This window comes from Nycticebus coucang, chromosome 11 (genome assembly GCF_027406575.1).
Source record: "Nycticebus coucang isolate mNycCou1 chromosome 11, mNycCou1.pri, whole genome shotgun sequence".
In the NCBI taxonomy this organism is placed as follows: Eukaryota; Metazoa; Chordata; class Mammalia; order Primates; family Lorisidae; genus Nycticebus; species Nycticebus coucang.
The window spans coordinates 73,667,381-73,955,738 of NC_069790.1; the positions used below are offsets into that span (position 1 = coordinate 73,667,381).

The 288,358-nt window shown below is 37.0% G+C and overlaps 3 protein-coding genes and 2 pseudogenes across 7 annotated transcripts in view; 3 read left to right on the forward strand and 2 right to left on the reverse strand.

Annotated features, from left to right (window-relative positions):
• Positions 1-8,755: 8,755 nt before the first annotated feature.
• PHTF2 (putative homeodomain transcription factor 2) lies at positions 8,756-161,706 on the reverse strand. Of its 3 annotated transcripts, XM_053553880.1 has the most exons (19): positions 161,478-161,706; positions 108,371-108,450; positions 70,644-70,700; positions 70,313-70,324; positions 64,351-64,420; positions 63,247-63,405; positions 61,122-61,287; positions 59,975-60,139; positions 47,855-48,041; positions 44,963-45,118; positions 40,312-40,530; positions 30,940-31,068; positions 29,236-29,508; positions 28,542-28,673; positions 26,462-26,548; positions 22,942-23,097; positions 20,926-21,021; positions 11,723-11,848; positions 8,756-11,095 (listed from the first exon to the last, which is right to left on the reverse strand). In XM_053553880.1, the coding sequence occupies exons 2-19, from the start codon at positions 108,413-108,415 to the stop codon at positions 11,075-11,077; spliced, it is 2,256 nt and encodes a 751-aa protein (XP_053409855.1). In that variant the 5' UTR covers positions 108,416-108,450; positions 161,478-161,706; the 3' UTR covers positions 8,756-11,074. The 3 variants fall into 3 exon arrangements, with proteins under 3 accessions (XP_053409855.1, XP_053409856.1, XP_053409857.1); XM_053553881.1 differs by lacking the exon at positions 70,313-70,324; XM_053553882.1 differs by lacking the exon at positions 59,975-60,139.
• On the forward strand, positions 144,668-152,026 carry LOC128598334 (eukaryotic translation initiation factor 1A, X-chromosomal-like; annotated as a pseudogene).
• On the forward strand, positions 161,085-166,860 carry TMEM60 (transmembrane protein 60). 2 transcript variants are annotated; one of them, XM_053553884.1, is made up of 3 exons: positions 161,085-161,120; positions 162,071-162,177; positions 166,167-166,860. In XM_053553884.1, exon 3 carries the CDS (start codon positions 166,217-166,219, stop codon positions 166,616-166,618), a length of 402 nt encoding a protein of 133 aa, XP_053409859.1. In that variant the 5' UTR covers positions 161,085-161,120; positions 162,071-162,177; positions 166,167-166,216; the 3' UTR covers positions 166,619-166,860. The 2 variants fall into 2 exon arrangements, with proteins under 2 accessions (XP_053409859.1, XP_053409858.1); XM_053553883.1 differs by lacking the exon at positions 161,085-161,120 and having other exon boundaries at positions 161,818-162,177.
• An 11,781-nt stretch (positions 166,861-178,641) lies between these two features.
• Positions 178,642-288,358, reverse strand: part of RSBN1L (round spermatid basic protein 1 like) — a 117,948-nt gene continuing 8,231 nt past the window's right edge. Inside the window, exons 2-8 of one of the 2 annotated variants that reach the window (XM_053553891.1) lie at positions 241,350-241,466; positions 232,260-232,900; positions 195,707-195,844; positions 193,435-193,577; positions 187,064-187,231; positions 179,861-179,969; positions 178,642-179,776 (exon numbers count right to left, since the gene is read on the reverse strand). In XM_053553891.1, the coding sequence (XP_053409866.1) occupies positions 179,144-179,776; positions 179,861-179,969; positions 187,064-187,231; positions 193,435-193,577; positions 195,707-195,844; positions 232,260-232,900; positions 241,350-241,466 (1,949 nt within the window). In that variant the 3' untranslated portion in view covers positions 178,642-179,143. The remainder of the gene's footprint in view (positions 179,777-179,860; positions 179,970-187,063; positions 187,232-193,434; positions 193,578-195,706; positions 195,845-232,259; positions 232,901-241,349; positions 241,467-288,358) is intronic. The other variant, XM_053553892.1, reaches the window with a different exon arrangement.
• LOC128560557 (uncharacterized) lies at positions 234,908-235,006 on the forward strand (annotated as a pseudogene).

Consider the following 288,358-nt stretch of genomic DNA (forward strand, 5'->3'; position numbering starts at 1 on the left):
TCCTCCTGAGTGGTTGAGACTAAAGGCATGTACCTTTATGCCAGCTAAGTTTTTTTGTAGAAACAGGAGTCTCTCTATGTTGCTGAGACTGGTCTAGAACTCCTGGCTTCAAGCAATCCTCCCAGCTCAGCCATGCAAAGTGCTGCGATTACATGCATAAGCCACTTTGCCCAGATCCTCCATAAGAAAACCTTTTAATTTCTCTTTAGAAACTGGATTTTTTGTTGTTGTTGTTGTTGCAGTTTTTGGCCAGGCCGGGATTGAACCCACTATCTCCAGTATATGGGTCGGCACCCTACTCCTTGAGCCACAGGCGCCGCCCTAGTAACTGGATTGAAATTAAGTATTTACATTAGGAAATTATAACCAGTCTACTTTCTGAGAATTAAAGAGTGCTTAATTCTACTACTTAATAGCAATAAAAAATGAAAATTTGATGGAAAAAGTCTGAGTATAAAAGGTGAATGACACTGGGTCAAGTCATTCTAATTCTATCCCATCTTTATTCAGATAGAGGTTAAAATGGCTACTCTAGGTCACCCAGGAAATCTATCTGAACGCAAAGGTACAAGCCGAGGTACATGACATTTCAGAGCAGGACATTCCTTCTATGCACATTCAGTTGAGATGGAAAATACACAGTTGTAGAAAATATGATTTTCAGGATCACCCACTAAGTGGCAAAAGCCTATGTGGAATCACAACAGTGAGTACCACTGTTATCCATCAGCTAAGCCCATCCTTCCTTGCAAGCCAGGGCACTCTGAAACTGCCTAACAGGCATCTTTAGGGTGGGAGAATCCACAGCTCCTTTTAACACTTCACTTCGAGGGAGTGTGATACTTTTTTGGTAAATGACTAGCCAAAATCTCACAATACAGGCCAAATTATTATGTTTCCTTATATTCTAGAGTTGAGGAACAGCTGATCAAGGTCTTTGCTGTAAGTTGTCACATGCTTAAAGGTAACTGTAGGCTTGCTACTTTCAGACATTTCTGTATTGAGGAAGCCAAGTGCTTTCTCCCAAAGCCTTGTTTTTCATCTCTTTAACAATTTTGATTTTTTTCTTTAGATAGCTTTAGTTTCTCCAGATTCATTTTCTAGTTGGATAATTTCTTTAATTTACTAAGATCAATTTGAATTCTTGACTATTGTCCAAAAAGGATGCTAATAAACATAATACTAATAGTTAATAGTTATTGTGGGAATATTATATGCCAGACACTAAACTGAGCACTTTTTATAAGTGTTGAGATAATTTGGGTTACTTGCTAATGGAAGAGACTCAAAATAATGAACAATGTTTTTCTTCCTCCTATTCTAAGAAGAGAGTCACACAATCCTATTTTGATACTGATTCCTTCACATCCAGGGATATGAAGGAATCCCTGGAGTTTAGGCTGAAAACAGAATTTGTCAAGTCTCAGAAGACAACTTCTCTAAGTCTGATGAATTGAGAACAGGAGGAGTTGGGAGTTGCTAATAGAGGGGCTTGTTCCCAAGATAGGGTGCAGGTGTGTCCCATGGAGGACAGCTGTGCAGTCTGTGTGGCAAGATTCCAGCACTGACATCCGAGGCCTTGTAGAAGAGGTGAGGAATTGAGGCTGAATGTGGGGTTGGCAGGGAGAACCACTGTGGGGAACATTGCTGAGCTGGCTGGAGCATCTGCACCCAACAGGTTCAGGGGAGTTGGCTGGGAAGCAGAAAGTCCCAGGATGGAGGTACAGGTGCCACAAAATAAAGGCCGGGACACTTCTATATTTCCCAGGCACTAAGCTGAATCCCCTGGGTTTTTGTATTAAACTAGGGAGGAAGGGCTCCTGCAAACATTAACAGATTTAATCTTGGTGACTCCTTAGCGTAGGCACTCAAAACCAGATTTATTTTGATTTAGGACAAATAAATTGAAGTTTTGTTGTACAGAAGTGTCATGCACCAAGTCCATGCCGATCCCACCTTCTCTCCTTTCATACTCACAAGAACCACATGAGCACATGAGGCTCAATCACTGGCTGCTCTCAGTCTCATCTTACAGATCAGGAATTCAGAGGGTAAGTCATTTGCCCAAGGTCATACCTGTGCTGTGAGACAATCCAGTTCTAGCTCATTTCAGAGCTGGTCTGAGATCTTCACCATAGGGAGTGCAGGATGATTTGAGCTGCTCTGTAAAAAATTTTTTTAATGGTGTCACTTTGCAAATAATTATAAATTAACTCATCCAAAGGTGGGGAAAGAAACGGAGGTCAACTTAATTATATACAACCTGTTTGATCACTGTAAACCTCATGTTGAAATTTGATCCCTAATGTTAGAGGTGGGGCCTAATGGGAGGGATTGTTGGCTCATGGGGGATTCCACATGAATGGCTTGGTAATGAGAGAGTTCTCACTGTATTAGCGCCTGTGAGAGTTGACGGCTAAGGACAGTGGCACCCTGCCCCTCACTGGCTTTCTCTCTCGCCGTGCAATCTCTGCACACACTGGTTCCCCTTCCCTTCTGCTGTGAGTGGGAGCTTCCTAAGGCCCTCATTAGATGCAGATGCTGCTGCCAAGCTGCTTGTACAGCCTAAAGAATTTTTCTTTATAAATTATCCAGTCTTGGGTATTCCTTTATAGTAACATGAAATGGACTAAGACACCTGTGGATACAAATTTGTACCCTGTAAGGTTTTTAAAAATTACATAAAAATTCTAGCATAGTGAATAGAATCTGTACATTAAACTTAAAGTTTAAAAAATTAAAAAATTCTCAGTGTGGATACTTACTAAGTATCTCAGGGAAAAATGTGACACCGCAGTGTTGTACTCACCAAGCATCTATGAAATCACAAGCACTGTGCTTGGTGGTCCTCACCTTTGAAGATAATATTCAAAATTCCTTGGCTCTCACAAAGTCACCTACCATCACTATATATTGACTATACATGTCATTTTTTTCTCCAATGATACTAAACTGTGTGCATGTGATACTCATGCTGGCAACTCCATTATAGCATACCTCAGTAAACTGTAATTTGTTTGCAAGTCTGTATAACCCTAGCCTCCAACTTAAATGAAAGGAGGAACTACATTTTAATTTAATTTCTATATCCCTAGCACCTAGCTCAGTGCCTAGCACATAATATTCAAAAAGTATTTATAGAATGGATGAAAAAATAAAATTGGATTTTTTTTTAAGTACTTGGTCTACTTAATATTTCTTAAGCTGACCTCTTTTTTTTTTAATTAAATCATAGCTGTGTACATTAATGCAATCATGGGGTATAATGTGCTGGTTTTATATACCATTTGAAATATTTTCATCAAAGAGGGACTTTACCTAACAATTGCAATCAGTGTAACCTGGCTTATTGTACCCTCAATGAATCCCCAACAATAAATAATAAAAAAAAAAAAAAAAAGAAAGAAATATTTTCATCAAACTGGTTAACATAGCCTTCCTGGCATTTTCTTAGTTATTGTGTTAAGACATTTATACTCTACACTTAGTAAATTTAACATGTACCCTTGTAAAATGCACCATAGGTGTGGTCCCACAAATTACCCTCCCTCCACCCATCCTCCTCCTCCCATTCCCTCTCTCTCCTCCCTCCCCCTCTTCTTGGGCTATAGTTGGGTTATAGCTTTCATATGAAAGCTATAAATTGGTTTCATAGTAGGGGTGAATACATTGGGTACTTTTTCTTCCATTCTTGAGATACTTTGCTAAGAAGAATATGTTCCAGCTCCATCCATGTAAACATGTGAAAGGTAAAGTCTCCATCTTTCTTTAAGGCTGCATAATATTCCATGGTGAAAATATACCACAATTTATTAATCCACTCATGGGTCGATGCGCACTTGAGCTTCTTCCATCACTTAGCAATTATGAATTGGGCTGCAATAAACATTCTGGTTATGCTGACCTCGTATGCTAACATCTTTCCCACAACAGCAGAATTCATGTTATGACAATCTTTCAGTACCAGTAACGTGACCCAGCAATTCTGGCTGACAGTTAGAAGAAGGGTATAAATAGAAGGCAGAATAGCTGCTAACCCAAAGTCTAAATTTCTAAGCAAAAACAAGTAAATACATTTACAAACATCAGGTATATATCTCAAGGAATGCAAGTTGGTCACAGCTTTTGGCATTAAGTCTGTTTTGCCTTAAAGCACAACTCTTAGTACCAAGGCTGGGAGAACAGGAAATTCCCATAAGTAAATAAATTGATCAAAACTTGTAGGAGAATTTGACTAAGATTAAAATACAACCCCCAAACTTCTGAAAACCTGTCAAGAAAATTAAAGAACTATAGAAAGTCAATTATTAAATTTAGCAGTAAGAGCTGAGTTTAACTTTAAAGACAACAAAGATTCAGATTGTTTGTTAAATACACAGGATTGAGTAACTTTATAAAAAGAAAGAATAAGCACAACACTATGTCTGTTAATGTTAGGCAGTTAGCTAGACATGAGCAGGGTGGTTAATGAACATGGCTAGGCTATTTTGGACTGTCTGGGTCCGGCTGACCCAGGCTATTATGGGAATGAGGTTGATTAAGACCCTGCAAGTGGGTTGTTTTCTAGACCCTGCAGGTAGGCTGTTTTGAGAACAGAGTTAATTAAGACCCTGAGAGACTTCCAAGAAGCAGCTGATATTACTCAAAGTTGTGCATAAAACCCAGAGGCTGCACTTTCCACTGTGCCTGTAGTCACTAAGAAAGGGCCTCGCTTGCTGGGCAGGTCATTAATTAATACTTTCTTTTTCTTACTAAAACCTTAGTTGTTTTCGTCGATTATTTCCATGACTATCTCAAGCCACCCCACTGCTCTAACAGTAACTACCGTGTTTTGTAGACATAGGAAGTCTCCTATGTCTACAAAATAAGGTATGTTTTTTTTGTTCAAAGTTTAGATAGTAAAGACAAAAAAGTATGTTCAAAGTGTAGATAGTGAAGACTGCTAAGTACTGCACTTAAATACATATGAGTAAAAAGATAATGAGCAAGAACCAGAGAGGAAAAATGGCTTCACATTGAACAGCCACTTTGTGTAAGGCTTTTTCAGGTCAAGTCTTCATTTGGTTGATAAGGATTTATCGTAAGGATAAGGGGAAATACCTGGCATCATGACTCAGAACACAAGGTAAGGGTACCACAGTGCAAGTCCAGTTCTGATGATCAGCTGAATAGAGTGCTATCAGTTTCTCAGCCTCTAAAGTTTCTTCTCCCTTCTCCACTATCACTAGCTCCTCCTTCTCCACTTTATGCTTTGCTTAATTTATAGCTTCTTCTGGATTTCTACTTTTCTAGCTGCCTGTGGACATTGTGTCCTACACTCAAATTTTCAGTAAGAGACTGGGAGTCAGCAAGTCACCATCAGGGATAGAGTGCTCCTCTTGGGCAAAGCTTTCGTGCCAGCCAGTGTCCAGAAAGCTGCCTACAGGCCCATACAATGACTGGCTGCTTTAGGGCAGGGCGCCAGGTGCCCACCTACTTGGTTACAGCCAAAGAGAAATGCAATACAGTCCAACAAAGCTCGCAGAAACATGCAGAAACAACTTCCTGCTGTGATGACAGCTAAGGGTGTGGCAAGCCCTGACAGGGCCACCTATTAGCATACAATGGCTCCATCCAACGCACGAACCTTAACTAGTTCCCTCATTCTCTGGTTTCTAGTACTTCTTTTAAAATCTAAATGATTTATAACATAAAATCAGGAAAGAAAAAGATTTAAAGGTGATTGTAAAAACAACTGAGGCATCATCTGTGTGGGCAGGGCAGAATCCTGTGTCCTGAGGATGGCTGGCCTCAAAGAGCACCTGCTCAGCAGAGCTGTGGAAGAGAGAGGCAGCCTGACTCATGCTTGATCTCCACCTTCTCAGTAGAGTTAGAGGGAAAAAATATGCATAGTTACAAGACAGATTAGGAGCCTGAGGATGGTAAACGAGGTTTGGAAGTGCCACTCTCGGAAACATATAAATGGAGGTGAAATAGATTTTTTTTTTTTAAAGCCAAATAGAGAACTCAGTTTCCAGTAATATCTTGATTTATAGAAAATCAAGTCAAATGCTCTCCTGCAACTCAGAGTATGAACAGTGAGCAGACAACTTTGAGGGTTGAGAGTAGGTAGAAGACGCCTCTAGAACGATGTTAGAGTATCCATATGTAAATGAGACTGAGATCTAAAAATTAAGAGACATGAATGAAACATGCACCTAAGAATTTAGCAAAATTGTTTGTAATTGGACAAATAGTTAATATGTAGGCTGTCTTACCAAAGTGAGAAAAGTCTCCTACATTTTAGTGTGGTTCCTCAGGAAGAAAGGGAATTAAATGTTGATTTCTTATAAAAGAATTCTTCATGAATAATTTATAAGTTATGATTCTTAATTAGTCCTGATATTTGGTGGGGATGCATGTGATACGAATGGTTTAACTTGTACATTTTGGTTCATTGCCCTGAGCCATCACTTATTTTTCTTGGTAGGAAAGGTGAAGAGAACCAATTTCTATGCAGAACCGAGTCGGTTGTTGTGTTAGGGACTTTACAGATGTTACCTCATTAATCCTTCTAATAACCTAGTTAAAATAGGTATTATTGTCAGTAATTTGCAGCAGAGAAAACCAAAGTTCACAAAGGTTAAGTAATTTCTTCAAGATTGTAAAAGAAGTTTGATGCCGAAGCATATATTCTTTCCTATAGGGGACACCGCAGAGAGTTGAATAAGATGTCAAGATGAATTCCAACTTTTTCCCTACTGCCAAGGTTATTAGTTTGTATATGACCTTGCTACAAATATGGACAGATGATTAATATCTTTGTTCTCCCCAGAATATTTTCCCCATGATTAAAAATTTTGATAAGTCATGAGGTACCAAACTAATAAAAGATACTATTTCAGAATATAAACCTGCAAAAGGAATAAGGAGAGTTTTGGTTCTATCCTTAACTAGTTGTTTAGCCTCTTTTTTAGCCTGTTTTTACATGTTCCAAACTGGAACTTTGGACTGGGTAGTGTTCAAGGTCCTATTCAACTCAAGTCATTCCTTCATTCAGAAAATATACTGAGATTCTTCCATGTATTAAGCACCGTTTTGGGTGCTGGGAATACAGTGGTAAATAGTTAAGATCTCATGGAATTTACATTCTATAAAATTCTTGCTCTTAAGACAATGATTCTCAAGATGGAGAGAAGTGGCAAGGTGGACAAATTTTCCAAATCACTTGGGGAATACTTTTTTGAGAGTATGTATGTATCAATCTAAGAAATAACATGGGTGTATATGTGTGTGTGTGTATATGCATGTCAGCTCTGCCTCAGTCCCTAGCATAGAGCCCCTAAATAAAACCCTTGTAATTTTCTCAGTGATAAGGATGCTCCAAGAATCTTTCATTCTAATATTTGACTCTAGTTCCTGACAAGAGTTCCTATATCCCTTGGAACTTCCTGGGTAATAGGAGCACCTATTATTCTAATGAGGTGGCTCTTGGTGGGTCCTACAAGGACCAAGCCATGAGTACAAGTTTGGAACTCTCTGTTACACCTCCCATTCTCCAGAGAGGGGTAAGGGGCTGGAAAAGGAGTTACTAATCAATCATATTTACATGATGAAGGCCCCATAAAAATCCCTGAACTGTGTGTCTCTGTGTTACATTTTGGTAATCATAATATTTCAAACTTTTTCATTATTATACTGATCTGTGATCAGTAAACTTTGCCATTAATATTGTTAAAAAAAAAAAAATCCTGAACTGTGTGGAGTCTAGAGAATTTCTGGGTTCTCAAACATATGGAGGTTCCTGCTGGGTGGCACACCCTGGAGAGGGCAAGGAAGCACTGTGCCCCTCCTCCCACACACTGGGTTATGCGTCTCTTCCATCATCTGTATCCAGTAAAAGTGTTTCCTTGAGTTTGTGAGCAGCTCTAGCAAATCAACTGAAGTCCAGGAGAGGGTTGTGGGAACTCCACTTTATAGCCGTAGGTCAGAAGCACAGATTACAACCTGGGGCATGTGACTAGCCTCTGAAGTGGGAGCAGTCTTGCAGGACTGAGCTCTCAACCTGTGAGATCTGACACTATCCCAGTTGGTGTCCACTGGAGAGTCTTGTGTCAGAAGTGTTACACTGAAGGGTGTTCAAGAGTATGAAAAACACTGTTTCTTCCCTACCCCTAATAGCCTGTTAGACTCTGCAGGAAGTAAGTACTTTGGGGAGCCAGTGCTACTGTGAAGCACAGTGTGGTATCATTTGTACAGGTTTGGCAGAAAAAAGGTTGCAAATTAGTGTTCTAAGTGATACATCAAATGAAAGACGTGACACTCATATAGTTTTAAAGTCTGAAGGCGGATTCATTAAAAGAGTCAATTCCAAGCTTAAAGTAAGCTTGAAAGTGCACTTGAATTAGTAGTCCCTGATTAACTTAAGCCCTATCCTACTGCTGGTCTTTCATGCTGTATTTATTGGCAAAATTGTTTGTTTGAAAACACCACTATCCTTCTCACAATGAGTTTTAATATCCCAGGCCACAGCCAGTTTGCTGTATTTAAAAACAAACAAGTAAACAAACATTAGTGGGTGAATAGCATTTTGTTGATAAAAAGCATGTTTGTATGTATTGTTTTGTGTTCTAAGAATCATAATGGAATCTGACATGTTGGGAAGTTATAAAAAATTTATTTCCCCCCTCCAAACTTAACAGTTATAACTAAAGTTTATGCTGTTGTAAACAAAAATTACCATAGAAATGTTTACGACTTGAAAATATTAAAAAACTGTCATAGAATATTTTATTTTAAATTTGCCGTTCAAACTTTCAAATACAACACACATGGCAAAAAAAATTCTATTTTTGAATTGTCTTTTCTATGTGACAATTACAATATCTTTCAATTTTGTACATTCGTGGTATTCTTAAAGGCAACAATGTCAATTTTTCTGCTTTGAAAATAGTTGGTAATGTTCTGAAATCGCTTAAAATGACAACTTTTTCCTTTTAGTACCCCACTGCTGCCCACATTAATGACATAATTCAACATATTACTAATAAGTTATTGAGAGGTATATTGTACTATTTTAATAAATCAACTTCCAACTCTAAGTTAAATTGTACTTCAATCTAAAACAAGCATTTTCCTAAGCCATTATACTCAGCTACTTTTCTCAAAAATATTTCCATTCTGATATAAGGGTTTTTTTGTGTGAGATACAACAGTTTCATCTCTTACTCCTAACAGAACTCATGCTGTACTTTTTTTCTTAAAATATATTTGATATATTCTGTGCAAAATGTTAAGTTCTTTATAGGTATGTACCTTAATTTTGAAAAAGTTTATAAAATGTAATTCCTAAAAACAACCTCAACATGAGACAATAGAGGAGGAAGAAACATATCAGACAAAGCCTAATTTTTCACATGAGAAAGTAAGTATGTTTTTAAAGCTCCAGTATTACATTCCTTGAAAAAAATTCAGAATGTACTTTGGTCATTATTTAAACACATTAAAACATAGGCAACTAAAACAAAATGCTTTCTGTTGTTTGCTATAGGAAGAAAATATACTACACAAGGAGGCTGGACTGAGCCTGACCAAAAGGAATGGTGAGAGCAGAGTGATCTGACACAGCTCCGTTCACACACCCCTCACTTTAAGATTATGATTTGGGGATTAGAACTGCACCAAAGAAATTATTTACAATTAATTATCTTAAATTCCTTAAAATATGGTAAAAATGTGAGAATATTCAACATGATAACACTTTGCACCAAGAAAATTCTAGATTGTTTCAAATAAATTTTGTTTTAGAAACCAGATGTTTAAAAAAAAAAACCGCAAAAACATTTTGTTTCATGTAATTCCTAAAACACTCTTGATTGTACCAATATAAAAACTGAAATCAAAGCCCAATGTGAGAAGCTGTCATATTTGCCCTATTTACCTAATATGCCAACATGATAAGCTCTCACTGGACACTTGGCAAATTATTGGCAGAAAGGGAGGTTAACTTTCCAGGTTAAAAGCATCTAAAATAGCCCTTATATAATGGGGGTGGGGTAGGGAGAATGCACCAGATAGATTTGCAGGCTGAAGCTGTCTTTTCTGAATATTTGGATGTAGCTTCATAACTAATAGTCAGAGGAACATTTTATTGATCGTTAACCTTATTCTTAAGTTGTTCATTTGAGTGTGGTATGGACAGCATACACTATAGTGTACCAGAGAGAGAATGATTTTGCTTGAGTAAACATAATGTACTTTAGTAATATCAATAGGCACTTCACTTGTGAGATGAGTACATACCTCATTCAAAAGTATCCATATCATGCCCGAGTACACTATAACATACCCCATATAAAGATACGCATTAAAAGTAATAATTTTTAAAAGTGCACATTTTGAGCATGCACAGTTGGAGCTGTGCAAACAGCCCAGTGTTTCAAATAAATACAATTATTACTAGTTAATTTTTATCAAAATATTTTACAGTATGGTAACCATTTACAATTATTGCTCTATTATGAGTTTTAAAGAGCACTTGTTGACCTGTTATGTAATACCATATATATTAATACTGAAGGGTGCTTAAACTGCAGCTTAATCAATTTAGATCCTGGCATTGTTCAAAAATAATCATTTAAGAGGAACCCTGACTGAATCTTGATTTACCAAAGAAAATGCTGTATTTGTTTAGCTGAGTTCAATGTATTATTCCAAAGTTCAAGAATTTTTCCTACAGTAAGGCAAGTTCACGGCATTGATGTAGAAACAGTGCTTAGCAATGGCTTCAGTTTTCACAATTTGTTATTTTGCCAATTATTTATAAGCAATTACTAGGATCTCAAGTATATGGATATCAGTTTCATCACCCTTTCAACACTAAGTACATCAATGCTTAAAAATAAAATATAAAGACGAAAATAAATGTAAAAAAACAGTGAAAGTAAAATAAATATAAGAATTGCACAAGAAAGTCTGATGTAAACACTTCAATTTCCCAGCTGAGACTCCTGAAGCAAAGAATCAGTGACTGCTTTCAGGCAGCTTAGTCAGTACTCTTATTCTGGAAAAGAGGCTACATCTTTTTTCTGAATTGTCATGATTTAATCTTCCACAGCTAAAGGGAAAAAAAAAAAGGTAGTTTTAATATCAAAACTTAAGCTGTATCATATAATATCACTTTTTATTTAAATTCCACTTACAAACATTACAGTTTCTAATATTTGAACCCTTCTATTTTTAAGAACTCACCATAAATTCAAAGAGTGAAAATCAGATTTCCCTTGCTTTCTTTTATTGCAAACTGGCAATATGCATGTACTCCTTGTCTAATCTGATTATCCTACACTTACTAACAGTTGTGCACACACTGGAAGATGTATATATTGCTACAGAGATAAATAATACAACTTCTGACCAAAAATAGAAAGAGGGCTCTTCTTTTTCTTTATTATCACCTAAATTAGATTCAAATTATATGAGTAAAGATAAATACTTCCACTTATTCTACATGTGAGTCCTATTTATAATAAATACTGTTCCAAATCAGCAGTTCTATCAGTATTATAAGCCATGAATATATATCATTCTTTGAAATCAAATGTGAAGTCATTTTCCCTAATTATTATACAATCTTATTAAGATGAGTCCATTACTGTGAGATCTCAAAAGAGTGACAGGGTAAAATAAGCATTACAAAAATGCTACAGGGTACTAAGAAATAAAAATATATGCAAGCTCTTACCTTTAGGTTAAAACCAAGCAAGTCACTGATAACACCAGAAACAGCTGATAGGATGACAACCTGGGTGATGTTATAAAGCAGCGGATTCATTGTGAGCCCATATAATCTAAAGGGACTATCCAATTCCTAGTAGAAAAGGAAAAGAGTCAGCCCCAGATTCAATAAGAATTACCAGTTAAACTAATTCAGAGAAATGTATGACAATTTTTTAAAAAACACTTTCAAAAACTAATAAACTGTGGATGTTTTTATGAAAGATAACCAGGCTGAACTTGAAATAAGTAAATTTTAATAGTAGTTTTAATGTTTTTAAGGCAAAAGGGACTTCCTTTTTTTTTTTTTTTTTTTTTTTTGGAGACAAAGTCTCAAGCTGTTGCCCTGGGTAGAATGCTGTGGCGTCACAGCTCACAGCAACCTCAAACGTTTGGGCTTAAGAGATTCTCTTGCCTTAGCCTCCCGAGTAGCTGAAACTTCACGCAACTGCCACAATGCTTGGCTATTTTTTGTTGCAGTTGTCATTGTTGTTTAGCTGGCAGGGGCTGGGTTCAAACCTGCCATCGTTGGTGTATGTGACTGGCACTGTAACCACTGTGCTACGGACGCCGAACCGACAAAAGTGACTTCTTTAAAAGAACTCTATAACTAAATTTGTAACTCTAATTTCTGTCCCAAATGAATGAATAGTAAATCATTGGTCTAGCGAGTAACTATAAGGTTAGAAAACATTTTTTAGTATAAAAGCTAGAATAGAAACTGAAAGAGCACCATATCTTTTTGCATAAGAATTAGAAATTTAATTAGTCAAATTTTCTGACAAGTGAAAACCCCTTTGAGTCAATCCATTTTCAAATACATGAATTGATAGATTCAAACATTTAAAATTCTATTATATGCAATGAATCCCCAAAAATAAAAAAAAAAAATTCTATTATATGCCAGGCAATGTGTATCCTCTGAGAAGATTCAGTCCCTGCACTGAAGGATTTTCCACTTTATTTTTATTTTTTATTTTTTGAGACAGAGTCTCACTTTGTCACCCTCAGTAGAGTGCTGTGGCATCGTAGTTCACAGCAACCTCAAACTCTTGGGCTCAAGCGATTCTCTTGCCTTAGCCTCCTGAGTAGCTGGGACTACAGGCACCTGCCACAATGCCTGGCTATTTTTTTTAGAGACAGGGTCTCACTCTTGCTCAGGCTGGTCTTGAACCCATGAGCTCAGGCAATCCATCCACCTCAGGCTCCCAAAGTGCTAGGATTTCAGGCATGAGCCACCATGCCCAGCAACCTTCCACTTTAGTAGACATGCAAACAAATAATTCAAATAAGACATTCCCATTTCAGAGATATGTATAAAAAGCAGTAAGAACATAGAGGAAGGTGCTTGTGAAACTTTGTAGGTATTCTGTAAAATCCTGAGAACATGGCATACTTGAATTGCTACAGGCTGCTCAACATTGTTGGAGCCCAAGTACAAGGAGGAAGTACTGTAAACTTAGAAAGCTGGCTACTTAAGTAAGGGTCATTCAGGCAGATTATACAGACAAACTAACACTAAAGGAATTAAAGTAGGATATCAGTGTGCATGTGAGAAAGACCACTGGACCAGCGATGCAGAAGACAGATGAGAGAGCAATCAGACAAGAAGCAAGAATGTCTATAAGGAGTTCAGTGTATTAGAAGCTTAAATGAGAGACCAGGATCTCACAAAGCAAAGCACTGATTTTGGAAAGAGGGAATGAATCAGAAGATACTTAAGAGTCTGAATCAGTGGACTTCAGAATTTCTTGGCTATGAAGAGTGAAAGACAGGTACAATCTACATTAAGTTTCAGATTTCGGACTAGGAGACTATGTGTGATCTAAAAGGATCACACTGCTGTTCTTAGTATTAGTTATTTTTATACTCTGATATTAGCCGTTCATTAATTCTCGCCTTGGGGCCCCCTCCTATCTAGCTATCAAGCAAACAGAAAACTATCAATTGAATGTATTATTTCCACAGAGCATTTTGGCAGAAAATGGAGTTTACCTGTATTATCTTGTTCATTATTTAAGTGCCATCATCATCTTCAGGACACTTAAACGGATTTGAAGAAGAAGGCAATTTGCTTATTTTATTACCCCTCCCCCTTCTGAACCTTTTCAATGCTTAATGTACTATGAGGTATACAGTCTATATCCAATTCATACTTCTTAGTTGAATGAAGAATTAATTGTAACACCAAGGTACAACTACTCTTACCATTCTCTGAACTTACAAACTCTAAGAATTATATGCAACTGGTTACAGAAATTGAGATTTTAAAAAATATTTTCTTTTTGAGGCTCGCGGTGGCAAGTCGGAAGCGTTCGCACCAGCGAGGCAGCGGCCGGGCAGCGGCGGCAGGCGGCGGACAGGACAGAAACGGGAAGGGCCGGCAAGGGCAGGCTGCTCTCCCTTTGCGCCTGGAGAGCCAGTCAGCCAGCGCGATCGGGGTGCTGAGCCTCGACGCTGCCCCGCCCCGGATTTCATTCCGGGGCAGGGGGCTCGGCGAGCCGAATTCCCCGGCTAACGCGACTCCGGAGCAAGGTGAAGGCAGCATGAATGATCCCTGATGACGCCTATGGGCGTTTTTGGCCATTCCCTTTTGAACGGGAGAAGGAGGAAAGCCATCGCTTGGAAGAGACAGAGTTTCACTTTATCGCCTTTGGTAGAGTTCTGTGGCGTCACACAGCTCACAGAAACCTCCAACTCCTGGGCTTAGGCAATTCTCCTGCCTCAGCCTCCCGAGTAGCTGGGACTACAGGCGCCCACCACAACACCCGGCTAAGCCTAAGACTTCTAATACAACGTTGAATAGAGGTGGAACAGAGCCTCTCCTTCCCAACAAGTGGCAATGCCCACTGTGGTTCCAGCAGGCACTCTTCTTACAAAGGCAAAGCTTCAGTGACCAAAGGAGTTTTGGACTTTCTGAATTTTAAAAACAGAGACATTGGAGCTCAGCAGAGGGTGTGTAAAAGGCAGTACAGTCTGGGGATATAGGACTCCAGGCATCTCTGGCTGGTGGGATCTGCCTATCATCACCCCTGAGAGGATACAGGGAGTCAGCGAGAGACTTCTGGACCCCAAGAGGAGGACTAAAACAGTGGAAAACCGGCAAGTGGTCGCGTGTGTTCAATCCGTCTAAACCCGCCCGCAACTTCCATAGGCACGAGAACTTAAAGGGCAAAAGGAAGTGAAAGGAAAATTAGGGCAAGGAAACAGATAAAAGAAATCACCCATGAGGAAGAATCAGCAGAAAACTCCAGGCAACATGAAGAACCAGTCCAGAACAACCCCGCCAAGGGACCATGAGGTAGCTACTGCAGAGGATTCCACCTATACAGAAATGTTAGGAATGACAGAAAGGGAATTTAGAATACACATGTTGAAAACAATGAAAGAAATGATGGAAACAATGAAGGAAACTGCTAATAAAGTGGAAAATAACCAAAAGGAAATCCAAAAACAGAATCAAATCAGAGATGAACGATACGAAGAATATAAAAAGGATATAGCAGAGCTGAAGGAACTGAAACAGTCAATCAGGGAACTTAAAGATGCAATGGAAAGTATCAGCAACAGGTTAGACCATGTAGAAGAAAGAATTTCAGAGGTAGAAGACAAAGTTTTTGAGATAACTCAGATAGTAAAAGAGGCAGAAAAGAAGAGAGAGAAAGCAGAACATTCACTGTCAGAATTATGGGACTTTAACATACGAGTTATAGGAATTCCAGAAGGGGAAGAAGAATGCCCCAGAGGAATGGAAGCCATACTAGAGAATATTATAAAAGAAAATTTCCCAAATATCACCAAAGATTCTGACACACTGCTTTCAGAGGGCTATCGGACCCCAGGTCGCCTCAACTCTAACCGAGCTTCTCCAAGACACATTGTGATGAACCTGTCCGAAGTCAAGACAAAAGAAAAGATTCTGCAAGCTGCCAGGAGTAAGCGCCAGTTGACCTACAGGGGCAAATCCATCAAAGTGACCGCAGACTTCTCTAATGAAACTTTCTAAGCAAGAAGACAATGGTCATCTACCTTTAATCTACTTAAACAGAACAATTTCCAGCCCAGAATTCTGTACCCTGCTAAGCTAAGCTTCAAAATTGATGGAGAAATTAAATCATTTACGGATATACAAACATTGAGGAAATGCGCCACAACAAGACCAGCTCTACAGGAAATACTTCAACCTGTTATACACACTGACCACCACAATGGATCAGCAGCAAAGTAAGAACTCAGAAATTAAAGGACAGAACCAAACCTCCACACTGATGCAAAAGATAAAACTAAGCAATGGACTCTCACAAAATAAGACGAATAGAATACTACCACACTTATCAATTATCTCAATAAATGTTAATGGCTTGAATTCCCCACTGAAGAGACATAGATTGGTTGGATGAAAAAACACAAGCCATCCATTTGCTGTCTGCAAGAAACACACCTGGCTTCAAAAGACAAATTAAAGCTCCGAGTCAAGGGTTGGAAGACAATTTTTCAGGCAAATGGAATTCAGAACAAAAGAGGAGTTGCAATCGTATTTTCAGATACATGTGGATTGCAAGCAACTAAAGTCAAAAAAGACAAGGATGGTCACTTTATATTGGTCAAGGGAAAAATACAACAAGAAGACATTTCAATTCTAAATATCTATGCCACCAATTTAAATGTTCCCAGATTCTTGAAACAGACCTTACTCAGTCTGAGCAATATGATATCTGATAATACCATCATAACAGGGGACCTTAACACTCCTCTTACAGAGCTGGACAGATCCTCTAAACAGAAATTAAACAAGGATATAAGAGACTTAAATGAGACCCTAGAACAACTGTGCTTGATAGACGCATATAGAACACTCCATCCCAAAGATAAAGAATATACATTCTTCTCATCACCCCATGGAACATTCTCCAAAATTGATCATATCCTGGGACACAAAACAAATATCAACAGAATCAAAAGAATTGAAATTTTACCTTGTATCTTCTCAGACCATAAGGCACTAAAGGTGGAACTCAACTCTAACAAAAATGCTCGACCCCACCCAAAGGCATGGAAACTAAACAATCTTCTGTTGAATAACAGATGGGTGAAGGAAGAAATCAAACAGGAAATCATTAACTTCCTTGAGCATAACAACAATGAAGACACAAGCTACCAAAACCTGTGGGATACTGCAAAAGCAGTTTTGAGAGGAAAATTCATCGCTTTAGATGCCTACATTCGAAAAACACAAAGAGAGCACATCAACAATCTCACAAGAGATCTTATGGAATTGGAAAAAGAAGAACAATCTAAGCCTAAACTCAGTAGAAGAAAAGAAATATCCAAAATCAAATCAGAGATCAATGAAATTGAAAACAAAAGAATCATTCAGAAAATTAATGAAACAAGGAGTTGGTTTTTTGAAAAAATAAATAAAATAGATAAACCATTGGCCAGACTAACGAGGAATAGAAAAGTAAAATCTCTAGTAACCTCAATCAGAAATGATAAGGGGGAAATAACAACTGATCCCACAGAGATACAAGAGATCATCTCTGAATACTACCAGAAACTCTATGCCCAGAAATTTGACAATGTGAAAGAAATGGATCAATATTTGGAATCACACCCTCTCCCTAGACTCAGCCAGGAAGAAATAGAGCTCCTGAACAGACCAATTTCAAGCCCTGAGATCAAAGAAACAATAAAAAAGCTTCCAACCAAAAAATGCCCTGGTCCAGATGGCTTCACTCCAGAATTCTATCAAACCTTCAAGGAAGAGCTTATTCCTGTACTGCAGAAATTATTCCAAAAAATTGAGGAAGAAGGAATCTTCCCCAACACGTTCTATGAAGCAAACATCACCCTGATACCAAAACCAGGAAAAGACCCAACAAAAAGGAGAATTTCAGACCAATCTCACTCATGAACATAGACGCAAAAATTCACAACAAAATCCTAGCCAATAGATTACAGCTTATCATCAAAAAAGTCATTCATCATGATCAAGTAGGCTTCATCCCAGGGACGCAAGTCTATAAACGTTATCCACCATATTAACAGAGGCAAAAATAAAGATCACATGATCCTCTCAATAGATGCAGAAAAAGCATTTGATAAAATCCAGCATCCTTTTCTGATTAGAACACTGAAGAGTATAGGCATAGGTGGCACATTTCTAAAACTGATTGAAGCTATCTATGACAAACCCACAGCCAATATTTTACTGAATGGAGTAAAACTGAAAGCTTTTCCTCTTAGAACTGGAACCAGACAAGGTTGTCCTCTGTCACCTTTACTATTCAACGTAGTGCTGGAAGTTCTAGCCAATACAATTAGGCAAGACAAGGAAATTAAGGGAATCCAAATGGGAGCAGAGGAGGTCAAACTCTCCCTCTTTGCTGACGACATGATCTGATACTTAGAGAACCCCAAAGACTCAACCATAAGACTCCTAGAAGTCATCAAAAAATACAGTAATGTTTCAGGATATAAAATCAATGTCCACAAGTCAGTAGCCTTTGTGTACACCAATAACAGTCAAGATGAGAAGCTAATTAAGGACACAACTCCCTTCACCATAGTCTCAAAGAAAATGAAATACCAAGGAATATACCTAACGAAGGAGGTGAAGGACCTCTACAAAGAAAACTATGAAATCCTCAGAAAGGAAATAGCAGAGGATATTAACAAATGGAAGAACATACCATGCTCATGGACGGGAAGAATCAACATTGTTAAAATGTCTATACTTCCCAAAGCAATCTACCTATTCAATGCCATTCCTATCAAAATACCAACATCGTACTTTCAAGATTTGGAAAAAATGATTCTGCGTTTTGTATGGAACCGGAAAAAACCCCGTATAGCTAAGGCAGTTCTCTGTAACAAAAATAAAGCTGGGGGCATCAGCATACCAGATTTTAGTCTGTACTACAAAGCCATAGTGCTCAAGACAGCATGGTACTGGCACAAAAACAGAGACATAGACACTTGGAATCGAATTGAAAACCAAGAAATGAAACTAACATTTTACAACCACCTAATCTTTGATAAACCAAACAAGAACATACCTTGGGGGAAAGACTCCCTGTTCAATAAATGGTGTTTAGAGAACTGGATGTCTACATGTAAAAGACTGAAACTGGACCCATACCTTTCCCCACTCACAAAAATTGATTCAAGATGGATAAAGGACTTAAACTTAAGGCATGAAACAATAAAAATCCTCCAAGAAAGCATAGGAAAAACACTGGAAGATATTGGCCTGGGGAAAGACTTCATGAAGAAGACTGCCATGGCAATTGCAACAACAACAAAAATAAACAAATGGGATTTCATTAAACTGAAAAGCTTCTGTACAGCTAAGGAGACAATAACCAAAGCAAAGAGACAACCTACACAATGGGAAAGGATATTTGCATATTTTCAATCAGACAAAAGCTTGATAACTAGGATCTATAGAGAACTCAAATTAATCCACATGAAAAAAGCCAACAATCCCTTATATCAATGGGCAAGAGACATGAATAGAACTTTCTCTAAAGATGACAGACGAATGGCTAACAAACACATGAAAAAATGTTCATCATCTCTATATATTAGAGAAATGCAAATCAAAACCACCCTGAGATATCATCTAACCCCAGTGAGAATGGCCCACATCACAAAATCTCAAAACTGCAGATGCTGGCGTGGATGTGGAGAGAAGGGAACACTTTTACACTGCTGGTGGGACTGCAAACTAGTACAACCTTTCTGGAAGGAAGTATGGAGAAACCTCAAAGCACTCAAGCTAGACCTCCCATTTGATCCTGCTATCCCATTACTTGGCAACTACCCAGAAGCAAAGAAATCCTTTTATCATAAGGACACTTGTACTAGACTGTTTATTGCAGCTCAATTTACAATCGCCAAAATGTGGAAACAGACTAAATGCTCACCAACCCAGGAATGGATTAACAAGCTGTGGTATATGTATACCATGGAATACTATTCAGCCATTAAAAAAAATGGAGACTTTACATCCTTCGTATTAACCTGGATGGACGTGGAAGACATTATTCTTAGTAAAGCATCACAAGAATGGAGAAGCATGAATCCTATGTACTCAATTTTGATATGAGGACAATTAATGACAATTATGGTTATGGGGGGGGGAAACAGAAAGAGGGAAGGAGGGAGGTGGGTGGGGCCTTGGTGTGTGTCACACTTTATGGGGGCAAGACATGACTGCAAGAGGGACGTTACCTAACAATTGCAATCAGTGTAACCTGGCTTATTGTACCCTCAATGAATCCCCAACAATAAAAAAAAAAAATATTTTCTTTTTAAGAAAAGCATTACTGAAGCAAGATGGCGGCCAAATAACGGCTTCCTTGCAACAGGGCACGATTATTCTTTTCTTTTTTTTCTTTGTTTTTTTCCTCCATTTTTCTAGTTTAAATACAATTTCCCATTCTTGCCTTTTTCAATAATTAGAACTTCAGTTTTGTTAGTGTTTCTACCCCTATTATTTGGTTTTCCCCCCAATTTTATCTCATAAAATTTTCTGTTTGCTTGTTTTGGTTTGATTTATAGCATTTTTGTCTTTCCTCACCACTTGGTGGAGGTTGGGGTACTGTGTCCGAACAGGCTAGGAAAGAGCTGCTGACCTGAAGGGAACCACTCAACCCGTGGGGGAAGGACAGCAGAGAGAGAAGGAAGGAGGGAGGGGTGGGGAAAGGAAGAGCAGAGAGAGGAAAGGAGGGAGGGGGGTGGGGCCTTGGTGTGTGCCACACCTTTCGGGGGCAAGACAGGATTGCAAGAGGGACTTTGCCTAATAAATGCAATCAGTGTAACCTGGTCTACTGTACCCTTAATGAATCCCCAACAATAAAAGAAAAGAAAAGAAAAGCATTACTAATACTGTAAAGCAGTGGTAAAAGTGAGGAATAAATTTCCAAAGATGCCAACTTCTACAATACTCTAGATATTATTAAAAGTCTTAATATATAATTTCCAAAGAATTATTTGGATTATTTTTGCAAGGAGAAGTAAAATACAAATTGCATAAATCAGACCAAATATAATTTGGAATTTCAATAAATGAAAACCAAACACGAGGTAGGATGTACAAACAGAAGAGTAAACACAATGCCACAACAGCGTATTGTACATTATATCCATTTTCAATTCTACTCTTACCTTTAGGAGTTTAGTAGCCAATTTCAACACATTATTCACTAATGTCAGTTCTTCTTTTTTGTTAGGCTTTTTCTCCATTTTCAAGTAGAGGTTTATCTTTTATAAAAAAGTAATCAAAAAATTTAAAATAATAATATACACTTTTCTTAATAACATATACACATGTCTTTTAAAGGACATGAAAGACATTCACTAAAATATTAATAGTGGTCTGGTGAGTATTGAGTTTATAGGAGATTTTAATATTCTTTATTCTTTACTGTATACATAGGATTCCAAATTTCCTACAATAAACCTACCTTATGTTATAATAGGAAAATAATGACTGCTATTTAAATACTTTTCATATATTGCACACCTTGTGACACAACCACAACAGAGATTCTACCTAACAAATGCACATATTGTAACCTGTTTGTTCCCTCACATTAATCTTAAATTTTTAAAAAATGCAAAAAATTAAATTTTTGAATGAAATTTTTAAAAATGTAAAAAAGTAAATATTTTTCAAATGTAATCAAAAGCCAAACAAAAATGGAAAACTGGTTGGCATTATTTAAGGAGATACTTTAATTCTAGAACCTAATCAACTTAAATAATAATAATGCTTAGGTCAGGTGCAGTGGCTCATGCCTATAACCCTGAAAGGTTTGCTTGAGATCAGGAATTCAAGACCAGCCTGAAGTAAGAGCGAGACCCTGTCTCTACAAAAAAAAAAAAAAAAAAAAAATAGAAAAATTAGCCAGGTATGGTAGGTAGTGCATGCCTGTAGTCTCAGCTACTTGGAAGGCTGAGTCAGGAGAATCTCTTGAACCCTGGAGTTTGAGGTTGCTGTGAGCTAGGCTGATGCCCCAGCATTGTAGCCTGATGACAGAGTGAAGCACAGTCTCAAAAAATAAAAAAAATTTTTAAAGGAAAAAAAAAATTACAATAAACAAAAATCAGCTGGTTTGTGATTTCTTATTTTAAAAGGCATCAAAATATATTAATTTTTTTTGTTATCCACTGTATAATAGATAATTTGGGGGTGCTTGCTCTGTCCACAGGTTTCTTTTTTTTGAAAAAAGCTCTAACCTCGATTTGTAGAAGGAGGCCTAGGCAATTGTGCTTAGACTGTGCTTATCCCCCTTGATCCCACCTTCGCACCTCCAACCTGCCAGCTCCAGCTGATTAGGCTGAGGTGTACTTCCAAACCAAAGCTAGTCAAAAACACTGACTGATGGGACTAACATAGGATCTGCTAGGCATTACAGGAACATGAATGGAAAAGTTAGTGAAGTCCAAGCCAGAATTCATGCTAAGGCAAACCAAAACCATCTGCAAGCCAAAACTGTAGGGTAGTAAGTCTACAGAGAGGTCACTAGAAGAAAGATGCAGAAAAGAACAGAAATGAGAAACCATTAGCCTGAGAGCAAGTTGGAGAAAGGGGCTGACTGTCCAATTCCACAAGATACAAGTATACTTTCTTAGCAATCTTTATTGGTTACTCTCTCCTTTCCCTTTCATCAAGCTTATTTGACAAGGTTATCGATGCTTTGAAATCAAATTATCCCTAACTAAAATACTCGACAAGTTCGTTGGCAATATGTTTCTTTATCTAATTCCCTGAAAGAGTAAAGGGAAAATATTCAACAAATATACACAAAATAAAATTAGACATAGAAATCAGTATGCTTTATTCTTTCTATTGAGTATAAATTCTTACTTTTCCAAATGTGGCTCTGCTACACTGCTAAGCAAACAAATCCTACCAGTGGTTTAAAAATCTATCATTTCTACAAATGGGACTTCCTTTTTATCAAATAAAAATGGTACATAAAAAAGTAGATTAGATTTGAAATCTGAATCAAGGAAGAAATATTGAAGAAAGGCTTGTGTCCTATCAAATTTTAAGTTTTGCTTTATAGCACAAATGACCTTAATCAAATAAAACGTGTTCCTGAAAAACAAAGTCAATAAAACACTTAACTTAATATGTAGACACTAATTTCTAGCATAATAAGCATGCATACTCACCTGTTCAGTAAGTAATATTGAGGTATTGCTATATTTTTTACTCGTTTCTGATCCAAGTGTAACAAATCTTAGGAGAAAAAGTGTTAGCGAGATGCACCAGATTACCAGTTCCCAGTTGTAGTGACAATCAAGGAAGATCTCATGCACATGAAGCAGCTAAAAGCATATGAGAAAGGTAACATCAAGGTGTGATAAGAACCAAACAATTTCTTTTTAAATGAAACATTTTACTTCAGACAGACTGTTCATAAATATGGTAGTACATTTTAAAATATTCTACATTTATTGTGAAACATTTAAAGCACATCAGGAGAAAAGAGTATGTTATCAATGCCCACGGGGCTTCTACCCACTTTTGTCAAACCTTACTGTTTTTCAGAGTTTTGAATCACAGACTCAATTAAAACCTCTTTGAACTTTTCCTTGGTCATCAATTCTCTTTTCCCTGCTCCACCCCAAAGGTGATGAATTTCATGTTTATCTCTTCCATAAACATTTTTATAGTTTAGCTATATATATCCTTAAACTATATAGATTTTTTAAATTTATATAAAGGTTATGACATCATCGACATCATTCTTTAATTTGATTTTTATTCCACTGAACCTTGTTTTCAAGATATTTTCTTTTATTGTTGGGGATTCATTGAGGGTACAATAAGCCAGGTTACACTGATTGCAATTGTTAGGTAAAGTCCCTCTTGCAATCATGTCTTGCCCCCATCAAGATATTTTCTAATGCCTATAAAATATTATACTAAAAAACCCCCACAATTTATTGACCCAACATTAATTTTGTTGTCAATTTTCCTTATTCCAATAGATGCTGCAAAAAACATTATGTGTCTCCTTGTCCACACATGCAAGACTTTCTCTAGGAGTTCATGCCTAGGAGTTAAATTGCTAGGCCCTTGGATATTACATCCTCAACTGTGTCAAATTTGTATCTTAAACAGTATAAAGCAATTTATACTCCCAACAGTGTTATCAGAAGTTCCTTTGCCCTCATTTTTGTTGACACTTGTTATCCAAATGTTAGGAAAAAACATGTGATGATCTGACGGGTGCAAAATGTTCTCCCGTTTTTAAATCTTACTTTTCCTGATACCTAGGGAGGAATAATATGTTTCATATGCTTACTGGTCAATGACTTTCCTCTTCTCTGAGTTACCCTGGTATACTGTTTTGTTGTTGTTTTGAATCAGGTGCTGTCACCTAGGCTGGAATATAGTGGTATAATCATAGCTCACTGCAGCCTCAAATTCCTGAGCTCAAGCAATCCTCCTGTCTGTCTCCTGAATAGCTGGGCAAACTACAGGCAAACACCACCACAGTAGGCTAATTTATTTTTATTTTTGTAGAAATACTTTTTCCTATTGCCCATGCTGGTCTCAAATTTGTGGCCAGAAGTGATACTCCTGCCTTGACCTTCCAAATTGCTAGCATTAGGAGTATAAACTACCACCTGGCTCCTTTTTATGTTTTACATCTACTTTTTTCTATTAGGTTGTATTATTTATTTATTTGTAGAAGTTATTTATATATTATGAATAATAATCCTATTTAAGTCAGGTTTTGCTAATATCTTTTTCTATACTGAAAATTTTAATTTTTATTTGTGATCAAATTAAAAATTTTGTTTTTTACATTTAGATCTTCAATTCACCTGGAATTATTTTTATGTATGACATTAAGTCATTTTATTTTACTCCTATTTTATTTTATTTTTCCATTATGTAAAGCCTTCTTGCATTGATTTATAATGCTATCTTATCATATAGTAGGTTTCTACATACATATGGAAATGCAGGACTCTACATCATCCCATCAGTCATTCTGTATCTGGGCCAAAATCAGTCTTTCTGTAACTTTAAGTTGTTATGGCTGCGTGTGGTGGATCTGGAAGGCTGAGGCAGGAGGATTACTTCAACTCAGGAGTTCAAAACCAGCCTGAGCAAGAGCAAGACCCTGTCTTTACTAAAAACAGAAAAATTAGCTCAATGTTGTGGCAGGTGCCTATCTGTGGCAGTAGTCCTAGCTACTCGGGAGGCTGAAGCATGAGGATCGCTTGAACATAAGAGCTTGAGGTTGTTGTGAACTAGGCTAACACCACTGAACTCTAGCGTGGGCAATAGAGTGAGACTCTGTGTCAAAAAACAAAATAAAATTTGTCTTTATATTTTTGGTAGAGCAACTTGTTCTTACCCAAACTATTCTTGTCTATGTGTGCTTCCAGATGAATTTTTCAAGATCTTTACAGAATATAAACAAAGTACTCTGTTTAATCACATGGGATTCAAATAATCCCCTGAGGAGAATCAATATGAAATTGAGTCATCCATCTATCAATACAGTATACTTTCTTTCATAACTTTCAATAAAGTTTTATCATATTTCTCCATAAGGTCCTATATACCTTTTTTTTTTTTTTCTTCTTTTTTTGGCCAGGGCTGGGTTTGAACCCGTCACCTCTGGCATATGGGGCTGGTGCCCTACCCCCTTGAGCCACAGGCACCACCAGGTCCTATATACCTTTTATTAGATTTATCCTTTAGAACTTTATATATTTTTTATTGCTATTGAAAATGACATATGCAATTTGTAATTATCTGTTTTTGTATATAGCAGAGGTCAGCAAATTATGGTCCACTGGCCAAATCTAGATCAGGACTGTTTTTGTTTGGTCTCAGAGCTAAGAATAATTTTTACAAATTTTTTAAAAGGGGTGGGGACGGGGAAGAATGTATTTCAGAAACAGTATGTGTTAGGCAAAAGTTAAAATATTTACAATCTGGCCCTTTACAGAGCAAGTTTTCTTTATGAGAAAACAATTGATTTTTTTATGTTGATGTTGCAGCTATTTCTATTCATCTTGATCTTCTAACAAATATATCATATTTTTAATAACACAGTGGTAAAGTCACTTGAATGTTCTTTCAATCATAGTCTATTTTTTTCTTCTAAAACTTTATATCATGTATTTATTTTTTCCTGTCTTTGCTGACTAGTACCTTCCATCAAAATGCTGACTAGAAGTGGAAGAGTAACTTCGTGTTACTGCATTGTATTTTATAGCACAGAATATATCCTGAGATACTTTTGTATTTCTCAATCTTGGCCACTGAGAATTCTTTTTCAGAGTATGCAGCAGTCAAATTACATTGACAATCCAGAGATAAGACATTTTTTAAAACCATTAAATATGAAAAAATCAGTCATCTGTGGAACAATTTCATAATTCATGATAATCAGAAGACATCTAAGCAAAATACATACTTATTCAACAGATATTTGAACATATATATTCACTGTTCATGACACATACATAATATGCATTATTAATGCTACCAAAAGAAATAAACTACAAAAAGCCAATTTCAAAACTTGTCCAACTAGGCTTACTTACATTGTTACTTTGATTATTTATTATTAGAAAGCCTTCTGGAATTTAATATATATACATATGTATATCTCTCTATATATATGGTTGTTTAATTTTTACATAGAACAAGTTAACTCACCTGGGCACAACAGATAAATACAACTGAGATAGTCAACAAGAAGGCAGATGAAACTATTACATCAACTGATCGCTGAGGACCTCGACGCTGGGGGTAGGGAAGGAAGGAAACACTTTTAAATATATTTACTAATTAGCACCTAATTTCTAGGCTTTCAATTAAGGTGTCGATCCATCACTATGGATTGATCATAATTTACAATACTGAAAATATACCTAATTTATCAGATGAATTTTAATTATATAGTGTTATTGCTTCTTGTGGATTTGCAAGAGTGAAAATGGTATCTATATAGCATTGAATTCTTAGCATAACTTGCAGTTATTTCATTTTGACAAACACTAATCATTTATTCAACAAATGTTTCTTAAGCACCTGCTCAGAAGTAGGTGCAAGAAATACAGTGGAGAACAAAACATATACTGTCCCTCTACCTTCACAGGAACTAATAGAAGGAATAGCCAACATCCTCATAATCACAGATTTTTATGATAAACTGTGATGAATGCTATGAAAGAAAGGCATAGGGTGCTTTGAGAAAACTGCCAGGGAGACTTCACTGACTTGAGGGTTAGGAGTATGGGCCTGGGAAGATCTCTCTAGGGAAGTAATATTTACACCAAACTAAGGGGAAGGGACATGAAGGCACATGAGAGTGTTGTAGGCAGAAGGAACAGTATGTGCAAGAGTATAAAGCAGGAAGTATAAACACTGTGTATTTAAAGGTATAAAGCAATCTAATATAGCTGGAATGCAGTGGGTTTAGGGAGGAAGATGTTTCAAAACCAGACAAAAGAGAGAGATGGATAAGGCAGGACCTAGATCGTAGTGAGCATTATAAACCCCATTAGGACTTTGTGCTTTGTCCTAAGAGCAATGTAGAACCTCCAAAAAGTTTCAAGAATTACATAGTCAAACCTGCATTTGTAAAAGATCTCTGATGGCAGACTGAAGAAAGTATTAAAAGGAAGAAATATGAATGCTGGAAGAAGGCCAGTTAAAAGGCAACTGCAATACGCCAAAGCAAAAGATGACTGATGGTTTCAATGAGGGTGGTAAAAATGAAAACAAAAAAGAAAATGGATTCAAGATATATTTTGAAAGCAGTAAGAATATGAATTGGTGATAAATTAGATGCTGGAGATTAATCAAGAATAATTTCTAGGTCTGGGTTTATACATTCAGCTTGTAAAGGTGAATGGCATTAAGTGAATGGCACGTGGTTAACATTAAATAAGGGTTTCCTGAAAAGATAATGTACAAAAGAATGCAATACCACTTAGGCTGATAAGAGGGGAAATTTTAGATGGACTCTCACTAAGCCAAGCATAAAAAGTTATATTCATCCCTCCATACAAGAGAAAAGTCAGTTAAGAAAAAAGATAATACATGTAAACTTGCAGCATCTCCCAATGGTGACTTAGCTGAATTTACAAATCAAATTAATAAACAGAACATGAATTTTTAAAATAAGGGAAAATAGTACAAACTGTTTCTTACTTCTTTCACTGTTATTTCAAAATAAAAGTTGTTAAAGATCTAAGTATGTCCGAGGACAGTTGATCTTTGGGTCTACTTTACTAAGACACTGACAGTGTTTTGAAAGAGTTATCATTCAAAGTTGCATAATTACTCCATACATAATTCCATTATGTATTTTTACATCGAGCCCTCCTTAATGTAAAAACAACAAATAATCCTGAGGAAAAAAAGTGTTTTCCTACAATTAGTTCAGATGTTTCCTTTTTTTCCTTCAGAGTTTTTATATCTTCCATAATTAATAAAATTATTTAAAAGATTAGAAGAAAATAATGACATTAAAAGAATGACACAGAATTGCAACTAATATTTTAAAATAGTAATAGGTCACTTCAAGGAGGAAACTCATTGGCTACAGATTTTTAAAAAATTCTTTTATAAGTAGTGGGCTCCCTCTGCTGGCCTGTGATCACCAGTCCAGGGAGAAACAAAATCCTTAATCCAGCTGTTGAATGTTTAGTGACTAAACATCGAGACATATTGAGGAAGGAATTGGGACTATCAGAAGGAAGGGCATATTAAAAATATCATCATCATCTACCTTAAGATAAGAACGAAGAGATAGCCACATTTTTATATTCTGTACTTTCTTCAACCGGAAATGAGGAACCTCAGATTTTCGAGCCCTCCTTGCAGATGTTAAATGTCCAAATAGTTTTGCAAAAAGTAATCGCTAGAAAAAGATTAAGATGAGTATTAATTTTCAAGTAGATTACCAAAGAAAAACAAAAGTCAATAAAATGTAGATTACAAAGATTTCATTTGGTTAAGTAGTATAAAAGCAAAGCAGAAAAATAATTAGATAAAAATGACTTTAGAAAATACTAAAATACTCGGAATATTTTTCTTTTTTTTTATTTTACAAAAATCTATCTTTTAATTTTTGCTTTTTATTTTTCAACATGTCAATCTTTAATAACAGTGACATTTGAGTTTAAGGTATAAGACAGGAATAGAATTTTACTTCAACTTGTTAGTTACTTTGTATTAACAGTATCTATAACTGCTTTTTTTTGCTCCTCATGTATTTTTATGTTAGTACCACTGTGTTTTAACTATTATAGCTTCTAATTTGTTTTACTATCTGCTAGGAGAAATCTTTTACCATTTCCTTTCCTAATTTAAATATATCTTATCCTAATTTTATTGTATATATAACTGTTACATCATTTCGGAATATTTTTATTATGAAAAGAATAAAATATTTTCTATTCAGAAGTCTGTATTATACCCACCTGTTTATAAGTTCTTTCTGCTACACAGAGCAAAAAAAAGAAAATCCACACAAGAGACACACGAACTACAAAACTTATTATAACCATCGAAAGAACTGTAACATCTTCATTGGAACCGAATGCAATCATACAAAGTTCTAAAGCAGAATGCGCTGTGAGTTGTTCCAAGTCCGTAGCTTGAGAGAGTCGGAAAACAAATGGAGTTAAACCCAGGATTAGAGAGATTGCATTTCCAAAAATCTGGTATCCTATTCCTGGAATATGGTTGTTTACCTTGAGGAAGCCACGGGGGAAAGAGGAAAAAAGAAAAACAAATTTATATATAAATTTTATCTATTGTAAAATTAATTCTATTAAGCATTATTTTATTTATAGTAATATGAAACTGTTTTGTTAAATTATATTAGTTTTAATACATGAATAACAAAATTTGAATTCCATTCAAGTTTGAGAGCCTGCTACATATAAAATATGTCACTAATGCTTCAGTTTTCAAAAATAATTATTCAATAAAAGGATGACAAAAGGACCAACTATCTCAGTCTTATGCAGACCTAAGGGAAAAAATTATGTATCTCATTATTGCAAAAGTTAGAAATATTCACAAATACTGTAATAGAAAAGAACAAGATTTCATATCCACTTAAATTCATTAAAGAAAAAACCCTAGAATTATACTTATTTGTTAAGTTTGCAGCTTGTGTTTTTCTTTAGAGTCTAATATACAAATAAATGTCTTCCTCAACTCTAAAACCATTTTAGAAGATTGAAGGGGGAAGAAATTAAATGTGGGGGGGGGAGATGAAAGAATTATAAAAATAGAATTAGAAATTACATAATGGGAAAATGTAAGAGTTTCCAAAATGCTATGTTAGTAGAACTAAAAGGAATCTTGACTAGTATGTAGCTAACTTTTTATATTATGCATTAGATAAATGAGACTATTCTAAGTTAAACAATCTGCTAATTCAAAGTTAAGAGCACCAACTAGCGTCAAGCTAGCTGCTTTCGATTGCTCACACTGAGATATGTAATAGGAAGCATTATTAATTCAGACCCAGTTATTTTAATTCCTGTCTTACATGAAGTGCAGACAAGAGTTCTAGCATTAATAATGTACCAAAGAAATTTAGAACAGCAAGTTATATCATGCCTAGTTATCCAAAAAAAATCAGTAAATTTTAAATAGTAGTAATTATCTGGTAAAATAATTAAATAGAAAATTAAATCCACAGTATTTGCATAATGCTCAATCTACTGAAGATTTTTAGCACTATTTACATCACTTCTGTACAGTTAAGTAGGCAAGCAAGTATGAATACAAATTTACTAGGGTTTTCCCCATTTTTTAAAGTACTAATAAATCAATGAACCAATACTAATAATCAACAAAGATACAGAAAAATAAATCTTCATCAACATCTGTATACATCTAGCAGCTCCTCCATTTTATCTACTGAAAGCAAAAGAATGAACATTAAAGAGGAAATTTTTAGATTGTTGGTCAGAAGAATGAGAACACTGAAAGATGAGAATGGTTTGGTGACAAATCACTGTTTAAATCAGATAAAACAAAATACAAATAACTTATTTTCAGAGTGAAAAAATGAGATGAGTAGGTTATTAACATGGCCATAATTATTTTATATTGATAATCATTATATTTTAACATTTAACTAAAAAAATAAAATTTTAAAAACTCACTCTATTCATTATAATTCCACTGATTTCAAGCACAGACATGTCTGCTTTCTTACAGTCATTGCCTTCCCATACTATAGCACTTATTTTCTCTAATCCTGGGTGGGAACTATGGAGCCAGGGTAAATGACTCTATAAAAAAAGTAGAAATTAATGAATATATTTATCACATTTCATAAATAAAATGTGTACACATGAAATTATATATATATACAACTTTACACTAAAAATAAAAATTGGTGAATACATTTATCATATTTTATAAAAGAAACACATGATTTTTAATGATACTAAAATTCTACCTTAAAATTAGTTAAGATATATACTGAAAAGAGAACATAAGATACATATTATAAAAATGTATAAGAACTCTCTATAACAGATATTAGGCAACATATTCACCTACGGGACATATTTTAGTATATTTAATATATCAATACATTAAAAGGTATACTAAAATGTGTCAGCAAAAATACTTAGTTAGTAATCAGTCTACATAGCTACCAGTATAGTAATGTTGAAATGCGTATCAGATTGTTTATACTCTTTATTGTCCAACTTATAATCATGCAATAAAAAGACTAACAGCTGAGATTTGAACCTCTTTGAAAACTACATAGATATAATCTCATCCTGAAAAAGATTCTTCCTTATAAACTTACCTTTAATATCTAATTTAGTTACTTTTCTGATATTTTAATATAGCATTTCTCAAAGGATCAATTTAACTTTTTTCCCAGGTAGAGCAAATATTGCAAACCAGAAGAAGCACATAGAACTATAAGTATTCTCTGAATATTTCTTTCTTTCTTTTTTTTTTTTTTTTTGTAGAGACAGAGTCTCACTTTATGGCCCTCGGTAGAGTGCCGTGGCATCACACAGTGCTCTGAATATTTCAAGGAATAAACAAAGGTAAAAATGAAACCATAAACTTTGTAGTGGGCTTGGCACCCATAGCTCAGTGGTTAGGGAGCCAGCTACATATACCAAGGCAGGTGGGTTCAAACCTGGCCTGGGCCTAATAAACAACAATGACATCTGCAACAACAACAACAACAAAAATAGCTGGGGTGGGCACCTATAGTCCCAGCTACTTGGGAGGCTGAGGCAAGAGAATCACTTAAGCCCAAGAGTTTGAGATTTTGTGAGCTGTAATGCCATGGCACTCTACCGAGGGTGACATAAGTTAGACTCTGTTTCAAAATAAATAAATAAATAAAAATAAAACCATGGTAGTATGAAGGATCAGATGCTTAAGTTTGTTTGAGTTTTCTGGTTTGCTTTAAATTTATAATTAAAAGAGTAACTGTTCAAAATAGAACAGAAAGATTAAAGAAATCAACGAAATTAATAAACCACTAACTTTTATATAATCAGAAGTAAGGATAGGTTAAAGGTTACTTTAGAACCAAAATAGAACAGATAGGTTAAAGATATCAAAAAAATTAATAAACCACTAACTTTTATACAATCAGAAGTAACAGTAAAGATCAGAACCAGATTGGGGTCAATTTGTTTTATTTATATTACAGCATTTCTAAATTGTATGTGTGTATGTGTGCATTTTTTTTTTTGAGACAGAGTCTCTCTGTTGCCTGGGTTAGGGGCAATGGCATTATCATAGCTCACAGCAACCTCCAACTCCTGGGCTCAAGCAATCCTCCTGCCTCAGCTTCCCAAGTAGTTGAGACTATAGGTGTGAGTCACCATGCCTGGCTAATTTTTCTATTTTTTGTAGAGATAGAGTCTTGCTCTTGCTGAAACTGGTCTTGAACTCTTGGCCTCAAGCAATTCTCCTGCCTCAGCCTCCCAATCCAAGTCCTAGGATTACAAGTTTGAGGCACTGTGCCTGGCCTCTAATTTATGATTTTTAAAGACTGATTTTTAAATGACTTCCCACATTTTATACAAAAGATAGTTTTAGCATTCATAGCAATCTTGGGAAAATAATCAATAGATCTCCAACATTCAAATACTCAAATTTTATGACATGTTGCATTAAAATAACTTCTAACAATAAACAGAGAATCTATTCTAGCTACATTCATTCTTTGGAGGACAAAAATGTGACTAAAATATGGCAAAGAAATAGCACTTTCCTCAAGGAGGAGTAAAGTTGCATTGATTCATTTCATCTTTAGTTTAATAATGACAATTTAATAATATATAAGAAAATAGAGTTGGAAAATTTTTATCTCTTCCAAAGATACAGGATTTAAGTACACATTAATTTTTACGACAAACATTTCACTACTTGGGGGCCTTAAGAGCTCTGAGATACCCATTATATGTCTATTAACTACCAACGTAATTCCTCAATTGATGTTTCCCAATTTATTACCAATGTATTCTAATTTGGGATAGAAAAAATTTGCACCAAAATACATATCAGATTTTCTCTGGAAATTTACTAATTGTGAAATATAACAGAACCAAAAAGCCAGAAACAAGAAGTGTGAGAAGATGAATGCAAAGAATGTTAAGCCGGAGAGGCAACAGTTTTCAAGCAGTGATTTATAGACTTCTTTTTTAACTCGGTCTGTAACAGTGAATTAAAGGTCTTCCAATTACATGAAGAAAGGAATATCAATACCAAGAAGGTCCATCTAGAGACAAAAATAGGAAATCAAGAAGTTCTTCTCTCCTTCCAAAAGTACTCATTTTGCCCCAGCTACCTTGCCAGTTACTCAAACTGTATATTTGGTATTAAAAGCAAAAAGGCAAGAAACTGATTAGAAATTAGAAACTGATGACTTTAAAGAGTTATTTAAAAGGATTATATATCTCTGTGTGTCAAATGTATACAGAAAAACAGTCTTGTGGAGACAGGTACCATCCGCAGTGTGTGTGTGCAGAGAGCAGCATCACACGAAACACTATTCTCAAAGGCACAGGGAAACAACAAATGAATACATTTTATAATTTTATCAGATAGTTCTAACTACATTTCAAACTAAAATTTAGAATTCTGTCAATGGCAGTTCTTTATTCTCATCCAAAATCTCAATTGCTCTGCTCCTTATGTATTCAAAACTGCCTGAAGAACTTAACACCTAGATCGGTGGCATGTTTTATTTCAAATAAATTCACCTGACAACCACTTTACTGGTATTTCCAATTGTGGGAATATAGCCATGTAAAGCTTTACCTACTAAAAAATGAATTTCACTTGAATATGCCTTTATATCTTATTACATACTCAGCCATGACTAACGCAGAAAAATTTTCTTTTGTGGAAATGTTTTGATTACTGAAAAGAAAATAAAACAAAACTACAAATTTGGGAATATTCTGATAAGAACACACTAATTCAAATGCTCAGTCAGTGCTTATTCATGAAGAGGAATTTTTCTGTTTAGCTGGTGGGTAGAAAAGGGTCCTCCAAACCTAAAAGACTTTGGTCAAACAAGAAAAAAACCTGGCAGCTTTCCAGTAGAGGGAGCAAATTACCATCATTTAGCTATACTAAAAACATTTAAAAAAATCTGAGAATTAAAAAGTATGTATAAAATCATGTCTTTAATCCAAAAGCAAAACCAATATGAGCCTAGGATACCATAATTAGATACGCAGAGTAGAACATGCATGTTTACCTTACCAAAGAAGGAGCAGAGTGATGTGATAAAATTAGGGACAATTTATTCTGCACAGACATTATAAAACAATTTTTAAAAACATTTAAGAAAGGCCTAATTGGCATGTTTGAAAAAAAACTTAACTAGTATCTCTTAATACCTAGTATGTACCAGGCTTTGTGCAATGTAACAAGGAGCAAATGTTTCTATGCTGTTCACTGCTATGTCTAGGGAAATAGCCCACAGGCATTTCCCTCAACTTCTATTGCAGTTATTAGTCTCAGTGACTTAAGATATATATGGAGATGACTCATTTAACACCTTATACTCTCATGGATTGTTCACTGTTTCTTCATGTCTTCTGCTACTCCCATGGCCCCACCCTGGACCTCACTCCCATACATAATTGAATCTTCTGTCACAACCTCCCATCTTACAAAGTCTCTCCAATCTTCAATGCTAAAATATTTGCTCCCTTGAACACTCTTCCCCTTCAATATATTGCCCCTTCTTTCTCAAACTAATATATCTAGACTTCCACCAGATCCATCATTTCAAAATCCTCTCTCTTGTCCCTTGAATAGTAACTATAATATTGAGAACCTACTCAGTAACTTTGGGTACATCACTCAACTCTTGAGCCTCAATTTTCTCATCTATAAAAAGAAAATAAATGACATTGCCATAGGTTGTAAAGTTCACATGAGAGAATTCACTTAGATTACTTTGCACAGAGCCTGGCATACAGCAAATGTTTATTAAATGTTAGCTATTGTCATAATTATTACAACTAAATTCCAGGAAATATCTCTTTATTGTGTGGAATGGCCACCTATAAATTCAGATGGACCCTCAATAATGTGGCAATGTGATTCTTTTAATGTGTTCATTCGCTTGAACGCATGCACATACATACTCTCAGCCCTCCATCTCCACTCCCTACTAATGAGAACTTCAGTTTTCACCACCATGCACAAGCCCCCTCCAGCATCACCTCCCTCCTTATGGCCCACAGACCCTGCGGACTCATACTTCACAGAATAGAGATCATCAGGCACTGGCTCGCTTATTGTCTTTCTGTTCCATGTACTCATCCTTTTCCTCCTCCTCCTATCTCAGCAGAGGCTGTGTTCCTCTTCCTGCTGCATGCTAAGCTCCCTAATTATGCTTCCTCTCAAAAACCCTAAGAAACCTCAGTCCACTAACCAACAACTTTTCCTTCAGTAACTTCAGTTCTTCCCTATAGTTTCCTCCTTTATAAATATCTCAAATATTGGGGGGTGGGGACCAAAACATTCCTTCAGCTCTATTTCCTAACTACTACTTTATTTCCTCGAAATGCTTTTTAAACCTCATTCCCCATTCTCACCCCTCAACTCACTACAGCAAAGCTTCTTTTCCCGATGTTTTTCATGTGGCTGAAGCTAAAACCAATGGATGTATATTTTTAATCGAAACATATTAATCAAAAACAGAATGATAGTAACAGTTGCCTTTATCATATTTTAACTTTCCTCCTTATTTGCAGCAGGTATTTGTAAGTAATACATTACAGTTGAAACCCACTTTGAAAACCCATTACTGGAAACCCACTTTGCACCCTCCCCTACTCCATTACCTTTCATATACGTGCACTAGACTAGATTTATATTCTGCTGAATATATTCCCTTGCACATATTCTGCTGAATGTACTTTCAGCCATAAACAATATATAATAGTTTTGCACATTTCAAAATCTAATACAAATGGCATAATGTTTTGTATTATTCTGAAATTTGTTCTTTTCACTTAAAATTATATTCATAAACTTATTTATTCATGTTGATATATGCAACTGACCTCATTCAATTCCACTGCTATATACTGTTTTATCCCATGCCTTGATTTATTAATTCCACTATTGTTGGCTATTACCTTTTAAATTTTCAGTCATGCACAATGTCATGAACTTTTTTTGTCTCCTTGTGACCATCTTGTAAGTTTTCTTGAGATGGAATAATTGGGTTCTAGAGTATGCAGAACTTCAATTTTACTATATAATGACAAATTCATCTCCAAAGTAGTTGTACACATCTATAGTAATGTCAGCATTTAATAAGACTCCTTTCTGCATATTCTTGCCAATTAAATCTATGAGGTTTTAAGTTTTGACAACCATATCAATATGAAATGGTGTTTCCTTATATTCATTTACATTTTCCCGACAACTACAGCAAGGCTGAATGTCATTACTTATATTTTTTATTAGCCATTCAGGTAAGTTGTTGTACTATCCTTTTGTTCATTTTTCTATTGAGTCATCTGTCTTTTACTTATTCATCTGTAGTTTTTATTTATTTATTTATTTATGTATTTATTGGCAGAGAGTCACTTTGTCACCCTTGGTAGAGTACCATGGCATCACAGCTCACAGCAACCTCAAATTCTTGGGCTCAAGCAATCCTCTTGCCTCAGCCTCCCAAGTAGCTGGGACTATAGGCGCCTGCCACAATGCCCAGCTACCAGCTATTTGTAGAGACAAAGTCTCACTCTTGGTCTGGCTGGTCTTGAACTTGTAATCTCAAGTAATCTACCTGCCTCAGTCTCCCAGAGTGCTAGGATTACAGGTGTGAGCCACCACACCTGGCCCTGTAGGAGTTCTTTATGAGCTCTAAGCAGTAACATTTTCATAGCTGTGTTGAAATTATACATATGTTAGAAATATCTTTTTTCCAGCCTGTGGAAAAATATTGTCTTTTAACATTTATGGTTTAATTTGTAGCCCAAAGTTTAAAATTTTAAGACAGTCAAATTTATTTCAAATTTGTTAACCTCCCCATTTTTGTTTATACTTTTCACATCTTGCTTTAAAAATTCTTCTTTAACCTGAAGTTAACAAAAATTTTTCTCCTATGTTTTCTTCTAAATATTTTAAAGTTTTAGTTTCTCACATTTGTGAACTATCCTGGAATAAATTTTCAAATGTGAATAATCATGTGACCCCAAACCAGAAAGTCCATCCTTTTCCCACTGATATGTAATACCACTTATATCATACATGGCATTAGGGATCCATTATAAGCATGTGTCTATTTGGGGGTTTTCTATCTTGTTCCATTTGTCTATTTGGTTTTTTCTTTCTTTATTTCAGATTAATGTGAGGGTACAAACAACTAGGTTACAATGTTTGCATCCATTGGTCTATTTGTTATACACCTATAACACCCTATCTTAAAGTTATTAAATTCAAAGTAAGTTTTTATGTATAATAAGGAAAAGTTCCTTGGTGTTCTTCAAAATTGTTTTTGCTATTCTTGGTATTTTGCTCTTTAACGTGGACTTTAAGTCAGTTTAAATCCAACCAAAACAGACAAACATGCTGATAGGATTTTAATAGAAACAGCAGTGATTACAGGCATTATGTCTTGTACTTCCTAATTTTTCATCATTAAAAATTAATGATAGGTTTTGAGAAGTGCTTTTGTGTTCCACTCTGCCCAAGTATTAGAAGCCTAAATCCCCAATATGATGGTATTTAGAACGGGGTCTTTAGGAGATGCAGAGATCAGAGCCCTCTCTTTCCACAATGTGAGGGCACAACGAAAAGATGGCTGTTGTGAGGGCCTTCACCAAGAATGCATCCTACACCCTCATCTTTGACTTCTAGGCTCTAGAACTGTGAGCATTAAAAGTCTGCTGTTTAAGCCATTCAGCCTACGGTATTCTGTTATAGCAGGAAGTTGTTTGATAGCTACCCTTTATTATCATATTATAGGAATTCTCTTTTTTGCTTGATTTTATTTTTTGAATTTCAGATTTATATAAGGGTACAAACTGTTAGGTTACACTGTTTGCATTTGTTAGGTAAAGTCCAAGTTGTAGTTAAGCCCTTTACCCAGGAGGTGTGCCATAAACCTTTATATTCTGCCGGTGAGGTGGTAGCACATCAAACCCCCTCCCTCCTCCATTTTGATGGAGTTGTGTTTTTCTCTCCTGTAGGAGTGTAACATCTACTGGTTTCATATTAGTATTGAATTGGAAGGGATTGGATACTTGCTTTTCCATTTTTGTGATAATTTATTTGGGAGGATGTTCTCGAATCCATCCAGGTAAGTACAAAAGATGTAAAGTTTCCATCTTTTTATGGCTGAATAGTTATCCAATGGTATACATATACCACAGTTCATTTATCCATTCATGGATTGATGGGCATTTGTGTTAATTCTACATTTTAGCAATTGTGAACTGAGCTGTGTAAACATTCTAGCACAAATGTCTTTATGGTAAAATAATATTTTTTCTTCTGGGTAGATACCTAGTAATAGGATTGCAGGCAATTGCAGCAGTAACAAAAATAAATAAATGGGACTCAATAAAGCTAAAAAGCATTTGCGCAACTAAGCACACAACAATGAAAACAAACAAACTTTAGAATGGAAAAACATATTTGTATGTTACGAATCTGACAAAGGGCTAATACCCAGAATCTACAGAGAACTCAAACTAATCAACAACCAAAAAAGGAGCAAACAGACACCAATAGAACCTTCTCTGAAGAAGGCAGATGACTTTTCTACAAACACATGAAAAAATACTGATCCTCCCTAACCATCAGAAAAAGGCAAATCAAAATCACAGTTACTTGGTTTTAATGACAGGATTTGATGAGGAGTTGGCTATGAGAGAGGTGAGGAAGAGTGAGGACCACCAAGTTTCTGGACTGGTGAGTAGGTAAATGGAGACACCACTACCGAAGATTTTGAGTACAATTTGAAAAACAGATTTAAGGAGAGATTGACTACATTTTAGATACTGATGGGACATTCAAATAAAAATATTCTATAAAAGTGTGCCGGCTAATCTGAGTAGTACCCTACTACTATGTGCTATAAGGGTGCTAATAAGGGTTCATGCTACATTTTGAAGACAGCGTATTTTTCTTATTAGTTGATGTTGAAATATTTTGAATATAATGTGTTAAATAAAACATTAAAATTAATTTCTCCTTTTTGAAGTTTTTATTTTTATTTTATTTACTTTTTTTTTTTGTAGAGACAGAGCCTCACTGTACCGCCCTCGGGTAGAGTGCCATGACTTCACACGGCTCACAGCAACCTCTAACTCTTGGGCTTACGCGATTCTCTTGCCTCAGCCTCCCAAGCAGCTGGGACTACAGGCACGCGCCACAACGCCCAGCTATTTTTTTGTTGCTGTTTGGCCGGGGCTGGGTTTGAACCTGCCACCCTCAGTATATGGGGCTGGCGCCCTACTCACCGAGCCACAGACACAAAGGCCACTGGAAAATTTAAAAGTATATATGTGTGACTCTAACTGTATTTTTTTAAAAACAACTTATGTAAATGTCTTACATCAGCTTCAAATCTGCCTAGAGAACCGGTACTGTATTTCTATTGAATGACATTACTATAGGTGCTTGGAGATAACAATTTGACATTCCCGAAATGTGTATTTGTGAATATAATATCATATATTCACATCATGGTGGAATTTAGACCAAAGAGTACATAAATGTGACAATAAAGTGTGTTAAATAAGAAAAGGAGTAACATATCTAAAACATAATTTGACTTACAAAACTCCATTTACCAGCAACCTCTCAGGAACAAACACAACCACAATATAAACACTGAAATTCTATGTTTTGATGAAGCCAGATCATAACTCACATAAAATGAAAAAAAAAAAAATTTAAGAATATTATTTATTCAATTATAGCTTTTCTTCACCTCTGTAAAATGTGAACATACATTCAAAGGAGCTTGACTGATAGCTCCACATAACCCCAAAGTGTAAACCAACCTGATGAAAAGGGTCGTCTCTATATTCTTTTTTCACACATGGATTAATCTGAGGATTTTCCACATCTGTCTCACTGGTACAAGATGAACGGCATTCTGCACAATGTAACAAGTCTTCCCATAATACATCTTCTGTTTCAGATTCTGGCCTGGTACTCTCAGAATCCTGTCTGGAACTTGAACAGCGAGAGCTGCAACTAGTACCCGATTTAGGGGCATCCTGAAATCAAGATGTTCTTTGACATTAATACAATTCATGTACCCCTTCCAACTCAAAGGATTCTATCAGAACCATATATTGCTACTTTTGCTAAGACAACAAATACACTGTCAAAGGACAGTGAAAGAGACAGCAAAACATTAAAAAATATATTTGATTTTAAGCAGTAACAAAAGGCCTCATTTCAAAATGTACTTGATTTCATAATTCAGCTCAGATGTTGCTTTGCATGCAATGGTTGTGCCTATTTTCTCTTACAAACAGATTCAAATTAATTTAAACTTCTAGTGGGTAAAGAATGGTAATAGTCATTGGTATAGCCACGTATGTTCAAATCTTTGTTTTTAACCGTTCTCTATATCAACTGCACCTTTAAAATGTTGTGTATTTTCCCTTTGTCTTTCCCATGCTATCACCAGAGCTATAAACACCTGCTTATTTGACCACGGCCTAGAAGGCCTGCTCCTTCTTTCCAGATTACCTTTCCTAAAGTGCACCTGTTCTTGCACTCCTTTAACCAAAGTGTCTCCCTGGTTTCCCTCTACTCTCCCGGATAAAGTTCAAATTCCACCACTGCACATGCTTATCTACATACATGCTACTTTCTGACCTTGTCTTCCACTTCATACCACAACCTCATCCTCCAGTTGACACTGGGCTACTCCCTAGCCCCTAAACACAGCTGTTCTATGTAACTCTAGCCTTTCATTATGCTCTCACCTCTATCATTCATCTTGTTGTCCTTTAAAGAGATGTTGAAAATTCAGTGAACATGGTAGCTTTTTTTTTTTTTTTGTAGAGACAGAGTCTCACTTTATGGCCCTCGGTAGAGTGCCGTGGCCTCACACAGCTCACAGCAACCTCCAACTCCTGGGCTTAAGCGATTCTCTTGCCTCAGCCTCCCGAGCAGCTGGGACTACAGGCGCCTGCCACAAGGCCCGGCTATTTTTTGGTTGCAGTTTGGCCAGGGGCCGGGTTTGAACCCGCCACCCTCGGTATATGGGGCCGGCGCCTTACCGACTGAGCCACAGGTGCCACCCAACATGGTAGCTTTTAATCCAAACCTAGCACAACGCAGGGACTCAACAAATGGTAATTTAAAGCCACCTACCTAGAATGATCACTCTGTCCCTGAAGTAAGTTATTAACATTTATATTCACTGGACAATACATTTTACATTGCTGTTTATGTTGTTTCACATTTGCAAATACCTCATAGACTGTAATTCTCACATATATAGTAAACCTACAGAAGACAGATTTTTTTCTTTTGTCATCCTTACCACAGGAAATAAAATATACTGAATGATTGAGGTACATTATTGATAATTAATCTATTGATATTAGACTGGGGCACCATGAATCTATGTTTAGTGTATTGCTAAGAGTGTGAAAAGGGCTATTTGTTTAGGGACAAGTAAAAATGTTTTAAAAGACATGAACAGGCAAAAGAATGAAGAAATGAAAAGGGAAATAAAACACAGAAAGAAAAAAGGGCAAAACCCACTCTGCTTTGTTTCAGAAAGAGCACTCCAGAAAAATTTCAGATTCACTAATGTCAACCAGAAACCTAGAGTATAAGCAATTTTCATTATAATAGTTACAATAGTTTTCACTAGATACCAAGGCACAGAAAGCATTAATATTCAGTAACTATAATGTTTTTGATAAAGCTAGCTTACTATCTATCAGTAACTTATGACGTAGACTTGCCGATCAGCTTCAGAAGTAAGTAAGATTTAGTTACTGTTTAACTAAAACTAATGACTGATTTCAGGGCTAAGGAAGTATCTGTAATTCTTCATAAGTGTTTTTTGACAAATACTGACTAAAAAGTGGGCCATTTTACAAGTGCAAAATCTAAAATTTATTGCCTGTAATTGCTTACATTTCAAACAGAATTTTATCTGCAATATTTATGTGATGAATAGCTATTCTGAATTTCACTTATAAACTGCTAAAGCCTAAAAATAGGAAATTTTAGAATTGAAGAAAATAGTTCAAATTAACCACACTTATTTTATTCTGTTCATTTGAAATCTTTAGACAGACAGCCAAACTGAACATAACAAATTTAGAGGACATCCGGTATATCTCTGAAGGAAATATGTTTAAATGTTTTACGCTAAGCTATTTATGCCTAATCTTATTTAACCCTAATAATCTGAGGAGGCTGGTCTTATCTCCCCCCCATATGGATGCAAAAAAGACTCTGACAAGTTAAATATTTTTCCCAAGGTCATTTAAACGGTCATTCTCCAGACCCATGGTTCCTTCATTATACGTCCTATCACATTACCTTTATTAGATGAAAAGCTAATTTATAATTGGGAGTAAAAATTGGAAAATACTTGTAGAGTTGAACAAAGGCAAGACAGAGTAGGAAACAGGACAAATGTTACTTAATAGAAGCTATCAGTTCCCTAGGACACCTCCTGCATCCCAGACAACCAGGTAATCCCACCAGCATCCTCCCAACAGGGGACTGCAAGAAGCCAACCAGACATAGCAGGTAGCTAAAAAAAAAAATTAAAAAAAAAAAAAAAGGTAAAAACAAGGGATTAAACAAGAGTCTACACATTAAAAGACAAGATTTCCCACCTCATCTCTAGCCTCTTTGGTGCCCAACATCATGGAAGCCTGTTTTATTGTCTACCATCCCATCCCACCAGAAAGCTGAATGATTCTTCCTCTAAAACTAGATGCCCTTTAAGAGTTTATCCACAGATCTCACTGCTGACTGGGAGGCTCACAACAAATGGCCCTGTTCCTGTCATATTTTACAGTGAAGCCCACCAGTTCTACAGACACACAAAATGATTCCCCAAGGGACATTTTTTCATTTCTTTTTATTAGTTGGAAATCTTTTATAAAGAGAAATTAAAGTTCAAACTGTTCCATCTTTGGCTCCTGAGTTCTTCTTTAGTAACCTCCTTGCTCTCTATCATATAAAGAGGTTCCTAGATCATTCTGTGTTTTTCTTACAACAGTCAGGAATCTGGCATCAGCTATTTCTTCAAGAAGCCCTGTGTGTGTGTCAAGTGATAAATTGCATGAGGTGGGTGCTAGAGATGTTTGTTCATTGTGTTTGGATGGGCCCAAACAATTTTTTGTGCCTCACCCTTAAAGAAAAAAATATTACCAGTAATTTGAAGGAAGCACAGCAATACTATTAATACAAATATAAGACAGCACTGTAAGTTTTGTCTCAATTTTATTTACTCAAAAGAGACTTTATTTTGCTTTTTAAAAAGTATCCTTTAAAAGCTGGTTTGACTTAAGAGTCAAAATTTCTCAGAACTGAATGAAGCTTTTAAATATCTCCCTAAGTTCTTCAATTACAGATGCAGAATATGATGACCAGATTTTTTTATGTAATCTTTTACATCATTAAAAAAGATTTAAAACAATCAATGCTTATCAATTATCAGCCTTACTTAGCTTGAAATCCAGAAGATTTTAAGCAACATATTTATTTAAAAGTTAAGATTAGGAAAATAATGTTCTATGTTTCAAGACTTTCAAAATAGTTCAAAATATAGTTGCAAACCAAGAAGAGCAAAGATCATGGGGAGTGAGAAAAGTACTTCTAAAGCCAAATGTTTTACTCTGTAGGAGAGGGTTCAAACAGTCCTCTAACTCCCTTCCAGGACCAACTGATTTCTAACAGTACACAGAGTAAGACTGTGATTTTACAAGCTTAGTTATCTGGTTTAGGAACAAAACAAATGATGTGGGTGGAAAGGGAATGAGGAGACAGACATTCCGGCATTAGTGTCCAATGATAGCCACTGAGAAAAAAAGCACAACAACAGACACAAGAAAAATTAACTAGAGACACAACCAAAGAGAAGAGTATGTGAAGAAGTTAACTCTGCTAATTTTAATACTCTGAAGGCATTCATATTCCTGCACAGTATAACACTGGATTTTTTCACAAGTTTAAACCAAAATCATAAAGAAAAAAAGACAGAGAAAGCAAAGTCAGAAAAAAGTAAGAAAAAAATAATTGAATTTTACAGTGTGAGGACTTAATAACCAGCGAGAGTAACATGAAGGAGGTTACTAGAATAATCTAACTTTGCTATAATCAAGAAGGTATAAAAGCTTTTTGAGGTGTAAAAAAAGACAAAAATAGGAGTTTGTAGATTGTCTCTCTAGGATGATCTTATTCAAAAGCAAACAACAAATGCTGTATGAGTCTTCAAAAATAATGCACAAAATGAGTTCAAATATGTGATTATTTATCAATATGTGCAATACATAAACCTAAAACTGCTACTCTATAAATCCAGATCACATAACAGTAGCAGATACTGACAGTAATGGGAAATATTTAATTCAACAACAATTTCAACTGCTGAATAAAGGCTGTAACTTAGTAACACATCAAGCAGCTATGTATGTATATATTGAAGGCCAAGGTGTATACCTCATTAGGGTAGTGTTTCTTATAATGGTGTGACTTTCTGCTCCGAAGAATGCTTTCAGAAGCCCTGTCCACACGACGGTGTAGTGAGTATCCTGTCTCAGGACCATCCTCACTGGAGACTTCATCAGAGACATTTGTTATTGTCCTTTGGGTATCCTATGTTGGGAGTATACAAAGAGAATTATATGTCATTTCTAAGTGACTTTGTAGCTTTTAAACTGTGAAATTTTTAATTACACATGCATATATATGTACATATACCTTCAAAATAGCTTTAAATACCTCAAAGTGATTAGCACTACCTGATTTTCTGAAAATGTCTTTAATCAGTGACTATACCTTAAAAGTACATTTTATTTTTAAAAGTACTTCAACAGCCATTTGTCAAATATTGCCCTGTAACATTTCCGTTCATAAAGATTTGAAACAGTTAATAAAAATAAAATATAAAACAAGAGGAAAGCACAACAGAAGCTATTTAAAAGAACTGGAGAGGGCTAGCACAGTGGCTCACGCCTATAATCCGAGCCCTCTGGGAAGCGGAGGCGGGTGGATTGCTTGAGCCGAGGCGTTCAAGACCAGCCTGAACAAAAGCGAGAAAGAGATGGTGTCTCTACTAAAAACAGAAAAACTAGCCAGGCAGCACCTGTAATTCCAGCTATTCAGGAGGCTGAGGCAACAAGATTGCTTGAACCCAAGAGTTTGAGGTTGCTATGAGCTATTACACCACGGTACTCTAACCTGGGCAACAGAATGAGACTTTGTTTCCATTTTTTTTTTTTTTTTATTAAATCATAGCTGTGTACAATAATGCAATCATGAGGTACAATGTGCTGGTTCCATATACAGTCTGAAATATTTTCACTGAACTGGTAAACATAGCCTTCATGGCATTTTCTTAATTATTGTGTTTAAACCCTTATACTCTACACTTAGTAAACTTCACCTGCACCCTTCCAAGATGCACCCTAGGTGTGGCCCCACCAACCACCCTCCCTCTACCCTTCCTCCTCTCCCTTGCCCTCTTCCCCATATTCTTGTACTGAGAATGGGTTATAGCCTTCATATGAAAGCTATAAATTAGTTTCATGTTAGGGCTGAGTACCTGAAAAAGCCATCAATTGTAAGAGCTGAGCAAGAGGGAGTGCATATGTGCAAATACCAGACAGACAACATACTGTACACATCAATGTGTAAGAGACATCTGGATTTTAGAAATTCTGAAATTAAAAGACCCTAGAGTGTAATCTTTATTGATACCCTTACGCTTTTCACCTAACTCTACTATGTAATACATACCTAAAAATGTGTTTGAAAGCTGTATGAGTGAAAACTTAGCTGTTGAGTGATTAACAGTGATGTGAGGTTTTTTTTTTTTTTTAAACTTTCTTTTTTTTTTATTGTTGGGGATTCATTGAGGGTACAATAAGCCAGTTACACTGATTGCAATTGTTAGGTAAAGTCCCTCTTGCAATCATGTCTTGCCCCCATAAAATGTGACACACACTAAGGCCCCCCCCTCCTCCCTCCATCCTTCTTTCTGCTTCCCCCCCCATAACCTTAATTGTCATTAATTGTCCTCATATCAAGATTGAGTACATAGGATTCATGCTTCTCCATTTTTGTGATGCTTTACTAAGAATAATGTCTTCCACTTCCATCCAGGTTAATACGAAGGATGTAAAGTCTCCATTTTTTTTAATGGCTGAATAGTATTCCATGGTATACATATACCACAGCTTGTTAATCCATTCCTGGGTTGGTGGGCATTTAGGTATGGAGAAACCTCAAAGCACTCAACCTAGACCTCCCATTCGATGTGAGGTTTATATTATGAGAGAGTTAAGTGCTTTAAAAATCAGAGTAAGGAACAGTATTTCACTGTAGGCCCATGAAACTCTACAGCTACTAGTACTAAAAATATATGTCTGTTCAACATACCTACTTTATTCAAAATTATAGAATCCTCTTTTCTTATTTTTTCAACACAAAATGTTTAAGATTATATTTCTAAATGTAAAAGAGGTAACATCTTTTAATTTGACCATAGTTTTTTTCACTATAATAGATTTTAAAGAGCAAATTATTAATTTAAAAAAATTAGTGAAACAAAGAAATAGAAGATATTACACTGGGTTTTGTTACAATAAACCCAGAGCCTCTTTAATTACTATTTTGAAAAACTAAATAAATGTTATTGTTAACAAATATTTCCTTAGTAAGATTTTTTTTTTCAGATTAAAAAAACGTGCTGACAATATAGGTAGAGAATATAGAAAAAAACAAGATATATTCTCAGAATATGAATAGAAAACTGGTTTCTTAGTTCAGCTTTTTGAACAATTTATATGTTCTACTTAATACAATTTCTTACACATATGGAAACAGAGAAAGAAAAGGTAAGGCTTAACAAATAACAAGTATAAATTATAAAATGCTTTAATATTTTGGTAAATTGAAGCCATCAATTCATATGGTACCACATTATAGTGGAAATCAAGTTTAATCATGATACTTCATCTGATTTTCAGCGTCATCTGTGTTACTTACAAAGGCCTACACAATAAATTCTGGACACGATACTTACTTTAAAGCAACAGTTCTCAACCTGTGGGTCGAGACTCCTTTGTAACAATGAAAATACATCCTGCGTATCAGATATTTACATTACAATTCATAACAGTAGCAAAATTACAGCTATGAAGTAGCAACAAAAATAGTTTTAGGGTTGGGGGTCACCACAACATGAGGAACTATATTAAAGGGTCATGGCATTAGGAGGCATTAAAAAGGTTGACAACCACTGCTTTAAAGGCAACTACTGTATCTTAATCACTTTCCATACACTAATATAAAATCACACAAGCAAACTATTTAAGAAGTCACACTTACTTTGCTGGGAACATTCCTCAGTGTTCCTGTGTTCCAGGCTGTCTCCTCTGGTCGAATAGTTTCACACTGAGGTTCATGGTTTTGTATTCCATCTTCACTGTTTTTAACAGTCTTTTTCCCATCAAGGGATACATAGCCATTGTCAGTTTCTGTAGATTTATCAATTGAATTCTTTGCTTTCTTCGATCTAAAAAGTAAAATACGCAGAAGCATATTTTGACTTAGCTTGTTTTGAATGGGTTATTGATAGAAGTTATAATCTGTTAAATTATATCTGATAGTTGTTTCAGAATTGTAATAGCCACTCTATTTTCACAATTTAGAAATATAATGTCTAAACAGATAAACATGTAAATTTAACATCCTAGTTAAGCTTATTTTACAGATTTGAAGAGTTACAAACAGCAGTTCTAAGAGACATGCTCTAACTTATCAAAAAATTCTTAGTCAAAATTGCCTCGTCCTTGAGCTAAATCTAGTATCAAAATTTTACCTACTTATGGTAAATAATATATTTTGAAGTTTTATTTTAAAAACTATTATAGTAATTTTTAGGTTAAATTGCAATTAATGGTTTAATACTCTACCCAAACACTTTACCGTTAGTGTATATACATAAATATTGCTGATAAAATTCATTTTAATACAAAATGGAAAATAACATTTTTTGTAATATAAAAAATATGAAAAAAGGGAAGACTTTAAATAAGTTTCTAAATAATGGAAGAAGTAAAAATAATACAACAAAATAGAGAAGTAACCTCTTTCACCCACTGAAACAACCTCTGGAAAAAAACATTAGTAATCATGTAACTTATAAATACCTAACAGGCTAGAACTGAGGATATTCATTTACAAGAATAATTTTTTTAATATGTAAATACAACATGGGAAATAATAAATAAGACATTTTTAATTAATAGGCAAATGCTTGGGGGAGTCCTCTTAAAAGACAACAGTGGGTGAAAGAACGGCTATCCAAAAGAAATGGTTAGTAGACTATAATGTTAAGTCCTACGCATAATTAAAATGTGCTCAATGCAGATTAAGTCTATCATAAAACATTTTAAAGCAATTATATTTAAATAAGTTTCCTTGAATTTTTCCCAGAGGTATCAGTTTTATAAGAAAGGAAAAATAAAATTAGTATATTGCCTTCAATTAGGTCAAAAAACAAGTTTTCTTTTTTTTAATTAAATCATAGCTGTGCACATTAATACGATCATGGGGCACCATACACTGGTTTTGTAGACCGTTTGACACATTTTCATCACACTGGTTAACATAGCCTTCCTGGCATTTTCTTAGTTATTGTGTTAAGACATTTACATTCTACATTTACTAAGTTTCACATATACCCTTGTAGGATGCAAGTTTTTTTTTTTTTAAATGCACCAAAAAAAACCCCACCCCACATTATCTTTAATGCTACAGTTACTCAGTTCTATTGGTATCTGTATTTTATAAGTGGGCAGGACCTTAGAACTCATCTATTCTAAATGCTTATTTTGGAAAGAAGAATTCAGAAGCCCAAAGAGGTCTAACTGACATTTAAGGTCACATACCCAGTGTAATGAGAAGCACAGCTGAACTAAAGTACAGACATTCTGACTATGAAGTTAATTATATCTCCATACTACTTCCAACTGCCCACTCTTTGGGAAACTGCCTATTAGGATTTCTTAACATACCCATCAAAGCCTACAAAGTTTGTAAGTCTTATGCCAATAGGCCCCTCTTCTGCAAGGTTCCTTAAAGAAGACAGACAGACAGACCATATTTCCCACATGTTCTACAGAAACATTACTGCAGAGTTGTAAAGACTGGGAAGTCCACAAGAGAAAAACACAAACTTAAGTGGGAGGGAAAAAGGAGAAGGGAGGAGCATTGGAGTGCCCTTATGTCATTGGCAAAATGTAAGAGTATATAGCACACCTCCTGGGTGAGGGGCACAGATACAGCTTGGACTCTACCTAACATATGCAAACAATGTAACCTCATCATCTGTACCCTCATATTAATCTGAAAAAAAGAAAAAAGACTGGGAAGCCCAATCTACTGACTTTTTTCTTCCTACATAATCCTCAGAGGCAAGGACAGACCAAAGAACAATGAGCATAGAACAGAGATCATTTAAGAGTGGCAGAGAGAGGGGAGAATATTAATTATAGTAGAGAGGGGAATGGGCAAAAATAGAAAATTAAAGGCACAAAAGAAACTTGCAAACTTCTCTACTTGGGGAAAAAAGTGGAAGAAACATCAGTTATTAATGTTCCCTTTACCACATCTGCATTTTGAACATCGTGCAAAATGAAGTTATTTAATATCCTGAAGATGTCAGAAACTCAAAGATAAAGAAAAGGTAGTGTGCTAAAAAGGTATTTATGAAGGCTCATGGAAATTAGACTAGGTTAAGAAGGGATGAGGAAAAGGGGATAAATGAAGTGAAAGAAGACTGGAAAACTTGGTAGAACCATTAATCAGACAGAATGTGCAAGAAGAGAAATTTATTTGGGAAGAAAGATGGGACATGCTGAGAAATATGAGTAGGCAGTTGAAAACATGGGCCTGGAGGCCAGGAGCTCAAAGCAGAAATAGTGGCTGAAAATTTGGGAAAAAGTGCTATGCGAACCAGAACTCTATAGGGTTAAAGGATAATGGCCTAGTGAAAGGGTCTTTGAGTCAGTAAAAACTGCTGCTTTGAGCATTTTTCTAAGGTCAGGCGTCCTCAAACTTTTTTAAACAGGGGCCAGTTCACTGTCCCTCAGACCGCTGGAGGGCCGGACTATAGTTAAAAAAAAAAAAACTATGAACAAATTCCTATGCACACTGCACATATCTTATTTTGAAGTAAAAAAACAAAACAGGAAGAAATACAATCACACTGCCTCATGTGGCCCACGGGCCGCAGTTTTAGGACCCCTGGATATGTATTCTTAACAGGACAAGGTAAAGACTATGTCAAACCAGGTAAAAGAGTACTAGTAGCACTGATTCCGTATTATACTTGTCAGCTAGCTCTCATTTCCTCCCTTTCATATCCCTGACGCCTTCCAATCTTGTACAGGTTGTTTCTCTTCCCATTATCTCCTCAAAGTGCATGTAATACTCTCAGGAGACATGAACAGTAAGTTATTAAGCGACATAGACTATTTGACGCTTCTCACGAAGCAAATGCCAATCAAGCTGCAATGGTAAAGGAAAATACTAAAGGTTAAGTATGACCCTCAGAGTTTACAGAGTAGCTCAAAATATAAGCAAAGGCAACCTCAGTGAATGGCAATGATAGCACTTGCAAGAATATCATTGGAGTGGGACAGCAGGAGCAGCTCAACGACAATCAATAATGGCAGCCCATTCAAGTACAATATTAGGTCTCCTGGCAAGGTCAGGAGATGGGTTACACATAGGGAATTAATTGAATAAGTAAAAATAATCAGGATAATGGGAATCAAGTTTTCTTCTGATAGAAAAAGAAGATATAAACATAAAAAGGAGAAAATATAGGATTAGCCCTGGTATTATATTTTTCACTGCAAAATCATAGTATGCAAAGGATTAGCCCTGGTATTATATTTTTCACTGCAAAATTTATAGTATATCCAGATACCTATAGAAATAAATTAAATGTAAAGGGATAAACACACACATTTTCTTGCTGAGCCCACTGAAAAGGTCTGGGATTAGCAACACTTCAAAAGCAATAAGCACATCTTACACCCAGATTTTGGTTTCTATCACCAAAAGAAAGTAGCTCATCCAGGGCCGGGGCAGAGAAGTAAAAGTTGAACCTGAAATGTTTTGTTGTGTCAGAAAGTAAGGAAAAGCTCAAAGGACGATTAGACCCATATCAAGGAAACTACTCAAACCAATGGCTAAAGTTAGGTCAATTTGATGATCAAAATAAATAACAATAACAGATTGAACAAAATAGGAATCTATAAATCAACAGCTTACTTATCAATTTATAAAGAAAGGGAAAGCTTCTTCTTAAAGTAAAATCCCAACTAGTAAGTGTAGAAGAAGAATGAAATTCTTAGAAAAACCACTGTTTGGGAACCATCATAATAATCTGGACAAAAGTCATCAATGGACGCTAAAACTAGGTGAAAGCAGATGAGACATGGGTTACAGCCAACCCTCCATGTCTGCAATTCCATATCCGTCATTCAACCAACCTCTAATTGAAAATGTAGTTAGGATTTGTACGATTGGACTACTAAGCATGTATAGATGTTTTTGTCATTATTCCCTAAAATAATACAGTATAACAACTATTTACATAACATTTACATTCCCTTGGGTGTTATAAGTAGTTGAGATGACTTAAAGTATTACATACGGGAGGATGTGCATAGGTTATGTGCTAATACTATACCAGTTTACATAAGGGACTTGGACATACTCAGATTTTGGTATTTTCAGGAATCCTGGAATCCCCCAAGAACACTAAAAAATGACGGCATTTTCAGTCTTAGTATATCTCAGGATACTTAGTGATTATCAAAGAAAACTGGCAGATATTACCTTAATCAAGTGATTAATGTAAATATCACTAGTAATAGAACAAACCCACCCTATTTATCATCTAATAAGATGCAATGAGTTCAATATTCCTGTCAAAAATGCATAATTTAGGTTCAGTCATAAAGAAACATTAGACCAGTGATTTTCAATCTTCCTAAGGCCTCCTAATACTGCGACCCTTTAAAACAGTTCCTCATGTTGTGGTGATCCCCAACCATAAAATTATTTTCATTGCTACTTCATAACTGTTAATTTTGCTACTGTTACGAATCATAATGTAAATATTTGATATGCAGGATGTATTTTCATTGCTACAAAGGGGTCACGACCCACAGGTTGAGAACCACTGCATTAGACTAATCCAATAGTGTGCTAATAAACACTTAAGGCGCTCTCCAGGGGAAAATACCCTTGTTTGTGTATTTCTTGATTTCTATCGTGCCAATAATTCCTCCATGGGCAATTTCAAGCACCAACTGATATCACTGAATATGGAATTGGGAAGAGATATGAATATTCTGTTTTCACAAGTCATGTGGAACCAGATCTAGCACACCACCAGCACAAACTCAAATTGATAAACACTCTACAAAGGTTGCCCTTCTTCAAAAAGTGTGAAGAGCATGAAACTCAAGGAAAGACAGGATCTATTCCAGATTGGAGGAGACTAGAGAGACATGACCATTTGGTGTAGCAAATGACCCCAGATTAGAGCTTTTCAGCATAAAAACACCAATAAGAACAATTAGCAGAATTTTAATCAGGTTTCTCAATGAAAGATACAAAAGAGTTCCTTGTGCTGTTCGTGCAACTTTTCTGGAAGATTGAAATTGTTTCAAAGTAAAATAATATATTTTAAAAAATACAAATCTGATTTGGCACCTGATTAGGGGATTCTTTGAATTGGAGCATAAGGGAAATGTTGAAAGACAGGAGATGTGATAGAAAAGCTAAATTTTAATTACTGTAAGTAAAAAGGGTCAAAACTTGTGGCTACTCCAGGTCAGGTTTAGTTTTATCACTAATTGTTATATGACTCTCTCAAAAGGAATACAGGTTTCTGAGAGTCAGATGTTTTTGTAATTCATCCTATTTCCTTGTTTTAGGGGGTAAAAATACTAAGGAAAGGCAGTAGAAGTTAGAGATTTGTTTAAAAAATAAATATTGTGAGAGTGGCACCTACAAAGGAGTAGGGCGCCAGCCCCATATGCTGGAGGTGGTGGGTTCAAACCCAGCCCCGGCCAAAAGCTGCAGAAAAAAAAAAAAAATAAATAAATATTGTGGGCTCTGTGCAGTGGTTACAGAGCCAGCCACATACACCGAAGTAGGCGGGTTTGAACCCGGCCCGAGCCAGCTAACCAACAATGACGCTGCAACAAAAAATAGCTGGGCATTGTGGCGGGTGCCTGTAGTCCCAGCTACTTGGGAGGCTCAGGTAAGATGATAGCTTGAGCCAAAGAGTTTTAGGTTGCTGTGAGCTGTGACACCACAGCACTCTACTGATGGCAACATCATGAGACTCTGCCTTAAATAAATAAATATTGTAAAATCCTACTTAAGTAATATAAATTTTAAAGGGAGGCTTTTATTTAGGTCAACTTTATTTACTTTAATTTTTGAGACATAGTCTCACTCTGTCCTCTGAGCTGGAATGCAATGGCCTCAGCCTACCTCACAGAAACCTCAAACTCTTGGGCTCAAGTGATCCTCCTATCTTAGCCTCCCAAGTAGCTGGGACTACAGGTGTGGACCACCATGCCCAGCTAATTTTTTCTATTTCTAGTAGAAATGGGGTCTTGCTCTTGCTTAGGCTGGTCTCAAACTCCTGACCTCAAGCCATCCTGTCTCCTCAGACTCCCTGAGTGTCAGGCTTATAGGCCTCAGCCACTGTATCCAGGCTATTATTTCAACTTTAAAACATGTACAAAAAATATATAGAAAATAAGATAATAAATAGATATATCTAAATCACCATTCCTTACCAAAAATAGAAAACAAAGTAGAAAGAAGTTGGTATTAGGGGTTAAAGTATTAGAGTATAGAAAGAAATGGTACTTTTTTGTATCAGAAGGTACAAAAAACTACCTTCTGATATTAATACTTCATGAATATAATATTCATTTAATAAACCATAGTTAATACTTTCTTATATCAACCCAAACATCACGAGTCACAGGGATCTGGGCAGAGAAGCTAGTAGTATTTTGAAAATAGGAGAGTGCCCTCTACAATATAAGTTTAAGAGGAGCCTACTAAATTAGGTTCATTTGTGGTACCTGTAATCTTTCTAAGGATCAATCCAACACCAAATACAGTGACTTAATATATTTAATGAGTTATCTAGTTGTGACCACAAAGGATTCTTTAAAATCTGGGATATAGATCCCACAATCCCATTACTAGGCATCTGCCCAGAAGAAAAAAATCATTTTACCATAAGGACATTTGCACTAGATTTTTTATCACAGCTCAATTTACAATCACCAAGATATGGAAATAATCTAAATGTGTATCAACCCAGGAATGGATCAATAAATGGTGGTATATGTACACCATGGAATACTATTCAGCCATTAAAAAGTTGGAGACTTTCATCTTTTGTATTAACCTGGATGGAGCTGAAACACATTCTTCTTAGTAAAGTACCACAGGAACAAAAAAGCAAGTATTCAATGTACTCCATACTAATATGAAGCCAGGAGACAATCTAATACACGCCCACATAAGAGAAAGACTCAATTCAAGATGGTGGGGAGAGGGAAGGAGGGGGTGAGTAGAGAGGAGCGAGGGGAATGTGTGTGTTCCCACTTAATGGGCACAATGTAAGGGTATACAGCACACCTTCTGAGTGCGAGACAAATACAACAGGTACTCTAACTAATGAATGCAAACATTGTAACATAACTGTATCTTCCCATTAATCTGAAATGTTAAAAAATTAAATAAAGGAAAAAAAAACTCTGGGATATACTGGCATTAAAATCCTTTCCATTCTTGTGTGTGGAAGACAGGCTATAGCTTCTCACCCAGTTTATATCTTAAACAACCAAACTATTTAAACCACTGTCAGTAAAAGCCAAATCTTAATCCTTGTACCAAAAACCTCTGGAGGGACTAAATACTACATTTTGCAAGTGCACTCCATTCTGTGAAAAAAAAAATTATTAAATCTCATACTTTCACTTTAGAGTTAAAAACGGTAAATACTAAGGCTAGATGAGACGGGAATCCTAAAGATAGGTCAGTTGGGCATATAAGTCAATATGTGGTCTGGTTTTATTCTGATATTACCAAGTCAATTTATATGTTACTCTCTATACTCAAAAAAAAAAGAGCATAATTCCTGTTTGCTGTATGTTTTTCAGTGATATTGTGATGGTGACATGAATCTTAAAGGACACAAAGGAAAGCTTAGGATCTATATGAATTCTGAAATAAGTTTTATACTGAAGAGATACACAGTGAAAACGCAATTCTTCCTATTCAATATTTGTAATAGAAACTAACATTATGCTAGTTAAGATAAAAATTCATTGAAATTAAAGTACTAAATCCTTAGGAATTATGATTGATTTCCGTATCTTTTTAAGTTTACATTTTCCTAGGGTTTGTTTTCTCAGCTTCATAAAGGTTTTTTAAAATAATCCTTCACTTTCAAATGAGAAATACTGTGCCCTGTTTTAAAAAGAATAGTTTTTAACATAAATGAATAACCACACAAATGTCTAAGCTTTGTGTATGGTGTTTTGATGATTTTTTTAATTATTTTTTTTATTTTTACACATTAATTTTATTGGTACTATTAAAACCTTTGATGATCAGAAGGTACAGTAGTCCTAACATTTTCAAAGGTGTCACTCTTAAAAACCTAACGTCATGCATTGATGGGTAGTAATTTATTTTTTTCCTTTTCTTCTTTTTTTTATTGTTGGGGATTTGTTGAGTGTTTTGATGATTTTTAAATGATAGGATCAGAACTGCTATTTTTAAAATCTTGTATTTATCCGTTGGAGAGGTGCTATTTGTCATCTCTAAGTAGAGGTTCCTACTGCCTCCAAATGGAATAATTTGACTCTTAATAATAGGAAAAACAATGAAAATTAGAAACACCCATTATTTAATAATAAAGAGTATCATCAAATTCATTCATTCCTAAAGATGCTAAAAAAATTTTGGCAACCTTTGCAAGATGACAAAGAACCAAGTCATCTCACTGAAAATTGGTAAAGGAAAATAATCAAGATGAAATATACTTAGAGATGACAAATAGCACCTTTCTAACTGATAAATACAAGATTATAAAAATAGCAGTTATCCTAACTTTTAAAAACCATCAAAACACCATATACAAACCTTAGACATTTGAGCAGTTACTCATTTATTTCCCCATCAGTTACATTAATTGAAATACCTTAATGGAAGTATCCAGCTTTTTAATCCATGAAACAATTTTGTTAAGTCTCAGTTGACAATTCAGTTTAAACCCTTCCTAATCTAACAAAGCCTACAAGAAGACAACACATCAAGATTCCTGAAATCAGCTTAGGATTTCTAAACTTACATTTCTCTTAACACCTTTCTGTACATAATATTTAAAAACAGTCTCGGTGCCCGTAGCTCAGTGGTTAGGGCGCTGGCCACATACACTGGTGGGTTCGAACCCAGCCCAGGCCTGCTCAACAACAAGGACAACTGCAACAAAAAAATAGCTGAGCGTTGTGGTGGGCGCCTGCAATCCCAGCTACTTGGGAGGCTGAGGCAAGAGAATTGCTTAAGCCCAAGAGTTTGAGGTTACTATGAGCTGTGAACCATGGCACTCTACCCAGGGCAACATAGTGAGACTCTGTCTCAAAAAAACAAAAATAAAATGAAATGAAATGAAAAGTCTCATTCATATACTGGTAAACCAGCCTCAAGATGAGACAGTTGAAAACAGCACAGTGTTAGAAATACTCATGTGTACAGTTGTCATGATTATAAAGTCAGTGAGTTAGCCACTGTAATGGATAGCCAATTTAATAGTAGGCTTGGTCATGGTCACCCTGCAGTCCAAAAGGAGGAAAATTGAAGTCTAGATCTCATTTCACTACAGAAACACAGTAAAATTCAAAGGTACCAAGCCATTGGTATTAGGAGTTTCTGACTACTACATGTAATACAATATCAGCTGTAAACAATCAAAACATCTAAATGATTCCCCCCAAAGCAAAATATATCCACTACACTGTAACTGTTTACCTAAAAGTCTTGAGAAATGTTTGAGAAACTATCTTTGCAGCAATTTAACTGTTTACAACCTAATGTTAGAAAGCTGAACTACATCTTTTTAAAAAGAGAGATACAGACAGAATCCAACCCAAGTTAAAAATAATAAACTTATTGTCTCTGAAGAGGTGATTGGAATAGCCAGGGTTTCAACTTAATCAATGCCATGATACTGCAAACTATTAAAATTTGGAAAATTTTCCCCAAAATTAAAATCAATGAAAATATGTCCAGAATATAATTGCTTAGTTGTATAATGCATGATAAACTTTATCATAAGAGCACAATCAAATCACAATCTGATGAAATATGACAAATATTAGTGAAGAGTTAGCAAAGTGACAGAATAGTTATTTGCAGTATCCCTTTTCTTCATTTATTAATTTAGTACCTTTCATCACTTACACTCAATATATGGATCACAGCTTTTTAACTTTGTTCAGGTTTATTATATGTATATGTAAACTAGTAACATAACCCTTAAATGTTTTGAATTAAATATTCAAAATAATAATATAAGATTGAGTTATGTTTATTTTTATTTTCCTACTTAGTTTGATGGCACAGACTATACACAAAGCCCAGTGTATAGAAGTAGAATTTCATACTGAAGTATAAGGTCTGACAATTAAGTTTACGAACTGATCCTAGAAAAAGTGCTACATACCTCACTGCTGAATATCACTATGGTCATCTGAGAAATACTCTCTTGAGAAGCTATGCATCAATGCCAGCATGTAGTCCACCCTTCAAAGCAATTTTGGAACTCTTCTGGAATGGCCATCAGAGCTGAGCTGTCACCTTACTACTCTTGATGATCCTAAATGTCATCAAAAATGTCTTCCTTTCAGTATTTCCTTTAACTTTGGGTAAAAAAAAAAGTCACTGGGGGCCAGATCAGATGAGTAGAGAGGGTGCTCCACTGCAGTTATTTGTTTATTGGATAAAAACTCCCTCACAGACAGCGCCATGTGACCCTGTTGCACTGTCATAATGCAAGAGTGGTGACTTGGCAAAAAGTTCATGTCATTTTCAAACTTTTTTCATGCAGCCTTTTCAGTGCTTCCAAATAGTAAACTTGGTCAACAGTTTGTCCAGTTAGTACAAATTCATAATAAATGATGCCCCTGATACAAAAGTTTAGCAACATCATTTTGACTCTTGATTTGGACAGATGGAGCTTTTCTGGTTGCGGAGAATAGGCTGCTTTCCATTGTTCATTTTGATACTTTGTTTCAGAGTTGTATTAGTAGACCAGTATTTCATTAACTGTGATAAGACCACCCAAAACATCATCTTACCTCTCCAAAAGGTCTTGGCAAACTTCAACTCTGCCTTGCTTTTGTTTATTGGTGAGCTTTTTAGGGAACATTTTGCATACATCTTTCTCATGCCAAGATTTTCCTAACTATTTCTCTGTTGATGTTTACTTGGTCTGCTATGCTTCTCACAATCAGCTGATGATTTTGATACACAATTTGATGAATTTTTGCAATGTTTTCATCAGTTCTGCTCGTTACTGGCCACCCTGTTCTTTCTTCATCAGTGATGCTTTCTCTCCCCTCAGAAAAACATTTAATCCATTTGTACACCGCTGTTTTCTTCACAGCATTATCCGCATAAACTTGAACGAATGTGTCCCTGATCACTTCTATTCTTGCCAAGTTTAATGTTAGTTTGTTGCTGTAATTGAAGCTCTGACATTCTCACAATGGCACAGAAAACACACAAGAACAATAATGAATACCACTGAACAAGACACTGCCACACGTTGATAGCAACACAGCTGTGCACTGATATACCAAGTTACTGAGTTGTTTGTACAGTGCTGTAAACCTGAGTGCCTAGTGGCAAGTTCATGAACTTAACTGTCAGACATTTTTATTTATCTAAATAACAATGCCTATGTGTTTTATTTCAGATAATTTTGTATGATTGAGGCAAGGACTTAGAGAAAAAAAATCTCATACAACTCATATAGCATATTATTAAGTGAATATTGACCTATAATATGGATAAAAACAAATTAACCAATTAAAAGAAGTAAAACAGTACAAAAATACAAAAGAAATCAAAATCAAGAAATCCTAACTAAATATACATTGACAGTATCTATATTTATTCTCATATAGATGTTTTACACATAACCCAAGTAAACTTTATTTTCCATTATCTATAGTATTATAATTTATCAAAACAAAATCCATAATGAGGCTGTCATATTTAAACTAATTAATATGTGTATGGATTACCTGAGAATGAAGGGCCAGAAAAGGGATAGCGCATCTCTATGCTATATATAGCATATAGCCTTAAATAAATACAAACCCTGATAAAAAGAAAGCAGCATGCCAGAGATCTCTGAAGACAGCACCAACGCTGTAAGATGTGCTTGTACCGTGGCTCTGAACTGCTCCCTCCTGTGTGTTATCTGTGGTACTAGAACCATCTCCTTCCCTATGTACTTCCAAATGGGCTGCTTTTCTTAATTTCCTTTATCAGAAGAGATTAAGAGTTGAAGGCAACTTTAAAATTTTAACAACCATTTTCTTGGTAGTATCAAAATTTTGGAAAACATAAACACACAAATTTTATTTAATATATAACAAAATTTAGATTTACTTGAGAGTATTTAATCTAAATACCCTGGTACATATTCAAGACCAATTTCTATAAATGTTAAGGTATTATTCCCTGCTCTGACAGGTCAATGGACAGAAGATTATAAGGATTACATTGAACAGATATTTGCAAAAGTATTTCTTCCCTATTTGAATGCCACTTAGCCAAAGAAAAAGAAAGAAGAAAATTCAGACTAAAGAGAATTATAATCTAACTGACTAGCAATACTGTTTATCTAATGTAGGTATTATCTTTTAAAAATGAGATGGGCTTAAATCTCAACACCCAAAAAGTACAAATGTCATAATCTCTTGGAAACAACATTCAAAATAGGAATTGCTCCCAAAGACCCTTACGACAGAACTGTCTCAAAAAAAAAAAAACAACAACAACAAAAAACAGAATTCCACTGTACTGAAAGGCCAGTGAGACTTGCTATGTTTATGTAATCCAAGGGCAACTTCAAATAATAACTTAAACAACTTCAAATAATAATCAATCAGTAGTTTAGCTGAAATTTTTTCTTCATTTTTGCTTTTGTCAAAGCACGTTAGAAACATTAAGGTTTATAAGTAGTGACAACTATTAACAACTCAAGCTAATATACATTGCCTACATTGGTATTAGGTGACTAGAAATAAGCTACAAGGAAAAAATGAAAAACATGGTCTCAAAATGGCCATGAGGCAAATACAGAAGGTAAATCACTCGGTAAATGATTTTGAAGTTCAGTATTTTATTTGAAAGAGTAACTTTATAAGAGAATATTTTATTCTATGAAGGTGAAGAGCAGTCAAAAACAATCCTGGACTCAAATTATAGAAATCTATAAAAGATCATTTTTAAACAGTACCTTCTTCGTTTACCCCCTGTACTTAGAGGAGGTTTGGGGGTTCTTGTTGAAACAATCTGGCAGTGCACGGTTCCCAGGAGCAGCATCAGCCATATTGGCCCAATCACTTCTGTCAGAGGTATGCTATGTGGGCTAGAAGCGGAACAGAATAACACTACTGCAGCAACTACAAAAAGGGAAAGAAAATACACTTAATTGTAGATCTGATAGTCACTTCTTCAAAAAATTATTTTTACATTACATCTTGGCAGATTATTTTTCTAAATTTAAATAAGTTTAAAATGTACTCCAAACTCTTTCAGACTATTTTATGGTTTGCCACAGCCTAACCATGGTATTTAGCAATAAATTCTTGGAACAAGATGATAATCAACATAGGCCAGTGATAATCAACATAGGCCAGGCATGGTGGCTCTTGCCTATAATCCCAGCACTTTGGAAGGATGAGGCAGGAGGATCATTTGAGGTCAGGAGTTCAAAATCAGCTCGAGGAACATAAAGAGACATCGTCTCTACAAAAAGTGAAAAAAGAAATCAGCTGCTTGGGAAGCTAAGGCAGAAGGATTGCTTAGACCCCAAAGTTTGAGGTTGCAGTGAGCTACAATCATGCCACTGCATTCTAGCATGGGCAACTGTACAACATTGTGTCTCCAACAAAAAAAGAAGAAAAAGAAGATGATGATGACATAAGCAATATGGTCTCTAAAGTACACACCTCAACATGCAATGAAAATTAAGTACCCACGAATCTAAGGGTAAGATCACAATTAAAAGAACACCACCAACTTCAAGTACATTTACTTCTTTGTTTTACAAATAAGAAAGTCTTATGATAAGTGTATAGTATAGTAAAGCTATAAAGAGTTTCTTTTTTTTTTGAGACAGAGTCTCATTTTGTCACCCTGGTAGAGTGTCCTGGTGTCATAGCTCACAGCAACCTCTAACTCTTGGGCTCAAGCAATTCTCTTGTCTTAGCCTCCCAAGTAGGTGGGACTACAAGTGGCCACCACAACACCCAGCTATTTTTAGAGATGGGGGGGTCTCACTCTAACTCAGACTGGTCTCAAACTCATAAGCTCAGGCAATCCGCCTATCTCGGCCTCCCAAAGTGCTGGGATTACAGGTGTGAGCCACCATACCCGGCCTAAGAGCTTCTTAATAATAGAGGTCTATCTCCTTTGAATCAATAACATGAATTTACTTAGGTATATTTTCCAGGGAAACCACTAAGACTCATCAATGCTTACCATTACTACATGAAGAGGAAATCTTGTTTTTGACTGTTCAGCAAAGACTTTCTATACATAAACTCTGTTTACCTTTTAGGAGTTTGCCTTTATTTGTCTATCAAATGTTATTTTTCCTACCTCACAAAAGACAAATAGTCTAGGTTTGCCAGTCTTACTGCCTCTAAACATAGGAACTAATAAAAAGATGGGCAAATGACCTAAGGAGAATCTTTTCCAGGGACTAATACAGGTGCTTGAAGAAGGCCTTTCTTCTAGAGTGCAAAGAATAAAGACTATGAAAATAGAAAACTGCGGCCAGGCGCAGTGGCTCATGCCTGTAATCCTGGCACTCTGGGAGGCTAAGGTGGGTAGAATGCTTGTTGCTCGAGCTCAGGAGTTTGAGTAAGAGAGAGACCCCATCTCTACTACAAGCATAGAAGCTTAGAAGACTGCATGGTATATAGAAAGAATTTCAATAAAGAACGAGGATAGCTCAGATCACAGTGGCAAGAGGTACAGAAAAAAGAAACCATGCCTAAGGCATGGAAAATAAACTTGTGTAGTTTGTATTAAAAAAAAAAAAAGACTGGTGTGCACTGTATATGTGGGGGAATACATTTTGAAAGGTTTTCTTTCTAATTTTTAAAAATCCTCCCAATTTCTATTTTTCTTTAGCTATCTATAGACTCAAACTTTTATCATAAAATTATGTTGGAAAGTAACTGCTTTGTTTTCTTAAATATTTTTTATACCAAACCAGTTGTGTCTTATTAATATCCTTATACTCACTTTATACTCAGTTGTTAGTATATATTTAAAACAAAGCCTTAGTAACCCTAAAGAGTATAACATCCTGAAATTTGAAACCAAAATGCATTGCTATCACTCAATTATACCTTGAAGAAGATAAAGTACAAGAAGCCAGAAAAAGATGACCTTTGATGTTACTTGTAACCACCACCGGAAAAAAAAGGGAAAAAATACAACTCGAACAATTCCTTTTCTAGTCAGAGAAGTCCAAGGACTTTCAGGCTTTGCCTTAGCAAATGCAGACCCTAGAAAAAACAAAAACAAATGATATATATATATATATATATACATAAATCCAGAATAGCAGAAAATAATTAACTTCTAAAGATTTCAATTCATGGCACATTTATGTATTATTCTTTAATTTCCTCACATAAAAAATTTCAACATTTGGAAAAACACCACCATATATAATTTTATTCTGTACTAAGCTGTGAGAAATGCCCAGGTTTAAGTAATAGACACTTTAAAAAACATTCTTCATGCTATCATATGCATATTAACTCAGGTACTTTGAAAAATACTATTTTATGTATTTATTTATTTTTCTTTTTTTTTGAGACAGACTACCAAGTCACCCTCGGTAGAGTGCATGGCATCACAGCTCACAGCACCTCAAACTCTTGGGCTTAAGTGATTCTCTTGCCATCAGCTTCCCAAGTAGCTGGGACTACAGGCACCTACCACAGCGCCCGGCTATTTTTTAGAGACGGGGTCTTGCTTTTGCTCAGGCTGGTTTCTAACTCCTGAGCTTAGGCAATCCACCTGTCTCAGCCTCCCAGAGTGCTAAGATTACAGGTGTGAGCCACCATGCCTGGCTTAAAAAATACTATTAATTGAAATTAACAGCAGAATTTCCTCTACATATCTTATAAATATAGATATGATATTCAAATGTCAGTTCCAGCTTGGAATTACAAATTACCACTTTAATTTTTATAAACAAGTGCTACGGTTTCCTAAGCAAATGTGAATTTTCACACTTATTTCTTGGAATGATCTTCAGTGTGAGGAAAGACTAGTCAGTAGTATTTAAATGCTTCCATTCTCTCTTTTAACATCATTCTGCCATTCGTTCAGAATCATGATGCTTTTATTGCTGAAAATATTGTGTATCTAGCCTATTTTGAAATCTGTTTCATCAAAGTCAATGTCTACTTATATTAAGCATTTATTTATCCAAGACTCACCTCTTACAAGATCAACATCTATGAGGTCTGGTTTCACATGGGCTGTTTTCTTTGGTTTATTCCTTAACCCCTATCATATATAAAAAGAAGTATTAGAATTATATATATATTTTCTAAAAATCTGGAATAGCAGAAAATAATCAACTCCTAAAGACTTCAATTTAAAATAGTTATAATAAACATAATAAGGTATTATGTTATACATTTGTTACAAATGGAACATAATTATACATTGTAATAAATTTTATTACTTTCCTAGAGGATATATTTAGGGATATGTGTAACATGCAAGACCTGTTTATTACTAACAGCAACATTCTAGTACAAAGATTATCATTACAAGCAAACTCAAGTATACAGCCTGAGATGGTCCAGAGGACCACATTGGCCCCAGATTGGCATTAGAATAGTGTAAAGTCTGGCTCAGGGAGTAGTGGCCCCCAAGGGCCCACAGACTGTGATGCTGCGGGTATTACTGCAAAAAGCAGATCACAGAGCTGAGGACTAGACCGGGATACAGACTTCTCAGCAGGTTATCAATCAGCTGAGAGCCAGAGGAGATAATGCACATCTCAGGGTTGCCACGATGTTCACATGCCAACCAATGATCAGAACACAATGCCACCTTGTTGCCTGAGAACTCAGATACCTTAACAGGGACAAGGGGGAGGAAGAGGCAGTTATTGTAAACTGAATTTGTTTAAATTCTAAATTATTAAACACTGACTCAGTTTCCACCATCCACGTACAGATAGGAGTAGGAGGTGGAGATCAAAATCAGTGGGGAAAAATATGAAAAAATGAGTTACTTTGTTACTTAAGATTAGGATATTAAGAATTAGAAGAGCTTAAGCCAAACTCCTTCAGAGCCAAATGCTGAGAGATGATGACACAAGTGTTTGACAATTTGCTTATTATTCACTAAATTAAGCAAATAGGCCTGGCACAGCAGCGCATGTCTGTAATCTTTACACTCTAACAGGCTGAAGTAGAATGACTACTTGATTTGGAGTCCAGCCAGGTCAACACAGTGAGACCCTGTTTCTACAAAAAATAGGGCTGTGGTGGTGCATGCTAGTAAGTCCCAGCTAGTCAGAGGCAGGAGGATTGCTTGAGCCCAGGAGTTTGAGGCTACAGTGAGCTATGACGACACCACTGCAGCTTGGACAACAGAGTGACACTGTCTCCAAATAAATAAATAAGCAAATTACTGTGCAACAAATCCTTTTTTGGACCCCAATCATAAGGTAATAACCCCCTCAAATAAAAATCTGACTAAGTACTATTTGCATCTAAAACAAAGAGGGATAGTATTTGAGGTCAGAATAACTGAGATGTTTAAACCAAAAGTATACTCTGCAGCCAAGATATAACCTTTGAACTCCTTCAGATAGTCTGTCCATCTGAAGTTGCAAACTACCCAGAGATACAAAGCCAAAAATGAAGGAAAAAGAAAGGGTCAAGGCTGAAGATACATTACAGCAATGATAATTTTATATATAATCAGTCCTTATATTTTCAGATTAGTATCTGCAAATTTACCTACTTGCTAAAATTTAGTTGTACCCCAAAATCAATATCACAGTGCTTTTGCTCTCATTTACAGACATGTGCAGAGTGGCAAAAAAAAAAAAAAAAAAAAAGTTTAACCACCCAACATGTACCTTCCCAGAGCTAAAGTCCAACAAGGCTTGTACCTTATGTTTAGGCTCTCCTTACTATAAACAAGTATACTTTTCACAGTCTATTCAGTGTCATGTTTTTCACATTAGTTGGCAATTTTGTGGTTTAAGGTGGCCCTAAAGTATAGTAGTGCTCAAGTGATGTTTAGTGCTCCTAACTACAAGACTGGTGTGCGTTATGGAGAAAATGTGTTAAATAACCTCTTTTCAGAGACAATCTATAGTGCTACTGGCCCTGAGTTCATTGTTAATGAATCAGCATTATATATTAAATAGATGTTTTCAAACAGAAACACAAATAAAACGAAGTTATGCTGGCAAAAGTACTGGACCAAAGGCTCACAGGTACCTAACTCTATATTTCCCCTAGCAGCAATGGTTCAGTATTTGCTAATTCAGTGTTCAGGGTGACTTCATAGAACACTACTACCATAAACAATAAGAATCAACTGTATCTGTACTTCATTTCCCATTTTAATGTCACTATAGAGTGCCTAATAGATTATAAGTCATTCCCAAGATTTTGCAAATTGGAAAGACTCTTTTTTAATTGGAGACAGAGTCTCCCTCTGTTGCCCAAGCAAGAGTGCAACAACATCATCATAGCTCCTTCTAATCTCAATTACTGGGCTCAAGTGATCCTCTTGCCTCAGCCTCCTGAGTAGCTGAGTCTATAGGCATGTACCACCAAACCCAGCTAATTTTGCCATTTTTGTAGAGGTGGGGGTCTCACTCTTGCTCAGGCTGGTCTTGAGTTCCTGGCCTCAAGTGATCCTCCCTCCTCAGCCTCCCAAAGTGCTAGGATTATAGGTGTAAGCCACTGTGCTCAGCATGGAAAGGCAATTCTAATAAAAACATACATTTAAACAAAATTTAGTTAATAAAGCACTCTTTTGCTTTGGTATAAAGTTTATTATAATGGGATTTTACCTTTATTAGAGTCAAAAATTTGAAAATAGTAGTGTTTTACATTAAGTCTTTTCTAAATGTTTCTCTAACAACTTAAAAATAACATTCTTGGCAATGTTTTCTAATCTGAAGGTTAATTTACTGCTGTATACCTAAAGTTTTTATTAGGATTCTTTTAAGAACAGCAGTCCTTACATAAGAGAAACAGCACATTGCCTTGATTTATGCAACTATTGTTTTCAACATGCTCATTCTACTTGACTTTCTTTATATGTGGTTCATTTACTATTTTATATTCTACTAAAACATTTAGTTTGAGATATACTGTATAGCAACAACATAATTGCCAGTTTCAGTAACATTTTCCTTTCTCTTCCAGGTAGCCTATCAGAGTATTTAAAGAGTTTAAAAAAAGAAAAACAAAAATTTCACCAATCAATCTAATATTAATGATTTTATTTGCAAAAATAAAAGATAATGTTACCAACATAACAGCTTTCATAAAGTCTAATTTTAATTGATTTCTAAGTTGGAAAATTTTAAATTGGTTAGAGATAAATTACATTCACATAAAGTAGCACAGCATTTACTACAGTATTTTTACAGTAAGTAAAAAACAGAGAAAATGCCCATATTTATTTTTAAATCTTGGTAAAGGTGATCAGAAAATGACACAAAGTTTTTAGTTGTAATTTCTAAAATGTTTAAGAAAAAATAATTTGCAACTTAAGATTCTACACTTTGGCAATATCAACTATGGGTGTTTAATTTACAAAATAAAAATTTTCAATATATTTTCCTCTCTTTCTTTGGGTAATTTACTACTTGCTCATCACTTTGACAACCAATGAGAGAATCGATCAATACATGGGATGAGAATACATTTGGCACAATGTTCCCTAAATGACAGGTAGAGTATTTTGGTTTTTTTATCAAATATTAACATTAATACACCACACGTATGTTCCTCTTTACCCTCTTTAGAATAAATACACAATTAGTTTACCTCCATTAGACTAGTTAGCAAGAATAAAACATGCTTTCAAGCTTGTCAACAAACTGACCCTCTTCATCTATAACAAAAAATTTTATACTGTTTTTAATTCTTTTTTTTTTTAGAGACAGTCTCACTTTATTGCCCTCAGTAGAGTGCTATGCAGTCACAGCTCACAGCAACCTCCAGCTCTTGGGCTTAGGCGATTCTCTTGCCTCAGCCTCCCGAGTAGTTGGGACTACAGGCACCCACCAGAACGCCCAGCTACTTTTTTTTTTTTTAATTGCAATTTGGCCGGGACTGGGTTCAAACCCACCACCCTCGGTATATGGGGCCGGCGCCCTACCCACTGAGCCACAGGTGCTGACCCTGTTTTTAATTCTTTAATTACTATTACAAAGTATTGTCTTTAAAGGGAAATATATTTCAGAATAAAGTTACAGGTCCCAACTTTTGCTAATATCATCCTGTTAAGGGGCACCAATTAGCAACTGATACATAACCCTTCCTTACTCTAACTTCTATTTAGGCATTAAAATAGTTCTTTTAGAAAAGAAGAAATTACCTATGTAATGTAGTAGTTTATAATAAATGGCTCCCAAAGCCCAAAAAATTATTTTTGTATATATTTTTTGAGGTCTTTAAATTTCAGAAACTTCCAAATGTGTCAACTGATTACATAACTTCTCAAGGTACTTAATGTTTTCTGTCCGAAGAGTTACAGAATTTCTTTTTTTTTTTTTTTTTGAGACAGAGTCTGATTATATCACCCTCATTACAGTGCTGTTACGTCATAGCTCACAGCAACCTCAAACTCTTGGGCTTAAGTGATGCTCTCGCCTTAGCCTCCCAATTAGGCTGGGACTACAGGTGCCCACCCACCACAATGATTAGCAAGAGTTACAAGTTTTCTAATTGTCAAAGAGAATAAAAGACTTTATGGCCTCTTACCAAACCTCTCTGCTGCTCTTCAGGATAGTTGGCTATCCCAACTCTTCTTCATACCATCTTCATACTATTTTCTCATAAATCTCCTACTTCTTTCTTTCTTTGCTTGCATCTCTATTTTTGCCTATCCATTAAGTATTGGTGTTTCCCTTTTCTTTTATCCTTCAAAGGAAATCTATTCATCCTTATGCCTATACCTATTTAATGTATATATTAATATATGTATATAACACATACATACATACATATACACTTTATAAATTGGGTGTAAATCTCTCTCAAGTACCAAATGGTTATTTCTAAAACAGAATTTTAAATCTGCTCCTCTTCCAGCATCCTACCTAGTGCTGCCTTAGTGAATTAGTTAAAATATAAATTTAATTTTCTACTTAAAATCTTTCTATGTCTCCCCCATTGTTTTTTAGATTATGTCTAAACTCTTGGATAAGGCATTCGAACCAATTCATAATCTGACTTCTATTTTCCTTTCTAGTTTTACTCCAAACCACCTTACTCTCCCCTCCTTCATCCAACCTATTACCTAATCAAACTCCCTGAGGATTCCAGACTCAGTCATGCTCCTTCCTTCCTTTATGCATATTTTTATATGCTGTCCATCTGTCTGCAGGTCTTCCTCATTCTTCTTCTAAATGTCTGTCAAACTCAGTTCATGAACCACTTCCTCTACAAAGTCTTTCCTAACCTCCCCACGGCTGTCTCTCCTGCACATGCCTCTCTTACCTGAATTTAACTCATTTGTAACTATGTCTCTCACCTACACAACTATAATCTATTTCATTTTTCTGTCTTCATAACTTAATCCTATTTTTAAGGCATATCACAATTTTATTAAATGTATTAATTCCTCATAAAAACAGTTTAAAGATAAAATTGATTAATGGCAATGAATCTTGCTCTTTTTTGCAGATGACTAAGTAACAGATATTTCTGAACATATTTTTATTTAAATATAGATGTTGGTTTTGGATCTATTGTAAATCTTTCTATTCAAAATAGGAAATGGCAAGTAACTAAAGTAACATTCTCTGGGCCCAAATTAATCTTAGCTCGTGCAGGAACACACTGATTAGTATCTATGCAAATAAAAAATATAAATCTTATTACTAAAAAAAGAGTGCTGAGAAATAAAGAATTTAGTTTAAAAACAGTTTTCATGCTAGCAAGTTAGCCTATGGGAGTATCTTGTCAGCATGAGAGAGGTGATTAAACGTTCAGGAAGAGAAAGCCTACTGCACAAACATTTTAATTAATGCTTTACTCTTCTAAATTCTTTTTTTAAATGACCAACTTTTCAGCGACTCTTTTTGAGTCCAACTCATTCAGTTAGTAGCACCAAAAGCAGATCTCCATTAAGCAGAGCAGCATTTCCACAGGATCACTCAGGCGGGAAAAATCCTGAAACACTTACCAATTTAATAAACTGTACAGAGCAATGACAGCATCAAAAAGGAAGAAAAGCAAACTAGAAGTATAAGGTGACAAGTGAAAGGGGAAAAAAGCTGACAAAAAATAATAATTAGAAATGAAATGTAAAAGAACAGAAAGATGCTGAAAAGCAAATAAAACAAAGAAGACACATGACTATGCCACTATAAAAGAGCTTATATCTTTATTTAAAAGTTTAGATGACTATTACTTTATACCTTAAAAGTATATGAAAAAATATTACATAAAATGTGATTAATAACCAATTCAAAGAAGTATGTTTCAGGATAAACAAAATGAAATAATCCTGTTACCTTGATTTCTCTTTGTTCAACAGATTTTTCCCATATTTGTTGATCATATGCTCCAATCTATGAAAAGGAAAAAAAAACAATACTATGTTAAACAATAAATGTTTAACAGGTACAACAATAGTACCTGTTTAATAGGTACAACTATTAATACTTATTTAATAGGTACAAGTCTGCCTGAACTAGATGCAATTCAGTGTTTATTTAGCACAGATTAGATTTAGCTGCCTCAGACTTTAAGAATTGACCTTGTATTGTAATGGTTTTCAAAAGTACGCTTTCAGGACTAGCAGTATGATTATCACCTTGGAATTTCTTTTTTATTTTTATTTCTTTTTTTTTTTTTGTAGAGACAAGAGTCTCACTTTACCGCCTTTGGTACAGTGCCATGATGTCACAGGACTCACAGCAACCTCTAGCTCTTGGGCTTCCGCAATTCTCCTGCCTCAGCCTCCTGAGCAGCTGGGACTACAGGCACCCGCCACAACGCCCGGCTATTTTGTGGTTGCAGTTCAGCCGGGGCTGGGTTTGAACCTGCCACCCTCGGTATATGAGGCCGGCGCCCTACGCACTGAGCCACAGGTGCCACCCAGGGATTTCTTAAAAATATAAGCTCTGACCAGCATGGTGACTCATGCCTGTAATCCTAGCACTCTGGGAGGCTGAGGCAGGAGGATCACTTGATCACTTGAACTCAGAAGTTCTGAGACCAGCCTGCGCAATAATCATACTCTGTCTCCACAAAAATATAAAAAAAAAATTAGCCAGCTATATTGATGCATGCCTGTAGACCTAGCTACTCAGGAGGTGAAGCAGGCGTATGGCTTGAGCCCAAGAGCCAGAGGCTGCACTAAACTATGATGATGCCACTACTCTTTAGACTGGGCAATAGAGTGAGACCCTGTCTCAAAAAGAAAAGAACGAAAGAAAGAAAAAGAAAAGCAAACACTCAAGTCTCAGAGTTAGTGAATCAGAAATATGAAAGTGGAGGCCCCCCAAAATCTGTTTTTAAAAATCTCTCTTGATGTTCTGATGCGTGGAAAAGCACTGCCCTAGGGAATCTTCTATTTTAAATAAACTCAATTGGTACAGCACTGCTACATTTGAGGAAAAACCTCCCTAGTGATAGAGTCTTTATGGAGTTTTTTTTGTTTTTAGAAAAGAACTAATATTCTATACAATTAAAAATTCATAAATATGCAAATCACAATTATCACTTAAAGTTTAAGTTGGAAAATAAAATTATGAAATAACTGAAGAGACACAGGGAAAGAATTAAGCAGAATTCCTTAAAGCTACTATTCTTAGACACTAAAAAGTTCTCTGAACTATACTTTTATCAGGGCAGGATAAACAAATCATTATTCATTGTTCCAACCGAAGTTCTTTGCTTTTAGTGCCTATTTTCTCCAGTTTCCACTTAATTTCCTATCTCCAAAAAACACAGAAATGGGTCAACAATATATAATCATGATTAGTGATTTTCATCATTTGCATTAATTATAAATTAGAATGCTAAGAAATTAAAAATATTTCAGATAATTATATTCAGACTAAACAGATAATGGCCAGAGATAGGCAAAAGTATTATAAGGAAATTCAGAAAAGAGTAAGAAAATAATTACATTGTTTTTTAAATGCCATACAAAACATCAAAAGAAGCTCAGTAGTAACATAGGACAAGAATTTTAGTCAGATAATGCCTACAACTGAGAAAAAATACTATGTTAATATTTTGGCTATTTTTAAAATGTTAGCTACCTCCTAACTGTCTTTTCCCTTCTTCTCTTCCCCCAATGCCTCCAGTGTTTGGGTGTTTAGAAAAGTGCCTAATATTCTAAAGGAATGGTTGGGTACAGTGGCTAACACCTGTAATCCTAGCATTCTGGGAGGCTGAGGCTGGTGGATTGCTTGAGCTCAGGAATATGAGATCTGCCTGAACAAGAACAAGACTCCATCTCTTTAGTAAAGATTGAAAAAAAAAAAAAAGAAAAGAAAAAGAAAGAAAACTAGCCAGACATTGTGGAGGGCACCTGTAGTCCCAGCTTCTCTGAAGACTGAGGCAGGAGGATTGCCTAAACCCAAGGAGTTTGAGCTATGATACCACGGCACTCTAGCCTAAGGCAACAGGAGACACTGTCACCAAAAAAAGAAAAAAAAAAGTGCCTAGCATTCCAAAGGAATAAAAGATCATATGCTTAAATAATGCTTTATGTGGTAGATAATTAGAAATACCAAAGTAATTAATGTGAGTAGTTGTATGGCTATTCAACCAAGCTCTTTGCAAGTGATAATCTGTTTAAAGGAGGGAAAAATAACATTCTAAAGGAACAAAAGATTATTATTGGTAGATACTTATAAATACTAAGGTAAGTAATGTATAAGTAGTTATATAGCCATTCAACCATGCTCTTCGTAAGTGATGAGCTGTTTAAAGGAGGGAAAAACATTTTCCACTGTATTATAAGAAGAAATTCTGAAACCTGATTTATATTTTGTAACCAATAGTTTTGTCCATGTTAAGAATGAGAAGTTCATTCTCTGGTGCCCGGCTATGGTAAGCAATTTTATCAATCCTCTTATTGCTCTCAGAGATGCCCTGAATACTGTAAGCCTTTAGTGTGCTCCTGCCCAACCAGAACTGACCTATAGTCTATTCCCAGCACTCTGCCCTTTACAAAGTTATCCTGTGTCTTTAATAACAGGTCTGGGAATCTTATACCAATCTCTTACAATACTCCTTCCTCATGATGACTTTAACAAGGAGAACTCTAAATCTTCTTTGCATGAGCTTTAATTCCTAAATACTGTGACCAAAACCATTCCTGAAGGAATGTTTAGCCAATTATTTCCTACAGAAGATTAAAGCCATAAATACAAATATCATTTTCTGTCTTCTTCACCTCTAATATGTTTTTTTATCTAACTTAGTTTTCCTTTCTCTTATCTTTATAAATAAACTTTGAGCCAACAAAGAGGTCAAGATTGATTGAAAAAACCCAAAAAATAACTGGGGAGCCATATCTTGAATACAGTGAGAGTAAGATTAGAAAGAAAAAAATGCACAGCCAACGACACAAACAACAGAGTAAATAGACAACCTACAGAATGAAAGAAAATAATTGCATGCTATATACACGTACCTGATAAAGAGCTGATAACCAGAATCTACATATTCAAGCAAATCAGCAAGGAGAAATCAAACAACCCCATTAAAAATTGGGCAAAAGACAGCAACAGAAACATTTCAATTAATGTTGGACTAATGACCAACAAACACATGAAAAAATGCTCAACCACTCTAATCTTCAGGGAAATGCAAATCAAAACTACAATGAGATCATCACTTAACTCCAGTGAGAATGGCACTTACCAAAAAGCCTCAAAACACCAAGTGCTGATATGGATGTGGGGAGAAAGGAACACTTACACACTCTTGGTGGGACTGCAAGCTAGTATAACCTCTTTGGAAAGTCATATGTAGACATCTCAAAGAACTAAAAGTAGACCTACCATTTGATCCAGTAACCCCACTACAATGAACTTACCCCCTCCCCCGCAAAAAAAGACATTTTATAAAAAGGACACTTGTACTCGAATGTTTATAGCAGCACAATTCATAATCACAAAGATGTGGAAACATCCCAAGTGTTCATCAACATGAGAGTGCATTAATAAAATGTTATATGTATACCATTGAGTACTACTCAGCCATAAATAAAATGGTGATCTATTATCTTTTGTAAAAACCTGGATGGAACTGGAGACCATTCTTCTAAGTGAAGTATCACAAGAATGGAAAAACAAACACCACATGTACTCAATACTAAACTGGGACTAATTGAGCAACACTTACATACACATATGGAAGTATAACCCAATGGGAATCTAATAGGTAGGGGGAGGGGTGGATTAAGTCACTCCTAATAGGTACAATGCACACATTGTGGGTGAAAGGCACACTTATTAACTTTGTCCTGAAACAGAAAAAAGCAAATTATGTAACCAAAACATGTGTACCCCTGTAGTATTCTGAAATTTAAAATGATAAATAAAAGAAAAAAAATAGAAATAAAAGACTGAGATACTAGAATTTAGTAATATCAAATAAATTAAAATGGAATTAAATGAATATTCTTCAAGTGTTTTCTCACTAACTGAAGATTGTTATGATAGGAAAATGAATGTGTTATAAATTTGAAATTAACATAGCTAATAGTTATATATATTATATATAGTAATAATTCATATATCTTTAGAAAGATACGTGAAAACCATAACTAGTGATTACCTCTGAGAAGTATGAAACAGAACAGTACTTTTCCCTTCTGCTTTATATTCATTAATGTATTCACTGTATCATTCCCCACCCCAGTAAGGAGCGGGAAAACAGGTACTACTTTTATTATAAAAACCAGGATTCTAACCCAGATCTGTTGGACTCTCAAGCAATTTGAACTAGTTATCTCAGAAACTAGACATGTTTCATAGTCCTATCACTGAATAGTAACTTTATAGAAAAACATATACTTACTTCTACCATCATTCTGACTTTGTACCTTCCTACATACTGAGAGAAAATGGGAAAGGGAAGAAGAGAAGAAGACAGAGGGGGCATATGGAGGAGGTAAAGACATGCAAGGGAAGGGCAAGGAAGGAGGAGGACTAGTAGGTAGAGAAAAAATTGTCTTTGTCTAAATATCTGGCAAGGTCAGCTCTGGCTCCTACGAAAAAAAACTTGTAATGAATATGATGATATCAAAAGTACAAATGTTAAAACCTAGATAATTACATGGTGAAAAGGGAAACATGTATCACTTAGGAATTCTAGAGAAGAATTATCTGAAAAACAATTTGAAAAGCTACTCTTGGGCTATTTGATTACCTCTAGGTCATCGTGTTCAGAACAGCCATTGCTCAGATATCAAGAGGCTGAGAGAAACTGTCTTGATTCAAAAAGGCAGTGATCAATAGTTTAATTTAATGAAGTGCTTGGATAAAAGAAATAGAGTTCACAAATAAACATAAGCAAGGCAAAGGGAGGCACAGATTTGCAAACATATTTTAAGCTCCCAGTTTCCTCACCTAGACAAAATTATAATATGGTATGTGAAATCTCCAATTTTTCCTACCAACACCACCAGTATACTTAGTTTCATTTTTCTGAATCTCATTTAAGAAACTCAGAAAAGCAAGCTATCAATTCTCACAAACACCAAATGCCACACAAAAGGAAAACACAAAAGCCCAAATTCCATCCTAGCCTAGTTCATAATGTTTGTTGACAGGAGTGGAAAAGACCATCTATGGACTGCTCAACAAACCTAGTTTTATCCTACCTCCACCATGACTGGCCTCATAGACTTGGGCAAGTAACTTTGACCCCTGACCTTCTGTATAATGAAGACAACAAATCATATTTCAAAGAACTGAAATGTGAAAAGATAGTGTCTGGATTATAGTTGGGTCACTGCAAAAATATTAGTTTTTTTTTTTTAAATCTTAATCTAAGTCTCAATTATCTCATTTTAAACTGACAGTGCGGAACTACATTTAAATTAGTTATGACAATATTTATAGTAACTGATAATGACATGAATGGCTACACAGATTTTTTTTATGTATTAGGATGGGAAAAGTAAAAATTCAATGTTACTATGAAAGCAGGTAGAAGCAAGAAAAGTAAGTTAGAAATGTCTGGATAGAAGGTACACAGAAGGGTGGCGCCTGCGGCTCAAGGGGTAAGGCACCGGTCCCATATGCTGGAGGTGGCAGGTTCAAACCCAGCCCCGGCCAAAAACCAAAAAAAAAAAAAAGAAGGTACACAGAAAAAAGCAAAATTAGGGTGTATAGGCAAATGTCTTTTCTCTAATTAACAGCCAATGAAAAAAAAATTTTTTTTTGAGACAGAGTTCTCCTATGTCACCCTCGGTACAGTGCCATGGCGTCACAACTCACAGCAACCTCAAACTCTTGGGCTTAAGCGATTCTCTTGCCTCAGCCTCCCAAGTAGCTGGGACTACAGGTGCTGGCCACAACACCCGGCTATTTTTTCTTGTGGTTGTCATTGTTATTTAGCTGGCTGAGTTCGAACCTGCCAGCCTCATGTATGTGGCTGGTGCCATAACCACTGTGCTATGGGTGCCAAACCCAACCAATGAAATATTTTATAACAGAGGCACTGACACCCCAAACTCATCTGCCTAGACTCCTAAAACATATGGTTTGCAATGCCATAGTGATCTATCCACAAGTTTAATAAAAAAAGAGCAAAGAAGTTATTCACTATAACAAAGTTAATATGACTAAACTAAAATGAGAATAAAATACTAATCATCAATGAAAGAAAACTTATACCATATACCCATAATCCCTAAAATCAGGTTGTCATGAGAAACATTACAAAATTATTTCCAATACTTTTGTTCATATTGTGAAAATATATGAAAGAGACATTTAGAGCCACTTAAAGCCATTGGGATTAAGTCTTTACTCAGAAATTAGTAGAAACTAATTATTTGAGTTTTTGTTAACTTTCAATCCAGTTCTCTGAATATTACATAGATCTTCACTGTCTTTTGTTCATAACACTGTCTCTCAAACAAATTTGCCTATTGAACACTTGGGAATATTTCTGAATCCTGTAATTGTTCTTTAAAAGTCTTATTTCCAATCTATCTTGAATAGCAATTCTCATTACTATTTAATAAATAGTAAATTAATAGTAGATTTTGTTTTACAATGTCCTATTTTAATCATGTATTAGTCAATGTTTCCAATGGTCCATTACACACATACCCACCCCTTACGTCAGAGTTTAGAAAAGTCAGATACTCAGAGGTGACTTTAATGATGAGAATCAAACGAGGAAGTTGAATCATTTAATTATACAGTATAAACTATGACTGATGATGACATCAGACAAAAAGGTATTGTCTGAGAAAATATCAAGAGCTACTTTGAATCCATAACAATTAGCGAATCATTTTACCAAATCTCTAACTTTTCTCAATCATTTTTTAAAACTCTAAACATATGAGACCCCAAATCATGGAAGTCTTTTAACCCACACATTAAAAATACTGCCCTATAATTCTAGTGTTATTTTAGGAGGGTACCTTAAATGTGAGTATTCAGATAAAAGGTACCCTAATTAGGAAAAGAAGTCTAAATCACAAAACATTATTAATTATAAGGACAGAGTTTTCTTTGAAACCTCTTGCAAAAATCTTCAACTGTCACTTACCTCTTCTATATCAACCATTATCAGAATTGTATCGCAATCAAAAGTGTTATTTCAGAAAAATAAAGTTGCTTGAGTAGAAAGCAAATTTTTAAAAATTTATAAAAAGATTTAATAGCTTTTAATGACTTAGAAAGACTGACTTTTCAAAGAAGAAAACATTTCTAGAATTCAATTAACTTAGCTAGCCTCTGATATTTGGATTGAAACACTGCAATTTTTTTTTTTTTTGTAGAGACAGAGTCTCACTTTATTGCCTTCAGTAGAGTGCCATTGATGTCACAGGACTCACAGCAACCTCTAGCTCTTGGGCTTCAGCGATTCTTCTGCCTCAGCCTCCCGAGCAGCTGGGATTACAGGCGCCCGCCACAATGCCCAGCTATTTTTTGGTTGCAGTTTGGCCAGGGCTGGGTTTGAACCCGCCACCCTAGGTATATGGGCCAGCGCCCCACTCACTGAGCCACAGGCACCACCCTGAAACACTGGAATTTTAAAACATTCTCATCTGCAGATATAAAAATCTAGTTAATTTTCAAAGATCCCATTTATTATAAGTAACTAAAGCTAAAGTCATTTAAATCTTTTCACCATCATGTAAAACCACACTCTTCCCTGCATTAACCCTAATATTGTATGACAGTCCATATTCATAATGAAAATCACAAATCATGGCCAAGTTCCTATTGCCTAGGAAAAGCCAATTAATGATACCATAAAACAGACTGAAGTTTACAAAAAGTCTTAAAGAATATTCTTTTAGAATTCTGGGAAGATGGGACAACTAGTAGTAACCCTTAGCAGAGGCTCCTGACCAAAGGGAGAAACACTGGATACAATTGGACTCTATGAAGCCAAAGGTGGGTAGCTAAGCCAAGAAAAGAAGGTCAGCAAACTGTAACTCCAAGGAAGAGCCTTCAAAAAACAAATTACAGAAAAAAAAAAAAAACAAAAAAAACAAATTACAGGTACAAAGCCTATTGACTAGAGGATGGGAGACCCCTCCCCCAAGTGGGAGGCTGGCCACAGTGTCCCCCACGTGGGAGGCCTGCCTCCAGGCTTTCTGTGAGCAAGCAGGGAACAAAAGACCTCTCATTTTACCTCACTGGTAAACACTGGGTCTCTTTCTCCAGGGAGGTCCCATTTGTGAACCTGGACACCACCCTGCCAGGCATAAAATTGAACAAATATTTTCCCCCACAAATCCAAACTCCCAGTCCATCCTTCCCCCCTCACATGGCGGTCTGAAGTTCTGACCCCTATAGAGTGCAGTGTGTTTGGTCTTTTCCTGAAAGATCTGGGCATAGCGTGGACCACCAAACATCAGGACAGAATCTGTGACTACTAGAGAAGCAAGAGACACTCGGTGGGAGAAGGAGCAGTCCCCTGGTTATGACTTTGCCTGGCCAATGGTGGTGTTGACCCTCCATTAGGGCTATGTCTGACAGGAGGGGGCGCAGAACCCCCAGCTCTGACAGTGCCTGCAGGCAGGAGAGTGGTTGTCTGGTGTGGACTGAGTTCAGTGGGTGGGGCCTGGTCCCCTAACTCCAACTGGGCCTGCGAGCAGAGGTTTGCCAGGTGTGGACTGAGACCAGCAGGTGGGGGCGTGGTCCCTAGCTCCCAACTGGGCTGTGAGCAGAGAAGTGGACACCAGTGTAAACTGAGTCTGGTAGGAGGGGGTGTGGACCCCGGCTCCAATTGAGCTCTTGGAGACTCGTGGATCCCTCTCCATTGAGCAAAGTTTGTATTGCCCAAGACAATTTGATTAGAACTTGTATCTGGGGCTGCCCATCCAGGGACACTCTGAGGTTGACCTTGGAAGTTCTGCAGCAGAAAACAACTGAATGGTGGGGGGTGGGGTACCACGGCTATCTCTCCACAGCTGAGATTTAAACCTAACACAGTGGCTTCTTAGGATAGGATAGATGTTGGGTGATTTCAAAATAACAGCCAGTTTGTGCTAGCTCACCAAGCAGGTCCTCAGAGTCTCCGGCCAAACATCTGAAAGAGGTTTTTGTAAGGTTGTATGAGATAAGACACAATTACAAAGCCTAGAGCTTTGGTAAGGGGCTGATTATCTCTACTACCCGGGAACCCCAATTGAATCTCACCCTACCAGTTCTAAATAAGCAAACAGTAGAAAATAAACATGGGGCAGAAACAACGGAAAAACTCTGGCAAGATAAATAACCAGAGTAGATCAACCCCCACCCCCATCCTCAAGAAACGACAAAGGAGATACAACTAAAGAAGCCATGCATAGACAAGTGGCTGAAATGTCAGAAATAGAATTTAGAATATGGATGGTAAATAAGATGAATAGAATGGAAGAAAAGTTAGAAATTGAAATCCAAACAGTAGTTCTAAGGTTGTCTTAAGAAATTAATGAATTCAAAGACAAAGTCACCAAAGATATGGACATAATCAGAAAAGAGATAGCAGAGCTCAAGAAAATGAAAGTTATTCAAGAAGCTCTGAAATACAGTAGAATCCCTCAGTAATAGAGTTGACCACACAGAAGAAAGGATCTCTGAAATTTAAGACAAAGCTTTTGAATGTTCCCAAACACTCAAAGAGGCAGACAAATGGAGAGCAAAAACTGATCATTCCCCAAAAAGAGTTATGGGATTACTCCAAAAGATCAAACCCTTGTCTTAAAGGAATTCCTGAAGGAGAAAAGGATGGTCGTAAAGGTACAGATGCTCTACTCCAAGAGATTATAAAGGAGAATTTCCCAAACATTGCAAGAGATACAGAAATTCAGATAGCAGACAATTTCAGGACCCCAGCAAGACTCACTCCAAATAAAGCATGTACAAGACACACTGTGATTAACTTTGTCAATGTTAAGATGAAGGAGAAAATTCTGCAGGCAGCCAGTCATAAGAAAAGCATTACCTCCAAAGGGAGAAATATCAGAATGATTGCAGATCTCTCAGCCCAAAGGTTTCAAGCCAGAAGAGGGGAGTCTTCAACCTTCAATCTCTTAAAACAAAACAACTTTCAGCCCAGATCCTGTATCCACCTAAACTGAGTTTCATTCGTGATGGATAAATCAAATACTTTAATGACATACACATGTTGAAGAAATTTGCCATAACTAAACCAGCTCTCCATCATCTCCAAAATGATAATGAAGACACAGATTACCAGCAAAATGCTCTACCACCAAAGTAAACTCACTCAGAAATTTTTGAACAAAACCCAACTTTCACAGTGGTAAAAGGATTAAAAACATCCACTGGATTTTCCAAAAACATGACACCCAAAACACTACCAAGCTTATCAATTCTCTCAATTAATGTGAATGGTTTAAATTGTCCTCTAAAGAGGCATAGGTTGGCTGACTGGATACATAAACTCAGCCCAGATATCTGTTGCATACAACAATCTCATCTTACCTTAAAGGATAAAAATAGACTCAGGATGAAGGGATGGACATCTATAATACAGGCAAATGGAAAACAGAAAAAAGCAGAGGTTGCAATTTTAATTGCAGAGACAATTAGCTTTAAACCAAAAAAGATAAAAAAAAAAGATAAGGATGGTCACTACACATTTGTCAAGGGAAACACCCAACATGATGAGATTTTGATAATTAACATTTATGCACCCTACCAGAATGTTCAAATTATAAAGCAAACCATAATGGAGAGGAACAACTTGGTATCTTCTGGCACTATAATTATTGGAGATTTTAATATCCCTTGGACAGTCTTGGATCCTCCAAAAAGAAACTAAACAAAGAAATATTAGACTTAAACCTGACACTAGAATAAATGGACTTTACAGACCTCAACAGAACCTTTTCATCCTAATAAAACTGAATATACGTTCTTCTCATCAGCCCACAGATCATCCTCAAAAATTGATCATATATTATGACAAAAGTCTAACCTCAGCAAATTAAAAAGAATAGAAATTATTCCTTGTATTTCTCAGACCACCATGGAATAAAAGTTGAACTCAACAGCAACAGGAATCTTCATACTCAAACAGTCATGAAAAATAAATAATCTTAGGCTAAATGATAGCTGGGTCAAAGATGAGATTAAGAAGGAAATCGCCAAATTTTTGCAACAAAATGACAATGAAGACACAAATTATCAAAACCTGTGGGATACTGCAAAGGCAGTCCTAAGAGGGAAATTTATAGCATTGGAAGCCTTCATCAAGAAAACAGAAAGAAGAAGTCAACAACTTAATGGATCATCTCAAGCAAGTGGAATAGGAAGAACATGCCAACCCTAAACCCAGCAGAAGAAAAGAAATAACCAAAATTAGGGCAGAATTAAATGAAATTGAAAACAAAAGAATCATTCAGAAGAGCAACGAAACAAAAAGTTGGTTCTTTGAAAAGATTAATAAAATCAATAAACCTTTGGGTGAACCCAACCAGAAACAGAAAAGTAAAATCTCTAATATTGTCTATCAGAAATGATACAGGAGAAATAACAACACACACCTCAGAAAATTCAAAAAATCCTCAATGATTACTACCAAAAACTCTATTCCCAGAAATATGATAAGCTGAAGGAAATGGACCAATACCTGGAAGCACACCACCTTCCTAGACTTGACCACAAAGTATTAGAAATCTTGAATAGACCTAAATCAATCACTGAAATAGCATCAACAATACAAAATCTCCCAAAAAAGAAAAATTCAAGACCAGATGCCTTCACACCCGAATTCTATCAAACTTTTCAAGAGGAACTAGTACCTATATTATAAAACCTTTTCCAAAACATAGAAAAAGAAAGAATACTTCCCAACATATTCTATGAAGCAAATATCACCCTGATCCTCAAACTAAGAAAGGATCTAACAAAGAAAGAAAATTACAGACCAATATCATTAATGAATATCAATGCAAAAGTATTCAATAAAATCTTAGCAAACAGAATCCAACAACACATTAAAAAAAATTCTACACCATGATCAAGTTGGTTTTATTCCAGGGTTACAGGATTGGTTCAAGATATACAAATCTATAAATATAATACATCCCATAAATAAAATAAAAAACAAAGACCATATGATTCTCTCAATTAACACAGAAAAAACTTTTGATGATAACCAGTATCCTTTCATGATCAGAACACTTAAAAAAAAAAATAGGCATAGAAGGGACATTTCTTAAACTGATAGAGGTCATCTACAGCAAACTCATAGCCATTATCATATTGAATGGAATAAAATTGAAAACATTTCTACTGAGATCAGGAATGAGGCAAGGATGCCCAATGTCTCCACTGCTATTCAGCATAGTAATGGAAGTCTTAGCCATCACAATCAGGCAAGAGAAGGCGATCAAGACTATCCAAATAGGGTTAGAGGAGATCAAACTCTCACTCTTCGCATATGGTATGATCCTATACCTGGAAAACCTCAGGGACTCAACTACAAAACTCTTAGAAGTGATCAAGGAATACAGCAGCATCTCAGGATACAAAATCAACACTTACAAATCAGTGGCTTTTATATATGCCAACAATAGTTAAGCTGAAAATATAGTTAAGGACTCTATTCTTTTTACAGTAGTGCCAAAGAAGATGAAATATCTGGGAATTTACCTAACAAAGGATGTGAAAGACTTCTCTACAGAGAACTATGAAACTCTGAGAAAAGAGATAGCTAAAGATGTTAACAAATGGAAAAACATACCATACTCATGACTGGGAAGAATCAACATTGTCAAAATGTCAACATTGTCAAAATGTCCACACTGCCCAAAGCAATCTACAGATTTAATGCAATCCATATTAAAGCACCACTGTTGTACTTCAAAGAGCTTGAAAAAATTGTGTTTTGTTTTATATGGAATTAGAAAAAAACCTCAAATAGCCAATTTCACAAATAAAAACAAATCAGGAGGAATCACGCTATCAGACCTCAGACTATATTACAAATCGATAGTGATCAAAACAGCATGGTACTGGCACAAAAACAGAGAGGTAGATGTATGGAACAGAACAGAGAACCAAGAAATGAACCCAGCTACATCATTTGATCTTTGACAAGCCTATCAAAAACATTCAGTGGGGGAAAGATTCCCTATTTAACAAATGGAGCTAGGTGAACTGGCTGGCAACCTGTAGAAGACTGCAACTAGACCCTCACCTTTCACCATTAACAAAAATTGATTCTCACTGGATAAAAGATTAAAATTTAAGACAGAAAACTATAAAAATACTAGAAGAGTGCAGGAGAAACCCTTGAAGAAATTGGCCTGGGAGGGTATTTTATGAGAAGAATCCCCCAGGTCAATTGAAGCAACACCAAAAATACATTACTGGGATCTGATCAAACTAAAAAGCTTCTGCACAGCCAAGAGCACAGTAAGTAAAGCAAACAGACAACCTTCAGAATGGGAGAAGATTTTTGGAGGTAATGCTTCTGACAAAGGTCTGACAACTAGAATCCACAGAGAACTCAAACTAATCAATAAGAAAAGAACAAACAACCCCATTTCTATGTGGGCAAGAGACTTGAACAGAAACTTCTCTGAGGAAGACAGGCGCATGGCCTACAAACACATGAAAAAATGCTCATCATCTTTAATCATCAGAGAAATGCAAATCAAAACCACTTTGAGATATCATCTAACTGTAGAACGACTACCCCACGTAACAAAATCTCAAAACTATAGAAGTTGGTGTGGATGTGGAGAGAAGGGAACATTTCTACACTGCTGGTAGGAATGCAAACTAATGCAACCTTTTTGAAAAGAAATTTGGAGAACACTCAAGGAAAAAAAAGTAGACCTACCATTCAATCCTGCAATTCCTCTACTAGGTATATATCCAGATGATCAAAAATCATTTTACAATAAAGACATTTGTACCACACTGTTTACTGCAACCCAATTCATAATTGCCAAGACATGGAAACAGCCCAAGTGCCCATCAACACATGACTGGATTAATAAATTGTGGCATGTGTATACCATGGAATAATATGCAGCCATAAAAAGATGGAGACTTTACATCTTTTATGTTTACCTGGATGGAGCTGGAACATATTCTTCTTAGTAAAATATCTCAAAAATGAAAAAAAAAAAGTATCCAATGTACTCAATACTACTATGAAATCAATATATAATCACCTACACATTCATACGAATGGTAAAACATAACTATAGTCCAGAAAATAGAAGGGAAGAGCAGAGAGAGGGAATGGGGGAGGAGGGAGGCTATTTAGGGGGACCTCACCTAATGTGCATGATGTAATGGTACATTTCAAAACTATTAAGAAAAAGTATAATTGTGATGGATGTGTTAATCAGTGCAATGTAAGCATTTCACATTGTATATCAAATCAGTACACTGAACCCCATAAATGCATCAATGTACACAGTTATGATTTCATTTAAAAAAGAATATTCATTTAATTCAATGAAGAGAAATTATGGTAGAATCTGCTTGTAAGATGTTACAAATCCGAAGAAAAAAATGTTCAAAAATCAGCTCAGTACCCATAGCTCAGTGGCTAGGGCACTGGTCACATACACTGGGGTTGGCGGGTTTGAATCCAGCCCAGGCCTGCTAAACAACACTGACAATTACAATGAAAAAATAGCCGGGCGTTGTGGTGGGCACCTAGAGTCCCAAATATTTGGGAGGCTGAAGCAAGAGAATTGCTTAAGCCCAAAAGTTTGAGGTTGCTATGAGCTGTGATGTCACAGCACTCTAGTGAGAATGACGTGAGACTCTGTCTCAAAAAAAAAAAAGCTCAAAAGTCATAATTCAAAAGAATAGCAAGTAAATGTATTGTACATTAGTGAAAGTCTGAAAAGAGCAATGTTTGTGAGATAAAATGTACAAGAGTGGGAAACTTACTGGATATGGAGGCATGGGAAATAAAGATGACAATTTCTCGCTTACATACCTGGCACTACATTGGCCCCATTAATCATGACATCAAAAATAAAAGCAGGTTTGAAAAAGGCATTGGAGCCATAAGACAGCCATGAATTATGGCTAGAGTACAATAGAGTTTGAAAGATACAAAATTTGGAACTCAGTAGCATAAACTGTTTGAAGGTTATGTGGTCAATTCAATCACTTAGGGAAATTGAATAGCTTAAGGAAACCAGCTTACAAGTGATACAAGACACGTGGTGCCCCAGCCAGCATGGTGGAGCTGGGTGGGGCAGACCCGCTGCCTCCACCTTGGTGGTGTTGGTGTAGTGGCAGCAAGCAGAGGAACCAGCGGGCTGGAGGGTAGGCAGGGGGCCCTGCAGAAGGCTCCAGTAGCCAGAGGGGCCAGACAACGGCTAGGGAGACATCAACACCTTAGATTCCCCCCCCTTACACTTAGAACTGAACAGGGAACCCCCCATTTCCTAGCCCTGGTCAATTTCATATACATTTCCTAGGCCTGGGAATGAAAGGGATTGTAGCCATTCATTCATCCCAAACATGCTAAATGTAACTATCAAGCCCTGTTAAGGGCCCCATGCAACTATATATACCCCTAGTCAAAGAGCCCAGAGTCAGTGAAACAGGACAGAGCTTTTCTCCCCACTTGGGTTTTCTCTCCCTGCCAGGAGCTCTGGCGTTTCTGTATTCTTTTCTGTAAATAAATCCTATTTTACCACTGATCTGTGGTCCATGGATTCATTCTTCACATCACCGAGACCAAGAACCTACCAAAGAGTGAAATTCCAGTATCACAAGGGACTACAACAAACTGGTTTAACATACAGAGGTGGTCAGTGTAAGGAACTAGGCCTATGGTACTGATATGTACATGTGGTGCATGTCCACTCTATGAAAATTAGGAAAACTTAAGGAGGCAGTCAGGTAGAGAGGCGGTTAACTATAGAGGTTCTGCTATATTAAGAAGGATAAATATTCAAATGAAGGAAAGAAGAATCAAAATCAGGTAAGGAGACTTAGAAAAATTAGTTGGATACATAGGAAGAGAACTGGGACAATATATATATATACTACAATAGATGCCAAACAAGGAAAGAGTGTCAAGAAGAAAGGTAAAGCCAGGAAAGCTAAATATTAAAACATTTTAAAGTGGTTAAATCACTGAAATACATTTCAAATAATCGTGATCTCATTTAAATAGGCAAAGTCAGCCGACATGGGGCTCACACCACTAATCCCAACACTTTGGGAAGCTGAGGTGGGAGGATGGCTTGAACCCAGGAGTCTGAGACCAGGCTGGGCAATACAGTGAGACCCCCATCTCTACAAAAAATAGAAAGATTAGCTGGGGAATGTAGCAGGTGCCTGTAGTCCCAGCTACTCAGGAGGCTAAGAGGGGAGGATTACTTAAGCCCAAGAATTCAGCTTGCAATGGGTTGTCATACGCCACTGCACTCCACTCTGGGCAACAGAGTGAGACTCTCATCTTTTATTTAAAAAGAAAAAAAAATAGTAGGCATTCATTAAATGACATCTGTTGACATTTGCAAGCTAGGGAGTTGGGGAATGGGAGAAAATAAAGAAGGTAAAAACAACCACTTGGAGAGACAGAATATACTGTCAAGTTGATAGATTATGGATACCATGAAGAGCAGATACAGCTGAGCTGGTATTAGAAGTAGTCACCTAGGCTTTTTATATATGTCCTTTGACCACCAAGGCCCAACAGTCCAAGATCAGGAGTGGAATTTAAATATTCACGTACTCCCATCACCCAATACCTACACTATGTCACATATGATGCTATGCACTTGACAAGGTTGATGGTTTAATCCTCATGGCTTTCTTTCTCTTTTCCTCTACTTCCCCTTAATAATTCGTGCTAAGGCCATTAGATAAGGCAAAAAGATGGGCGCCAGAACCACAGTGAAGAGAGCCTGACACATGGGGGTGGCAGGCATAGGGTAATAGTCCAAGAGGGGGACCCTGTGGCATAAAGGTAGTCAGAGACTAAGCAGAGAGAGAAGGATGGCCACATGTGGGGGTGACCCCACACATGGTGTTAAAGCTCAAGCACGGTAAGAAGGATATGCCCTTGTAAGACATCTCTGTGTAAGAAAGATGAAGAAGACAAGTGCATACAGCATACAAGATGGGATGAAAGCTGAGATGGGGCTTGGCGCCCCTAGCTCAGTGGTATACTGAGGCTAATGGGTTCGAACCTAGCCCGGGCCTACTGAACAATGACAACAACAACAACAACAACAACAAAAAATAGCCAGGCCTTGTGCTGGGCACCTGTAGTCCCAGCTACTAGGAAGGCTGAGACAAGAAAATTGTTGAAGCCCAAGAGTTTGAGGTTGCTGTGAGCTGTAATGCCATAGCACTCTACTGAGGACAACATAGTGAGACTCTGTCTAAAAAAAAAAAAAAGAAAACTGAGATGGGAGACTGATTATGGATCTGGAGATTAATATCTCAAAAGCCTGAAAACATTCTTCTCTGTTTACTCAGAAGTCTCTACTTATTAATCTCTTAATTAGAGTTCAACAACCTGCGAATGTTTTTTATAAACAGAGGAATGATTTAATAAATATATTATAGCTTATTTATAGAATAAAATATTATAGTTATTAAATTTTTTTTCTAAAGGGTATTTAGTGATGTGAGAAAGTACTTTTGATAATGTTACATGAAAACAGGAGAGTAAAAAAATACGATCTTAATTTTGTTGAGGGAAAGTCACAATGTTAACAGTAGAGCAACGGTGTGATTTTAATTTTTATTATACTTACCTACATTTTCCACTTGTGGAAATTTCACGATTCTAATAAAAAAACATTTAAAAAAATCAAGAGGAAACAGAAGCTAATATCTTTTTTTTTTTTTTTTTTGGTAGAGACAGAGTCTCACTTTATGGCCCTTGGTAGAGTGCCGTGGTCTCACACAGCTCACAGCAACCTCCAACTCCTGGGCTTAAGCGATTCTCTTGCCTCAGCCTCCAGAGTAGCTGGGACTACAGGTGCCCACCACAACGCCCGGCTATTTTTTGGTTGCAGTTTGGCTGGGGCCAGGTTTGAACCCGCCACCCTCGGTATATGGGGCCAGCGCCTTACCGACTGAGCCATAGGCGCCGCCCAGAAGCTAATATCTTTAAGTAACAAGTGTTAGGCACTAGGGTAGATGCTTGTGAATACACCTCCTCATGGAAAAGCACTGAGAATAGAGGGTGGTGAGTCATTAAGACAACAACTGCCACTGCTCAAAATCAATTTCATTAAGTCTCATTATTAAAATAAATGATGGTTTTCCAAAAGATATGTAATAGAAACTTTCAGCTTAGCCAGGCGTTGTGGCGGGTGCCTGTAGTCCCAGCTACTTGGGAGGCTGAGGCAAGAGAATCGCTTAAGCCCAGGAGTTGTAGGTTGCTGTGAGCTCTGTGAGGCCACGGCACTCTACCGAGGGCCATAAAGTGAGACTCTGTCTCTACAAAAAAAAAAAGAAACTTTCAGCTAAGAAGTTACATTTTTATAACCAAACTGCCAGAATTCCAGTACTACAAAAGTAGGTACATAGGTTAGATCCATCCACCCGTCATCTATCCTGGGACATCAGGAAAAGAAGTGAATTAACCAAAATGTTAAAATATAGCAATTGCCCAAGAAAACAACAACATTCCATTCTTGTGGCAATAGGGTAACTTAAATTGCATTAGGTGGTGATGGAAAGAATTCAACTGGTTCACACAGGAAAGGGAGGGAATGGAAAGATGGAAAGAGGGAGTCAGGCAAACAGCTTTGTGGTAGAACTGGGAGAACTCCAAGTTCTTGAAGAAGCCAAGAAGCCAAGGCCATCATCAATTCTTTTGATCTCTATAGCAATGAGCAGGGGATGGCCTTATGAGAAGCAGCAGCAGCCATGGACTATATCATCTGATTCCTCACCACTGTTTCCCTATTAGTCCTCGATAGAGATAAAAAAAGATTAATTCTCAGAGCTATAACACTTACTAGATACAGTGTGGTTTCAAGGGTCCCTCAATAACCCTCAAATGCCAACTCACTTTCTTTAATATTTAAAGATTTAGAATTAACAGCATATATCTAGTTGATTCAATACCTAATTCTCATTTACATTTAAAGTAAAATCAGTAAACCAATGACTAAGCATAAAGGAACTGAAGTCCTGTTATACCTTGAGACAGGCTCCTAACCATCACGTAATATTTGATCTTGCACATCCTCCTTCCTAACAGTGATCCAAAGCCAGATGTCTGACTCTAGCTGTGCCAATCAGATTTTCTCTCCATTCCAAACGTCAGATGAACAGGAAAAGACTAAGATGGATGGCCAGTAGAAAAGAATAAAATGAACATTAACAATAGAGCCCAACAGAGAAGTTTTCAGAAATTCTGCTACTGAGGAGCCCAGCACAGCCTGGTTTGCCTTTTCTTCCCAAGTCCTGGTTGTCTGCTGTTGGCACAGTTTACATGTGTAGTGAAAAGTAGAAGCAGAACACAGTGGTGTTTTTTCCAGGCCCAACTTTAATGAGAACAATGCTGTTAATGCAAACCGATACCACTCTGCATTATTTATGAAGACTTTATTTTCCAACTTGCTGGTATATGGCAGTACCTTCTAAGTGGATTTATTCATCCAGCTACTATCTGATTGATAACCTTTCCTAAAAAAGTCACCTTAGCAAAGATAATTTAACTTCTGCTCTTCTATTTAACCTATTCTTAGACCATGAATAATGAAAACTATGTTGGTGAGGTAAGTAAAGATCATTAATTTTCTTAATCATAAGAAAATAATCCACATATACTCTACCTTATCCTTGAAACAAAGTCAAAATACTTTATCCAAGGCAATTACTAAAATTCTATTTAACTAATCTATGTTAAAGCTTATAAAGCCAAATCCATAAAATGTAATATCAATTAGTAATTATTTAGACTTTTTGATAAATACCATTTTAGTTAGTATAGAGTGAAAATTATTTAAAATAGCTTTTGAAAAGCTATTATTTAAAAATAGCTTGGTTTAAAAAATTAAGGATTATCTTCTTTAGCTTCTAAATCAGACATATTATGGTAAAATATGGAATATAAACTTTACTTTGGCTTCACCTTACCACTAACATTGCTCATATTTTATAGTTCAAACTTAGAAGAGAATAAGGACTCTAAAAAACAGAAACTTCATCTTCCAACATTGGTCATAATTCTCTTATCCACACATGCACTTATAAACATTATATTTACTCAGCTAAATAACACTGACCAAAGTCAGCCTAGTCAGTAAATGTATAAGACTTGTGATAGACTAAATAAATGCATGTATGTTAAAATAATAATAGTTGTGTTAATAAACAATAACTACTGGTACCATTTATTACAGGGAAAGGAGAAGAAACAGGCCAGATTTGGTTATAAAATGGAGAGTGGAATCACCAAAAGTAAGAAGTACAGATACTGCAGTCCAGACCAAATGAGTTTAAATTCTGGCTCAACCATGGAGTCACTATGTGAACTTAAAAAACTACTAGACTTCTTTGAACCTTAGTTCCCTCAGTTATATAATCCGGATAATGGTAGTAATATCTATTTTATAGAGTTATTTTGATTATTAAATGTATGTGAATACTTAGGACGCTGTATAGCACATAGTAAGTGTTCAATAAATGTTACCTGAATTTTTTTCTGACATTAAATCTTACTCTGTCACCCCATCTGGGGTGCAGTAGTGTGATCATAGCCCCTGCAACCTCAAACTCCTGGGCTCAAGCGATCCTCCTGCCTCAGCCAACCAAGTAGCTGGGACTACAGGCATGTGTCACCATGCCTGGCTTACTTTTTCTGTTTTTAGTAGAGACAGCTTCTCACTTGTGCTCAGGCTGGTCTCAAACTTGTGATCTTGCCTCTGTCTCCCAGAGTGTTATGTTACTGGTTAACACTTATCAACAAGTACAACCTTGACACAGGAAACTCTGGGTCATATACATCACTTAAACAATGTCATTTAATATTCATAAAAATTCTTGAAGTAGACAGAATTATCCCAATTTTAAAGAAAATAACCAGTTACAAGAGCTACAAAAAAAAAATAGTAAAATACTCAGGAATAAATTTAACCAAGAAGGTAAAAGATTTCTGTAAGAATACTATAAAACACTGATGAAAGAATTTATTACAAAAAAAAAAAATACAAAGACATCCCATGTTAATGGATTAGCAGAATTAATACTGTGAAAACGATCAAACTATCAAAAGCAATCTGCAGATTCAATGCAAACCCTACCAAAATATGAAAGACAGTCTTCATAAAAATAGAAAATAGCAATCCTAAAATTCCTGGGGAAACACAAAAGATCCTGAATAGCCAGAAAAATCATGAGCAAACAGAACAAAGCTGAAAGCCTCACATTAAAATACATCACAAAGCTATAGTAACCAAAAGAACATAGTATTGGCATAAAAAGAGACATACTGACCAGTGAAACAAAACAGAAAACCCAGAAATAAATTCATATATTTACGACCAACTAATTTTCAACAAAGGTACCAAGAATATTCAGTGGGGAATGAATATTCTCTTCACTAAATAGTGCTTAGAAAACTGGACATTTATATATAGACAAATTAAAATAAAACCCTATCTTCCTCCACATACAAAAATCGAATCAAAATGGATTAAAAACTTAAATGTAAGACTAAAGTATGGAAGTACTAGAAGAAAAACATTGGGAAACATTTCAGGTCACTGGTCTTGGCAAAGACTTTTTAGGTAAGACATCAAAACTAAAAGGAGATCAATGGGATTATATATGACAGTAAAAAGCCTTCACACAGCAAAAAAAAAACAATCAACAGTGAAGAGACAACCTACAAAATGAGAGAAATTATTTATAAACTATCAGACAAAGGATTAATAATCAGAATATATTAAAAAAATTAAACAACTCAATAGCAAAAAAAAATCCAATTAAAATATTGGCAAAAGATATGAATAGATATTTCTCAATGACCAATGGGTATATAAAAAAAATGCTCAACATCACTAATCATCAGAGAATTACAAGTCAAAACCTCGATATTATCTCACCCCAGTTAAAATGGCTATTATCAAAAAGACAAAAAATAATAGATATTGGGGAGATGTGGAGAAAGGGGAATGCTAATACATTGTGGGTGGGAATGCAAGTTAGTAGAGCCACCATGGAAAACAGTATGAAGGTTCTTTAAAAACAAAAATAAAACTACCATATGATCTAAAAATCTCACTGCTACATATATATCCAAAAAAAAAAGAAATCAATATGTCAAAGAGATATCTGCACTACCATGTTTTTTGCAGTGCTATTCATAATTGCAAAGATATAGAATCAACAGATGTAAAGAAAAAGTGATATATACAACGGGCACAATGTAGGGGCATATGACACACCTTCTGGGTGTGGGACACAATCACAAGAGGGATTCTACCTAACAAATTCAAATATTGTGACCTGGTTGTTTGTAACCTCACATTAACCTGAAATTTTAAAAATGTAGTATATATAAACAATGGAACATTATTCAGACATAAAAAAGAATGAAATCCTTCATTGGCAGCAAACAGATGGAACTGGGGAATCTGATGTTAAGTGAAATAAGCAGGCACAGAAAGACGAATATCACATATTCTTATTTGTATGTGGGAGCTAAAAACAGTGGATCTCATGGAGGTAGAGAATAGAATGATGATTATCAGAGACTGGGAGGAAGGGGTACTATAAAAAGAGATTGGTTAATGGGTACAAAAACACAGACGGAATAAATTGTTTGATAGCACTGCAGGGTGACTACAGTTAACAATAACTTATCAAACATTTCAAAATAGCTAAGAGATAGGAAATGTTCCCAAAACTAAGAAATGATAAACGTTCGAGGATATTCCTAAGTACCCTGATTTGATCATTACACATTGTATGCATGTATCAAACTATGACATGTACCCATGATATGTACAATTATTATGCATCAATTAAAATTTTTTTAAATAAAAAAAAGAGAACAGACATGAAGAACTTTAACGACTTGTCCAAAGTCAAAAGAGGGCAAATGACAAAACCAGACTCAAACACAGGATGTTCACCTTATTTTCTGCTCTTGTTTTTTGCTCCTGCTTGATTTTTAAGTAATTAGGATTCACAGAGTACAAAAAGGACCCATCCCTGTAAGTGGCACAAATTCAAATTATTTATGCCAAAATGAAAGGAAATATATATTTTAAAAGCTCTCAGATACTGTGCTAGAACTTTCTAAAAAGTCAGCCTTATCATTCCCATTTAAACAGGAGGAAACTGAGTCTCAGAAAGGTTGAAATAACTTGCTCAAAGTCAGACAGATTTTAAGACAGAGAAGTTGGATTCCAATCCACAGGCCCAGATGCCCATGGGCTTTCCATTATATACTGCTACCTTCCTAAGATAAATCTCAATTGTCTTTTTTCAAAATAATAACAATTTGTGGAAACTGTTAGTCTTAGTAGCAGACACTGTATCAAACTACTTGTTTAGGTAAGAATGATATAAACACTCCTATTTCACATATATCCATTCATCAACTTTCTGAAACTTGTTTTTTAATTAATCAGAATCCTAAGAATAGCTATCACTTTTTCTCTGTATTCATAACCTCAATTAAAAGTCCAATTTTATTACTTCTTTTGCATTTACTCTCCTGGGAGAGTAAGAAAAGTTTCCATCAAGGCACTTCTAGGATAGGGATAAAAAGGAAACATTTCTTGGGGTGGCACCTGTGGCTCAGTGAGTAGGGCGCCGGCCCCATATACCGAGGTGTGGCGGGTTCAAACCCGGCCCCCGCCAAACTGCAACAACAAAAAAATAGCCTGGCGTTCTGGCGGGTACCTGTAGTCCCAGCTACTTGGGGCGGGGGGACTGAGGCAAGAAAATCACCTAAGCCCAGGAGCTGGAGGTTGCTCTGAGCTGTGACGCCATGGCACTCTACCCAGGGTGACAAAGTGAGACTCTGTCTCAAAAAAAAAAAAAGGAAACATTTCTTAACATGAATGTGTATATTTTTGATATCTTCCTCATCTGGATTAACTACTTTATAAGAGGTATTGGAAAATGATTTATCCCCCAAATACCACTTGTTTTAAAGTTCTGCCAACCTTATAAATTCCTTGAACAGGGATTCATCAATCTGCTAAAACCAAAAATCACATGTATAGAACTGCATAGATGTTTTACTGCATCAAACTATAGATTAAACATTTACCTTATGACACCTATCACCCAATCTAAGATAATGTTCAAAGCAAAAAGTGAAAGCTCTCATACTTGTCAACTGATATCTACTATCAAGTGAATTGTTTTTCTGTTATACACCAAAACTTCTTTGCTGCCCCACCTTGGATAGAAGGCCCAGCCCTGGTTACTGAAGATACTAGGTCTCTGGTTTCTATTCCTCAACTACCAGTTGAAGCAGCCAATGTTAATAACAACAACAATAATAGCAATAACAATAAATAGCCTTTATTTATCAAGTTCCTAACTTTATCAGTACCATTGATACTATCAAGTACTTTTCACATATTAACTAATTTAATCATCACAACACTATGAAGCAAGTATTACTGTTATCCCTATTTTATAGTTACTCAGATCATACAAGGTTAAAGAGTAAATAGCAGAACACAGGAATTCACATCCAGAAAGCATGGCTCCATTGCTCAGCTCCTACCCACCAGTAATTTAGTACGCATTGCTACACAAAAACTCCCCTATGTTTTCTTGCCTTGGTTCTGGTCTTTAAGCGGTGTCTGGGAAGGACAGCATTTAAACCCTCATTATTGTAAGCCACTTCTGCCTCTAAGGACCCTCCATGGGCTGTCTTGCCAGTAAGGAAGCTGTCAAAGTCAATTAAAAAAAATAAAATAAAATACACAAAACTTTTCATGAAGTCCAACTTAGCCCTAAAATATATGTAAAATTATTACTATTAATAGTAATCACAGGGTAATTATAAGGATTAAATGTGCTAATACATATTGAGCTAACAATAACAGACATGTAAAAACTCAATTAAATGTCAGCTATTGCATCATCTGGATGAATTACCTAGTGCTTCCTTTTCCTTCATATTGCAGCATGACACAAGGAAAGAATGCATATGCCTGTTTGCATTCTTCTAGTATTCATCACAGGATATACTCCTGGTTTATCATTCCATAACATAACCCTCACTAAATCATGTGTACACAATATGAATCAAGACTACAGCACCTTCCTTGTTTGCATATTTCTAGCAGTGTATAAACAGCACAAAAAGCTGTATTATATTTTAAAGCAATTTAAATGCCAAGAATATTAACGTATCTTGATTATTTAAATATTTTTGGATTTTAAGAAATATCTAACATATTACTACTGGTACTTATTCATTTGAAATAAACAATGAGACCTTGGAACAGATCTGAATTATTCAAAACTTATTTGACTTCCTACCAATTACTTATCTGCAGTAAAATTAAAATGGGGAAAAAGGATAAACTCCTTCTGGGTGCTTAGTCTAGGTCCCCCAGAATTAAAATCTAGGGATCTCAGACCACGTCATCATTGGTCAAAAAAAGGTTTGCTATAATTCCAAGAGTCCAGGTGGCCCTAAAATTGCTAAGGGGACTGCCAGTAAGCTACAGAAGTTATACCATTAACCTTCAGTGTGTAGGATCAGGAAAACTGTGCAGAGAAAGAAATCAAATATTCACTTACTGTTTGTTAAATTTATAATGAACCATTTCTCTAGATAAAACTATGCTAAAGTACTAATCTTTGTCAAGTACATTGTTGAAATCAATGCTAGAATATACAAAATATTTTAATACAGAGGTAGAAAAGTAACTAACATTATAAAAGAGATCAATGTACTATTCTGCTCCATCTAACAATTATTTAGCTTATATCTATACCAAGAACATTTCAGAATATTTATATCCAGGATGGTAAAAGAGATTCAAGATCTCTTTGTAATTTTTCCCGTTTCTGTCCCTATGGAGAAAGGATTGATTCCATTTCAAACTTGTTTCCTCAGGAAATACAGTCAAATATTACCAAGGTAATGTCAAAGAGACACAAGCCAACCTGAATAAGCTCATATTGTCAAGACAGAACTACCTGAGCATCATTAAGAAAGTAACTCCAACAGGTGGAAAAACATCAAGTATCTTTAAAGCCAAGAGCTCTATCAACACAGTGTTGATGTTTGGAGGATGCTAAGTAACTATTACACATTACTTTGTAAAGCTGGAAAAAGAAAAAGAATCAAAAGGGAGACAAAAAGCCATAAAAAGAACATACACGTTTTCTATAGGAGCACCAGTAAGAGACACCTAATCCAATGTCCAGGGTTATGAAAGATGTACTTGAGAGAAGATAACAGGGTTGAGTTTTAAGGACCAACTTGAGTTAGTTTAAAAAAAAAAAAAAAAAAGAAGCAGGTAAGACCAAACACTAATGTGAGAAACAGCATGTGGAGACTTCAGTTATATGTGTTGGAGGAATGGTATTGGAGGTAAAAGTCCAGAAGGGGAGAAAAATGAGGCTGTAAAGCTAACTGGAATTAGATCAGAAAAATCCTTAAAGGCCTTATGCTATGTATAAAAGAAATCCTGTGAAAAGTATTTAAATAGATAAGTAACAAGGTCATATTTTTGTTTAAGATAAATCATTGGTGGATGTTAAAAAGAAACTATTTAACTGGAATAAGAATGAAAGAACAATGAAGGAAGGAGATCACAGCAAAGCTGACAAATATTTAGAAGATTAAAAACAGTGAGCCCCCAATTTTGATATGAGGACAATTAATGACAATTAAGGTTATGATGGGGGAAGGAAAAGCAGAGACAGGGAAGGAGGGGGGGCGGGGCCTTGGTGCGTGCCACACCTCTTCATGATTGCAAGAGGGACTTTACCTAACAAATGCGATCAGTGTAATCTGGCTTATTGTACCCTCAATGAATCCCCAACAATAAAAATAAATAAATAAATAAATAAAATAAACGACTAAAAAAGAAAAAACAGTGAGCCCCCATAATAGCATTCCAACTTCAAGCATCTTTTCTACCATCACTAACACCTAAAGCCCCCAAAACTGTGAGCAGAAATCATCTCCAGGCATTTTCTTCTTGTTACTGCCTAAATACTAGAAATGTAACATGTATTTTTCAGGTAAGAAAATATCAGTATATTCATTTAGAAAATATGGAAAGGATTCAAATAGCTTTAAATTCATTTGTAACCCCACTATCTCTATATGGCTATGCTCACATTTTGGTATATATTATTTGGGCCCTTTTAAATTCTAGGTATATATATATATATATATATATGTTTACAAACATAGCATACCATTAGATATGTGGGTTTACAAACCATTTTCTTTCCACTGTGCTTCAGAAGCATTTTTGCAACATTCTTCTAAAACAGTTTAGTTGGGTATCCTCTTATTTGAAATTTCTACCAATGTTATGGAAAAATAAATGGTTTATTGTTTTAATTTACAATTCTTTGATTATTAATGATATTAAACATTTTTATATGTGTGAGAGCATTTGCCCTTTTTTGTGAATTACAGATTTATTCTGATATTTTCTACTGGGATGTTGATCTTTTTCTTTCTATAAATAAAGAATATGTACCTTTTTCTGGCAAAGAAGTAATATCAGAATGCTGATTAGAAGAACACATTTAGAGGATACTTTATGTGAGTTCATATGGCACTTTAAAGATAATTTCATTGAATCATTTACCATAAAGTATAACCATTATTTGTTCACATTTTGGTTCCTCAAAGGATGCAGTTTCCTAAAGAGAAGAATTCAGTGCCTAATAATAACAGGCCCACCATAAATGTTATTTAAATGTATATTGGTACAAATTCTACCAGGACATTACTTTTTGTAGAGAGAGAGTGTGTCTTGGTAATAAAAGTCTTTTTTTTTTTTGAGACAGAGTCTCACTATGTCACCCTCGGTAGAGTAGTAGAGTACTGTAATGTCACAGCTCACAGCAACCTCAAACTCTTGGGCTTAACGGATTCTCCTGCCTCAGCCTCCCAAGTAGCTGGGACTACAGGCGCACGCCACAACACCCGGCTATTTTTGTTTTTGTTGTTGCAGTTGTCATTGTTGTTTAATAGGCCTGGGCTGGGTTGGAACCCGCCTGCCTCGATGTATGTGGCCTGCATCCTAACTACTGAGCTATGGGCACCAAGCCAGTAATAAGTCTTTAACTTTTGTGTAATAATACTTTAGCTCTAGGATTATGCTGGGACCTTCAAAAAAGTAAAGAAAAAAGTCTTTAATCTTAAAAATCAAACTGTACTGTTAATATTAAATGTAGTGAATTTTCCCTATATGAAATCAATGTAATGAAGCTCTACGTAGGAATCTTTTCTCCTAGTTTACTACCAGTGAATAAAAATAAACCACATAACAAACTATCGCAGTAGACAAAAAAGGCAGCAATTACAACTATATCCTGCAGCCTACCACTTTGATTAGAAAAACAAAACCTCATTCCTCTGATTTCTCAAAGTTCCACAAGAAATAAATTTTAATAATGCCACTTTACTGACTACCTCTTCATATACTGTCTTTTACTTGTTTAGAGATTAAGCTAAACTCCACAAACCAGGTAAACCCGAATTCTTTATCTGTAATTGTAATCCCATCACAGGGGATAGAGAAAAAACACTAAAAACGGGACCATTGTTTGATCCTAATACAAACAATCAGCATTTTAAGAGACAGTCAATACTTTATCACAAAATAGGCGTGACAACCCTCCAAGACTAACACATTGAGAAATTAATACTCTAGTTTAACGTACTTTTTTTTTAAAGGTAAAGAATGTTAACTATTATTTATATAAATAAGATAGCAAACCTTATAATAGATTAAAGAATCCAAATACGTAGGTATTTAATAAGAACTGGAAGCAGGAAAATATGCTTAATTCTGCACAAACTTATTCCTTTACACTTCAGATAGGAGGAACTAAGTGATCAACAATCTTAACTTTTAAATACATGAAGAAAATACTTAGGATCCTGGCCTTAACTCAGTTTTTACTGGTCGTCTAATATACACCTACATAAAGCCACAAATTTTTACATGGAATTCACTGAAACTAACAATATGCTTTAGTTATAGTTCTGCAGTGGGTTAAATAGAGTCCAGCAAAATTTATGTTTACAGGAATCTCAGAATGTTGTTACCTTATTTGGAAATATGGTCTTTGCCGTTTAATTAGTTAAGTATCTCAAGATCTTAACTTGGGTGGGCCCTATATTCAATGACTACTTATCCTCAAAAGAAGAGAGAAAACAGGGAAGAGAGGCAACGTGAAGATGGAGGGAGACAGTAGAATAATGCATCTACAAGCCAAGGAACAAGGAGGAAGCATGGGACAGTTTTTCTCTCAGTGTCTTTCTTAGATGAAACCCAACTAGTTAACACCTTAATTTTGGATTTCTGGAATCCTGAACTTCTATTGTTTTAAGTCACCTAGTTTGTAGTCATTTACTATGAAAGACCTAGAAAACCATTACCACTTCTTATAATATCTTAATATAACCACTGAGTTAATCTATTTGATTATCACAATAAATCAAACCATGAGAATATGTATGAAAGCATTCTGGAAATGCTATTGAAGTGTATGGTGGGTAGTCTAACATCATCACCATCATCATTACTGTTAAGTCAACATATATGTATACATAATACTAACCCTAATCTTTAAAAAGGTATATACCTCTGCAAAGAAACTCCCACCAGAAGTCACCTAAAAAAACTCTTAAATGAATTATAAATATCTTATCAGTCTATTTTTCACAAGAACTTTAGTACAGGAAGAACAATGGCCTTTTTAATACAGGAGGAATGGTAGCCTTAAAGTCAGCAGACCTCAGTTTTGGTTTTATCACTAATTTGTAGCTATGATCAAGTTATTAGCATCCATGGGCATCAGGTTTCTTAACAAAGCAAAAATTTTAACAGGAACTAGATAACCTATAAAGTCAAAATCTTGACCACTACATAGTCTAGTTTCTTTTTTCCTTGTATTTTAACAAATAAAATTAAAGCCCAAATTATTTAGGCTAGAAAGTCAAACTGGACAGAGTTTGTGCCAGTTGAAAATTAAAAACTTTGTAACAAAAATGGGGAAGAAAAATCTTAAGTAAAAAGAGAAAATATTCCAGCAATTAAACTAACCAATCTTTTCTGCTAGAATAAGTCTTATTTTTGGTGACATTAAAAAGAGATGAAAACATGATCAGGTAACTGAAGCAAGCAAAATTGAAGTTTATAAATGCCACTTAATCATAACTTTGGTGTATGAGTTTTAGACAACAAATATCAACTAAATACACACTGTTCTAATACCAGATATTTAAAGTCTGTTATTTTACGTTTTTCATTTACATGCGAGAATCTTTTTAGCCTCAGGAGAATCTTTAGAATCCATGAAATAAAGCACTCTGATAAGTTTGGGGAGTATGATGTAACAATAATAATAACTCATTTATTCAAGGCTTACCCAGTGTGAAGCACTACGCTAACACTTTTTATACATTAATAATTAATCTTCAAATAAATAAAAAAGATGGTATTATCCCTTTAGATACATGAAGAAAATAAAATGCAGAGAAGTTAGGCAACTTTTCCAAAAATTAATTAATTGATCAATTCTGTGGTTCAAGACTTTCAAGAACAAGGATTCAAACCTCTGATTTCCAAAACCCATGCTGTTGTTACCTACTGATGCCATTTCATATGGTAGTTACCCTCAGAGGGTTATGACTAAAAGGAAGCTTTTAACATGAGTGCTGTTTTACACAGGGGTTGAGTTTGTAAAAATTTACTATGCTGACTTACATACTGTGTGATTTTAGAAGCATGTGCCATCTAAAAAAGTTAATGTGTATATATGTATACACACACACAAACTGCTTCTATGAATTAATGAGGACTCTTTCTTTTGCCAATAAAAATTCAAATCAGGCGGCCCCGGTGGCGCTGGCCCCATATACGGAGGGTAATGGGTTCAAGCCCGACCCTGGCCAAACTGCAACAACAAAAAAATAGCCGGGTGCTGTGGTGGGCACCTGTGGTCCCAGCTACTCAGGAGGCGGAGGCAAGAGAATCGCCTAAGCTCAGGAGCTGGAGGTTGTTGTGAACTGTGTGACCACAGCCCTCTACCAAGGGTGACAGAGTGAGACTCTGTCTCAAAGGAAAAAAAAAAAAATTCAAATCAAACTAGCTTTAACAAAAGAGAGAGAATTTATTGGCTGATATTGCTAAACTATTCAAAAGTCAGGGTGAAGCTAATCTCAAGGTGGAAAGAATCCAGGCACTGGTACCATGAGGGCCTGCAGTTGTCTTTTTTCCCATCCCTGACTTTCTCTCGTGCTATCTCATTTTCTTCTTCTGTCCCCATTTTTCTTCATGCTATAGCAACACGTCTGGAGGCTGCTCCAGATTTTCATCATGCACAGTCTTCTTTCAACCATACCATACTATAAAGCACGGTATTTAAAATTACCTTAAAGATTTAATAGCACATATAAAAATATGGTTCAAAAAATAAAACAAAAGAGAAAATGTAATAAGCCCTTTTGTCTCTGGCTTAGTACTTATTTCTTTGATAGATTTAATTTTCTATGTACTACTACAACCATCCAGAACCAGAAAAGGACTCTATGGGAAACTATATCCCATCCGAAAGCATCTCTGTGCATCACTTAGGATGTTTTCAGCACCAAGAAACTAAAAACTTCAAATGACTTAAAAATAAGGGGGATTGTATTATCTCATGCAAGAAGAAGTCCCAAAGTGACATTTTCAGAGTGATTAATACTGTGGTTCAAAAAGTCTTGAAAAACTCAGGTTCTTTCCATCCTTTAATTCTGCCATTCTCAGACTACGGGGAAGCTCCTGCCATGGGAACAAGGTCACTATAAAAACTCAGGCAGCAGAACTTCACCCACCAAAATCCAGAGACAGGAAAAAAACTTTATTTCATATCTTTAATTTACTTACACTATATTAAATTAGTTAATAAATGTAAACCATTTTATGAGCTCTGTTATTAGAGCTCACCACTTTTTGCTATTCTTATTATTATTGGTTCTGTATTTAGGACAAGAGAGACTTTTCCCAGAAGGCTTCATGTCTCCTTAGCCAGAGCTATAATACACATATCATTCTCAGCCAATCACTGAAAGGAAATAGAATACCATGATTGGCTTGGACCAATCAGGATTCACTTCCCTAATAATTTCCATACACATTTTCTGGCTATAAGGCCTATGAAGGAGAATGAACTCCTTAAGAAAAGTAGAGGTTCTTCTAACAGGGAAAAAGGTCAGGAATAGTTCTGGGTTGGAAACCCACTGTATCTCAGTTCTCCATACATCCTTTCACCTTAAGGAGCTTTTAAAAGAAGAGAAATCTGGAGGCATCTTGGGGCTTGTTCATATGACATGGAGAAAATTGTATGTGGTAGAAAGAAACAAGCCAACGATAGAAAAGTGAGGGTGGGGGGTTGGGAGGGGAGGCAGATAGACGCATCTGATGGTGCTCTGGTCTGGACAGTAAGTCACCTCTGTGATAAGCTTCAGCACTTGTGTAGTTTAGCTCAAAAGCCAATAAATTTCCCCTCATAAGACTGTTTAAGGGGCGGCACCTGTGACTCAGAAGAGTAGGGTGCTGGCGCCATATGCCAAAGGTGGCGGGTTCAAACCCAGCCCTGGCCAAAAACTGCAAAAAAAAAAAAAAAAAAAAATTATATAAAAAAAAAAAAGACTGTTTAAGTTGGACTTAACAAAAGAATCTTGACTGATGCAAGAAGGACAAACAAAGGTAAATAAATAACTGCACAAGTGTTTGGAGTTGAAAGCTGAGACTTAATACCTCTTAATTATCTATGCAACCTTGGGCAAGTTACCACTCTGAAATGCTCTACATGGACACAAACACACATGCACGCGCACACACACACACACGTGTATGCACAAGAACATGCACATTAACACAGCTGAACTTTACTAAAAAAAGTAGAGAATTTAAGTTCCCAATTATTTATAATTGACAACACTTATCAGTCAAGATCATGTTACTCAGGTTAGTTTCTCATTTAAATTACTAAAGGAATCCCACTGTTTGCTCATGTTTAGAAGTCATTAATCATATTCATTTGTTTTTCTTGCTGGCCGCTGACTCCTTAAAGGCAATCACCCAGATCTGCATCATATAGCTCTTCTTCTGTTCTATAAGGTAAGTTTGCTATATTACTATCTCAGTAGAAACTGTTAGTGCTTTCTTCCCCTTTTACATTTGGGGTATATTTCTAATCCACCTGTCTCTTATACATGATCTGCATAATCACAATACCATCCTATGGTTCACGGCACTGTTTAAAGGAATGCTTATGTGTCAATTATCTTTGAATCCTTACAACTTCAGGTTCTTATTAGGATGCCTTCCAAAAGATAAATAATTCTTTATTCCTTGAGAACAAGAAACTAGAAATATTAAAGCGGAATATTTTGTTCAACAGTTCACTATTAACTAAAAACCATTATGGTTTCTCCCCTTTTGTCATTCTTATTGCACTAACTATTCCTCCAAGTCAGTTAACTGAAAATTACTTTGTACCAATAGGAAATTTCAAATTACTCATGACTATTTTAGCTATAATAGTACAAAATGAAGTTTAAAATGAGATATTAAAAGACTTTAAAAATCTCAAGTAAATCATACATAGAATGATTTATTAAAAATACCTGATGTTTAATTAGAATTAGAGGCTATTAATACAATCATGTCACTGCACTCCAGCCAAGGGGACAGAGCAAGTCCCTGTTTTAAAAAAAATTTCACTTTTATTTTCTCCTGGAAACTTAACCTCTGTTATAAGAGCTCATGTTGAAATAGTCCAGAAATGAGTAATAGCCTTTGGGGCTAGTGTTCAGTACTCAAAACAAAAATATGAAAATGTCACCATTTTTCCAGTGAGGAAAAGTGACTCTAAAGTGAGTTATTACCAAATAAATAAATGAGTAGGGGTGTGCATGACACATCTTTTGCAGTTTTTTTTTTTTTTTTTTAAAGGCCGGGGCTGGGTTTGAACCCACCACCTCCAGTATATGGGGCCAGCGCCCTACTCCTTTGAGCCACAGGCGCTGCCCATGACATACCTTTTGGGTGCAGGACATAACTAAAAGAGGGATGCTACCTAACAAATTCAAAAATGGTGACCTGGTTGTTTGTACCCTCACAATAACCTGAAATAACAAAAAAAAAAAAAAAAAGGAAAATGAATGTTTCTTGGATTTTATTTACAGTGCCACTATCCATTAAAAGCAGGATACTACTCATTGACAATCACAAAAAGAAAGAATGTTAAAATATTAAAACTTTTTAGTCCTTGTGGCTCATGCCTGTAATCCTAGCTCTCTGGGAGGATGAGGAGGGTGTATTGCTTGAGCTCAGGAATTCAAGACCAGCCTGACCAAGAGTGAGACCCTATCTCTACTAAAAATGGAATATCTAACCTGGTGTTGTGGCAGGTACCTGTAGCCCCAGCAACTTGGAAAGCGGAAGCATGAGGATCGCACGAGCCCATGAGTTTGAAGTTGTTGTGAGCTATGATGCCACAACACTCTACCCAGGGTGATAGAGTGAGACTACCTCAAAAAACATAAAAATAAATAAAAAACTTTAAAATCATCTAATCTAAAATTTCCTAATCTGGGTTACAAGACCAACGGAACATTCTGTATTTATGTACATTATATACATTTTTCTCAAAACAAGATTCTTAGGTTTTATCACAATTTCAAAGGGATCTATGATTGAAAAGAGGCTGAGAACTATTATTTAGTAAATGCAGAGAAGTGGAAGAGGTTCAAAGAAATAGTTATTTGCCCACGGACAAAAAGTCAGCAAGTATGACATTCCTAACAGGATTTTCTTCTGATAGAAAAACAAATCTGCATGACCTTTGAGTAGTGAGGGAACCCTCAGGCTAACAGCTGCTGTGAAGAGTGACCTGAGAACAATCCATTCAATATGGAGCAGTGGGACAGAGTAGTTCTAGAAGGATCATTTACAAGAAACTGACAGAATACCTGCATGTGACTGACTGCACCAAAATAAATTTTACTGTTCCATCAGAGACTTTGAAGAGTAAAAAAAAACGAAAACGGAAAGGAGGGGGAAGATATACAGTCTGCCAATATTATGACAGTACATAACATGGTGTACCTCTAAAGGATACACATAAACAAACTTAATAATGTAAGCATATAATGAATACTGATTTGAACAAAATTTTCGTCACTGAGAGGACACAGGGAGATTTAAGAGGAACTTATAAAAAGCTAAATCCTAATCATATAGTCAAAAGTTAGAAAGTAACATCTACAATGAAATGACCAAGAAAAGGCGGAGTAGGGATGTCTAAAATCACCAAGTAAACACCATAAAAAAAAAAAATATGGAGTCATTCCACAGGATACATTTGCATTTCAAGCAGGGTAATGACTTGTTATATATATGGGACTGTTTTAGAGCACAGGTCAGCAAACCAACACCTGTGGGTCAAACTGTTGCATGGTTTTATAAATTAAGCTTTTTTTGGAACCAAGCCAGGGCCATTCATTTTACACATTTGTCTATGGCTACATTAGTGCTACAATGGCAGGGCTGAGTAGTTGGGAACAAAGATCTATGACCCTAAAATATTTCCATCCAGCCCTTTATAGAACAAGAGTACCACCCTTGTTTAGAGCATTACATGACACCTGGTATCTCTGACTCCTATCCATAAATGCTAGTATTCCCTCATGAAAACCACAACCTCACACCCCACATTTGTAGTCCCTCTCCCCAACTCTCTAGCAGGAATGAAGAGTGGTAGAACTTTGGTTTCAGAACCACTGAGTTAGAGAGTTAACAATGAATTAATAAACTGGGTGAAGACAGGGAAGGGTATTAATAGGGTCTGCTAATCTTTCAAAGCATTCACATGTATTTCTTCAAAAGAATTATATTTAAACTAAAAAAAAAAGAACAAATTAAATGTAGTTAAGGTTCTGGCAACTGCCTAAAATAAACTATATGCTTATGTTTGCAGGTATATTTATGACATGTATTGTGGCTGCTCTGGAGAATTTTTGGGTTGCATAGATCTAAAGTTGCTCAGTAAATGACCCTCAGACAAGAGAGGTGACACCATGCTAAATGAATGGAAGTGTAATATTCAAACCCTCCGATCCCAAGAAAGGTCAGTCAACAAAATATGTTCTATAAATGAATTTCAATGAGGTCTGAAATGTTTAACATAAGAAGCCAAATAGAGAAAATGTTTAATAAACATTATTCCCACAAGTAAAAATCAGGAGCGAGAAAAACTTTCAAAAATAAATGTAAGAAATTAAAAAAACTTATTTTTGTTTCCTTTACTTGAGAATTTTCTTTTATTTAGCTCTCTAGACAAGCAGTCTGGTTTTTAAGTTGATTAGAAATTTAAATGTAAAGGTGACGTAATATAGAACCACAAAAGACTGAATTAATAGTATGTCAGCATTAATACTTTCAATTAAGTACTTTATATAATATCTGTGGCATGGTCTACCCAGAAAATTAGCAACACATGCAAAAACAGACCATGTTTTGATTATCACTTACTTCCAATTCACCTAAATTAAAGACTATCTGGTTTTCTCCCATATAGGAAAAGCTTTAAATACAGAATTATATTTTTTACATAGAGAATGAAAAAATAAGGCATTAAAATGTTATAAAATGGAAAAACAAATATAATTCACTACATACACAGAAAATTTAAGATATTACACAAACATACATTTGAAGAACATAACACTCTTTGGAAATATAGTTTATTGTATTTTTTAAGGCATATATTCTTTTGAACTTTATAAAGAAAAACATTATATTCACAAAGCTTATTTTGAAATATATAGGATGACACAGGTAGTTAAATAATTATAACAATTCTAAAAACATCCAAATAAACAAGTTAATATTTCAGTTTATAAGACACGGTCTCCAAAGGTTTATTTTACCGAAAAAATTCAGCTATTGAATTGTAATGTATAACAAAAACAGGTTAAAACTACTGATAAGAAGATTATAAAATTATAAAGTTCTTCTAACCTTTCTTTTAAAATTAAAGCAAGAAAAAACTTCAATATTTTTGCAAAATGGCAATTATATCCATAATCTTGGAGATTTAGTTTGTATAATTACTGACCATAATTAATCTAGGTACTTTGACATTGTAGAATAAAAAGTAGAGAAAAAAAATATTTTTAAGCATCACCTTTCTAATTTATTTAGAGGTAAAATAAACACAAAGACAACCAAAATAATCTTCCCCCTCCACTTAAAATCCTAAAATCTATTTTGTAATTTCTTTAGGCAATTTTTGGCATAAATCCATAGCACAAATAAACATGCATTTCGGAGTTAAAACATTTTAAATGTTAAAAATTTTGATTATCAACTTACCTTCTTTTGATACCAGACTATAGCATCTGTGACTTTGGACGCCATTTATTACACTGAAATCACACATTGGTCATTTTAGGCTGTGCAAGAGACAAAAACATACAAAGAACTTTACTTCTACCTTCCAAAAAGAGACTGAACCACATGCATACATAGCACTCTGGTTACTTGCAGAGCAAAGGGTGTGTGACTATACTTATATTACACCCTTCCTCATTACTATTTTAGCAACAGGTTCTCTTAAGTAAACAAAAATCAGCTGCCATAATAAAACGTTCTTTTACCTGACTGTAACACTTGAATTTTCTTTCAAAATAGGTTGATTTTTTAAAAAATAATCTTTTAAGTAAATCTGAGAATTTCCCAGGTTAAACTAGAAATTTTTCATTTATAAATTCACATATAACAAAAACCAATTCATTCACTCAACAACGGATCAGTTTTACTATAGTTTTAGGAACTAGTGTCAATTACTTTTCCTAAAGGATGGCTTAATAGAGATGCCAAAATTGATAACTGTATTCAATTTTCCCTGACACTCAGTAAACACAAAACTGAAGTATAAATCAAACAACCCAAGAAGCCTAATATTTACGTTAAATACTAAGCCAATATTAGTTAATAAATAAGAATAATTAACATTAAGGGCTTCCCAGATATCATAGTTTGCTAATATTTAGAAATATGGCACAAATCATTTCTTAAGCATTTTTCTTGTGTTTGTCTAAAACAATACTGGGTACTAAAAGATTCCTTAGTTCTAGCAAGAATAACAGACTGATTCCAATTAACTACAGAATGCTTTTCTAGTCAGAAATGACACTGGCAGGGGGGGCATCTCTGGTCTGGTGTAAAGAATGAACCTAAAATAGGTTTGAAAGCAGATACTGTTGTTCCCAGAACCTATTACAAACCAGGATCATTCAAGGCCACACAGGATCTCAGGGAAATCCTGGGGTAAAGCACTCTGCTGAGCCAGTCCTAGCACATGCAGCTCTGCAATTATAGAAATGCTACCACTACAGTGTGCCATAGAAAATAAAATATTAGCAGTTTCATATGCTATTCTTGGGAACATGGATGCTTCTTGAGAACATTAAGATTCAAATACAATATACTGAAAATCAATTAGCAACTTCAAATGTTCAGATGATCAACTTCTAAAATTTAAAGCAGAATCTACTTAATGCTTTTATTTTGACAGTGTTATAGATCAAATTATTTTATTACCTTTCCTAATATATTAATAATTCTATGTTTAGCTGATTAAATTCAGGCACACTCTGTTTGAAATTCCTTACAAATACGCTAACATAATATAAAGAGAAAGAGGACAGGGTTAAAAGACGTGGCTTCCAATACCGGCTCCATTATCTATTACACGATATTAAAGAAGTTATTTATTCTCTCTGAACTTCAGTTTCTTTCACTTGTAAAACAGGAGTAACTGTACTTACCCATCCCTTACAGGATTTTTGTGACAAAGAAAAAATATACATAAAATGCCTAACACAGTCCAGTATATAATTGAATTCTAATTATCTGTGTTATTTTATTTTTAAAAATTCCCTAATCCAGGAACTAAGACGTATTTATACTTCCTTTTTAAACCAGGCAAACAGTTTAGAGAGGAATACATGTAATCCGTTTTTGTTGACATTGAAAATAAAAATAGCTACCTGATTACCATAAGATCACAATGTCAATTCCCAAGTAAATACACGTGGATTATTTAGATATTTCAAAGTTCACCTCAACTTAAGTTTCTCAGTCAGATGTGGCCACCCTCACTTTCTCTCACCAGGGTTCTTGGGGAATGCTTTCTTTGACTGACTTAAAATCTCTCATTTTGGTTTTTCAGTCCTAGAAACCTCTGGTTATTGTTAACCTCATTTTCATCCCAGAGGTTTTTGCCATTGATTTTGCTAGGGGACTATTCATTGAAACAAGACATTTTCTTTATATTTGTCAAGATAACTATGTTTCCTAAACTGATTATAACCCACCTGTCCCATGCAAACTATGAGAAATGGTACCAAAAATAAATATCAACCTTTTGCTTTACCCAATCTTTACTGGCAAAATCCCAGATTACCTACCAAGACGAAGAACCTGTCTCCTAAACCCAAGAGTATAAATAATATACATTTCATATGCAAAATGTGAAAGGATTTTTTTTATCACCACTCTATTTAATGTATGAGACTTTAATATATTTAGGGAATACATAAATGGTCATATACAAATGTTTTTTGTTTAAAGAAAAAACTTCAATGAAAGGAAACACTGCCTCAGAATAAAATGATCTAAAACTTAAAATATCTATTTTGTTTTATCAAGCTACACTTAAAAATAAATTTCAAAAATTTAAAAGTACACTAGGTATATAAAGTATTCTAAATATTTTAAATTATATTTGTCTGCATCTACAGAAATAAAAATTCAATCAATTTTATGTTTTAAAAAAACCTTTCTCTAGTAATCGTAAGGTTTGCTTTGCAAACTCATTGAATAGTTTTTCCATTATGTCAACAACCTTTAGTTACACTGAATGGCTCATACCTATTTTTAAACAGATTTTACAACATGCTGAGATACATTTCTGAACCAGACACCTTACATGCATACTAAAAGATACCGAAATTACACATAACCATGAACAACAGGAATTAATAAATCAACAAATGATTTCATGAATAATAAAGATTATTTCTAAGGCCTTTCTGATTTCTTTGATTCTATGACAGGCCAGAAATATAGATTGGTACTCTCTATTGTTAAAATAGTTCAGCTAAACAACTGTTTTAATGTTAAATTATAGTAAATTAATAATTTAGTAAGTTATTATAAAGTAAAATATAGTAAAATTTAGTAAGTTATTATAAAGTAAAATATAGTAAATTAATTTACAGGAAAAAAAACTGGCTGTATGGGGCAGCGCCTGTGTCTCAAGGAAGTAGGACACTGGCCCCATATGCCAAAGGTGGAGGGTTCAAACCCAGCTCCGGCCAAAAACTGCAAAAAATAAAAAACTGGCTATATGCCTTGAAATAAAGATCTTAATCTTTTTTGACCAACTGATCTGATATAATGATGGGTATTATGACATAGAAATAATACAATCCTAAAACTACATTGTAAATAATCCACTCTAACTGCAAGCATAAAATTTATATCTTGCTATATACTGTAAACCAGTAATTCTAAACTAATTTAATCTGTGACATAGATTTAATTATCATGCCTTATGAAAACATCAGAAATTACTCTTCTCTATTTCAATTTCCACATAAAATGTACCTTATGATACTAAAGAGCAGGGTAGAGGGAAAAGATGAGGACAAAAGAAATATAGTAGAACCTCTCTGTAACTTGACCACCCAAGAGACTGGTCAACACACAGAGGTGGTCAACATAAGGAACTGGGCTGACTGTATAGACAGGTAGTATTGTATGTCTGCTCAACTTAAGATGATCAATGTAGCGAGGCAATCGACTATGGAGGTTCTACTATAGTATATGATAGAATGTCACCATCAATCACAGTTGACCCTTCAATAATTACACAGGGTAGAAGTGCATGGATCCACTTGTATGCGCAGTTTTTCAATAAAACACACAAGAGTGTACCTGCCTCTCCTGCCTCCTCTCCTACCTCCTCCACTTCTTCTGCCTCTATCACCCCTGAGACAGCAAGACCAACCCCTTCTCATTAATAAATAATTTCTTAATACATTTAAGAAACTGTGGATGGTACCAAGTCTCATATATACCTAAAACATTTTCTTTTCTCTAGCTGACTTTATTGTAAGAATACAGTATATAATACATAGTATAAAAACGTGTTAACCAACTGTTTATATTTTTGTAAGACTGGGGTCAACAGTAGGCTATCAGTAGTTAGTATTCTGGAGAATCAAAAGATATACATGGATTTTCACCAGCACAAGGGCTGCTGCCCCAACTCACTTATTGTTTAAGGGTTGACTGTATAGTGATACCCAGGAGTACTCTTTGTACAGACCTAGTCAAAGAAATTGTCCTTTTTTGAACCATTCCCTATGTTACAAAAAATGATCTATCAAATACTATATGTAATGTGTCTTGGCACAACTCTCACCAGGCTCAGAAAATAATTTATATCCACCCCTGACACTTTGTACTGCTGTTACCAAACAAAAACAAAAACAAAAAATAATGAGCTGAAGCAAGAACAAGACCCTATCTCTACTAAAAATAGAAAAAATTAGCTGGGCGTGGTGGTGGGCACCTGTAGTCCCAGCTACTCAGGAGGTTGAGGCAGGAGGATTGCTTGAGTCCAAGAGTTTGAGGTTTAACCACACAAACTCTGTAAAATAACTTAAAAAGATTTAGTTTGATCTGAATGTATGTGACCTACAGCCCAGAAGAAATATTTTCAAAAGGTTCTGAGAAAATGTGTTCCTGTTATCTGGGTTACAGTTGGTTTTATACATGTATAGAGAAAAGGAATTACAGGTAACAACCCAAGTCAATACATGGAAGGTGTACATTGGTTTGGCCAAAAATGCTGCACACGAGACCGAACTAAGATGGTGGCCAAGTAGCAGAGTCTATGCAGCCGGGCTCAGTGAGAGTGGGGAGAGAAGACTCTAGGCATCTCTGGCCAGTGGGTTTTGCCCAGAGGCTTCCCTTTGGTGACACAGGAAGTCAGTGAGAGACTTTTGGACCCCACGAGAAGGACAGAAGTGGTGCAAAACCAGCATGTGGTGGGTGCATTTGTTCGGTTGGAGGCTGCCCGCAGCTAGAACCACAGCAACAGTGAGACTGTAAGCAGGAAAAGCTTTACCTGTGGGCTGTTTTGGTTTTTTTGGGCTTGGGTATTCAATTGAACTGTCTTGAGAGATCTTGGGCGGGTGTGCGGACAACTTTGGGCATTGTCTGGGACCCCGGACTGAGCTGCTGAGCTAGAGGGGAGCTAATATCGTTCAACTGTGGGCTGCCCGTGCAACTATGGGGGAGTTGCCCCTGTGTGTTGCAGCACAGGGATTGGCCAGGAGACCTGGGCTGAGTAATTTAGTGACGGAGCTGTACAAAGGCGGGGACTGAGACACTGGGGAAGTGTGGAGATCCAAGTGTGGAAGATTAACAGCCTCAGCCCTCAGGGGCATAGAGGGAGTCTGGATTTGGCGCACTGGATAAGCCGGCAGCCACGCCAGGAGAGATCCCAGCAATAAGTCCTCTCCTTGGAAAACTTCTGCTTGGCTAAACTTTATAGTTTGGAATGTCTTTTAAGTGGGCTGAGGAGACATTTGGACTCCCAAGCCTGCAGAGTCTGGGAGACCAGCAGAGACCTTTAGGCTCCATCTCAAACAGCTGTATTAATATATGCAATCAACATCTCATACTTCAGAAGATCACCTGTTGCCCGGACAATATTCAGCAGGATATATATACTGTTTGGTTGTTTGGTTTTGGGTTTTGTTTTTTTGTTTTTTTTTTCTTCTTCTTCTTAAATTCAATATTTTTCCTTGACATTTTTTTATTTGTTTTTCTTTTTGCTCTTTTTTCTCCCTTCCCCCCCCCCACTATTCTAGTTTAAATACAATCTTCCATTTTTGCCTTCTATAACAATTAGAATTTCATTTTTGTGAGTGCTTCTGCCCCTATTATTTGTTGTTTTTTTTTCCCTCCAATTTTATCCTGTAAGGGTTTTTGCTTGTTTGCTTTGGTTTGATTTATAGTATTTTTGTCTTTCTTCTATACCTGGTAGAGAAGGGGTACTGTGTTTGATCGGCCTGGCAAAGAGCTGTTGACCTCGAGGGAACCACCCATCCCAGAACCCCCAGAGGTTGGGGGATTTTAAGGTTGGGTCATAGTACCCTGTTATCCATCTGTATTAATCCTGTTTCCTTCATTCGGTGCTTTTCTTCTTCTTGTCAATATTTCCTTTTATTCACCCCTCTTCTTTCTCTTTTTTCTTTCTGTTTAAAATCTTTTTTCCCTTCTTGCTCTTCAGTCTTCTCATCCTGCTGGTCCTGTACCAAAAGAACTCATTAAAACTTTAGGCCAGAGGCACAGAAACTTAAAGAGCAAGAAGAAGTGAAAGGAAAATTAGGCTAAGGAAACAGATACAAGAAAGCCCTCATGAAGAAGAATCAGCAGAAACATCCTGGCAACATGAAATACCAGTTCAGAGTAACCCCTTCTAGGGATCGTGAGGTAACTACAGCAGAGGATTCCTCCTACAAAGAAATGTTAGAAATGACAGAAGGGGAATTTAAAATACAGATGATGAAAACAATGAAGGAAATTGTTGAGAAAGTGGAAAATAACTAAAATGAAATCCAAAAACAGAATCAAATAAGGGATGAACAATACGAAGGACAGAGAAAGGATATGGCAGAGCTGAAGGAACTGAAGCAATCAGGGAACTTAAGGATGCAATAGAAAGTATCAACAACAGATTAGAGATCATGCAGCAGAAAGAATCTCAGAGGTAGAGGATAAAGCTCTTGAGATAACTCAGATAGGTAAAAGAGGCAGAAAAGAGAGAGAAAGCAGAACGTTCACTGACAGAATTATGGGACTCTATGAAGTGTTCAAATATACGAGTTATAGGTATCCCTGAGGGGTGAGAAGAATGCCCCAGAGGAATGGAAGCCATTCTAGAGAATATTATAAATGAAAACTTCCCAAATATCACCAAAGATTTTGACATACTCCTTTCAGAGGAATATCTGTCTCCTGGTCGCCTCAACTCAAATAGGGCTTCTCCAAGGCACATTGTGATGAAACTATCTAAAGTCGGGACAAAAGAAAAGATTTTGCAAGCTGCCAGGTCTAAGCACTAACTGACATACATGGGCAACTCTATCAAAGTGACCGTGGACTTTTCTAATGAAACTTTTCAAACCTGAAGACAATGGTCATCTATCTTCAGTTTTCTTAAACAGAACAATTTCCAGCCCAGAATTCTATATCACGCTAAGTTAAGGTTTAAAATTGATGGAGAAATCAAATCTTTTATTGATATGCAAACATTGAGGAAATCTGCTACAACAAGACCAGCTTTGCAGGAAATACTTCAACCTGTTCTACACACTGACCATCACAATGAACCTTCAGCAAAGTAAACATCCAGAACTTAAAAGACAGAACCTAGTTTCCACAATGATGCAAAAGACAAAAATAAGCAATGGACTTTCACAAAATAAGCTGAATAGAATGCTACCACACTTACCAATTATCTCAATAAATGTTAATGGCTTGAATTCCCTACTGAAGAAGCACAGATTGGCTGACTGGATTAAAAAACACAAGCCATCTATCTGCTGTCTGCAGGAAACACACCTCACATCAAAAGACAAATTAAAACTCAGAGTTAACAGTTGGCAGTCAATTTCTCAGGCAAATGGAATTCAGAAGAGGGGTTACAATCTTATTTTCACATACATGTGGATTTCAAGCAACCAAAATCAAAAAAGACAATGATGGTCACTTCATGTTGGTTAAGAGAAAATTATAACAAGAAGACATTTCGATTTTAAATATTTATGCACCCAATTTAAATGTTCCCAGATTCTTAAAACAGACCTTGCTTAGTCTGAGCAATATAATATCCTATAACACCATAACAACAGGGGACTTTAACACCCCTCTCTCAGAGCTGGACAGATTCTCAAAACAGAAATTAAACAAAGTTATTAGATATTTAAATGAGACCCTAGAATATCTGTGCTTGATAGACATATATAGAACACCCCATCCCAAAGATAAAGAATATACATTCTTCTCATCGTTCCATGACACATTCTCCAAAATTAATCATATCCTAGGACACAAAACAAATCTCAACAGAATCAAAAGAATTAAAATTCTACCTTGCATCTTCTCAGATCACAAGGCACTACGTGGAACTCAACTGCAACAAAAACATTCAACCTCACACAAAGGCATGGAAGTTAAACAACCTTATGCTGAATGACAGTTGGATGCAGGAAGAAATAAAAAAGGACATCATTAACTTCCTTGAGCATAACAACAATGAAGACACAAGCTACCAAAACCTGTGGGATACTGCAAAAGCAGTCCTGAGAGGAAAACTTATCACTTTAGAAGCCTAAATTCGAAAAACAGAAAGAGAGCGCATCAACAAGCCATCTATGGAACTGGAAAAAGAAGAGCAATCTAAGCCTAAACCCTGCAAAATCAAATCAGAGATTAATGAAATTGAAAACAAAAGAATCATTCAGAAAATTAATGAAACAAGGAGTCGGTTTTTTGAAAAAATAAATAAAACAGATAAACATTTGGCCAGTCTAAACAGAAATAAAAAAGTAAAATCTCTAGTAACCTCAATCACAATGATAAAGGGGAAATAACAACGGATGCCACAGAGATACAAAAATACTACCAGAAACTCTATGCCCAGAAATTTGACAATGTGAAGGAAATGGATCAATGTTTGGAATCACACCCTCTCCCTAGACTTAGCCCAAATGAAATAGATCTCCTGAACAGACCAACTCAAGCACTGAGATCAAAGGAAGAATAAAAAATCTCCCAACAAAAAAATGCCTTGGTCCGGATGGCTTCACACCAGAATTTTATCAAACTTTCAAAGAAGACCTTACTCCTATACTGCAGAAATTATTCCAAAAGATTGAGGAGGAAGGAATCATTCTATGAAGCAAACATCACCCTGATACCAAAACCAGGAAAAGACCCAACCCAAAAGGACAATTTCAGACCAATTTCACTAATGAATATAGATGTAGAAATTCTCAACAAAATCTTAGCCAATAGATTATAGCTTATCATCAAAAAAGTCATACATCATGATTAAGTAGGTTTCATCCCAGGGATGCAAGGCTGGTTTAATATACGCAAGTCTATACACGTTATTCACCATATCAACAGAAGTGAAGCCAAAGACTATATGATCCTCTCAATAGATGCAGAAAAAACATTTGACAAAATCCAGCATCCTTTACTAATTAGAACACTGAGGAGTATAGGCATAGGTGGCACATTTCTTTTCTTTTCTTTTTTTTTTTTTTCAGTTTTTGGCCAGGGCTGGGTTTGAATCCACCACCTCCGGCATATGGGGCTGGTGCCCTACTCCTTTGAGCCACAGGTAGCACATTTCTTTTTTTTTTGTAGAGACAGAGTCTCACTTTATGGCACTCGGTAGAGTGCCGTGGCCTCACACAGCTCACAGCAACCTCCAACTCCTGGGCTTAAGCGATTCTCTTCCCTCAGCCTCCCGAGTAGCTGGGACTACAGGCGCCCGCCACAACACCAGGCTATTTTTTGGTTGCAGTTTGGCCGGGGCCGGGTTTGAACCTGCCACCCTCGGTATATGGGGCCGGCGCCTTACCAACTAAGCCACAGGCGCCGCCCCCGGTAGCACATTTCTTAAACTGATCAAAGCTATCTATGACAAACCCACAGCTAATATTTTACTGAATGGAGTAAAACTAAAAGCTTTTCCTCTTAGAACTGGAACCAGACAAGGTTGTCCTCTGTCACCATTAGTATTCAACATCGTGCTGGAAGTTCTCATCAATACAATTAGGCAAGACAAGAAAATAAAGGGCATCCAAATCGGAGCAGAGAAGGTCAAACTGTCACTCTTTGCTGATGACATGATCTTATAATTAGAGAACCCTAAAGACTCAACCACAAGACTCTTGGAAGTCATTAAAAAATACAGTAATGTTTCAGGATATAAACTCAATGTCCACAAGTCAGTTGCTTTTGTATATGCCAACAACAGCCAAGATGATAGATTAATTAAAGGCACATCTACCTTCACCATAGCCCCAAAGAAAATGAAATACTTAGGAATATACCTAACAAAAGAGGTGAAGGACCTCTATAAAGAAAATTATATAACCTTAAGAAAGGAAATAACAGAGGACTTTAACAAACGGAAGAACATACCATGCTCATGGCTGGGAAGAATCAACATTGTTAAAATGTCTATACTCCCCAGAGCAATTTACTGATTCAACGCCATCCCTATTAAAATACCAACGTCCTATTTTCAAGACTTGCAAAAAATGATTCTGCGTTTCGTATAGAACCAGAAGAAAACCCATATAGCTAAGGCAGTCCTTAGTAATAAAAACAAAGCTGGGGGTATCACCATACCAGATTTTAGGCTATACTACAAGGCCATAGTGGTCAAGACAGCATGGTACTGGCACAAAAATAGAGACATAGACATCTGGAATAGAACAGGAAACCAGGAAATGAATCCAGCAACTTACAGCCACCTAATCTTCGATAAACCTAACAAGAATGTCCACTGGGGGAAAGATTCCCTATTCAATAAATGGTGCTGGGAGAATTGGATATCCATATGTAAAAGACTGAAACTGGATCCGCAACTTTCTCCACTCACAAAAATTGTTTCAAGATGCATAAAGGACTTAAATTTAAGGCATGAAATAATAAAAATCCTCAAAGAAAGAATAGGAAAAACACTGGAAGACATCGGCCTAGGGAAAGACTTTATGAAGAAGACTGTCATGTCAACAGCAACAACAACAACAATAAACAAATAGGATTTAATTAAATTGAAAAGCTTCTGTATTGCTAAGGAGACAACAACCAAAGCAAATAGACAACCTACTCAATGGGAAAGGATATTTGCATATTTTGAATCAGACAAAAGCTTAATAACTAGGATCTATACAGAACTTCAATTAATCCACAAGGAAAAAAACAATAATCCCATACATCAATGGTGAAGAGAGATGAACAGAACCTTTCTAAAGAAGACAGACAAATGGCCAGCAAACACATGAAAAAGTGCTCATCATCCTTAATTATTAAAGAAATGCAAATTAAAACCACCCTGAGATAGCATCTAACCCCAGCAAGAATGGCCTATATCACAAAATCTCCAAACTGCAGATGCTGGCATGGATGTGGAGAGAAGGGAACACTTTTACACTGCTGACGGGACTGCAAACTAGTACAACCTTTTTGGAAGGAAGTATGGAGAAACCTCAAAGAACTCAACCTAGACTTCCCCATTTGATCCTGTAATCCCATTACTGGGCATCTATCCAGAAGGAAAAAAAACCTCTTATTATCAAGATACTTGTACTAGGCTGTTTATTGCAGCCCAATTTACAATCGCTAAAATGTGGAAACAGCCTAAATGCCCTTCAACCCAGGAATGGATTGGCAAGCTGTGGTATATGTATACCATGTGGAATATTATTCAGCTATTTAAAAAAATGGAGATTTTGCAGCATTTGTACTAACCTGGATGGAGGTGGAACACATTATCCTTAATTAAGCATCACAGGAATATAGAAGTATGAATCCTACGTATTCAACTTTGATATGAGGACAATTAATGACAATTAATGACATGGTGGGGCATGGGGGAAGGGGCAAGCAGCCAGAGAAAGAGGGAGGGGGTGAGGGTAAGGAAAAGAAAAGAAAATAGTGACTAATTCTTACATAAATTAGATTCGATTTTGACTAAAGTACATTACTTAAACATTAATTTTTACTTCAACTTGTTAATATGTTGTTTAGGATACAGGATACTGCATCCTCGTTTATAAGTGAATTATGTTTGTAATTTCCCCTTTATAATAATATATTTTTTCCAATTTTAATATCAGGTATATCTAGATTATATGATTTTGAATGATTTTGAATTATTCTTTTTCTATTGTCTATAAGATTTGCCATGATCCGTTTTTTGAAATTATCTTTTATCCTTATTTATAAATATGAGTTGTCTATTCTTTGATACTTTGGGAAAAAAATAATAAGAAGAAGTTAATTGATGACTCCACACTGAACCTCAGAGTCAAAGCATTCTATAATAGACATACTCTTATTTGACAATGTGAATGCTACTTTCTTTGGATTACTATTATTATTACTGCTTCATAGTTCGTTGCAGCAATTGTCTGATTTCTTTTCTGAATGTATTTGTCTTTGTTCTTTGCAAGGTTTTTATTTCTGGTCCCTATTTTAAACATTGTTTTTGTTGTTAAATTTTAAGCCTTTCTAATTTTGTGAAGGCAAAAGTAGAAGCCTAATGAACACATGTATATGTGAAAAAAAATGCACAAGTGAGCTTAAAGATCCTTTGAATTGTAATTGATAAAAGAAATAAAGCTTTCTCTAGGGCTTGGAATATTTAAGGATATTTGTTAATCAGATACATTTATGGAGATTCAAGTGATCTCTTAAGTAAATTGATGGCCTGCAGGCATAGTTTAAGCTTTGTCTTGCATAGCCTTAAGCCTATTAATATTAATGATTAATATTAACGATCTTCCTATAAAAAGAGTAACTCCAAAAGAGGGAGGCATGACAAGATAAGTTTGACTCCCTATCTCACTGCCAACAACGCAGTTCTAAGGTTTTTCTGGGGTCTCCTTGGCAAAGAGGAAGTTCATGCACTTGGCTAGGGAGCTTAATGTTTTTAGTTTACACTGTTTTCCCACTCTATACTTTGTTCCACACATCCATCCTTCTAAATTAATTCAAATCCTCCTTCCTCCAAGATGAGGCTTCCTTACAAGTGTACATATGGACTAAAAAATGTTAAAGCTTGATGTCTCTGTTCTAGCATTGATCTGCACTGTACAAATCTGCCATTTAAATAAAAATGCAAAGCAATATAGCCATACAGGTCACTTGATCATATGTAAACGCTACAGGAGAAAAAACAGGCATCATTCTTCCTTTGTGTCTCACGAAGTACTCAGGACTCTGTAATACACAGCACAGAAAATAGAGCAGAGAAAAGCAATGACTAAGTATCAGGAAGACAGAGTTCTAGACCCAAGTTCTAATATAAGAGCTGTGTGTCATAGAGTAAGACTTCAGTTAGCTACCACTACCATCTGGCCAACATTCCACAACTCAGTTAAGGTCAAATAAGTAACAATTCCATGATATATAAGAGCTCCTCTGAATTCCTTTACTAGAACACCCCAAAACATTAATATTAGTTAAATCAATGTTAATATATTGAATTTAACACAGTAGAAAAACTGTTAGACAAAATGGAAAAGACTTATTTTTAAAAGGCAGTATATAAATCTCATCAGGCCCTAATAGCATTATCATCCTATTTCAATAACGTTTTGTCACTCCCCACTCTTACAGAATAAAATCCATAACTCCTTAAAAATTGTATTCAGGGGTGGCGCCTATGGCTCAGTTGGTAGGGCGCCGGCCCCATATACCGAGGGTGGAGGGTTCAAGCCCAGCCCCGGCTGAACTGCAACCAAAAAATAGCTGGGTGTTGTGGCGGGCGCCTGTAGTCCCAGCTGCTTGGGAGGCTGAGGCAAGAGAATCGCTTAAGCCCAGGAGTTGGAGGTTGCTGTGAGCTGTGTGATGCCACGGCACTCTACTGAGAGGGCCATAAAGTGAGACTCTGTCTCTACAAAAAAAAAAAAAAAAAAAAATTGTATTCAGATTCTCTATAATCTGACTCAAACCTAATTACCCAACATTATTGCTCATCATCTTCTCATACAGTGTTTCAACCATGCAATACTTCCTGTATTTTTCTATCTCTATAGCAAAGTTAACATTCTTTCCAAAACAAGAAAGATTTTAAAAGGCCTCTAAAATTCCATTTTTTTCTACAAGTTTTCCCTAAATTCCTCCACTCATTTCATTTTCTATGTTTCAGTTACCCTTAGTATAGTACAATAAAATTTTAAGAGAGAAGAGATCACATTCACATAACTTTTTTTAATTACAGCATAGTCACATTGTTCTATTTTATTGTTACTCTCCTACTATAACTTATTTATAAATTTAACTTTACTACAGGTATGTATCTATAGGACCTGGTACCACCACAGTTTCAGGCATTCACTAGGGGTCTTAGAATATATCCTCCATGGATAAGGAGCACTCCTGTACTCTTCATACATTGTTTTGTATAGATTTTGGTGTACTTCTCTGTATGTGCCCACCCCACCACCCATAAGTCTTTTGAGAACAGTCCAATGTATTTATTATCTTCATATTTTCCTATAACTTTTGGTCTATATTAAACACAAATTAAAACAAAATTTAAAAGTTGCCAAAGTACAATCACAGACAAATAAATTTAAGGACTACCCCTGCATACGCATAAACACACACACAGTCTTTCCTACCATTAAGGGGTACAAAGACATTGTGAAGCATAAAAATATGGCTGATTTACTGACATATCACTTAATCAACCAATATATAACTATTTCCAAATCTAAAGGTCCAATGAATATGAGTTAAAGTCAAACCTGCCAAAACTAGTCTAACTCCATTCGTAAATGCTAAAGTTAAATATAACTCAGTTGCCTCCTCCACAGCTAAAGCAAGAATTTTTAGACCTCGGAAACTAGGAACAAAGCTCCTCTGGCCTTAAAAGGGAAATAAATGCGATGGTTCAAATCAAAATTTTCACACTGATACTGAAGCTGAACAAGAATGCAACCTTCCTCTAGTTTCAGGGCTGCTACTTTGTAATCATGTGACCTATCAACTGCCACAATTTCTTGAGAAAATTTCAATTATTCATCTGGAATGAGGATAATACTTCATGGAAATGTTGTAAGATATACTATATGCTCAAAGTTGTTTCAGTCTTATGACAGAAAAACAAAAGGCAAAATGAGGTCTTTTGATAAAAAGAAACACCTTCTATCATATAAACTCCTAACAAAAATTGTAATTTTTATTTCCTTAATGGAACCAATGAATAGTCTGTGTATTTCAGGCCAGAGTATAATACACAATTTAAAGTAAAAAAATTACAGACAAGTAATAACATCTCTCTAAACCTGTATTAACAAAAGTGTTTTGTGTGGTTGAGAAATCTAAGAGAATCCCTATAATTATAATCTTAATACTATCCACAAAGCCCTCTGTAGAACTTCCTGATGGGTACAATCAACCTACCATGTACATCCTTTTTAAGCAACTTTTTAAATTTCAGAGTTTCTTTTCTTTTTTTTTTTGTTAGAGACAAAGTCTCACTTTATCACCCTCAGTAGAGTGCTGTGGCATCACAGCTCACAGCAACCTCCAACTTCTGGGCTTAAGTGATTCTCTTGCCTCAGCCTCCCAAGTAGCTGGGACTACAGGCGCCCGCCACAATGCTCGGCTATTTATTTGTTACAGTTTGGCCAGGGCTGGGTTTGAACCCACCACTCTCAGTATATGGGGCCGGGGCCCTACTCACTGAGCCACAGGCACGGCCCAATTTCAGAGTTTCTTAACTTTGGCATGTATTCATAAAACGTCCACTATTCTTTGAGCATTCTCTGAGGCTTTTTAAAATAGTAATAATAATAGTGGTCCTTCAAATATCTAATTATAGTGTTTTGGGTAAGTGCTTTTTATTTTATTTGACTGCAGTCCTGCTTAGGAAAATCAATAATGAAATATGATCCATTTAAATGGTTTAACTTCCTCATCTACTCTGAACTTCAACTCAAATATGGATATGTTATTACTGGCCTCCAGGGGAAGCACTACATTAGTGTTCGGGTATTCCTTATTAAAATAATAATGCACTGAATGACAACCAAATGGTTTAAAAACTACAAGAACTTCAACATGACTCAAAGATTAAAACTACGAGCCAGGTGAGGTGGCTCACACCTATAATCCTAGCATTTAGGTGGGTAGATCACTTGAATTCAGGAGTTCCAGATGAGCCTAAGCAAGAGACTGAGCCTGTCTCTACTAAAAATAGAAAAATTAGCTGGGCATTGTGCCAGGTGCCTATAGTCTCAGCTACTCCAGAGGCTGAGGTAGAAGGATTGCTTGAGCCAGAGAGTTTGAGGTTGCCATGAGCTATGATGCCACAGCACTTTTACCCAGGGCAACAAAATGGGACTCTATCTGAAAAAAAAAAAAAAAGAATTGCTAACTACAACTCATCATCAAAAATGCTACTGAATAAAATCTGAACATTAGAGAAGTTTCAGTCAGTACCTGATCATTACAATATTTATTTACTGAGCATTTACTATTATTACACTGTCATAGAAATGGAAGATAAAACAGTGAAGAAATAAGGAGTCTGCCCTGATAAAACTTACATTGCATAGAGGGACTATGGAAAGTAACAGAAAACAAGATAATTCATTAGTGAGGAAATGGCATGTAGGAAATAAACATAATTTAGTGTTGAGGAAGTGTCACAAAGGAAATAAACAGCATGTAATAGGATACTTCTGGAAAGGAGAGTCAAAGAAATCTTCTCTGAGGATAATATGTGAATTGAGATCTCAAGTATGAGAAGAGCCAGCTATGCTAAGTATTGAGGATAGAAGATTCCAGGCAATGGAAATGGCAAACATAAAGACATTGGGACAGAAATGACAGTGATTCGAAATGAAGTCAGAGAGGGAGATAGAAGTAATACATCAAATATGCCGTAGCAAGTAAATTTTATTATAAAATAAACTGAAGTGCGCATAGCAGAGTAGTGACTAATTTCCAAAAAGACCACTCTAAATGCTGTCTAGAAAAGGAACTAGACTGAAGGGCTTAGAGTGGAAGACATGAAGCCAGTTAACAAAGTATTGACATAATCCTATGCAGAAATGGTAATATACTGGGGCTTGGGCCAAGCAATAGAGATGGACAAGTAATCCTTCTGAGTTACACATATGAGTAAAACCAACAAGATCTAGGAATAGGTTGGGATGGGCAAGTTGAAGGAACAATCAGAAAGATAAGTATCTAAGTTTTTGGCTTTCACCATTTTCTGAGATAAAACCAAAAGCAATAACAACAACAACAATAATGTTATGAAAGTAAATACAAAATTATACTTTTTAACCTGTTAAGCTTGACAATACCTATGAGACATTAAAATAAAAAAGTCAAAAAAGTAGTTTAAAATCAGAGATGCATCACCTAAATATACCCTATATGCATTTTTCAAACTGATCAATTGTACATCTAATTAAGATCTGTACATTTCACTGATCACTTTAATAAAATGATGGGAATAGATTTTAACACCTAAAAAAGGTATAATTAGAGAACAAAAAGTCCAGCCCCAAATCCCCTACTATTTCAGAGAACAAATGGATTAAAAAGCCAACAATGAAAACAAACAAGAATGTGATATTACAGAATAGAAGAGATGAAAGTCTTCCACAGACAATCAAAAAGGCAGACCAGGTTTAACAAAACAGAAGTTAGAATTTCAACGGAGTTGAGGAGATATAAGGCCGATCAGAATTAGTAGATAAACTAACAGTTAATGAACAAGACAAAATTTAAAAAATGGGTTGTCTGACGGTGCATTCTCTGGTGAAGCATCTCTTTCCTGCACTGCGAGAAGCTACTCTACTAGGGCGCCATGGCGCTCTCCTGCCAGGCATAAACTGTGTAAAACTGTATATATTCTCTACCTGCAATTGTGAGCTCCCAGCACTCCCCTCCACTCTTACTCTGAGGTCTGGAGGCCTGTCCCCCAGGAGTCCAGATTCTTGGGTGATTTCTCGAGGGGTGTAGACAGGGCCTGGACTGCAGCTGGTCATTGCTGATTCTGTGGCACGGGAGTGAGGAGAGGACAGTTGGCAGAAAGGGACAGTGCCCCCAGGCGCAGAACAGCAGCCATTTTTGGCAACAATAGGACTCACTCCCGGATATTCTGAAGTCACACTCCCTGTCACTGTTGTGTGACTGGAGACACGAATGAATAGCAGCTTTGCCGTGGGTATAAACTTGCTCCTGTAATTATTGAGTCAAGAAACAGACTACACGGTATGGGATGGCGTGTAGCAAAGTTCTTTATTCAGGGTTTTGATTTTATACCCTTCTAGTTACGTACACACTTAATCAATCATCTGTTAGTTTCACCATTACCTCATTTTACCTATCTGAAATTAACTTGTAAGGAAATATCCTGTTACCATACCAACACAATCACTTCTGCAGTAAACATCTTCTTCTAGACAATTTCTGCAATAAACATCTTCTTCTAGACACTGACTAATCTCTGGGAAGGTATCTAAATAAAGATCACGAAGAAGAAAGTAGCCATAGGGGAACAGAGTTAATGGAAGAGTATCTTCAAGCGTTCACTCAGTTTACTCAGAACGAAGTAACGACTGTGTCTTTCCTCATGGCAGGGCACCTATAGACCTCTAACAATATGCTGTTAACATATGTCAACACTCCAGCCCATATCTCTGAGGAAGGACGGCATGCCCTTTGACCTCAGGCTTCATGGGGTGCACAGCTTCAGAGAATTGGCTTGTGGAATTTTTAACTCCAGGCGAGCTAACTCTGCCTGTGTCCCGGGGGGGGGGCCAGGTCCCTAAAGCCTCTGAAAGAATAGCAAGCTATTTTAAACTCACACTGAGTTCACTTTGTGTGCTTGATTTAGGATATGTTTATTTCTAAATATTATCCTACAGTCTCTCTGGGCAACAAGAGGAGGCCGGGCATCTTCTCAGGTGGCAACAACTGCAGAACAGATCTGGGACGGAAACGCAGGCCCCATGAGTAAAGGGTTTGCCTGAGGTGGCACCAGCCTGGGTGGAGCGCGGGGACTAGAAAAGCACTCGCAGAGCTGGGAGATTCCCAGGGCGGGGCTAACCCAGAGGACCGCTTTACTGAGCCTAAGACTTACCTGGCCCCCAGGGGACCATCAGCTTAAACAAAGGAAGGCAAGAAAAGGTTGGATCTGACAGGTAACCGTGCTGCGAATACAAACTACAGCTGAGACCATACAGCAGCACAGACAGGGCCTGACGCACAGGTTCTGGGAACGCAAAACAGCTTTTCCTCTACAGGGTAATTTAGCAAGGACAGAAACAAATTCCCACAAAGTTGTTCTGTTCTGTCAGTAACATCAATCAGGGGTGGGGCTGGAACTGAGAGAACAGCCTCAGCCTCGGGAGGATGTGAGGCCTCACCTCCCCCTGCCGGATAGAGGCAGAGAGCAGCGGCCTGGCTGAGCAGACATAGATTTCCTTGTGATTCAGGCAGGTGAAAATCCCTGGAGTATCTACTCATTGTAGGCAACTGGGTCACAGCCCTGCAGGGTTATCAGTGACTGGGTGTGACACAGGTGTAAGGTAGGGAAGGAGACATCAACCTTCCCAGACTAATCTATTTGCTGGGTGGGTCCTCCTGACTTCACGGAGCACCAGAACAAGTCATATTTGAGTTGTCATCAGACCCCTGAGATCTAGTTGCCAGAGACCTTTTAAACTCTCCCACCTGAGACAGGTGCTGACTGAAACAATTGATTTGGACCTTTTGAACTAGGCCAATTGCCCGAGGACTATCCAAGAGGCGCCCTGCGTGTGTGGTTATAAGAAGATTTGATTTTCCTTTTCCAATTGTTACCTATGGGGCAGGGTGACTTCATTGCTGACATTTATCCACAGCTGATACTTCAACCCAGAATAACTGTTTCATTAGGGTCAGACAGAGACCAGCTGAAAACAAGACAGAGCCACTTAGCCCCACCAGACAAAACAGGTCCCCAGTTTCTCAGGCTGTAGCACTGTATGGGTCCTCCACAAAGCTCCAGGGGAAAAGTCAAACGGTGTAAAATAATCATGGGACGGAATCAGCGGAAAAACTCTGGTAACATGAATAAACCAGAATAGATCAACACCCCCAAAGAAAGATATGGCATATGTAACTGAAAATCCCATTCATAAACAGCTGGCTGAGATGTCACAAATTGAATTTAGAATGTAGATTGCAAGCAAGATTAACAGAATGGAGAAAAATCTGGAATTAGAAATTCGAGGAGCAATTCAAAAGTTGGAATTAGAAATTCGAGGAGAAATTCAAAAGTTGTCTCAAGAATTCAATGAATTTAAAGACAAAACCACCGAAGATTTTGACACACCGAAGCAAGAAATTGCAGCCCTCAAAGATCTGAAAAATACAGTAGAATCCCTCAGAAACAGAGTGGAGCAAGCAGAAGAAAGGATTTCTGACACTGAACACAAAGTTTTTGAACGCTCCCAAACTCTCAAAGAGGAAGAGAAATGGAGAGCAAAAACGAATCATTCTCTCAGAGAGCTCTGGGATAATTCGAAGAAGGCTAATATCCGCCTCCTTGAAATCCCTGAAAGCGATGAAGTGGCTTCGCAAGGCACAGAGGCCCTTCTCTATGAAATTATGAAAGAGAATTTTCCAGACATGCTAAGAGATTCGGAAATTCACCCACACAACTCCATCCGAATAAGACATCCCCCAGGCATATTATAATTAACTTCACTAAAGTTAATAAGAAGGAGAAAATTCTGAAAGCAGCCACACGTAAGAAATCCATTACCTACAAAGGGAAGATTATTGGAATGACTGCAGATCTCTCTGCTGAAACCTTTCAAGCCAGAAGAGGGTGGTCATCGACTTCTAATCTCCTAAAGCAAAATAACTTTTAACCCCAGATCCTGTATCCAGCTAAACTGAGTTTCAATTATGATAAAGAAATTAAATACTTTAATGACATTCATATGTTGAAGAAATTTGCCATTACCAAACCAACTCTTCAGGATATTCTCAGACCTATCCTCCATAATGACCAGCCCAATCCTCTACCACAAAAGTAAACTCACTCAGAAACTTCTGATCAAACTCCAACTTCCACAGTGGTGAAAGTCCAGTGGACTTTCAAAAAACTCGATACCCAAAATTTTACCAGACTTATCAATATTCTCCATTAATGTGAACAGCTTCAACTGTCCTCTAAAGAGACACAGGTTGGCTGACTGGATACAAAAACGCAGGCCAGATATTTGCTGCATACAAGAATCACGTTGTACCTTAAAAGATAAATATAGACTCAGGGTGACAGGATGGTCGTCCACATTTCAGGCAAAAGGTAATCAGAAAGAAGCAGGTGTTGCTATTCTATTTGCGGACACAATAGGCTTTAAACCAACAAAAGTAAGAAAGGATAAGAATGATCACTTCATATTTGTTAAGGGTAATATTCAATATGATGAGATTTCAATTATTAATATTTATGCACCCAACGAGAATGCACCTCAATTTATAAGAGAAACTCTAACAGACATGAGATTTCCTCCAGCTCTGTAATAGTTGGAGATTTTAACACTCCTTTTGCAGTGGGGAACAGGGAGAGGGAGGGGAAGGAGAGGGGAGGATGGGCAGAGGGAGGATGATTGGTGGGATTACACCTGCGGTGCATCTTACAAGGGTACATGTGAAACTTAGTAAATGTAGAATACAAAAGTCTTAACACAATAACTAAGAAACTGCCAGAAAGGCTATGTTAACCAGTGTGATGAAAATGTGTCAAATAGTCTGTAAAACCAGTGTATGGTGCCCTATGATCGCATTAATGTACACAGCTATGATTTAATAAAATAAAACAAACAAAAAATAATCCCAAAACAGAAAAAAAAATTTTTTTAAATGACGACTGCATTTATGTAGCACTGCATTATGTAGCACTTCCATCAAAATATCATAAACAATGTTAAAAGACAAGCAACTGATAGCACAAAAGTATCTGCAATTGATAACAAAGAATTATTATTTGAAATATTTCAAGAGAATTCCTACAAATCAATAAGAAAATTACTAACTAAACAGAAAACTGGTGAAGGGATAAGAAACCGATAATTCACAGAATGGGACATTACAAAATGCTAAAAATTATGAAAAAAAACTTTCACTAGTAATCAAAGACATGCCAAATTAGAATGGCAAAATTTTAAATAAAATCCAGTTTTGGTGGGTGTGGAGAAAATGTTTACTTTTATTTACCCTTATAATATTGGGTCACACAGCAAGACCTTGTCTCTACAAAAAAATAAAAATTAAAAAAAATTAGTAGTAATAGTCCTGGCTACTTGGGAGGCTGATGCAGGAGGATCACTTGAGCCCATGCATTGGAAGCTGCAGTCAGCTATGATCATGCCACTGCACTGTAGCCTGGGTTTAACAGAGCAAGACTCTGTCTGAATCAATCAATAAAATAAAATTTTTTAATTAAAAAAAATATTGGCCAATCAGTAACATTTACATTTTATTCCATGATCATCATTCTCAAACTTGTTCAGTGTTCTTCTATGTTTAGAAAGATTCAAAGCTCAGTGCTGATTCTTTATAATGGCTTTGCCTTATCTAAAGTTATTACTGTTTCACTTTGATTCTTTTGAGGTTGACCTGATTTAATCATTAAACAGTACTTTTCAAGAAAGTATCAGGAGTGTTACATTCCTTAAGCTCTTATACATCAGAGAACATTTTTCTTCCAGTGTATTTGATTAACAACTTTGGCATGGCAGAGATTGCTGATCAACTTCCACTATTCTATTGGTCTCTTAAATTAAAATTTTTGCTGGCACATAGTTACCCAAATAAAGACCTTTCTTAGTCTTTTTGCAGCCAGGTGTGACCAGACTATGTTATAGTCCAGACACAAGAAAAGTGTTGGGTAGACCTCCCAGCACAGGAAAGCCCTTTTGTTCTTTCCCCCTTCCCATTTCCTGCCCTCCCAGCTGTAATATTTTAATGGCCATAGGCTCCAGCAGCTACCACGGACAGTGACAATGAGACTAGTGACATTGTGGCAGGTACCTGTAGTCTGCTAATCAACTTCCACTATACCTTCCAGTGTATTTGATTAACAACTTTGGCATGGCAGAGACCATGCCAGGAGGCTAAGGCAAATGAATCACTTCAGCCCAGGAGTTTGAGGTTGCTGTGAGCTACGACACCACAGCACTCTACCCAGGGTGACAAAGTAAAACTCTGTCTCAAAAAAAAAAAAAAAAACAACTTTGTAAACATTGCTCCATTGTCTTCTGGAATTGGCTGTAACACAGAATTTTGTAGGCTGCTTGAATTTTCTCCCTTTTATATAGGTCATTTTCTTTTTTTTTGGACAGAATGCCAAAATAATGCTTTATTTTGAAGCATCATTCAAATGTAAGTTAGTAGTTATTAACTACTAGGGGTATGATCAATTTTAACGTCATAAAATTTTTTCCCTAGTATTCAGTGTGCCTATCAATCTACAAATACACATTTCATTTCAGAAATTCTTATCTAAGGCTGGATGCGGTGGCTCATGCCCATAAACCGAGCACTCTGGGAAGCCAAGGAGGGTGGATTGCCTGAGCTCACGAGTTTAAGACCAGCCTGAGTAAGAGCGAGACCCCATCTCTAAAAATAAACAGGTGTTGTGGCAGGCACCTGTAGTCCCAGCTACTCAGGAAGCTGAGGCAAGAGGGTCACTTGAGCCCATGAGTCTGAGGTTACTGTGAGCTATGACACCACAGCACTCTACCAAGGGCGACAAAGTAAAACTCTGCTTAAAAAAAACTTTTCTCTTCAATGTGTTTTGGAGTCTCTATTTCAGAAATATTAGTTATTCTTACCTTATGCAAGATAATCTTTTCATAGATACTTCTTGCCTTTGTTTCCTGTTGCCTATTTATAGAATCACCAGGCTAATTTTTAAAATTATGTTTAATATGAGGAGTGCTATCCTGTACTTCTATTTATTTTGATATCCAGTAGGCTTTTCCTCAATAACCCTTATCACTTTTCTCACCTTAGCTATAGCCAATTTTATTTCTGTGCACACCTATATATGCACACACACACACACACACACACACACAAATTTCACTTTGAGGATCGGGTTCTACTTTCATTCTACTTTTCCACAATCCCCAAACACAATAAAGTGAAAGCCAAAATTTAACTGAGTATAGGCATAGCTGAGGTGAAATTTAATGCCTTTTCCTAGGAGCATCTCATTAGTCAGAGAACTAGCCTACCTTCCTTCACAGGTTTGACTATTGCCTGCCCCTAACTCACAGTACCATTCAAAATGGCAGTGCTTGGGCGGCACCTGTGGCTCAGTGAGCAGGGCGCCGGCCCCGTGTGCCGAGGGTGGCGGGTTCAAACCCAGCCCCGGCCAAACTGCAACAAAAAATAAATAAATAAATAACCGGGCATTGTGGCAGGCGCCTGTAGTCCCAGCTACTCGGGAGGCTGAGGCAGGAGAATCGCCTAAGCCCAGGAGTTGGAGGTTGCTGTGAGCTGTGTGATGCCATGGCACTCTACCGAGGGCAATAAAGTGAAACTCTGTCTCTACAAAAAAACAAAACAAAATGGCAGTGCTCCCTGCCTCTCCTGAGGCTCAGAATTAGTATATACAGTCCTTGCCAGAATTTTTTCCTTGACACTCTGTTCCCTTCTCACCTCTTAGGTCTACTTCTCTAAAGAGAACCATTAAAAAACAACAACAACAACAACAACAACAACAATATTTTATATTTTATAGGCTTCTTCTTTGCTTAGCCTTGTTTCTCAGATATGGGTTATAGAATTAGAAACCTTGTCACATATAGCCAGTATCTTCTCTTTCTTTCCTTGTCTTCTACTTTTTGAAATATTTGTCATAAGGCTGTAGATAGCCCTTTTTTGTCTCCTTCTTTCCTTTTATACCCTCTCCCTTCACCACTATCCACTTTTCCCTTCTTTCATTTGGTTTTAGTGAAGGAAAATTCTGTGATCTTACTTTTTTTATTCAGAAATCTCTATAAAGTACTAAATCCATTTTTTAAGTTACTAACTCAACTAAAAAGTAAAATTTAAATATTCTAAGATATGATTCTAAACTAACAACATCTGCACTTTTACTTCTGCTATTTCTAACAGGAGGAAGTAAAGGAAAGACACCCAGTTTCAATTCTTTTTATAAAATCAGGATACTAAGCAAAAAACTGTACCATAAATTAAGCTCTTCTGTGAACTAAATTGTCACAACTACCTCCAAGAAAAAAAAATAGAATGCATTTCTAGTTTTCTAGGCCTGCAAATCTACTCCTCTTTTACTATGTATTTAATTTTCCAAGCAGGGGGTCTTAATACAGGGAGTGCTATCTTGATCTCCCATTTATTCTGATATCCATTAGGTCCTCCTCCCACCACAAATTCTATACCTAGGACATAGAAACCACTCAATAAATATAAAGGAATAAGTTAATACCACCTATTCTTACCTCCAAATATCTCTCATATGATCCCTCCCTGGTCCTACTACTACAGACCTAGAACAAGCTGATATCATCTAATACCAAGGCTACTCTAATGATCTTTTGTGGTTTCCTCAATTTCACTATTTATCTTTTTAAAATATTGACCTCGTCACTTAAAAATCTCTAGTAGGCCAGGGATGGTGGCTCATGTCTATAATCCTAGCACTCTGAAAGGCTGAAGGAGGTAGAGGACGGGAGCTCAGAAGTTTAGAGACCAGCCTAAGCAAGAGCAAGATCCTGCTTCAAAAAACAGCAGGGCGCTGTGGTGGGTACCTGTAATGCCAGCTACCTTGGATGCTGAGGCAAGAGGATTGCTTGAGCCCAAGAGTTTGAGGTTTGCTGTGAGCTATGACATAATTGCACTCTACAGAAGATGACAAAGTGAGACTCTGTCTCGAAAATAAAAAAAAAAAAAATAGGGTGGCGCCCATGGCTCAGTGAGTAGGGTGTCGGCCCCATATACAGAGGGTGGCAGGTTCAAACCTGGCTTCAGCCAAACTGCAACAAAAAATAGCTGGGCATTGTGGCGGGCGCCTGTCCCCAGCTACTCGGCAGGCTGAGGCAAGAGATGCCTAAGCCCAAGAGCTAGAGGTTGCTGTGAGCTGTGACAACACAGCACTCTACTGAGGGTGACAAAGCAAGACTGTCTCTAAAAATAAATAAATAAATAAATAAACAAATAAAAACCTCTAATGATTTCCCACTGCTTAAGAAAAGAGTTTTAATCAATACTGTATACAAAAATCTTCCTTTTACAACCCAACCACGGATTTACTGCACTTCCAGAAGAGGCTGAGATGGAGCATCTACCATCTCAACCTCCTTCCATTCAGGACCACTTACCCACCCTTCTCACCTCCTATAGGGGTATATATCCTATATTCTATCCACATAGGTTCACAAATACATCATATACTTTCAGGCTTGTCTTCTAGTCTTGGTAATATTTCCTCGGTCTAAAATTACTCTCTCCCTGTTCTGACCTATGTGGCAAATTACTTTGACTCTAAAGGATATCAAATTGTGAGAACATATAAGAATGGTGTTCAAATAACCTGACTACCTGAAGACTAATTTAAGATTTAAATATTTCAAATTTTGAAGGGTTACACCAGCAACATGGCCAACTAGAGACAGCTGGCAGTCATCTTCCCTACAAGAAAAGGGAGTATCTAAGATTACACTGGCGTGTGGAAGGGAGAGCCCTGGAGTTCAGCAGGGGAGTAGAGACACACCTGTGGTGATTAGAAATCAAGCGAGGGAGCTAGTGGAAGGGAGCATGGAAGCAAGTGGCTTCTGCAGCCCCATTCTGAGCATCTGCTAACAGGACTTCCCATTTCAGGGAAAAGGTATGCAGAAGATCCCAACTAGTCCCACTGCCACTGCAAACATCTACGGTCCTTACTACAAAAGGGACTGGTTGGGTTGGGGATGTAATCTACACCAAGAGATTTGATCCGATCACCTTGGGACTGAGTGAAGATGTACAATGATGAACAAGATGAACAAACCTTTCCTCATGATGTATCTTGTGAGACATACTATTGACTAAGCCACTAAACATAGCAAACTTATGAGTATTTCCAACATCTCAAAGCACAAATTAATTATATAAAAGTAAGCAAACTTTTCCTCTGGTAGACATAATAATTGCTTTTGAGGTTTGAAAGTTAGCTAATTAGAACAGAGTTTTCCTCAAAATTGTCCTCATGCAGGGTTAAATTTACATCTCTCTTAAATTCCATTCCTCTACATTAGTCATGTACTTGTGAACACAGAATAAATGTATCATTTTTTCTCCCTTCAAATAATTTAATATAATAAGTATACACTGTCATTAATCTTTTTGCACCCAGCTCCTTCACCTGTTCACCATATACATGATAATCCAGACTCCTCACCATGCAGATTCTCTTTCTCATCAGGTAATATCTAAGTAATTCCAGGAATCAGTTGGTCAACAAAGTAATCCATTTGTCTGATGAATGCAAAACACAGCGGAGCTATAATTGTTTTAATAAAGATATGATCACTTGGCATATAGCCTAAGACTATGGTCATATAGTCTAAAACTACATTCACTTTTTTATTTTAGCAGCCATGACATTAGTTAACTCAATATTCCTTTCTGAAAATAAAGGCATATTACACACACACACACATATATACTTGTAAATATATGTATACCCTTAGCTACTGTCCATACTGTTCTAGAGAACCTAGAAGCAATGACTCCTTGGTAGCAATAAACACACCTAGCACCCAGATCTCTAAATACCATTTCATAGCAAAAGGAACCAAAACTCCTTAGAGAAATGTCTGATGCCAGGGCCAGTGCAGGGCAGTATCAGGTGATCCTTGAATATCTGGTTGGGTCAATAAGAAAGAAAGAATCATAGGGACACTGGAAAAAGGACAAAACAAATCCATTAAGTCCATGATGATATGAATAAATGAACAAATAAAGAGGGAAAGCTTACCCGGGCATGGTGGCTCATGCCTGTAATCCTAGCACTCTGAGAGGCTGAGGCATGTGGATCACTTGAGCTCACCAGTTCAAGGCCAGCCTGAGTCAGAGCAAGACCTCATCTCTAAAAATAGCCAGGAGCTGTGATGGCCACCTGTGGTCCCTGCTAGAGGTTGCTATGAGCTGGGATGCCCGGGCACTCCATCGAAGGTGACAAGGTGATACTCTGTGTTAAAAAAAAAAAAAAAAAGAGAGAGAAGCTTTATCATAGCTGGGTGTGGTGGCTCACGCCTGTAATCCTAGCACTCTGGGAAGCTGAGGCAGGCTGATTACTTGAGCTCAGGAGTTCAAGACCAGTCTGAGCAAGAGCAACACTGTGTCTCAACTAAAAAAAAAAAAAAAAAAAAAACTAGCCAGGCATCATGATGAGCACCTATAGTCCCAGCCACTTAGGAGGCTGAGGCAAAAAGACCTCTTAAGCCCAAGAGCTTGAGGCTTGAGGTTGCTGTGAGCTACGATGATGCCAGGGCACTCTACCCAGAATGACAGAATAGGACTTGGTCTTGAATAAAATAAAAAAAGAAAGAAAGACAAAGAAAAAAAGAGAGAGAGAACTGGAAAAAAATCACCATTTGACACCCATCTTGATAATAAGTGGATTCATAAAAGAATCATCAATGGATGTTAAAACTAATGGGTTAAGATACTAGGATACTGAATAATCTCGAAGTATCTCTCCACAGGTACTTATTAATTACAAATGATTTTGCCCTAGAGAAACTGGCAGATACCTCCTTTTTTTTTTGAGACAGAGTCTTGACTATGTCGCCCTCAGTAGAATGCCATGGTGTCACAGCTCACAGCAACCTCTAACTTTTGGGATCAAGCAATTTTTTTTGCCTCAGACTCCTAAGCTGTGGTATATGTACACCATGGAACACTATCCAGCTAAAAAAAAAAAAAAAAAATGGAGACTTTACATCCTTTGTATTAACTTGGATGGAAGTGGAAGACATTATTCTTAGTAAAGCATCACAAGACTGGAGAAGCATAGGCGGGCTGAACTGCAACCAAAAAATAGCCGGGCGTTGAGGCGGGCGCCTGTAGTACCAGCTGCTCGGGAGGCTGAGGAAAGAGAATCGCTTAAGCCCAGGAGTTGGAGGTTGCTATGAGCTGTGTGATGCTATGGCACTCTACCGAGGGCCATAAAGTGAGACTCTGTCTCTAAAAAAAAATAAAAAATAAAAAATAATTAAGTCACTTGTCTATGACAATACTTTCTAAGGCTTAGGAAAGTAGTGCAGTAAAGAAATCTATTTAAGGTTTCATGAGCAAGATGGCAGCCGAGTAACAGCTTCCTTGCATCTGGGCACCGTGAGTCTGGGGATATAGGACTCCAGGCATCTCTGGCTGGTGGGATCTGCCTATCATCACTCCTGAGAGGATGCAGGGAGTCAGTAAGAGACTTCTGGACCCCAAGAGGAGGACTAAAACAGTGGAAAACTGGCAAGTGGTCGCGTGTGTTCAATCCGTCTAAACCCGCCCGCAACTTCCACAGGCACGAGAACTTAAAGGGCAAAAGGAAGTAAAAGGAAAATTAGGGCAAGGAAACAGATAAAAGAAATCACTCATGAGGAAGAATCAGCAGAAAACTCCAGGCAACATGAAGAACCAGTCCAGAACAACCCCACCAAGGGACCATGAGGTAGCTACTGCAGACGATTCCACCTATAAAGAAATGTTACGAATGACAGAAAGGGAATTTAGAAAACACATGTTGAAAACAATGAAAGAAATGATGGAAACAATGAAGGAAACTGCTAATAAAGTGGAAAATAACCAAAAGGAAATCCAAAAACAGAATCAAATAAGAGATGAACGATATGAAGAATATAAAAAGGATATAGCAGAGCTGAAGGAACTGAAACAGTCAATTAGGGAACTTAAAGATGCAATGGAAAGTATCAGCAACAGCTTAGACCATGCAGAAGAAAGAATTTCAGAGGTAGAAGACAAAGTTCTTGAATTAACTCAGATAGTAAAAGAGGCAGAAAAGAAGAGAGAGAAAGCAGAACGTTCACTGTCAGAATTATGGGACTTTATGAAGTGTTCCAACATACGAGTTATAGGAATTCCAGAAGGGGAAGAAGAATGCCCCAGAGGAATGGAAGCCATACTAGAGAATATTATAAAAGAAAATTTCCCAAATATCACCAAAGATTCTGACACACTGCTTTCAGAGGGCTATCGGACCCCAGGTCGCCTCAACTCTAACCGAGCTTCTCCAAGACACATTGTGATGAACCTGTCCAAAGTCAAGACAAAAGAAAAGATTCTGCAAGCTGCCAGGAGTAACAGCCAGTTGACCTACAGAGGCAAATCCATCAGGTTGACCGCAGACTTCTCTAATGAAACTTTTCAAGCAAGAACACAATGGTCATCTACATTTAATCTACTTAAACAGAACAATTTCCAGCCCAGAATTCTGTACCCTGCTAAGCTAAGCTTCGAAATTGACGGAGAAATCAAATCATTTACGGATATACAAACATTGAGGAAATTCGCCACAACAAGACCAGCTCTACAGGAAATACTTCAACCTGTTATGCACACTGACCACCATAATGGATCAGCAGCAAAGTAAGAACTCAGAAATTAAAGGACAGAACCAAACCTCCACACTGATGCAAAAGATAAAACTAAGCAATGGACTCTCACAAAGTAAGACGAATAGAATACTACCACACTTATCAATTATCTCCATAAATGTTAATGGCTTGAATTCCCCATTGAAGAGACATAGATTGGTTGACTGGATTAAAAAACACAAGCCATCCATTTGCTGTCTGCAAGAAACACACCTGGCTTCAAAAGACAAATTAAAGCTCCAAGTCAAGGGTTGGAAGACAATTTTTAGGGCAAATGGAATTCAGAAGAAAAGAGGAGTTGCAATCTTATTTTCAGATTCATGTGGATTTACAGCAACTAAAGTCAAAAAAGACAAAGATGGTCACTTTATATTGGTCAAGGGAAAAATACAACAAGAAGACATTTCAATTCTAAATATTTATGCACCCAATTTAAATGTTCCCAGATTCTTGAAACAGACCTTACTCAGTCTGAGCAATATGATATCTGATAATACCATAATAACAGGGGACCTTAACACTCCTCTTACAGAGCTGGACAGATCCTCTAAACAGAAATTAAACAAGGATATAAGAGACTTAAATGAGACCCTAGAACAACTGTGCTTGATAGACGCATATAGAACGCTCCATCCAAAGATAAAGAATATACATTCTTCTCATCACCCCATGGAACATTCTCCAAAATTGATCATATCCTGGGACACAAAACAAATATCAACAGAATCAAAAGAATTGAAATTTTACCTTGTATCTTCTCAGACCATAAGGCACTAAAGGTGGAACTCAACTCTAACAAAAACGCTCGACCCCACACAAAGGCATGGAAATTAAATAATCTTCGGTTGAATAACAGATGGGTGCAGGAAGAAATAAAACAGGAAATCATTAACTTCCTTGAGCATAACAACAATGAAGACACAAGCTACCAAAACCCGTGGGATACTGCAAAAGCAGTTTTGAGAGGAAAATTCATCGCTTTAGATGCCTACATTCGAAAAACAGAAAGAGAGCGCATCAACAATCTCACAAGAGATCTTATGGAATTGGAAAAAGAAGAACAATCTAAGCCTAAACTCAGGAGAAGAAAAGAAATATCCAAAATCAAATCAGAGATCAATGAAATTGAAAACAAAAGAATCATTCAGAAAATTAATGAAACAAGGAGTTGGTTTTTTGAAAAAATAAATAAAACAGATAAACCATTGGCCAGACTAACAAGGAATAGAAAAGTAAAATCTCTAGTAACCTCAATCAGAAATGATAAAGGGGAAATAACAACTGATCCCACAGAGATACAAGAGATCATCTCTGAATACTACCAGAAACTCTATGCCCAGAAATTTGACAATGTGAAAGAAATGGATCAATATTTGGAATCACACCCTCTCCCTAGACTCAGCCAGGAAGAAATAGAGCTCCTGAACAGACCAATTTCAAGCACTGAGATCAAAGAAACAATAAAAAAATCTTCCAACCAAAAAATGCCCTGGTCCAGATGGCTTCACTCCAGAATTCTATCAAACCTTCAAGGAAGAGCTTATTCCTGTACTGCAGAAATTATTCCAAAAAATTGAGGAAGAAGGAATCTTCCCCAACACATTCTATGAAGCAAACATCACCCTGATACCAAAACCAGGAAAAGACCCAAACAAAAAGGAGAATTTCAGACCAATCTCACTCATGAACATAGACGCAAAAATTCTCAACAAAATCCTAGCCAATAGATTACAGCTTATCATCAAAAAAGTCATTCATCATGATCAAGTAGGCTTCATCCCAGGGATGCAAGGCTGGTTGAACATACGCAAGTCTATAAACGTTATCCACCATATTAACAGAGGCAAAAATAAAGATCACATGATCCTCTCAATAGATGCAGAAAAAGCATTTGATAAAATCCAGCATCCTTTCCTAATTAGAACACTGAAGAGTATAGGCATAGGTGGCACATTTCTAAAACTGATTGGAGCTATCTATGACAAACCCACAGCCAATATTTTACTGAATGGAGTAAAACTCAAAGCTTTTCCTCTTAGAACTGGAACCAGACAAGGTTGTCCTCTGTCACCTTTACTATTCAACGTGGTGCTGGAAGTTCTAGCCAATACAATTAGGCAAGACAAGGAAATAAAGGGAGTCCATATGGGAGCAGAGGAGGTCAAACTCTCCCTCTTTGCTGACGACATGATCTTATACTTAGAGAATCCCAAAGACTCAACCACAAGACTCCTAGAAGTCATCAAAAAATACAGTAATGTTTCAGGATATAAAATCAATGTCCACAAGTCAGTAGCCTTTGTGTACACCAATAACAGTCAAGATGAGAAGCTAATTAAGGACACAACTCCCTTCACCATAGTCTCAAAGAAAATGAAATACCTAGGAATATACCTAACGAAGGAGGTGAAGGACCTCTATAAAGAAAACTATGAAATCCTCAGAAAGGAAATAGCAGAGGATATTAACAAATGGAAGAACATACCATGTTCATGGATGGGAAGAATCAACATTGTTAAAATGTCTATACTTCCCAAAGCAATCTACCTATTCAGTGCCATTCCTATCAAAATACCAACATCGTACTTTCAAGATTTGGAAAAAATGATTCTGCGTTTTGTATGGAACCGGAAAAAAACCCATATAGCGAAGGCAGTTCTCTGTAACAAAAATAAAGCTGGGGGCATCAGCATACCAGATTTTAGTCTGTACTACAAAGCCATAGTGCTGAAGACAGTACGGTACTGGCACAAAAACAGAGACATAGACACTTGGAATCGAATTGAAAACCAAGAAATGAAACTAACATTTTACAACCACCTAATCTTTGATAAACCAAACAAGAACATACCTTGGGGGAAAGACTCCCTATTCAATAAATGGTGTTGGGAGAACTGGATGTCTACATGTAAAAGACTGAAACTGGACCCAAACCTTTCCCCACTCACAAAAATTGATTCAAGATGGATAAAGGACTTTAAGGCATGAAACAATAAAAATCCTCCAAGAAAGCATAGGAAAAACACTGGAAGATATTGGCCTGGGGAAAGACTTCATGAAGAAGACTGCCATGGCAATTGCAACAACAACAAAAATAAACAAATGGGACTTCATTAAACTTAAAAGCTTCTGTACAGCTAAGGAGACAATAACCAAAGCAAAGAGACAACCTACACAATGGGAAAGGATATTTGCATATTTTCAATCAGACAAAAGCTTGATAACTAGGATCTATAGAGAACTCAAATTAATCCACATGAAAAAAGCCAACAATCCCTTATATCAATGGGCAAGAGACATGAATAGAACTTTGTCTAAAGATGACAGACGAATGGCTAACAAACACATGAAAAAATGTTGATCATCTCTATATATTAGAGAAATGCAAATCAAAACCACCCTGAGATATCATCTAACCCCAGTGAGAATGGCCCACATCACAAAATCTCAAAACTGCAGATTCTGGCGTGGATGTGGAGAGAAGGGAACACTTTTGCACTGCTGATGGGACTGCAAACTAGTACAACCTTTCTGGAAGGAAGTATGGAGAAACCTCAAAGCACTCAAGCTAGACCTCCCATTTGATCCTGCAATCCCATTACTGGGCATCTACCCAGAAGGAAAAAAATCCTTTTATCATAAGGACACTTGTACTAGACTGTTTATTGCAGCTCAATTTACAATCACCAAAATGTGGAAACAGACTAAATGCCCACCAACCCAGGAATGGATTAACAAGCTGTAGTATGTGTATACCATGGAATACTATTCAGCCATTAAAAAAAATGGAGACTTTACATCCTTCGTATTAACCTGGATGGACGTGGAAGACATTATTCTTAGTAAAGCATCACAAGAATGGAGAAGCATGAATGCTATGTACTCAATTTTGATATGAGGACAATTAATGACAATTATGGTTATGGGGGGGAAATAGAAAGAGGGAAGGAGGGAGGTGGGTGGGGCCTTGGTGTGTGTCACACTTTATGCGGGCAAGACATGATTGCAAGAGGGACTTTACCTAATAATTGCAATCAGTGTAACCTGGCTTATTGTACCCTGAATGAATCCCCAACAATAAAAAAAAAAAAAAAAAGAAAAGAAAAAGAATGGAGAAGCATGAATCCTATGTACTCAATTTTGATATGAGGGCAAGTTTCTGATTTTAATCACTGCATTATGTTCATCTGGGAGAATGATCTTGTTTTCAGGAAAAAAAACTCAGACATGGGTCTCTTTTACCTTTTCTCCTTCTTAAGAGGGACCCATTTCCAACTTTCTTTGGAAGTGCTCTGAACTTTCTCTTTGTTCTTCTTAAATAAAATCTCTCTTTGTGGCTCAGCGCCTGTGGCTCAGCGGCTAGGGCACCAGCCACATACGCAGGAACTGGTGGGTTCAAATCTGGCCCAGGCTTGCCAAACAACAATGACAATTGCAATAAAAAATAGCCGGGTGCTGTGGCAGGCACCTGTAGTCCCAGCTACTTGTGAGTCTGAGGCAAAAGAATGACTTAAGCTCAGGAGTTTGAGGTTGCTGTGAGCTGTGACACCACAGCACTCTTCCAAGGGTGACATAGTGACACTCTGTCTCAAAAAAAAAAAAAAAAAAAAAAAAAGCACCTCAAGTATATAGGCGTAAAGGAGTAATATGAGTCAGGAAAAATGTAATATTTAGGTATCTGTACATATATCCACAGAGCAAAAAAGATAAAACAAATGTAGTAAAATGTTAATATTTGGATAACATTTAGGTGAAGGGTATACAGGAATTCTTTATGTTATTCTTGCAAAGTTTTTAAAGTCTAAAATAGCAAAATAAAAAAGAAGAAAATTTAACTGAATTTTAAAATAGCTTTTTTCTCACCTCAATTTGCTACATGCCAAATATTAACCTAATACACATGAAAGTTTCCTCTTTTAATTAAGTTTATTTTTTCATTTAGTGTGATTGCAGAAGAAAGATACAGGGTAGAGAAAACCAGCCCTGTGCCTAGATTTTACCAATTCACATGATCCATCCCCATCAGAAGAAAAGCTAAAGGTCATTCCAATTGCCTACAAACAATAAGGAGATAGGTTGGATTATTTCCAAGGTGAAGCGAAATTGGCCATTCAAAATATGATAATAGTATTTTCAGTCAACGTTAAAAATATTTTTCAATGGTGATAAAAACTGAATTACCATATCCTTAAATAAAAACTTGGGCTGGACACAGTGGCTCACAGCTGTAAGGCTAGCGCTCTGAGAGGACAAGGCAGGTGGACTGCCTGAGCTCAGGAGTTAGAGACCAACCCGAGCAAGAGTGAGACCCTATCTCTAACAAAAAAAAAATCCACAGGGGGCGGTGCCTGTGGCTCAGTGGGTAGTGACACCAGTCCCGTATATCGAGGGTGGTGGGTTCAAAACCAGCCCAGGCCAAACTGCAATAAAATAGCCAGGTGTTGTGGTGGGCACCTGTAGTCCCAGCTACTCAGAAGCTGGAGGCAAGAGAATCACCTAAGCCCAGGAGTTGGAGGTTGCTGTGAGTTGTGATGCCACAGCGCTCTACCAACAGTGATAAAGTGAGACTCTGTCTCAGAAAAAATAAATAAATAATAATCCTCCGGGCATTATGTTGGGCACCTGTAATCCCAGCTACTTAGGAAGCTGAGGCAATAGGATCTCTTGCGCCCAAAAATTTGAGGTTGCCATAAGCTATGACATGACAGCATTCTACCAAGGGCAACAGAATAAGATTCGGTCTCAAAAAAAAAAAAAGAAAAGAAAAGAAAAAAGAAATAAAAACTTCTCTTAATCTCCCTTAGGATTTATCTAGACTATTTCATGTGAACACACATACACACACACACATTTTGTTGTTAGTAAGAACTGGGTTTATAGAATAAGAAAATACAATTAATCACTTTCCTTTTAACTAATCACACATGCCTACCTTTGTTTCAAGTGAAATAGGAACATTGAGGATGATAAACATAAACACATTCAGCCAAACACATGGTGTACTCTACTTCTGTCCATGGACTACTAACACACTTTAAAACCATGGAATTAATGACAGCAATACTAAAAATGGTGTTTTTGTATTTTCCATTTAAATTGTTACTTTAAAACTAAATATACAGGAATTTAACCTGTAGCCATGACGAAGTAATGAGGACAAGATCAATCTTCCTATCGTTAAAATCTAAAAAATTAGACAAATATGTGAAACATTTTCAAACAATGGGCGACAGGCAGAACATCCCTAAAATAGTGTAAACAAAAAAATGAGAACTATGATTCCTCAAGTGTGCTGCCTGCTGAGTTTCCAGGATGCTGCCCTAGGAAGGGAAAACTAGAACCCAAATGTATTTCCAAACTGAGGAGACAGATTTGAATATTCAAAGACACCAAGGTATTTGGAGCCCCCAGGCCAAAGTGCCAGAGAGGTGAGAACTACACAAAGAGATTTCTGAAGCTCTGCAGAAGATTCCCCTTAAGTTTTTAGTTGAGTATTGATCAGCATACGAGTGTGGAAAAATTACCTGAAGCCAGGGAAATAGATATCAGAAAGGAATAGGAAGAACAATTACCCAAGTTTATACTAGGATGATAAGAATTTACAGCCCAAGTAGAGAAAGCCTGTCATAGTGCGTAACAGCTAGCATATTCTGAAAGGTATTGCCTCAGGAGTAGGGCCGAATTATATATTTTTTATTTTTTTTTTCAAGACAATGTCTCACTTTGTTGCCCTCAGTAAAGTACTATGGCATCACAGCTCACAGCAACCTCAAACTCATGGGCTTAAAGGATTCTCTTACCTTAGCCTCCTGAGTAGCTAGGATTATAGGCACCCGCCACAACACCTGGCTATTTTTGTTGTTGTTGTTGAAGTTGTCATTGCTGTTTTAGCTGGCCAGGCCGGGTTTAAACCTGCCACCTTTGGTGTATGCGGCCAGCACCCTACCCACTGAGCCACAGGCACTGCCAGTAGGACCAAATTAACCTTGCACTAACGGAAGCTCAAGTCTCACCAAAGCTTAAAAAGCAAGCCTGTCTACCCAGAAGAGAAAAAAGTCATTCTACCATAAGGATATCTGCACTAGAATGTTTATCACAACTCAATTCACATCATAATCACCAAGATGTGAAATCAACCCAAGTGCCCATTAACACAAGAATGAATAAACTGTGGTATATGTATTCCAATACCTTGGAATATTATTCAGCCATAAAAAAGATGAAGACTTTACACCTTTTGTATTAACCTGGATGGAATTAGAGAACATTCTCCTTAGTAAAGTATCACAAGAATGGAAAAGCAAATATCCAGTATACTCAATACTAATATGAAACCAGTGGAAACGAACAAAGAGTCACACAAGAGAAAAACACAAATTAAACTCAAGTCAGCAGGAGAGGAGAAAAGAGAGGGAGAAGGGGGGAATGGTAGGCTCTCACCTAACTGGCACAATGTAAGGGTATATAGCATACCTCCTTTCAAACAATGTAACCGAATCGTCTGTACCCTCATATTAATCAGAATTTTTATTTTAAAAAGCAAACCTTGGAGAATTAAACTGTCTCCAAGTCATTTATTTATGAACAAAACTCAAAAATACTTAAGAGAATACCAAAAAAACCCAGTTTCACTCAGTGTAAAATACACAATGTCTAGCATTCAAACAAAAATTAGTAGGCATTTAAAGAAAGAGATAAATACAACCTATAATGCGAAGAAAAACATAAACAGACCCAGGAATGACAAAGATGATTAAGATTTGTAAATAAGCACATTAAAACATCTATTATACACAAAACATTACTATAACAAACATTCAAATAGAAAAAATCCTACATTCATGAATTGAGACATAGGATTTAATATTAATATTGTTAAGAAGCTCATACTACCCAATGCAATCTACAGATTAAATACAATCCTTATCAACATCCCAATAGCATTTTTTGCAGAAAGAGAAAAATTCATGATAAAATTCATATTGAATCTTAAGAGACCATAAATAACCAAAACAATTTTGAAAAAGAACAAATTTTAAGGACTCACAGTTCTTGATTTCAAAACATATTACTAAGCAATAATCAAAACAGTGTGATATTGCCATATAAAGATAAATTGACAAATACTGTCTAATAGAATACAGATCCTAGAAATCAACCCTTGCGTATAGGTCAAATAATCTTACAAGGGTACCAAGACCACTCCACGGGAAAGAACAGTCTCTTCAACAAACAGTGCTGGAAAAACTAGATATTCACATGTAAAAACACTAATGGTAGACACTTATCCCACATAATAAACAAAAACTAACTCCAAATGGATTAAGACCTTCTACTATAAAACTCCTAGAAGAAAACACAGGAGAAAGCACCATAACATTATTAGACTGGGCTATGATTTCTTGTCAACAAAAGCAAAAACAGACAAATAGGTCTACATCAAACTTTAAAACTTACGAGCATCAAAGGACAGCACAGAGTAAAAAAGAAACCTACAGAATGGGAGAGAATATTTGCAAATCATTTATCTGGTAAGGGGTTAATATCCGGAATACATAAAGGACCCTTACAACTCAACAACAAAAAAATAACCTGATCAAAAATGAGCCAAAATCCATACAAAAATATAGCCAACATCACTAATTACTAGATAAGTACAAATCAAAACCACAGAGAGATATCACCTCACACCCATTAAGATGGCTACTATAAAAACAAAAAACAAAAAATAACATATATTGGCGAGAATATGGAGAAACTGGAACCACTGTGTTTTAATGGTGGAAGTGTAAAATGGTCCAACCACCATGGAAAACATTAAGTTTCTTTAAAAAATTAAAAATAGAACTATCATACAATGCAGCAATCACATTTCTGTGTACTTAACTGAAAGAATTGAAAGCAGGGTCTTCAAGAAATAAATTTGCACATCTATGTTTACAGCAGCATTATTCACAACAGCCAAGATGTGGAAGCAACCCAAATGTCCATCAATAGATGAATGGACAAACAAAATGTAGTATATATACACAACAGAATATCAATTCAGCCTTAAAAAGGCAATCCTCAACCACAACAAAGATCTTACCTAACGAACCTAATCATTTGTATCCTTTTGTTAATCTGAAATTTTAAAAAAAGGCAATCCTGTCACATGCTACAACAGGGACAGACCTTGAGAACATTATGCTAAGTAAAATAAACCAGTCACAAGATGATAAACACTGTATGATTCTACTTACATCAGGTATCTAGAATAGACAGAGTCATAAAGACAGATGGTTGCCTGGGATAGGGAAGGGGGGAAAAGGAGTTATTAATTAATGAGTACAGAGTTTCATATTTACAAGATGAATAGTTCTGGAACTACGTCTCACAACAAGTGAATATACTTACCACTACTGATCTTTACACTTGTAAATGGTTAACATGATAAATTTTATGCTACAGATTTTTACATTTTTTTAAAAAAGAACTTATTGTAAATTCTATGTATGTAAGAACGTAGAGAAAAGCATGAGCATATTAAAGAGAGACATGGAAAATACAAAGATCCAAACTGAACATCTACAGATGAAAAATTCAATGACTGATAAAAAATACATACTGGATGAGATTAACAACATACAGAAACTGGCAGAAGAAAAGGTTAATAAACTTGACAACATAGTAACATTATGCAAAATGATATGGGGGGAGGTGAGGGAAAGACTTTAAAAAATAAGCAATTAACACAGCACAATTAGCTTGTGACAACTATCACGTAGCCTCATATATGTTAACTGGAGTACCAGAATGAGGAGAGGACAGAAAAACTATTAGAAAAAATAACAGCCACAATTTTCCTAAATTTGATAAAAGTGATAAATACACAGATCCAAGAAGCTCAACAAATATCAAGCATAAGAAACAAAACTGCACCATAGACATTATCATAAAAGTGCTTAAAACCAGCGGTAAAGAGACAATTTTAAAAATAGCCACAGAAAAGATACTTTATGAATAGAGGAACAATAAATTTTGTGTCGGGGGGAGAAGAAAGGCAAATGAGAAGGTAGGGGAGCAAAAGCTCTAAAAACTGTCAACCTAGAATTCTATCCCAGTGAAAATATATTCCAAAAATAAATTTAACATTTTTTTTCCTGACACATAAAAGCTGAAAGAATTTATAAGCAGCAGTCCAGCACTACAACAGACGTTCAAGGAATTCCTTCAGGCAGAAGAAAAATGATACCAGATGACAATCTGTTATGTACCCAAAAGAATGAATAGCCTTGAAAATAATAAATATGTGGGTCAATTTAAGAGCCTTTTAAAAAAATTATCCTTAAATCTTTTTAAAAGAGAGCTATTTAAAAGTAAAAAGTCAATAATACGCGTGGGATTTATAACATATACAAAATCAAAATGAATGACAATAGCACAAAGTTTAAGGGGAGAATGAAGTGCTAAAAGGTTTTTATACAGGATATAAGAAGTGTCTTCTTCCTCAAAAGGAAACTGATAAGTTAAAGACATAATACTGGCCACGACATAAATAAATAAATAAATAAATACAATGAAAAGGAAAAAAAGAAAAGCAAAGAAAAAAGAAAAAAGGAACAATAAATAATAAGCAAAAAAAGGATACAAAATGGAGTTACAAAAATAATCCAAAAGAAGGCAAAAAGCATACATGGGATAAACAAACAAACAAAAAACCCCAGGAAGATGGTAGATTTATACCTAACAATAATTACAATAATCACATCAAATGTAAATAATTTAAGTTAAAAGGCAGATTAGGAAACTGGATTTTAAAAAAGCAAGACAACTGGGCAGTGCCTGTGGCTAAGTGAGTAGGGTGCCGGCCCCATATACCAAGGGTGGCAGGTTCAAACCTGGCCTCAGCCAAACTGCAACAACAATAACAGAAAAAAGACGGGCATTGTGCTGGGCGCCTATAGTCCCAGCTACTCGGGAGGCTGAGGCAAGAGAATCAGCTAAGCCCAAGAGCTGGAGGTTGCTGTGAGCTGTGGAGCACTCGCACTCTACTGAGGGCGACAAAGGGAGACTCTGTCACAAAAAAAAAAATAAATAAAAAGCAAGACAACTATATGGGCTGTCTACCAGAAAGCTATTTTAAACAAAAACATAAAATAGGTAAAGAGTAAAAAAGCATAAAAAAAGATATACCAGGCTAACACTAATCTAAAGAAAGCCGTAAGGGCTATATGAAGTAGATTTCAGAGCAAAGCATAATATCAAAAATAAAGAGGGCCATTTCACAATGATTAAGGGATCCAATGCATGAAGAGATCTTTTCTTTTTTCTTTTTTGAGACAGAGTCTCATTTTGTCACCCTCGGTAGAGTACTGTAGCATCACAGCTCACAGCAACCTCCAGCTCCTGAACTTAGGCAATTCTCTTGCCTCAGACTCCCAAGTAACTGGGACTACAGGTGCCTGCCACAATATCCGGCTATTTTTAAAGATGCAGTTTTGACCGTGCTCAGGCTGGTCTCGAGCCTGTTAGCTTAGGCAATCCACCTGCCTCAGCCAAGAGATCTTAACATCCTAAATGTACTGGTATCTAGCAACAGAACTTCAAAATAAATGAAGTTATTAATAGAAATACTGGGCCAGGTGCAGTGGCTCACACCTGTAACCCTAGCACTCTGGAGGGCCAAGGTGAGTGGATTGCCTGAGCCCACTAGTTTGAGACTAGCCTGAGCCACAGTAAAACCCTGTTTCTAAAAATAACCGAGTGTTGTGGTAGGCACCTGCAGTCCCAGCTACTTGGGAGGCTGAGACAAGAGAATCTCTTAAACCAGTTTGAGGTTGCTAAGATGCCACAGCACTCTACTGAGGATGACAAAGTGAGACTCTATGTCCAAAAAAAAAAAAAAACAATTAATAGAAATACAAAGAGAAATCAGCAAACCCCCAATTAAAGAGATTGAATATTATTCTCTCAAAAATTGATCAAACAAGTAGACAGAAAATCAGCAAGGACATGGAAGACTTCAACAATGCTATCACCAATTTGATTGGCAATTACAGAATACTCCACCCAACATCCTTCCCAAGCACATGAATCATTTACCAAGAAAGACCATATTCTGAGCCATAAAACAAATCTCAATAAATTTTAAATGATGTAAGTCATACAACTTACGTTCTTTGACCACAGTGAAATTAAACTGGAGATCAGTAACTGAAAAATATCATTTAAAATCCCCAAATATTTGGAAACTTCTCTACATACTACTAAATAACCAGTGGAGTTAAAAAAAAAAAAATCACAAAGGAAATTAGCAAAGATTTTGAACTTGAATAGAAATGAAAACACATTATGCCAAAATTTGTGGGATGCAGTCAAAAACACTATTAACAGCAGGATTTTATTAAATATTCATTTTAGAGAAGAATAAAGGTTTTGAATTTTGAGCTAAGCAGTAATTTTTTTTTTCTTTTTGTGACATTTTTTATTTTTCATTCTGTAGCCCTGAGTAGAGTGCAACGGTGTCATCATAGCTCACTGCAACCTCAAACTCCTGGCCTCAAGTCATCCTCCTGCCTCAGTCTCCCAAGAAGCTGAGACAACAGGTGTGTGTCATGATGCCCAGCTAATTTTTCTATTTTCCATAGAGACGGGCTCACTCTCACTTTTCCTCAGGCTCATTCATCTCCAACTCCAGAGCTCAAGTAATCCTCTCAGCTCAGCTTCCCACGGTACTAAGATTACAGGTGTGAGCCACTGTACCCAGCCATTATCAATCTTAAAAATCTAGCAAATCAAGAGCAAATAAAATTAAACAGGAAAAAGGGAAATAATAAAGAACAGAAATCAATGAAATTGAAAATTAAAAAAAGCAACAGAGAAAGCCAATGCTGATTCTTTGAAAAGATCAATCAATGAAACGAATATAAAAACAGATCAATAAACCTCTAGTCAAACAGGAGAAAAAGAAAAGACAGAAATTACCAAAGTCAGGAATAACACAGAGGACATCACTATAGATATTATAGAAATTAAAAAGATAATAAGGTGTCACTGAATGCCCAAGAATAAAGGTAAAAGGAGGTAAAAATAGGCACAGGGGTAAGAATGAGAATGAATTTGAAAAAAGAGAATTGGTATTTAAGGAGGATGGACAAGAGTATGTTCAGGTAATAAAAATGATGGGAAATGGACAATTATTAGCAATGTGTTTTGATGGTGTAAAGAGATTATGCCATATAGAGGAAAACTGGGGAAAAGTTCTGGATAAATGCCTCAGATATTATTATATTAGTTGGTCTACAAGGATAACAAAGCTGATGTCATTTTAAAGTACAACGCAGATGTAGCTAAAAGTCTCACAGCAAATGATGAGGTTTCAGAATGTGTTAAAATTAATGAAACGGATACATTTGGTCCTGAAGATGATGATGAAAACCAATTTAATGATATTGGAGATGATGATAAGACAATGATAGTGAAAGTGAACTCCAGGCGTGGTGGCTCACGCCTGTAATCCTAGCACTCTGGGATGCAGAGGCAAGAGTTTGCTTGAGCTCCCAAGTTCCAGACCAGCCTGAGCTAGAGATAGACCCCATCTCTAAAAATAGCCAGCCATTGTGGTGGGAGGGTGAAGCAAGAGAAACACTTAAGCCCAAGAGTTTGAGGTTGCTAAGATGCCACAGCACTCTACTGAGGATGACAGAGGGTGACAAAGTGAGACTCTGTCTCAAAAAAATAAATAAGTAAATGTAAATAAAGTGAACTCAATGTTTTACATTCTAACTTTTCTAAGGACTGTTCCACTGTTGGGATTTTGGCCATCACCTATTAAGAATGCGACATAGTGAGACTCTGTCTTAAGAAAAAAAAAAAAAAAACAAAGAATGAGGCATGAAGAAATCTATTTAAGAGTACAGTCTGTTAAAACAGACTGATTTATTTTCATTGTTTTAAAGTACTTATTATAAATATTTCTTTAAAAAATGAGGATGTTGGCTCGATGCCCATAGCTCAGTAGTTAGGGCACCAGCCACAAACACTGGAGCTGGCAGGTTCAAACAGGGCCCGGGCCTGCTAAACAACAATGACAACTACAAACAAAAAATGACAACAACAACAAAAAAATAGTTGGGCATTCTAGCAGGCGCCTATAGTCCCAGCTACTTGGGAGGCTGAGGCAAGAGAATCGCTTAAGCCCAAGAGCTGGAGGTTGCTGTGAGCTGTAATGCCATAGCACTCTACTGAGGGTGACATAATGAGACTGTCTCAAAAAACAAAACAAACAAACAAACAAAAAAAAAAACTGAGCATGTTGAATGACCTTAAGTTAAATGTTAATATTTTGTTGTTTGATGTAATGAACCTAAGGTTAAAAGATGATGTCTTCTCTTCCAAGGAAAGAAATATCTTTACTTTGTGGCCACTTCCAGTACGTTGGATGTTTTTAATAGGTAGTTTGCCTTAGAATCATCATAAATTATAATATAAGCCCTAGTTCAAATAATCTGTTTATTGTACCGTCTTTCTGTATGTTCCAGTTACCTAGATTTTCTTTTGAGATTTTTTTTTATAGTGGCTTTCTGATTTTTTTTTATTAGTATGAGATCAGAGCTGTGTACATTAATGCGATCATGGGGCACCATGGTTTTATAAACAGTTCGACACATTTTCATCACACTGGTTAACATAGCATTCCTGGCATTTTCTTAGTTATTGTGTTAAGACAATCATACTCTGCATTCACTAAGTTTCACATGTACCCTTGTAAGATGCACCGCAGGTGTAATCCCACCAATCACCCTCCTTCTGCCCAACCTCCCCCCTTCCTCTCCTCCCTCCCCCCTTCCCCATATTCTTAGGTTATAACTGGGTTATAGCTTTCCTATGAAAGCCATAATTTAGTTTCATAGTAGGGCTGAGTACATTGGATACCTTTTCTTCCATTCTTGAGATACTTTACTAAAAAGAATATGTTCCAGCTCCATCCATGTAAACATGAAAGAGGTAAAGTCTCCATCTTTCTTTAAAGCTGCGTAATATTCCATGGTATACATATACCACAATTTATTGATCCATTCCTGGATCGATGGGCACCTGGGCTTTTTTCATGACTTAGCAATTGTGAATTGGGCTGCAATAAACATTCTGGTACAAATATCTTTGTTATATTTTTGGTCTTCTGGGTATATATCTAGTAGAGGAATTATAGGATTGAATGGCAGATCTATGTTTAGATCTCTAAGTGTTCTCCAAACATCTTTCCAAAAGGAATGTGTTAATTTGCATTCCCACCAGCAGTGTAGAAGTGTTCCCTTTTCTCCACATCCACACCAACATCTCTGGTCTTGGGATTTTGTGACATGGGCTAATCTTACTGGAGTTAGACGGTATCTCAAGGTAGTTTTGATTTGCATTTCTCTGATGATTAATCTTTTGAGATTTTTGATCAAATTTAAGGAAGTCAGATAGATACTTACATTTGGAATCAGAAAAATAGAAATATTTTTCACATTTATGGAGTTATATGCATTTTTATGCTCTCTTTAACATTTTATACATTCTTTTCATCACTTATGTTGCCATTATCCTTAAGAGAAAAAAAGCATTTCCAAATGATAGGTGTTTCTTTTTTTTTTCAAATGGCAGTTTTTTAAAACATGATAATTTGGAGGAGCAAAGAACATTTTTTTGAGACAGAGCCTTACTCTGTCACCCTCGGTAGAGTGCTATAACATCATAGCTCACAGCAACCTCAACTCTTAGGGTCAAGGGATTCTCTTGCCTCAGCCTCCCAAGGAGCTGGGACTCCAGGCAACCGCCACAACACCCGGCTATTTTTAGAGATGGGGTCTATCTCTTGCTCAGGGTGGTCTCCGACTCCTGAGCTCAAGCAATCCACTGCCTGGGCCTCCCAGAATGCTGGAATTACAAGCATGCGCCAACATGCCCTGACTAGAAGCAAATTTTAAATTTGTAAAATAGGCAGAAATTGAACACCAGGTAATAACCAACATTAAAAATACTGATAAGACAATGTTGCTACTTAACTTGCATAGAAAATTTCTTAAGACAACTTTTGATAGTAAGGTTCATGGGTTATTTTTTACTGTACAAAACAGGCTATGTTAAAAGATGTCATTTTATTTTCAAAAGTGTGCACTATAACCCTTAGTTTCAGGTTATATGAAAAATTAAATTGCAGTGTATTACTGAACAAAAGGGAATATTATGAACAATTTTATGCCAATCAATTCAACAACTTGAATTAAATACATTCCTTGAAAAATAAAAACTACCAATGCTCACTTGAGAAATAAACAGAATAGATCTTTGTCTATTAAAGAAATTAAATTTGTAGTTAAAATCCTTCTCACAAAGAAAACTCCAGGCCTAAAAATGCAAGTCATTTAGTATTGACTGAAGTTTATATTGAGGAATCAAATATTTATTAACCATCATGTGCTGACATTAAGGATAAAATTTTGATATGATTATCAGTATTTCAGCAAAATCATTCTGAAGGCAGATGGTGAAGAATTAATTAAAGGCAAAGTGTGGTGGTTCATGCCTGTAATTCTAGCACCTTTGGGAGAATGCAGAAGGAGGATCGCCTGAGAAATTTGAGATCAGCCTGGACAACATAGTGAGATTCCATCTCTGCAAAAAGTAAGAAAAATTAGATGGGTGTGGTCACATGTGCCCATAGCCCTAGATATTCAGAAGGCTGAGCTAGAGGGATTGTTTGAGTCCAGGAATTTGAGATTACAGTGAACTATGATTGTGCCACTGGACCCCAGCCTGGGCAACAGAACAAGATCCTGTCTCAAAAAAGAAAAAACTGATTAGTGTAAGGATAAATTAAAAGTAATAAAATTGACAACAAAAATTTGGGGAAAATTGATTAATTAAATCAGTTGCAATGGTTTTATTTTTTATTTTTTCAATTGTAGGTACTGGGACAGGGCATGAATAAAAGATAACTGGTAGAGAGAACAATCAGATGTAGTCTTTCTGTACATGAAAGATAATGGTCAGAAAAAATATGGACACTCCATGATTCTTGGCTTGAACACAAGAACTGCTCATTAGGAAAGGGAATACAAGAGTAAAACAAATGAGGGAATAAGAGAAGATACGTTTATTTTTCAACAAATGACACATCAAGAACCCAAAAGATATGCAATAAACAATGGGATATACAGAATGAATACTTAGAAGATATGTATAATTAAATTAGCCCGCTCTATCTTACAGGATTACTTGTAATTAAAATGTTCTCTAAAAGTACAATTAATAGCTTTTCTCTGTCAAGGAATTTTGGAATAAATAAGAAAGTGGTTAAGAGATTTGAGAAAACAAGTCCCATTCCCCACACACTGAATTCACAGCGCTGTAAACCTATTTCAGTGATTTTTTTTCCATTATCATTTAGAATAGCAAAACACTATTTACTCACTATACCTGGTTTAATGATTCTGACCTACTTTCTACAGAAGAAAATTTGAGACTGTGAAGCTCTCTCCCTGTACTTTCCCTTCTTTTGTATGTGGCTGCAATGATTCTTTATTCAATTCTACCTGTTGAATCCTACTACCTCCTTTTAAGGTTTTATTTTCTTATTTGCCATTTTCTGACTTTCCTTATTCTATCTGAGAACAGTATTTAAAATTTAAATTAAGTCAAATAATTGCAACAACCATTGTTTTGAGCAAGTATTAATCAAGCATTTAACATACATTAGCTCAATTCTTAAAATCTTGCAAAGTAGGTATCTCCGTTTTCTGAATAAATGAAACTGAACCTCAAAAAAGATTACATAATGAGACCAAAGTCACACAAATGGAAGATGGCAGAATTGGGACTTGAACCTACGTTTACAGAGCACCAAAACTCAGTCACATAACTTTCACAATTTTTTGCTATCTATCACAGATTCTATACTGAATGTTTTACCAATGTACTTTCATTCATACAACAAACGGGAGTGCCAACTATAGTTCTTCAAGATTCCTGTACACGTACTTTTAATAGCCCCCTTCCCTCATTGTTTCTAAACTGGAAAGCTGTGTACTATGTACTTTTTTCCCCTTTACTTCCCCTCATTAAATGTCAAGTTTAATCATGTTATGATTATTATCAGGTAGTGGTTCAGCCACAGCTATTTCCTGCCCCAGTTCCTGTTCGCAACCCAGAATGAAGTCCAGTATGAAGTTCTTTCCTAGTGCTCTAAAACCACCTGTTCTAGGAAGTAATTGTTCTCATCTGAAAACTCATCTCTACATTATATGTCATTTTAGCAATTTCTACGAGGCTAACAAGATGGACTAAAAATTCAGTTTTCCTAAACGTCTTATAATTTTCAACTTAGTCATATGATTCTGAGACATTGGACGTATATAAATTCAATGTGAGCATATATGGTTCTGTGCTAACCTTAGAAGAAGATATAAGCATAAGACTTTCTTGAATTTGCAAGGGCAGTCCCAATTAAAAAAGTTCTGTCCTATTACCAAGTCTCAAGTAGGGGTTAAGAAAAGACAGATGACATATATGCAAAAAGGAGTTTGCAATACTGACTCCGTATGTTCCAAAAGACAAGATTAAGGTGGGATGGCAACGGTCCCTTTGGGACTCTTCTTTTATAAACAATCTCAAAATATGTTCCACAGATTATGTGAAAATGACTCCAGTGGTATTTGTTAGTCTTTTATAGCGTACAATGAAATGTCTCAATATAAGTAATGAAATAGTTGCTTAGCTAGACACATTTTTAAATATAATTTTAATTAGCATTAGGAAAATAAGTATTGGAAGGTAAATATTAAATAAAAGTATAACAGTGGAAAAACTGTTGAGGTTTTCCTACAATTTTAGCATCTAAGTATGAAATTTCTAACCATCAAAATTGGGTAGTATTCACTTTGTTGAGCCACATGTACATACAATTACCTCTTAACAGCTGGCCTTCACAAATATTTTTTATATAAAGCTATAGGTACTTAACTTTCCTTCAATAATCTATATTCCTATTCTGAGACTCTGCCTCCTCCTTCCCCTCCTTCCATCTACAAAAACTATTTTTAAGCCTTTAAAGTTCCAGTAGTATCTACCCTCTAAACCTCCCAACCAGTTATCTCTCTCATATTTTTTTCTTCTTTATTCAATGTTTTCCATGTGCCAATATTTTACATATTTTTCTTAAGACTTAATATCCCGGGTGGCACCCATACCTCAGTGGGTAGGTCATCGGCCACATACACTGAGGCTGGCAAGTTTGAACCTGGCCCAGGCCAACTAAAGCAACAATGACAACTCCACCAACAACAACAACAAAAAAAAAAAGCCGGGCGTTGTGGCGGGTGCCTGTAGTCCCACCTTCTTGGGAGGCTGAGGCAAGAGAACCACTTAAGCCCAAGAGTTTGAGGTTGCTGTGAGCTGTGACGCCACAGCACTCTACTGAGGGTGACATACTGAAAAAAAAAAAGTCACAAACTCTTCAACAGAAATTCAAACTCTAGTATTTATCTATCTATCTAAGACAGAATGCAGTGTAGTCTTCATAGCTCACTGCAACCTCCAATTCCTAGGTTCAAGTGATTCTCCTGCTTTAGCCTCCTAAGTAGCTGGGAGTAGTAGGTACACGCCACCACACTAAGCTAATTTTTTCTATTTTTGAGAAGACTATGGATTTTTTCTATTTTTGGTAGAGACAAGGTCTTGCTCTTGTGCAGGCTGGTCTCTAATTCTTGACCTCAGGCAATCCTCCTCCCTCAGCTTCCCAAAGTGCTAGGATTATAGGTGTGAGCCACCACACCCATTTGTTTATAGTTTAATTGGATTCTCTTCCTATGAAATCACAGACTCTACAGTATTCTTTTTTCTTTGTCTAAAAAGCTTAGGACGAGAAGTACTTTAGATTTTGGACTTTTTCAGATTTTGGAATATTTGAATTGACACTGAGGTATCTTGGGGATGGAATCCAAGTCTAAATAAGAAATTTATTTATATTTCACTTACACCTTACACATATAATCTGAAGGTAATTTTATATAATATTTTTAATAATTTTGTGCATGAAACATAGTTTTGACTGATTTGAATACAATCTGTCACACGTAGGCAGGTGTCTTTTGGGGTCATGTTATTAATCAAAAAGTTTTGGATTTTGGCCAGACACAATGGCTCATGCCTATATTCTTAGCACTCAGGGAGGCCAACGCAGGACAATTGCTTAAGCTCAGGAGTTCGAGACCAGCCTGAGCACGAGTGAGACCTTCATTTGTACTACTAAAAATAGAAAACATTAGCCAGGTATGGTGGCATTTACCTGTGGTCCCAGCTACTCAGGAGGCTGAGGCGGGAGGATCAAACTCTTGAGCCTAAGAGTTTGAGGTTGCAGCGAGCTATGATGACACCACTGCATGCTAGCCAAGGAGATAGACACTCTGTCTCCAAGAAAAAAAAAGTTTGGAATTTGGAGCATTTCAGATTTCTAATTTTGGATTTTTGGATTAGGCATGCTCAACCTATGTACAGAGTGAACACAAAGTTTGTGTGTAATTTAAACTTACAATCATTTTAAATTGCACACAAACTTTGTTACTCTGTATATATTATATTACCATCATTTGTTCAAATATCTATCTCTCCCACTACATGACTGCTTCTCAAAGACAGAAGGTGACTCCACCCCATATTTTCAGCAATATTCAACAGCGCCTATTATACACTGATCTCAATGTGCTACTAAATATGTACAATGCTGGATTTAGCTCATGGTTTTGCAGCATTATTTTCCATGGATTAGTCTCCTACCAACTCTAAGAAGTCAGTTTTACTGTAGTAGTAGACTGTAGCATTATGGCTTAGAGCAGAGGCTTTGGAATCAGATTGCTGGCATGTAAATCCTACCCCAACTCTGATCAGTAAAGACATTTTCAACAAATGAGTAACCTAAGTCTTGGTTAACTGACATATAGAGAAGACAGTAATCACAGTATCTACTCTATAGGATTATAAGAATTAAATGAGATAATATATACAGCCCAACTATTTTTGATTCTCATTTTCTCCATGTGCCACCTTAAATTCTCTTTCAGTCAGTCTAGTGAAGTGTTTTTTCTTTATAAATTCCTTGCAATTTAGCATTAAATGGACAAGTGAAAAATGTGGTTTAAACATAGCACAGGTCACTTTTTATTTTTAGGGCCAACTGTCCAGGGCCCAGTTTGAGCTCAAAAAAGGTTTACTCTTGGAGGATTGACTGTATAAGAGTGCCTCCATTGTGCACTATATTTGATTTGCTTACCACATTTCCGTGCTCTACCAGAACATGGTGAAAATAGAACACAGACATTCCTCACCTCACTAAAGTCTAACTTAATAATATCTGATGAGCGCAGACAACTAACCTGTGTGGGAGGCAAGTTATTTCTGGAGGAAAAAACTCCGCTGGAACCACTTTGTTTCTGGTCCCAGACATGGCTCATTCTCCCTAAACCTCCAGATTTCTTTCCCCTAGAATCTGGAGGCTGAGCCACTACAACTAACAAAGCATAACTATTTCCTTCTCTTAAAATTAGCAGCCTGTACACAAACCCCCATTTAGGATTTCAAATAGTTATGCTATTTTATCGCTCTTTAGGTGAAAGTGCATAGTTTCCAAATTCTCAAAATTCCCCCTTCTAATATTAAAAATACTATTTTTTAAAGTCTGTTTTGGAAGAAAACAAATTTTGCATAACACCTAAAAACAAAATCAAATAACCAGCCTATAGCCAAAGTGTGGGAAGTAGAAACATTTTAAAATTTCTGGTGAAAGCTAACCAAAAACTATAACATCAAAGTAATCTCAAAGTAAACAGAATATAGCATTAACAAAGAAAGCAACTGTAAATTATAAAATATTTAATGTAGGGTGGCGCCTATGGCTTAAGGAGTAGAGGCCGGTCCCATATGCCAGAGGTGGTGGGTTCAAACCCAGCCCCGGCCAAAAAAAAATATATATATATATATATTTTTTAATGTATTCTCCAGGAATGTCAAATAATTTGGCATGTAAAGTACACACTGAGATTAATAAATTGTTCCAGATTCCGTACGTCCCTACTTAGTACATGTTAATATAAAGCAGTCCCTTGTTTTTGCTAGGTTAAAAACAAAAACGGTGGCAGATACATGACAGAATGATACCTGAAGTTACAGATGGATGTGTTAAGTTCGAGAGCCATGACTCAACGAACGATACCAGAATGCCGGCTGTCAACATTAGGCAAATAAAAATATGAAAAGATGAAGCATGCTGGTGGACCACCGTATTGTTCCTGGTGGTAAAAATAGACCTTGAGGCCAGTGCGTAGTATTTCAGCACCCGGTCCACAGTAAGCGTTCGGATCAGAAAACTAAACTGCCGCCTTCTCAGCGGGGGCAGGGCAGCGACCCTCCTCCCCAGCCAACGTCCAGCGCGCGCAAGGCCGCCGCCGCCGCCCCCTTCTCCCGACTCGCTCCTCCGGCCGCTAGCTGATCTCTCCCCGCCGGCCCGCGCTCGGCCACCAGAAGCACCTGCACGCCCTTCCAGGACCCGAAGACCCCCGGAGCACAGTGCCAAGGTAAGGAAGCAAAAGGGGGGGGTCTGGGGAAGGAGCACAGGGGAGGGCGCGGCGACGACACTGGGCTTCGGCCCGTCACCATCAAGGACTGGGGGACCGCACGGACTTGGGAATAGGGAAGCCGAGCCTCAGCCACCGGCCAGATGATAGAAGAGGGCCGCGGCTGACCCGGGCCCGCAGGTACCGGGGACGGCTGGGGAAGTCACCAGCGGTGGAGGGCGATGCGTTACCCCCGGAGCCCCCACCTCCAGCCCGCCGGCCGTTCTTCTCCCTAGTCCAGATTCACTCTCAAGATTCCGTCAGAACCCGACGACCTCCACTTTGCCCACCCAAGCCCGTAAGTGATGCCACTCTTACCGAAGGAGCCAGCGCCGCGCCGCTAGAAGGCGGCTGGGTGAACGCCGCCGGAGCCGGAGGAGCCACAACGAGGCAGCCGGCGGGCGCCCAGCCTGCCGAGCGTTGCCCCGCCCCTCTCCCGCAGGATTTTGCGCCGAGGATCGCAGTCTCCGCGAGCTGTGGCCGCGAAGCTGAAGGGGGCGGGGCGCCATGAGGGAGCGGGGCCAAGCTTTGACTGGTCTGATTGGCATGTGTGGGCCCAATGGGACCATTGAAACTCCAGGCTGTGCTTGGACTGACTTTCCTTCTAACCCGTGACCGTCGAGAAGCGGGCCCAGTGGGTTTCTTTTTTTTTTTTTTATTGCCTCCTTTTTGTCGAACCCGAACACAGGAGAGGTAGGTTGGTTTGCACTGGCAGAAAAACGGGCCAATTACCGCAGGGAAAAGGACCGCTGAACCCAGATTGGCGTCCTCGCTACCTTATAGGGTAGGCCCAGAGGCGGTGAGGACCAGCCCCGGATGTGGGCGCGGCGCTGAGGTACGACTGAGAGATAGTCAGCCTCCGCCGTTTGGGGAGGCGGAACTGAATCTTTTTCTCAATTATCATGTGACAGGTTCTGGATTTAATGGGGGGAAAAGTGTGGAAAAGGACAAGGATCCAAACTGGCGAATTTCCTGATCTTCGTACCCCGCTCCACTCTCCGGCCAGCGGCGCTGCCAGGTGAGTCCGGCTCCTGCCGTGCCCCCGCGGCTGCCTCCCGGTGCCTCCGTGGGCTGTGCGGCCGACCCCCAACGCATCACACTCCTGCCCTAAACGCGCACTCACCTGCTTGGCACCAGGGCTTCTGGGTGCTTTGTGAAAGAACCGTGTTAAATTCCAAAACGTGCTGGGCCATGGCCCAGAAAGGTGGGAGTCCAGTTAGGGCGCCTCGAGCCAAGCAACCGTCAGTGCCTAACGGCGAAGGGCAAGGATAGTTTAGGAGCGACCTAAAGTTCCAGCGACAAGTAGGCCCTCATGTCTTTGAATGGCCAAGGCTTTCGCAGCACAGGCTTTTCAAAACGACTCATTTTGAAGAATCTGTGGGCTTGTTAAGCAAAACTCTCTTTGGGATGAGGCGAGTTCACTTGGAGGAGTACTGAGAGCGAGAGATGGGAAAAGGCAGATGCTGAGACTGCAGGTGATCTGCGCAGGGCTGTATAATCTCCGTATGGAGCCAACTCCGAAGGTGTTAGTGGATAAACAATTATATGTACAAATTATCTTTCTGGTACCAGAAACAACCGCCTTAAATCGGAATATTTTAGTTGAGCGAATTTTTGTTTTGGAATACTCACCTCCCCCATGTGGAGAAAGGAGAGTAGTAGGAAACAGATGCCACTGCTTAAATTGAAGATATAAATATAAAATTGGGATCATTGTTGTAGCTCAGCATACAGCCATAAAATTATTAAGTCGTTCATTTATCAGGTGGGCGCTTCCCCAGTAAGGGTATTTTCGTACAGGTGCATACATAACTTTGTTGCACCCCACTTTATAAAACATAGCCACAATATCATTATATTCTTTGCATCCTTTCACTTCCAGTCCTAAAGGACCTGGGTGAGTCCAGATACCTTTCCTATGACCAGTTGCTACTCAGTTCTTTATGAGAAAAAAATTAAGCTTGTCTCATCTGATGACATCAATGGAAAGATTGTATTTAGGCAACTTTGTTACTGTAAACCGTTTTTTCAAATGTTCACAAGAACAGCCAAATGGATTGGAGATCAGGATTTGGCAAACAATCTACAGGATGAAATCCATCCATAGTTACACATCAGCAAACACAACACTTCTATCCTTCCTTCCAAATTCTGTTCACATCTTACTATATTATAGCCTCTGGCAGGGAAAGATCAGCATAGAAAATACCTTCCTGGGAGCAAAAGCACGGTAGTATGAAGTATCTGCCAATTAAGTAAACAAGTGTAAGTAGATGGGCGTAAGGGCAAAGAGGGGAGTTAGGAGATTCATACCTAACTATTGAAATAAAACAAACATGTACTCATGCACCATGAGAGCCACCCACTATTTATAGTAGTAGACATGTTGCAGAGTACATCAAAGTTATTCTAAAATGTAATTGAGCACCCTAGTGTAATGTATTTGATTCATCTAGCCAGTTTCTTTGCCTTTTCCTTGTTTCTTCCTGCATTTTTACTTCTTTTACCATGCTTCTGTTCCTATTCCTACCATCGGGCGGCGCCTGTGGCTCAGTCGGTAAGGCGCCGGCCCCATATACCGAGGGTGGCGGGTTCAAACCCGGCCTCGGCCAAACTGCAACCAAAAAATAGCCGGGCGTTGTGGCGGGCGCCTGTAGTCCCAGCTACTCGGGAGGCTGAGGCAAGAGAATCGCTTAAGCCCAGGAGTTGGAGGTTGCTGTGAGCTGCGTGAGGCCACGGCACTCTACCGAGGGCCAGAAAGTGAGACTGTCTCTACAAAAAAAAAAAAACCTATTCCTACCATCTTCAGATCTTTTTCTCCATCAGGTGTATCTTATCTTCTAATCCTTCATCCCCCAGTGGTTTATTTCCCTCAGCTTATAGTGATAGATTTCTCCTTTCCTGAAAATTTCTCAATTTCATGTGTCTTTCTTTTTTTCTCCAAATGTCTAAGAGAATAAAGTGTTCTCAACTGTCTTCATTTCTTTACCTTCTGTTCACTCCTCACCCAACTGCATGCAGTCTGGCTTCTGATTTCCCATTTTATTTACCTTTTTCCAAATGGTCACAAAGGTTGATATAAAAAACTTAAGTATAGAAATATACTATAAACTTATATGAAGATTAAATACAACAAATTGTTTATACATCAGTCATTCTGAAAGTTTTGGGATACACAGAAGTCAAGAAACATAAAATCCACTTTACATCCTTTGTATTAACCTGGATGGAAGTGGAAGACATTATTCTTAGTAAAGTATCACAAGAATAGAGAAGCATGAATCCTGTGTACTCAATTTTGATATGAGGACAATTAATGACAATTAAGGTCATGGGGGGGAGGAGGGGAAGGAAAAGCAGAGAGAGGGAAGGAGGGAGAGGGGTGGGGCCTTGGTGTGTGCCACACCTTCTGGGGGCAAGACATGATTGCAAGAGGGACTTTACCTAACAAATGCAATCAGTGTAACCTGGCTTATTGTACCCTCAATGAATCCCCAACAATGAAAAAAAAAAAGAAACATAAAATCCACATGGATAGAAACAAATGAAGCCCTCCCAGCAACACCAACAAACTGAGCAAGTTTAAATTTGCTTGGGTAAATCAGAAAGGATGCTTTCAAGTGTGTTTCTTGGAAGTGAAATAATGGACCATAACACAATCTGAAAAACTTTTCGTTTTGAACAAGGATAAGCTAAGTTGTAAGTTAATGCATTCCCACTTGAAATTCCAAATTTTTAAGAATTTGCTTAGTGATCTTAGCATTGAAAAAATAGAAAATATTCTGGAAGAGAAAATGATGACAAGATACTAAGCATTCCAGGCATTAGGACATATCTTAGAACAATAGTAAGTCAAATAGTATTAGTGCAAAGCAGAAATATATAGATCGGTGAGATGGAATAGTGATACCAGAAATAGCCCCAATTATATTATAATGTTGCATCTCATAATGACAAACCCTCATAAGTTATTAGGTGGTCCTGATTACTGATTGGATAGCTAGTTTAAAAAAAAAAAACATGATCCGTATACCACAACTAAAAACATACAGTGAGAGAGTATTAAAAGGAATAAAAAGAAAAATCTTAGGTTAAGAAAATAGATACATTTATAAGAATTCTAATGAGAAAATAATTTTTTTTTGCCATGCAATAACCCCTTCCAAATGAGAGAAAATAAGAATGTAAGACCCATACATTAAACTATGTGAAAACCCAGTGTTATCAATGTCTTCTATATCATTTAGCCCAGTGACCTCTTTACAGTCTTAATTCTACTTGATGTCTTTGCAATTTTTTAACCATTCCCTCCTTATACAACTTTCCTCTCTTGGCTTCGGACCATCTCCTCCTTTTTCACTACTTTTATTTTGAATGCTTTTTCTTTGTACCCCTTGAAATCGAATGAACAATTATACACTTGCAAATGTATGGGGAAGTTAAGAACACCCTTGGGCAGCACCTGTGGCTCAGTGGATAGGGCACTGGCCCCATATACTGAGGGTGGTGGGTTCGAACCCGGCCTCAGCCAAACTGCAACAAAAAAGGAGCTGGGAATTGTGGCAGGTGCCTGTAGTCCCAGCTACTTCGAAGGCTGAGGCAAGAGACTCACTTAAGCCCAGGAGTTGGGAGTTTGCTGTGAGCTGTGATGCCATTGCACTCTACCAAGGGCAATAAAGTGAAACTCTGTCTCTAAAAAGAAAAAAAAAGATACAGGAATAAAGTCATCAGTGCTTAGACTTGAGTGACCACATTGAAAAGGAACAGACTGCTCTATTCCCAGAGGATATACTAAAAATTTTATTGTATTTTGTCATCGTCTATAAGGAAAGATGGATATAATGTCAGTGATTACTGTTTAAGTTTTAGGTTTTGAAAGGAAGATTGGCAGAATGTTTTGAAATAAGGAAGTCAGTGAGTGGGTAAAAGCCAGCTTTGTGTACTAGGAATGGAAGTGATTTATTTTTTCTGGTATAAAAAAATCTTGACTTTTTTTCCTTCTCTTAGGGTGTATTTCCCTTTTTTCGACCCTGCGACAGCCTCTTTAAGCTGTTTAAATGAGAATGTCCTTGGCTCAGAGAGTACTACTCACCTGGCTTTTCACATTACTCTTCTTGATCATGTTGGTGTTGAAACTGGATGAGAAGGCACCTTGGAACTGGTTCCTCATATTTATTCCAGTCTGGATATTTGATACTATCCTTCTTGTCATGCTGATTGTGAAAATGGCTGGGCGCTGTAAGTCCGGCTTTGACCCTCGACATGGATCACACAATATTAAAAAAAAGGCCTGGTACCTCATTGCTATGCTACTTAAATTAGCCTTCTGCCTGGCACTCTGTGCTAAGCTGGAACAGTTTACTACCATGAATCTGTCCTATGTCTTCATTCCTTTATGGGCCCTACTGGCTGGGGCTTTAACAGAACTTGGATATAATGTCTTCTTTGTGAGAGACTGACTTCTAAGTACATCATCTCATTTCTATTGCTGTTCAACAAACTATCATTAAAGTGTTCTGAATCTTTTCAAGCTTCAAGAATACCAGAGAACTGAGGGAAAATATGAAATATAGTTTTATACCACTTCTATAAAATAGGATTGGTGAATCACGGACTTGTAGTCACCCAAAGCTTAATTATTCAATATTTGAGTTTGAGATCCTTGTTATCCCTATGTAAATAAAGTTTGTTTTGGACCTCATTTTTCTACATGACTCCTAAATAATCTGCTGTTAAGTATGTGGTCAATATGTAAAGTAAATACAAAACCTTTACCCTACATATTTGAATTTGGATAGTTTTATATACCATTGCTTTATTATGACCAAAGTAAATGGTCATTTGTGCTTCTAAACCAAGGAATAAAACCTAATTGCTGAAAATAGTTCAGGGTACCACTTCTTGTTTACATTCAGAAAGAATCTGAGTGTTTGACAGATTTTAATCTAGGCTAAGTTCACTTTACCTTCCATTTGGGACAAATCATTTAGAAATGCCATGGTAAACAGAAGCTTGCCTCTTCCTCAAGTTAGGGGGTCCTTAACTCCAGTTTTCATCAGGACAGGCCCAGTTTATTCCAGGTGTCTGTGGTCCCTGGAAATCAATCCCCCTTTAACTCTTAAAGCGTCCCGGTTTGAGAAATTATATGATTACCCTACCAAGGTACTTAGCTAATCCCAATGAAGCAAAGGTCACAGTACTTATAAAAATTCCAAAGACAGAGCCAGGCAGTGTGGCGGGAACCTACAGTCCCAGCTACTTGGGAGGCTGAGCCAAGAGAATCGCCTAAGCCCAAGAGCTGGAGGTTGCTGTGAGCTGTGACGCCACCACCCTCTACCAAGGGCGACAAAGTTAAACTCTGTTTCTTAAAAAAAAAAAAAAAAAAAAATGCCAAAGACAGGCCAGGCATAGCCTCTCATGCCTATAACCCTAGCAGTTTGGGAGGTCTAAGTGGGAGGATCACTTGAGGTCAAGAGTTGAGGAGACAGACCTGAGCAATATAGCAAGACCCTGTCTCTATAAAAAATTAAAAAAAAATTATCTGGGTATGGTGGCATATGCCTGCAGTCTCAGCTGGAAAGACATTGAGCCCAGGAGTTTGAGGTTGCAGTGAGCTATGATCATGCCACTGCACTCACTCTTGTGTGGGTGATAGAACTTTTCTCAAAAAAAAAAAATTCCAAAGACGTTGAAGGGTCATACAACCCAGGATCTTATGAAGTAAGATTGTTGTTCTTGCCCTGCATAAGCCTCACTTTTCCTCTGAGAGAAATATAAAGTGAATTTTGTTCTAAGAAGATCTAACAAACAAGAAAATAATTTCTGGCTACAAATACAGAAGGTTGTTTTAATACAGCATTCTGGCCTGGTTCTCCTTTGTAAAGACAGATAGCATAAGTTATACAACACAACAAAGTAATATAGCTTATCTATATTTTTAGGTATTTGAAAGTAAAGAGCTAGGTTAAATAAAAAAATCCATCAGTTACAAACATTTTCCTGTCTTATAATTAGTAATATATTAGTATTGGGGTTATGTAAAAAATACAATTGACAAGGATAGTTAAGGGTGGAAACGAACATTACAGCTGATCATATACTATTAATTCAATTGAAAGATCCAAACTATTTGGATCATTAAATAAATTATAAGGTAGAAGAAAGCTTTTATCTCCATAAAAAACCAGCCAAGATGATTTTGTAGTTCAGGAAAAACTATTCATGCATATATTATCAAAGTATGGTTATCTCACAGGGAAAAGGAAAAGAAGGGACAGTACCATGTGCAAACAATCAGCCAGGGCAGGAGTCAGCAAAAGTTTTCTATAAAGGGCTATATATAAAATATTGTAAGCTTAGTGGACTTTATGGGTTCTGTTGCTACTATTTAACTTGGCCCTGATGGCAGAGAAAGCTGCCATAGACCATAGCTATATTCCAATAAAATTTACTTATGGAAATGAAATTTAAGTTTCATATAATTTTCATACCACAAAATATATATATTTTTTCAACCATTTAAAGTTATAAAAACCATTCTTGCCTCACTGGCCATATTAAAACAAGTGGTGGAGACCCTAGGCTCCCAGCAAAAGATAAAAAAAAAAAAAAAGTGCTGGGCTAGATATGGCTTATAGCTGGTAGTTGGTTGACCCCTGAGCTAGCCATGAAACAAGCAAAAGAGGACATTACTAAGAGAAAAGATGGAACAGGTCTCTTCCTCTCCGAAACAGTTTTAACAAGGAAACAAACTGATAAAGAATTATATGTAAAAGGCAACACAATAGCCAACCTATTTACACATGGGAGGATTGATGCATTTTAATGGCATCTGAAGGGTTCCCAGAAAGTAGAACTCTTAGTATACTGCCACACTAAATAAATACTTGAAACAGCACAGTAAGTTATCATTGATGTGTGCCTCAGTACTTAGAATACCTTAAAACATTAGTAAAAGACATTAAAGGTAGAAGTAATGCTTACAGGTAAAAAAAATAAAACATGGAATGTTATATTTAATATTAATGGTATTGCATTTAAAAAGTTCCTAGGATTATTTTTAGTTATAGGAATCTTCCTGACAGAGATGTTTCTAATGGTGTCTGTAAGAATAAACACACTGTTCCTCAAGAAAGAAAACTTAAAACATTAAAAGCTCTTATTGAAACCATTATTTTCTAGGTTAGCATAGACAGACATGTGTCTTACTCTGGTTTGAACAAAAGATTTGTCATCAAAAATTCTGAGTAAAAGCAAACTGTGAACAAAATAACTTTCTATCAGACTTCGAAATATAAAAAGAGAGACATTCAAATGATCTCAACTTAATTCAGTAACATTTGCATGAACACGGAATATGGTAGCCCCAGCCGGCCATATGAAACATGAACACAAATCCACTAATGGAGCATTTTCAAGCATCAAGAAAAATATTTGTACAAAGCTTCAAGAAATAGAGATCTATCCTTGGGTTAGAGCTTACCATAATTTTAAAAGTTATTAACCATACAAGTTTGATCATCTGGTTTCCTCTTCTCTTTTTTACAGTGTAGCAAATAAGAGGGACTAACTGAGTAATGAACAAAAGTTATAGCCAAAGAATCATTTTCATATAGGGGCAGGCATATCAGTAGGCACCGAGTCATCAAGAAAAGCAGTTATTTCTCTTTATTGAGAGAAAAATTATCAGAGTCCTGTTAGCATTATATTAAGAAACAAGTCACAAACCAGTGAAGGAGTTTCCTTTAATGTTGATTGGTCATGTTAGCACAGTAAACATCAATCTGAGCCCAAAATATTGTTGGTGTCATTATACTTAATGATACATAGGAGTTACACAATGTTAGAACAGGGGAGGGGGTGCATGGGATACCTCTTTATTCTGATGAATAAAAAACTAAAACCCACGGTTCACATCCAAGTCATGGCACAAAAAAAAAAAAAAAAGAAAGAAAAAGTAACTAAAACCCAGACACATGAAATTAGCCCATAGTCACTGAAAAGTAGAATTGGATTCCAAACTATTTCCACAAATAGGTCTCCTACTGAAGGAGAAAAATAAAAACCATTAATGGAAGATACTGGTTTTCAAACACAAGATAAAGGCACTGCTGGATTAAGTTTTTAGGAAAGGGGTCTAGCTTATACTTTTTGATGTTTTATTCATTTTGCTTCGATCTGTATTCAAGTTAGCCAATCGCACTGTATTATACCACAAGGCAATTGTAATCTGTTTTTTGCCTATCTACCACTATCTACATAATACAATCTTCAATCTATAATATACATATATTAGGCAGGATATGAAAAGACATTTTGAATTGCCAGCCTTGGGCCACACCGTGACCTAGGCAGTTTTTGATGTCTACCTACCTCACCATGACCACCTAATTGACACTTTTTCCTCTTCCCATGCCTAGCCGCTGTGCAAAATTAAATGAACATGTAGAGGAGATAATCAGCGAGGAGGTAAGAAATGATTAGGGCAACAAGGTACACACCTCTTCTAACTATTCTTTTTACTATTCTAATTCCAGGAGCAAAAGCTAACATTTATAGAATAATTAGCCAAGAAATCTAAGCAAGCATTTGGCATGTTCTGTTCATTTAATTCTCACCACCATTTAACAGGAAAGATATTACCCTCCCATTTACAGATGAGAAACACAGACTAAGTGATTGTCTAAAGATTATACAAGTGTATTATTCCCTTTTAGCACACCACAGCAATACTGCTACATTGCTACAAATGTCTTCATTCTAATATCCCAGTGAAGTAGCTTTTCAGGAGGACTGTCTGAAAATGGACCACCCTGTCCCACTCTTGCAACAGAATGGTTATAGACTATTGCAGGTTATCGCCTTTCTTCAGTATTTTTGATTTTTGAGTATTTATAGAATAATATATTTATAGAATCAGTAGGAAAAACCCATAGAAGTTTAAAACATAATGCCTTTCTGATAACCAGATTTTATCTTATCAATTAAGACTTAGAAACAATAAAATTTCTGCCTCAGACTATGAGTTACTAAGGTATTACTCATATATTTGCCATTATAATTTTAGATAGTTAAGGTATCTTTAATTTATAATAATTTTCAGTGTATCTCCAGAAAAATTGTTGAGTAGTTAATTGTTGGCATAATACTTCCAATGGGACAGAATATCTACCTTTATCTACCATGAGACTGCAATACAAAATAAAAACTGGGTTTCTTTATACTACAAGCTAAACTAATTTTCCCCCACTTTCCTTTGTAATTTTAAAAGTACATTATAAAATCAAAGACTGACTTTTTAAATTACAGAAACCTACATGTTTTCTCCAGCCCTACAGTACAACTTTTGTTTCTCCAACAGTGATAAAGAAAATTCCTAACTTCTAGCTCATCGTTTAGCTAGAGTTCAACATGTACTTAACTAATAGGTATGCTAAATGGAATGAACAAAGGTGTACAACAAGCACATTTGGTTCTAAACCAGCTACTGGGTGAAGGGACAGTTGGAGATGAGATCAGTCAAGACAATACAGAGAAGATAATATTTAAGAGTAAGGGGTTTGTTTATTTATTTATTTATTTTTTTGTAGAGACAGAGTCTCACCTTACCGCCTTCAGTAGAGTGCCATGATGTACACAGGACTCACAGCAACCTCTAGCTCTTGGGCTTCCACGATTCTCCTGCCTCAGCCTCCCAAGCAGCGGGTTTGTTTATTTTTAAGAATTAGGGTCTCTCTGTGCCCCAGGCTGGAATACAGTGGTGAAATGACAGCCCACTGCATCCTTGAGCTCCTGGGCTCAAAGGATCCTCCCACCTCAGCCTCCCCAAAAACTGGGACTACAAGCATGGACCACGTGTATGCCCAACTTTTATTTTTTCGTGGAGACTGTCTGTTGCCTAGGCTGGCCTCAAACTCCAGGCCTCAGGCAATCCTCCTGCCTCAGCTTCCCAAACTGCTAGAATTACATATGTGAGCTTAAGAGGAATTTTGAAGAGAGAAACAAGATTTCATTGTATTCCAGGTTATTTATTTCCCCAGCAAAGCATTTTATAAGCACATGGTGGAAATGGCAAGTACTACCATATGGTAAAGCAGAACAGTGGGCACATCAAATAGAAAAGCCCAAGAGCCATTGGTACATAATGGCTAGAAATGAAGGGCCATATCATGAAGGCTCTTCAGTACTATGCTAAACGTTTGTCCTTTATTGTGATGAAAGGAGGAGCTACAGAATACTTCTAAGCAGAAAAGTAATATTCATTTCTGCCTTATAAAGGTTAATCTGGATTAACCAAAGAATGGATTGGAATAATATGGGGAAGGGCCTAAGAGAGTAAACAACCTAAGCTGGGCACTATAATGCAGAGGTTAGAGTGCCGGCCCTGCATGCCAGGGGATGGTGGGTTTGAAACTTGCCTGGGCCTGATAAAAAAAATAAAAACGGCAAACAACCTAGAACATTTTAGGCTATTTTAGGAGTCCAGGCAAAATGAGTATCTACTAGCACTATGATATGACAACAGTAGTAAATTGTTTTGTTTTGAAGATAGAGTCAAGTGCCGTGGAGTCTTAGCTCACAGCAACCTCAAATTCATGAGTTTGAGCCATCCTCCTGCCTGAGCCTCCTGAGTAGCTGGGACTACAGACACCCACCACAAGGCCCAGCTGGTTTTTTTCTTTATTTTTTTATTTTAAAGACCCAGAGTCTCGATCTTGCTCAGGCTGGTCTCAAATTTGTAAGCTCTGGCAATTCACCTGCCTCAGCCTCCCAGAATGCTAGGATTATAGACATGAGCCACCACTCCCAGCAACAGGAGTAAATTATAAACATGTCTGGGTCAGTTAAAATCTTACATTAGACATAGGAAAAAACCAGAAAAATCAGATTACTATGAGAGGACTCTATATCAAATTAGGGAAGAAAGGAACAGCTTGCTAAAGGACAAAACAGAAGAGTTTACATTTGACCATAAGGATCATTAGAATTTAAGTAAAAAACCCATGCTAATGTCACGAGGTAATGAAGATGGCTTAGGGACAGAGTGTAGAGGTCTAAAGGAAAGAGCACAGAGACTGCCTTAAATAGTGGTAGACAAGCAAAGAATTCCACAGAAACTGAAAAACAACAAAAAAAAGGAACAAATCATAAAGAGTTTTACGGAGTAAATGATAAGTGCTGCAAGAGTTACACAAAATAGGGTGACATTTGAGAAACCCATTTCAGCAGAGTAAATGAGGATTTAAATGGAATTGTAATGAGATAAGGAATGAATGGAAGATGAGAAAGTGAGAACTTAAGAAAAGTGATGGAACAAGCGTATTCACAAAAGCCAGACTCATGAAAAGTTTTTGGTTTCTTTTTTTTTTTTAAGACACAAAAAATGTACCATAGTACCAGCGTGGCTCACAGCAAACTTGAACTCCTGGGTTCTAGTGATCTCCTGCCTCAGCCTCCCGTGTAGCTGGGGCTACAGGTGTCTGAGACAATGCCAGCTAATTTTTCTATTTTTATTAGAGCAAAGGTCTCGCTTTTGCTTAGGCTGGTCTCAAGTGATCTTCCCATCTTGGCTTCCCAGAGTGCCAGGATTATAGGCATGAGCCACCACAGCCAGCCATGAATAAAAAAAGTTTAAATACGACAGATTTGAGAAGTTTCATGTAAAAATCTGGCTCAGTTGAAAAAATAAATGTAACTTCAAGAACAGTAGAAGTTTTGTAGGGCTGGCACAGTGGCTGACGCCTGTAATCATAGCACTCTGGGAGGCTGTGCAGTGGATTGCTTGAGCTCAGCAGTCTAAAACCAGACCAGCCTGAGCAAGGTTGGTCTAAGACCATCTCTACTAAAAATAGAAAAACTAGCCAGCACTGGGGCAGCTGCCTGTAGTACCAGGTACTCAGGAGGCTGAGGCAAGAGGATCTCTTGAGCCCAAGAGCTTAAGGTTGCTGTGAGCTGTGATACTATGGCACTCTACCCAGGGCACAGAGTGAGGCTCTATCTCAAAAAAAAGGAAGAAATTTTGTGTCGGAGGACAAGAGGCATCAAACATCTGTCCAAACAAACTTTTCAAAACTGTAGTAAAGTATTTGTGATTAAATATTGACTTGCCTCTCAGTCTGCACACTTTATAGCAGTTGTTTTTCAACTTTTTTATCTCATGGCATACTTGAACCTATAAACTTCTGTGGCACACTTACATTATGTTGATGAAAAAAAAGTAAAAAAAAATACTGTACTTTTGAACTTCTTTTGGTAATAATTTAATTAACAATCTTTAAAATTTTTCAAGGCACACAAAAGACCCTCTCACAGCACACTGGTTGAAAAAATAACTGCTTTATAAAAGTCTTAAATAGCATAACAGCAGTGAACTTTATAGGAAAGCACAGATAAACTTTTTTGGTTTTTTTTTGGAGACAGTCTCATTTTGTTGCCCTTGGTATAATGCGATGGTGTCAGCTCACAGCAACTTTAAACTCTTGGGTTTAAGTGATTGTTTTGCCTCAGCCTCCCAAGTAGCTGGGACTGTAAGCGCCTGCCACAACGCCCAGCTATTACTTTGGCTCACGCTGGTCTCAAACTCGTGAGCTCAGGCAATCCACTTGCCTCGGCTTCCCAGAGTCAGATAAAACATTTAAAAAACATAGATGCATAAATTCTAAATTTCAAAATCTATACAAGGATCAGGAGTTCTCATATTTTAACAGTGTAGTTCCTGGTCAGCAGATCATAGTAATTAAGCATGCAAGTAATAAATTTTGCTTTTAATTTATGGTTCAGTTTTTCCCGTCCATATTTTGTTGTCAGCTCAATCATATTTCCTGAAGTCCAGAAAGAGCTGGAAGGGAAGATAAACTGAAATGCAAGATGTTTCCCCTCCTCTCTCTGCTCTCCAAACATCTAGAATTTACAAGGGAAAGACACCTCTGCTTTTAGGCTCTGTGTGCTTGACATTGTAAAAAGCAGTTATTTCTAAATGTAGTATGTAGTGAATTACAGAAAGAATTCAACAGAAATGTCAGGACAAAAGATAAAAGGAATTATAGCTCTCTCCTGAGTTGTCCTCTTTCTTATCTTACCTGAAGTATACTGTGAGTGCCAAACATAGCAAACATAACTCTTTCATAAAATAGACAATGCTTTCTAAAACCAGTAAACTTTTGTTTACATACCAAAGTAGTCATGTCAGGTAGGAGAAAGAGTAAAAGCTCTTCTACCACTCTGAAGACCTAGAACCTTTTATGTCCCTTTTTAGCAGCCTAAACTATTTCAAAAAGAATGGCACTTTTTTTTTTTTTTTTTTTTTTTTTTGTTGCAGCTGTCATTTTTGTTTAGCTGGCCGGGCTTGGTTTGAACTCGCCAGCCTGGGTGTATGTGGCTGGCGCCTAGAATGGCACTTTTGTCCTCCCTTCCTGAGACAGAAACAGTCATGCCTAGGGAAAACAGGAGATATTTATCATGCCATTCTTAGCATTCATACCTATCTAGTTTAGATAATCCTCAGTATTCTCCATTGATGTAAGTCAATTTTAAAATTAGTTTTTAAGAGGAAAGAAAGATTTTTTTAGATTGGAATCACTTCAAGATTTTAAGGTTTCTGTTGAAGACAGAAAATTAAGAAATTTTAAAGATGGCAAAATTAAATGTCAAATTTAGGAAAATAATTACAAAACAACGTAAAAAGAGTATCATTATCATTTTAGTATTTATTGAAAGATGGAAGACAAGGAAAATATCTCTTGAACTCCAAAAACAAATCTTGCCCCTTTGCTAAATGTAAAATGAACGTTGAGATTTTTACTATACAGTGACAATGAACTTGTCCAAAAAAATAAATGAAAGCATATTTCCCCAAATGGTGCTAATTTATTATTTACAAAAATGTTCTTGCCTGCCATGAGTATTTGAGAAAAAAACATTTACACCCAGGGACATTTATGAAATACCTTAAAGACTTAACCTAAAAAATAAAATTTTCCCTACCCTTCACAATGCAACCACCCAAAAGTTACAGAGTGGATTAAAAAACACAAATACGCTAGTGTGTGCCACATGCGTGCACACACATATACACACAGTGTTGTGCTAGATCAACCTAATCTAATCTAATCTTTAAGGCCAACAGCCTTGGTGACAAAGAAGATAAGGAATATGGCTTTGGTTAAGTTTGCACCTAAGTATCACAAATGCTTAATTCTTTTGCTGGCTAACCTGAGTCAGAATATGTATTTCTTAGATAGCTAAAAGGGTATAAACAAAATTAGGGGTGGGAGTAAGCACTATAGCAGACATCACCGAGGTACCTTAGATTTTATGTAAAGGTCTGTATAACCATGATGATTTACCTAACAATTATTTATTCTATACAAATCCGTGACCATATATAAACTATTAAGTGAGTTATTGTTCTGGCCCAAGAAATTGGAAATAAAAGCAAAAACTTGTATTCAGGTAAAGAACTGGAATGTACTAACTAGAAAACCACCAAAATAGTGCAATATTAAAGTAGAAAATTTTTATAAGAAAGGTAGTTAACTCAGATTGCATCTGAAGAGGATTTTAAAATTATAACCCGTAGACAAAGAACATACACATGAATAAAGATGGTAGCAAAGCTGATTTTTGAAATCTTAAGCCCACTGATTTATACTATACCTCCGTAGAGATGTATGCATTTTATAAAACAATTAAATTTTCAATTTGGATAAGTTTGACTGAAGATTATGTAAGAACTATACTTAAAAGCAGCCACTATGGTTGTTGTAGATATGCCTTCCACTAAGATAAAAAGTTTAAGGTTCATGTATTTTGGAGGGATACCCTAAAGATATTTTCTTACAATATTCATCTACGTATACGCTACTGGAAAACTGAAAATAAAATACATCTTGTTAAATATATTAATTTTCAATTAAGAAAGAAAAAAAAAAAAGAAGAACTTTTTTTTTTGGGGGGGGGGCAGTTTTTGGCCAGGGCTGGGTTCGACCCCACCACCTCCAGCATATGAGGCCAGCACCCTACTCCTTTGAGCCACAGGCACTGCGCCGAGAAACAGAAAAACATTTTAACCACATCTCTTCCTCTTTCTCAATACTGGTTTGTTAAGAACTTTTGTCTCCCAAAAAGATAGGTGCAAATCCATAAATCTAAACAAAAGATTAAATAGGTGGGGAGCAGGAAAAAACAGTGACATTTAAAACAAAAATCCTTATTTATACTTATCATGATTATACACATCCCATGAAAATCCCTATGTTGTAAAACACACTGATTTCCTACAAACCATCAAGATTTCCTATGATATCTGCCTGTTAGTACAAATACCATTACTGTAATTGATTTTTATTTGTTTTGGTGAAAAGCTTCTTTTTAAACGGCTTTCCCTCAGCAGAAATATGAGCACTTTTGATGGGTATCACAAATAAGTCCAGAACAGAAACTACTGAAAAGGAAATAGTTACAGCAGCCCAAAGGCAGCACAAAAAACCCCAGTTGAAAGTCATCAACCAAAACATGGCCCAGAATAATGCCAAAAACAAATAAAACAGATTTGCAATAAGCAAAATTCCTTATAACAATGCATACACCAAACCACTTTTGTTTGACTTTTAATTACAATAATGGAAGCAGCCTAAAAGAGTGCTGAAGTCCATCATCTTTTAAAGAGATTTGTTTTATTCATCTTTAGTTAGGCCCCGGCAATCCTGTTTCCTACCTCAATTTACTTTCTAGACCGTCTTTTTTTTTTTTTCCTAGACCTTCCTTCAAAAAAGAAGTACCCCAAGTTGTCTACCTTGCTAGAGTAGGAGGGAGAACCTGAGAAAGATGAGGTACCACATAGTATCCTATTAGTTATACCTAAATACAGCCATTGAGTCATTGTCATTGCCCTTACTTTATCATTTTATATTTGCCATATCTTCTCCTATTCTACAAGAAAAATGTAAAGGAGGATTTTAATTGCTCACAATAAAGTCTGCTGTAACTAAAGACCTTTTACTCACCTACTATTACATGGTAAGAAATTTTCCTAAATTTCTTATTCCATACAAAGAAAATTTAGGACTAGGTAATCTTGCCACATAACTTCATTAGTTAGAAGGGTTAGATATCATTAACATAGTGTGTTTCTCCCAACTTTCTGAAACTGTTTTTATTACCTAAACCGCTTTCGTAATGTTGAACATAAGTATTTTTAAATGTATCCCAGGGAGAAGAGCTAAGAAGTTTAACATATTTATCTTATTTAGCAATTTAAGAAAATTATGCAAAATATGATATACATATATACATTCCCATTCATACACACACATATATATGCTTTCTTAACTGAATCTTGGTTTTTAAAATTGCCTGCACAGTGTGGGGAATTTAAATATATATGAGAGTGGGAAACATACATTTATACTCCATTACCACTCTAAATGGATATACTGGCAGAGAGAATCAATATATCAGACAAATGATTTAAATGAATTGTCAGTTTGTCTTTGCAGACTCAACAGAAAACATATTTATTATTATGAACCTTTATTAAGTGGCTCACATTTCAGTATAAATCACACTAAAAAGATTTTTAAAAAGCTATTTACACTACAGTGCTGACACATTTAAAATAAAAAAAAAATGGTATAAATAAGCTCTATGGAAAAGCCTTAAATTGTCAAAAGAGAATTCTGGCTCATATTACAAAATATATATATATATACGTTAATGCCAGCTCTATTCTAAAACCTATAACTCCAACTCAAATGATTTTTTTAAAGACTTTTTTAAGTTTAAACCTGCAATGTTTACAGTGCATCTGGCCCTAAGTGCTTGATACTTCACAGTTATGGACAGGCACTGAGGAATGTTACAAAGCTACATACACTATATTTTGTAACAGACTTGGGAGCAAGTCCTTGGCTTGCTTTCAGAATTCATGAATCTTTATTACATTATTAAATTTTTTTGAAAAAGAATTTTAAATGGTATATACAAATTCAGCACAAAATGTCATCATCTTTTCTATCTTGATTTGAGTGTGCTGAACTACGTTGCCTTGAATCAACCAGACTTATGAGACTCCCAGAGTGCAATTCTTCCCTTAAATCTTTGTTATTTTCAAATTTAGAATCCGTGTTAATCTTAAATTCTGCAAATTGAACATGATCCAATTTTGTTCTCACATTCTTGCCATCCATGTTATTCGGTGCTCTAGTCTTTTCAGGAATATTAACATTCACAGGTTCTTCCTTGATTCTTAAAGATGTAGTAGGTTCATGTTTAATCTGCTGTAATTCATATTTAGAATGAAGTTTATCTGAAAAAACAGAATCCAAGGAGGATTTTCTTACAGCACAAATGGTGGTGTCAGTGTGAAGTCCAAGAACTGATGATGCAAAATCTGATGATGTCCCTGTTTCATGAGTGCTCTGGGAAGTGTCTGCTTCCAAGTGATATAATTTGAGCCTAACATGCCATGCTAAACTGCATACAGCTGAAACGGTCTTGAACTGATGAACAACATTCCTTGGAATAAAATAAATGTCATTATCATACAGCTGAATCCTGGCATAGCGAATGCCTTCCCTCCTCAGTTGATTAAGTTTTGCATCATCAACCCACTGGACACACTAAAAAAAGAAAAGAAATAGAAATACAAGTAAGTCTTTCCATAATAAAAACCAAACCAAAAACAGTATCTGTATAAAATATACCTGGGACAGTGGTGGTTCATGTAAATCTAATTGCATTCGTTGAACAACTTCTAAAAAATCTTCAGCATGAAAACAAATTACATCTTTGGTTATTCGGGGTTGATCAGGCCTAAAAAAGGAAAAAGGAAAATAAAGAATCTGCCATTAATGTTTCACTCTGGTAAGTCCTCAGTGAATTCAAAGCAATAATAGTTTATACTTAATACCAAAGTACTAAACATATTATCTTACAAACATATTAAAATCATAACTGGAAAACCATTTTACATTTTTCTTGAGACCAAGTCTTTTACATAAACAAAGGTTTGACATTATGAGTTTCAACCAAAACACAGATTTAAAACAGCTCATTTCATTGTATTATTGTTATCTTTCACAAGATTTTGAAAAATTAAAATGATTTAAATGGGCAAATTTTGCAAATCAAGAAAATAGTTTCTTTTAAAAGATAAGGTCTATGTTTCATAAACATAAGTACTCAAGTTGGAAATACATAAAAATCAGAAGTATGGAGAAAAGGGAATATTTTCTTCCTATATAAGATATATATAACTGCACTGATGCATAAACCTGTAAATAACTTAATAAATTAAGAAACATTCATTAGACAAGCAATAATAAAATAAACTGTTTGTGTTCTCTGGAGTTGTCTTTAATTGTAATTCTAAAAAATTCTAAAATTCTTAATTAGGAATATGTAAATATATTTTTTCAGAGATCTTGAATATGTGGAGTCTGGAATGAAATTTCAAGCAATATACATACAAAGAAAATCACACCAAGGCAAATCATACCCAAATTTCTAAATATCATAAAAATCTGAAAATCATATATTACATTATATACAGTTAAAGAAAGGTAAGAATGACTGCAGACTTCTCATCAAAGACCACATAAGCCAGAAGACAATGGACTATATTTTTAAAGTACTGAAACAGTCAATCTAGAATTTTATATCGACCAAAACTATCCTTCAACAATGTGAAACAAAACATTTTTGGGCAAAAAAAAGCTGACAGACTCTGTCATCAGAAGACAACCAGAACAAAGAACATTAAAAGAATATCTTCAGGCTAAAGAAAAATAATACTTAGATGAAAATACAGATCTATGCAAAAGAAGGTAGAGTATACATAATAGTAAGTATGAAAGATATTCTTTGCTCATTTTTTTAATGTCTTTAGGAATAATCCTTTAAAGCAAAAGCAATAACATATTATGGGGTTACAGCATAAATAAAGTAGAATATATGACAAAAGCCAGAAATGGGGAGGGGAGGGCACAATAATTGGAAGTATACTACTGAAAGGTTCTTACACATTACATAAAGAGTATACTACTATTTGAAAGCACAATGTGTTAAGTTTAGAGCAAAGAAATAAGTGAAACAGAGCTATAGCTACTAAGCAAACAGTGGAAGTAAAATGGAATGCTAAAAATGACAAAAAGGAATAAGGAATAGGAGGGGTCAATGGGAGCAAAGATGGTAAATTTAAACCCACATTTACTGATAGTTATATTAAACATAAATGGTCTGAATACTCCTATTTAAAGATAGAGATTGTCACTGGATTTTAAAAAAAAAGGGGCAAGAGTCATCTACATGCCATCAACATGGAACAGTAACATAAACAGATAGGTTAAAAAAAAAAAGAAGAATGGGAAAATATACAGGATGTAGACAGAAATCATAAGAAAGATGGAATAGCTATATTAACATCAGACAAAGTAAACTTCACAAGGACTATCACCTAAGATAAAAAATGTATTTTGTAATGATAAATGAGTCAATTCATCAAGGAGAAATAATTCTAAATGTGTACTTGCCTAATAACAGCTTCAAAAAACATGGAACCTTCAAAACAGTATGCTTACTGAAAGGAGCTAATCACAAAAGATTATATATTTTATGATTCCATTTATGTGAAATGTTCACAATAGACAAGTATATACAGACAGAAAGTAGATTAGTAGTTGCCTGTGGCTGTGGAAGATTAGGGTAGGGGTGATAGTAAAGGGAGCAGAGAAAATGTATAAAATTGTACACTTTAAATGGCTGACTTTATCTGAATAAAGCTGTTGCAAAGAAATAAAAAACGTGGAACAAAACTAGAAAAACTGAAAGAAAAATAGACAAATCCAATGTTAAAGTGGAAGATTAACAGGTAGACAAAAATCAGTAAGGAGATAGAAGACTTGAACAACACTATCAACAACGTTGATTCACTGGCATTTATAGAGCACTATACCCCAAACAATAGGAAAATACACATTTTTTTAACATGGACAGAAAACATTCATCAAGATAGATCATAAAGCAAACCCCAATGGCTCGGCACCGGGGAGCTGGCATTTTCAAATGCAGGCTAGGCCCACCAAACAATGACAACTACAACCAAAAAGCAGCCGAGTGTTGTGGTGGGCACCTGCAGTCCCAGCTACTTGGGAGACTGAGGCAAAAGAATCATGTAAGCCCAAGAGTTGGAGTTTGCTGTGAACTGTGATGCCACAGCACTCTACCCAGGGCAACAGCTTGAGACTCTGTCTCAAAAAAAAAAACCCAAGGAATTAGAAGGACTGCAATCATAAAGAGTATGTTCTCTGACCACAGGAAATTAAATTGGAAAATGGAAACATCTCCCCCAAAAAACCTGAAATATTGGAAAATAACACTTATTTTAAAATCCCATGGATTAAAAAAGAAATCAAACAGGATATTAGAAGTATCCTGAACTGAATAATACTGAAAATGTAATACCAAAATGTGTGAAATGTAGCTAATGTAGTGCTTACAAATTTAGTTTTAAGTAATTACATTAGAGAAAAAGAAAGGTCTTAAAGTCTTAAATCAATCATCTAAGATTCCAACTAAGCTAGAAAAAAGAGCAAATTCTTTTCTTAAAATAAGAAAGCTTGGCACAAGGGCTTGTATCTGTCGCCCCAGCTACCAAGAAGCTGAGGCACAAGAACTGCATGAGCCCAGCAGTTCAAGACTAGCCTAGGCAACATAGACAGATGCAAGACGCCATCTCCCCACCCACTTAAGAAAGACTAACCGAAGACAATGAATGGAAAACAAAAACAACAGAAAAAAAGTCAATGCAATAAACATTTGTCGAAAAAGATAAATAAGGTTAATAAACAAACTCTGGCAAGACTTTAATATAAACTCAAAAATCATTAACAATATTAGCAAACTGAATCCAGTACTCGTTTCTCTCTCTTTCTATATATATATAGTGTTATGTATAATCACTGTATTATTATGTATTTTATAATGTATATACCACCTATATCATGTATCTCTAACATACACATATACCTCCTTCCCTTGGTTATTCTGTATTATACATATAATGTATATGAAAAACATACATACACACCACTCTTGGTTATTCTTAATTATGTATGTCCACAATCACATACATATGTATGTATGATATGTATGCTAATAAGGAATAACTGGGAGGTATGTACGAGACGCTCCTTCCTTCTCCGACTTACAGTCAAGTCATACACCAACAAAGCCATTATGAAAGTCAAATCTGTGTAAAACAAGACACTCTGTGTATCATACATAGGCGATTACATATTGGGGTGTGTGTATGTGTATATAGCATGTATCTCATATATATCATATATCACATACATATTTACCACGTATCTTATACCATGTATCATGTACATGCCATATATATTATATATACAGATGCTGCTCAACTTAAGAGGTTATGTCCTGATAAACCTACTGTTTAGTACAAAATACATCGTAAATTGAAATTATCCTAAGTCCTTAAACCTACAATGAAGTTATGGTTTCCAGTCAACATACACTGCTTTCACATCCCCATAAAATAAAAAAAATCCTAAATCAAAACATCCTAAGCCTGGAAACATCTGTGTAATATATAACATAATCATAATATATATATCATATGCATAATAACATAGAATAACCAAGAGAGGTTTTTAAAGCAACCAGGAAAAGCAACGGAATAATAGAATTACAGAGTCTTAGTTGAATGTATATTTAATTTTTTAAGAAGATGCAAAAGTTTTCTACAGTTCCCTTAACAGTATATGAAAGTTATGGTCAGTCCATGTCCTTGTTAGCTTTTGCAATAGTCTTTTTTTTGCTTTCCAGCTATTGTAGTGGGTGTGTAGTTATCTCACTGTGGGTTTAGTTTGCATTTTCCTTATGGTGTAGTCACACTGAAAATCTTTTAATGTGCTTATTGGCCATATGTGTAACTTTTCTTGTAAAATTAATGTTCAAACTCTTTTACCCAGTCTTAGTTGGTTTACTTTGTTATTTTTAGATTGTAAGAGTTCTTTATATGATTTATGATTCACATGAGATTTATATGATTCATATATATAAAGAACTCCTACAATCCCTTTATATATAAAATCATATATAATCATATATGTGATTGTGATATGTGATCACATATACATATGAGACTGGTCTATAACTTTTTTTCTTTTTTCAAGGCAGTCCCACTTTGCTGGGCATCACAGCTCACAGCAACCTCAAATTCTTGGGCTCAAGCAATTCTCTTGCCTCAGTCTCCTGTGCTTATAACTTTTCAATCTTTAGCCTGCCTGTTGATTTATGTTAACAGTATAACCTGAAGAACAGTTTTAATTTTGATGATATCCAAGGGTTTTTTGTTTGTTTGTTTCCGTAGTGTCACAGCTCACAGCAACCCAAACTCTTGGGCTCAAGCGACTCTCTTGCCTCAGCCTCCCAAGTAGTTGGGACTACAGGCACCTGCTACAATGCTCGGCTATTTTTAGAGATGAGGTCTCCCTCTGACTCAGGCTGGTCTCAAACCTGTGAGCTCAGGAAAGATGTCCAAGTTTATCAATGTTTTCTTTACAGCTCATGAAATCTTTACCTAATGCTAAAATTTCTTCTACAATTTCTTCTTGGAGTTTTACACCTTTAATGGTTCTGTGAGCATTATAACTTTTTTGTATGGTATGAGATGAGTCAAGGCTTTTCTTTTCTGTTTTTATTTATGATATGTTCTCCAATGCCATTTCTTGAAAAGAATCCTTTCCCCATTGACTCATCTGAGTTCCTTCATCAAAAATAAATGATAAATTTCTGGTTAAAGGACAGTATAATGTTCCAATAATCTCTAAGTTTACCTTTATTATGATTATCACCCTCTCTTGAATTATTGAAGCTTCACAGCAAGTTTTATTATGACAGCATGAATCCTCTAACATTATTCTCTTTTTCTCCCCACAAAAGTTGTTTAACATATACTACATTTTTTTCGTATTTCTATAAGAAGACTTAGTGGGATTTTGATTGGGATTGAGTTCATTTACAGATGATTTGAGAAAGAACTGACATTATAGACATCTTTAATTTTTCTCAACAGTACTTTGTAGTTTTAAGTATACAGGTCTTGTGTATTTTCTAAATTTATCTCTAAGGATTTCATGGGTTTTTAATGCTACTCTGGCTTTAAATTGTATTGTATTTTCCAAATATTCACAACTTGTATACAGAAATAAAATGTACTATTATCAACCTTTTATCCTGTAACTTTGAGAAATTTGCTTAGATATTCTAGTATGTGTTTTGTAGATTTAGAATTTTCTCTGTATATAATTTTTTTGCCTTACCCTAACATTTTATAATTCCATTTCTTTGTATTTACTGAAAAGAAATTTAATTATATGGCCACACAAATACTTGTTAGTAGATGTTCATAACAACTTTATTCCTAAAAACCCCCAAATTGAAAATAACTCAAATGGATAAACCAATTGTAATATATCCATATAATAATATATTACTCAAAAATTAAAAGGAAAGAATACCTGTAACAACATAGATGAATTTAAAACACGTTATGCTGAGTGGAAAAAAATCACACACATGTATCATTCTTCCTACCTGAGATCCTAAACTGGGCAAAACTAAACTATTAAAAACAGAAAATTGCAAAATAAATAAATAAATAAATTATTAAAAAACAAACAAACAAAAAAAAAAAAAAAAAACCAGAAAATAGGCAGGTGCTGTGCTTCATCACTCTAATCAGAGAAGTCTGGGAGGCCGCAGTGCAAGGATCACCTGAGCTCACAAGTTCAAGACCAGACGGAGCTAGGGACCACATCTCTAAAAATCACCAGGCATTGTACTGGGCACCTGTAGTCCCAGGAGGCTGAGGCAAGAGAATTGCTTGAGCCCAAGAGTCTGAGGCTACTGTGTGCTATGACGCCATGGCACTCTATCCAGGAAGACAAAGTGAGACTCTACCTCAAAAACAAAACAAACAAACAAAAAAATAAACAGAAAATAGATTAATAGATGTCTGGAACTGGGAAAATAAAGCAAATCTTGTAAGGAATTTGGAAAAAATTAATATGGAAAGGCAAACAAATACTTAATAAAGAGATACCAAACCTCAGAAAGGATATAACAGAGTAGAACAGGAGAAAGAGAAAACATAGGAATCTGACCAAAGTCAGATCGGAAATCAGTCTCAGCTCTACCACTTGTTAACTTTATGACTGTAAAAATAATTATTTAATAGCCCCAAGTTTCCTTACGTGACAAATAGAGGCCGAAATGTAGTTGACAAAAATTAAATGAGATGACACTTGTAAACAGGCAACCAAGTGAACCTTAGCTTTCCTTTTCATTTTTTTCACCTCTAATAGCTTAGAACATGAAATTAATTCTTACAGTCACTCCAAATGACTATGACTAGATTTTAGCAATTTAAGGTCTTATTTAGTACAATTATACAATGAGGACATGCAAATACAGGGGGAAATATGAAACTTTTTTGACAGGATAAATTACTAAAGAACTTTCCAAAGAAAATACTATATTATTAAGAAACCAACAAAGGGCTTGGCGCCTGTGGCTCAAGCGGTTAAGGTGCCAGACACATACACCTGAGCTGGCAGGTTCAAATACAGCCCAGACCCACCAAATAACAATGACGGCTGTAACCAAAAAATAGCCAGGCGTTGTTCCGGGCACCTGTGGTCCCAGCTACTTGGGAGGTGGAGGCAGGAGAATCACCTGAGCCCAGGAGTTGGAGGTTGCTATGAGCTGTGATGCCACAGCACTCTACCCAGGGCGACAGCTTGAGGCTCTGTCTCAAAAAAAAAAAAAAAAAAAAAGAAACCAAGAAAGCTTTTCATTAAAATAGTAGTAGTCATATATACCACTCTCCACAGTGCACAGCCTTCAGCACTCCAACAGCAGCTGTAGTCTGTCGTTCAAAACCCTGTCCTATATGATCTGCATGAGCTCTTGTCCTGTCTTCAAAGAGCATTTCACGGGGCTCACTGGTTCGAGGTAGGTACTGAAGGTTTTTTATTTCATTGGTAGTTCTGGAATTAAAAAAAAAATTTACATTTTTAAACTAAGGCTTAATTGCATCAAACATTCAAATGACATAATTCAAACAAAAGGAGCAATTAAATCCTCTGCCCTCAAATCAATTTCTATTTTTAAAATGAATAAAAACAAACAAAACACACATTTCCCTTGTTTTTCTAATATGCCCTTCACAAAATTGTCAGTTGTGAGGAAATATATACTTGGATAAGAAACTAAATGAAAACTGGTGTTGTTTAAACATATTTCCCTGTACCCAGAATCTCTAACTGCAGCTTGGATCTAATCTGTGTGGAACTATGTCCCCACTTAGCTAATACAAATACACACATACACACCTGAAACAAATGGGTAAAAATGTACTAATTCAATATGCAATTCAGGATATGCCAAGTACTAATCCCTAGGCACTGGAGCTAGTGAATGAGACACTGAGACACATCAGATTCCCTATTCTCATGCGAGTTATATTCTAGTGGGAGGATGAAATAAATTAATTAGCATGAAAACACCAGACAGTAAGTGCTTCTACACGGTTTATTGGAGATAGAAAGGAAAAACCCTTAGCTCTGTCTTAAACATCACTTCCAACTAGCTAGCTGTCTCTTCTACTGCTCGCAATCTCGAATCTAGGTGCATGCAGAAGCTGCTCCCTTACTTAGCCTCACTCATGACAGAAACCTCTCCAATTCTGCTGTTCATGGGGAAAAGGGTGAGAAGAACTTCTTGGTCTGGGAGCCATAATCTCATGTATTTCCTCTATGGTTTTCTGGTTGCTTCAAGAGACAACTCAATCACCTCCAAAATTGTCTCAACTCATCCTAGTATACCTTCCTAAGGGTCACTGTACTTTTATTATTTCTTTAATATCTCATCCTTAATCCCTACTACTTACTGCTTTTTGTGTGCCCCTTGCCTTATCATCTTAAAACACACAAATATAAATGATGCTCAACTATACATTTTTGTTCTTTGTGATTAATGTTCTACATGTGTCAGAAAGCTAGATGATGATGTTGTTTCCTATGGAATCAACAGGTATCATTAGCACCACATTCTGAAGAATTAAGAACTATGAAGTCTGACAATTAAGTTCACAAACCCAACAATGTACACTAATGTTGCCAGCACTGTACAAACAATTCTGTAAGGTTTCATAACCTCTGTATCTCAATGTCTCACAGTTGTGTTCTTGTCAATGTGTGGCACTGTCTTGCTGAGTGGTGTTCATTATTGTTCTTGTGTGTTTTTTTGTGCCCTCACAAGAAAGTTGGAAGTTAAATTAGAGCACCAAACATTAGTAAATTCTTGTTAAATTTGGCCAGACTGGAAGTGAAATCAGGGACATGTTAGTCCGAGTTTATGGGGATAATGCCATGAAGAAAGTGGAAGAGTGCAAATGGATTAAATGTTTTTCTAAGGGGAGAGAAAGCATCACTGATGAAGAGAGGTCAGGGTGATCTATAATGAACAGAACTGATGAAAACATTGCAAAAATCTGTTGAATTGTACATCAAAATCATAAGCTCACTATGAAAAGCGTAGCGGACCACCCCACCGCTCCTCTGTACATCTAAGGTGGTAAGAGAGGGTCAGAATGTCCAGCAAAGTAAATGAGTAGCTAGTCTGGGAAATGTCTACCTAGAGATCAGTAGCTTAGAAACAGGATATAAATAAAGCTAAAAAGCAACTGACAATTACCCTCAAGCTGTAGCTATCTAACCTGTAACTTTCCCTCATTAAAAATTCTACCATAGTGTCCTTTGATATGTAGCTCAGTACTCCGCAGTCCTTCACTCTGATAGCTCTCTTCCTTGAACAAAAGACTGCCTGTTTTATTGAAACATGAAAGTGATATCTTCCCACTTTTTTACTTTGTATATGCACAGCCCCAAAACCCCAATAAAAAAGGCCTTCAAAATTCGGCTTGGGGCAACGCCTATCTGCCTTGCTAAAGGCTGATACAGTGTTGTCTCTCCAGGTCAAGAGAAAGAAATTGTGTGTGTGAATTTATTGTCCCTTTGCCTGCGGACCCCTAGCTACAGGCTCAAGTGATCCTCTTTGCCTCAGCCTCCTCAACAGCTGAGACTACAGGCACTTGCCACAATGCCCAGCTAGTTTTTCTATTCTTTTAGTAGAGATGGGGTCTTGCTCTTTCTTGCTCAGGCTGGTCTAAAATTCCTGAGGTCAAGTGATCCACTCACCTTGGGTCTCCCAGCGTGCTAAGATTACAGGCATGAGCCACTGTGCCCAGCCAATTAGGGAAATCTTAACTGAAAATCTTGGCCAACAAATTCATGGCTCTTGCATCACAACAATGCACCAGCTCACACGGCACTGTCTGTGCAAGTTTTTAGCCAGTAAACAAATAACTGCATTGGAATACCCTCCCTACTCACCTGATTTGACCCCAAATGACTTTTCTCCTTTCAAAGGAAATACTGAAAGGAAGATATTTTTATGACATACAAGACATCGCAGATGGACTGCTTGAACTCATGAGTTTGAGACCAGCCTGAGCTAGAGAGACACCCCATCTCTAAAAACTAGCTGGGCATTGTGCCAAGTGCTTACAGTTTCAGCTACTCAGAAGTCTGAGGCAAGATTATTACTTCAACCCACAAGTTTGAGGTTGCTGTGAGCTATGAGACCACAGCACTTTACCCAGGGTAAAAATTGAGACTGCCCCCCCCTACAAAAAAAAAAAAGAAAAGAAATCACAGGTAATGTGACAACAGCTCTAATGGCCGTTCCAAATAAAGAGTTCCAAAACTGCTTTGAAGTGTAGACTAGGTGCTAGCATTGGTATATAGCTTCCCAAAGGGAGTACTTCAAAGGTAAGTAACCATGGGGATATTCAGCAATGAAGTATGCAGCACTTTTTGTGGCACAAACTTAATTATCAAACCTTGTATACACAGCACTAAGCACAGTAGTGTTGTTATTAGTTGGTCAGAGTAAGGTGAAAACATCACACATACCATGGGTTATATGCCCTGAAGTTCATGGAAGCTCTTCAAGGAGCTGATAAACCCCCTTAAAATTATAACTGTAAGTCTGCTTATGCCTGCATTGTTCTGGAAAGAGACTTTCAAATTATCAAAATGATTCATAAACTCTAAAAGAAGTTAAAAAATCATTGAAAAATACATCAATTTTACCATTTACTAACAATTTATAAATTAACTTTTAAAATTCCATTTATCAATAAATAGGCCGAGTTTCGTGGCTCGCGCCTATAGTCCCAGCACTCTAAGAGGCTGAGGCAGGTTGACTGCCTGAGCTCACAGGTTTGAGACCAGCATGAGCAAGAGTGAGACCCTGTCTCTAAAAATAGCTGGGCGTTGTAGTGGGCACCTGTAGTCCCAGTTAATTTGTAATCTAAGGCAAGAGAATCACCTGGACCCAAGAGTTTGAGGTTTCTGTGAGCTATCACACCATCGCACTCTACTGAGAGCAACAAAGTGAGACTCTGGTCTCAAAAAAAAAAAAAAATTAATAGTTATTAAGCACTAGACACAGTATACAGGTGCTAGAGACACATTAGTAACAAGCTCAAAATACTTCCTGCCTTCATACAATCTACAGTTTACTCAATGACTTTTTTCCTAATTCTTTTTAAATTAATAATTATTGTAACCAGTAAAACCATCTTTAGGTATCCAAAGAAAAACCTGTTATCTCCCACAGCCTCATATGCTCCATTACCACCAATGTTAACCCAGTATACATTTTTCTACATCTTTCTCTGTGCTGACATAAATATACATTTATACATAGGTTTTATTTCTTTTCAAAAAAATAAAGTCATACTACACATCTTATTCTAATATTTGGTTGTTTTCAAATGTCTTAGATATCCAAGCTGATCAAAACACATTTTAAAAAATTCTATTGTAACTATTTCACCATAATCTTCAATAGGAATGTACAAAATCTTTTCAACCATTCCCCTAATAGACATTCAGAACATTTTAAACTTTTTTCCTCAATACAAACAATGCTACAATTAACATTCTTAATTATTTACCTTTAGTCCATTTCTTTCTGGTTTTTTGTTTTGTTTTGTTTTTTGAGAAAGAGAGTCTTACTTTATCACCCTCGGTAGAGTGCCGTGCCATTATAGCTCATGGCAACCCCAAACTCTTGGGTTCAAGCGATTCTCTTACCTCAGCCTCTCTAGTAGCTGGGTCTACAGGCGCCTGCCACAAACACCTGGCTATTTTTAGAGATGAGGTCTCACTCTGGCTCAGGCTGGTCTGGAACTCATGAGGTCAGGTGATCCACCCACCTCAGCCTCACCGAGTGCCAGGATTACAGGCATGAGCCACCACACCCGGCCAATAGTCCATTTATTTCTTGAAATAGATTATCAGAAGTAGAGATGCTGTATCAAAGAGTTATATATTATGCTTAATTTTATGAACTATTGCCAGATTACATTCAGAAAATGATAGCAGCTCACCATTCTGCCAATATATAAAAGACTATTTATTCATATACCTGTAATCTATAAATATTATTGCTCTATTAATAATTTTTGCCAATATAATGGATAAAAAAAAAACCTTAGTTTTTTTAAAATACATTTAACCACCTAAGGTCTATTTTCCCACTGGGCTGATTACATTTTGTCAGTTTGAGAATGCTCTTTGTACATTAACTTTAGCCTGTCACCTTAACAAATGTTTTAGCCCCATCTATCATAGTTGTTAACTTTGTTGTTGATAATCTCATCTCTCCCAAACAGTATTGCCACTTTGTCCTGCTTAGGAAGGTCTCTCTCTTCTAGGCTTAAAAATTTTATTCTAATGTTTTAATTGTTTCATTAACTGTTAGTTTAATTCTCATTTACTTCTTCGTTGAGGTACAGGCTCTTTGCTTTGCTTCAGATGAACTGTCCATTACTACCAGCATTATTTGTTAAATGAATCCTCCTTATCCCACCTACCTTATATATTAAGTTCCCAATATAGTCAGATCTGTTTCTGGACTTTATCCTATTAGTCCAAATAATAATCTTCTATTTGACCTTCACAGTAATTTTTTTTTTTTTGGTTTTTGGCCGGGGCTGGGTTTGAACCCGCCACCTCCAGCATATGGGACCAGCACCCTACCCCTTGAGCGACAGGCGCCGCCCCCTTCACAGTAATTTTTAATATTCAGTAACATAAGCTCTTCCCTTTACTTATCTTTTCTTTCAATGAAAAGGTTTCCTTATAAACATAAAATCATGGTATTCAGTGATGGAAGTGAAGAGGCCAAAGGAAATGAAAGAAAAAAAATTAAAGAAATAACATTTTTATCCAATCCAGAACACAGAATAGCTTTCCATTTCTTTTGATTGCATTTTATATCCTCTATGAGATGTTTTAGTTTCCTTAATACAAGTTCTACATATTTCTTATTGATAATATCTCTGTGTCAATGACATTTTTTCATTCCTAATTACAATTTACTGTCATTTCCCTAAATTTTTCATGTCTTATTTATAGTTGATACTTTATAACAAATTCTATCAGCATGTGTAGCTTTTTCTTTTTCTTTCTTTTTATTTTTTTTTCTTCTGGAAATAAGATCTCACTCTATTGCTCAGGCTGAAGTGCAAAGGCCTGCTTATAACTCACTGCAGTTGAACTTCTGGGTTCAATTGTTCCTTCTGCCTTAGTCTTCCAAGTAGCTAGGACTACAGGTGCATGCCACCATTCCTGGCTAATTTTTTCTGTTTTTAGTAGAACAAAAATAATAATGGCAAGCTGGGCATGGTGGCTCACAACTGTAATCCCAGCACAATGGGAGGCCGAGGTAGGGAAGGATTGCTTTAGGCCAGGTGTTTGAGACTAAACCACCCTAAGAGAGATACCATCTCTACAAAAAAAACAGAAAAATTATCTGGACATGGTGGTCCATGCCTCTAGTCCCAGCTACTTATAGGAAGAAGTAGGAAGATCTCTCGGGCCCCAAAGCTAGAGGTTGCAATGAGCTATGATGACACCACTGCACTCTATCCAGGGCGAAAGAGTTAAGAGTCTGTCTCAAAAAATAAAATAAAATCTTGACATAAGAAGGCTGCAGGTTCCCTATCCCTATGTGGCAACTGTCCCCTCCTCCCTTCTCCAATTTTTAAGGGACATACACACACAACTCAATGCACAAAATACTCATACCTGGCAACAAAAATTTGTATGCAACGTACCTTTTCCTTTTGAAAGGTGACTTTGGCATGTCAGCCACAGGGATCATTTGTTCTCCTGGACGCACCCACATGATGGGACCATCATCACTATCTTTTCTACTCTCTAATTTTAGACTAGATAGTGTCCCCCATGGCAGTGTACACTAGAGACAATAATTACATAGGATCCAATTAGTTTCAAATGTATCTTCAAGTGCATCTTAAAGAATATTGCTCCCCTAAGAAATCACACTTTCATATAAACCTTTACACTTAAGCATTGAAATATACACTTAATACTGAATATATCCCAATATATTCATACATTTTGCTTCAAAAGTTCTACTTAAAATACACTTAAGAGAATAATTATGCTTAGATGCTTCCATTCCCTGACCTGCCAGTTATGATTCTGCATCCATCATTTGTTATTCTTCCTTCTACCAAACATGGGTCATATGATATCAGTAATTTGACAAAATAAGCAGGTACTCTCCATAAGAATCTATTCATAATGAAAAATGAAATGTGAACTTAAAAAATGGATACTTCTCTGATTAATGATAACCCAAAAAAAAAACATGGAGAACTAAACCAAAATCAAAATTTATTTCTGTTTAGCAGGTTCCTGAAGAGGTTATTGGCCTAAATCAGAGATTAAAATATCATAAAAGCAAACAACAAAGTAGAGTTAGAGAGAGACAAAGAGGAAGAGGAAGAAAAAAGAGAAAACAGAAAAGAGAGACAGAATGAAGGAGATGAAAGAAAAGAGGAAGAAAAAAGAAGAGCTGAGACTGTGGGCCATTGTCCATGGAAGAGTGAAAATGGTATTTTAGAAAACCATCCTACACTCCCTTTTCAAAAAGGGAAGGATTGTCCAATCAAATTTCCCTGGAAAGAATGTGTTCAGCTTATTTACTCTGAAAATAAAATTGGAAGCAACTATCAGTAATTTCTTAAAAATATCATGCAAAAGTAACCAAATTCCATGATGTAACAGTTTTAGACAAACAGAAAAGGAATAAGAAGTTTTAAAAGAATACAAAAGGAAACAACAGGGAATGGAACAAAGTCAAAGAGAAAGAAGGGGAAGAAAAAGATACATGCACTTATAGGGTAGACAATTTGGGAAGTGAAAAAAAGGAGGAAGAGGCCAGCACAGTGGCTCATGTCTATAATTCTAGCACTCTGGAAGGCCAAAGTGGGAGGATTGCTTCAGGTCAGGCAGTCTAGACCAGCCTGAGCACAGCTTCCACGAAAAATAGAAAAAATTAGCTGGCATGATAGCATGTACCTATTGTCCCAGCTACTCAGAAATCTGCGGCAGGAGGATAGCTTGAGCCCAGGAGTTTTGAGGTTGCAGTGAGCAATGATGACCCCACTGCATTCTGCCCAGGATGACAGAGTAAGACTCTGTCTATAAATAAATAAACAAATAAAATTTTAGGAATAAAAAAAAAAGATGTTCAACAGATTATGTGATATTACAGATAAACTAATCTTGTCAAAATCTGTGGCTCATCTGGACCCTGAAGTGTAGCTCCACATTGACCTTTGAATTACTGATTAATTAATTAACCCAGGTGCACAACTCAGAGATTTCTCTCTCAGTAGAACAGCCACAGCAGCTCACAATAGCGAACGTTTTCTGAAATGCAGACACTGTTTAAAAAAAAAGATAGAAGGAATCTGGCTAGAAACTATTTAAAGGAGCTTGAGCTATCCTGTCTCATCTCTTCTTTTTCTTCCTCTTTTCTTTCATCTCCTTCATTCTGTCTCTCTTTTCTTTTCTCTTTTTTCTTCCTCTTTGTCTCTCTCTTATGTTATGGATGATGAAACTGAAACCTAGAAAGTTTTAAACAGCTTGCCCAACTGACCTAGGCTTAGCCAAAACTAAAATGTGAACATTAAATTTTGCAGACCAGTTTTCCACAATACCAAATTGCCATTCCTTTGCCTTAAAACTTTTGATTTAGTAAACATCCTTCCTATACTTCCTAAATCCTTTGGTACTCAGTTTACAAGGAGGTGATAGTAGATAGCACCTAATTTCCCAAAGTGAAAATATCAGGTGTTAATGTTTCAGTCCATTAGCTTTGCCATTATAATTAGGACTTTAAAAGTCACTTGTGCACACAAGAAATTAATCACTTCAGTTTCCCATCTCTCCCTTTCCTTATCTCCAATTCTTATAAAACCAACATTTTTCTAATTTTGAAATGGCCATTTATTTGTATTGCCTATACTATGAAAGCAACACCCACAATTTAGATTGCTGATACTGTTCTCTTACTTTTAAAAATGGTGAATTTTCCAACATGTCGAGGAACTCAGGGAAGTAATCTCCCACTTCTTCATCAACTGCTCCCACCAAGCTTATTTGTCGCATTGGGCCAGCTCTGTAAGTACCATGAGAATACGTTCTTTTTACCTGAAGAATATGGATTGTATTAAAAGTTACAAATGAGATAATGCTTGCTATCACTGTGTAACAGTAAATTAGATTGACTGAGAATATTATAACATGAGACAAGCAAAACAAAACAAAAAAAAAAACATTAAAAAAAACTTACACTAAATCCAGTTATTTTACCTTCTTTATTTCTGTACACTGCTTATGAAAACATAGTTCAGATAAACAGCATAATTCTAGATAAACTGATAATAGAATAACTTTCTCCTTTTAATACAGAAGCTCATTATCTGATCCATAATGCCACTGAAATTATATGCAAAAATTGGTATGCCTACCTCTTTCTAAAATGATGGTTTCTATCTTTTTATTGGAATTTTCAAAACTAGGCCCTCTGAAAAAGTTAAATTTAACCATCACTAGTGGTCTGTATTTCTAGAAGGACACCAGGGATGACCTTTCTTTGTAGATCTTACCATATTTATTAGTATCTAGTTTATATCTCTATTATTAACTCTGATGAAAAACTACTAGAAATTGAGAATCAGGAATCCTACGACCCTAATCTACCTGGGATATATATCAGCTATGTGACCTTCACAAATCATTTATATTCCTTGAGTTTGGTTTCCTTAATTGGAATGTTTTGCCTCAGATTGCTGAAGAAAACTTGATTTTATAATAAATTCACCTACCATAGTGCTAGCAAATGACGGCACTCAAATAGTAAAAATAAAGTACCCTACACCTCAAGATTAATTGATACATGAAATTTTCACAACCATATTTTAAATCCTGACAGACAAATCTATGCATTTTCATATTCTAACACTAATAAACAAGCTGAGTCTTATTTTAACAGGCAAGGCAATTTCTTTTCATAAAGAAGCTTTCAGTAAAATCCTTCTTATCGTTTTCTCTGTATTAATCTTTGCAGCCACTAAATGTAAGAGACTCAGTTTGCCCTGGACTATTGCAATGTTAAAACTGAAGGTCTTATATCTCAGAAAAACCTCGATGTTTAATCTTTCATAGACACAGATTCACACACAACAAAACGTATTAAGGAGAAAAGATGACTCCTCACAATAACAGCTGGTATAGCATCAAAATGTAACAAAGTATCTCTAAGCCCCATCTCATATATTTCCATAATGGAATAATTTTAGCCAGAATTTTGTTATCATAATCAGTAAAGCAATATAATAATGATACAATAATTCCTTAGTAAGTTTTTTTCCAGAATTCCAAGCTGAAATTTTCAAAAGCTGTCACAAATGAATTTCTCAAAACCACAAACCATTCCTCCAAGCCCCACCCTAGAAAATTTGGGCTCTTTGCCCCTATTCTTGTACTCATTGCTTCATCTTTTTTACCTCTCTCCTAAAAGATCCTATCACCTCCTACACTGAAAGAGCTAAAAGTTAAGATTTAACTCTACAACAGGCTTCGGATTCTAGATGTTTAAATGCATTAATAGAACCACACTAAGAAAATGAGTCAACAGTATGCATTTTTTTCTTTTTTTGAGATGGAGTCTCACTATGCCGCGCTCAGTAGAGTGCAGCGCCATGGCATCACAGCTCACAGCAACCTCAAACTATTGGGCTTAAGGGATCTCTTGCCTCAGCCTCACAAGTTGCTGGATGATAGGCACCGGCCACAACACCCAGCTGTTTTTTTGTAGTTGTCATTGTTGTTTAGCAGACCCGGGCCGGGTTCAAACTCGCCAGCCCCAGTATATGTGGCCGGCACCCTAAGCACTGAACTACAGGTGCCCAGCCAACAGTACACATTTCTGTAATGCAGTCTAATTAAGCTAAAGTTATCAATCTGAACTCCAGGAAATATGCCAGAATATATCGCACCAACTCTGGTATGCCTCAGTTTTAGATCTGCAAATGACTAAAGGAGTTTTAAGAAACCACATGGCCATTAAGAAAGGAAAATCAAACAACTTACACTATAAAACACAAAGTTTCCAAGTTCTTTGAAATATATTATTTGGCTTTTAAAAGTCAAATTAGGTACTGTTCTCACTTCATACAAGTAAGTCTTCTGTGTGTAACCTTCCCTATCTCATCTCAATCAGACATCTCATCTAAATCAATACTTCTAACAAACCCAGAATCAAGTAAGTCCTTGCCACCAAGCTGGTTCATTCTACTGCATCATAGTATCAATACTGACAAATTAAATAATTTGGGCAATTTATCAAGGGAGGAGAAGGCAGATGTTAGGAGAGAAATTTTTAATGAGTTAATTCTTCTAAAATACTAACTAGGAAGAACTTTGTGGTTCCTTAGGTTAAACAACTCAACTTATTTCCCAGAGAAATGGACACTTTAAATATACTTCTAAAGCAAAAGCCAAATGAACTGATATCCAGTGAACGTTTTTTCCAAGGAAGTATGTGCAAAAATTAAATGTATGGCCATCCCAGTGGCTCACACCTGTAATCCTAGCACCCTAGAAGGCTGAGGCAAGTGGATCACTTGAACTCATGAGTTCAAGACCACCCAAAGCTAGAGCAAGACCCTATCTCTGAAAAAAAAATAGCTGGGCCTTGTGGTGGGTGCCGTGGTCCCAGAAACTTAGGAGGCAGAGGCAAGAGGATCACAGGAGCCCAAGAGTTTGAGGTTGCTGTAAGCAATTATGCCAAATCACACTACCAGGGGCAACAAAGTGAGACCATGTCTCAAAAAAAAAAAAAAAAAAGAAGGGGGAGGAGCAAGATGGGCTGAGTAACAGCTTCCTTGCAACTGGGCACGGTGACTCTGGGGAGACAAGACACCGGGCATCTCTGTGCGGTGGGATCTGCCCATAACCATTCCTTTGAGGACACAGGGAGTCAGCGAGAGACTTCTGGACCCTGGGAGGAAAACAAAAGCAGTGGAAAACTGGCAAGTGGTTGCATGTGTTTGTTCAGTCTAATCCCACTGACAGCTATAAATACAGCAGCAATGAGATTGCAAACTGGAAAGGCCTTACCCGTGAACTGCACTGATTTTTTTGGACTTGGGACTCAATTGAACTACCTTAGGAGAATTTGGGCAAGAGTGCGGAGAACTTTAAGCTTTGTCTAGGGCCCCAGACTGAGCCTACCTAATAGTAATAGTGTTCACTAATTGAAGCCATTGTAGGAGAAGTACCCTGGCAAGTTCCACCCTCAGGCTCACAAAGCAAGGATTTGGCGAGAGCTAGTAATCTAGTGACTAAGCAGCCTAAAGGCAGGGACTGAGACACCTTGCAGACATAGCCCTCAGGGACATAAGCAAGATCGATTTTGGCACACTGGTTAAGTGAATAGCCACTTCAGGAGTGATCCCAGTGACAAGCACTTTCCTGGGAAAGCTTCTGCTTAATCAAGTTAAGCAGTTTAAAGTGTCTTTTACGTGGACTGAAGAGAGACTTAGGGTCTCCACGTAGGCTCTACACCCTGCAGGGTTTGAGAAATCAGCAGAGGCCTCCAGTCTAAATCTCCTACAAACATATCAGCATGATGATGAACATCTCATACCCCAGAAGATCACCTGCTGCCCAGACAATATTCAGCAAGAGATAGATACTGCTTTCTTTGGGGGTTTATTTATTTATTTTGGGGGGGTTGTTATTGTCTAGGTGGTGTTTTGTTTTTTAATTTCAACCTTTTCCCTATGGATTTTTCTTTTTATTCCTTTCTTTCTTCATTTTTCTAGTTCAAATATAATTTCACATTGTTGCCTTTTTTAACAATTAGAACACCATTTTGCTAGTATTTCCACTTCTATTATTTGTTTTTTCCCCCAATTATATCCCGTACAGTTTTCTGTTTCCTTCTTTTGGTTTGATTAATTTTTGTCTTTCCTCTCTACTTGATGGGAGGTGGGGTAATATGTTGGAACAGGCTAGCAAACAGCTGCTGACCTCAAGGGAACCACCAAACCTAGCACCACCAGAGGTTGGGGGTTTTTAAAGGTTAGGTCAAAGTACCCTACTGTACACCTATGTTGCTCTGTCTTCCTCTTTCTGTGCCTCTCTTCTTTTTGTCAATATTCCCTTTCACCCACCCCCTCTCCTTTCTCTTTTTTCCTTTCTTTTTTCCCTTATAGCTCTTCAATCTTCTCATCCTCCTGATCCTGTGCCAAAAGGACTCATCGAAACCCTGGTCCAGAGGCACGTCAACATAAAGAGCAAGAGGAAGTAAAAGGAAAATTAGGTCAAGGAGACAGATGAAAGAAATCACTCATGAGGAAGAATCAGCAGAAAACTCCTGGCAACATGAAGAACCAGTCCAGAACAACTTCTCCAAGGGACCATGAGGTAGCTACTGCAGAGGATTACACCTATAAAGAAATGTTACAAATAACAGAAAGGGAATTTAGAATACAGATGATGAAAACAAAGAAGGAAATGATGGAAACAATGAAGCAAACTGCTGATAAAGGGGAAAATAACCAAAAGAAAATCCTAAAACAGAATCAAATAAGAGATAACGATATGAAGAATATAGAAAGGACGTAGCAGAAGAATATAGAAAGGAACTGAAGCAGTCAATTAGGGAACTAAAAGATGCAATAGGAAGTATCAGCAACAGGTTAGACCATGCAGAAGAAAGAATCTCAGAGGTAAAGGACAAAGCTTTTGAGATAACTCAGATAGTTAAAGAGGCAGAAAAGAAGAAAGAGAAAGCAAAACATTCACTGACAGAATTATGGGACTTTATGAAGCATTCCAACATACGAGTTATAGGAATCTTAAAAGGGGAAGAAGAATGCCCCAGAGGATAGAAGCCATACTAGAGAATATTATAAATGAAAATTTCCCAAATATCACCAAACATTCTGACACACTCCTTTCAGAGAGATATGAGACCCCAGGTCGCCTCAACTCTAACCGAGCTTCTCCAAGACACATTGTGATGAAACTGTCCAAAGTCAAGACAAAAGACTTTTCAAACTGCCAGGAGTAAGCGCCAGTTGAACTACAGGGGCAAATCCATTAGGATGACTGCAGACTTCTCTAATGAAACTTTCCAAGCAAGAAGACAACAATCATCTACCTTTAATCTACTTCAACAGAACAATTTCCAGCCCAAAATTTCTATATCCTGCTAAGTTAAGCTTTAAAATTGATGGAGAAATCAAATCATTTACTGATAAACAAACATTGAGGAAATTCACCACAAGACCAGCTCTACAGGAAATACTTCAACCTGTTCTACACACTAACCATCACAAGGGATCAACACCAAAATAAGAACTCAGCATTTAAAGGACAGAACCCAGCTTCCACACCAATGCAAAAGATAAAACTAAGCAAAGGACTCTCACAAAATAAAATGAATAGAACACTACCATACTTATCAATTACCTCAATAAATGTTGATGGCTTGAATTCCTCACTGAAGAGGCATAGATTGGCTGATTGGATTAAAAAACATAAGCCTTCTATTTGCTGTCTGCAGGAAACACACCTGGCTTCAAAAGACAAATTAAAACTCCGAGTCAAGGGTTGGAAGACAATTTTTCAGGCAAAAAGATTCAGAAGGAGTTGCGATCTTATTTTCAGATACATGTGGAGTTAAAGAAACTAAAGTCAAAAAGACAAAGATGGTCACTTTATATTGGTCAAAGGAAAAATACAAGAAGACATTTCAATTCTGAATATTTATGCACCCAATTTAAATGCTCCCAGGTTTCTGCTAACTCAGTCTGAGCAACAGGACATCCTATAATACCATAATAACAGGCAACTTTAACACTCCTCTTAGAGACCTGGACAGATCCTCTAAACAGAAACTAAACTAAGACATAAGGGACTTAAACTAGAACAACTGTGCTTGGACAACTGTGCTTGATAAATGTGTATAGAACACTCCATGCCCACAAAAAGAATATACATTCTTCTCATCGCCCCATGGAACATTCTCCAAAACTGAACACACCTGAGGACACAAAAGAAACCTCAACAGAATCAAAAGAATTGAAATTTTACCTCGTATCTTCTCAGACCACAAGGCACTAAAGGTGGAACTCAACTCTAACAAAAACGTTCAACTCCACACAAAGGCATGGAAATTAAACAACCTTCTGTTGAATGACAGATGGGTGCAGGAAGAAATAAAACAGGAAATCACCAATTTCCTTGAGTATAACAACAAAGACGACACAAGCTACCACAACCTATGGGATACTGCGAAAGCAGGTTTGAGAGGAAAATTTATCACTTTAGATGTTTACATTAGAAAAACAGAAAGAGAGCGCATCAACAAACACACATGTCATCTGATGGAAATGGAAAAAGAACAATCTAATCCTAAACCCAGTAGAAGAAAAGAAATATCCAATATTAAATCAGAGATCAATCACATTGAAAACAAAAGAATCATTCAGAAAATTAATGAAACAGGAGTTGGTTTTATAAAAAATAAATAAAATAGATAAACCTTTGGCCAGACTAACTAGAAATAGAAAAGTAAAATCTCTAGTATCCTCAATCAGCAATGATAAAGGGGAAATAACTGATGCCACAGACATACAAAAGATCATCTCTGAATACTAACAGAAACTCTATGCCCAGAAATTTGACAATGTGAAGGAAATGGATCAATAGTTGGAATCACACCCTCTCCCTAGACTTAGCTAGGAATAAACAGAGCTTCTGAACAGAACAATTTCATGCACTGAGATTAAAGAAACAATAAAAAAGCTTCCAACAAAAAAATGCCCTGGTCCAGATGGCTTCACACCAGAATTCTATCAAACCTTCAAGGAACAGCTTATTCCCGTACTGCAGAAATTATTCCAAAAAATTGACGAGGAAGGAATCTTCCACAAACATGTTCTACGAAGCAAACATCACCCTGATACCAAAACCAAGAAAAGACCCAACCAAAAAGGAGAATTTCAGACCACTTTCATTAATGAATATAGATGGCAAAAATTCTCAACAAAATCCTACCCAATAGATTACAGCTTGTCATCAAAAAAGTCATCCATCATGATCAAGTAGGTTTAATCCCAGGGATGCAAGGCTGGTTTAATATACACAAGTCCATAAACGTTATCCACCATATTAACAGACGCAAAAATAAAGATCATATGATACTCTCAATAGATGCAGAAAAAGCATTCGATAAAATCCACCATCCTTTTTCAATTAGAACAATGAAGAGTATAAACATAGGTGGCACATTTCTGAAGCTGATTGAACCTATCTATGACAAACCCACAGCTAATATTTCACTGAATGTAGTAAAACTGAAAGCTTTTCCTCTTAGAACTGGAACCAGACAAGGTTGTCCTCTGTCTCCACTACTTTTCAACATAGTGCTGGAAGTTCTAGCCAATACAATTAGGCAAGACAAGGAAATAAAGGGAATCCAAATGGGAGCAGAGGAGGTCAAACTCTCCCTCTTTGCTGATGACAAGATCTTATACTTAGAGAACCCCAAAGACTCAACCACAAGAATCCTAGAAGTCATCAAAAAATACAGTAATGTTTCAGGATAAAAAATCAATGTCCACAAGTCAGTAGCCTTTGTATATGCCAATAACAGTCAAGATAAGGCTAATTAAAGACACAACTCCCTTCACCATAGCTTCAGTGAAAATGAAATACCTAGGAATATACCTAATGAAGGAGGTGAAGGACCTTTACAAAGAAAATTATAAAATCCTCAGAAAGGAAATAGCAGAGGATATTAACAAATGGAAGAACATACCATGCTCATGGATGGGAAGAATCAACATTGTTAAAATGTCTATACTTCCCAAAGCAATCTACCTATTCAATGCCATTCCTATCAAAATACCAACATCATACTTTCAAGATTTGGAAAAAATGATTCTGCGTTTTGTATGGAACCAGAAAAAAACCTGTATACCTAGGACAGTTTTTAGTAATGAAAATAAAGCTGGGGGCAACACCATACCAGATTTTAGGCTGTACTACAAAGCCATAGTGGTCAAGACAGCATGGTACTGTCACAAAAATACAGACATAGACACTTGGAATCGAATTGAAAACCAAGAAATGAAACTAACATCTTACAAACACCTAATCTTCGATAAACCAAACAAGAACTTACTTTGGGGGAAAGACTCCCTATTCAATAAATGGTGTTGGGAGAACTGGATGTCTACATGTAAAAGACTGAATGAAACTGGACCCACACCTTTCCCCACTCACAAAAATTGATTTAAGATGGATAAAGGACTTAAATTTAAGGCATGAAACAATAAAAATCCTCAAAGAAAGCATAGGAAAAACACTGGAAGATGTTGGCCTGGGGAAAGACTTCATGAAGAAGACTGCCACGGCAATTGCAACAACAACAAAAATAAACAAATGGGACTCCATTAAACTGAAAAGCTTCTGTACAGCTAAGGAGACAACGACCAAAGCAAAGAGACAACCTACACAATGGGAAAGGATATTTGCATATTTTCAGACAAAAGCTTGATAACTAAGATCTATAGAGAAACTCAAATTAATCCACATGAAAAAAGCCAACAATCCCTTATATCAATGGGCAAGAGACATGAATAGAACCTTCTCTAAAGAAGACAGATGGATGGCTAACAAACATATGAAAACATGTTCATCATCCCTATCTATTAGAGAAATGCAAATCAAAACCACCCTGAGATACCATCTAACCCCAGTGAGAATGGCCCACATCACAAAATCTCAAAACTGCAGATGCTGGCGTGGATGTGGAGAGAAGGGAACACTTTTACACTGCTGGTGGGACTGCAAACTAGTACAACCTTTTTGGAAGGAAGTACAGAGAAACCTCAAAGAACTCAAGCTAGACCTCCCATTTGATCCTGCAATCCCGCAATCCTGGGCATCTACCCAGAAGGGAAAAAAAACATTTTATCATAAGGACATTTGCACTAGACTGTTTATTGCAGCTCAACTTACAATTGCCAAAATGTGTAAACAGCCTAAATGCCCACGAACCCAGGAATGGATTAACAAACTATAGTATATGTACACCATGGAATACTATTCTCCATTAAAAAAAAGTGGAGACTTTACATCCTTTGTATTAACCTGGATGGAAGTGGAACACATTATTCTTAGTAAAGCTTCATAAGAATGGAGAAGCATGAACCGTATGTACTCAATTTTGACATGAGGACAATTAAGGACACAGTGGGGGTGGGGGAAGGGGAGAGCAGAAAGAGAAAGAAGGAGTGGGGAAAAGAAGGGGTGGGGAAAGGAAGAGCAGAGAGAGGGAAGGAGGGAGGGAGTGGGACCTTGGTGTGTGATACACCTTTTCAGGGCAAGACACGATTGTAAGAGGGACTTTACCTAAAAAATGCAATCAATGTTGTTTGGTTTCTTGTACCCTCAATGAATCCTCAACAATAAAAAAAATAATAATAATAAAGAAAACAAGAAAGAAATGTGTGCATAAAAAAGAAACTCCAACACATAAAGAATGCTCTTTAAAGTAAATATGAGGAGAGTTTTTGCAGTCAGAGACAATCCTGAGGACACATAAGTATGAAATTATAACAACTGTGAAAATCTCTTTTTCTCAGAAAAAAGAAATAAATGAATACTGTGAATTTACTCAGTAGGTGAAGTTAACTCAAACAGAAAGTAATTCATTTCTCAAATCATTGAAATAATTGTTCTAAATTCAGATAACCTACTTCCACTCCATAAAAATGGGGAGAAGACTGTAACATTATCAAACTATGTAGAGACTAGGGGATAAATAACAATTAATAATCAGAAAACCAGAACCCTTTATTAACAAATGCAATGGTCCTTATAGAGTAAAATTTCTTTTTAAATGTAAATAAAAACATGTACAGTTAAGTAACAGAATAAATGGGTAAAGTTTCTTGGGTGGTAATATTATACACAAATGATATGTTATAACTCAAGAATTTCACTAACTTTGATTTGACCAGATATTGGTATTTTACATTAAAATGATAACTTCTTTAACTGAAAGTGAATTACTAACCCTCATCTTATCTCATTCAAATTACACATTTATATTAACTTCCTTAAGTTTGCAAACATTGTTTTTTCTTTATTTAAAAATAATAATGAAGGGAGGCAAACATGATGGTGGACAGGAAGGACATTTAGCTCAGCTCTCCTATAACAACAAGTGAAAGTGAATTGGCCAGATCATTCCCGGTGTGGAATTTTGGTATGGAGTGGCAGGTCGAGGTGTGCAGCAAGGTGGCAGATTGCTGGACTTGGAGTGTAATCCAGAGCTGCGGAGACTTCCAGGAAAGGTTCTACCCTGGGCTGCAGCAGCTGCAGGCAGCAGCAGTGGCAATCAGCCCCACCACAGAGGATTGTAGTTCACAGTTTGTGGGGAAACTAGGTTATTGTGTGGAAAGATTGGTGAAGTATGGACTTCCAAGCGGAATTAGGTGCCCAGAGTAGGGTGCCATTTGGTGTGGCACCACTGGGGTTAAGCGACACAACAGACTCAGACAGGAAAGATCCCAGATAGGAAAAGGCCATTGTTTTGAAATTTGGGAGATGGCGGTTGCCACAGGCACATTTCCCTACTGGCCTGGTGCAGTGATTTGAGTCTCACCCACAGACAGTCATCCTACACTAGGAACTGGCCCAGTATTCAACAAGAGCAAAGAGGAGTGGGGGATAATAGCCACCTGAAGCCAGCTTTCAACAGAAGCTCCGATAATAGCCAGAAAGAACCCAACAAAGCTGAAGGGTGGGAGCCAAGCTGAGAGAAGAGATTGATAATTGCACATCTTCTTTGCTGAGGCAAGCCACAACTCCAAGGAAACAAATTTCAGGTACAGAACCCACCCCAAAGAGGATACGTGTTCATCCCCTCCCCCAAGAGAGTTGCTGCCTTGCTTGCTGTGAGATCTCTACTAGTGAGTGGTGAACTGAGGTCCTCTTCTCTCACCCTACGGGAGCAAGTTGCTGGAAGCCGGGACTCCTTCTCCTGAGTCTGTGTCGTGATCCTGGGCATTTTCTTGTCTGGCATGAAGGTTGAACAAATATTTTCCCTGCCACTTTGAACTCCCAGTCCACCCTTCCCCCTGGCCTGGCAGTCTAGAAGCCCAAACCCTGCAGAGACCAGAACATTCACGGTTCTTTGTTAAGACTGGGCATTGCATGTTCTGAGGTAGTGCAGCTACACTGTACCTATGAATCCAGTAACAGAGCAGAAAGGCACAGGGGGGAAAGTGACTGGTTTGGCTCTGAGAAAGAGCAACTCAGCAGCGGGCGGAGGCTTGCATCTCTATGTGATGGGTAGAGGCTTGGGAATTGCTGAGACATGGGAACCCAAGTGGAGAATCTCTCACTTACCAGCAGCCTTAATAGAGCAATCCCGCTAGGGTCTAATTTCGGATAGACACCTCACCCATTCTATGGACTGCCAGAGGAAGCTAGATCTCACATTGCGGGGATACCAGAGGAGCAGAGTGGCTGGGGCAGAGGCAAGGTCTCTGAGGATCAAAAACATTTGCTGCTTTGTTCACCTCTGGTTTGGAAGGAGCTCAGGTGGAACACTCCCCAGAGTCCATTGAGCACCCGAGGTAATCAGACTTCAACTCCCCCAGCCTGCTGGTGGCAGAGTGTGGTCATGTGGCTGATGAGGCACTGACTTCCCTCTGACTCTAGCAGGCCCAAATCCCTGGCCTATTTGCTCTTTGGAGGGAACTGGGTCATAGCCCCGTGGGGCTACCAGTGCCTAGGGGTGATGGAGGTGCAAGGTGGGGAAGGAGGCATCAGCCGCTCTGGACTATTTTGCTGGGTGGGCCTTTATGACTGCACAGAGTACTGGAATGAGTTACACTTGAGCTCCCAGTGGACCCCCAATGCATAGATGCTGAAGACCTTTTTAACTCTCCCACCTGATTGGTGTTTGTGTTGACAAGGACAATTGGTTTGGAACTCTTGACCATGGCCAATAACCCAGGGACCCACCACGGTTAAACCCTGGTTGTGTTGTGGGAGTGTGGGATTTTCCCTTTCCAGTTGTTGGGGGGGGGGTGGGGTAAGATGTCTTAGTTGCTTATATATCTCCACAGCTGAGATTTCAGCCCAAAGCCACTGACTCACTAGGACTGAGGAGAACAGCTGAATACAGGTCAGAACCATCTAGGCCTACCACACCAAGCAGGTCCCCGAGTTTCAGGCTGTAGTACTGAATGGGACCTTGTAAAGCTCTAAGGGAAAAGCCACAATCACCAGTCCCAGTTCTTTGGTAAAGAGCTGGTTAATTACAACTCTGGGAGCCCTCAATTCAATTTCACCTTGACAAGTTCTCTAGCCAAGCAGTGAAAAATAATCATGGGGCGGAATCAGCGGAAAAACTCTGGCAATATGAATAATCAGAGTAGATCAGCTCCCCCAAGGAATGACAAAAGAGACACAACAGAAGATCCCATTCATAAACAAGTGGCTGAGATGTCAGAAATCGAATTCAGAATTTGGACTGCAAATAAGATTAACAGAATGGAGGTAAAGATGGAATTAGAAATTCAAGGAGCAATTTAAAAGTTGTCTCAAGAAGTCAACAAAATCACCAAAGATTTTGACACTTTGAGGCAAGAACTTGCAGCCCTCAAAGATCTGAGAAATACAGTACAATCCCTCAGTAACAAAATGGAGCAGGGAGAAGAAAAGATCTCTGATATTGAAGACAAAGTGTTTGAACACTCTCAAACACTCAAAGAGGATGAGAAGTGGAGAGCAAAAACAGATCATTCCCCGAGAGAATTGTGGGACCACTCCAAAAGAGCAAACATTTGCCTCATAGGAATCCCTGAAGGAAAAGAGGATGGTCTGAAAGGCACAATACTCTACTCCAAGAGATAACTGAGGAGAACTTCCCAAGCATGGCAAGAGATACTGAAATTCAGGTAGCAGACAGTTTCAGAACCCCAGCACGACTCAACCCAAATAAAGCATCTTCTAGACACATTGTAATTAACATCACCAAAGTTAACATGAGCGAGAAAATCCTGCAAGCAGCCAGACGTAAGAAAATCATAACCTACAAGGGGAAGAATATTAGAATGACTGCAGATCTCTCTGCTGAAAGTTTTCAAGCCAGAAGAGGATGGTCATTGACCTTCAATCCCCTAAAACAAAACAACTTTCAGCCCATGATCCTGTATCCAGCTAAACTGAACTTCATTTACAACAGAGAAGTTAAATACTTTAATGACAAACACATGTTGAAGAAATTTGCCATAACCAAACCAGGTCTTCAGGATATCCCCAGACACATCCTCCATAATGACCAGCACAATCCTCTACCACCAAAGTAAACTCACTCTGAAATTCTTGACCAAAACCCAATTTCCACAGTGGTGAAAAGATTCAAACTGTCGACTGGACTTTTGAAAAACTTCACACTCAAAATATTACCAGGCTTATCAATAAATACTCTCAATGAATGTGAATGACTTAAACTGTCCTCTGAAGAGGCACAGGTTGGCTGACTGGATACAAAAACTAAGGCCAGATTATCTGCACACACAAGAATCTCATCTTTAACCTTAAAGGATAAAATACAGACTCAGGGTGAAGGGATAGACATCTGTAATCCAGGTAAACGAAAATCAGAAAAAAGCAGGGGTGGCAATTTTATTTGAAGATACTTTAGGCTTCAAACCAACAAAAGTAAGGAAAGACAAGGATGGTCACTTCATATTTGTTAAGGGAAACACTCAACGTGATGAGATGTCAATTATTTACATTTATGTACCTAACCAGAATGCTCCTAAATTTATAAGAAAGACCCTAACAGACATGAGCAACTTAGTATCTTTCAACACCATAATACCCTGTTTCCCAAAAAATAAGACATCCTCCGAAAATAAGACCTACTTACAGGAAAGATAAGGCGTCCCCTGAAAATAAGACCTAGCGCATCTTTGGGAGCACACCTTAAAATAAGACACTGTCTTATTTTCGGGGAAACAGGGTAGTTGGAGATTTTAACACCACTTTGGCAGGCAATGTTGGATAGATCCTCCAATAAGAACTAAACAAAGAAATTTTGGACTTAAACTTCACCATACAACAATTGAATTTAACAGACATCTACAGAACATTTCATCCTAACGAAGCTGAATACACATTCTTCTCATCAGCTCATGGAACATCCTCCAAAGTTGATCACATCTTAGGACACAAGTCTAACCTCAGCAAATTTAAAAGTACAGAAATTATTCCTTGTATTGTCTTGGATCATCACGCAATAAAAGTTGAACTCACCAATAACAGGTATCTGCACACTCATACAAAGACATGGACACTAAATAACCTTATGCTGAATGAAAGCTAAGTCATAGATGAGATTAAGAAGGAAATTGCCAAATTTTTGGAACAAAACAATAATGAAGACATGAATTATCAGAACCTATGGGATACTGCAAAGGCAGTCCTAAGAGTGAAATTTATAGTGTTGCAAGCCTTACTCAAGAGAACGAAAGGAGAGGAAGTCAATAACTTAATGAGATATCTTAAGCAACTGGAAAAGGAAGAACATTCCAACCCCAAATCCAGTAGAAGAAAAGAAATAACTAAAATTAGAGCAGAATTAAATGAAATGGAAAACAAAAGAATTATTCAAAAGATCGATGAATCCAAAAGTTGTTTTTTCTTTTTGAAAAATTCAATAAAATTCATAAACCTTTGGCCAACCTAACCAAAAATAGAAAGTTAAAGTCCATAATATAATCAATCAGAAATGACAAAGGCAAAATAACAGCAGACATCTCAGAGATTAAAAAAATCCTTAATGAATACTACAAAAAAGTTTATTCTCAGAAATATAAAAATCTGAAAGAAACTGACAAATACTTTGAAGCACGCCAACTTCCTAGACTTAATCAGAAAGAACTGTAAATGCTGAACAGACCTATATCAAGTACTGAAATAGAATCAGCTATACGAAATCTCCCAGAAAAGAAGAGTCTGGGACCAGATGACTTCACATCAGAATTTTACCAAACCTTTAAAGAGGAACTAGTACCTATATTACTTAAACTTTTCCAAAACGTCAAAAAAGAAGGAATACTTCCCAACACATTCTATGGAGCAAATATCACCCTGATCCCCAAATCAGGAAAAGACCTAAAAAGAAAAGAAAACTACAAACCAGTATCTTTAATGAATATAGATGCAAAAATATTCAGTAAGATCCTAGCAAACAGAATCCAGCAACACATCAAACAAATTATACACTATGAGGGTTTTATCTCAGGGTCTCCAGGTTGGTCCAATATACATAAATCTATAAATATAATACATCACATAAACAAACTAAAAAACAAAGACCATATGATTCTCTCAATAGATGCAGAAAAAGCTTTTGAAGATATCCAGCATCCTTTCATGAACAGAACACTTAAGAAAATAGGTATAGAAGGGACTTTCCTTAAAATGATAGAGGCCATCTACAGCAAACCCACAGCCAATATCATACTGAATGGAATAAAATTGAGAACATTTCCACTCAGATCAGGAACCAGGCAAGGTTGCCCATTGCCTCCACTGCTTTTTCACATTGTCATGGAAGTCTTAGCCATCTCATTCAGGTGAGAGAAGGCGACCCAGGGTACACAAATAGGGTCAGAGGACATCAAACTTTCACTCTTCACAGATGATATGATTTTATATCTGGAAAACCCCAGGGACTCAACCACAAAACTCTTAGAAGCAATCAAGGAATACGTAGCATCTCAGTACACAAAAATCAATACTCACAAATCAGTAGCTTATATATATACCAATAATGGTCAAGCCAAAAAAACAGTCACGGACTATTCCCTTTACAATTGTGCCAAAGAAGATGAAATATTTGGGAACTTATCTCATAAAGGACATAAGCGATCTCTATAAAGAGAATTATGAAACTCTGAGTAAAGAAATAGCTGAAGATGTTAACGAATGGAAAAACATACTATGCTCATGGTTGGGAAGAATCAACATTGTTAAAATGTCCACATTACTCAAAGCAATTTACAAATTTAATGCTATCCCTATCAAAGCACCACTGTCATACTTTGAACATCTGGAAAAAATAGTACTTCTTTTTATATGGAACCAGAAAAAACCTTGAATAGCCAAGACATTACTCAGAAATAAAAACAAATCAGGAGGAATCACACTACCAGACTTCAAACTATACTATAAATATATAGTGATCAAAACAGCATGGTATTGGCACAAAAATAGAGAGGTAGATATGTGGAACAGAATTGAGAACCAAGAGATGAACCCAGACACATACCGTCATTTGATCTTTGATAGGCACACAAAAAATATAAATTGGGGGAAAGATTCCCTAATTAAAAAATGGTGCTGGAAGAATTGGCTACTGACTTGTGGAAGACTGAAGCTGGACCCACACCTTTCACCATTAACAAAAACTGACTCTCACTGGATTAAAGATTTAAACTTTAAATTTAAGACATGAAACCATAAAGATTCTTGGAAAGAGTGCAGGAGAAACACTTGAAGAAATTGGCCTGGGAGAACAATTTATAAGGAGGACCCCCTGGGCAATTGAAGCAACACTAAAAATACATTACCAGGATCTGATCTGCACAGCCAAGAACACAGTAAGTAAAGCAAGCAAATAGCCCTCAGAATGGGAGAGGATATTTGCAGGGTATGCTTCTGACAAAGGTCTGATAACCAGAATCCATAGAGAACTCAAACCTATTAATAAGAAAAGAACAAGTGATCCCATTTCATTGTGGGCAAGACTTGAACAGAAGCTTCTCTGAAGAAAATAAAAATAAAATGAAGGCAGGGCATGGTGGTTCATGCCTGTGATCCTACTATTCTGGGAGACCAAGGCAGGATTAACACTTAAGCTCAGTAGTTTAAGACCAGTTTAGAAAAATGAGCCACACATTGCAATGGGCTCCTGTAGTCCCAGCTACTAGGGGGCTGAGGTAGGAGGATTACTTAAGCCCAGTAGTTTGAAGTTGCTGTGAGTTAAGCTGACACTACAGCACACTCTAGAATGAGACTCTATCCCAAAAAAATAAATAAAACAAGCTAAAATAAAATGAAGCACATAACTAAATTAGTACAGAACTAAACACTGAAATTGTTAACATAATAGATTGTACAAATCAGAACTTTATTTTTCCCCGCATCCTGTGTCTAATTTGAGGACTAAGAAGAGGTTTCATTTTTTCAAAATTTGTTTTTTAAGTATGATCCTATTAAAATTCAAAAAACATTTCAAAGGATTTGTGAGAAAATATGAATATTTAAAGTAAAGTAAAACAGATTCTACTTGGTTTATACTCTTAAATATTCTAATTGAATCTTTAGTTAGTTCTTCCCATTTCATGGCAAAATACATACAAATACATACAAATTATGTATTAAAAAATTCACTTATATACATAATTCTTACTATAACAAAAGTATCTGTCTCTCCCCTTTGATGAAAGTGTATTAAAACTATAAAGTAAATCCTATTTGCCCACTATTAAAACCAAAAGTAAATTCTATTAGAAAATATGGTCATTATAAAAACTCTGAATTCTTAGCTACTGCATTTAAAATAAAAGTCATTTTCTTCCAAAACATATTCTCCAAATATTAAAGCTAAAACTATGATAACCCAATTAAATAAACATACATTTAAATTTAAAATTAAATCTGTAAAGTTCAATTGAAGTCATCAAGATTTTAATTTGTAAAAGTAATTTGAATTCAAAATACACTGTCATGTAACTTACCATCATTTCATATAACTTTCTGGTTTAATCAGAATTTCAAACTCATACTAAATCAGCTATAACCATTAACAATGTTTTAAACACAACAAATTACACACAACAATAAATTCAAACTCAAAAGTATATACATCTTGCTGGGTACGGTGGCTCATGCCCGTAATCCCAGCACTGTGAGAGGTTAAGGAGAGAGAATTGCTTGAGCTTAGGGGTTCAAAACTTGCCTGGGCAAAAGTAAGATCCTAACTCATAAAAGAAATGAAAAACCGAGCTGGGTGCCACAGCGAGCACCTGTAATCCCGGTGGCTTCCGGAGGCTGAGGCAGTGAGATGCCCACAGCCAGGTTGCAGTAAGCTATGACACCAATGCACTCTGCTCAGGGCATAGGGTGGGACTCTGTCTCAACAACAACAACAACAACAACAAAAGGCAAAGAAATAAAAATAAAAAATAAGCAAGGAAACAAAAACATATATACATCACGATGAAATAAATAAATGGCACTTAAGCTATTAAAACAAAATACCAGGGCCCCAGCACAGTACCTCACACCTGTAATCCTACCATTCTGTGAGGCCCACCAGGAGTAATGCTTTTTCTCAGGAGCTGGAGACCAGCCTGAGCAAGAGTGAGACCTCATCTCTAAAAAAACTGAAAAAGTAGCCCAGCATTGTGTCAAGTGCCTGTAATTCCAGCTACTTCGGAGGCTCAGTCAAATGGATCAGTTCAGCCCAGCAGTATGAGGTTGCTGTCAGCTATTGATGACACCCCTGCACTTTAGCCTGAGGCAATAGAGTGAAGACTCAGCCTCCAAAAAATAAAATAAAATCCACACATCCTTCACTAAGATGGTATTTTTTATTTTGGTGACACCTGTTTTATTACAATACTATACAACAAATATACATAATTCACCCTTTATACAGAATAGAATTAAATCTATAATACAAGTATCTTTAAAAAAGTAGAGGCTCAATTCTCTAAAAATCACCTATCCACACTATGAAGGACCCAAGGGCAGTGGGGTAGAAGGAGGAATAGGTAAAGACTGGAGGAATTTCTAAAAGCCAAAATAAATACCACAAAGACCAATAAAGACTCATAAAAGGTCACCTTCTTACATATACTCATCTCTAAAATCATGAAGAAAAAGAAACCACAAACTTAAAAGGACAAGGACAGCTATAGCTGTCCTATACCCTAGGACATCAGTATTATAACACCATCATGACAAACCAGGACTAAAAAAGGAGTTAGGTTAATGTTGCATATGTTCAGTAAAGAAGATTTTTTTTTTAATTCTTGGTACTTAAAACTGTATGTTTCTATTATAAAGAAAAATCACTTATCCTAGGAGAACCTCACATCCTGATGATGCTGGATGTGAACATATTATATTTGCTTTTATTTACTTTAGTAAACATGAACCAAATCAGTTTTTGGGTTTTTTTTCTATTTTTTCTTTTTATTAAATCATAGCTGTGTACATTGATATGATCATGGGGCATCATTCACTACCAAATCAGTTTTTGGATACAGAAAAAAAATTGACCATGCCAATGCTTTAAAATATAACCGTTACCTATAAAAGAAATGTGCTGAATTACAAAGACTATATATATGGTCGGTTTCTATTAATTTAGGTAAAGACCTCTCAAAAATAACACGATAAAAGGCAAGCATGATTAATTACACATTTTTGTAAAAGCCCATATTTAAAGAGTACCTATTAGAAAAGATGTTAACATTTTTTAATCTAAATCTCCACTGTATCATATCCTTCCCCCCAACCCATGACCATGATGGCCACATTTTCACTTATCCCTCTATCTTTTCAATAAATGTTATGAAGGCAAAGAAAAAAGCAGGAAATAGGAGATTTACTGCATCCAATACCAGTACAGTCAATAACAAAATCCCAGAAGCTTTGGTTAATAGAAAATGAATTCATTAGGCCAGGCATGGTGGCTCATGTCTATAATCCAAGCATTCTGGGAGGCCGAGACTGGTGGATTGCCTGAGCTCAAGAGTTTGAAACCAGCCTGAGCCAGAGCAAGACCTCATCTCTAAAAAAACATAGCTGGGCAGTGGCAGGCTTCTGTCATCCCAGCTACTTGAGAAGCTGAGGCAAGAGAATGACTTAAGCCCAAGAGTTTGAGGTTGCTGTGAGCAGTGACATCACAGCACTCTATGCAGGGCAACAAAATGAAGCTCTTGTCTCAAAATAAAAAAAAATTTCATTAAATCATGTTTAAACTAGAATTATATCCATTATTCCTCATATAATTTTTTTTCTTTAAAAAAAGAAAAACCCCTATGATTCTGAGGTCCGGTTGCTACAATGAAAAAACAGTAGCCTTCACAACAGGAAATTGGCAAAATTAAGACTTAACATTTTTTTTTCTTATTTTACTTATAAAAATTGTTGCAAAGAGAGGCAAATATAGCATTGGCCCCATATGCCAGAGGTGGCAGGTTCAAACCTAGCCCCGGCCAAAAACTGCAAAAAAAAAACAAAAAAAAAAAGAGGCAAATATAGTAATAAGTAATTCCAAAAACCCACAAAGAATGACTCACTTGAAACAACTTGCTGTTTCCCAGAATGTGTTTACTGAAAAGAGGATTCTATAATCCAAAGAATTTGGAAAACTATTCTTGTTTGGGAGGTTTACCACACACGTCTCACAGCAAATAAATGTAACTTACTTGGTCTAGCAATACACAAATTATTTTAACTTCAAAACCTATTTTTCATATAGTTGGCTATCAACATTTCAAGATATTAAGATTTCCTAAGAATACTTGGTAATCTATAATAAATACAGAGGACATAGATGTTTTTAATTTGTAACAACACCAATTTGAAGAAAATACAAAACTAGGGTAATATTAGAGGCCAAAAATGAGAGACTGTGGGCAGAAGAAGCTGCTGGTTCAATTCTGGGCAATTTTTTTTTAAGGGGATTGGGAAGAGAGAGGAATTCATAATTTTTATAAATGAAGCCCACTCATCACATTCTTACCAGTCTTCTAAACATCTAACAAACATGAGTAGGACACAAGAGGGAGCCATTCCCCATCATATCTGGCATATGCTTTGAATTCAAAATGTTAATAAAAAGGGGGGACAAAGCAAGATGGCAGACCAGAAAAATCATTCTCCTAAAATGACTGGGGAAAAAGAGAGAACCCAATCATACCAGGCATGGGGACCTTACCCAGAGTCATAGCTAAGGGAGCACAGTGAGGATGGGGTGAGCTAGATACAGCCCATGATCCAGAGTGGTAGAAATCTGATGAATTAGGCAAGTAACTGCAACAGGCTAGGATCAGCTGTCACGCCCCCCCCACCTCCACCCCACACACAGAGACACACACAGAGGTCTGGGACAGGAGAAGCCTTTCCAGAGTTTTCTGTTTTGGGAGGAAGATGCACGTTGAGCAGAAACTTGGAAGAGTGGGCACACTCAAACAGTATACAGCAACCGGATTTGAATGCCAGTTGGAGCGGATTTGCCATAAGTTTGAGAAAAAGTGTAGACAGCTGGGGGCTGCCATTGTGGGAAGGTCGTGAGAAGGTCTTAATAGGGCCTTAAAACACAGCCATCTTAATTACACTTGCTGGGATCAGAATTCCACTCTTGGGACAGGCTGAGGGACTCCCACATCCCACAGAAACTGGAGTCAGGGGACCCTGTGAGACCTGCCCATGAAGGATTCTTGTGAGCTTTAAGATCTCAGCCCAGGAGGGTCTGAATGCTTAGGAAATAATCAGACAATCACAGAAGACAACTAAGTTTGGAATAAGGCCCATAGAGGTTTTTGGCTGTGCTGACTCCTAAAAAAAAAAACCACAGCACCACCTGGAGTACCAGCAACATATTACAAAATACCGTCATCAAGAGTAAGGACTTCACTTTGAAACAAAGAGGGAATGAGAAGGAAAAAGGAGGACAAGCAGGTGAACAAGAAGAAAGAACACAAGAGGAAGAACCAACAGAAAAATTCAGGCAACATGAAAAACCAAAAAAAAGGGACTGCCTCAAGTGACCATGAGGCAGTACTGCAAAAGACTCCACCTATAAGGAACTAATGGACTTCACAGAAAGGGAATTTAAAATACGGTTGATAAAGACAATAAAAGGAATGGATGAGAAAATGGAAAGACAGAACCAAAAGTCGGACGAGAAATATATAGACTACAGAAAGTATATGGCAGAGCTTAAGGAAACGAAGGAGACAGGGAATTTAAAGATGCAGTAGAAAGCATCAAACATAGGTTAGACCATGGAGAAGAAATAACCTCAGAGCTACAGGATAAAGTTTTCAAGTTAACTCAGGTAGTTAAAGAGGCAGAAGAGAGAGAAAGCAGAACAGGTCCTTAGAGAACTACAAGACTCCATGAAGCATTCAAACATATGAATAATATGGATCCTTAAAGAGGAAGAAGATTGTCCCAAATTAACAGAAGCCCTGCTGGAGACAATCATAAATGAAAACTTCCCACGTTTTACTAAAGACCCCAACACACTCCTTTCAGAGGGATATTGACCCCAGGTCATCTCAACTCAAACAGAACTGCTCCAAGACACATTGTAATGAACCTGTTCAAAGTCAAGATGAAAGAAAAAATTCTGCAAGCAGACAGGATTAAGTACCAACTGACCTACAGAGGCAGAGCCATGAGGGTGACAGCAGACTTTTCAACTGAAAACTTCCAAGCCAGAAGAGTATGGTTACCCACCATCAACATTCTTAAACAAAACAATATTCAGCCCAGAATTCTGTATCTTGCTAAACTAAGCTTCAAAATTGATGCAGAAATAAAATCTTTTGCAGATATACAAGCACTGAAGAAGTTTGCCACAATAAGACCACCTCTACATGAAATAATTAGAACTATCCTCAACACTGACCACCACAATGGACCACCAGCAAAGTAAACATGCAGAAGCTTAAGGTCAAAACATAGCTTCCACAATGGACCAAAGGATAAAACTACACAAGGGACTTTCACAAAATAAGATGAACAGAACTCCACCACACTTATCGATTCTCTCAATAAATGTCAATGGATTGAATTCATCAATGAAGAGGCACAGGCTGGCTGACTAGATAAAGAAACACAAGCCATCCATATGCTGTCTCCAGGAGCGACACCTAATCCTGAAGGACAAAGCTACAATCCTTGTAGCTCAGTGGCTACAAGTGTGGAACCTTGTAGCTATGGTGCTGGCCACATACACCAAGGCTGGCAAGTTTGAACCTGGCCTGGGCCTGCTAAACAACAATGACAACTACAACAACAACAACAAAAATAGCCAGACATTGTGATGGGCACCTGTAGTCCCAGCTACTTGCGAGGCTGAGGCAAGAGAATCACTTAAGCCCAAGAGTTGGAGGTTGCAGTAAGCTGTGATGCCACGGCACTCTACTGAAGGTGACATAGTGAGACTCTGTCTCAAAAAAAGAAAAAAAGACTCAGGGTTAAGGAATGGAAAGCAGTATTTCAAGCAAATGGAAATCAGAAAAAACAGGGGTTGCAATCTTATTTTCAGACACAAGCAAATTTAAAGCAACTAAAGTTAAGAAAGACAAAGATGGACACTTTATATTCGTCAAATGAACAATACAAGAAGACATTTCAATTTTAAATATTTATGCACCCAAGATTTAAATGCTCCCAGATTTATGAAATGGATCTTGACAGGTCTGAGCAATATGATATCCCATCACATCATAATAATCTGAGATTATTTGATGCTTGACAGGTCTGAGCAATATGATATCCCATCACATCATAATAATCTTAATAACCCTTTGACAGAACTGGACAGATCCTCTAAACAGAAACTAAGCAAAAGATACAAAGGACTTAAATGTAACCCTCAAACAAATGGGATTAATAGGCATATACAAAACACACCATCCCAAAACTAAGTAATTCACATTTTTCTCATCAGCCCATGGTATGTACTCCAAAATTGACCACATCTTAGGATAGAAATCAAACCTCAGCAAAATTAAAAGAACAGAAATTATACCTTGTATCTTCTCAGACCACAAGGCAATAAAGGTTGAACTCAACTCCAAAAAAAAACATTCACCCCACACAAAGACTTGAAAATTAAACAACTTTATGCTGAATTCAATTCAGGAAGACATAAAAGTGGAAATTGTTAAATTTCTCAAACATAGTAACAACGAAGATATAAGTTACCAAAACCTGTGGGATAAAGCAAAAACAGTCTTATGAGAGAAATTTATTGCATTAGATGCCTACATTTGAAAAACAGAAAGAGAGCACCATCAACAAACTCATAAACTATCATCTTATTGAACTGGAAAAAGAAGAACAATCTAATCTCAAACTCAGCAGAAGAAAAGAAATAACCAAAATTAAATCAGAGATTAATGAAACGGAAAACAAAAGAATCATCCAGAAAATTAAGAAAACAAAAAGTTGGGTTTTTTTGGGAAAAAAAAATAAGATTGATAAGCCTTTGCTCAGATTAACTAGAAACAGAAAAATAAAATCGGTAATAACCTCAGTAAGAAATGATAAAGGGGAAATAACAGATGCCACAGAGATACAAGAGATCATCTCTGAGTACTTCAAGAAACTCTATGACCAGAGTGGTGCCTGTGGCTCAAGGAGTAGGGCGCCGGCCCCATATACCAGAGTGGGTTCAAACCCAGCCCTGGCCAAAAACTGCAAATAAATAAATAACATTAAAAAAAAAGAAGAAGAAAGAAACTCTATGCCCAGAAATTTGACAATGTGGAGGAAATCGATCAATCAATACCTGAAATCACACATAGACATAATCAAGAAGAAATAGATCTCTTGAACAGATCAATTTCAAGAACTGAGATGGAAGAAACAATAAAAAAACTCCCAAGAAAGAAAAGCCAGAGTATAGATGGCTTCACACCAGAATTCTATCAAGCCTTCAAAGAAGAGCTATACCCATACTGCTGAAATTATTCCCAAAAATTGAGAAGGAAGGAATCTTCCCCAACACATTCTATGAAACAAACATCACCCTGATACCAAAACCAAGAAAAGCCCCAACTAAAAAGGAAAATTTCAGACCAATTTCACTAATGAATATAGATGCAAAAATGCTCAATAAAATCCTTGCCAATAGATTACAGCTACACATTAAATAAAACCATTCATCAAGATCAAATAAGTTTCATCTCAGTAATGCAAGGCTAGTTTAACATACCCAAGTCCGTAAATGTAATTCACCATATCAACAGAAGCAAAAACAAAGACCACATGATCCTCCCAGTAGATGCAAAAAAAGCACTCGATTCAGCATCTCCTTCTAATAAGAACACTTAAGAATTTAGGCATAGGTGGCACATTTCTGAATCTGATCAAAGCCATCTACGACAAAGCCACAGCTAATATTATACTGAATGGAGTAAAACTGAAAGCTTTTCCACGTAGAACTGGAACCAGACAAGGTTGTCCCGTATCACCACTTCTATTCAACATAGTGCTGGAAGTTCTAGTCAATATAATCAGGCAAGAGAAGGAAATAAAGGGCATCCAAATGGGTGCAGAGTAGGTCAAGCTCTTGCTCTTTGCCAGTGATATGATCTTACACTTAGAAAACCCTAAAGACTCAACCACAAGACTCCTGGAAGTGGTCAAAAAATACAGTAATGTCTCCAGATATAAAACCAATGTCCACAAATCAGTAGCCTTTGTATATGGCAATAACAGCCAAAATGAGAAGCTAATCAAGGAGGCAATTCCCTTCACAGTAGCGTCACAAAAAATGAAATACCTAGGAATATACATAACAAAAGAGGTGAAGAACCTCTATAAAGAAAACTATGAAACCCTAAGAAAAGAAATAGCAAAAAGACATTAACAAATGAAAGAATATTACCATGCTCATGACTGAGAAGAATCAACATCATGAAAATATCTATACTACCCAAAGCAATCTACAGGTTCAATGCAATCCCCATTAAAATACCATCATCATACTTTCAAGATTAGGAAAAAATAATTCATTTTGTATGGAACCAGAAGAAACCCCATATAACCAAGGCAATTCTTAGTAATAAGAACAAAGCCAGGGGCATCACCCTACCAGACTTTCAGCTATACTACAGGGCCACAGTGATCAAAACAACATGGTACTGACACACAAAAAAGACACTGACATTTGGAACCAAATAGAAAACCATGAGATGAAACCTCTTACAGTCACCCCATCTTTGAGGCTTGATAAACCAAACAAGAACATATACTGGGGAAGAGAATCCTTATTCAATAAATGGTGCTGGGAGAACAGGATAACCACAAGTAAAAGACAGAAACTAGACTTGCACCTCTTACCACTTACAAAAATTGATTCAAGATGGATAAAAGATTTAAATCCAAGGCATGAAACAATAAAAATCCTTGAAGAAAGCATAGGGAAAACACTTGAATATATGGGCCTGGGGAAAGAGTTCATGAAGAAGACTTCCGTGGCGATTGCAACAACAACAAAAATAAACAAATGGGACTTAATTAAACTGAAAAGCTTCTATACAGCTAAGGAAACAACAACCAAAGCAAACAGACCACCTTCAGAATGGGAAGATATCTGCATATTATGAATCAGACAAAAACTTGATAACTAGGATCTATAGAGAACTCAAATTAATCAACAAAAAAGACCCAACATTCTCACATATCACTGGGCAAGAGACATGAATAGAACCTTCTCTAAAGAAACAGACTAATAGCTAATAAACATATGAAAAAATGCTAATCATCAAAAAAATTCAAATCAAAACTACCCTGGATATCACCTAACCCCAGTGAGAATGGCCCACATCACAAAGTCTCAAAGCTGCACATGCTGGCATAGATGTGGAGAAAACAGAACACTTTTACACTGCTGGTGGGACTGCAAACTAATACAACCTTCTTGCAGGGAAGTATGGAGAATCCTCAAAGAACTTAAATTAGACCTCCCATTTGATCCTACAATCCCATTACTAGGCATCTACCCAGAAGAAAAAAAAATCCTTTATAAGGACATCTGCACTAGACTGTTTATTGCAGCTCATTTACAATCACTAAAAGGTGGAAACAGCCTAAATGCCCACCAACCCAGGAATGGATTAACAAGCTGTGATATATGTATACCATGGAATACTATCAGCCACTAAAAAGGATGAGAGACTTTACATATTTTGTATCAACCTGGATGGTAGTGAAACACATTCTTCTTAGTAAAGCATCCTAAGAATGGAGAAGCAAAAACCCAATGTACTCTATTCTAATATGAAGGCAGTAGATGAGCTAATACAAGGGGTAGGGAAATGAGCAAGTGGGGAAAGGGGAGGAGGGAGGGGAATATGGGGTCACAACATACAGCACACCTCTTGGAGGTGGGACACAATTATAAGAGGGACTTCATCTAACAATGCAATCAGTGTAACCTAATTCTTTGTATCCCCAATGAATCCCAAACAATAAAAACATAATAATTTTTAAAAATCTAAAATATAATAGTAATGAAATTAAATCAATTCTGTTTCAAAAATATCCACATAACCTTAACAAATATGAGAATTAATGTATTATTATCAATTTTAAAATTAATACAGTAAAGGAAAAAATTTCTCTCTCAATTAAAGCATCTGGTACCTTTCATGATGATATTTTGCATAGACTGGTTTATAAGTATTTGAGGATGTGGCAGGCATAATCAATCAAAATAAAAATTTAGTACAAAGATAGGAAACATTTCACAGATGGCGTATCGAATTATCTTTATTGGCCTAACAATGAACAACCCCAGCATGAATTCAACAATTGTTAGTATTCTTTCCCATTTTGCAGAGAAGCAGGTCTACCAGATCAGATATAATAACAGTTTCATTATTAAAATAGTACACCTTTAATCATCAGTTAATATTTTGACGTAAGTTACCTGAGAAATAACTTACAACCAGGATAAAATAAAAATAAGATTTGAAGTTTAGAAGTGAGGGAGAATGGTTAGAAAACAACTGCTCTAGTTTTCATATTCTCTCAAAGCATACTGATTCAATATAGAATGACAAACAGAAATCTTATTTTGACATAGGAAAATCCCACTTTACTTGCTTTTTTGTATCCCAAGCATCAAGGACATGGTAGCGTAGTATCTAAATGAATATCATGAGATAGAGATGATAGAAAAACTATAATAGATGAGGTAGACTGCAAATAGCCACAAATTCTTTCCAAGCCTGTATGCTCGCTCAAGTGCAATGTGATTGTGCTACTCCTATCATCAAGAATCTCAGTTTAGGCATGTGACTTTCTTTAGTCAATGGGACACTAGCAAACATGACACAAGCTGAGGCTTGTGCACTGAGGCTTGCCCTCTTTCCCTACTCTATGGAACCCTGCAACACACCCATGTGAATAAGCCCAGGTTAACCTTCTTTCTGGATGAGAGAAATATGGACATTATTCTAATGGACATGTACCAACCACACACACCATATAAGTGAGGTCTCATGAGACCAATTAGACCAATTGGTTTATCAATCATCAGACATAAAAATAAAGCCATACAACCCCAGCTGAGCTGGCAGAGATTAACAGAATTATCCAATCAACCCAAACAACTATGAGAAAAAACTTCTTTAAGCCACTATGTTTTGAGGGTTTGGGGCTATCTGTTAAATGAAGCAACCAATACAGATAGGCTACAAAAAATAGGCTTGGAAAAAATCTGTATGTTTCTATTCTCAAATGAGACTTTTTTTTTTTTTTTTGTGGTTTTTGGCCGGGGCTGGGTTTGAACCCGTCACCTCCGACATATGGGACCGGCACCCTACTCCTTTGAGCCACAGGCGCTGCCCGTCAAATGAGACTTTTATAATGTAATTTGGTATCATACAACCAACCTCAAAGCTACAACATTAGAGAAATAACAATCTATTTAATGTAATTACATTTTAAATCCACAAGGCTACTAGAAAAATTAACATATACTGTGTGTGTGTGTGTGTACACACATACATATAAAATTCCACTGGGTCCTCAAAACTTCAGGCAATTTGCAAGGATATAGATGAAGACAAAAGACAGTTATAAAACTAAAAAGAATTCCAAAACCAAACAGCAAAGAAAAGGGATCTCTTAATCCTTTGTCAATGCCCTTTGTGTATGGGTGTATAACATAAAAATGCATATTTGAAATATATATACACAAACAAAATATCTCAAATTAACGTGTATTCAAGGATAAAGATGAACAAATTCAAAAATGAGTATCTGTAAAAACTACAAAGTCATATCAGCAGATAAACGCTATTACTTACAAAGATTTTAGCAATGTCTACATAATTTGTCATCTTTTAGTATCTATAGAATTTAAGGCAAATTTACTAACTCTAGAAATTAAGGCAAATTCCCATACCATTGGTGGTCAAGACCATCAGATTGCACAACAATTTGAGGACTGCTATTCACATCATTGTGAATAGTGCAGCACAAAACCTGTACCATCAATATACAGTGGCACCTTTGGGTCTGATATAAACTTGGACACACAGCCAGGCACAGTGGCTCACATCTCTAATCCTAGCTACTTAGGAGCTTGAGATGAGAGGCTCACTTTAAAGCCAGTTGTTCCAGATCAGCCTGGACAACACAGTAAGAGTTCATTTCTACAAAAAAAAAGAAAGAAAAAATTATTAGCCAGGCATGGCAGCGCACACCTATAGACCCAGCTACTCAGAAGGATGGGGCGGTAAGATTGTCTGGGCCCAAGAAGTCAAGACTAAAGTGAGCTATTATCACACCACTGCTCGCCAGACTGGGAACCTAACTGGTATAATGCACACATTCTAGGTAAAGGGTATATTTATAACTTCAACTTAAAATGTACAGAAGCAAATTATGTAGCCAAAACATGTGTACCCCTGTAATGGTCTAAATTTTTTTTTAAAGAGGCTAGTTTTAAGTTGGTTAAATAACAATAATTTTAAAAAGATAATAAAAAATCTGTAATCAAATAAAATCACTTTTACATTGATCTTTTTCTAACTCACATCAGCTCAACTAATATTATTATTTCAACCAATTCTTTTGGTGAAGATAAACTCACATAGCAGTATGTTGCCTGATCTATTTGATACCACCAAAAATACATGTTAAACTCTTATGATTCTACTAACAAGCATTCATAAATGGAAAATCAGCCATTCCTAAATTTTAAATACCCTACTAAACTTTTTTTTAAGGAATAAGAGCCTGATTATGTTGCCTCGCTAGCCTCAAACTCCTGGGTGCAAGGGATACTCCTGCCTCAGGTTCCCGAGTAGCTGCGTAGACTATAGATACGCACCATCACACTTTCTGACATCCCAAGTAACTAGTATATGCGTAATACCACAGGTAAGATGAAGAGGGTGTTGAAAGCAAAATGGGGTACAAAATATATTTTCAAATTCTCAAGGTAAGTGTTAATGTGATACTCTAAGTTCTGAGAGCTTCTAAGTTCTCAAAAAGAGTGATTAACAAAATGAAGTCCTTGAATACCTAGGAATACGTCTAACTATGACATGTGAGATCTCAGTGTTGAAAACCAGAAAGTATTATTGATAGAAAATAAAAAGACAGGCCAGAAGTGCTAATGGTAGGTCACAACTTTAATAACAGCATTTTGGGATGCCGAAGTGGGAAGAATGCTTAAGCTTGGGATTTCAAGACCAATCTGTGTAATACAGTCAGACCCTATCTTAAAAAAAATTAGCCTGGCATGGTGGCACATCCCTCTACTCCCAGCTACTTGGGAGGCTGAGGCAGGAGGATTACTTGAGTCCAGGAATTTGGGGCTGCAGTGGGCTATGACTGTGCCACTGTACTCCTGCCTGAGCAAAAGAGCAAGACCATGTCTCAAGAAAGAAAAAAGAAAATAAAAAGACAAATGAGTAACATAATCACAAACTGAAAGATACAATGTTTGAAAATTATCAATTGTAGGCAAACCTATCTACAGAATCAATGCAATAACAATCAATTTCCATGGAATTTGAAAAGCTGATTATAAAGTTTATATGGAACTATAAAGAGCCAAGGAAAACATAAAAGAACAACAAAAGTGGCAAACTTATTCTAGGTAATAAGGAATGGATGTCCTTTTGGTGAAGGATGTTGAGTCTTCTAAATACTTATATGGAAAAATATAAACCTTGATCTTTACCTTATACCATACAAAAAAATCAATTCTAGATGAACTATAGATGTAAATGTGAAGGGTAAAACAATAAAAGTCCCCAGAAGAAAACTTCAGAGAATATATTAATGACTACAGATAGTAAGCAAAGATTTCTAAAATAGAACATAAGAAGCACTGATCATAAATGAGGACAAATAAGTTAGATTACATTAAACTTAAGAACCTAGTCATCAAAAGCTCCTAATGAGTAAAAAAAGAAAGACACTAAGGGAAATAATTGAAATACATTTAGCTGAAAAAAAAATATATTTTTTTTTGAGACAGAATCTTACTTTGTCGCCCTCGGTAGAGAGCCGTGATGTCACAGCTCACAGCAACCTCCAGCTCTCTTGGGCTTAGGCGATTCTCTTGCCTCAGCCTCCCGAGTAGCTAGGACTACAGGCACCCACCACAATGCCCAGCTATTCTGTTGTTGTTGTTTGGCCAGGGCCGGGTTCGAACCCGCCACCCTCAGTATATGGGGTTGGCGCCCTACTCACTGAGCCATGACAAAAATATTCTTATTAATTTTTTTTTATTTTTTTTGAGACAAATCTCAAGCTGTCGCCCTGGGTAGAGTGCGGTGGCATCATAGCTCACAGCAACCTCCAACTCTTGGGCTAAAGCGATTCTCTTGCCTCAGCCTCCCAAGTACCTGGGACTACAGGTGCCCGCCACAATGCTGGGCTATTTTTTGGTTGTAGTTGTCATTGTTGTTTGGCAGGCCTGGGCTGGATTTGAACTGCCAGTTTCAGTGTACCCAAGCTGCTGAGCTACAGGTGCCAAGATGACAAAAATACTCTCATCTGTAATGTATAAATAAGTCCAACAAATCAACTAGGGGGAAAAAAGCAATTAAGAAAATGGGCAAAAGAGTAGATAAGGTATTTTACAAAAAAGGATATTCAAGAAGACAATAATCATATAAAATGGCACTTAACACTCTTAGTCATAAGGAAAATATAAATTAACCCACAAGGAGATACTACTACATAGTCACCAGAATGGATAAAATGATAAAGACAGCTAAATACGGCCAAGGATGTAGAACACTGTATTGGAAATGTGAATTGGAACAGTAACTTTAGAAAACTAGCGGTATCTAGCAAAGCTGAATATCTACATAGTTTTTGATCCTGGAATTCTGATCTTAAATATACACTCTACAGAAACACATACAAAAATATTTACAGCACCCCTATTGTAACAGTCTGAACTCGGAAATAACTCCAAAGTAATATATTCATACAATGGAATACCAAGCAGCAATAAGAAAATGAACATTGCTACATACAAGATTGATGAATCCCATACACATATTAACTGAGGAAAGAGACCAGACGCAACAATGTAAGTACTATTTTATTCTATTAAATAAAAGTTCAAAAACAAGCAAAATTTATCAATGGTATTTTAAGTCAGCATAGTGATTACCTGAGTGTTTATGTGATGCTGTTGAAGGATGGGCAGAGAAATGATAAGAAAGAGTTTAGGGAAGGTTTCTGGCTGCATGGGTGTGTTCATTTTGTGAACATACTATACTTCAGTACAAATTTACTATTAAAAAATCAGGCCAAGCATGGCAGCTCACCTATAATCCCAGCACTCTGGGAGGTCAAGGCAGAGGGGTTGCTTGAAACTAGTTTAAGACCAGTCTGGGCAAAGACAGCAAGACCCCACCTCTATGAATAAATATAAAAATAAACACTTTGCACAAGTGATGAAACATGCCTATAATCCTAGCTACATGGGACTGAGGTAGAGGATGACTTTAGGATCACCAGAAATTCAAGGTTACATGATCATGCCATTGCATTCTAGCCTGGGCAACAAAGCAAGACTCTATCTTTAGAAAGAAAAAATCAATACCCAGAGGAGTATCAAAAATTAGGTTAAGAAACAGAGCTTTTACTAAGAGATGCAAGGCATTAGAAATAGAACTGAGCGGGCGGCGCCTGTGGCTCAGTCGGTAAGGCGCCAGCCCCATATACCAAGGGTGGCGGGTTCAAACCCGGCCCCGGCTGAACTGTAACCAAAAAAAAAAAAAAGAAATAGAACTGAGCATGCTCATTTTTCTTTTCCAACTCTCCTTTTTGGGGTCCCGGTTTCATAAAGCCAAAGCCTAAAGACAAACCCAAGGTTACCTTCCAGTCTGTAGACAACTTCTTCAATATGCTACTCTCTTAAAAAATCAAATAAAGGCCAAGTGTTGTGAATTACACTTGTAATCCTCGCATTCTGGGAGGCCAAGGTGGGAGGATGAACTCAGGAGTTCAAGACCAGCCTAAGCAAGAGCAAGACCCCATCTCTACTAAAAACAAAAAACTGCTGGGAATTGTGGTAGGCACCTATAGTGCCAGCTAATCAGGAGGCTGAGGCAGGAGGATTGCTAGAACGCAGGAATTTGAGATTGCTATGAGCTAGGCTAATGCCATGGCACTCTAGCCTGGGGCAACACAATGAGACTCTTGTCTCGAGAAAACAAAAATAAATAAATAAATAAAAGGAATCAAAGTAAAAGTTCAGTAAGAATTCTGCATGAGGAAAATATAAAATGAGCAGTTCAGGGAAGCTTTTCCACTAAATACTCTTTCTCACTCAGAGGAATGATAAAACCTGAGGGATCCTGTAATAAAAGGAATATGCACAGTCCTTGCACAGTTTCCTTCAAGTCAAAAGCTAAAGAAGCAAAAGTAGCTACCATGTATAGGTGAAAGGGGTAGCAGATTACATACAGACTTGGGGCCAGAGCAATAAGTGGTAACAAGGAGGATGCATCTGCCTAGACTATTTCCCAAGAAGCCTGAAAAGGTGGTGGCAACCAACTTATTAAGGACTTGAGATCTACAACCTAGGCACACACTGCCATTATTAAGAAGTCCAGGGGCTGGGTGCAGTGGCTCACGCCTGTAGTACTAGCACTATGGAAGGCCAAGTAGGTAGATTTCCTGAGCTACAGGTTTGAGACCAGCCTGAGCAAGAGCAAGACCCTGTGTCTAAAAAACATAGCCGGGCTTTGTAGCGTGTGCCTGTAATTCCTACTAGGGAGGCTGAGGCAAGAGAACCTCTTGAACCTAAGAGTTTGAGGGTGCTGTGAGCTTTGGGACACCAGAGCACTCTACTGAGGGTGAAAAAATGAGTGAGCCTCAAAAAAAAAAGTCCAACAGCTCATTTTATTTAATAAAAGTTCTCATGCTGTACATGTTACATAGCTGAGATGAATATTCTTGCCACTTACTACAAAGGTAATGATTCCAATCTTTATTTGAAAAGCATATAATGTGACCCATCAATGTAAGTATTGTCACATTTAAAAGATTATTGTAATAAATTTGCACAATATAACTGCAAGAAAATTTTGTGATACTGTAGAAACAACTAGGATTGGGAGTCAAGAGGCCTAGCATAAAACCTGGCATACAGCAGACCTCTCATAAATGACAGATGAACGATCTACTGCTGAGAAACATTGAGCATGTTGTTTCTTCTTTCATTGTATCTGTTTCTTCGTTACTAAAATAAGATTGTAATAAGAAATAAATAAATAAATTATTACATATAAAATGCTTAGAACGGTCTTTGACACAGTGAGTAACTCAATAAATAGTAGACAGTATAGCTAGATGCCAGTCCTGATTCTGCCACTAAAATCAGATATAATCTCACACAAGTAACTAAACATTCTGGAATTCTACAAAGTGACAGGACTAGTGGTTGCTCTATAGCTTTCTTTTAACTCAGAAAAATATTTAATTTCAATTCTCAAACATGTTATATTAGGGAATACTTCCCCCTCACACACATTAAAACTTAAAATACTGCCTTATTTTCTAGACTATGGTACTATAGAATATACACTAAACATATTGTTGGGGGGAAGGGGATTGGTTATTTGTGGATGTGATTAAACATCCAAACTATATTTTAAAGTCGACACTAACTTGAATACCTGTTCAAAAACAAAAACCCATAGAATAAGGGAAAAGAGCCCTGGATGAGGATTAAGATTTTGTTCTACTCCTGACACTGCTGATAACTGTAAAATAACAACATACTGCTTTCTATGTCTGTTAACCTATTTTTAACCTAGCAGTGGTTCCTTTGGTGCTAACCACACCTGTAGGGAGCTTTAGTTTCTGAGCCACACACCCTCCCCAATGATCCATTTATGACTTTTTTTCCTTCCTTCTAAACTAAAATATTGTCAATTATTCCTATTTCTAGAAAACCAAAATCTGTATCACCAACAAATGTGAGAATTGGCTGATCTACTAACCTAAACAGTACTCGTTATATTTTATTTTTTATTTTTTGAGAGAGAGGGTCTCACTATGTCACCCTTAGTAGAGTGCTGTGGCATCACAGTTAACCTCCAACTCTTGGGCTTAAGCAATTCTCTTCCCTCAGCCTCCCACCCCAACGCCTAGCTATTTTTTTGCTGTAGTTGTCATGATTGTTTAGCAGGCCCAGGCCAGGTTCAAACCTGCCAGCCCTAGTATATGTGGCCAGTGTCCTAACCACTGAGTTAATGGGCACCGAGCCCCATAAACAGTTCTTAATTTGAGTAGATGTGACAAAGTCAGGGGCCTCTTATCTTTTCTTTTCCTTGAGACAGAGTCTCATTCTATTGCCCAGGCTACAGTGCCATGACCGTAGGCTAGCTCACAGCAACCTCAAACTCCTGGGTTCTAGCTATTCTCCTGCCTTAGTCTCCCAAGAAGCTGAATTACAGGAGCCAGCCATGATGCCCAACTAACTTTTCTATTTTTAGTAGAGATGGGATCTTGCTCTTGCTCAGGCTAGTCTCAAACTCCTGAGTTCAAGAGATCCTCCCCACCTCTGCCTCCCAGAGTGCTAAGATTACACTCATGATCCACCACGACTGGCCTTTTAGACGGGCCCATGTTCCCTTTCAAGAACCAACAGACTTAATTCTGTCTCTGCTTTCTAGAATACTATCTATTCTACACTGTAGAGATGGGTAGGAAATGGAAATTCGTTCAATATATGTACTTTTATTACATAATTACACAATAACTGATGATTCCACAATATATTTAATAGCCAACATTTATTAAGTTACTCCTATGTAATGGACTCAGTGTTAAGTACTCTTAAGGCATTACAAAGATAAAAGGCAAATTTTAGGTGATTTTCAGGAAAGAAAACTGTTGTAAGGACTAGAAAACTTAGGACTAAATTCATTTCATTATGTTCAAGATAAATCTCTGCCAAAAAGAACAATAGAACCAGAATCATTTCATTAATTATCTTTAAGAAAAAAACAGTTAAGTAGAAACTGAAATTTAAACTCTGATGTTCATATCAATAATTTGCTCTTAATACTTCCAAATGGTTTAATTATATGCTCTTACCTTTTTCTTTCAAACCTACAGCAGAATTAGAAAAAAAGAACAGAAACTTGTCTAAAATATACAATTAAAAATATTTTGAAAAATAAAACTAAAAACCTCTTACCTGAGCATGAAAATTAGACATAGTTGTTGTCTCTATATCTTTCTTTCCCAATATCTCCATTTTCACTGGTGAATTGGGAAAATTAAATGAAAAGTAGTCTAAAAAGTCAGGTAAATAAGTAGCTGCCCCATGAACAATACCCATTACATAGAAAGCTGCAGAGTTTTCATTTTCACTGAATACTAGACTCACAAACTCTTCTGCAAATCTCTCCATCTCCACAGGAGACAGGTGGGAGAGTTCGTTACTGTAGGCGTGGATAACTGATGCGCCTCCATTGGGCTGGTGCTCAATATGAATGAGTTGTTTGAATTCCAAAGTATCCAACCTTCTCAGGTTATTCTGAACTCGTGGCTCCTTTAATGAGACAAACGGAAACTCACTGTTCTCTGGAATTTTGGGATCATAGTTCTTAGTATCCAAATTCTTTCCAATATAATCCTTTATGCTATCATTTAGAATTCCTTTGGCTTCTTGATCTTCAATATCAGATAACAATCCTGAGCAGATGGTCTGAATAGATTTGCTATACATTTTTGGACGCTTCCGTTTTTCATTCTCTTTGTGTTTCTTTTTCTTTTTCTTCTTTACCTTTTTAACTTGTAAGTCTTCTACATTTGTTTTTGGTTTCTCCTTCCCACCTGTTGGGAAAAATTTTTTTTGAAATTCTATATTTCAATTACTTAAAAAAACATGCTTTAGGAACTGTTCTGTAATAAATAAGTTTTCTTCTGACACTGCCAAAAACTTACCCAGAATTAATTTTATATTTGGGACTCATTTTGCACAGTACTGATAATGAAAATTTAGTCAGTCTCTCTCATTCACTGTACACACACACAGAGATGAATACTCAGGACCAAGTTATACCTATGGTGTGTGCTAACATTTTGACATGCAGCACATGCTTCATCAGTGTTTACTAAAGAGATGGATATTTTAGAAAGCATAATCTTCAAATTTTAAAAGCAGAAATTCAGAAACAGAAAGTTGAAAAAAGGTCAATATGAACAATGCTCTCTAGTTGTTTCTTTCCCATTGATATCAATTTTACTTTCTCTGAGGTCTTAAAAATTGCATCTAAGTAGCAACGAGATTTAAAAATCATAAAGGAAGAAAAATAATTGTATAGTGTAATAGCAACAAACACAGTAATTCCTTAGCATTTTACCGCATTTCCCCCATAGTATTAAAATGGTCTATTTTAGGTCCACCACAGTTTATAAAATTTCTGAGTGAAGACCTAACATGGTACCACAAAGGAGATGACAAAATTAGAATGATCCCTCATTATTAGCTCAAATAATACCCATGCTGGTAAAGAGATGAATAAAAAGACAAGGGACACTGTATGTTTGTATATTAAAGATGCTGTGTGAACAAAGGTAAGTAGACTGTGAACAAAGGTAAGTAGACTGTGGGCTCAGAAATTTAGAAATCCAAAAAGTAAAAGATTAAGCCACAGAAGCTGTACAGCTATAAAATCTATATAAGCACTTAGCTTAATCACAGTTATATTCATTTCTATGTAAGAAAATCAGAAAAAAGTAAACATCCTCACAAGAAAGGTAATATTAAAAAGTCACTGAGCTAAGGGTTGAAAAAGAAGGCATTTGTTGTTTCCACCTGTTATTTCAGTTTCACAGATAACCTGCCATGCATGAAATTCTCCCAACCATCATGACCAGTTTCTTCTCTTTACTTTTTTTCTTTTTCAGATAGGGTCTTGCTATATTGCCAGGGCTACAGAGTATAGTGCAGTGATGTAGTATGGCTCGCTGCAACCTCAAACTGCTGGGCTCAAGAAATCCTCCTGCATCAGCCTCTCAAGTAGCTAAAACTACAGGTATCCACCACCAGACTGAGCTAAATTTTTTATTATTCTCTGGCCACAAGCAATCCTCCAGCCTCTGCCTCCCAAAATGCTACAATTATAGCTTTACCGGCTGCTTTACCTAAATTTTTCCATCTTCACATATCCTTTATTCCTTTCTGTTTCCAATGAGGGAGATGTTCTAGTTACAAAAATAAGTCCCTCCCACCAACTCTAAAAACCCTTGCTGAATAGTCTTCTCTTGACCACTAAACTTCTCATAAAGAATCATCTATGCCCAGTGTCTTTTTTTCACCACCTTACCATTTTTACCACTTAAATTGTGGTTCTATCTTCAGTCTATTCAAATATGCTTTCCCAGAATGCTGAAATATCAAATCCAATGTTTTTTTTGTTTGTTTGTTTTGCAGTTTTTGGCCAGGTCTGGGTTTGAACCCATCACCCCCGGCATATGGGGCTGGCACCCTACTCCTTTAAGCCACAGGTACTACCCAAATCCAATGCTATTTTTTCAAATCATTCTTCCTAATCTCTCCAAGATTTGAGAGAATAATCCACAATCCTTAACTGTTTTTGACTTCCTTGGTAAACCTGTCTTAATTTTTGGCCTAATATCTGTATAACTATCTCTCATCCTGAATGCTAAAGTCATATTAACCTGTCCATAATTTTTATATATTGTTTTGATTATGTCTTGGCTAAACTGCTTTCAGGGGCTCTCAATTCCTACCTATAAAGTATAATCTCTTCGGTATGGAATCCAAAGACAGTACCCTCAACTATTTTGTGCTCTGGCCAAATTACACTACTTACTGTGCTCGCTTTGGCAGCATATATACTAAAGTTGGAACTATACGGAGAAGATTAGCATGGTCCCTGCAAATGGATGACACAGGAACCGCTCCATATTTTAAAAAGCAAAATAAAAACAAATTATACTACTTACTTACAATTTCATATAAAACATACATAGTCCTCCCTTATCTTCTTACTACTGGCAAATATATTTTCTCTCTCTAGAACATCTTTGCTTCCTCAGTACTTACCACTGAACTCTTTCCTACTCATCCTTTAGCAACTTTTGGGTCATTGCTTTCATGTTGCTTTTCCTCAAAATCACTCACTCCTAACCCATAAAAAAAATGTTTCATTCACAGGATACCTGTATAACCATATATCCTTCAGAACACTGTATGAGTGAAACAAATAACTTTTATATTAATTCAGAGTGAAATGATACTTCTTTTTCTATCATTGTATCCCTCACAGCACCTTGTATACATAGCACTTAATGAAACTATGAATGAAAAGATTTGTCTTACTAGCAGACTACCCTGAAGTTTATAGTTTTTCCCTTGCCTCTCCTTTCAGTCAAGTTTTTCCACATACAAATACCACTATATCCTATCCCTGCAAACAACAAACATTATCTCAAGGTGATAGCAATTCTATAAAAGTAAAGTTCAATGTTAATAAATTGTCAATCCTAAAACTTCTAACAAGTTAATAATTCTTAAGTGTGCAATGAAAACCAAATTTGTATCATCATGAAAAGCAAAAATAGAAATCTGTCAACGTTAATTATACAGGTTTGTAAAATCATACAAGACAAAGTGTTCTCTAAAGCAATGGTCGTCAATCTGTGGGTCACAATCCCTTTATAACAATGAAAATACATCGCGGGCATTAGGAAGGTTGAGAACCACTGCTCTAAAGAGTCTATATGGAAGTAGTTACAAAACACTACTACCACATACACGAGGGCTGGCGGGTTCGAACCTGGCCCAGGCCTGCTAAAACAACAATGACAACTGCAACAAAAAAAAATAGCCGGGCATTGTGGTGGGCGACTGTAGTCGCAGCTACTTGGGAGGCTGAGGCAAGAGAATCACTTGAGCCCAGGAGTTTGAGGTTGCCGTGAGCTATGACGACACTCCACCAAGGGCGACAAAGTGTGACTCTGTCACAAAAAATAAATAAAATAAAGGGCACAGGTGTATTCATTCCTAAACCTTATAACTGAACATACATGTAAAACCACGGAAATTAAATTGTTTGCCAAAATAAATTTTCATTTGAATGAAAATACATGTTTAATATCCTACTACTCCTACTACACTTATTCCTAACACAAACAAAAGTCAAAATAGAAAATATCACATTACTTTGTGATAGTATTTGCCTAATAAAATAGACATAACATTTAGACTGCATAACGCTTAGTCTACTCCCTAGACTGAGGATGAACCAAAAACAATTATGGTAGTCAAAAACTGAAAAATGCAAACTACTAAGAAATCAGTTAAGATTCTCATATTAAGCATCAGGGAGTTAAAGACCCATGGCAAACTACTCTGTAAGTAAACATGAAAGTGAGCATAGTGTGCACAATAGATAATATTTGAGACTGCTATCCTTAGAAAGTCTTGCTTTCAAAGTTGGCCCTTAGCTGGCATCTGGGAACTTGTATTTCGGGGGTAATTCCCATGGTTCCCTGATTGAGAGTGGTTCAAAGTACCTAAAAAGTTTGTGCAAACAATATGGTTTATGCTGAACACTTCTTGAAGTCTGGAATTTTGGTTTGTGCTAGGCAGACAATGCCTATATGACCAACTCCCAGTAAAAACTCTAGGCAGAAAACTCTAGGTATTGAGTCTCCAATGAGCATCCTAGTGGACATTTCATGTGTTGTCACAATTCACCCTGCAAGAATTTATTTTATTTATTATTTATTTAGAGTCTGACTTGGTCACCCTTGGTAGAGTGCCACGGCGTCTTAGCTCACAGCAACCTCAAACTCTTGGGCTCAAGCAATCCTCTTGCCTCAGCCTCCCAAATAGTTGGGACTACAGGCACTTGCCACAACACCTGGCTATTTTTTAGAGACAGGGTCCTGCTCTAGCTCAGGCTGGTCTCGAACTCGTGAGCTGAGGCAATCTACCCACCTTGGCCTCCCAGAGGGCTAGGATTACATGCGTGAGCCACCACACACAGCTCCTGCAAGGATTTAATGTATCCTTGTATGATACCACTGGAAGACGACTCCTGGAAACGTATGTCAGGACATTGTCCCTGTGCTTTTACTCTTTGCTGGTTTTACTTTTTATCCTTTCACTAAAATAAATCATAGCCTCAGAACAACTGCTGAGTCTAGTGAGTCCTTACCCTTGCCGACTGCAGAACCTGAGCATAGTCGTAAGAACCTCCAATGTAAAATGTATTCTTTACATTAAGCCAAACTGATTTCAAGAGGCTTATATAATCTCTCACTCATTTCCTGTCTCTACATATGAAATGCAGTAATGTATATATAGAAATGTTTTAAATACTTTAAGGAAATAAGACCATTTTGAGTATCAATTTTCTTCTCTTATACTAAACAGTATTTAAAGTAAATATTCAGTATCAAAACCTCATAAACGGGGTGGCACCTGTGGCTCAGTCGGTAAGGCGCCGGCCCCATATAACAAGGGTGACGAGTTCAAACCCAGCCCCGGCCAAACTGCAACGAAAAAATAGCCGGGCGTTGTGGTGGGCGCCTGTAGTCCCAGCTACTCGGGAGGCTGAGGCAAGAGAATCGCTTAAGCCCAGGAGTTGGAGGTTGCTGTGAGTTGTGTGAGGCCACGGCACTCTACCGAGGGCCATAAAGTGAGACTCTGTCTCTACAAAAAAAAAAAAAACCTCATAAAGGATCCTGGTAAGTGTGGACAGAATTGCTATCTAAGTAACCCAGACCATTATGAAATGTCAGATTATATATATTAAATAAAAGGGGTTTACAGGGGAACCCTCCCTCCTCTGAGCCACACAGATGCATGCACACAGTGGATCACAAACATATGTAGTGGGTGACGCACACAGTGCTATAGATACACACATGCACACACAGTCAGGGCCAGAGAGAGAAAACACAAGGCTGGGAGTGAGAGAATTAGAAACAGAAAGAGATGCAGACATACATATAGCCAAAGAGGAAAAGACACAGAGACAAAGAACCACATATAGGAATAGATACAAAGACAGCATGTGTAGTCAAAAGCGGTTTTATACACATATTTAAAAGCTTTTAAAATCACGAGTTCACTGGGATTAATTTCTACCACTAACTTTAGTAAACTTTTTGTGTTAATAAAATGAAAAAAAGGTTACTGAGAAAAACTGAATCTGATTTGATATCTGATATGAGAATTAATATAGAGAACTCCATTATCATACATAGAAAAAAGATAGCAATTGGTTTAGCTATTTTCATCCTTTGATCTTTGGGAATGACTTTGCTTTTTTCATACTGCAATGTCAACATGGTGCCTGACATAATTTACCTACCTGTGACCTTTAGGTACATTACCAATAACCTTGGACACTGGCTTCTTTTAATCCCCATTCCATCCACCTGCTTGCCAGCAAACTTCTTTAATATGTTATAATAATAACACTCAAAAATACTATAATCGTAACATGTTTGTTCTTCTAACTTATCATTAATAAACAAAATTAAAATGGCTGGAACATACACACATGCTCAGAAAAAACAGATAGTAAACTTTAGTGTAAGGATCAGACCCAATAAATACGCTTATATTTCAAAAGTTAAACTATTTCTAAAAGAGCAAATAATACAATTTTATCAATGACAAAATACTTACAAGATTCTTACATTAATAAAACACATTTTAGCATGTATATAATAGTGTAATTCCAGTCATACAAAAACCTGACCCAATTTTTAAGAAAAACATGACAGAAATAAAACTGATGAGGAATAGCATTAACATCTATTTTAGATTTCCAAATGCCATCACCAAATGATCAATGGCTGTAGGTGCAAGGTCAGAGTTATCGGAAGAAAAAGTTAGAAAGAAAGACTAAAAGTTAGATGCCATAAAGGAAAAAGGGACACACAATAGTAAATCACTCCATCAAATTGAATCTGATATTACTCCAAGACATCAACAACACAGGCGGCCTTTCCTTAACCAGAGGCTTACTTGGAAATGGTCACACATGCTGAGCAAATTGTTTTGGCTGGATAGTAATAATAGCTAACATAGTGCCTTCCAAATGAATCATGTTTTTATTCACTTAATTATTTATAGAATACATGCTGAAGAGTTAGTTTGGTTTTGTTGCTATTTGATAACAAAAGTTAATTAATCTTTCATACATGTTTACACAAAAGATTCATATCCACTTACTGATTATCTGTGAGCCAGATATCATACTCGGCATTTATCATAGACTTTCCTGCATATAATCTTCACAACACTGTATGGCCGTAATTAAATTATTACTTCAATTGTAAATACATTTTTCCTAGATTTTTCCATGGTCATTTAAGAAATCACAAATTCATTTTCAAATCTATCTCATTCTTTCTCCTATCATCACTAGTTTCAGTTTAACTCAGTTCAAAATATCTCCTGAATTGGTGTCTACTTTGAAGTCAAGGTTAATATCGTTTATTCGTAGAAAAATCTCCATTTTAAGGCTATTTTAAATTATTTGCACATGTAATCTCTACATCACAAAATTCACACTGTTAGGAATCTAGTATTCAATAGAGAACACATGAGGTTTTATAAGTATTTCTAAGACATAGATTCCTTTTCAAGTAAGAAATTTATATCACTGTACATTCACATAGATTATAATGATTTAACTGAATCAGAAAAAAAAGGACTTTTGACTCAACTAAGTAAACACAATCATTAATTATTAGCTGCTGTATTGAACTGGTGTGGTTAGGTTCAATTCTTGTCTCAAAGGGTTACAATCTAATTAGACAACACAAATAAAACATGCTGGGAAAAGGAGAAGAACAAAAGGATCATCAACATTAACCGAGAAACCATCAACTTAAGCTCCAAAATGTTTCTTAAAGCTTGAAAGAGTATTATAGAAAACAGAGTTCTGATATATAGAAAACAGAGTTTATATAAAGTGCCACCAAAGAACATCTGGAAACATGACCAAGAATGAAATGAAAACATAAAGTTTAATACTTTCTATCCTAAATAACATAAATTAACCAGTTATTCTACTGCACATGCAGTCCTATAACCTTTTCTCTCTTATGCAGATATAATGGCTATCAAAAATAAACTAAATATAAAATTAATCAAGGTCAATGTATTCTGATCAGCAACTGTCAACTTCATAGGACAGGTAATGAATTTGCTAGCTATCTAGCAACATACTATTAATCCTTCTGACCCTGTTCAGTGAATTTAAAACTGTCCTTATTTCTATTCTACCATAAATTCTTAAAAAGTTCAAGTTTATTAATAGGATTTGTATTATATTTATCATCTAAACACCTACCCCCAAAATTCTCTCTACCCTATCTCCATGCATAAAATAGCAATTGAATGCCATTGGAAAAAAAAAAAACAAAACCAGGAAACAAGACGAGAAGATATTCTTAAACATGCAAGAAACATTTCTCTTCTGATTTAGCTCACAGTAAAATGTTTCCTCTAAATTCTAGACTGAGCTCAGGTGTTCAAACATCTGTGAGATCACTTCCTTCACCATACCTATCATGCTAAAAGCTGCTTCAGTAATTTTTCTTAATTTCTTCCTTTTGTTTTAGATTATCTAGATAATTTATTTTAAATAATTTAAGAACTCTAATAGCTTAATAAAGTTAGCCTTCATAACTTCTTAATGACTCACTAAATATACTAAGGATGTTACTATACAGATCAGAACTCTCCACTATTACATATATTTTTTATTTCCTCATCATTAATATATTCTCTGCAAAATACATACACTTTTTATTTCATCATTAATATATTCTCTGCAAAATACATATACTTTTTATTTCATCATCATTAATATATTCTCTGCAAAATTCAACACCAAATAATGCGTGTGTGAGAGAGAGAGAGATATAGAGTCTTACTTTGTCACCCTCCGTGGAGTGTCATGCATCATAGCTCACAGCAACTTCAAACTCTTGGGCTCAAGAAATCTTCTTGCCTCGGCCTCCCAAGTAGCTGGAACTATAGGTGCCTGCCATAACATCCACCTCTTTTTAGAGAAGAGATCTCACTTTTGCTCCGGCTGGTCTTTAACACCTGAGCTCAGGCAATCCACCTGCCTTGGCCTCCTATAGTGCTAGAATTACAGGCATGACCCACTGCACCTGGCCACCAAGCAACATTTCTTAATTTACTCACTTAGCCAGTAAGTATGCTAAGCAGTATAATTAAAAAAAAAAACAAAAACTAAAATTCCTAAATAAAACTTACTTTTCAGCAAAATCTTTACTTCTCCATTCTCTTTCTTGATCTCATTCATTACTTTATGTTTCTTTTTCTCTCTTTCTTTTTCTTTGTCTCTCTCTTTAATTTTGTCTTTGATTTTATCTGAAAGACAAAATAAAGGAAATATTTAAAACCATGACAATTTCATTTTTCTCCATAAACTATACCTTAATGTCTAGAACTACAGTATACAAAGGAAATGAGAATGAGAAACAAATGTGCCCTTTTTCCTTCTTCTCAGGTTCTAGGAAATATTTCTAAATTTTGTTTTTCATTTAATATGAAATACATGTCAAAATTTATCATTATGCATTTCATTCTAATGATTATTCTTTATTTACTTCAAATCACTTAAAATAATTGGCTGACTTTAATTGCAGAGAGAAAGCTACCATTTAGAAAAGTGCTAGCTTTGAAATTGGGTATATCTGAATTAGTAACATAACATCAAAAAAAAAAAATCACTCAACCTCAGTTTCCTCTTCTGTAAAATGGTAGTTGATACCTTCCTCATAAGGTTACTATAAAAATTAAATTAAAAAAGGATATAAAATCACTATGCAAATCCTGGCATCTGTAAGACTACATGTTAACTCACTTACCCTTGCACATTTTAAAAAGAATATGACTAATATGATTAGGTGGTGATACTGTGATTATTAAAATAAAGGGCATAAGAACTGTAGGAATTGCTGCTTACTTACATTTTAAAAATTGAAACTTTGAGCTTATATACTTAATACCTTACTATTTGTTTGTTCAATCAACTTATGTGCCCAGCAAAAGACAAAATATAGAGGACAATGTAAAAAGCTTATTATCATTCATTAAAAAGCCATGATAGAAGCACACAAAAACTGTAAAATACCCTGGACATATAACAGAGATTATGCAGTGTATATGAACACTGCATAATCTCTTAAAAAGCCCTCCCAATTTCTTTTCTATAAATAGTAATCCAATCCTAATCACCTAAAGATTAAATTACTATCTACATCAGCACTGCCCAACAGAATGCTAGCCACATATGTAAATTTATATTTCCTCAGAGCCACATTAAAAACATTTTTAAAAGGTAAAATTAATTTTAACAGTGTATCTTATTTCACTCAATATATCCAAAATATCATAATTTTAACATGGAACTGATATTAAAAATTATTACTAAAGTATTTTATGTTTGTTTTTTTAATAACAAGATTTAAAAAAAAAATTCAAAACCCACTGTATCTTTTGTATTTATGACGATTCAAACCAGCTCCATTTTAAGTGTTCAACAGCTACATAAAACTAGTGGCTACCATATTAAATAGCATGGGTTTTTGGTAAGTTATATTAAATAAACCTATTTTAAACTTCATTATTAATAATTTAAAAATATAAATTAAAAGACACCATTTTCACCTATTATACTGACAAAGTGCTTTTTCTAAGTGATATACTCCAACGTAATGATAGAACAGTTGATAGTACAGCAAACAAAAACAGGGATTCACTGGTTCAACAAATAAGCAGTCTGTATCTAAGAAAAACGTTAACGATAACAGAGGTCATGAATAAGCTAGATCTTTTTTGGTATATAACTTAAATTCTACAATAGATTCAACTGTCTTTACCTTTCTGATTCATCTGCTAGTCTTACTTTCTGATCTTTATTTAAAGTCCTAGGAAAATGTGAATTGTAAAAAACAAGAGAGAAATACAGTCCTTGAAATCCTGTCAATGGCTGCCATCTAGTTCTATGTTCAAAATAGCTGGAGCTTAGAAACACACGTAGGTTAATACTTCCCAAGAAACCAAACGTTTTTTTTCTTTTGGAGGAGTCTCACTCTGTCCCCCTGGGTGAGAGTGAGTATGGCATCATAGCTCACACACAGCAACTTCAAACTCTTGGGCTCATGCGATCCTCTGGCCTCAGCCTCCCAAGTGCACTACAGATGCCTGCCACAACACCCAGATTGTTTTTCTATTTTTAGTAGAGACAGGGTCTTGCTCTTGCTTAGGCTGGTTTCAAATTCCTGAGCTCAAGCAATGAACCCATCTGGGCCTCTCTGAGTGCTAGGATTACAGACATGAGCCACCACACCTGGCCCAAAATTTTCTTTAAAATGAACTATTTATTTATCATTTAAAATCATAATTGAAGACAAAGTAGTTCTCTAAAATGTCTCCATATTTCTTTTTCCAATCATCCATGTTAATCTCATTAACCTAAAAGTGTTGTTTCAGTAACCACCATTTAATTTTATTAAGCATAATATTCACGGCTCCATGCCATGTGGTTACGGCGCCAGCCACATGCACTAGCCCCTCCCTGGGCCAGCTAAACAACAATGACAACTGTAACAAGAAATAGCCAGGCATTCTGGCAGGCACCTGTAGTCCCAGCTACTTGGGAGACTGAGGATTAAGCCCAAGACTTGGAGGTTGCTGTGAGCTGTGACGCTATGGCACTCTACCCAGGGTAACATAGTGAGACACTGTCTCAAAATAAAACAAAAAGATTAATTTTTTTTAAAAAGTATAATATTCATATAGAAAATGTACACATGTGGGGCGCGGTGGCTCACGCCTGTAATCCAAACACTCTAGGAGGCCAAGACAGGTGGATTGCTTGAGCTCACCAGTTTGAGACCAGCTTGAGCAAAAGCAAGACCTCGTCTCTACTAAAAGTAGAAAAACTGAGGCAAGAGGATCGCTTTAGCCCTAGTTGGGGGATGCTGTGAGCTGTGATGCCACAGAATCTATCCAGGGTGACAGCTTGAGACTCTGTCTCAAAAATTAAAAAAAAAAAAAGAAAGAAAATGTTCACAAATGGAGCTGAGAATTGTAGTATGTATCCACTTGAGCCCAGGAGTTTGAGGCTATAGTGAGCTATGACAGCACCACTGACTAAAACCTGGGCAAAAGACATTCCATCTCTAAAGCATAAATAAGAAACAAAAAGAAAATGTATGTAAGTATACACATACAGCTCCATCTCCACAAAACTGAACATACTTGTGAAACTGCACACTAGAATCCCTGTGTTCCATTTCGGTCTTTGTGCAGCACCCCTGAAGAAAAACATGATCTTGACTTCTAAGTAACTATAGATTTTTAATGGTATATATTCCTAATATTATATACTATAAAGCCTACCACAATCAAAAAATATAAATATTTCTCAGAATAAAATTCAACTAGTTTCTTAGGGAATAAAACTATAATACAATATAACTCAGTTATTTTTAAAAGTTACAAATAATACATATATTCAAAAAACAAAGACAATAATGATCTAAATTATTAAAAGCCACTAATTTCAAGTGGTAGAAAATTTCTAAGTTTCTACGATGGACACATCGTAGAAACCCACAAACCAATGGGTATTAGTTTGATAACATAGGAAAAGGGTTCTTGAAATATACACTCAAGCATGGTATTAAATAGTTCAAGCAAAGCTGCAGGCATGAAGTCATTATATGAAAAACATCTATGTCAATTTTAAAAATGACATGGCCAATATAGAAAAGAGACTGACAATATAACTGCAGTCACCCCTCCACACACCCCAAACCTCAGCAAACACAAAACCTAAAAGTATTTTTTGTGGCATCACTTCTGTCCTAACCCACACACCTATCTTAGTCTTTCAGCCTACGCTTCACCTTTCCTGGAATTTTTTCTCCTTCTCAGAGCATGTTCTTTTTCAAAATCCAACCTTAAATGCCACCATTAAATTTGCTACAATCAGGTTTCACAGCACAGCTACAAAAAATGTGAGAAGACTGTAAGTGAGAAAGACCCATAGGTTCAAGACTAACTTCTACATTACAACAAACCTTTGATAACTGAAAAACTTTCAAAGATCTCCAATTTCAACTGTAAAATGGAGTTTATGTAACGATTAATAGGAAAAATATACACAAGTATTTTGTACAGAGATAAGCCTTATAAATATGGGAAAATATGTCTATTTAGCCACACAAAATATTGAGTCATAAAAAGGAACTTCTAGCCCTAACTCAAACACCAGTATACATAAAATCTCGAATCTTCTGCTAACACTCTATAATATTCTCATGTACATAAAAGCTACTTCTAAATCTTTTAACAAGGAAGGGATTATGATGGAAAACAGCACCCTGACATCATGTTTACTATAATACATTATTCCTAAGAAAACTATGGTTCTTATTCAGTTTTTAATCATTTCTTTCCATGACCAAGAATTTGTATTGTTTTATCCTTCACAGTCTAATCACAGGCTTACAAAAAAATTTCTAATTAATCTTTTCATCAAAATTCTCAGAGTAAAAGTGAGAATTCTGCCACCATAAGAACAAGAAACTGAAAAGTCAAACTTCACGTAAGGGCTACAAGTTTTACACAAAAATGAAAAGAAGAATCATGACAGTGTGGTATTGGCAAAAGAATGGACAAATGGGCTGGGCACAGTCGCTCGTGCCTATAAGCCTAGCTCTGAGAGGCCAAGAAGGAAAGATCACTTGAACTCAGGAGTTGAAGACCAGCCTGAGTAAGAGTAAGACCCCCATCTCTACTAAAACTAGAAAAATAGAAAAAATTAGCCAGATAGTGGCTGTAGTCCCAGATATACTCAGGAGACTTAGGCAGGAAGATCACTTGAACCCAGGAGTTTGAGGTTGCTATGAACTAGGTAGACACCATGCCACTCTAGCCTGAACAAAAGTGAGACTTTGTCTCAAAAAAAATTTTTTAATTGAATTAATAAAAAGAATGAATGATTCAGTAGAACTAAATAAAGAACAGAAATAAACCACCTTAAATATAGTCAACTCACCATTTATCAAAGAAGCAGAGGCAATATAATAAAGATAGTTTTCACCAAATGGTGCTGAAAAACTATAAACATCCACATGCAAAAAAAAAAAGAAAAGAAAAAGAAAAGGATAAATAGAAAAAGGAAAAGAGGCTCGGCACCTATAGCTCAGCGGCATATACCACATATACCAGAACTGGCAGGTTCGAATCCAGCCCAGGCCTGCCAAACAACACTGACAACTACAACCAAAAAATAGCCAGGCATTGTGGTGGGTGTGTGTAGTCCCAGCTACTTGGGAGGCTGAGACAAGAGAAAAAGCTTAAGCCCAAGAGTTTGAGGTTGCTGTGAGTTGTGATGCCACAGCGCTCTACCCAGGGCGACATAATGAGGCTGTCTCAAAAGAAAAGAAAAGGGAGACGGGGGAAAAAATCTAATCTAGGGTAAATGGCTGTAGTCTCAGCTACTAGGAAGGTAAGGTGGAAGGATCTCTTAAGCCTAGGAGTTTGAGGCCAGCCTGGGCAACATACAAAACCTCATCTCTTTGAAAAAAAAAAAAAAAAAAGGCCAGGCAAGGTGGCCCCTGACTGTAATCCCAGCACTTGGGAGGCTGAGGCAAGAGAATCACCTGAACACAGGAGTTTGAGGTTGTTGTGAGCTAAGAGACTCAAGGTACTCTAGCCTGGGTCAACAGTGAGATTCTGCCTAAAAAAAAACCCACAAAGATTGACACGTACTTCATCAAAAAAGATATACATACAGAAAAGAAGCATATGAACAGATGCTCCACATTGTAAGTCATCTGGTAAAGGCAAATTAGAACAATGAGATACTACTACACACCGATTAGAAAGGCCAAAATCCAGAACATTGACAACACCAAACACTGAAAACATAGAACAAAAGGAAATTGAATTCCTTGCTGGAAAGAATCCAAAATGGTACAGCCACCTTGGAAGACATTTTGATGGTTTCTTACAAAACACACCCTTATCACACGATGCAGCAATCACACTCTTTAGTATTAATACAAAGTAGATATAAATTTATGCTCACAGAAAAGCCTGTGTGCAGATGTTTATAGCAACTTTATTCATAATTGACAAAAATTGGAAGCAACTTCAGTAGCTGAATAGATAAACTGTGGCACACCCAATGGAACACTCTTCAGTACTAAAGGAATGAGCTATCATGTCATGCAAAGACAGTAAATGGATGTTACCTAATATTAAATAAATGACGCCAACCTGAAAAGACCACATACTACATCATCCCAACCATTCTGCAATCATTCCAACATTCTGCAAAAGATAATATACGGAGGGCGGTGCCTGTGGCTCAACGAAGTAGGGCGCCGGCCCCATATGCCAGAGGTAGCAGGTTCAAACCCAGCTCCGGCCAAAAACTGCAAAAAAAAAAAAAAAAAAAAAAGATAATATTACGGAGATAGTAAGAGGGTCAGCTTTTGCCAGGGCAGAGGAAGGAGAGAAGTATGAACAGCACAGCACAAAGGATTCTTAAGGCAGTGAAAATACCCTTTACAATACTGTAACGGTAGATAAATGTGTCCAAACCCAGAGAATGTACTACACCTATCCTTATGTAAACTATGGACTTTGAGTAGTAATGACATGTTCTTTAAAAAAGAACTAAAACCAATTGTACTCAAACTATTCCACAAAACTGAAGAGGCGGTACTACTTCCAAATTCATACTAAGAAGCCAGCATTACCCTGCTACCAAAACAAAATCACACAAGGACACAACGAAAAATGAAAACTTCAGGCCATCACTTCACATGAACATAGATACAAAAATCCTCCACAAAATACTAGCAAACCAAACACAACAACACATTTTAAAAAGATCACTCACCAGAGGGACTTTACATAACAATTGCAATCAGTGTAACCTGGCTTATTGTACCCTCAATGAATCCCCAACAATAAAAAAAAAAAAAAAAGATCACTCACCATGTTCAAGTGGAAGTCATCCCAGGGATGCAAGCATGGTTCAACATATGCAAATCAATAAAAATGATACACCTCATTAACAGACTCAATAACAAAAACCATATGATCTTTTTTGTAGATGCTGAAAAACATTCAACAAAATTTATCCCTTTATGATAAAAACCCTCAATAAACTAGATCTACAAAGAACATACTGTGTTAGTCCACTTGCACTGCTATAAAAGAATATCTGAAGGCTGGGTAATTTATAAAGGTAAGAGGTTTATTTGGCTCATGTTTCTGCAGGCTGTAAAAGAAGCATGGCTCCAGCATCTGTTTCTGGTAAGGGTTTCAGGAAACTTTTAATCATGGTGAAAGGGAACAGGAGAAGGAAGAAGGCATGTCACATGGTGAGATAGGGAGCAAGGAAGAGAGAAAGGAGGTGCCACTTTTTTTCCCCACAATCAGCTCTTGTAGGAACTAACAGTATGAGTACTCATTACTATGGGGAAGACTGTAAGCCTATTGTGAGAGATCTACTCCCAAGCACCTCCCACTAGACCCCACTTCCAACAAGGCAATCAAATTTCAACATAGATTTGGAGGGGGGAAATATCCAAACTATATTACATACTTCAAAACAGTAAGGACCATACATGACAAACTCAGGTTAACATCATACTAAATGGGAAGGGGGAGGGGGAAGAAATCCTTTTTTTTTTTTTTTTCTCTCCCTATTTTGAGACAGAATCTCACTCTGTTGGTCTGGGTACAGTTCCATGGCATCATCATAGCTCACAGCAACATCAAACTTCAGGGTTTAAGCGATTCTCCTGCCTCAGCCTCCCAAGTAGCTGGCAGCCACCACCAAGCCCAGCTAGTTTTTTCTGGGTTTTGTCTTTTTGGGGTTTTTTGACACAGTATCTCACTTTGTCATCCTTGGTAGAGTGCCCTGACATCACAGCTCGCACCAACCTCAAACTCTTGGGCTCAAGCAATTCTCTTGCCTCAGCCTCACAAGTAGCTGGAACCATAGGCACCCACCACAACACCCAGCTATTTTTAGAGATGTAGGTCTCAGTGTTCCTCAGGCTGGTCTTGAACTCCTGAGTTTAGGCAATCCACCCACCTCAGCCTCCCAGAGTGTGAGAATTACAGGCACGAGCCACTGCAGCCCAGCCTTGAAAGCCTCTTCTCTAAGAACTAGAACAAGAAAAGGATGTGTACTTTCACCACTTTTATTGAACATAGTACTGGAAGTCCTAGCCAGAGCAAAGACAAGAGGAAGACTAGCATTCTGGGAGGCCTGGGCAGATAGATCACCTAAACTCAGGGAGTTCAAGACCAGCCTGCACAAAGCAAGATCCATCTTTGCTAAATATAGAAAAACTAGCCCAGCACTAAGGTGGGAGCCTGTACTCCCAGCTACTTGGGAGGCTGAGACAAGAGGATCTCTTGAGCCCAAGAGTTTGAGATTGCTATGGGCTATAACGCCACAGCACTCAACCCCAGGGTGATTGAGGCTGTGTCTCGAAAAAAACAAAGACAAGAGCAGAAAACATCCATATTATAAAGGAAGAATTCAAATTATCCTTGTTCAGACAACATATGATATTTAGAAAAGCCTAAACACTCCACCAACTAAGAAACTAATTCAGTAAATGTACAGGACACAGAATCAACATACAAATCTCTGCAGTGATTCTATACACACAACAAACTAGCTGAAAAGTAAATCAAGAAAGCAATTCCATTTATAGTAACTACAAAAAATACAAAATACCTAGAAATAAATTTAACCAAAAAAGTCAAAAGATCTCCATAAAGAAAACCATAAGACATTGATGATGCACAGTGCCCAGAAAGCAGTGGTTAGGGCACCGGCCACATACACTGGGCTAGTGGATTCAAATCCAGCCCAGGCCTGCTAAACAATGACAGCTACAGCAAAAAAAAAAAAAAAAAAAAAAAAAAAAAAGCCAGGCATAATAGCAGGCACCTGTAGTCCCAGCTACTTGGGAGGCTGAGGCAAGAGAATGGCTTGTACTCTAGAGTTTGAGATTGCTATGAGCTGTGACGCCAAGGCACTCAACCGAGGGCAACCAAGTGAGACTCTGCCTCAAAAAAAGAAAAAAGAAAAAAAATACTGATGAAAGAAAATAAACACAGGATAAAGGGAAAAAAATCCCACGCTTATAAATCTGAAAAATTAATACTGTTTAAAATGTAAATATTACCCAATCTATATATTCAATGCAATCTTTATCAAAATACCAATGACATTCTTCACAGAAATAGAAAAAAAGAATCCTAAAATGACTGTGGAACCACAAAAGACCTCAAATAGCCAAAGAAATCCTGACCAAAAAGAATAAAGCTGGAGGCATCAAACCATCTCACTTCAAAATATACTACAAAACTATAGTAACCAATAGTACCAGCATAAAAATAGACACAAAAGCAATGAAACATAAGAAAGAACCCAGAAATTGATGAACAGTTAGTTAATTCCGTATCTTGGCTATTACATAAACACCAGTGCACTAGGACCAGCCAGTATCTTGGGCATGATGAATAATACTATAACAAACATGAGAGTACAGATTATTTCTTCAATATACTAATTTCTTTTCTTTTATACATGTATAAATAGAACCCCAAGAAAAGGTGGCGCACACACACAATGGAATACAGACTTAAAAAAGAATGAAATCCTTCCTATCATTTGCAGTCATTTGGAGGTCATTATTTCAAGTAAAGTAAACCAGGAACAGAAAGAAAAATATTACGTGTTCTCATGCATACGTGGGAGCTTAAAAAGTAGATTTCATGGAGGTAGAGAGTTGGTCATTACCACAGACCAGGAAGGGCAGAAGAAAGGTTGGTTAATGGGTGTAGAAATACGTTTAGATAGAAGGAATGAGATCTAGTGTTCAATAGCACAATAGGGTGACTATAACTAACGATAATGTGTTGTATAGTCCAAAACAGCTAGAAGAAAAGAACTAGAATGCTACCAGCATAAAGAAAAATGAATATTTGAGGTGACAGATATCTGAATTACCCTGATTTGATCACTACACATTGTATGCATGTATCAAAATATCATGTGTACCCAAATAATATGTACAACTATCATGTGTCAACAAACTAAACCCAGAGGGAAAACAGTCGTGTACAGATGAAAAGGTGTGTGTTACCATATGAAATACATATCAAAAAAGAAAATAAAACTTTAGGAAAACATAGTTTGAAAATCCTTTTAAGAGATTTATTAATAGATCAGATGTGTCAATAGCCTATTTATCTGGAATCCTCAGAATTATTTCAAAGATAACAGAAGACCACTTTATATTTTAAGCATTCTTATGACTTTTTTTTACAATCCCTGCAGCAGAATCTAATGACCTTTTTTTTTATTTTTTGAGACAAAGTCTCACTGTCACCCTCAGTAAATTGCCATGGCTCACAGCTCACAGCAACTTCAAACTCTTAGGCGTAAGCAATTCTCTTGCCTCAGCCTCCCAAGTAGCTAGGACTACAGGCGCCCACAATACCTGGCTATTTTTTTGTTACAGTTTTCATTGTTGTTTAGCTGGCCCAGGCCAGATTTGAACCCGCCAGCCTGGGTCCATGTGGCTAGTACTGTAACCACTGTGCTACGGGTGCCAAGCCAGAATCTAATGACTTTTTTTTTTGCAGAGACAAGAGTCTCACTTTATTGCCCTCGGTCACACAGCTCACAGCAACCTCCAACTCTCGGGCTTAGGCGATTCTCTTGCCTCAGCATCCCGAGTAGCTGGGACTACAGGCGCCCACCACAACGCGCAGATTTTTTTGTTGTTGTTGTAGTTTGGCCAGACCCGCCACTCTCAGTATATAGGGCTAGACTCTTACCCACTGAGCCACAGGCACCACCCCAATGACTTTTTAAAAATATACTATATACTTCCCCTTTCTAAAATAATTGTCTTCTAATTATGACAAAAATTTTAATTCATTGCCAGGTGTGGTGACTCAAGCCTTTAATCCTAGCACTCAGGGAGGCCAAAGCAGGTGGCTTGCTTGAGCTCAGAAGTTCCAGACCAGCAAGAGCAAGAACCCTGCCTCTAAAAATAGCCAGACACTGTGGTGGGTGCCTATAGTACCAGCTACTCAGGAAGATGAGGCACAAGGATCTCTTGAGCCCAAGAATTTGAGGCCGCTGTGAATTATGAGTCCCACAGCACTCTACCAAGGGTGACAAAGTGAGACTCTGTCTCAAAAAAAAACTTTTTTAATTCATTATCATTCTCCATTACCCTATCTCAATGACCTCAGAAATAGAAAAAACTATTCAAAACTAAAAAATAGTTGTTAAGCCTTTCATTTTTCTCTCTCTCCTCTCTTAATCCTCAATTGTCATTTATCACTCTATAAAAGAGAGGTAACAGCTCGAACTTTTCGTAGTCACCTACAAGGCCCATTAGTACTACAGCTTAGGGTAAGCAGGTTCTCTATCACTGTTACAGCAAATTTCACATGGTAGTCTACTTAATTACAAATATTTCTGTTTCCTTATCATCCTCATCCCCACCAGTATAAACTCCCTGAGGATAGAGAAGGGTTGTTTAATGCATAAAACAGGCTTTGCGATTAAGTGAGAAATTACTGCATTTTCAATATAGCAATGATTTTTCTCTTCCATAAGTGTTCTGGGTTCAACATTGTCAATACTTCCTTCTCTCTTCAGCCATGCCACAGCAGAAAAAGAAATTTTTATTCCTTAAAATCTTCTAGGAATGGTTCCTCAAATTTACTTCCCTTACCTAACTGGTCTGCTCATTTGTGACAAAAAGTTTTACAGCTTAATGACACTACTGCTGTATGAAATTGGGGACCCAAGATTTTTCTGACTAAAACTAAATGAAGATAAAAAAAATTTCCCCATAAATGAAGACAAAAAATTTTCCCCAAAAGACAACAGGCTAATTTCCATTTATGTAGATCTCCTTTTTGTTTAATTGCAAGTAAAAATTGTGTATTATTTATGCTGTTGATACATGTATACATTGTGGAATGGCTCAGGCTCAATCAAGCTATTTAATGTATGTATTACTTCACATACTTAACACATATTTATTTTTTGTGGGCAACAACACTTTAAAAATGTACTCTTAGCAATCTTCAAATATATACTATATTGTTAATTACAGTCACCATGATAGGTAGATGTCTTGAACTAATTATTGCTGTCCCACTGAAATTCTGTGTCCTTTGGCCAGCATTTCCCAAATACGCCCAGCCTCTGGTATGTGTAATCACCATTTTACTCTCTGTTCCTATGAGTTTTTGCACACCACATACAAACATGGTCACAGAGCATTTGTCCTTCTGTGACTAGCTTATGTCATTTAGGACACTGTTCATCATGGTGTTGTAAATGATAGGACTTCCTTCTTTACTGGGGCTGAAGAGTATTCCATTGTGTATATAAATACCACATTCTCTTTATCGACTTATCCACTGATGAACATTTAGGTTGATTCCGTTTCTTAGCTATTAATGAATATTGCTGCAATGAACGCAAAGTGCCCGATACCTCTTTTACATAATGATTTCATATCATTTGAATATATAGCCAGTAGTGAGATTGCCTGATCACAAGGTAGCTCTATTTTTTTTTTTTTTTTGAGACACAGTCTCTTTCACCCTGAGTAGAGTACAGTGGTATGTATCATCATAGCTTGCTTCAACCTCAAACTCCAGAGCTCAAGTGATCGTCCTACCTCAGCTTCCCAAATAGCCTGGACTGTAGCTACTACAACACCCAGCTCATTCTTCTATTCTTAGCAGAGACAGGGTTTTGCTCTTGGTCAGGCTAATCTCCAACTCCTGAGCTCAAGCAACCCTCCTCCCCCCCTTCACCTTCCAGCGTGCGAGGATTACAAGCATTAATCATCATGTCTGACTTGTTTTTAATTTTCTGAGAAACCTGCAAGCTGTTTCTCACAATGACTGTACTGATTTACATTCCCACTATCAGTGTACAAGAGCTCCCTTTTCTCCATATCCTCACCATGTGTACAGCTCTTTTAATAAAAGGAACTCTTAAAATTGTATACAAAAGGTATAAAAACTGGAAACTTAAATGTTAAAAATAGAAACAGAAAAGTAGAAAAAAGTACAAAGAACATAAAAGCAAGTTTCAAAAAATTATTACTGCTAAACATAAAAATAAGTTCAACCTTGTCAGTATTCAAAGAAATAAAAATTAAAAGAGTAGGAAACCATTTTCGCCTATCAAATTAGCCATTTTAAAAAAATTAAAATACTGCTGGTAAGGGGAAATGAAATAGGTGTTTCTACAAACAACAAGTATAAACAGGTAGTGTTGCTGGGGGGCAATTTAATAATATGTAGAACAAGCAGTGATATTGATCAATCCCGGGCGATGCCTGCAGCTCAGTGGGTAGGTCTCTGGCCACATACACCAGGGTCAAACCCAGCCCAGGCCTGCTAAACAACAATGACAACTACAACAAAAAAATAACCGGGCATTATGACATGTGCCTGCAGTCCCATACACTTGGGAGGCTGAGGCAAGAGAATCGCTTAAGCCCAAGAGTCTGAGGTTGCTGTGAGCTGTGACGCCATGGCACAGTACCCAGGGCAAACAAGGGAGAATCTGTCTCCGAAAAAAAGTACTGATCAATCCCTTGATTCCACAATTCCATTACTAGAATTAATTTTTTTAAAAAATCAAGCCTACACAAATACAGTTGTCCTTCAGTAGCCACGGGGGACTGGTTTTCCCATGAAGCCCATGATCTGTTATTATTCAATCCCTTATATAAAATGGCACAGTATTTGCATATAACCTAAGCACATTCTCCCATATACTTTAAGTCATCTCTAGATAATACCTAACACAATACAAATGCCATGTAAACAATAGTTACAGTATATTTTTTATTATTGTATTTTTAATTATTTTTTAGAGATTTTTGAAAATCTGTGGTTGGTCAAATATGTGGATTCAAAACCCAACTACACCACGAAAGCTATGCTAACTAGTGTGATGAAAATGTGTCAAACAGTCTATGAAACAAGTGTATGGTGCCCCATGATCATACTAATGTACACAGCTATGATTTAATAAAAAATATATATATATAAAAAAATAAAAAAAACAACTACTACAGCAGGCCAACTGTACACATACGTATACAAGGATCCTCATCCCATATTACTTATAATAGTGAACAACTATAAATAACTTAAATTTTAATAATAAAGGATTAGTTAAATAAGTTTGTACATGCTCAAATAGTGAAAAGTCATAAGCCATAAAAATCATGTTTAGGCAAGGCATGGTAGTTCATTTCTATCATCCCATGGTTTTCAGTTTGTTTGTTTGTTTTTTTGAGACCAAGTCTCACTCTGTCGACCTGGATAAAATGCCCTGGCATCATAGCTCATAGCAACCTCAAACTCCTGGGTTTGAGCAATCCTCTTGCCTCAGCCTCCCAAGTAGCTGGGACTACAGGCACCCATCACAACAACGGGCTATTTTAGAGACAGGGGTCTCCCTCTGGCTCAGGCTGGTCTTGAACTCCTGAGCTCAGGCAATTGACCTCAGCCTCCCAGATAGATTACAGGTATAAGTCACTGAGCCTGGCAATCCCAGCATTTTGAGAGGCCAAGGAGGGAGGATCACTTGAGCCCAAGAATTTGAGGCTAAAGTGAGCTATGATGACACCACTGCACTGCAGCCTGAGCAACACAGTAAAACTGTCTCAAACAAACAAACCATGTTTAGAGTAAGAGTCAACATCACAGGGAAAATCTTTTTTTTTGTTTTTTTTTTTTTTGTTTGAGACAGAGCCTCAATCTGTCACCCTGGGTAGAGTGCTGTGGCATTCCAGCTCACAGCAACCTCCAACTCCTGGGCTCAAGCAATTCTCCTGCCTCCACCTCCCAAGTAGCTGGAACTATAGGCGCCTGCCACAACGCCCGGATATTTTTTGGTTGCAGCTGTCACTGTTGTTTGGTGGGCCCGGGCTGAATTCAAACCCGCCAGCTCAGGTGTATGATGCTGGCGCCTTAGCCGCTTGAGCCACAGACGCTGATCCAGACAATCTTAATAGGTTGGGGGAAAAGTGCAAGTTAATATACATAAATGTAAATCTATACCAACGATCACAAGACCATCACATATATGTATGTATTTGTACACATGTGTGTATACACATATATACATACAGAGATCTTAAAACAAAGAAAATTATTTAATAGTTTATATAAACAGAAGTTCCACTTCTCAATCCTTCCACACTAAATGGTCAAGAAATCATTTCACTTTCATGGCTTAGGCAAACACCAAATTTCTTTTTCCAAGAAACTGAAAAGGCTTCAAGACTCTGGCACCCCAGGTAAGGCAAAGGGTAGAACTAAAAACAAAGTGGTTATACCTCCCTAAAATGCTTACACTTAATTATATTTAGAGCTATGGAAAATTAAAAAGAGCAAAACTGAAAAACTTCAAAGGTTAGAACTCAAACAAGATAATCTCCCAAAAAACAGAACAAGACAAAGTGGAAAACAGCAGAAAGTTGACCTAAAACTATTTATCCAATATCAAAAATTTCAAAAAAGAAACCAGAATTTTATAGCGAGGAAAAAAATCAAATGAATAAAATAAATTTTCCCCTGAAAGACCAGCCTCCAGATACGGAAGATTTCATAAGGGATGAGTATAAAAGATGGAATCTGTCATTATGGCCCCATTCAGACACACACACAAAATTTCAGTACACAAGGAATAGAAAAGATCCTAAAATCCTCCAGAGAAAAGGAAAAAAAAAAAACTCACATAAAGATCAGATAACTATGGAAATGGACTCAAAAGAAATATGTAGGTACTAGAAAGCAAAAGAGCAGTGCCTTCAAAAATTCTGAGTGAAAAATAATTTTTAACCTAGAATTCTATAATATCCTAAACTATCAATCCTGAGGGAAGACATTCATACAAGCAAAACATTCCAAAAAATTTGACACACGTGCATTCTTTCATTGGAAGTTGCTTGAGGGTATGCTCAAATAAATTAACAAATAAACGAAGGAAGAAGACATGAGATCCAGGGCAGAAAATATATCAGGATGAAAGCTGTGGAGCTGCCTCAGAGAGTAATCAGTTCAAGTTGAAGTACAAGAATGGGACACTGTAAAAACAGGACCTCCAGGAAAAAAAAGTGAGGGGGGATTTGGTAGATAAATCTCTTATCACAGAACACAAAAATGAGAATACAAAATGAAGCAATAGGTATATATGTAAATGAAAGAGACACAATTTTTAACTACACGAAAACCAAGAAAACCACAGAGAAAATGATCTCTTTCTGATCTGCACTGAATAGTATTTACAAAGAAATTATAGGCACTGATTATCCTTTTAACTAAAGTATGTGAAGCTATTAAAAAAAAAAAACAGTAAAGTAGCTAGGTTATAAGTGAGGTAAATGTGACCTGTCTTAGTAAGACTGCCCTATATATCTAAAATTAATTAATTTTAAAAAGTCTGAACATTTTATTCAAAAATTTAGAATTGGAAGGTAGATGAGAGGCCACAGTGACTCATGTCTGTCATCCTACTTACTTTGGGAGGTGGAAACAGGTGTTATCACTTAGAGTTTGAGACCAGCCTGGGCAGCAGAGTGGGACCTCATGTCTTTAAAAATTAGCCAGGCATGGTTGGCAGGTACCTGTAGTCCCAGCTACTTGGGAAGCTAGGCAGGAAAAATGTTTGAGCCAGGACTTTGAAGTTGCAGTAAGTAAGCTATGATAACCCCATTGCATTCTAGCCTGGGCGACAGAACAAGACCCTTTCTCAAAACAACAATAACAAAAAAAAAAAGGTGGATGATGAGATAACTAAGTGATTTTCTGCTAGTGGGAGTGGGAGGAGTGTATAGGGAAAGCTAGGGCTATTTCCTATTATAAATCTTTCAATAGTTTTAATTTGTAATTAAATTTTATTTTTTAACTTTATAAAGTCATTGCCTTCCACCCCAAAACTCATTACCCAAGTCTAATCAGGAAAACAACAGACAAGTCTCAATTGATGGACATTCCACAAAATATCAAACTGGTACTCCTCAAAGTGTCAAGGTCATCAAGAGTAAGTTTGAGATACTGTCACAGCCAAGAGGAGCCTAAAGAGACATGATGATTAAATGTAAGATGGTATCCCAGAAGGGAGCCTTTAACCAAAAAAGTACATTAGGTAAAAAACTTAAGGACATCTAAACAACGTATGGATTTTAGTCAATAAAAATGTATCACTACTGGTTCATTAATTATGAAAAGTATACTATATAATCAACATTTTAATAATAGGAGCAGCTAATACGGGTTATATGGGAACTCTGTACTATCTTTGCAACTTTTCTATAAATCTAAAAATATTCTAAAATTAAAAGCATACTAAAAAAAGACAAAAGTAAAAGACAAAACAATTAAAAGAAAGGAATACATATACATGTGTATGTAAATTTATACATATACATAAATTTAACAACACGTAACGGAAGAGATCCAAAACACACTGTCAAGTAAAAAGAGCAGGTTGGAGAGAGATTATAGATGGCGGCTGAGTAACAGCTTCCCTGCAACTGGGAACAGCGAGTCTGGGGAGACAAGACCCCAGGCATCTCTGGCCAGTGGGATCTGCCTATAATCATCCCTTTGAGAATACAGGGAGCCAGCAAGGGACTTCTGGACCCCAAGAGGAGGACAAAAACAGTGGAAAACTGAAAAGTGGTTGCGTATGTTCGATCGACCTAATCATGCCGGCAACTGTAAGTACAAGCAGCAGTGAGATTGCAAACCAGAAAGGCCTTACCTGTGAACTGTTTCAGTGTTCTTGGACTTAGCACTCAGTTGAACTGCCTTGGGGAGAGCTTGAGCAGGAGTGTGGAGAACTTTGGGCATTGTCTGGGGCCCCAGACTGAGCCACTGAGCTGGGCACAGGAAGCCATTGTGAAAGAACTGCCCCGGCAAGCTCCACCCTCAGGGTCTCAGAGCAAGGATTGGGCGGGTCAAAGTAACGTACTGACTGAGCAGCCTAAAGGCGGGGACTGAGCTGCCTTACAGCCTTAATCATTAGGGGCAGAGTGAGACAGTTTTCAACACCGGAGCCTTGGGCTGTTGCCCTGGGTAGAGTGCGGTGATGTCACAGCTCATAGCAACCTCAAACTCCTGGGCTTGGCACCGCCCAGACTGCCATAAGAGCTGTGCAGCAACCCCCGACACGTGACCCGCACCCACCGGGCCTCCACATTCCCTGACCAGGAACTGCGGGAGCCTTGCAACCCTGCGTCCTCCCAGCTTCCACACTAGCCCATTCATCTGGACAGGAACTCTGGTAGCTGCGTGCCCTTTGGAGCCCTCCCTGCCTCTGCGCAGAGCTCTTCTCCTGGCCAGAGACTGCTGGAGCCTTGGGCTCTCTGTGCCAAAGTCACTGGGTGCCTGGCACTCCCAGAACCATGCGCACCACCCCCAGCCCTGTTGCTGGATCCGGGTATGTCACAAACCAGAGCTGCTTCCACAACCAGAACTCCCTAGCTAGAGCAGCCCCAGAGAAACTACACAGAGTCACTCCCTACAAAGATCCAGCAACAACAGAGTGATCCCGCTGGGGTCTAATCTTGGAGAGACACCTCCCCAACTCTGAGGACAGCCAGAGGCAACAGTGAAAAACAATCATGAGGCGAAATCAACAGAAAAACTCTGGCAATATGAATAATCAGAGTAGATCAACTCCCCCAAGGATCAATGGGGAAGAAACAGCACAAGACCCCATGCACAAACAAATAGCTGAGATATCAAAAATTGAATTCAGGATCTGGATAGCAAATAAAATCGAATTAGAATTCCAAAAGTTATCTCAAGAATTCAACAGATTCAAAGACCAAATGACCAAAGATTTCGACACATTGAGACAAGAAGTTGCATCCCTCAAAGATCTAAGAAACACAGTAGAATCCCTCAGTAACAGAATGGAGCAAGCAGAAGAAAGGATTTCTGACATTGATGACAAAGCTTTCAAACGCTCCCAAACCCTCAAAGAAGAAGAGAAATGGAGGGCAAAAACAGACCACTCTCTCAGAGAGCTCTCGGATAATTTGAAGAAAACCAATATTCATCTTATAGGGATCCCCGAAAGCGACAAAGTGGCTTCACAAGGCACAGAGTCTCTTCTCCATGAGATTATGAAGGAGAACTTCCAGACATGCCAAGAGATTCCGAAATTCAAATAGCACACAGTTTCAGAACTCCAGCACGACTCAACCCAAATAAGACATCCCCCAGACACATCATAATCAATTTCACTGAAGTTAATATGAAGGAGAAAATTCTGAAAGCTGCCGGATGAAAGAAAACCATTACCTACAAGGAGAAGAATATCAGAATAACTGAAGATCTCTCTGCTGAAACCTTTCAAGCTAGAAGAAGATGGTCATCGGCCTTTAATCTCCTAAAACAAAATAACTTTCAACCCAGGATCCTGTACCCAGCTAAACTGAGCTTCATTTATGACGGAGCAATTAAATACTTCAACGACATTCACATGTTGAAGAAATTTGCCACAACTAAACCAGCTCTCCAGGACATTCTTAGACCTATCCTCCATAAAGACCAGCGTAATTCTCCACCACAAAAGTAAACCCACCCAAAAAATTTTTGATCAAATTCCAACTTACACAGTCGCAAGAGGATTAAAAATGTCCACCGGTCTCTCGAAAGGCTTATCAATACTCTCAATTAGTGTGAATGGTTTAAACTGTCCTCTAAAGAGGCACAGGTTGGCGGACTGGATACAAAAACTCAAGCCAGATATCTGCTGCATCCAAGAATCGCATCTTACATTAAAAGACAGATATAGACTCAAGGTAAAGGGATGGTCATCTATATTCCAGGCAAATGGAAAGCAGAAAAAAGCAGGCATTACAATCCTGTTTGCAGACGCAATAGGCTTTAAACCAACTAAAATAATTAAGGATAAGGATGGACACTTCATATTTGTTAAAGGTAATACTCAATATGATGAGATCTCAATTATTAATATTTATGCACCCAACAACAACGCACCTCAATTTATAAGAGAAACTCTAACAGACATGAGCAACTCGATTTCCTCCACTTCCATAGTAGTTGGAGATTTTAACACCCCTTTAGCAGTCCTGGATAGATCCTACAAAAAGAAGCTAAGCAAAGAAATTTTAGACTTAAACTCAACCATTCAACATCTGGACGTAACAGACATCTACAGAACATTTCATCCCAAAAAAACTGAATACACATTCTTCTCATCAGCCCACGGAACATACTCCAAAATCGACCACATCCTAGGCCACAAATCTAACCTCAGCAAATTTAAAAAAATAGAAATTATTCCTTGCATCTTCTCAGACCATCATGGAATAAAAGTTGAACTAAATAACAACAGGAACCTACATACCCATACAAAAACATGGAAGCTAAACAACCTTATGCTAAAGGATACATGGGTTATAGACAAGATTAAGAAGGAAATCACCGTATTTTTGGAACGAAACAACAATCAAGACACGAATTACCAGAACCTCTGGGATACTGCAAAGGCAGTCTTAAGAGGGAAATTTATAGCACTGCAAGCCTTCCTCAAGAAAACAGAAAGAGAGGAAGTCAATAACTTACTGGAACATCTCAAGCAACTGGAGAAAGAAGAACACTTCAACCCCAAACGCAGCAGAAGAAAAGAAATAACCAAAATCAGAGCAGAATTAAATGAAATTGAAAACAAAAGAACCATACAACAGATCAATAAATCCAAAAGCTGGTTTTTTGAAAAGATCAATAAAATAGATAAACCTCTGGCCAACCTAACCAGGAAAAAAAGAGTAAAATCTCTAATTTCATCAATCAGAAATGGTAATGATGAAATAACAACAGATCCCTCAGAAACTCAAAAAATCCTTAATGAATACTACAAGAAACACTACTCTCACAAATATGAAAATCTGAAAGAAATCGACCAATACCTGGAAGCACACCATCTACCAAGACTTAGCCATAACCAAGTGGAAATGTTGAACAGGCCTAAGGCCTATATCAAGTTCTGAAATAGCATCAACTATACAAAATCTCCCTAAAAAGAAAAGCCCAGGACCAGATGGCTTTACGTCAGAATTCTACCAAGCATTTAAAGAAGAACTGGTACCTATACTACTAAACCTCTTCCAAAATATAGAAAAAGAAGGAATATTACCTAGCACATTCTACGAAGCAAACATCACCTTGATCCCCAAACCAAGGAAAGACCCAACAAGAAAAGAAAATTATAGACCAATATCATTAATGAATATAGATGCTAAAATACTCAATAAGATCCTAACAAACAGAATCCAACAAAACATCAAAAAAATTATACACCATGACCAAGTCGGATTTATCCCAGGGTCTCAAGGCTGGTTCAATATACATAAATCTATAAATGTAATTCAACACATAAACAAACTTAAAAATAAAGACCATATGATTCTTTCAATTGATGCAGAAAAAGCTTTTGATAATATCCAGCATCCCTTCATGATCAGAGCACTTAAGAAAATTCGTATAGAAGGGACATTTCTTAAACTAATACAGGCCATCTATAGCAAACCCACAGCCAATATCGTATTGAATGGAGTTAAACTGAAATCATTTCCACTTAGATCAGGAACCAGGCAAGGTTGCCCATTGTCTCCATTGCTCTTTAACATTGTAATGGAAGTTTTAGCCATTGCAATTAGGGAAGAAAAGGCGATCAAGGGTATCCACATAGGGTCAGAAGAGATCAAACTTTCATTCTTCGCAGATATGATCGTATATCTGGAAAACACTAGGGATTCTACTACAACACTTTTAAAAGTGATCAAGGAATACAGCAATGTCTCAGGCTACAAATCAACACCCATAAATCTGTAGCCTTTATATATACCAACAATAACCAAGCCGAACAACCAGTCAAGGACTCTATTCCTTTCACAGTAGTGCCAAAGAAGATGAAATATTTGGGAGTATACCTAACAAAGGACGTGAAAGATCTCTACAAAGAGAACTATGAAACTCTAAGAAAAGAAATAGCTGAAGATGTTAACAGATGGAAAAACATACCATGCTCATGGCTGGGAAGAATCAATATTTTTGAAATGTCCATACTGCCCAAAGCAATATATAACTTTAATGCATTTCCTATTAAAGCTCCATTGTCATACTTTAAAGATCTTGAAAAAATAATACTTCGTTTTATATGGAATGAGAAAAAAACCTCGAATAGCCAAAACATTACTGAGCAATAAAAACAAAGCAGGAAGACTCACGCTACCAGACATGAGACTGTACTATAAATCCACAGTGATCAAAACAGCATGGTACTGGCACAAAAGCAGAGAAGTAGATGTCTGGAACAGAATAGAGAACAAAGAGATGAACCCAGCTACTTACCGTTATTTGATCTTTGACAAGCCAATTAAAAACATTCAGTGGGGAAAAGATTCCCTATTTAACCAATGGTGCTGGGTAAACTGGCTGGCAACCTGTAGAAGATTGAAACTGGACCCACACCTTTCACCATTAACTAAGGTAGACTCTCACTGGATAAAAGATTTAAACTTAAGACATGAAACTATAAAAATACTTGAAGAAAGTGCAGGGAAAACTCTTGAAGGAATCGGCCTGGGTGAGTATTTTATGAGGAGGACTCCCCAGGCAATTGAAGCAGTATCAAAAATACACTACTGGGACCTGATCAAACTAAAAAGCTTCTGCACAGCCAAGAACATAGCGAGTAAAGCAAGCAGACAGCCCTCAGAATGGGAGAAAATATTTGCAGGTTATACCTCCGATAAAGGTCTAATAACCAGAATCCACAGAGAACTCAAACGTATTAACAAGAAAAGAACACGTGACCCCATCTCAGGGTGGAAAAGGGACTTGAAGAGAAACTTCTCTAAAGAAGACAGACGCAAAATCTACAAACACATGAAAAAAAGCTCATCATCCTTAATCATCAGAGAAATGCAAATCAAAACTACTCTGAGATATCACCTAACCCCAGTAAGAGTAGCCCACATAACAAAATCCCAAAACCAGAAATGTTGGCGTGGATGTGGAGGAAAGGGCACACTTCTACACTGCTGGTGGGAATGCCCACTAATACGTTCCTTCTGGAAGGATGTTTGGAGAATACTTAGAGACCTAAAAATAGACCTGCCATTCGATCCTATAATTCCTTTACTAGGTTTATACCCAGAAGACCAAAAGTCACAATATAACAAAGACATCTGTACCAGAATGTTTATTGCAGCCCAATTCATAATTGCTAAGTCATGGAAGAAGCCCAAGTGCCCATCGACCCACAAATGGACTAGCAAATTGTGGTACATGTATACCATGGAATACTATGAAGCCTTAAAGAAAGATGGAGACTTTACCTCTTTCATGTTTACATGGATGGAGCTGGAACATATTCTTCTTAGCAAAGTATCTCAGGAATGGAACAAAAAGTATCCAATGTACTCAGCCCTACTATGAAGCTAAATTATAGCTTTCACATGAAGGCTATAACCTAACTATAGCACAAGACTATGGGGAAAGGGCCAAGGAAGGGGAAGGGAGGGGGGAGGTTTTGGTGGAGGTAGGGTGATGGGTGGGGCCACATCTATGGTGCATCTTAGAATAGGTACAGGCGATTGCACTCATGTACACAGCTATGATTTAACAATAAAAAAAAAGGAAAATAAAAAAGAATTAAAAAGAGCAGGTTACAGGAAATAAAAGTACATAATCTCGTCTGCTTCAGTGTATGTGTACACACATACACATAATAGCACAGAAAAAGATTTGAAAGAACAAACACAAACATTTAACAGGGCCTTCTCCTGGGGAAGAAGAAAAGGAACTGCTGCTTTTTATTTCATATACTTCTAAATTATTTGAAACTTGTACAAAAGAAAGGGATTCACATGTTATGTATGTCTTATATAACATAGTAGTCTAAATCTCCTTCCTGAAAGAAGAATCAATACTAACATCCAAACACTTTTGTTTTTTGCTTTTTTTTTTTTTTTTTTGCAGTTTTTGGCCGGGGCTGGGTTTGAACCCGCCACCTCCATCATATGGGGCCGGCGCCCTACTCCTTTGAGCCACAGGCGCCACCAGTCCCAACACTTTTTTAGAAAAAGCTTCAGAATCACTCACAATTTAGAGATATAAGAAAAACACTGAATTAATCTCTAACATAATATACGTACTCACATATACACAGGAAAACAATCTTTTTCCAAAGGATTTCTTTCATTAAAACTGTTCAAAAATACTGTTCTACTAGCTCACCTTATATAAATTATGTCAAGGTTATGTTATAGTTAAACAAGAGGAGAAGGAGAAAGTAAATATTTATATATGTATTTTAAATGTGCATACTTATGTACATTATTTATTAGGTTGAATAGCTTTTAAGAAAAAGAAACCCCATATCATACTTTGACTCAACAAACCACAGATTGTGCAGATTATAGTATAAGGAAAGTTTTTTATATAGGTTCATTAGATTTTTTTTTTAAATAAAAGTGTCATAAAAATCCGCACTGGCAAGTTCTTAAGAAATGTTAGTATAATTTCATACTAAAACTTGTAACTACAATACATTGTTGCAGCACAATTAGCTTTATGCTAATCACAGTTTTGCCTGTCCCGATATGAGCCATGAGCCTCATCATAATAATGCAGTCCATGAAATTAATTGATCTGAACAACACTGATGTTTCTCATCTCCACCCCCCACCACGCCCAGCCAGGACTAATATATGGCTAAAATGGATCAGAGAAAAAGGAGGAAGTGGAAGAAAAAGAAATGTATAAAATTTAAATAAAGGGAAGTAGAGTTACAGAAGGGTAAGTAGAGTTACAAAATGGAAGAATGTAAACAGGAAAATAAAAGATGAAGGATACAGTAAAAAGAGAAAGGACTTTACCAACAGCAAGCACATGATGATTTATCACACCCCCTGCCCAACACAGCTAATTGAGGTTACCAAATTCAATGGCTTCTCAGCTCTTTCTCCTCCGCAAAATTTCTCCCTAAATTTCAGCAAAACTTTCCAATCTGACTACTTCCTCATTATCCTGATTCTATCAGTCTGACCTGCATATTCCCCTGTAATCCTAGGCATAATTCTCTCTTCTCTGTACTTTATCTAAAAATGCACTCCTATGACTTAAACTATAACTTCTTGGCAAGTGAATCTCCAAAACTAATCTCCCAACCAAACCTTTCTGCCAAACTCCATGCCTTCATCTCCGTAACACCAAAATTACTGTCTATCTAATAGAAAAGAGGTTCAAATTCTTCCAAATCCCTATCTATGCTAATGGCACATCTTCCAACATCCATACACAAAAATTCTCAATAATTCTCCAGTTTTCCTCTAATTTTTAAATCACTTGATCAGTTCATTTTTGCATTAAAATATCTCTGTCCTAACCTGGATGGACGTGGAAGACATTATTCTTAGTAAAGCATCACAAAAATGGAGAAGCATGAATCCTATGTACTCAATCTTGATATGAGAACAATTAATGACAATTAAGGTTATGGGGGGGAAGCAGAAAGAGGGATGGAGGGAGGAGTGTGGGGCCTTAGTGTGTGTCACACTTTATGGGGGCAAGACATGATTGCAAGAGGGACTTTACCTAACAATTGCAATCAGGGTAACTGGCTTATTGTACCCTCAATGAATCCCCAACAAAAAAAAAAAAAAAAAAATATCTCTGTCCTCCTTTCCCTTTCCATAGGCAACACAATAGTGGATTCTCACTGTCTCACCCTGTCTCCCTGGGGTTGTGCACCATGGCAGCATAGCTCATTGCAACCTCAAACTTTTGGGCTCAAGCAATCCTCTTGCCTCAGCCTCCCAAGTAGCTAGGACACCTACTTGGGAGACAGGTGCCTGCCACAATACCCAGCTAGTTTTTCTATTTGTTAGAGACGAGATCTTGCTTTGCTCAGGCTAACCACCTGAGCTCAGGCAACCCACCCACCTCCACCTCCCAGAGTGGTAGCGTTATAGGTGTGAGCCCCACCCCCATCCTCCACCATTAGCTTTTGAAAAAAGGAATCTCCCAACCTATAATTTCTCTCTTCTCAGCCAGAACACTAAACACAGAGTAACCAAAAAATATTTCTTAAAAGTATGGTTTACTAGGTTGTCTCACTCTTGTTTAAAACAAATTAAAAACCAACACAGCTTACCTCTACCTATCTAAAAAAAGAAAAATTCCCAAGTATGCCATTCAAAAATCTTTTCTTCTAATACTCACCCACATGTGTAATAAAATTCCAAACTGTTTATCATTATTTAAATGTCTTACTCCAATATTTGTGCTAATGCCATTTAGCTATGATGTCTTTGCCTATCCCAACTCCACCTGCCAAAATTCTACACATCCTGCAAGATCTAGCTGAAATTCCATGTCTTTCATTAACTACTCCTTGATCCCTAAAACTACAAATGATCATATCCTTCCCCTTCTCTTTTGATGATTTCAATTCTTTTTGTATAGCTTCTCTATCTGCCCTACTGGTCTGTAAGCTCCTTTGCAGTTATCATATCTTATTCATCCTTGTTACCCTTTATAGAACCTACAATAGTGGTTTGTACACAACTGAACATAGTTTCCCGGGGCAACTATGAAGAAAAGGGTTAAAAGTAAAAAGAAACAAGGCCAGGCATGGTGGCTCACACCTGTAATCCTAGCACTCTGGGAGGCGATGGGTAGACTGCCTGAGCTCACAGGTTGGAGATCAGCCTGAGCAAGAGTGAGACCCCCCATCTCTAAAAATAGCTGGGCATTATGGCCTGTAGTCCCAGATACTCGAGAGGCTGAAGCAGGAGAATCGCTTGAACCCAAGAATTTGAGGTTGGTGTGAGCTGTGACATCAGGGCACTCTACCCAGGGCAACAAAGTGAGATTCCATCTCAAAACAACAACAACAACAACAAAAAGACTAGTAATAAACAGGCTATAGTGGAAGGATGACAAGAAAAAAAAACAAGCAATACAGTGTTGGAAAGAAGCACTGCCAGAAAAAATTACCACAGAATTGATTTTTTTCATAGAAATTAACTCAGACATCTCACCTACTCCCCTCATTTTACAGAGGAAAAAGACTGAAGCCCAGAGAGTAAGTGACTTTACCAGGACAAAGACTTAAGTGGCAAAACTAAGACAGTTCTTCAACAGGTATTCTAGTTTCTAGTTTAAAAAAAAATAATTTTTTTTTTTTTTTTTTGGAGACAGTCTGGCTTTCTCACCCTCAGGAGAGTGCTGAGGCATAACACCTCACAGCAACCTCAAACTCTTGAGCTCAAGCAATTCTCTTGCCTCGGCCTCCCCAGTATCTGGGACTACAGGCGCCACCCCAATGCCCAACTAATTTTAGAGACAAGATCTCTCACTGTGGCTCAGGCTGGCCTCAAACTCATGAGGTCAGGAGATCCACCAGCCTCAGCCTCCCAGAATGCTAGGATTACAGGTGTGAGCCACCAAGCCTGGCCCTTGTTAAAATTCCTCGTACCAAGGTTTAGAAATGAAAATCAAAAAATACAATGAGGCTGGGCTCATGCCTGTAAACCTAGCACTTTGAGAGGCTGAGGCGGGTACACTGCTTGAGCTCAGCAGTTGAGACCAGCCTGAGCAAGAGCAAGACCCCATCACTACTAAAAATAGAAAAACTAACTGGGCGTGTGGCAGACACCTACAGTCCCAGCTACTGGGGAGGCTGAGGCAAGAGGACTGCTTAAGTCCAAAAGTTTGAGGTTGCTGTGAGCTATGATGGCGCCATGACACTCAGAGTGGCAGAATGAGATTCTGTCTCAAAATAAATATATATATAAATGAGAATATTTTTTTTTTGTAGAGACAAAGTTTCACTTTATTGCCCTCGGTAGAGTGCCGTGGCATCACACAGCTCACAGCAACCTCTGAGTCCTGGGCTTAGGCGATTCTCCTGCGTCAGCCTCCCGAGTACCTGGGACAACAGGCGCCCGCCACAACGCCCGGCTATTTTTTTGTTGCAGTTTGACCGGGGCTGGGTTTGAACCCGCCACCCTCAGCATATGGGGCCAGCGCCCTGCTCACTGAGCCACAGGCTTACGTGGCCCAGTATCTAGTCATCCCTACAAGGCAACAAGCATATGAGTAAAGTAATCTTAGACTTACAGATCAGACCAGGCACCAACTCAACATCACTGAGCAACCCCAGTCAACACTGCATAAAGCAGAAGAATCACCCAGCCAATCCTGCTGGAATTCCTGACCCACAAAATCATAAGATTATGATAAATTGGTTATTGTTTTAAGCTACCAAATTTTACAGTAGCGTGTCACACATTTTAATATACAATTCAGCATTCACCAAAGTCTTATACTTAATGATGAAGTTGGTTTTGGTAAAATTATGTATGTATAAGATAGGCACTGACCTCAGAGAAATGTTAAAGTACAATCTGTCTTACACTGATACATTAAAATCTAGAAGTGAGGGGCTATAATAAAAATGCTTGGCAATTATAATGTAAGAACAATAAAATAGAAGTAAGCACCTTGAAATCATTTCCTCTCTTAGCTTCTGTGACATTGCATAGCTTCCTATTTAGTTCCCACGAATGTTACTTCCCACACTAGTTCCCGTAATGTTATTTCATATACAGTAGCCCCTCTTTAAATTGACCACCCAACGGACTAAAACTGCTCAACATAAGAAACTAGGACTACTGTACTCATTTGTACATGTGGTGCATGTTCGGTCTATAAATATTAAGTCAACTTTAGGAGGTGGTCAATGTAGGCAGGTGATCAACTATGAAGGTTCTACTGTAATTCTCTACCTGTAATTCCTTTTATCTCTTTGTTGAAATCCTAGCATACTATTCTTCAAAATTTCTCTCAAACATTCCCTTCTTTCTCCCTTAACATTTACCCAACCTCACTATCACTACTATTTAGCTTCCATTTGTGGTATTTAACTGACTGCACTAAATAATGTAAGTATCCTTCCATACTGTTTAAGGCACTTGAAGGCAAAAACATCCAAGCACTTACTGATTCTCCCTTTTTTGTTAATACTTCACCACAGAGTTTAAGTACTAAAAATATCTGTCAAGTTTAACAGTTCACTCTACTAATAGAGATCTTGGATTTCCAAAGGCAAACACAATGCATTATGTACCACAAAGAAATCACTTCTTGAACATCAAGTATTTTCTGATACTTCATTCTATTTTTTTGTTTGTTTGTTTGTTTTTGTTTTGGAGGGTCATTTTGGAGACAGGGTTTCATTTTGTTGCCTGGGCACAGGGCAGTGCCATGATCATACCTTACTGTAACCTCAAACTCCTATTAACTGATCCGCATGCCTCCGTCTCCTGAATAGTGGGATGACAGGAGCACACCACGCCTGTATAATTTTTTTATCTTTTGTACAGACAAGGTTTATCTGTGATGCTCACAGTGGTCTTAAACTCCTGACCTCAAATGATCCTCCCATCCCAGCCTAAGATTAGAGGTATAAGCCAATGCAACCAGTCTCATTCTTTCACTGATTACAAACAACTGATAACCTTTCACATTATAAAATTATATTATATATCCAATCATAAAGCAAATGTCAAAAAACCAAGATTTTATATTCTAGTAATAATCTCACAAAAATAAAATGGAAAAAACTCCCAATCAAAAAAATGAAACAAAATAGAAAAAAACTTATAATCTGTATTAAATTCCAATAAACATTAATACCAACAAATCTCTATGATATAAAAGAATATAAGAATAGGTGAAAATACACACGTGGCTTAAGCATAAAGATAATTCTATAATGATTGCAACTCACCATAATTACAAAATAATTCCCAAGTTAATAAAAAGGGGAAGAAAAGAGGCCCAGTGCAGTGGCTCACACCTATAATCCTATTACTCTGAGACACTGAGGCAGGTGGACTGCCAGAACTCAGGAGTTTAAGACAAGCCTGAATAAGAGCAAGACCCCATCTCTATTAACTAGAAAAAACTAGCCAGGTATGGTGGCCCACCCGGGTAGTTCCAGCTATTGGGGAGGCTGAAGCAAGAGGATTGCTTAAGCCCAACAGTTTGAGGTTGCTGTGAGCTGTGATGACACCATGGCACTCTAGCCAGGGTAACAGAGTAAGACTCTGTCTCAAAAAAAAAAAAAAGAAAAGAAAAGAGAAAGAAAAAGAGTCAGAGAATCCTGACCTCACATACAAAAATTCTCAATTGTTATTTCAGACCTAAATGTAAAGCCTAAAACTATAAAATTTCAAAGAAAACGTAAGAGAAAATCTTTGTGACCTTGGGTTGGGCAAAACCTTCTTCATTAAGAAACAAAAGTAGGGGACGGCGCCTGTGACTCAGTGAGCAGGGCGCCGGCCCCATATACCGAGGGTGGCAGATTCAAACCCAGCCCCAGCCAAACTGCAACAAAAAAATAGCCGGGCATTGTGGCAGGCGCCTGTAGTCCCAGCTACTTGGGAGGCTGACGCAGGAGAATCGCCTAAGCCCAGGAGTTGGAAGTTGCTGTGAGCTGTGTGACACCACGGCACTCTACCGAGGGCAATAAAGTGAAACTCTGTCTCTACAAAAAAAAAAAAAGAAACAAAAGTAAACCATAAAAGAAATAAAACACAAAGTAAGCATCATTAATTTATAAATTTCTGCTGTGAAAATTTAAAATTTCCACCGTGAGGGCAGCGCCTGTGGCTCAGTGAGTAGGGCACCGGCCCCATGTACCGAGGGCGGCGGGTTCAAACTTGGCCATGGCCAAGCTGCAATAAAAAAAAAAAAATAGCCGGGCATTGTGGCAGGCACCTGTAGTTCCAGCTACTCGGGAGGCTGAGGCAAGAGAATCACCTAGGCCCAGGAGTTGGAGGTTGCTGTGAGCTGTGTGAGGCCACGGCACTCTACTGAAGGTGAGGAAGTGAGACTCTGTCTCTACAAAAAAAAAAAAAATTAAAATTAAATAAAAATTTCCACCGTGAAAAACTGTGAAAGACAAAAACAGGGTGAAAAAGTGAAACTCTGTCTCATAATAAATAAATAAATAATAAATTAATAAATAACTTGGGTGTGGAATATGTAAAGTACTTACACAACTTAATAACAAGAAAACCACCCAATCATACACACTTTGAAGAGACTTCACAAAAGAGAAATAAGTACACAAAAAAAACATTCAACATTACTACTCATTAGGAAAATGAATCACTACTATACATCCATTAGAACGAAGTTTTTTAAATGGAAGCATCAAAAGTTCATGGAAATGAAAACTGGCGCAGTCACTTTGGAAAACAGTTTGGCAACTTCTTATAAAAAGATACACTCATCATATAATCCAACAATTCCACTTTCCAGTATTTATCAAAGAAAAATGAAAACATGTGGGGGATACCCAAGATTTGTAAGTAAATGCTAATGTCAAGCTTATTCATAATCAAAAACTAGAAACAATCCAAAAGTCCATCAACTGGTGAATGGAGAAACAAAATGGAGTATTTCCATACAATGAACTATTACTCAGAAATAGAAAGAAATTAACTGATCCTTCAACAATACTGATGATCTTAAAAGCAATGTAAAGTGGCCGGGCGGGGTGACTCACGCCTGTAATCTCAGCACTCTGGGAGGCTGAGGCAGGTGGACTGCCTAAGCTGACAGGTTCGAGACCAGCCTGAGCCAAAGCGAGATCGCGTCTCTAAAAATAGCTGGGCATTGTGGTGAGCGCCTGTAGTCCCAGCTACTTGGGAGGCTGACACAAAAGAATCACTTGAATCCAGGAGTTTGAGGTTGCCATGAGCTGAGCCGCCACAACACTCTACCGAGGGTGACAAAGTGAGACTCTGCCTCCAAAAAAAAAAAAAAAAAAAAGCAATATAAGTGAAGAAAGTCTGACACAAAAGAGCTTAGATAGTATACTATTCAACTTATATGACATTCTGAAAAAGGCAAAACTAGGGCGGCACCTGTGGCTCAGTCGCTAAGGCGCCGGCCCCATATACCAAGGGTGGCGGTCCGGCCCTGGCTGAACTGCAACAAAAAAACAGCCGGATGTTGTGGCGCGCGCCTGTAGTCCCAACTACTCGGGAGGCTGAGGCAAGAGAATCGCTTAAGCCCAGGAATTGGAGGTTGCTGTGAGCTGTGTGATGCCATGGCACTCTACTGAGGGCCAGAAAGCGAAAACTGTCTCTACACAAAAAAAAAAGGCAAAACTATTCAGACAGAAAACAGATCACTCCTGGGACAAGAGATGGTGGGAGAGCACTGAGTGGAAAAACAAAACTTTTTAAATTGTTTTTTAATCATTACGTACATAAGAATTGTACATTTTTTCAGCATACATCCAGTGTCTTGATGCAGGCATACAATGTGAACCAACCAAATCAGGGTAATAGAGGTATCCATCGTCACAAGCACTCAGCCCTTGTGTCAGGAGCATTTAAACTCCACTCTTGCAGTTATTCCAAACCATTACCCTCATTGTTGACCACAGTCATTTCACTGTGCTCTCAAATATGTTCATTCCCTTTAACTATCTAACTATTTTTGCACCCATTACCATCCAAACTTTATCCTCCCTGCCCACTACCCTTCCTCACTTATGGTAACCATCATTATACTCTCTCTCCGTGAGATCAACTGTTTTAATATTTGGCAGCCACATATAAGTGAAAACACGCAAGACTTGTCTTTTCTGTGTTTGGCTTATTATTTCACTTAACATGTTCTCCAGTTCCATCCATGTTGTTTCAAGGCAGGATTTCATTCCTTTTGGGGGCTATATGATATTCCACTGCACACATGTACTGCTGTTTCTTTGTCCATTCATCATGAATGGACAGATACCTTGATTCCAAATGTTGGCTATTATGAATAGTGCTCCAATAAACATGGGAGGTGCAGGCATCTTGTCAATATAACAAATTCTCATCCTTTGGCTATATACCTAGCAGTGGAATTGGTAGTTCTATTTCCATTTTTTTGAGTAATGTCCATACTGTTTTACATACAGGTTGCACTAATTTATAATCCTACCAACAGTGTATGAGGGTTCCAGGAGGGAATCCTGATGGCTACCAACCATCAAAATTCACTGAATTGAGAACCTTAAAAGAGTGAATTTTATTTTATGTAAATTATATGCAGACTTCAATAAAAATGTTTAAAAAAAACAAGAAAATTCTGAAAACAAAAAAAAGTATGGGGGAGGCCGTTGCCCTATACTAAATCCACAAAATATAGTAATAATGAATGTGTTACTTGAGCAGAAAGAACTGACAGAGATAAATGTAAAGAACCAACAGTCTATGGTGCTGTGGCTCACCCCTGTAATCCCAGATTTGGGGAGGCCAAGGTTGGAGGTTCACTTGAAGCCAGGAGTTTGAAACCAGCCTGGGCTACATAGCAAGACCCTGTCTCTATAAAAATAAAAATAAAAAGCCAGGCATGGTAGCACATGCCTGTAGCCTTAGCTACTTCAGAGGCTGAGGCAGAGGGACAGCTTAAGCTCAGGAATTGAAGCCTGCAGTGAACTAAGGTTGGGCCTCTGCATTCCAACCTAGACAACAATGCAAAGACCATATCTCTAAAAATGTAAAAATAAAAATAAACCCAAGCACATATATAATTGTAGTATATGATAAAAGTTGCCATTCCATATCTATGTGGAAAGGAAACACTATTCAATAAATGGTGCTAAAACAACTATCTAATTAACGAAACAAAATTTAAACTCCTTATTGTGTATCTAAATAAATTCCAAATACAGCAAAGATTTCAATTTACAATGTTATTTAACATCCTATTTAAGAAACATTTTTATGACTAGAGGTGAAAATAACTTTTCTAACAAAAGCCAGAAAAGTAAAATGCTGATAAATCTGAGTTCATAAAAGTAGAAAACTTCTATATGAAAAACGACCAAACACATCCCCTTAAACAATATTCATAAACTAATGACAGTTTAGAGAAAATAAAAATGCTCTAATCAATTTTCTTTTTTTTTTTTTTTTAGAGACAGAGGTAGAGTGCCATGGTGTCCAACAGCTCACAGCAACCTCCAACTCCTGGGCTTAGGCGATTCTCTTGCCTCAGCCTCCTGAGTAGCTGGAACCAGAGATGCCTGCCGCAACACCCGGCTATTTTTTGTTGCAGTTTGGCCAGGACCAGGTTTGAACCCGCCACTCTCGGTGTATAGAGCCAGCGCCCTACTCACTGAGCCACAGGCGCCGCCCTAATCAATTTTTTTTTTTAAAAACAAAAAGATGAATCCCTCAAACTGGACAAAGTACATGAATAAATGAAAGAAAGTACGAAAATATGTTCCATCAATAATCATTAATAAATGTAATTAACAATGCAGTTTTCAAGTCAACAAAATGGATGACTGAGGCTGGAATCATTAATTGATTTAAAAAGCCATTAAGTAAAAGACAGGAAATTTGATATTCACAAAGCATCACCACACAGATTATTAACTAAATGCAAATAGAAAAATAAACCATTACTACGATGGAGAGAAGTAGTGGTAACCTCGGTGATTAAATTTAGCATCATTAGGCTTGGCACCCGTATCATGCATGGAGGCTGGTGGGTTCCAGCATCACCCAGGCCAGCTAACCAATAATGACAACTGCAACAACAACAAAAAATAGCCGGGTATTGTGGCGGGCTCCTGTAGTCCCAGCTACTTGTGAGGCTGAGGCAAGAGACTCGCTTAAGCCGAAGAGTTTGAGGTTGCTGTGAGCTGTGATGCTACAGCACCCTATCTAGGGCAACAAAGTGAGACTCTGTCTCAAAAAAAAAATAGCATCATTAATGGGACAACCTGAATGTCTCCTGATGAAATGCACTATGAAGTACCACTATAAATTACTCTTACTAAAAGAGTTTAATCTAAACTTAATTCTTTGATTAACTAATCAAGTCTTGCTAACTTCGAGTTTATAAGAAATATAAACGATCAAGGTATACATCACCACTGTAAAAAAAATTATTTAAAAATTATGAATATCAGAAAATCTGCAAATAGTAGGTACATTAGACTGTTTATCTTCAGAAAGTCAATATCATACTAAAAAGTCAATGTTACGTGAATTTCCTATTACCTTGAACTCCTAGGCTCAAGTGATTCTCCCACCTCTGCCTCCAAAAGTACTGGGATTATAAGCATGAGCCAACGTGCCTTGCCCAGTCTTAGCTAGTTTTAAATGAAATTATTTATGTCTTAAAAATGCTTTATAATGTTAGAGCAAAAAATAAGTAAACAGATAGGGAGATAAACATGAAATGCAAAATATAAACTGTTGAAGCAGTATGATGGGTACACCCAGAATTCATTGTATACTGTTCTGATTTCTTTGTATTAAAAAAAAAAAAAAAAAGAATCTATGGGCGGTACCTATGGCTCAGTGGGTCGGGTGCTGGCCCCATATACAGAGGGTGGCGGGTTCAAACCCGCCCAGGCCATACTGTAACAAAAAAAATAGCCGGGCGTTGTGGAGGGCGCCTGTAGTCCCAGCTACTTGAGAGGCTGAGGCAAGAGAATTGCCTAAGCCCAGGAGTTGGAGGTCGCTGTGAGCTGTGTGACTCCACAGCAGTCTACCAAGGGCAATTAAGTAAGACCCTATCTCTACAAAAAAAAAAAATCTATGATAATATGATAAAAGTTGCTATTCCTCATCTGTGTGGAAAGGAAAGACTATTCCTTAGACAGAGTCATTACTCTGTTGCCCAGGATACAGTGCTGTGGTGTCAGCCTAGTTCACAGCAACCTCAAACTCCTGGATTCAAGCGATTCTCCTACCTCAGCCTCCCCAGTAGCTGGGACTATAGGCACCCGTCACAACAACCAGCTAACTTTTAGTATTTCTAATAGTTCACTCTTGCTCAGACTAGTCTCAAACTTCTAAGCTCAAACAATCTACCCACTTTGGCCTCCCAGAGTGGTAGGATTACAGGTGTGAGCCACTGCACCAGGCCAGGTTAAAAACTAATGATAAATAATCTTCAATCCATAATCCAACAAAAAGTAAAATATACAACATAAAATTTAATATACATCCAAAAATAAGGCTAGGCACTGCAGCTCAAGCCTATAATCCTAACACTTTGGGAGGCAGAAGACAGGAGGATCACTTGGGCCCAGAAGTTTGACAACAGCCTGAGCAATATAGCCAGATACCTTCTTGACAAAAAAATAGAAAAATCAGTCAGGTGTGGTAATGAGCACTTGTAGTCCCAGCTATTGGAGAGGCTGATGCAAGGGGATCACTTGAGCCCAGGAATTTGAAGTTGAGGTAAACTAGAATGAGGACACTGTACTATAGGCCAGACAACAGGGAAAGATTCAGTCTCAAAAAAAAAAAAAAAAAAAAAAGACACCAAAAATAAACCTATGAAATGTAAATTTATTTCAAAAACAGTCAGAGTTCATTCTAATAGATAACAGATATTCCCAAGAACCAAGATACTATGGGAAAATTACACAGGTTATACTTACCAAAGAATAGAGTGAAACTAAATGTTTCCAATGTTTTAGGTAGGCAAGAAAGGTTGGGAACATTCCTTATGAATATCTACAATATGCCAGGTTCACATAATACTAACAACTACCTTACAGAATAATGAAAAATGTATCATCCCTATATAACAAATGTGTATGGTCTTTAAAAAGGTGACTTGGTAAATGTCACACAAATAGGAACAAATCAAAATAAGGCTAAAATTCAAAATCTCCTTATGAAAAATAAACCCAAATACCCAAACAACAGGGAGAAAAACACCCATTCCATCCCTGATAACAAGATAATGTAACTATAACCTGAAATACAATAAAATGTATTAGGTCATCATATACGAAATGTCCAATTTCAAATCAAAAGTATAGGTTATACCTCAAAGAAGCAGTACAATTAATCAAAGTATGCACTTCAACTATCACACAGTTTTGTCATCTTTTTTCTAATTTGAGACCGAGTCTCACTCTGTTGAGCAAGCTAGAGTGCCATGGCATCAGCCTAGCTCACTGCAACATCAAATTCCTGGGTTCAAGCAATCCTTCTCCCTCAGACACCCAAGTATCTGGGACAACAGGCACCCACCCTAACACCTGTTTAATTTTTATTATGTTTAGTAGAGACAAGGTCTTGCTCTTGATGAACCTAATTTCAAACTCCTGAGATTAAGGGATCCCAAAGTGCTAGATTACGGGTGTAAGCCACCGTGCCTGGCCCAGTTTTACCAACTTAACAGTACCTTGGTGAATACAAAAGATAACAGAGAGTTTCCAAATCCAGCTTCTGCAGTTTGAGCAGCAATGGTTACATAACATGTGGTCAAGTGTTGTCTTGCAAGAGGATTGGCCTGATTCTATTGACCAATCTCAGCTGTTTAACTGCAAGCATCCTCATTGATATGGTTGCAGGAGACATGTGTTATAACTGACTAACCAGGTTTCATGAAGCTGCAGTGGATAATACCAGCACTAGACAAACAGACATTATTAGCTTCTTCAGCCGAATATCTAGTTGTGGACTGTGTTTTAGCACTTCATCTTTATCCAGACATTGTACCAAATGTTTGTGATTGTCAAAAAGAATCTATTTTTCATTATGCATAACAATACAGTGTAAAAATGGTTCACCTTTACATGACTGCAAAGAAAAGCAAGCTTCAAGAAATTTTTCTTCTGACCCAGTTTAATTATAACAGAACCCATCTATCCAGTTTCTTTATCTTGCTGCTTTCAAATGATCCAATGTTGTAGTAGTAATGTCAAACTTTGCTGCTAATTCATGTGCAGGTTGAGATGGATTCACTTCCACTACAGCTTTCTTTTTTTTTTTTTTATTGTTGGGGGGATTCATTGAGGGTACAATAAGCCAGATTACACTGATTGCATTCAATGGGTAAAGTCCCTCTTGCAATCCTGTCTTCCTCCCAAAAGGTATAAAACACATTAAGGCCCCATCCCCCTCCCTCCTTCCCTATCTCGGTTCTTCCTTTCCCCACTCCTCCCTCCTTCTTTCTCTCTCTGCTCTCCCCTTTCCCCACCCCCACGGTGACCTTAATTGTCATTAATTGTCCTCATATCAAAATTGAGTACATAGGATTCATGCTTCTCCATTCTTGTGATGCTTTATTAAGATTAATGTCTTCCACTTACATCCAGGTTAATACGAAGGATGTAAAGTCTCCATTTTTTTTAATAGCTGAATAGTATTCCATGGTATACATATACCACACCTTGTTAATCCATTCCTGGGTTGTTGGGCATTTAGGCTGTTTCTACATTGTGGCAATTGTGAACTGAGCTGCAATAAACAGTCTAGTACAAGTGTCCTTATGATAAAAGGATTTTTTTCCTTCTGGGTAGATGCCCAGTAATGGGATTGCAGGATCAAATGGAGGTCTAGCTTGAGTGCTTTGAGGTTTCTCCATACTTCCTTCCAAAAAGGTTGTACTAGTTTGCAGTCCCACCAGCAGTGTAAAAGTGTTCCCTTCTCTCCACATCCATGCCAGCATCTATAGTTTTGAGATTTTGTGATGTGGGCCATTCTCACTGGGGTTAGATGGTATCTCAGGGTGGTTTTGATTTGCATTTCTCTGATACGGATGATGAACATTTTTTCATATGTTTGTTAGCCATTCATCTGTCTTCTTTACAGAAGGTACTATTCATGTCTCTTGCCCATTGATATATGGGATTCTTGGCTTTTTTCATATGGATTAATTTGAGTTCTCTATAGATCCTAGTTATCAAGCTTTTGTCTGATTCAAAATGTGCAAATATCCTTTCCCACTGAGTAGGTTGTCTATTTGCTTTGGTTGTTGTCTTCTTAGCTGTACAAAAGCTTTTCAGTTTAGGGGCGGCACCTGTGGCTCAAGGAGTAGGGTGCCGGTCCCATATGCCGGAGGTGGCGGGTTCAAACCCAGCCCTGGCCAAAAACCAAAAAAAAAAAAAAAAAAAGCTTTTCAGTTTAATGAAGTCCCATTTGTTTATGTTTGTTGTTGTTGCAATTGCCATGGCAGTCTTCTTCATGAAGTCTTTCCACAGGCCAATATCTTCCAGTGTTTTTCCTATGCTTTGAGGATTTTAATGCCTTAAATTTAAGTCCTTTATCCATCCTGAATCAATTTTTGTGAGTGGGGAAAGGTGTGGGTCCAGTTTCAGTCTTTTACATGTGGATATCCAGTTCTCCCAACACATTCATTGAATAGGGAGTCTTTCCCCCAAGGTATGTTCTTGTTTGGTTTATCAAAGATTAGGTGGTTGTAAGATGTTAGATTCATTTCCTGGTTTTCTATTTGATTCCAAGTGTCTATGTCTCTGTTTTTGTGCCAGTACCATGCTGTCTTCACCACTATAGCCTTGTAGTACAGCCTAAAATCTGGCATAGTGATTCCCCCAGCTTTATTTTTATTACTAAGAATTGCCTTAGCTATACGGGGTTTTTCTCTGGTTCCATACAAAACACAGAATCATTTTTTCCAAATCTTGAAAGTACAATGTTGGTATTTTGATTAGGAATGGCATTGAATAGGTAGATTGCTTTGGGAAGTATAGACATTTTAACAATCTTGATTCTTCCCATCAATGAGCATCATGTGTTCTTCCATTTGTTAATATCTTCTGCTATTTCCTTTCTGAGGATTTCATAATTTTCTTTATAGAGGTCCTTCACTTCCTTTGCTAGGTATATTCCAAGGTATTTCATTTTCTTTGAAACTATGGTGAAGGGAGTTGTGTCCTCAATTAGCTTCTCATCTTGACTGTTATTGGCGTATACAAAGGCTACTGACTTGTGGACATTGCTTTTATATCCTGAAACATTACTGTATTTTTTGATGACTTCTAGGAGTCTTGTGGTTGAGTCTTTGGGGTTCTCTAAGTATAAGATCATGTCGTCAGCAAAGAGGGAGAGTTTGACCTCCTCTGCTCCCATTTGGATTCCCTTTATTTCCTTGTCTTGCCTAATTGTATTGGCTAGAACTTCCAGCACTATGTTGAATAGTAAAGGTGACAGAGGACAACCTTGTCTGGTTCCAGTTCTAAGAGGAAAAGCTTTCAGTTTTACTCCATTCAGTAAAATAGTAGCTATGGGTTTGTCACAGATAGGTTCAAGCAGTTTCATAAATGTGCCACCTATGCCTATACTCTTCAGTGTTCTAATTAGAAAAGGATGGTGGATTTTATCGAATGCTTTTTCTGCATCTATTGAGAGGATCGTATGATCTTTATTTTTGCCTTTGTTAATACAGTGGATAACGTTTACTGACTTGCGTATGTTAAACCAACCTTGCATCTCTGGGATGAAACCTACTTAATCATGATGAATGACTTTTTTGATGATAAGCTGTAATCTATTGACTAGGATTTTGACAATTTTTGCATCTATGAGTGAAATTGGTCTGAACTTCTCCTTTTCGGTTGTGTCTTTACCTGGTTTTGGTATATCAGGTTATGCTTGCTTCATAGGATGTGTTGGGGAAGATTCCTTCCTCCTCCATTTTTTTGGAATAATTTCTGCAGTATGGGAATAAGCTCTTCTTTGAAGGTTTGATAGAATTCTGGTGTGAAGCCATCCAGATCAGGGAATTTTTTTATTGGGAGATTTTTTTATTGTTTCTTTGCTCTCAGTGCTTGAAATTTGTCTGTTGAGGAGATCTATTTATTCCTGGCTAGTCTAGGGACAAGGTGTGGTTCCAAATATTGATCCATTTCCTTCACATTGTCAAATTTCTGGGCATAGAGTTTCTGGTAGTATTCAGAGATGATCTCTTGTATCTCTGTGGGATCAGTTGTTATTTCCCCGTTATCATTTCTGATTGAGGTTAGTAGAGATTTTACTTTTCTATTTCTAGTTAGTCTGGCCAATGGTTTATCTATTTATTTTTTTAAAAAACCAATTCCTTCTTTCATTAATTTTCTGAATGATTCTTTTGTATTCAATTTGATTGATCTCTGATTTGATTTTGGATATTTCTTTTCTTCTACTGGGTTTAGGCTTCGATTGTTCTTCTTTTTTCAATTCCATAAGATGGCTTGTGAGTTTGTTGATGAGCTCTGTTTTTCAAATGTAGGCATCTAAAGTGATAAATTTTCCTCTTAAAACTGCTTTTGCAGTATCCCACAGGTTTTGGTAGCTTGTGTCTTCATTGCTGTTATGCTCAAGGAAGTTAATGATTTACTGTTTTATTTCTTCCTGCACCCATCTGTTATTCAACAGGAGGTTGTTTAATTTCCATGCCTTTGTGTGGGGTTGAACGTTTTTGCTAGAGTTGAGTTCCACCTTTAGTGCCTTATGGTCTGAGAAGATACAAGGTAAAATTTCAATTCTTTTGATTCTGTTGATATTTGTTGTGTGTCCCAGGATATGATCAATTTTGGAGAATGTTCCACGGGGTGACAAGAATAATGTATATTCTTTATCTTTGGGATGAAGTGGTCTATATGCATCTATCAAGCACAGTTGTTCTAGGGTCTCATTTAAATCTCTTATATCTTTGTTTAATTTCAGTTTAGAGGATCTGTCCAGCTCTGTAAGAGGAGTGTTAAGAGTCCCCTGTTATTATGGTATTATCGGATATCATATTGCTCAGACTGAGTAAGGTGTGTTTCAAGAATCTGGGAGCATTTAAATTGGGTGCATAAATATTTAGAATTGAAACGTCTTCTTTTGTATTTTTCCTTTGACCAATATAAAGTGACCATCCTTGTCTTTTTTGACTTTATTGCTTTAAATCCACATGTATCTGAAAATAAGATTGCAACTCCTTTTTTCTTCTGAATTCCATTTGCCTGAAAAATTGTCTTCCAACCCTTGACTCAGAGCTTTAAATTGTCTTTTGAAGCCAGGTGTGTTTCTTGCAGACAGCAAATGGATGGCTTGTGTTTTTTAATCCAGTCAGCCTATCTATGTCTCTTCAGTGGGGAACTCAAGCCATTAACATTTATTGAGATAATTGATAAGTGTGGTACTATTCTATTCATCTTATTTTGTGAGAGTCCATTGCTTAGTTTTATCATTTGCACCCGTGTGGAGGTTAGGTTCTGTCCTTTAATTTCTGAGTTCTTACTTTGCTGCTGATCCATTGTGATGGTCAGTGTGTAGAACAGGTTGATTCCCTGTAGAGCTGTTCTTGTGGCCAATTTCCTCAATGTCTGTGTATCAGTAAATGATTTGATTTCTCCGTCAATTTTGAGGCTTAGTTTAGCAGGATATAGAATTCTGGGCTGGAAATTGTTCTGTTTAAGTAGATTAAAGGTAGATGACCATTGTCTTCTTGCTTGGAATGCTTCATTAGAGAAGTCTACAGTCACTCTGATGGATCTGCCCCTATAGGTCAACTGGAACTTACTCCTGACAGCTTGCAGAATCTTTTCTTTTGTCTTGACTTTGGACAGGTTCATCACAATGTGTTTTGGAGAAGCTCAGTTAGAGTTGAGGCGACCTGGCCTCCGCTATCCCTCTGAAAGCAGTGTGTCCAGAATCTTTGGTGATATTTGTGAATTTTTCATTTATAATATTCTCTAGTATGGCTTCCATTCTTTTGGGGCATTCTTTTTCCCCTTCTGGGATTCCTGTAACTCGTATGTTGGAACACTTCATAAAGTCCCATAATTCTGACAGTGAATGTTCTACTTTCTCTCTCTTATTGTCTGCCTCTTTAACTATCTGAGTTATCTCAAGAACTTTGTCCTCTACCTCTGAAATTCTTTCCTCTGCATGGTCTAACCTGTTGCTGATACTTTCCATTGCATCTTTAAGTTCCCTAATTGACTGCTTCAGTTCCTTCAGCTCCGTTATATCCTTTCCATATTCTTCATCTCATTCATCTCTTATTTGATTCTGTTTTTGGAGTTCCTTTTGGTTATTTTCCACTTCATTAGCAGTTTCCTTCATTGTTTTCATCATGTGTATTCTAAATTCCCTTTCTATAATTCCTAACATTTCTTTATAGGTGGAATCCTCTGTAGTAGCTACCTCATGGTCCCTTGGAGGGGTTGCTCTGGACTGGTTCTTCATGTTGCCAGGAGTTTTCTGCTAATTCTTCCTCAGGAGTGATTTCTTTTATCTGTTTCCTTGCCCTAATTTTCCTTTCACTTCCTCTTGCTCTTTAAGTTCCCGTGCCTGTGGACTAAGGTTTCCGTGAGTCCTTTTGGTACAGGACCAGAAGGATGAGAAGGTTGAAGAACAAGAAGGGATGAAAGAAAGAAGGAACGAACGAAAAGAAAATAGAGAAAGGACAGGGGGTGGGTAAACAGAATATTGACAAAAAGAGGCACAGAAAGAGGGAGACAGAGCAATATAGACGTACAGCAGGGTACTCTGACACAACCTTAAAAAAAACCCCAACCTCTGCGGGTGCCCAGTTGGGTGGTTCCCTTGAGGTCAGCAGCTCTTTGCTAACCTGATCAGACACAGTACCCCACCTCCACCAAGTAGAGAGGAAAGACAGAAATGGTATAAATCAAACCAAAACAAGCAAACATAAAACTTTACAGGATAAAATTGGGTGAAAAACCAAATAATAGGGGTAGAAACGGTAGCAAAAATGAAGTTCTAATTATTGAAAAAGGCAGCAATGGGAAATTGTGTTTAAAATTGAAAAATGGAAAAAGAAAAGAAAAGAAAAAATCTATACGGAAAAGGTTGAAATTAAAAAACAAAACAACAAAATAAAAAACAAACAAACAAACAAAAATGTAGTATATATATCTTATTGAATACTGTCTGGGCAACAGGTGCGCTTTTGGGGTATGAGATGTTAACCACAATGCTGATACGACTGGTGGCCTCTGCTGATTTCTCAAATACCACAGGGTGGAGACCCTAAATCTCTCTTCAGCCCTCTTAAAAGGCACTTTAAATTTCTAAACTTGGCTAAGCAGAAGCTTTCCCAGGAAAGTGCTTGTCGCTGGGATCACTGCTGAAGTGGCTATCCACTTACCCAGTGTGCCAAAATTGGTCTCACTCTGCCCCTGAGGGTTAAGGCTGTAAGGTGGCTCAGTCCCTGCATTTAGGCTGCTCAGTCACTAGGTTACTAGCTCCTGACCCATCCTTGCTCTGAGACTCTAAGGGCGGAGCTTGCCGGGGCAGTTCTCTCACAATGGCTCCCTGCGTCCCACAGCCGAACACTATTAGCTCCATCTGGCTCAGCAGCTCAGTCTGGGGCCCTAGACAAAGGCCAAAGTTCTGTGCACTCCTGCTCAAGCTCTCCCCAAGGCAGTTCAACTGAGTGCCAAGTCCAAAAACACCAAAACAGTTCACAGGTAAGGCCTTTCTGGTTTGCAGTCTCACTGCTGCTGTACTTACAGCTGCCGGCGGGATTAGACCAATGGAACACACGCAACCACTTGCCAGTTTTCCAATGTTTTTGTCCTCCTCTTGGGGTCCAGAAGTCTCTCGCTGACTCCCTGTATCCTCAAAGAGATGATCATAGGCAGATCCCACCAGCCAGAGATGCCTGGAGTCTTATCTCCCCAGACTCACAGTGCCCAGTTGTAGGGAAGCTGTTACACTGCCAGGAAGATGTTACACATCTTGCTGTCCACCACTACAGCTTTCAATTCATCATTCTTAAGTCCCCCACATGGCTCATTTTCAAGATTATCATAACTAGAAGGGACTTTCTCAAACCATCAATGTACCATGTGTTCATTCCCAAACACTTCACTGAAACTTCCAGTGCAGTCTGTGCTGCACTGGTTCTATGACAGAACTCATATTCGAAAACAACATGAATTTTTTATTTACCCATCATTTCACAAAAATTTCTCTAAAACTTGAAAAATCTGAAAAACAATCACAAGCCAAAATGTATGTTTGAAAGAAAGAGGATGCAGCTTCACGATAAAAATAAAACAAGAAGTGTCAAAGTGAAATGTCCAAAAGATCAACTGTCAAACTACTTAGTACTTAAGAAAATCAGACATTTCACATTTAATAACCTAACATAAAGACAGAAAGCTAATGGCAGAAAGGTAAATGCCTCAGTATAATGGAAGAGAGAGAAAATGACAAACAATCCTCTTTACCTGGCATTACCCAGAAAAGCAAGGTAATTTGGAGGTACCAGAAACACAGAGGGCAGAACACCCCCACACACACATACTCCTAAGGGAATAAGAGAAACACGGTCTTCAGTGAAACAGAATCAGAGTGGGTCCAGGATCAGGGCATCCCACATAGAAAAGGGGAGAAGTGAAATGTTGGTATAAAAACAGGAAGCCTGAGTGCAAATTTATGAAGTGAATGGCAAGACTTCTATCTTTTCTCCCCACTAAGCACCAGAAAGAACTCCGCCATGTAAACTCATTACCTCTGTCAGTACCCTTGCTGAACTGAATTGTGTCTCCCCAAAATTCATTTGTTGAAGCCTTAATGCCCAATGTGACTATATCTGGAGATAGGGCTTTTATGAGGTAAGTAAGATTAAATGGATCATATGAGTGTAGTCCTAATCCAAGGGGATTTATAAAAGTAAAAGACCTTTCTCTCCATGAAAGGAAAAGTCATGTGAGCACACAGGAAGAAGGCAACTACCTGTAGACCAGAAAAAGAGCACTTACCAGAACTCAGCCATACTGACACGCCAATCTAAGGTTTCCAACCTCCAGAACTATCAGAACATTAATTTCTATTGTTTAAGCCACCCAGTTGTAGATTGCTTGAGCTTAGGAGTGTGAGACCAGCCTGAGCAAGAGCAAGACCTCGTCTCTACTAAAAAGAAAGAAAAAAAAAAAACCTATCTGGGTATTGTGGCACATGCCTATATGTCCCAGCTACTCTGAAGGCTGAGGCAAGAGGACTGCTTGAGCCCAAGAGTTTGAGGTGGCTTGTGAGCTTCGATGATGCCACGGCACTCTACTCAGGGCAACAGAATAAGACTCTGTCTCAAAAAATAAAAAGCCACCCAGGCTATGGTATTTTGTTATGACAGCCCAAGAGCCTATGATGCACCCTCCTCTCTCCATCATTCAACCCACACACAGGCAGAAAAATGAAGGACCTTTCTTTATCTCAAGAAATGGAAAGACTTCTTACCCAAAGCCCAGAGAATAGAAATAAAAATAAAAATATGGGAGTCCATTAGTCACTAAGCCCTGCTCATGCATGCCCGGTGATCTTTCAGTTAGCTTTGGTAACTCTCTTTTAAATATAAAGGAATTGCTAAGGATCACACAGATCTGAAGAAAGCCTTCAAGTAAAAGGAGACCAAAACAAAGTTAGAACCAAAAACAACAGAGGAAACAGAAGAACATTTCAAAGAAACTATAATCAATATCCTTGAATAGATAACAGAAGATGCTATACCCATAAAAAAGGAACAAAATCATTGATAGAATGCAAAAACAAAAAACAAGAATCCTTAAAATTTTCTTTTTTTAAAGTGAATTACTTTTTTAGACAGTTTCACTGTTACCCAGGATAGACTACCATGGCATCAGCCTAGCTCACAGCAACATCAAACTCCTGGGTTCAAGCAATCCTCCTTCAGCCTCCCCAGTAGCTGGGCCTACAGGCCCCTATCACAATACCCAGCTAGTCTTTCTAGTAGAGAGGGGGGTCTGGCTCTTGCTGAGGCTGGCCTCAAACTCCTGAGCTCAAGGGATACTACCGCACTGGCCTCCCAAAGGGCTAGGATTACACATATGAGCCACCACCACCCCCAGCCTAAAAGTGAAAAAAAAAAATTTTTTTTTGGAGACAGAATCTTACTTTGTCACCCTGGGTAGAGTGCCATGGCGTCATAGCTCATAGCAACCTCAAATTCTCAGGCTCAAATGATCCACTCGCCTCAACCTCCCAAGTAGTTGTGACTATAGGCACCATGAGGTCTTACTATTTCCCCAGGCTGGTCTCCAACTCCTGAGCTCAAGCAATCCACCCACATAGGCCTCTCAGAATACTAGAATGATAAGCAAGAGCCACTGTGCCTGACCTCAAAAGTGAAATTTTTTTTTAATTTTTTTTTATTTTGCCGTTTTTGGCCAGGGCTGGATTTGAACCCACCAGCTCTGGCATATGGGGCCAGCGCCCTACTCCTTTGAGCCACAGGTGCCACCCTCAAAAAACTTGTCCATTGTTCTGTTCTCTGGGAGATGTCAGTCCTTT

Excerpts from the sequence above, each read along its gene's own strand:
- TMEM60 (XM_053553884.1), top strand. The coding sequence starts at position 166,217 with ATGAGAATGTCCTTGGCTCAGAGAGTACTACTCACCTGGCTTTTCACA.
- PHTF2 (XM_053553880.1), bottom strand. The coding sequence starts at position 108,415 with ATGGCGTCCAAAGTCACAGATGCTATAGTCTGGTATCAAAAGAAG. Across the intron at positions 70,701-108,370 it reads TAGTCTGGTATCAAAAGAAG|ATTGGAGCATATGATCAACA; the intron begins GTAAGTTGATAA and ends TCCTTTTCATAG. Across the intron at positions 31,069-40,311 it reads GAGACGACCCTTTTCATCAG|AGTCATTTACCCTGGCTCCA; the intron begins GTTGGTTTACAC and ends CTTTTTTTATAG.